General features: G+C 37.7%; 2 protein-coding genes and 1 long non-coding RNA gene across 17 annotated transcripts; 2 read left to right on the forward strand and 1 right to left on the reverse strand.

Annotated features, from left to right (window-relative positions):
* Positions 1–6,779: 6,779 nt before the first annotated feature.
* LOC136829356 (uncharacterized) lies at positions 6,780–38,202 on the forward strand. Its single transcript, XR_010850360.1, has 3 exons — positions 6,780–7,142; positions 31,361–31,531; positions 36,753–38,202. It is a non-coding gene; the product is annotated as an uncharacterized lncRNA (long non-coding RNA).
* Positions 28,668–217,797, reverse strand: LOC136829355 (histone-lysine N-methyltransferase 2C-like). Of its 14 annotated transcripts, none has more exons than XM_067087786.1 (38): positions 217,532–217,797; positions 208,741–208,854; positions 207,975–208,455; positions 207,656–207,802; positions 206,885–207,073; positions 206,506–206,627; positions 206,116–206,270; positions 204,426–204,543; positions 201,525–201,691; positions 194,462–194,575; positions 191,503–191,693; positions 190,202–190,338; positions 180,338–180,669; positions 176,929–177,126; positions 174,989–175,170; positions 174,602–174,817; positions 167,232–167,409; positions 166,907–167,007; positions 158,478–158,634; positions 158,198–158,306; positions 156,199–156,362; positions 151,104–151,241; positions 150,003–150,155; positions 145,761–146,748; positions 140,017–140,138; positions 121,817–122,398; positions 101,008–102,589; positions 100,752–100,866; positions 95,013–95,521; positions 94,601–94,728; positions 77,212–77,619; positions 67,124–67,310; positions 61,519–61,680; positions 50,736–57,289; positions 49,690–50,294; positions 44,275–44,377; positions 38,629–38,838; positions 28,668–30,989 (listed from the first exon to the last, which is right to left on the reverse strand). In XM_067087786.1, the coding sequence occupies exons 2-38, from the start codon at positions 208,844–208,846 to the stop codon at positions 30,900–30,902; spliced, it is 16,200 nt and encodes a 5,399-aa protein (XP_066943887.1). In that variant the 5' UTR covers positions 208,847–208,854; positions 217,532–217,797; the 3' UTR covers positions 28,668–30,899. The 14 variants fall into 14 exon arrangements, with proteins under 14 accessions (XP_066943887.1, XP_066943889.1, XP_066943888.1 ...); XM_067087788.1 differs by having other exon boundaries at positions 95,013–95,509; positions 101,008–102,595; XM_067087787.1 differs by having other exon boundaries at positions 67,124–67,304; positions 101,008–102,595.
* A 43-nt stretch (positions 217,798–217,840) lies between these two features.
* Positions 217,841–241,026, forward strand: LOC136829357 (ketimine reductase mu-crystallin). 2 transcript variants are annotated; one of them, XM_067087801.1, is made up of 9 exons: positions 217,841–217,870; positions 224,902–225,106; positions 227,735–227,885; positions 228,414–228,495; positions 230,860–230,945; positions 233,057–233,249; positions 233,688–233,789; positions 239,454–239,558; positions 240,549–241,026. In XM_067087801.1, the coding sequence occupies exons 2-9, from the start codon at positions 224,913–224,915 to the stop codon at positions 240,617–240,619; spliced, it is 984 nt and encodes a 327-aa protein (XP_066943902.1). In that variant the 5' UTR covers positions 217,841–217,870; positions 224,902–224,912; the 3' UTR covers positions 240,620–241,026. The 2 variants fall into 2 exon arrangements, with proteins under 2 accessions (XP_066943902.1, XP_066943901.1); XM_067087800.1 differs by lacking the exon at positions 217,841–217,870 and adding an exon at positions 220,541–220,671.
* The last annotated feature ends 1,277 nt before the right edge of the window (positions 241,027–242,303 follow it).

Raw genomic sequence — 242,303 nt, forward strand, 5'->3', positions numbered from 1 at the left:
GATGAATAGGGTAGGTTGGGATCAGGAAAGGCATCCGTCTAAAAAACATCTGCCAAACCAATTATGAAATATGAGCCGATCAAGACAGAAACAGTTGGAGGAGGTTCATTAAAAAAAAAAAAAATATCCCGGGCTGGAGAGGAGAGGGCGAAAATGTAGCCGAAAATGGTTAAAGACAAATGGTTTGGTAAGCAGGCAGTGAGAAGAGCATATAAGGAGAAAATGGACAAAATAAGGACATAGAAGTAGATGGGGCAAATACAGAGAATGAAAAACATTGGAACAGTGGGAAGTGTCTGTGGGCTAAAGAAGGTAGGAGGAAGGGAAAAATGGTAAAGTTTTGACTAATGAAAAGAATTTAGTAAAGGGGAAAAAGTAACCGTTTTATGGCAGAAGAGAAGATCATGTGCAGGTGAATGAGAGGATGGATGTGGCAGTCAAGATTAAAGTGAGAGAGAGAAAAAGGTGGTAAGTGATAATGAAAGAAGGGAGTAGCTGGGCGAGAAGGTTTTTTTTTTTTTAGTTGATATGTAAGATGGGTGAAAGAAGAATGAGGGCAGTTAGCTAGCTAACCATGGTAGGAAATAGTTTAGAAAGTTAAGTATTAGTAAGAGTAATGTAAAGTGTGGTTTGGTCACAATTTTATTTAGATGAAGGTACAATTTTTCTTACTATGGCCTTAATTTTAACATATTACAAAAATGCTTTTGCACTATAATTGTACAGTTTATATATTTTACATTTTATTTCTTAACAGTATAATTCTATTCAGATAAAGTTGCAATTTTTCTTATTTTAACCTTAATTTTAACTGTTATAATAATGATTTTTCAATATATTTACATAGTAAACTCTATCATTTGTTTTTCACAAGACATTTCCTAGTAGCATAATGGCTGAGGTTCATCACGAAGAATATACGAAGATACTCTTCTCCACCATCTGTGGTCTGTGTTGTTTGGATAGTTTCTCTCTTCTGCTTCCGTTTCCTCCGTTAATTCTCCATATTTTTTGAGGGGAATAATTTGTACTAATGGGATGTAAATGCAGCTAGAAATGTTAATGAACAAATGGATCTCAGAACAAAAGATTCAAATGAAGAGATACTGTCTAATGTGAACGTAGCCCTGGGTCGATGAGTATTTTTTGAACATGTGTCAAATGTGAAAGACAGCGGGTAGGAACAGCTGAATAACACAGTAATGGAAAAAGTTAGTGCACTTTAGAAAATACTAGTGGAAGCGACCGTTGACGGTGTAAGTAGGGGTCGGTTACGAGCTTGAAGAACAGAGAGACACCAACATCTATGGGAATACAAATTGCGATGCTGTGCTACAGTGGTCTTAGTGGACAGTGTTTGTAAAGTGTTTCTGGATGAGAGAAATGTTCTGAATGAGAGGGTGAGAAGAGTAATTGTTTTATTGTATAAAGGTAATGATGAGAGAGGCAGCTGTAAGAATTATAGGGTGTAATTTTACTTTATATAAAGGAAAAGGTGTATGGCGGCATGATTTTTTTATTGAGAAAGTACCCCCAATGGCAGATGGATTGATAAAGAAAGAATCGTATAGGTTTAGACAAGAACGGGGTGAATTTCTAGATATTCATCAGAGGAGCAAATCATAATAAGGGAAAGTTCATTAATTATGATGAACCCAGGTTATTAATGGGATCACAGAGATCGAACATGTTTCGTCTGCAAACCTAAAGTTGTTTTTCCTCTTTTAAGAAACTGAAATCTTCTTTTGCCCTTTTGAGAAACTTTTTTTCATCCTTACAAATATTTTTCTTTTTTCAAAATCTCGGGCATCTCTCCAGCGTACGTTCTATGTCGTCTGCTCGGCATTGACATTATTGCGATTCACTTTAGCATGTGGTGGTGATGTTATACCCTTCGTGGCCCTTGGAAATACAGCTACTGATAGCCTATACAGATCGAACATTAATCAGGAAACGCTAAAAGAGGACGTTTGCTGTCTTTAATATAATGAAATGCATGTTTTATATGCTCTGTGGACTTTGCGTTCTGATTTCCAACGTATGGATCAGCCTTTTGCAAACTTTGATGCCTGTGCAGGCTGTACAGAGTCCGGAGATCCACACCATTCCACCTAAACCCCTTTCGCGCCTGGCCACGCCATGAGGCTGGCATATGGTCAAGTTTATCTAAAAGAAGAGGGTGGGATGTCACAATTGCCACACGACCTTGAGTACGTGCGGAAATTATGCCAGCCAAACGTTCAACAACAGTGCTCGTGTGGCGCCTTCAAGCTCTACCCCGTGACCTTTACTGTACGACTCACCATGACGCCGCGGCCGATAGAAATAAGATAACATAACTACAGTGATGGTAGATTTCCCTAGGCTTACTTATAATAAGTAAGGACTGCTTAGTCAGTCAGTCACCCGATACCCACGTTGGATGTTATTATGGATTGTGGTAGTGTTAGAATTATTCTTTAGGTTAGTATAATTCATTTTGTTATAGGAATAGCAATTTCCATGTTATTATCCAGCTTTCACTTATTCTTACATGTGTCAGTCGTGTCTTATTGGAGTGACTAAACCTATGCACAGGAAAGAACTGTTAATGTCTTTTATCAAAATCTGTTCAGTCATATTTATACTTGTTATTATGACCTGGCGGAAGTCGTTCCAAGAACGCGCCATTTGGATCCGCAAGACTCGCCAATGTCTGACCAGTGTTGCCAACCATAAAGTAATTTACCTGACAGACACGGTAATTTCGCCTCATTTCCTTGTCCTAAGGCGGTAGGGTACTAAATTTGATAGAAACGTAGGGTAATTACAAGTTTTTGGTTGTAGTAGTATTTAGTTTTCAGTTAAAAGTAATTTACACACGAACATGAAGAAATTTTGCTTAAAATTTTCCTCTCTTTTTCTTACAAAACTACATTAATTCAGTTACAGTATGCTGAAAATTTAACACGCCTGAAGAATAACAGACATTCATTAATGCTAAAAAATAATGCAAAAACCATCTGATGCATGGTGGTTTGCCAAGCAACACTGCATAACCCTCATTTTCTTTTATAAATGGGAAGTATTAAAATTGCTCTTCTTTCAGGCACAGGTCGAAGATAGAAATTTTTCAGCTGAGCAAATAATTCAAAAATTTAACAAACCTTTCAAAAAGGCGTGCACAGAATTTATTAATTTTGTTCTCAGGTATTTCAATAGCCTCGGCAAACTCTCCTAAACCAAAAAGTATGTGGCTGGTGTACTTGTAAGGTGTCAAAGAAACGAGCAGGTAAAAGTTACTGCTACTTTATTACAGATCCAGGCAGTTTATATAGCGGCCGACTGACACCGGCCCGCGAGAGACAATGGAATTGACTGTGACCTGAGGTCGAAACAATAAACAATAATATGCAGTGAACGAGTACAAATTACAATACAAAACATACAGAGCTACAATATGGATACAGTCTTGATGCCTGTGAATGAAGAAACATGTGATACACAATGTGTGACATTTGTATAAATACGCATAAAGTAAAAATGATTAAAATGCGTGACCTGGCACGTTTTAGGCGTGACTAATTGAGCTTGAAGAAAATGGGAAGTCACCAAAGAAAACAAGCTCAGCGGAGACTTAATTAATGGCGCCGCCGAAACACTATCCTGGCGCCGATGTGGTGACTTTACATACTAAAGAAACAGAGTCAGCGTTACTAGAACTCGAGTCAAAACTTTAATAAGCCACGGTATTTTGTTATTGTATCTGCAACTGATCCTCCAAATTCAGATTATCTGTTAGCTGTATCCAGTAGACCACACCTTGGGAAAAATCGTGAAGATTTAAAAGAGGAAAAAAAACCTTTAAGTTTCTGATGATACTGAATTCAGAATAATGTACGTGTTTATCTATTTGTTGGACAGATTTTGAGATTTAGAAAAGATTAATTTAAGTTGATCCTTCATCTTATTAATTAGAATTTATCCAATCGACAGCTGTACAAGATTTACAAAGTAGAAGAAGACTTTCCTGTACTAGTCTCCTAAAAGGCAAATAGAGTCATTTGTTAGATAAAGATTGTGATTTTGAGGAAGGATGGCGAAAATTGCCCCTTTACTTTGAAGAAGGGGAATTCAGATAACTAAAAACAAGAACAAACATCGAGTTTTTGTTTTCATAATGAATATAAAGTTGATGCTGAACTAGTCTTTAAAACTCTACTATGTTTAGTAAAATTGGTTCTAACCCTTCCCCGCTCCAGTGCTGAGACTGAAAGAATGTTTCCCACTCTCACGGTCACAAAAATAAATAAGAGAGATAAAATAGGACCAGAATTAATGAATGCCATTTTAGTAACTAAATCTTCTAGGACATCAAGGCAAGAAAACTGTATAAGTAAAGAAATTAAACATGAACATTAGTCTTCATTTGTTTCAGAATCGTAGAAAATCATTAAAGACTATACCAGTAGGCTTATTATTATTCATATCCTGAGTCGTAGGGTAATGAGAAGAAAAGTAGGGTAAATTCAGTGTCTGTCTGTGTAGGGGTTGGCAACACTGAGTCAGTCTTGCTCTAGGATATGCATACGTCAAGTATATTTACTTCATCGCCGGTAATGAACGGTTTTCGAGTAGAAAAAAATGGAAAATTCGATTGCATAAGCTACACAGTCATTCATTCCGTGACTGAATTTTAAAAAATCAGCCCTCATTATACACTGAAGTAAGTGGCTTACGCCTAATTCTTAGTTTATATAAGCTCAGACTTTGACATTTTACATGAAATTTGCGTATTAGTCTCGCTTGATTAATACTAGATCGGTGGAGAGCGCTGAAATCATCTGTACTTTTTGTGGTAAAACTGAAGACTACTACCTCGGCCTGGTTCCTTGCCATTCGCCTGCTGGGGTATTTACTGCCTAGTCTTTATGGTTTTGTTTGTCTTTTTTACGTTTATGATATTTACTGTCTTTGTTTATGTTTTTACATTCATTCCCAAGGGGCTGTGCTAAATATGAAGCGCATTTTGCACATAAACTGGTAGTTACCGAACCAGAGGGTCGCGGTAGTATATTATTCAGTTTTACCCTCTTTATTTCAGCGATATGAGAGAAATAGCCTTAGATCAGGCTATGTCAGTCTTTTGAAAGATGAGTGAATTTGCACTTTAAACCATTATCGCATCCGGAGTTGAATATATATTTTAGTAAAGTGCTGTAGACGTTTTTGACAGCACCTTCGTGGTAATTCTATGGAGGAGCTCCGCACGGATAGCCCTATATCCTTTAATGAAATTCCTTGGGTTAACTATAGAGAAAAGGGTATATATGATGTAATACAGGTGAGATAATTTGAAATAATGTGAGAAATTTACTCCTTTTCTATGTTTTCAGTGTAAAAAAAACATAAGCAATAAAAGGTAAATTTGCCACACTATTTCGGTAAATGTCTCGAGTTATCTTAACCGTATTGCATCATATGCACCCTTTTCTTTATCGATCAAGAAGTAGTTTTAGAAACACTGGATCCCTCTCCCCCCTTCCCCCTGTATCCTACAATTATGTGAGACCACAGCGGAAAAGTTGGGTTTTGGTTGGGTAAAAACACGAGTAAAATATCAGCTTGTATTTAACCTAGCCAACCTGACCTATCCAATAGCACAGAGTCCCTTACCTGGGCTCGTAGGTCAGCAGGTCCTTTCTTACGCAGTGCGTGGTGTCATTGTTGAAACGTTGAATACACCTTAATTAGAACCAGAATTTGCAGGAATATTATGGAGATATAAGAATACATCGTTTTATTTCAATTCTTAAATTTAAGAGCTTCTCCCACCCAAAAAACCCTGGTTCCCCCTGCGATTCCCCCATAATTATAAGATATAAAAGGGGTCCAGTGGTATTTTACATTAAGCTGTTAATCGAGGTTGGAGTTTGGAGTTTTTAGTCTTAACTATTGTGCCGGCTTTGTCTGTCCGTCCTCACTTTTTTCCTGTCCGCACTTTTTTCTGTCCGCCCTCAGATCTCAAAAACTACTGAGGCTAGAGGGCTGCAAATTGGTATGTTGATCATCCACCTTCCAATCATCAAACATACCAAATTGCAGCCCTCTAGCCCCAGTATAGTTTTGATTATATTTCAGGTTAAAGTTGGCCATAGTCGTGCTTCTGGCAACGATATAGGATAGGCCACCACCGGGCCGTGGTTAAAGTTTCATGGAGCCCCGGCTCATCCAGCATTATACCGAGACCACCGAAAGATAGATCCATTTTCGGTGGCCTTGATTATATGTTGTAGCGGCTGTACAGAAAACTCGATTGCGCCGAAGAAACTTCGGCGCATTTCATTACTTATGTTGTGATCTTAATTTCCTTAGCATGGTTAGTACGGAACTCATGCTGATATTCTTCCCAATTTAATATTACAGAAATAGATTTCAATGAATGTCGTTACCCACCTGGATTTTTTGCAAGTTCTTTGTTTATACCAAGGATTTTTTTCTAAGCTTTTTGTTTATATTATGGATTTTTCAAAGTTTTTGTTTATTTTAAGTATTTTATCTAAGTTCTTTGCAAGAGCGGAGCTCTTGATTGGGTTATACTTGTTCCAGTGCATTGTGGGTAAGCATGGATTACATAATCAGGAACATCTCTTGGAAACGTGGTTCCTTGATAAAATGCTGAAAGTTTTAGAATGCTGGAACGTGATTGGTTGTTCTGTAGTTACTAGTTTCAGGTTGTGGGACTTCAGAAATCAAGCGGTTCTTGAAAAAGTTATTTTCTGTCACTTAATTTGGCTGTAGGTAGCCTACTGCTACATTCCTTGCCGGAGTTTGACCTTCCTCACGCACGCCCTCTAGTTGTTCAATTGCGAATGTGTTTTACCTAATTCTTTGGAGGGTCCCGGGTGTAATTCCTTCCCAGACTATAGGGAACAACAGCACTTACGGTGTTGTTGTGCTATAGACGAGTGAAATTTTCAGAGAGGAAGGAAAGATGGCAATGTCATTTCTCGGTTAGGTGTGCCGAAGGTACCTTTCTTGAAGTTTCTTCCCTTTCGTCATGGAAGTTAATGCCTGTGAACCACAGCGGCCTTCAGCATTTAAAGAAGAGCCTGACCAGTCTGAAGGCATCAGTCTTACTGACATCTCTGATTCAGATTAAGGTAAGCCTATGGTATGTTTCTAAACTAATCATGCTCCTGGTATTTTGAAACTTTACGTGCACCTGGTATTTTGAAACTTTACGTGCACCTGGTATTTTGAAACTAATCGTGCACCTGGTATTTTGAAACTAATCGTGCACCTGGTATTTTGAAACCAATCATGCACCTGGTTAAGACGTATCCTAGTGTCGAAGGTCAAATGAAATAGGCCTAGGCTAATGCGTCTAGAGCTAGGTGAGGACCAGGCATCCTAGGGTAGGTTAGATGGCGGGGTTGGGATCTAGGTAATTCTGAGCTGTAGTTCCGCTGTGAGCTAGACTATGGCAATTGACATTATCCTATGTTATTTTACTTGCTGTACAAGAATTTAAAGTAATATTTTGTCGGCCGGCTGTAACTAAACTTTAGTTGACCTTTGAAGACTACACTGCCGACGGGGTAGAGCTAAGCCAGCATTCCGTGGTGCTCCCCCCACCCCCCTCCATAGCTACTATGGCAAGATTGTAACCAGTAAACCCCCCTAGGGCATGTTAGGTTGGTATTTTTAGGGGTGTTTACTGGTTACAATTTTGCCGTTTTAGCTGTGGAGGGGGGTGGGGGGGATCACCACGGAATGCTGGCTTAGATCTACCTCATCGGTAGTGTAGTCTTCAAAGGTCAACTACAGTGTAGTTACAGCCGGCCGACAAAATATTACTTTTAAATTCTTGTAAAGCAAATAAAATAACATAGGATAACGTCAATTGCCATAGTTTAGCTCACCGTGGAACTACGGCTTAGAATTACTGAGGTCGAACCTTCCCCAGCTGCTGAAGGACACGGCCCCTACAGGTGAAGTTAGGTATGGGGATTGGTAAATCTAAGCAACAGCTCTGCACTCTCTATTACCTTGGTAATTAATTTTACTTGTACTTTTAGTGTTGCAGGTAAAGGAGGTGGGGTGTTTATTGTTGGTTTGTTATTATTAACCTCATATCTAACCAACATGGTTGGGAACCCTTTGGGAATGCTGGTTTTGGGTTGGAGAAATTGTTGGGAGAAAGACCGGACTGCCATGTTGTTGTTATGTCATGGTTCCACACATGCGCAAGTCATTAAGGAGCCATATGTTTAACCCTTAGTGGACGGATTGAGCTTCAGTGTGAAGTAAAACAGGTTTGGGGAGGTGGACGGATTGAGCTTGAGTGTCGAGCAGAATTACGCACTGCTGTTATGGTAATAATGAGTCGAAACAAAGGTGCCAATACTTCTATATGCTGTAAATTCACTAATGGCAACTTTTATACAGACGTGAGAGTTAGGCCAGTATCAGTAATGCTTGTGACTTCAAGGGGGAAGGTGCTGCATCTCTCTCTCTCACATGAGTCTTTGTATAAATTTGCTTGTAAATATATGAAGGGTTTGCTGTTGTTTTTTGTTTTTGTCTTTTGCGATAGTATGTCGGTTGTAAATGTAATTTTACAAAGAAAATTGCAAAGAAATAATAGAAAAAGCATGTAAAAGTAAAAAAAAAGTTACAATCTTCCTTCTCGTAAACTTACGTGAATATTTTACAACAAATATGCAAAAAATTTGTTACTGCTTTTATTTCTTATCTGTTTTGATATTGTGTGAGCAGTAGTATTATTTTTACAAAATCCAAAAAACTTATTTATTAGAAAAAACATAAGTTGGTAAAATTTACGATTGTCTTGTAAATGAGGCCCCACAAGGGGTTGTAGTCATTTTCAACTTCTCGTGGAAGGTAGGGAAAATTTTGTAGAATTTCTTTATTTATACGGTGTGAATGTACATGTCATTCTCTTTCCATTGACCATTGATGTGATTTTTTTTTATTTTGCCGACCTCAAAGTTTCCCCCGGTCTGGAGTGCTGCACATTGATAAATTATGCCGTCCCTTAAGGGTTAAGAAGGGATTGGCTAAGGAAACCACTTATAATAAAAGGAACTAGCCTATACTGTACTAATCTAATGTACCCTAACCTAACCCAGCCTAGTGGGCCGCATTACTTAGCCAGGGGCGGAGACCCCCGGACCCCCTGGTGAAGGAAACTCCACTTTCTCCAAAAGCTCCCCTGTAACACTGTGCATGTGTGATAACATTCCATAATGGCCAGCATACAACTTCTGATCTTAACTACATGTTAATTACAGTCGACCAACAAAAAACAATGGTAAATTCTTGACAAGCAACCAAAATAGGCCTAGTATAGGAAAAATCAATTTCCAAAGTAATACCCCATGCAGAGTTATTGCTTAGCTCTACTGGGGGGATTAGGTGTAGGTATGAACCCGACATGCTAAGTTAGGTTAGGTTGGCATTTAGGATGGTGAAAACCCCTAGGCTACATAAGGACACATCCCCCATGGTTAGGTAAGGCAAGGGGTCAGGGTCTAGGTTAGAACCTGGCATCCTACATTAAGTTAGATGGGGGCCTCTGGGTCGGGGGGAGGATGGGGGCAAAACCTTCCCCCTGGCAAGGTAAGGATGCAGTCTCCTGGGTTAGGTTAAATCAGCCTGTATTTTACAAGTTTTGTGTATTTCCCCACCCACTGTTTCTATAGTGGTAGAATTATGGGGTTGCTCCACATCGGGTAGTACCTTGAAAATTGACTTTTCCTATAGTATTTTGGTTGCTTATTAACAATTTACCGTTAATTTTTGTATGCTGGCCGTCCTGGAATGCTATCGCACATCCACAGTGTTATAGAGGAGCTTTTGGTAAAAAGTGGAGTTTACTTCACCAGGGAATCCGGTGTCTCCACCCAGACTAAGTAACATGGCCTGTTAGGTTAGTGTAGTTCCTTTTATAATGGGATTCCTTAACCCATCCTGTCTTGAACATATGGCTCCCTAATGACTTGCTCATGTGCGGAACCGTAACATAACAACAACAACATGGCAGTCCAGCCTTTCTCCCACCAATTTTTCCCACCTAAAACCCCCCATTCCCAAAAGGGTCCCCAACCATGTTGGGTAGATATGAGGTTAATAATAATTGACCGACAATAAACAACACCACCACCTTCATCAGCAACACTAAAAATATAGGAAGAATCAATATCCAAGTTAGTCTGTGCAGAATTACCCTGTACTTTAACTACCAGTTTGCTAACAAAACGAATGTCAAAAACATTCAAAGCTCACATTACTACTTAAGGAAATCATTTCAAGGCCAAAATTCAATAATGGTTTAAAGTAAAATTTTACCTGTTCAGTTCACTATGACTGGACCTAATAATTTGCAACTAATATAAATGGAAAGTTTTAAAACTAACCAAAACCAGAAAATCATATTTTCAGCTCCAGAGTACAATTATGGTTTAAGGAAGAATTTACCAAATTGTCAATAAACCTTACCTTGAACAGAATAAAAATTTGAAGTGAGTATATTAGGTACGTTAAAATAAAACCTTTTAGTCTCGCTCTTCTGTATTTTCCTCCACCCAGAAACCCTGGTTTCCTACTGCAGTCCCCATATTGTTCCGACACGATATACAAACCATCGCTCCTTTACATTAGTAATTACTTCCAGCAAAGTGGGAAACGGCTGTTTAACTTTCAAACAAGGTGCTTAGGCAGTTAACTACCGTCCGGTAGGCAGGAGTCCAGCCTGCCCGGATGTAAACATTCCAATTTGCTTTCGGCCGTTGTGCGGTGCAGATGTGTTTCTTCGCTCTCTGCCCTGACTTCCATTGAGCTGTTTTCCCAGTGGGATCTTTTCTTTTTCTTGTTTGCCATGTGTTTTCCTTTCATAATCATGAAAGCTCATGAAGGAAATAAGCCTCATAAGCCCGCCTTCCCCCAGCGTGTGTGTCCTGGGGTTGGCGAGAAATGCGAAGGTTTTAGATTGAAAGTTGATGTGGACCCACACGCCCTTTGCTCTTCTTGCAGGGGCCATGTGTGTGTTCACAGGACTCTCCTTTACTTAGTGTTGCTCCTGGTCAGGTGAGCAGTGGGTGAGGTTTGAAGAGAGGAAACAGTACCGGAGGAAGCCTTCCAAGGCGTCATCAGAGGGTTACACACCCCTGATGACTCCCTTGGTGGCTAACCCTTTGGGATCGTTTCTCTCTCCTGGCTGCCTCTCCTTCGGGCGAGGACTCCCCTTCGTCTTCTTCGCTCGCTTTGTCAGGCGTGGAACGACGTGGGGGAGTGAATGACCTCTTCTAGGGGGGCCTCTCTTCACCCTGGGGGAGGTGGGAATTTTCCCCCCCAGAGCAAGTGGAGTCTCCATCCCCTTACCCGACTTTGTCTTCAAGTATGGCGGTAGAGGCTACTTGAGGGGGGCAGGCTTCAGATCTCGACTCAACCTGGCTCCACCTGGGACTTCCTGGCGTACCATTGCTGGAGGGTCTCCTGGCTCATCACTCTGGCGCCCCGGTAGTGACCACTGCCGCGGTTACTGCTACAACCAGCACCGTTACAATGACTGCTTTTGCTGAGATACCAGTGACTATTTTCTCACCTGGGTACCCAGTGACCAGCACTCCAGTATCCCATCACGCAGTGCTGCTCCCGCCTGGCTTCCTGGCCCCGCTGTCCCTGCTAGGACCCTCCATGATGGTGACTTCATCCATGCCCCATATTATGGTCCCTGCTCATAGTGTTGCTGGCTCCTGGGCTTTCCTGGCTTCTCCACCTGCCCCGGCTATCCCTGTCACCCCAGTCCTGGCTCCTGGCTTCTCCACCTGCCCAGGCTGTTCCGGTTGCCCCAGTCACTGCTCCTGACTTCCCTGGCTCCCAGGCTGTACTGGCTGCCCCGGTTGCTCTGGTCTCCTCTGTTGACATTTCCGCTGCCCAGGTCGCTCCCACTACCTTGGCCACCCCTGCTGCTCCTGTGACTTCTGCTGCTACCTTTTGGATAGGAGACTTGACCACCATCCTGAAGAAGTTGAAGAAGAGGTCTAGGAAGGTGTTGTCTTCTTCATCTTCATCATCGTTGTTGTCTGCTACCTCCTCCTCCTCCTCTTCTGAGAAGAACCAAATCGGTGACCCCTGCGTCTAGCATTTTGGGAGCCGCGGACGTGCAAACCGTGGCTTGCACACCAGTTGCCGCTCCTAAGAACTCCACTTAGAAGGCTGGCACTGTGTCGGGCGCTCGTTCATGAGCTGCTCAGAGTACCCAGGTCTCTAAGGAGACTCTGGTATCCCTAACCGGCACCGGAGAGTCCGCTCACTGTACCGATTCAGGCACAGGCTGGGAGAAAGAGCCAAGACATGCAGGTGTCTCGGCTCTGGCTGCTAGCGCTTCCTTTAGTGCCAAGCAAGATTCCCAGGTAGGTGCTTCGGCCTCTCGTGTCTTAGCATCTGGGGAGACAGAGAGGAGGTCCCCTGTACAGCCTTCTCAGGAGACTCCAGCCTCGAAGAAGACTGGGGACCATCAAGAGGACAGTGCAAGTTCTTGCCAGCCAGTCACGCGTTTGACGCCACCCAGTCCCTGGTTACATTCACGTGATCGGCCTGGCTCAGCTCGAGCAAACCGCTATGCTTTCCTCGGGACAGCGCTTCGCTGAGGCGAAAGCATTCTCCTGGACCTGAGTTACTGTCATCACCACGGGTTCACGCCCGCTCTTGGCCTACTCCTCCTGCTGGTTCCTCCAGCAGGACCAGCAGTGGTGCCTGATCCTCCTTGCCTTTCCCCTAAACCTCGTGGGGTTTCCCTGGGAGGTGCTAGTCGGATGGGAGGTGCGAGTCGGATAGGAGGAACTCTGGAGAGTCGTCTCCCCAGAGTTTGACTACAGAGACATACGTTCTTGGCTCGGTCCTCGGATCGACTAGGTTGTACTCCCATGTAGTGCAGGAAGGATCCAGGGGGTCTGCCAAGGTTCTCCCTCCTGCTGGGAGAGTAGATCAGGAGGACCACACCTTGGAAGGACCCAAGGGTCCTTTCTCCCAGGATGTAGAAACCCCCGAATTACAGAGGACTTTTGCAAAGGTCATTTTGCTGATACATCAGCACAAAGACCTAGGGAAAGGGACCATGTCCTTATCTGTGGATCATCCTTTGCGCCTTGAATCATTCCGGGGTCCTTAAAAGGAACCCAAGGTTTTGGTTGGGCTGCTGTTGTCCACACTTGCCGAGGGGGTTTACGATCAAGTGAATAATCTTGTTTCTGAGCAAGATAATTCACTTCCTTTGAACTGCTCAGACAAGCTGCTCCCTCCTCCTCTGCCACAACAGAAGCTCTTTTATACACCCTCGGAGAGGGCGTTGCTGACTAAGCAGGTTGACCCGGACCTGGGGCGTCTAGGCCCGGGTCTCTCACTGCAGCAGCTTACTGTGGAAGAAACCTCCCTCTTGCAGCAAGAAGCAGCGACCCTGGAAGCCACCGCTATGGCGCCTCTCTAGGCAGTCTCCTGGCCGGATGTGTAGTCTTTCACAGTATCTAAAGTGGCTGCCTCCTCGGGCACTTGGAAGTAGGGCCATCTCCTACTTTACCCACCAGATGGTGGGCGAACCTGGTGCTTAAGAGAAGAGACGCTGTCCTTTCTTGCTTCGCCAGGTCTGTAGGTCCTGAGTTGGCAGTGACCCTACGGAATGGACCATTGCTGGGTTCTGCCTCAATCTTCCTGAGAGAGCTCGTAGATGCTGCAGTGGACAAACAGTGTGCCGAAGACAGCGACCGCCTTGTCCACCAGGCAGTGGCCAAGACCTTGGGTCTTTGCTCTCCACTGCGGCTCGGCCTTCTGGCCAAGCTAGCACTTCCTTGGCCCCTAAGAAGCCCCAGACTTTGAAGGGTTCCCTTCGGGAACACCCAGCCGCCTCCCTCCACCGTGAAGGGTGGGCAGTTGTGCCCCCTTTCAGTCCTCTTTCCAGTCCGGTAAAGCAGGCAAGGCGAAGAAGAAGGGAAAACGATAGGGGCGGCATTCCCCTTCAGCTGATGCCAACGGTGGGGGAGTGCCTATCGAGCTATTAAGCAACATGGCATCAATACGGAGCTGAGACCTGGGTAGTGGATGTTTGTGAAGTTTGTGTCTGGGGCGGACGTGATGGAGGTCTCTCGCGTGTTTTACCAAAAAAATAAGGGTTTTTTGCTCTTGGTGATTATACCTCTCATAGAAAGCAATGTGTTAATATTGTCTCTGTAATACCTGGCACATAAGCCAGTTAGTGTTGTGTAATTGCAGGTATATAAATATACATTCTGCCCCAGTCAGTGCCTTCGAAATTTTCAAATTTCAACTTCTCGAAGCCTTTTGGCCCTGGGAAATGGGTAATAGAGTGCTGTGTATGTGTAAGTGCTTGGCCCTCCCTCTACCACAAAAATGTCATCTGACCAATCTGCAACCATCGTGCCAGTGACTCTGGCACCTTACGATACCTGTGTCCCACACACAAGTTCCGTACTCCCGAACAATTATCTGTACTTTGTACAACACCAATTGAATCGTTCCAACGTCAAGTCTGGTATAAATCTGTCAGTGCAGCCTTCTCTGATGAGGAAATTAACGCTGCATATACAAAATGCAAAGACCTGATACCAGAAGCCATTCTCCAGGAGCGATGCACAAAAAACTTATCCTCTCTCAAGAAAATCTCATATACTGTATCACTTAAGTGGCTAAGGACCTGCTCGGTGGAGTCTATGCCGATGACCCTTACAACCTGCCTCCAAAGGGGCCTACTGATCTAAGCTTACCTGCAGTGTACCATATGGTAGAAAATGCCTTTCTAACAGCAAAATCCCTTTCAGAAAAAATTGACAAAACCTCAGAAAAATTGAGGAAGCACAAGAAAAATTTTCACAGATCTGGGATGTGACCAAAGGATTACAGGAATCATTCGACAGTCTTAAAACTGTGGAAACAAATAACAACCTTTCACGGATCCGGGATGCGATCAAAGGAGTGCAGGAATCATCAGACAATTGCACAGCAAGCCACCAGACTCCTTTGAGAGAGGCATCTATCATTTTCGCGTCTCCCAACAACATGAGAGAGTGAAGGTGCGATGTGAAGTCGAGATGGCCGTACCCTCCCATGAGGGAACTGCCCTCTTTCCCTTGGATGAAGTGCCTGCATCACCTATAGACCTGTCGGAGGGAACCGATGGACCCCCAACCTCCTCTCCCTCACCAGTGCCTCCAGTGGCAGATAGATCTTCAGTGACGATCACCAGCCCTCATGAGTCTTCCAACTCTTTCGCTCCCCCCAAAACCCCCGTCGTGGATGAGGATGTGAATGATCGTGATGGGATTGGGGGTTGGCAGACATAAGCAAGTAGAAAAAAGAAAAGAAAATATCTATTGTCTGCTGGACCGTAGCCCAGCATTCGTGAATCACCTCACCCGAAACCTGAGAAGAGATGTCACTATGTGATTCACAATTTACGCTCATTGGTGAAACTAGACTCCATAGTAGAGAAAGTTAAGTTTCTCACGGGCTCCAACCCTCTTATCTCCCATGAACTCCTGTACAAAATTAAACATAAAGTGGCCTACAGGATTACCCGAGTATTTCAACATCTCGATGTTCTTAAAGGTGAGAATTTCGGTCCTAATATAAGGGTCTCAAGATACAACCTATTCTGTCCCCCCCCCCTCAGGGGAACTTACTGACACCCCAAGTAGGGGTTCAAATGCAGGCTCGCCTTCTACCACAAGTGCCAGCCAACACCTCCCGCACTGATTGAGTGCACACCCCTGCTGGCCAACCTCCCATCCACCTAAATGATCAACTCATTCATTTCCCATCTTGTGAGTTGCCATGGATACATTAGATATAATCTCTTGGGATATTTTTGGCCTCAGGCAGAACATTCCTCCCCTAAACATGTAATGCAAAAACTTCAAAGGCGTCATTGCACTACAAGAAACGCTCCTCTGGCCTCATGACCTTGCCATCTGCGATTCAACATGAAGACTTCAGAGCTTTCTCGACCTCGTCGATGCAAGTTACAGATCACATCATAGCCAGTCGCCCAAAAGGGGGCCTTTCTTTCCTGTGGCACAAATCGTTAGACAATATGGTGTATGTGTTGACCTATAGGAGTGGTAGATTGCTGGGACTTCAGTGACAGTAGGGGCCTCTAAGATCCTAATAATTAGTGTTTATATGCCTTTGGAAAAGAACAATAATTTTGATCAAAACTGCACAATCCTAGGTGAGCTACACAGCATTATTCACAATTCTACTGCTGATCATATATGTATAATTGGGGACCTTTTCTCACCCCACAAAACAAGTTTATAACAAACTTACTTGCTTCTGTCAAAATCATGCTCTCCAAATTAGCGATGTAATGCTCCTCCCTCCTTCCTCCTATACCTATACAAAATAGAATGGACACAATTACAACCTCCTGACTGGACCATTGCATCACGTCCCCACAACTTCATGGTTCTGTTGTGACGTGCAACATTCGCAATGATCTTGCAACAGGCTGTGATCACATTCCCTTCTTACAGTGTCATTCAGTACACCTTGCCTCCCTACCATGAACCCCCTAACTGATCGCCCGCCTGCTGTTACCTGGGATTTCAAAAACCAAAAGTAAACCAGATCCTTTAGGGAAACCACGGAAACCAGGTTAGGGTCAATAGTTCAACCTGCAGACGCCTTACTGTGTACTAACCCAAAATATAGAAATGGCCATCAAAGGAGAGATCTGGAAGAATTCTATTCTAATATAATTTCCACTATGCTTGCCTCTGGCAGGGATACCTTTAGATGTTGTCAAGGCAACTCTTGTAATGTACCCGGATGGAATGACTTGGTTAATGATCTATATACACATTCTCTAGAAATGTTTTTACTGTGGAGGCAAAATGGCAGCCGGGGGGAAGGACACTTTGCACTTCTAATGAGGCATGCGAGAGCACAGTTCAAACTTGCCCTTAAGCACTGCAGACTGAATGAAAAGCAACTAAGACCTGATGCAGTGTCAATTAAATTAGAATCTGGCAGTTACCCTCGTCTTTGGAAAGACATTCAATCCTTAAATCCCAAAACTAAAAAGCTATCACAGAGTAGGAGATGCCGTCAGTGACGAGGCTATCGCAAGAATGTGAAGTGATCGTTTCAGCACTAACCTGAACTGCATAAACGATCAAGACTCCCAAGTGGACGTAGATAACCTCCATACTGATAACATTGTTTCATTTTGCCGATCATATAACACCAGGTAACATCAGCGATGCCATAAACAACCTACCTAATAATAAATAGCCCGGCTGCAATGGTCTGCCTGTTGAAGCTTTCAAACTCTGCCATCTGATAATTTACATTTTGCTAGCTGCTCCATTCAATGTGTGCATAATTCATCAGTTTCTCCCAGACTCCCTACTGCTAGTTCACTTTATACCATTAATAAAAAACAACCCAAAGGATGCAGCTAACCCTAGCAATTATTACCCGATTGCAATTACTACAGTTGCGTCGAAGATCTCGTGTTCTAAATTTTGGATTTCGTAGGCTCTACCAGTTATCCTGAAGTTATCAGTGAAGTATTTTGGATTCTTTTGGTTGCCTTTTGACATTTATTTAGTCAGGATTACTTATTCAAGACGAATTTTTCAGAATTTTGATTTGTTTTCCCTTTTTGAGACTTAGTCAACTTGCTTTCGACAATGTCCGATCCAAGTATGTCTAGCATTCGTTATTGCAGCAAGGACTGCATCACGAAGTTGACTTCTGCCAAATATGATAGGCATATAGTATGTATGAGTTGCAGGGGTCCAAATATGATAGGCATATAGTATGTATGAGTTGCAGGGGTCAAGTGTGTTCATTAGACCTGACTTGTGCTGAATGTGTCGACTGGAACCCTAGACAATGGAAAATTTTGACTTCTTACCTTTCCAAGTTGGAAAGAGATAGGAAAAGGAAAGCTACTGCTAGAGGGACAAGTCATTAGCTAGCCAGAAATCTTTGAAGTCTTCCTCTGATGTTCCTGTTATTTCTATCATGTCCCCAATTCCCAGCCCTTCAGCTATACCACCTGTTCCCATACCCAGCTCTCATACTTCCGACCCCAATGCCATTGCCACCCTAGAAGTGAAATTTGGTTGTAGGTTTGAGTTGTTGGTGAATTCTATGGCCCAGTTAGGTGATTCAGTTCGTGTGCTTATGGATCGTGAAAAGAGTGCTTATGGTGAAGTGTTAGTGGACGAGCTGGTTGTCCGTCCCTCCAATTCTCCTAGGCGAAGGTCCCTGACACACACTCCCGCACCTGGGAGAAGTCGTACTGGAGGCCCAAGGGAGGTTGGTGGGTCTGCCCACGGCAGTCAGCCCCTCAGTCACCCCGTGTAATCGAATCCTAGGTGAAGGGAGAACACCGTTGGAGAGGCATCTTTTCGGATGCACACCGTCTTTCCTCCAGTTCCAAAGCATCGAGCCCTGAATGCAGGCTCCAGTGGCGTTTTAAGGATAAATCCAGACTGCTGAAAAGGTTTGCAGTGGATGTGTCTAGCACCCCTCAGGTGCTTTGTAAGAAAATTAAGAAGGCTTAACCCTCATGTAGCTTTTGGGACAGCAAGAGCATTTTTCACCAGAAGTTTCTCCTGTGAAGTGTCTTGTTTCAGAGCCGGGACAGTCTCCAACAGTTTCTCAGCATAAGTGCTCTGTGGTAGAGCGCCCATCGGAGTCGAAGCTTCCTTTTACATTCGAGCACTCTTTAGTGACTGAGCGCCCTTCAGCTCCGGCACACTCCTCCAGACGTTCTTTGGCATCTGGAAGTGTAGTAGCTATTCCTTCAATCTCTAAGGTTTCAGAAGCGCTGGAGCGCCCAGACGTTCCGTTGCTCCTGAGCTGCTTTGTATCTTCTGAGCGCCCAGTGGTTCCCTAGCGCCTACTGCGCCCGAGCTTCCAATAGCTCCCAAGCACCGATCGGCGCCAGAACTTCCCTCTTCACATTGTTTGGCAACAGCTTCGTCTCTTGCGGTGCCAATTGTTGTAGATCCTGCTCTGGGTCCCATCCAACAATGACTGGACAACATCTAGAGTTTTTTGAAACCTCAGCCGCCTCCTGCTAGCACTGTAGGTGTGCCCTTGTCTCCAGTTTCGTTGGCCGAAGAGGATGGTCAGGATCCAGAGGAAGAGACTCCTACTACAGCATATTCAGCGCTCTTGCGTTTTCTGTTTCAAACTTTTCCTAATTTCTTCTCACTAACTGCCCCTTCTTCTCTGGCTTCTGCTTTCCAGATAAGTAATCTTCTGTCAGAATCATCCAAGCTTCCTAAATTGGTGCTCTCTACTTCAGCTAAGAAGGCTATGAGCAAAGTTGAGTGCTGGTTAGCAGACGAGAGGGCAGGGGAAGGCTGCATTCTGCTAACTCCCTTCGTGTGTGTGAAGGAGATACTCTATTATGTTACTGGGGAAAGGGAAGTTCCTTCCCCGGGTGTGTCTGCCTCCTCCCAGGTGGACTTTTCAGGTCTCATTGAGTCCTCTCGTAGGGTCTACCTTTGCAGCAGCCAAGGTGATTTTTCATCCGCTGAACTCGACCACTTACTGAAGAATATCTTCAAGGTTTTTCTTGTCGCCCTTGCCAAGAAAATCTAGGACTATTCTTCAGTTCCTGCGGATCTCTCTGGATCATCTGGGCGTGCTATCCTGCATCGATAGAGGGATAAGAGACGCTTCTCGCAAGTTAGTCTCCACTTAGTCAATGGGCATCTTCAAGAAAAGAGAGCTTGGGTGCTCTTTTACCTCAAAAGGGGTTATGTCAGCGCAGATGTTGGCCCTTCTCTTCTCCTCTCTGGTACGTGACTTCCTTTTCCCAGTTGGTGGTTAATGAGATCGCTTCAGACTTAACAAAAGAAGTCTACACAGGACCTCCTATCGCAGTCTTCTAAAGGTGCTAGGGAGAAGCCCTCTTTCAGCGCGAAGTCATCTTCACCTTTGCAGCGTCAGCCCTTTCGAGGGGGCAGGCAAAGGTTTCAATGAAGACCTAGAGCTAATGTCCCCTTTTCCTCCAAGGCCATCAAGAAATCGTCAACCAAACCTTCCCCCAGGAAGTGAGGATGGTGTTTGCCATGCAGCAGTGGTTGCCAGGCTCCTTCATTTTTGGGAAGAATGCGGCAAGATAGGAACAGAACAGTGGGTTGTAGAAGTTCTCAAGAACAGCTTCTCCAATCCCTTCAAAGAATATCCGCTCTTAATCAAGAAACCTTGATGGCTTATTCGATAGGCTCAAGAAAGTTTTCTGCCCTATCAGAGGAAGCTTCATCCCTGCAAAAAAGGAGCAATAAAGGAAGTTACAGATGTAGAATCAGAGGGATTTTACAATTGCCTGTTCGTGGTCCCGAAGTCTTCAGGAGGATGGAGACCAGTGTTAGATGTTGGTGCTCTGAATGTCTTCTTACAGAAGACAAAATTCAGAATGGAGACGAATTGCTCAATTCTTGCATCCATTCGTGAAGGGGACTGGATGGTCTCCATAGATTTGCAAGATGCATGTTCCCATACATCCAGACTCGAGGAAGTACCTCAGATTCGTTCTTTGGGACCAGATTTTCCATTTTCGTGTCCTGTTCTTCAGACTTTCAATGGCCCCTCAAGTTTTCACCCATTTTCTTGCTCTGATAGTGGGTTGGCTCCATCTAGTGGTCATCAACATTGCTCTTTATTTGGACGACTGGCTCATTCATTCTCCGACAAAGGAAGGTTGCAAGGGGGACATTCAAAAGACCCTTCTCTTAGTAAAGGAGTTGGGACTGTTGATCAGTCTTCAGAATCTCAACTGATTCCTTCCCAACAGATAGTATATTTGGGAATGACTCTGAATTCTCTTCTTTTTTGGGCTTTTCCATCTCCCAAGAGAGTAAATCCTCTCTAAGGACAATAGACGAATTTCTTACCCTTCAGACGTGTTTGGCCAACAAGTGGACAAGTCTCCTCGGGATGTTGGCTTCCATCGAGCAGTTCGTCTCCCTTGGGAGACTTCACACGAGAGCACTTCAGTTTTACCTGAGAGACAACTGGTTCAGAAAGAAACATTCGGACTCATTTGTTTTTCAGGTAACCCAGTACATCAAGAATCACCTGCTTTAGTGGAGGTCCAAAGTCAGGTTGCTAGAAGGGAAGTCCCTTTTTCCTCAGAACCACAACCTGAGCTTCTGTGCAGGTGCCTCCGATTTAGGTTGGGGAGCTCTCCTGGGGGACAAGGAAGTCTCTGGGAAGTGGTCACAAGAATAGAAGAGCTGGCATATAAATGTGAAAGAACTGAAAGCAATCAGTCTGGGATTGCAAGCTTTCTTATTGGAAGTCCAAGACAAGGTCGTTGCAGTACACTCGGACAATATGACTCTTCTCCTTCTTCTTTCCCACCGTTATCCCTACATTAAGGGGTCGGTTGCCTGATGCTCCTCCACTGCCTTCTGTCAAAGGCATCATCCTCCACCAAACCACCTCTCCATATCTTCCTTCACTTTATCTCGCCATCTAATTCTCTGTCTCCCTCTCATCTTCTTCCTCTAACAGGTTCTTCCCAAGCCCTCTTCACTCCCTCCTTGTCATCCATTCTTAACACATGCCCATACCATCTCAGTCGTGACTCTTATCACCTCTGTTATCTTTACTAAGCCTGCTCTTCTTCTTATTTCATCATTTTCCAATCTCTCAAGCAGCTATATTCCCATAATCCATCTCAGCATTCTCATCTCTGTTCTCTCAAGCTTTACTTCCTGTCTTCTCAGAGCCCATGTTTCTGATCCATACATTAACACTGGGCTTATCACTGTGCTATAGATCTTGACTTTTAGCTTGATTGGCATTTTCTTATCACATACAGCTCCAGCTACACCTCTCCACTTCCCCCACGCTGCTTTTATCCTACTGTCCACTTCAGCTTCACATCCTCCCTCTTGGCTTAAAGTAGATCCTAAGTATTTAAACTTTTCCACCTGTTTTATAATTGAGCCTCTTCTTTCTTGTATTACTATTCTGTCTCTATTTTCCCTACTGTTCACTAAAACCTGTTTTGTTTACATTCACCCTTAAGCCACCCCTCTCTAAAGACTCCTGCCACTCTCCAACCCTTCTCTGTAGGTCCTCCTCATCTTCAGCAGTAATCACCAGATCATCAGCGTACAACAATTCCCACAGCACTTTATCCCTGATCTCTTCACTCAACACATCCATGGCCAGCACAAACAAAAATGGGCTTAATGCTGACCCCTGGTCACTAACTTCAAAATTTTCTGTTTCCCCAACTGCTGTTATTACTTTTGTTCTCGTTCTTTGATATATCATCTCGACCAGCCTAATCAACTTTTCTGGAGTTTTCCTCTTCCTCAAAAACCAAAACATCACTTCTCCTGGGATTCTATCGTATGCTTTCTCCTGGTCTATAAAAGCACAATAAAGCTCCTGGTTTCCCTCGCCTCTTTTCCTGTAACTGTCTTACTATGAAGATGGCATCCACCGTCCCTCTTCCTCTTATAAATCCATACTGTTTTTCCTGATCTTTACAATTTCTCTTAATCTCTCATGCAGTATCCTCTCTAAAACTTTCAATCCATGCTCTGTTAGTTTAATTCCTCTGTAGTTACCACAATCCATGACATCTCCCTTCTGCTTGTATATATATATATACCATTAGGCTCTCCTCCCAGTCCCTTGGCATTTCTTCCTCTTCCCATATAGTTTTTAACAAATCCAGCATCCATTTCTGCCCCTCTTTACCTAGTAATTTGATAATTTCAATTTGGAACTCTGATGGACCTGGTGCTTTGCCATTCGTCATTTTACTTATTGCTCTTGTCACTTATCTCTCCTGTATCTCCATCACTGGTCCCTCCACCCTCTGTGCTCTCCCCATCTCCTCTCTCATTTTCAGTATTTAAAAGCTGTTCAAAATACCCTCTCCATCTCTTCTTAATGTCTTCATCCCTATACAGTATATTTCCATCTCTATCCTTGATGACACCCAGTTTACCCAAATCCTGTCTCTGCCTTTTCCTCAAGTTTGAAATCTTATAGATATCCTTTTCTCCTTCTCTTGTTTCTAGTCTTTCATTCAACTGCTCTGTTGCCCTTCCAATAGCCATACCTACCCTCTTTATTGCATCTCTTTCCTCTTCTCTGTACCCTGTGCATGCCTTACTTTCCAGTCCTTAAATGCTTTTGATTTTCTTTTATTGATTCTTGCACCTCTCCATTCCACCACCACTTTTCTCCTCTCGACACTCCATATTTGCTAGTTCTTCCCACCAGTTCCTCTGCTTCCCCCACACATATTTCTCTCATGTCTGCCCACATATTTTCAACTCTGTTACCCTGTCCAACTTCTGTGTTCCCCCTTTCCTGCCATCTCTCTCTCACAGTCCTCCTAAACTGCTCCCCCTTTTCTCCTTTTAAGTTCCCAAATCTTAATTCTAGATCTCCTCTTTTACTGTTTGGGCTTCCTCCCTCTCATTTTGAAATCCATCACCACCAACCTATGTTGTTTAACACATGCTTCTCCCAAGATCACTTTGCAGTTTGTCACATTGCTTTTGCTGGCTCCTCTAACCAGGATGTAATCTATTTGGCTTTGCACTCCACGTTCATACATTATCAAGTACTTAACGACCCTCTGAAACCATGTGTTCATACATGCCAACTCAAAACTCTGAGCCATCTCCAATATATAATCACCATCTTCATTTCTAATTCTAAACCCATGGCCTCCGTGTGTGTACCTCCTCATACCCATCTCTTCTCTTTCCCACCCTGCCATTCATATCAGCTCCTATTATTAGTTTCTCCTCCTCCCTCACTGTTCTAATGACAGCCTCAAACTCTTGTCTAAATAATTCTTTCTCATGCTCTCGGCACCCCATCTGAGGAGCATATGCTAATATTATATTTACTTCTTTGTCCCCTATTATTATTGGAATCTTTAAAAGCCTATCGTTTATACTCTTTACCACATTTTCCTTCCAGTTGTTACTTACTATAATTCCAACTCCATTTCTTCCCTCTTGCGACCCACTGTACGTAAGAAAGCTTGTACTCATTTCCTCTATTTCTAGTTCCACTCCCTTTCCACCTAGTCTCCTGCACACACAAGAAATCTATCCTCCTCTCCATCATTACGTTTTGTTGTGTTTGTATTTAGTAATGAAAGGCGTTTCAGCTGTTTCAGTTGTAAGTATACGTGTAATAGTTCTTAACTACTGGTATTGGTGGTTTGGTGTCGGTCAGAGAGGCTGTGAAGTCGGTCTCTTCATAACTTTGATGCAGAGTGGTTCGAGCTAGTGGGGACTCAAGAATGCAGCCATAATTGTCGATGTCTACAAATCCACTGAAGTATAGTATTCCTATTCATCTTAAAGTACATATAGGGAAACTTCCTTTAGGAGATATGCATATCTGAATGTAAGGATAATTACTTGCGGTGTGCTTTGGATGAGGGTCGTGAAATAGAGATTGTGCTCACGCCAATCTAAGCACTGTATTTCAAGCTAGGAACACTGAATGTGCCAATAGTAAGTTTATATTGTTAGTTTAATTAATATACACAACGCAATGTATTGACATAATCATAATTTGAATTAGCAAAGGAACAAAGTAACCTGGGTGTCGTAGCATAAGGCTTAGGCTATGATTTGGGTCAGTACGTTTCAGATCATTTAGGCTATACGATAACATTGACGATTTGAAATGCTACACTTATTCTGAATGAGTCGGAATAAAATGGTGCTGTGACCAGGATTTCAGTGATTGGTTGTTATAACAGTGATCTGTATTGTTGACGTTTATGAAATTTTGAGGATCGTTGTGATATTTGGCGATAGAGACGTGACCGGCTGATGGTGGCAGCCATTTTAGAATGTCACGTGTTGGCCTAGCCATTTCACATGTTGGCCTAGCCTGAAATGGAATAGTAGGATTAACTCGGTCAATCATTGCCTAGCCTAGCTGAAGCTTGATAGTAACTCGGTGGGAATTTGAACCTTCCTTTATTTTTGGGATCATCTTGTATTATTGCACTTTCGGGAAATCAGGAGCAGTGTGCAATAACCTTCTGGATCCTGTGCTAGTAACCAAATTAACAGTTTATGCCCCAGATATCGTTATCCTGTTCATTGGAGGAAACAATATTGATGTAGACGATGAAGATCCAGAATTGGTCAATAAGGTAAAAAATAAGATTTTAGGACTAGTAGAGAGATTGGAAGGTACCTATAACTGTAAGGTTTTGGTAGTTAGTATTGAAATTCATTCCGCTTCTAGAAACATCCCTAGAGATAGATATCGAGCACGAAAAAATCTACTAAACCAATTATTGAAGAGAAACCAAGAAATAACCTTTGTTTTCAGTCAGTTGGTAGAAAGAGACTTTGCCAGTGAGAGTGCATTTTCAGTATGATAGTTACCAGATACTGGCAAGTTACCAGATACTGGCAAGTCACTTAAGTGAAGCAGCAGATGCTTACGCTTTCACCCAGGATTGTTAATTACTCGGTTGTGCTTACTGTACGCCAACCCAGAAGTTAGGTTAAGCTAGGTTAGGCAAAATCATGATTGACGCATTTCTACTTCGTAAACTTTAGTTTTTCCTTCTTTATACATCTCCAGATTTTCCAGACAGAAGAAGGGACAGTAGTGATTGTTTGAAAATGAAGTCATGGGTAAAGGTACAGAAAACTGGTTAAAGTAAAGTAACTGCCATACGCACTGAAAAACAAGACGAAAGGTAACCGACAGAAAAGTGTGCTCTAAGTAGGGAAACTCCAATCCAAGACAGTGGAAGACCCTGGTACAAAGGCTTTGGCACTGCCCAGGTTGAACAAAAAAGTTCCAGCTTCTCTTCTTCTATCCCAGACCTGTGGGGAGTGATGGTTAAAGCTTTCCAACATCCCTGCAAACACCTGAATGTTTATGTTCATGCTTTTCAGCCTCCTCTGCAGTTTGATCAATAGTGTGTTTATCACCTTCGGTCTTCAGATGGCTCTGGTGACTCTTGTAGGCCAGAGGCAAAGAGAACTACCCCCCATGGCTTGCATTCCCATGTGTTTGCAGGTATCACCAGACAGTTCACTACTTGCACCCTCCCGCATGTAGGTTATCCAGCATATCCTGTGATAGTGAGTTCTTTTCTCACAGGACTTCGAGGGAGGTATGTGGGTACTCTCTTGTTGGCGTATGTTCAGTGCATCACATTCTTCTTCTTCTTTGTGGCATATGTTCTGTGGATCACAGACTCATTTCTTTGTTGAGACAAGCCCCTTGCATTCTATGCATTGGAAGGCTTCTGCTCAGCCCTATTGCAGGTTTAAACTGAAGGGGGTGGGTCTTCCCTGATGGATTTATCCTGTTATTGATAAGTTTTTTGAACAGTCTTGCCCTTCTTGGGAACTCTGGCCTTCTGAGGTGGAGGAATGCCCTGTCCTGTCTTGTTCAGCACTCGGAATGATGTGGACTCTCTTGTTCTGAGTTTGTGGCAAAAACTCAGAACTCATCTATTCCAGGCAAGAGATCTGAGAGTTTCTGATCCCCTCCCTCCAAGACTGTTGGTGGCAACCCAAATGAAATGCTTCTTTTAGTACTCTCTGATAAGGATCTACTCCCATAGGCAAGAGTAGAAGACTTTACATTTGGATGGATGAGTGCGTGAAAGTGTCTAGGTACTCCTCTCTTTGTAGTTTATTGAGGTGATCAAGTGGGCCTAACCACCTCTGAGGATGGAGTCACTGAGGATGGAGTCACCTCTCTTCTTGACCACAATTCAGGGGTACTGGGTCATCCTTTGCTTTTTGAAAGAACTTTATGGTATTTTAGATAATGAGGGCAGGTGTCTGGCATAGACAGACTACCTGTACCTTTTTCTACCTGAGGGGTGTCACCCCCAGGTCTCTGAATATCTGCTCTTAGGACCTGTAATAGGTGCTCTGATCTAACTGGAAAGTATCTCATCTGAGTACTCAAAGCCTAGTGTAGGCTGGAGGTGTGTATGTTAAAGTGACTGGACAATTGTACTTCATTTGTTAACCCTCTCTAGAGAGCAGTGTCTAGCCTGAAGTACTTGCAGGAGTTGGACAAAGTGCAGGAGAGTACACATCAAGCTTCCAGTTCTAGTAAGGCTGTTTCTCCCTCTCTGTCTTCCCTCTTTTAATATATGGGGAGAATGTGGTAGAGCTTATTCTGAACCCATTATTTCTGACATGAGGTCCCCTGCGGGAGATGCTACGGTTTTCTGAAAATTTCCTTGAGTACCCGCCTGTAATGCAGGGTACTCTAGCCCAGGACCCAGTTGCTCTTGTCAGCCATTTTACCAGACTGGTAGGAGGTTATAGGAGTCATGGTACTTCCAGTTGGTAGCAAGCTCCAGCCTGTTATAGGGAGTGCTTCCCACGCAAGGAGTAAGACAGTGGCTTGCAGTTCCACAGGAAAAAACTAATTTAAAAAGTAATTTGTATTTTTCCTAAGTATACAAACCAGAAGGAGAAAGAGATTGGTGACAAGGCAAGTTAGGGAAAATACAAATTAATGTACTAAATAAATTTTTTTTTATTTGTTCCTATGGAAATACAACCCATTGCCTCTCCTTAGATGGGAGGTCCTCACTACTTCTCTCATAGGCATCTTTGAAAGATCTTTCCTTTATAATTGCCTCATCTTCCTTTGTAATTGTCTCATCTAAACAGCAAGATATTCATTAATGTCACTGTCTATTTGTATAATGTATTGCCACCTCTAAAATAAGAAGTTATAGTCACAGATGCTGCCTTGTGTGAGTCTCAAAATTACTCAAGTTACTGATATCTGAAGTAAATTTGTGGAAACAGACTAATACAGTCCAAGTACAGATATCTGAAGTAAATTTGTGGAAACAGACTGATACAGTCCAAGTTTAGGGTTGTCTCTTGTTTATAATTCTAGTGTACAAGTTCTTTTATTCTTAAATTCTGGTCTTTTGATATGGACACTCCTAGAGTTCTGGAGCACTTATATTTTTTAATGAGACCATTATAGTTCAGCTGGACTACCCCACTGAAGTAGTAGGTGGATGGCAACTAGTTGGAAGTAGAAACCAAAACTAACTCTGTTCCCAATATGTTAAAAGCATGAAAAAGCTGGATCATACCTAAAACTCTGTTCTCTTTGCTCTCGTTTGCAATGTGGGTTTCTTACAGTCAAAATCAATGTTGCTGCTTCCTTATTATCTGAGGCAAATTATTTGCCTCCACATGAACTGTCTTCCGAATGAGTCCTACAGAAAACTTGACTACCCTAAAGCATTTACAGTTATCACAGTATGAACCACCTGTATGTACCCATGACCCTGTGGTTCAATGGCTGTCAGTCAGTTGGGATCCAGTTCAGTTGTATGATGTTCAAATTAACAGTGATGGGGCATGCGTGTCAACCCTTGTATTAAAAGTACTCGCAACCAAACCCAAGCCTGTACCTGCTCTTGAATGAACAGTTAATTGTAAAAGCAACAACCAAAGGTAGTGCATAATTATGATAGGAAGTGGTTTACCCAGGTTAGTGGGAGTCCTGACATAAATTACAATAATATTGAACTTTGGCAGTCCTTATTCATGAGGTGTCAAGTTTGTTTGTCAGTTAAATAAAGGTAAAGATTCAAACCTCCCTACATGAAAAATGATTTATTGACTGTATTCAACAACTTATTTACATATTGACACTGTTCAATTGTCAGAATGCCATACATACAATAGTACATCCATAGGCCAAATTGGCTTCTGACCAACATACATCAAACATGAGAATGCTTGGGAAACTTAAACTATCTTATCAGGGGTAAATTACACACTTTACAAGGGGTAGATAATAATACTTAAATATCTGATATCATACAATTGTAAAGGTGGGAGAGTTTGGGAGCTGTTACTGTGGACAGCATGCAAGAAAAAATAAAAGTAAGCTCAGGTTGCATTAGCAATACCAATCTTACTTGTTAGATTCACTATTGACAAGATTCTATAAAGGAGTCTTCTCACACTAACAGCCACTCCTTTGCCATTTACAATTCATGGACAAATACTATTTACCTGTGTTTTTGTACCGATCATCAAGAACAGCCAAGCTACTGTAAAAATTTATACATCCAAAAGGATACTGGATTACATTGCATATACTGTACCAGCCTTTTAGTGCAGGATACACAATAAGTCGTATAGCTAAATAATCTTAGAAATACAATATGGTCTTATGAAAAAAGAAATAAATTACATTAAAACAGATGGGCCAACAACTATGTCTTATATAAAAACTATACAATTTTGACATCTTATCACTCTGACACATTTACTGGTTGCAATATGAAAATATGCCAAAGTAAACCAGGATGTCTTAGATGATATTGGCTATAAGTCTTTCAGAAACTAATGAATTCTTTAGGCATAAAATTTGACAGCAACATTAAAAAAATCATACAAAATTGTACATGTAAACAATATAATTTCTATACATTACTTAAAAGTTGCTTGACATAAATGAGGTGGATAGACTCCAATGCTTAAAGATAAAATGACAGACCACCTGAAATCCTTGTGTATAAAATATCCCTACAATGGAATTGTAACTTCCTACCAGAAGAGAATAAGAGGCATAAAAAGGTTAATTACTTGGGTACTGTCGAATATCTCAATTGAGCGACGGATTTGTGTCATGACTGTATACCCTAGTATTTTTGGAAGGACCATGGCAAGTAAAAAGTTACAATCCAATGAAAACAATAAAAGAAAAATATCTGAAATTGCACTTGAGCTGGAGGCTTGCTTGGCCTCTTATGACATTCCTATTATAAATAAATCACATTTTAAATATAAAACATTTAAGTGCTCCTTCAGATTAAAGGCCCTGACAATACACAAGCATGAAGCATGTGAGCTTCACCCACAGATGGGGAACTGTACCCTATACTCATATTCTTGCAAGTGCATAGCAAGTCAATTTCTTTATCTTGCCATAATACACCTGACCATTTTGTCTGTTAACTGGCAGGTTTTCTGTACAATGGTGTGAAACGGGGATACTTGTGACACAGGGATATTATTGCTTTTAACATATAGATGAACCAGTGGAATTGTCTAATGGTATTCTCTTTTGGACAAAAATTGCACTTTTAACTACACAAAGTATTTCATAATTCCAATCCCTGACTTGGAAAGCTGACTTCCTTGCACAAGGCACTTAGCTCTTCTTAGTTCATGCCATATAATATAAAAAACACCAAATTTTATTTGGGAGTCCATAAAAATAGAGCAACCACACAAATACATAAATATATATATATAATATATATAAAGAGGGTTGTTCCACTAAAGGAAGTCTTCTGCACATCCCTTATCATTACCTACTATAAACTACTTCAGACCCAACTTCTGTCCCCTTAAAATGAAAACCATGTACGTACTGATGATATATACTATACTCTTAATCATGATAAAAGTACTTCACACAGAAAACATGGAGAAATATTCATGGGGAGCTTTCACACGTAACAAAAAAGGAAAATTATCTACATAATACAAAACTTTCCTTTTAAAACACCACTGTCACTCGCCTTAACCATCCTGCTACATCTACCATACAGAACAAAGTATCGTACTTATTTTCATACCAATCTGATTTACTTTAAAAACAAATATAAAAAATTAATGAAGTTAAAAAATGCTAAATGTCCATGATTCAAGGCACAGCTACAGACAACACTTATCAATTGCCACATCACCAAGATCAACCTACCACATATACAAACATACACACATACAGTATACATATAAAGTATATACTGTACATACACATCACAATGCTATACCAGATCTCTTCATATACTAAAACAGCTATGTGTTAAATCCTTAATTCATCCATTTTCGACAATTTTCAGCACCACAAAGACATGGAATCTTATGGTCTTCTTCTTCATCAAACTTGTAATCATATGCCAGCTGGAAAGACAAGAATAAATATTATGAAGTTAACACTACTTATAGCCTAAGGGAAAAATAATTGCAATTAAGTTAAAAATGCAACTAACATGCACTTTTCACAGGTCCTTTCCTTACTACAGTGCTGTAACATACTCAACTTATAGCCTAACCAATACTGCACCCTGTAAAAATCTTCAGCAGCAATACACTGGTGCCTCAACTTAACAGACAATTCGGAAATCTGGCCTCCCAGTGAGTACTGAAATCTGTTAAGTAACGAAGACCTAATATGGAAGAACATTTGTATTTGTGAAACATTTTTTTGCTAATTTTTACTTATGTTTGAAATAATTATTTTATGTTTGTCACTTAATATATTTTTTTTACAGACTATAGCCGACAATGTCTGTTCGGAGATACCAACTGTACCCTCAAATGGTGATTGCAACAGGGAGGATAGAGAGAGCTGGCAGCAGATAGCATTAGTAGGAAGGCTGAATTCTGTATGATACTTGCACATTTTCTCTTCTGCCACACTTTGATGTATACTTCTGACGAAGGTTTGTACCAAGAGAGATGCAATTTTGTGAACAAAGTTGTGTCCTTCCTACTTGGACATGTTTTTTGGATGTTGGGATTGTTGCTGCATTTGTAGTTTGAAGAATGAAAAGATATTGCTCAAGTTATTGTCATCAGACTGTTCCCTCCAGTGGTTTGCTGTTACTTAGGTTTAAAAAAAATTTTTTTTTGTAAGCTAATAAACTTCTATTTGTTAACACCGAGTTTAAGGTAGACTTAACTGCAAAATATAATTCTTAGTATAAAGTATAAGTTGTTGTATGATAGTGTGTGGGTTGTAAGTGTGTATGTATCATTAATAAAGTTGAGTTTATTTATTTATTTATTTTTTAGTAAATCTACCTCCACAATCTGCCCCATGACATATTCTGGCACCCAACATGGGGCCCTCAAAGATTAAGAGTAAAAGAGATGTGGGGCATTCCAAGAGTAAAGGGAATGTGGAGCAGTTCAATGGTAGTGTGGTTGTGGTACACAGAAATTTTGTTTTAATTAGGGAAGTCTTTGGAAATAAAAATTTAGTGTAACTGGAGAGATAGAGAGAGAGATATTGGGGATTTTTTCAAGGAGTATGAAATATCCCATATATAAATGTGTAGTGAGAATAAAAATTTATGGATGAGAGGGTTAAGACCACTTGAAAGGATGACTGGCCTAGTTTTACGATATGATTATGGATGTGGTGAAAGAGAGAATTATTAAACAGATTAAAAGTGTCAGGTATTAGAAGAAGAATAATGCGTCCGAAGAGACAAATGGGAATGAATGAAAGTTTACAAATGTGTCTATCAGTCTGAGACCTTGGTGAGGTAGGTATTAATTGATAGAATGATCAGTGAGAAAAATTCCATACGTTTCCAAATTGGGTGGTATAACTTTTAGACCTGAAGAGAAAAGGAAGTTAATCTGGAGAGACTGAAATAAGGTGTTAAAGAGATAATTAAAGATTACAGGTTTGAGGAGTAATACACAGGAAGGATGAGCATGATATGTGAATATACAGGAAAGAATGTAAAATCATATAGGAATTCACTCATGAATGATCCACTTTGTGTAATGAAGAAATTTTCAGAAGACAGAAGATTTATATAGTATAGGAATGAATAAAAGAAGGCCACCTAGAAGAAAATAAGTAAAAGAAGGCCACCTAGAAGAAAATAAGTAAGTATACCTTAGGTTAACCAGACCACTGAGCTGATTAACACCTCTCCTAGGGCAGGCCCGAAGGATTAGACTTATTTTACGTGGCTAAAAACCAATTGGTTACCTAGCAATGGGACCTACAGCTTATTGTGGAATCTGAACCACATTATACCAAGAAATGAATTTCTATCACCAGAAATAAATTCATCTAATTCTTCATTGGCCGGCTGGAGAATCGAACGTGGGCCTACCAGAGTGCTAGCCGAGTACAATATCGACCCGTCCAATGAGGAACTATGCCACCTAGAAGAGGCAAGTACTAATGAAAGGAGAGAAACAAATGCAAGTATACCAAGGAAAACTAGTAATATGAATGTCGAGTGAAGATCAGGTGAGAAATGTTTTAGATGTGGGAGAGGACAGCAGAAGAGTCGATGTAGGTGGACTGGGAACAAGTTTTGCAAGTGGTGATTCTGGTCAAATAATGTTTTCAACCCAGAACACTTAGTGTGGAAAAGTAAGGCACATGGCAAAGACCTCAGACATAGAGTTCTAGGAAAAGTATACCTTAGTTTAACCAGACCACTGAGCTGATTAACAGCTCTCCTAGGACTGGCCCGAAGGATTAGATTTATTTTATGCAGCCAAGAACCAATTGGTTACCTAGTAATGGGACCTACAGCTTATTTTGTAATCCGAACCACATTATAGCGAGAAAAGAATTTCTATCACCAGAAATAAATTCCTCTAATTCTTCATTGGCCGGTCGGAGAATTGAACGTGGGGCCAGCAGAGTGCTAGCAGAGAACGGTACCCACATTCCAATGAGGAACTACAGAGTTGTAGGATGATGCTAATATTGTATGGAAGTAGATGAATGAATTTGCATATGCCATGCCTATCAAGAATAAAAATTGTGACTATTGCCAGCATAGTGTGTGTGTGTGTGTACCAATGAAACTCTTGAGCAATAATGGGCCCAAATTTACTGGATGTATGTTTGAATGTTAATGTGAATGGAGTAAGGAACATATATTTAACCCCATATATGTCAAGTACCAATGGAATAAGAGAGGATGTGGCAAGAACCTCAGGTGAAAAGTTGCAAATGATGGCTGAGTTACGGATCCATAGGATTTGCACGTTTGTAGAATGTTGTGGATGTATAAATTGGTGTTCATGATTTCTTAATGAATTTCAGGAGAAATATAAGATCCTGAATGCAGTGAATGATGGTGATAGAGATGTAAGGAGAAAACTGAATGATTGGTTCATGAGTTTTGAGAGTTGAAAGAAGTAGAGTGAAAGTTAATAAATTGCAGGAGTTTTGAAGGTCTGTATATTGCAAAAAAAAAAAAAAAGTAAGTTTGGACAAATGTTTAAGAGTTGATTATGTGAGGGTGAGGATGGAAGTGAGATGAAAGCATATTGTAAAAATCTGCATAAATGAAGAGAATCAACTGAGCATCTGAGAATGTATCCGGTGAATGAATACTTGAGAATGGAAGCGATGGAAGAACTGGTAGAGAGTCTTTTCAATTACAGTCTATTAATTAACAGAAGTATTTAAAGCAAAGTGAAGCAGAATGAAAAATATAGAGTATAAGTGCAGAACATCAGTATGGAAGAACTAGTGTGTGAGATATATCAGGACAGTATTTCTAATGTGTGTGTTTGTTTTGAGAGTAGAGGAAAAATAATGATAAGATAGATGAGGGAGTAAAAGGCACCAAGAAAGTATATACCGAGTGTTAGAGCACAATTTCATTGCTGACTTCATATAAGCAGGTTTTCAGACCCTAAAAGCTGCCTCTAACGTACAGGAGTATCTGCACAGTTGACCTATGTAGGCACACCTGATTGTCAATGTGGACAACCTACACATGGGGGGGGGGTGCCTGCGCAGGCAACCTGAGCAAATGGTTCATCTTAATTGACATGCCTCCCGCAAAACGATCTGTGCAGGTGCATTTTGTTCAAGTTGGGAGACCACTTTTTGGCTCAGTTTGCAGTTTGCTTCCCCATCCTACCAGAAAAAGTATGTTCCAGTTAGAAACAAAAGTGCCGAGCTTAATTGAATTTAAAAAATGTTTTTACCTAAATTAATGATGTAGTGGATTTACCAGTTTCTTAATAATTGATATGGATGTCAGAATAACATATATTTATAATTTTGTAGTTTTTCCATAAGAAACAGAGTATAAAGTTTTCCACGGGAAATAATTTTGCAGCACCATTTCTGAATGTCTTGAAGATTTCATTGAAATCTATGTGAATGAGCCTTGTCTTGGGCAATTGAAATCCAAAGGCTATCACAAAAGATTAAGCCTATGTATGTTTATTCGTGGTTATAAGCCATATATGCAAGTCATTTTTAAATGACAAAAATTAAATGTAGCTAGCAGTTTACAAGAGAATAGGCCTATTTGCCTCTCTTCATAATTATGGATCATTTACGTAACTCCATTTTAAAATGAGAAAATAAAACTGCATGGTAACTGAACAAAATAACACAAACTGACCATGTTACTCATCATTAACATCATTTGTTAGAGTAACGACCACTCCTTCACTGGCTGTCTTTTTTTTAGGTTTTATTATTTTTAGTTGCTGTCAGCAAGCCAATTATTTCCAAAGCATCTAAAAATCTATTGTTAGTGGCAAAGGCACACCTGCACAGACATACCTTAACTTTAGTGGAAGCCTTAACCCGCCAGTGAATGAGAATCTGCATGTGATAGAATGTCAGCATAATCAGATTAGTGAGGAGGATTATTTTGGTTTGAGAGCCGATGATATTAGTGTATGCTAGTAGCGGTAGATTGTTCATTGTAAATTAGAAAACTGTAAGTAAGGCCTGGTTAAATACAATGATATCTTGGTACTCATCGTTATTTGGTTCCTGAAGGCACGAGATGAATACCAAACAAATTTTTCCCACAAAAAATAATGTAAAGCAAATTAATTCATACCAGACCAAGCCATACAATGCCATTTTAAAAGGCGTTTTTGCAACAGTGATCTTTGTATTTGACTTGTAAAGAACATAATTGTATACAAATAAATGCTAAAGAAAACAATAATTAGATTTTACAATAAATGCTGTAGAAAGTAACTTCACTTTACCTTTTTCACAAATCATGACTTCGGTAACAATACCAAATCACTTCTCCAAATCAACACTTTTCAAACTTCCTCGAGTGTTTTAAAGCCTGTTTTGTCAAGTTTTGATCCTTTACCAACATCCATAGCTTTGTTTCTTTATTTTTCATAATTGTGATCATATTCTCGGCTTGTGTATTCAACAGAAAGATCAGCTCTTGTATTTACCTTTTGTGTGGTGTGCTTCTAGCTATATTCCTTTTCTGTTTGGTATTATAATTACAGGTTTACAACCCCTTCAGCTGCTTCTAGTCCCATTTTATATGAAAATTCATGTTTACCATATTTACAGTGCTCTCGTATCATGTGACTTTCCAAAGCAGTTTTTAATTAAATTTTAGGAGTATGCGTCATACCCGAGGTGACCGGAGTTGCATGATGTGTGTGGACATGTGGCCCTGGTTACGCTGTTAACCGTTACATTGACAGTATATATTTTTAAAGTCAAAGTGTACATGTATTCAAAATAATGTTAGTTTTAACAAAACTGGTGTTTTACTTTACTGTCATCAGATATATTGTATTTACTGTCATATTAGCATGTTATACAACATGAACCATGCGATTATGTGCCATTAGCATTCTGATGATGTTCATGTTTATACAACATGAACCATGCGATTATGTGCCATTAGCATTTTGATGTTCACATTCTCAAAAACATCAGCTGATTATAAAATAGACTTATTCAACACAAATGGCAATGATGACAACTTAATTCGGAGACAAATTTTTTTTTTTGTAAATGTCAAAGCTGGATTAAAAATGCAGCTTACCTTTATTTATACCTAGAGTAAATGTTAAAATCAAGTAAGGTTGTGATTTTGTCAGTTTTAAACGTTGCTTTTGCTGACTCCAGAATGTTTGCAAATCATTAATTATTTTCTTTCCACACAGCTTAAAATCAGTGCCATACTAGCAAAAGTGAATATCATCGTTTCTCGCTCACAAACAGCATTCTTACGTGGGATATCAAGAACTTGCGATTCCTTCACAAGGTGTGTATATAAGAAAATTTAACATAAAGCATGATTAGACTTATTCAAACTGATTTTGTTTTGCAGCTGACCTGACATTTTGAACCTTTTCAGATTTTATAGTAAAATAATGCTTGGCTTTCTGTAGTAGTTTTAGTTTAAGCCGGTCTTATGCTTACACCGGCTCATGGTCAACTTAAGAACTTCTCCACTGTGTGCAAGATTAATAATAAAAAATCACTTCATTTTTAGTATTGGATTAGTATTGGAAGTCACCACTGACAATTGGCAGTATGATACAACTTCATAAATGTACGGTAGTCACAGTCACTAAGGTCAACAAATTGCCGTTTCTCGTTATGATTATTCCAGTTTATGCCACTGTTTTGCGTAGCATAGTAAGTGGTTTTTAATTACAAGAAACAGTATTTAATCATTAGAGGCCAGTTTGGTGAACCTGGTTAAATGTACGACAATTTGCAAATTAACATTTTCTTTTAGTCACACGCTAACTTAGATGTCAGATATTTGAAAATTAATTCCCTTAACACGGCCTCTGATAAAAATTACTCTCCATTTAAATGAACACAATACAGGTAGAACCCCATTATTGGCGATCCGGTTTTATGGCGCTTGTCTAGCGACAAAAATCAACGATTTTCGGCACTGATTTCCGCTTATCGGCACCAATGATTAGGTACTGGCGCCGATACATACCTACTGGAGATCAGTGCCGATTTTCGCTTATTGTCAAGCCGTCGGAACGGAACCCCCCCCTCCCCCCATTACCAGTGACTCCCTGTACACATTATTTAAAAAATTGAGAAAGTTTGAATACAGATTTATAAATGAAAGACAAAATTTAGTAAACTGAAAACACACCCAGAGTACTTCAGTGAAAATACACCTGCACAAAACTACCCAAGACTGGTTGATAAGCAGCAAAGATGCTAGACATAAATGAGGAAACCCATATGAATTGCAGGGTCTTTACAAGACAAACACACTTGAAATGGACAGGCAAGTATGGGTCACATTTGTTTTAGTATCCACCTTGTCTAGCACAATTACAAGTGTCAATTACGTAAAGTTACTTTTTCTTCCAAACTTGGACCTACTTTGGTTTTATCTAATAATAAAAAAGTTACATTGACGTCCTCAGCCAAGTTGCCAGTGAAATAAAATATTAAATTTGTAATTGGTAAATACATTCAGAATGAATATTTTGTGTTAGCTACTATATTGTAAATTGTCACTGAAATATACAAAAGAAATTGGAAGGGTGCTTGTGGTTTTGAACCTCATTGAACTGTAACATTTAGCATATTTTATGTAACCTCCAGCCTACAAATAAATTTTCAGGTACAATATTTTGTTTTCGTTATACCTGACAACGAGTTCTCGTCAATGTAGAAAAAAAGCAGCAGCATAACCTTTATCCTGGCTCTTGGACCAAGTTTGTGAATTTCTACTTACTGACATTTCCTTTTAATCAATTGAAAAACATTTCCTTTTAATCAATTGAAAAACATTGCAAAGTTCATTTCCTTTTTTTTTTTTTATCTACTATGTTCAGAATAAATAATTGATTTTCCTTTTGACCGTGGCTTTTGTCTTTTCTTTCCATTTCCCGGCTAACTACCAGTCTAGATGATATAAACTTGAATATTTCTTTGGCTTTACAATTGTTCATGCTCCACCACTGTACTTTCTTGTTATTGTACTCCATGAATTGTAAATGTGACTATGAAAGTCAAACATTTAGACATTTAATATCAACAAACATTTTCACTTACCTCTTCACCTCTAATAATCTTGCGATTTGAAATAATCAGAATCTTTAGATCTCGTTCGACTTCAATAGTTTCAGTGTAACAATTGGGTCCACAAGAATGGTTGATGTAACGTGCAAGACCTCCAGTGACAGTTGCATCAACAACCCTTTGGTCATCGAGTCTGAACATATAAATACCTCTGTTCTGAGCTTCATAGCGCTTTTCTCGCACCTGTATTAAACACAAATATTGGATTAATAATTCTGAAGACCAAAAACAGTTATGTTAAAGAAAATTTTTTAAAAATTAGTAACCACTATTGGAAGTGTTGCAAATATGGCAAATTTTAAAGTAATTTGTATTTTTCAAAACATAGAAACCCTAGGTCTTTGCACAGAAATACCTTCAGTGCAGCTAGAAACCAGCCATTCAATTATAACAATGTTGTTAGGTAGTTAACTACCACCAGTCTGGTGGGGATTCCCACACATCCATCTAGCAATGCATTCACTTACCTTCTCGCCCAAGTATCGGAATAAGGGGTGGCTTGAGGTGGGCAGTATAAGTAAAGACCTCAGGTTTGTATGTTGGGAAAAATACATATTACTTTAAATTTTGCCATTTGTTCCTACAAGAATACAAACCCTCAGTCTTTACATGTGGAAGACTTACTTTTTAGTGGGAGGATTCTGAGTAAGCTTCTGAACTGACTGGTGGTCCACCTCACATGGGCCTCTCTTCCTGGTTGTACCATGCCTCTGACCTGTTGAACATAGGAGTGTTCAACCGCCAGGTTTCTGTGCCTTTCGAATTAATGGGTCTCAGAAGTATCATCAATTCGAAAAAGGTTTGGATGAACCTTTAATGTCAGAGACGATAAAGCTAAAGATAACCAACGGGTTTGTTTTATTGTCAGCCTTCTCTCCCCTTGCTAGAGAGAGGGTAGGGCTAGCTCCTATTAACCTACAGTAAATTACATAATAGAAAGGTTGCTCAGTAAGAAATGTAACTCATCTGCATCTAAGCCCGTTCAGCACGTGACAGCTTGCCAACAGATCCTCTGCCTGTGGGGAGAGGAGGGGTATAAAAGAGATAGGGGAGGAAGCCAGTTACACCCACTCACTCTATCTTTCGCAACTGTACATCTTGGGAGAGATGCTACCTGTCCTGTAAGGGGAACTGGATGAGCTACCAACTTGTTGAGCAGCTACCACAGGACCCAAGGAAAAAAAAAAAAAAAATGAGTCAAAGGACCTACAGGTAACGTTCTGTACATAGGAGGTGAATGTGGTCTGTTGAAACCACACTCCTGCCTTCAGTACCTGATGAACTGACAGGTCCTTCCTAAATACGAAGGACGGACCAATGGCCCAGAACGTACTGTCACCCACAGAGTACATCCGTTTGATTGTCTCATGAAGCCAGAGAGAAATGGTGTTCTTGGACACTTCAAGAAGGTCAAGCCAGTACTAACAAATGAGTCGTTGACACCCAGGCTGAGCTGTCGAGTCCTCTTAAGGTAATACCACAGCACTCGTCTGGTTCATTACCAATCAAATCCTCTAGGGAGGGGATGGAGAAGGACTCACATCTGGCATCAGGGACTGACAGATTCTGAGTCTTTGCTACGAATTCCGGGACAAATTCGTGCCCGACAGATCCCCAGCCCCTCTAGTGCTTAACGTCAAAAGAAAGGCCAGGTAGTTCACCTACTCTCTTCGCTGATGCCAGACCAAGTAAGACGACAGTACTGAGGGTCAGATCCCTGTCTGACGACTCTCATAAGGGCTTGTATGGTGCACGAGTCAGGGTCCAAAGAATGAGAGTCACATCCCACTTAAGGGGCCCGAGTTTCCAAGAAGGGTAAGACTTTTCAAAGCTTCTCATCAGCATAGAGATCTCCCACGAAAAGGAGAGATCGACTCCTTTCAGGCGCAGGACTAGGCCCAGGCCGGCCCTGTAGCCTTTTAACATCCCAAGACTAGAGAAGCTTCTCTTGGCAAAGGAAAATGAGAAAGTCTGTTACCTGCTGAATAGCAGTTCTGACCAGACAGATACTCTGTCTATGGCACCAACCACGAAAGGCGGCCCATTTCCCCTGGTATACAGCTGCAGAGGACTTGCGAAGGTATCCAGACATCTCTGTCGCTGCTTGATGAGAAGAGCCTCTCGCTCGCAGGAGATGCTGGATAGTCTCCAGTCATGAAGAGATAGGGACTCTCTGGACTGGTGAACCTCTTGACATGCGGCTGGCAAAGGAGGTTGTGCCAGGGAGGAATCTCTCTCGGTGCCTTGGATAGCAGAGCTAGCAGGTCCGGGTACCATTGGCATGTGGCCACTTGGGAGCCACCAAGGTCATCCTGAGATTCAGGGTGATCATTACCCTGTTGACCACCAGTTGAACTAGATAGAATGGAAGAAAAGGGACATCTGAGCAGAACACCGGCAACTTCCTGTTGTGCAGGGTTGCAAAAAAGTCTATTGTAGGTCATCCCCAAAAGGTCGAACAGTCTTTCTGCAACATTTGGGTGTAGGGACCAATCTGTCCCTTTTACCTGACCTGGCAACTGAGTTTGTCTGCCACTATGTTCCTCTTGCCTGGAATGTATCTGGCTGACAACTCCACCAAGTGAGCTACTGCCCACTCGTGCACCTGCACCATCAACTTGTGAAGCTGAAGGGATACCAGTCCCCTCCCTGCTTGTTGACTTATGCCCCTACCATGGTATTGTCACTCATCAGCATCACGGAGTGCCCCATCACTCGATCCTGAAACTTGTAAAGGTACTTTGTCGTTCTAATCCCACAACCTGGAAGCTAGCAACTCTTCCAGGTGTGCGCCCCATCCCTTTCTCGATGCATCTGAGAGCAGAAGCCTCTCAGGAGGGAGAGCATGTAGTGGCACTCCTATTACGAGGTTGCCGTCGTCCAGCCACCAGGATAAGTCCTGTCTCACTTCCCTCAAAAGAGGAATGGGAAGGTACGGGGAGTCCCTTGCTGGGGACCAGAACTCCCTAATTCTCCACTGAAGGGAATGAAGGTGAAGACGCCCATGAAGGACCAGCTTCTCCAAGTATGACAGGTAAATCTACACAGCTTCATCTTTGTAGCTTTATTTACAATGCACAGGGAAATTATCTAATTTCATTTACCCTTAAAAATAAAATGTTTAACGATTTGTAAACATTTTATAAATAGAATAACCCAACTCTGCAATGAAAACAAAAACAACCCTTCAATATAGAACTACACAGCACTTATAGTTAGCAATTTGTGGCTTCTTATATATACGTAAACTCCTTTATAGTACACAAAAAATACATTCATACAGCAACCAGAAATTGAGTGGAATATTGAAGTGTGTGTAGGAAGCAGCTACTGCTGTGGTGTTTTCTACAAGGGGGTTCATTAATAATTCAGCAGTTATAAGTGATTGTGGTTTTGATCACTGTCCTATCTTTTCTTAGGAGCCAAACCCTGATAGGGGAAACATCTTAACGTTGAAAAAATGCTTAAAAAATTTCTAAATATACTTCATTATTTGTACTAAGAATGTTTAAGGACAAAATTCTTATATGCATTTTTTCCCAAGATATGCCGTTTTATGGTTGCTGAAATTGAGACTATTGGATAAACACACATCACTGTTATTACTAGTCAAACAGATATAATATTTTCATAATCAGTCAAGAGCTGTTTTCACAAGAAAGACTATTTTCAAATAAAGAATAGTGTATCTAAAATTGCATAAATCCTTTTATACATTACAAGATGTGCCCCCAAAATGCATGACCTTTATTCATAATAATGGGTTTCAATAATGCTAAAAAATAATTTAAATGGCTGGCAATGTTCACTGAGATCATTGTTATGAAATTTAGGTTGCCACACCAAGCGCTGGTGCACTTTCAGCCAGTCAGCATTTAAGATTGTGAAAAGATGGAGCTGGAGTGGTTGGAGAGTAAGATAAAGAATAGAATATTTTTTTTTTTTTAGGTCAAAGGCCAAGCACTGGAACCTATGAGGTCATTCAGCACTGAAATGGAAATTGACTGTAAACATGGTTTGAAAGGTGTAACAGGAGTACCTCCCAGTTGCACTATGAATCAAATGTTAGGATAGGGTGGAAAGTAAGATGGAGGAAAGAGAACATCAATGAAGGCACGGTAAAAGGAATGAAGGGTTGCAGCTAGGGGCCGAAGGGATACTGCAAAGAACCCTAAGTAAATACCTACAGTGCACACCATGAAGTACACTAACAGCGCTAACCCCCTACGGGGAGCAAGATATAGAGATCCAAAAAACAAAGGAGATGAAGTACAGGGATGTAAAGGTGGAAGTAGTAGAAAAGCTCATAGCTGACTAAGAAGCAATAACTACGAGGCTGGGCAGCAAGACTGAAGAAGGAAACAGGAATGGAAGCAAAACCTGGGTGTAACCAAGGGCTGAAGGGATGCTACCAACATCCTTTACCAGACTTCGACTATTCTACCAGCATTTTCACCAGACTCTGACTATTCTACCAGCATTTTCATTTCCTTTTATAACGTGAACCAACGCCTGGTAATAAACGTTGATGCTGACTTTCTCCTTACACTTATTATAATTACAGTACAATTACAGTACAAGTAAAGTTGTGAACCTACTGGAAAAGACGAGTGCTACAAGTCTTAAGGCCCAACAGTAAAAGCAGCCCAGTAAAGAATAAGAAACTGAATAAGATATATTACAAAGTAAAATAAACAAGACAGATGCCTAATACACTAAGATGCAAGACTTGTGTCAACCTACTCAAAAAAAAAAAAAAAAAAAAAAAAAAAAAAAGGGGAGGCATTTGCATAACGTAAGTATACCTTAGTTTAACCAGACCACTGAGCTGGTTAACAGCTCTCCCAGGGCTGGCCCGAAGGATTAGATTCATTTTACGTGGCTGAGAACCAGTTGGTTACCTAGCAACGGAACCTACAGCTCATTGTGGTATCTGAACCACATTATACCAAGAAATGAATTTCTATAGCCAGACATAAATTACTCTAATTCTTCATTGGCCGGCCAGAGTGTCGAACCAGGGCCCAGCAGAGTGCTAGCTGAGTACGATATCGACCTGTCCAACGAAGAACCTATGGCATTTGCATAAGTTTAAAACTTCTGACAATCCAAAGATTTAACTACAGGATTACAAAGCTCATTCCACACTTTGGTCATAATAGGAATAAAATGTACAAAACACTCTGGTACTGAACCTCCATGGAGAAAATAAGAGAATTATATATATAGTTTCAAAATGGACTAACTGAATGATGATGCCAAATAATGACATTAAGAAAAAAGGAAAAGAAACTTCACAAAACTCAAAAGATTTTTCCAGATGTGAGTCGCCTGCTGAAAGACAAACTGGGGAACAACATTCCCAACATAGAAGAATGAAAGATTCATTTGATTAAAATATAACTACGTTTGTGTCAGATTAGCTTTGCTAATTAATGGTATCTGGATAAATTAGATTTTCTTTCAATTAACCTCCAAGAAGCTTCCTAAACAAAAGAAATAATATCCAGAGCCATTAGGATTAATGTGCAAATAACATCATAAAAGGTATAAAGAAAAAGAAAATACAAAAAAACCAAAGCTGCCTTTTGGCTATGATAAAAGCTACAAACTACTAACCTCTGCCAGTTCTGATCTGATGATTTCGCCAATGTACTCAATGATCATTGTGTTTTTTTCAATATCTCTTGCAGCATACAACCCAAGGCCTTGAATCTTTGATCTGAGAAAAATGAATTCATTATTCATTGTCCACATACTTTCATAATCAATCAATCAATCAATCCATTACTAACCATAAATAATTTATAAAAACTCTGAAAACAACACAACAATTACATATCAATATTTAGTGTCCATCCTCAAAAATTTTGCAACAGCTGAGAAAAAGTATAAAAAATATTACCAGTTTTATTAACAGAATATCAATAATTACATGCACTTTTCCTTAAAAACATCTTAATTCCACAATAAAACTACCACTGGAATCTAAAAACCCTGCAAAATAAAATAAACTACTAGCACACAAGAGGAAAATTGTAAATTTAAGAGTGAAAGTAATAGGATATAAAAATACAAATTTTAATGGTGTAAGCATAACACTTAAAGGGGGACTGTTTTTAATCCACCTGTTCTATTTCAGCTGAACCCCATACTCCAGAATGTGCAGTTATGCTGTGTTTCGCATTATTTGCTATTGGGGAAATTATGGTGAGACGCTGACCAAACTGCTGTAGGTTAGGGTCAGAAAGTGTCACCCAATACTGAAATACCATTTCTAAATTAGAAAACAATTGTATGAATGCTAATTTGACTGACTACTCATGAGTTCAGGTGAAGTGTATCCTACTTACTGCTGAAAAAAGTATACTAATAGGAATGTACGTGAAGCTGTGGAGTGAGTGTCACTAACCACTATAAAAACTATATAACACCTGCAAAATTTCCTACATCGTGCACATTGCAAATAACCTGGTTGCCTTTAGAAAAATCAAAGCAAAGGAAATCTAATGAATGAATGCAATTACCATAAAATTCTTTGATCAATACACAGACTGCTTTGGTATGAATTTGATTTATGGAAAATTCTAAGTACCAAACACTTCACAAACCATTTTCTTCATCCCAAAGGGGTGCTGGCTTCGTAATTACTTGAATGCCCTAAAACTTTAGCATTATTAATTATTATTATTATTATTAATTATTATTATTATTATTATTATTATTCAGAAGATGAAACCTATTCAAATGGAACAAGCCCACAAGGGTCATTAACTTGAAATTCTGGTGTTCACAATGAAGGCGCAGAAAGAGATATAATTAAAAAAGAAAAAAACTAATATATTAACAAACAGATAAAAATGTATTCAAATGCAAGACGAACTGTATTATGGTAATAATGCATTGCACCTTCGCTTGAGCTTCTGAAGTTCCAATTGCCCGACATCCTCTGGGAGGCTTCCCAGTCCAACAGTGTTAGGAATAAAGGACCTCTGGAACCGAGAAGTTTGACAGCAAGGCACATTTACTGCATATTGGTGCTGTTGTTCAGCAAATCTGGTAGCTCTCGGCAGATAAAGGGGATCAGGGATCAATTGTAAGTGTGAAAGATCTCTGTTGAAATACAACTTATGGAAAATTGACAAACTGCTACTATTAGGAAACAGAAACCTACCACCACAAACCATTCTATCTAAAAGAGATAAATCTCTGGCAGAAGCAGACATCCACTCCGGAGAACAGTTGTCTAGTAAAAGGAGTACAAATGACCTAAAACAAGTTGCACTGATTTTACCACCGTTATAAATATATGAGACCTTACGAACAATACCCAACTTACGTGCAGCATTTTTGGAGACTCATTAAGTGTTTCTAAAAAGTTAGATGTGAGTCAAAGGTTACACCTAGAATAGTTCAAGCTTCAGACTCATTCAGCAAAGTTCCATCCACCTGAAGGGGAGGATGGGGTGGGAAATCTGTACGAGATCTGCTAATCAATAGTGTTTCAGTTTTACTGGAGTTCAGCCTCATACCCCACTGACTACACCATTCCCTGACCAGGTCCATGTCTTGATTAGGCTAAGGGCAGCTTCATTTCTCAAAAGTGGAGACTTTACTACACCCAAAAGTGTTACATCATCGACATACTGAACAATCTTGATTTCCAGCCAGCAACCATGTCACTTGTATACAGTAAAAATAACAGTGGACCAAGAACACTGCCTTGTGGAACTCCAGAAGACAATAGGTCTTGGTTCACTAAAGATCCCCTCCACAGCAACTTGCTGCTGCCTAACTGTAAGAAATCTTGAAGTAATCCTAAAACACATCCACCCACTCCATGATTCTGAAGTTCATAAACAAGTGCCTTGTGATTTACTACACTGAAAGCAGCACTAAAATCTATCTGAATTACTCTGCACTCAAATCCCTTATCAAGATTCCCTTGCAAATGGGATGTCAAGTATAAAAGAGAATCGCAGGTAAAAGCTGCTTCCTGTATGTATATTGTTTATCCGCTAACAATCCTTTAGATTTACCATACTTATATAGTGGCTTAAAAATAATTTTTCAGCAACTTTAGAGAGCACAGGGAGAATAGTGATTGGCCTGTAGTTACTGCAGTTTGCAGATATGCCATTCTTTGGAACACAGGCACTGTATTACTAGGCTTGTGCTATCTACAAAGATACTACGTCACTATAAAAGTATATAGAATCTACTAAACTTGGGAGACAACACACTGGAAACCTTTTTAAAAAACAGAGGGAAGAAAACCATCAGGGTCTTCTCCACCCCAACCATCAAGATTATCCAGATTTTTCTTAACATCCCAGGAACAAAATGCAAATTTTGTAAGAGCAGGTTCTGGATGACAAGTACTATCAGGGAGAGGGACATCCTCGACTGACTGCTTGTTTCAAAAGCTTGATCAAGCAGTTCAGCCTTTTCCCCTATGGCCAGTAACCAATCTACCATCATCTGTCAGTAGTGGCGGAATGGAAAACGAGCATGACCCATAGATAGATGATGCCAGTTTGGTCCACCACACGAGGCTGAGTAATTCCTTCAAGTTTCTGCTTCAAGGAATTATTGTAATTTCTCTTGGCTGTATGGTAAGCTCTATTCACAGCATGGTGAGACTTGGGAAAAATGGTGTAATTTTCATTTGAACGATTTCGTCTCCATGCATTGAATTTGGTCTGTTTGTCACTGTAGGATCGCCTACATGTACGCGTTATCAAACCATGGCTGGTCATTTGTCCTAAATTTGATGACCTTACTAGGGACATATCTTACTAAGATAGCCATCAGCATTTCATTTAACTTCTTTTAATGGCACAATGATCAGAAATGCCTATATATTCACAGACTTTGGACTTCACAATAGCTGGAACATCTGTGAATATGAGCTCTAATCTATTACCAGAAATGTTCGTAGGTTCCTCAATTAGCTGGACAAAATTGGAGGATACACAGAACTCAAGAGCAAACTGGCCATGTTGATCTGCGGAATTTGAATTTAGCCCCTCACTGTGCTTTGCATTACATCTCCACAAATAACGAATTAAGCTTTTGAATCCTGTGACTGAACCATACTAATCATCTCCAAAAGGCAATCATATACAGTATAGAATCGTTGCTATTTGGATTATAGTAAACAGCAACTACATAACTTTGTAGAACTTACAAAAAATTTTAAAACAAACAACTTCACAGAAAACACACTCCAAATTTTTCAAAAATAAATAGGTCATCCGGACTTAAGAGTATACTGTACAGCCATACCTTGCGCGCGTGGGATGTTACAACTACAAGTAAAGTCAGTGTCATCAAACCAGGGATTAAAAATTAGGCCTTTGACTTACAAAAGTCTCAGATAAAAACAAATTGTAGTTATGGGCATAACTCTGGGAACCATGAAAATTTAACCTTAAGCCCAAATATTAGAGTAAAGTACTTGCAACATTGTAAAAATCAACAGAACAATAAACAACAATATCATCAACAACAACATTATCTACAAAAATTCTGTTGAGAGTATAAATAAACGTCACCATACGTAATTGAAAAAAGCGCTGGTAGCAACTGGTCAACAGGGTGGGGCTGGCACACCTTGTAAGGCAAAAGAAATCTGCCAGGTTTGCCACAACAACTGGGGAAGGACAGTCAGGATGGATTTAGAAACAAAATGCTCAGAAGGAAAAGATTACGTAAAGAAAAAGGCACTTTCCTGATAATCCAGAAAGTAACTTTTGCTTTCTCATCAGTCTGTCCTACAAACTTTTTGAAAAAACAGGAGTGAACGAAAAAGAGGATAAATGTCTGACTGTATCCTCAGGAAGGGAAACTCAAACCCAAGACCATGGAAGGCCATGGTACAATGGCTATGGCACAGTCCAAGGTTGGAGAACAAGGTTTGTATTCAGAAACCTTCTCCTAGAAGAGTTGCCTGCCAAGGCTAAAGAGTCTCTTCTTCCTTAACTCGTGTAGGCAGGGACGTCACGCCCTGAAGTGAGTGTTGCTAAGAAAAGCCACATTAACCCAATACCATGGCAATGTTTTATCTGAATCTTCTCGAAACAAAAAAAATTGTATAAATACTGTATGCTATAACACTAAACATTTTTATCATAGTAACTTAACTGGGGAGGGTTCGAAACCTTTTGTGGTAAAGCACTCCATTCTGGATTACTGCTACTGAGCTTAAAAAACAAAAAGTTTTCTTTTATCATTTTCTCTTAAGTTTCTTTTCCTTGACATGTTAGTTTTGTTTTCATTTTCAAGCCAAATAATATATATAACTGTATGTTCTTTTAAATAAAAAAAAATGAGTTGAATTTTAGAATAGAACAGAAACTTATTTACCTTTAGTGGCCAAATATTTTTTTAAATTTCATAATTATAAATTCTTCCATCAAAAAACAAAAACAAAAATAAAAATAAAATTCTTTTGCAATAGTGCACATATATATTGCAATTTATGCCAGGTACTGTGTATAAAGACAGAAAAATACAGGTAAATTGGGAGAAATGTTTGCAATTTTTCCATTTTTGGCTGGGTTTGCAATTTTTCCATTTTTGGCTGGGTTAAAGTCCCTACTTGCCTAAGAGACAGAACTGAACCACCCCCCCACACTAGACATCATTCCAACATTACCCAACATCAAAATACTGGATTATTTTTTTATTTTCCTACTGATAATTGCATTTGATATCTTTGGAATCTCAAGCCATCTGACATCACTTGAAACTCAGAGGGTTTAATATTTCTACAATGGAAGATAGAAGCATATTTAGACCCTTATTAATTAAACTAAAAAAAAAAACATTTACTGAAAAAACCCACCTCTGAGAAGCATTCATATTTTGTTTACCATCAGCCATGAATCAAATACTCTTAACAAAATGAAAGGAGAAAGATGTTTAGCTAAGTCTGAGTCATGTTACCTTTATAACTTTAACACATGCAAATAAAAATGAATAAATTTCTCAAATGGATAAAAAATAATTAAAAAGTTAACACAAACCTACCTTGCTAAATAAACTACGCTTCGCCATTCATTTTTCATTTTCTTATATTGAGATGACCTTGAATGGACATGCAGTTTGCTGTATGACACAAATGGATCATAAGTCATGGTTAGGCTTGCAATACTGGCAGCAGTTCGACAGTTGCCAGAAGTTCGCACTGAACCTGCATTTGTACGCATCCCATGATATCTCTTCAAATGTAACTTATTGAATGGTTCTGAACGAGCACAACCTGTGGGATTCACAGCCAATGGAAGCTCAAATAGTGGATTGCGACCATATTTAAAATTGTAATCTGCCAAGGTGTCAATGCCTGGTAATGACTCCAAGATTCTCACAATGGCAGGCTCATTAAGGCCAAATAGATCTTCTCCGCTAATATATTGTGGGAAAAGTCTAACAACATCTGCTTTCTGGCGCATCTCAGCAATAGGTTCCAAGACTTTATTCCAAACTCCTTTTGGAGAACAGCTTACAAATGTGTGATCCTCAAAGCCTTCTTCCCTGACAAGAATACGAAATTCTGGTTGACCGTCCTTTTCGTGGATGGAGCATTCATATGCACACCTCTTGTGAAGTCTCCTCATGCTCCAATAAAAACGTACCTAAGGTAAAAAGGATAAAATTAATACAGCATGTGCCTTCCCTGCTCATTTATAATCTTTGAACTGATTTCTTGTGGTGACAAATTAATTCTTCAATAATTACAACTCAGAAATTACCGCTTGCTTTTACTAACCATGAGACAATCAAGAAACTTCCCCCCAAAAAGCAATTAACTAAATTTGGGAATATTTACAGTAGAGTAATACTGTGTTAATACTGTGTTTTTAACACTAGTTGGCCGCAAACTCAAATTAAATTCTGAATGTTTATAACAGTATAAACTTCACAATAGTATAATACTAAAGAGCTTTGACAAACCCCTAAACTGGTTACTCCATAGATATATTTACTAAAACTACTAGTACCTGAATATATCATACATACAATGAAATACTCATAGAGATAGTCAGAACATACAGACATTAAAAAGACTAACTTACTACTTGATAACCAACAGGATAGATGCAGTATGGTGTGTGGAATGCTTGAAGTTGGTTTGGTAGAAGTTGGCCAATAGACAGAAGAGTCAGAGATCCAATTCTTAGAATATAACTTGAGTCAGCATTATGCATAACTGAGGCCACTTGTCGGTTGTCTTCACGATCAATAAACACTCTTCTAAACACAGCAAGTGTTGAAAGTTCATTGTCTTTTTCACCTTTGTTTATGTGCTCTTGACAAAATACTGTTTTATTTTTATAAAATGTACATCCTTCCTTCACAGCACAATTCAAGTGATAAGTTTTACTACATCTTACTTTAAAACACTTCACTGAAGCTCCAGGTTGCTCACAATGTTCGCAATATTGATTAAGAATTTTTTTCATTGAAGAATCAACATTCATAAGTGCACCATTCATAGTTTCGTATACTTCTTCAAGCCAAAGAGCACAATTAAGGTGAACCCACTTATCAACATCATAGTTAAGTAACCTGGAAGGACCATCTGCAACATAATCTCCGTATAACTTACACAAAGTACACTGACGAGAATCATCACGAAGTCTGGGCTTCCTGTAAGTGATGCACATACGAAACAACAGATCAGTCATTTCCTTGGGAGTGGGTTTCTCATAGTTCTCTGGCAAAATTAAAGCATTTGGAGTCCAATATTTATATTTGTGGCCACGGAAACGTTTACCATCTGCCTGTCTTGGAAACTGCTCTTGATCATCCTCCAATTTATGCTTATTAGGTCGACTATGCAAAGAATCTTCTAACTGTGGAACCTTGAGAACTTCATCTAGCCCTTCTTCCTTTGGCCAGTCAGGCATACCAGCATCACACAATTTACTTATGCTATCTTTAGTAATATCACCAAGGGAATCCCTAGCTTTGTTAAATCTCAATCCTCCTTCTGGTTTGATTTTCTCCTCAACCACCACACGATGTGAAATTGCAAACTGGATGTAACAATGGTGAGAACAAAATGTCACTTCTTCAATACTTCCATAATCTTCCTTACTTAAGAATGGGAGATCAGCTACCTTTTTAGACAGAATATCCCTCTCTATAATAACATCACAATGTCTACAGAAACGAGCTTGACCGTTCAAAATACTCTGAATGTCTACAATTTGTTCTTTGCCATCTTTATGATGTTTATGATGATACAATCTAGGCAAGTTAGGAGCTTCAAACTGATCTGTCATTTGATAAGAAGTGGGAGGTGGTATGTTTAAAAGATTTGCTAATGATCTTAAAACTCCTGATACGTCATCTCCAGCTTGGGAAGACAAAGTTAGAGTTACAGTAACATTGCCTTTGTCTTTTAATGGTAAAGCTGGAGACTGTCCTATTCGGCTCTTCATAGTAATGCTAGCCAGACTACCAATATTTTCTTTGTCCAGCTCTGGAATGTCTTTGCTATCCTTCCCTTCTGAAGGGAAGAAAGGTAGCTGACCAGGTCGTATGGGAACAGGAATGAGAAGGGGTATTGCAGGAGAGAGAGAGCGATCCCTGTGATCATCATGATCGTCATCCATGTCGACCAATCTGAGACCTTTAAATGGAATAGGAGATTCTGGTAAAATGCATTCTGGTGAAGAGGAACTCAATACAGTATCTGGAGAATCACTATCTCTTGTTGGAGTAGGAGCTGCTGTTGGACGACTTGTGGTAGTGGTTGTGACAGCTTCTGGCTCCTGATACTCATCTAATGGAAGGCCAATCTTTGGAGGAGTGAATTCATGAATATAAAATCCCCTCTGTGTGGGACCAGTTTTAGCTGGAGTGACAATTGGTAATTTATCACCAAATGGCTGTGTATTATAATAATCTGTTATGTTTTTCACAGTTGCATGTCCCTCCGTTCCTTCTAGGACACCTTGTCTATGATTATAATCTCTTCTCCCTAACTTGATGAGGTCACCACTTCCAAATATTGGACACAAATTAAAATTTCTTGGTACTTCAGGTTCCATTATTGTAAGAGGGGGCATATTTCTTAATTGTTGCATGACACCATCAATATAGGTGTCATAATCCTCCTCTACACGAGAGCCTTGTCTGGCACGTTTGGCAGGTTGAACTTTAGTGTCTTTGCTCTGACTTTTCCTTCTTGCTTGCTGAGCTCGTTTCTTGGCCTTTTTAAGTTCTTCTGGATCCAAGGAATCAGATCCTTCATTTGGTGTGGTCATCTCTGGTGTGTGTTCTCCTGTACTAGCTCCTGTTCCAACTACAGTTTCAGGAATCATTACTCGCATCTCGGTTTTTAGAGCTGGATTGTTATTAATACGATCAGCCACACTCGCAGGTGTAGGCACAGAATTTGTAGCTGAGGGAGGAACAGGTCTTGAGGCCTGAATAACTTGTGATCCAGGAGGATGGGAACTAGGTATCTGATGTTGCTGAGCTGGATGGGTAGCCCTAAGGCCAGGATGAACAACAACATGTGTACTAGTATGATGAGCAACTGGATGATTGGAATGAGTTACATTAACTGCTGGATGAGCAGGTTGTCCCTGGGAAGGATGATGGGCTGAGGGATTGATAACTGGATGACTTGGATGATGTGCTGTAACTTGTCTTACACTTATGAGCTGACTAGATTGGTGTGAAACCGTGCTGTGAGGGCTTGTAGGGTCATGTTGGCTGGTATATGGAATACCAGCCCGTGCAATACCTGAATGAGAAGGAAGTTGTTGCTGTTGACTTAATACAACAGTATGACCTCCAGGTACCGGCTGACCAGGATGAAGACCAGATGAGACAACCACTGACCGATGCATTATCTGAGGTGCTGGACCCAACTGTTGTGGTGTGGCTGGTGTTATGACACTATGTTGCTGTTGCTGCTGACCATCACTACCTTGTTGTATCCCTTGTTGTATCACTGTTGCTGTTGTTGTATTTAGAACAGCAGTCTGAGGTCCTCCTTGCAAAGTTGTAACCACAGACCGTGGTACCATTATTGGGGTGGGGTTAGGCAACTGTGTAGCTACTTGAGATAAATGAGATGAAGGCATAGGTAGAGTACCTTGTGCAGATCTAAACACAAGTAACTGCCCTTGTGGAGGTGGTTGCATTGGACTAGCACATCCAGTATTTTCTAAGAGCTGTTTGAGTAAGGCATTAGAAGACTCCTTACTTAGCCCTTCTTGATTTTCTGATTTTAAGGGTCCACTTACCACTGCCGTGTTTTGTGTTGTGATGTTTGCATTGCTCATACCTGGAATTTGTGTCGACAGTTGTGTCTGAGATGTTACTGGTGGTAAATTATGTGCATGTAATGTTTGAGGGGTGGTTGAACCACAAGTTGTTAGCTGAGGAGTGCCACATGATCTAGGGCGATCATCATCTAGCTCTTTCTTTAACATACCTGGGGGAGTTGGCAAGGAATTATGAGGGCTGGGCGTTGGTGATCCCATCATAGGAGACTGGCCTTTTACTTGAGGTGAATGAGGAGATGGATGATTTGACAGAGGAGACTGTGCTGGAGATACACGTGGAATTGGACTTGCTGAATGTCCAGCAGGAGATTTAGCAGCAGGAGGGGGCATCATAGCAGGACGATTAACGGGAGGAGAAGGGGTTCGCACTGGCCCTCCATGTATCATCATCATTCGAACACTCCCCTGGACAGCAACTTGACTTCCCATTCCAGGACGGACCATCACACTACCTCCTCTAACCAGTGCTTGCTGTACCATCATTGGCTGTGCCACCATGCGAACTGTTTGTGGAATTCCACCTTGTAGAGATGATCCACTTGTTGTCTGGATAACAGCCTGCTGTCCAACAGTCTGCAAGACATCACTAGACTGTATTCCCATGGGCTGTGAAACTGGTTGTTGAATAACTTGTTGCTGACTAACAAGTTGATGAGTATTTTCCTGAGTAACTCCATGAGGTGACACTGGAGCTCTCATTAGCTGAGTTCTAAAATGCCGTGCCACTGGAGGAATATGACCTATTGATGGTAAGGTTCGCACAGGTTGGGTGGCTGTTATAACTGGTGCTCCTGATATTTGCATTCCAGTTTGCTGCTGAAGGCCAATTTGTTGAACAGGAACACTCACTAAAGGGCGTCCTAGAGCAGGTGTAGTGTGGGTAGTTGCAGAAGAAACCATGGTCATGGGTAAACTAGTGTTTGCATAATTAGTTAAACCACTAATATGGTCATTAATACTGACCATGGTGCTATAAGTTGATACATCACTGACTGACTGACTAATTGGTAATATGTTTGCATCTGTATGCTGGCTTACAACAGAGCTAGTTGAAGTAACAGACATTACAGAAGGTGGAATGAGAGAGCTACTACTTGTACCATCATTTGAGGTTCCAACTGAAAGACTCACTGCTCCTGATACTGAACTAGAATATGGTACACTTAGAGGTCCTGTAACAGATGATGGATAATTTACAGTTGAAACAGCAGATCTTATCCCCGGAGCAACAGTAACTCCATGAGTTGGATACAGCATGCTACCTTGAGAGATGGCTCCTCCTCCAGGAATACCAATTACTGCTTGGTGCCGACTTGAGGGTGGTATTTCTGATTTTAGAGGCTCGGGAACTACTACTTTATTTGCATGAGCAGACAGCTGTGGTGTCATTGATGTTGATGTTGAGCCTGCAGATGCATAAGCTGATTGACTGACTCTTGGTCCCCCCCCAAGCATAGGCATTCTGACAACAGGTCCTTTAACACTTTCACTTAAAACATGTGCTAATCCCTCTTGACCCTCATCACCTTCAGTATCACTTTTCACTGGAGATGCTGAAGCACTTGGTGTTCTATTTGACAATGAAAATGCTGTCGTATTGGTGACACTACTTGCTACTGTAGTTACTACATTAGCAACTGTGTTGTTACCAACTGCCTGTAAACCATTGTTTTCTATCTCACCAAGAGGTGCACCTCCTTTTAAACCTAACTTGAAGTGACCCCATCGACTTCTAACCAGTGATCCTCCTCGCAGACCTAATTTAAAAAAACCAAATCTTCCAAAATGAGGAGGAAGAGGCACAGGATTATTAGGATTGTTGGCATTGCCTCCTCCCCCCCCTGTCCTCAATCCTAAAGTTGCAGCTGCTGAAGGAGTAGGTGTAGATGATGGTACTGGGGATGGTACAGCATCACTTGTTGGAGTAGGTATTGAAGGATGAGGGCTGTTAACTTGGCTGCCACTACTACTAGCACCACCTACATCACTATGTGGTGTATGTGGAGCTGCCCCAATCTCTGTGCCACTTCGTGGTGTGAGGGGGGTACTGGGATTTTCTACACTGTGTGGACGCATTTGAGGGCTAGCAAGAGGTGCTGGACTTCTTAATCCACTATGAACAGGACTTGGCTTCATAGGCATTCCACCAGACATTGGACTTGGAACAGGACCTGCTGAACTTGGGCTTGCCAGAGGTACAGGGCTCTTTAATCCACTGTGAACAGGGCTAGGTTTCATAGCCATACCACTTCCCAATGGACTTGGCACAGGACCACTTGGACTTGGTATTGGGCCTACAGATCCTGGACTAGGGACTGGTCCTGAGCCAGAGGGCCTCCTCAAGGGCATTACCCCTTGAGAATATTGATGTCTCATCATCATTGGAGGGCCTTGTCCTTGTGGTATCATAACACCAGGTTGAGAATATGCAGGTCTGACATTCATCATATGAGGAGATATAGGACCAGGTGATACTGTTTGTGTCCCAGGACTATGTACAGGCATTCTCACCCTCATCTGAGAACCAATCATGTGATGAGGTATACCCTGTGGGGTTCCTGGATAGCATGCACGAGGACCCTGATCAGGGTATCCCCCACCAGGTGAAGGCATTCTTGTTTGAGGACTAAAAGGAGATTCCCCTGGAGATTGGTGGGGACCTGGGACTACTATCCCATGCGGAGAATGTTGTGGTACAACTGCAGCCGGAGATGCTACAGGGGTGTGTGCTGGAGAAGGCACCATAGGACTAAGGCCCATGCCTGGTTGTGAAGAAGGTGAGGGGGACATCAGAGGACTTTGCGGTGTAGAATGCATAGGGGAAGAACCAGTAGGGCCCAAAGGTGATGCACCACTCATCATGGCTCCTTGGGAGCCACTGATAACACCACCTTGACTACTGAGCATGTGGGGTTGACGAGGTCTCTTCTTTGTGTTGTACTCCTGCATAATCATAGCATGCTGACGGGCTGACTTTCGGCACTGCTCTAACTGACGCTGTATTGTACTAGCTTCTCGCTGAATTCTAGAGAGTTCAGCAGCATCAGTTTCATTCAATTCCTGGCCGTTTTTCTTCAGAGTTCGCTGCCGACTATTCAAGCTCTTTCGTTGCTTTCTAAGCTTTGTAATTTCAGCTTCATAGTATCTCTGCTGACTTCCAATACAGTTATGTTGCTGTGTTAACCACTGTTCATACTGTATCTGTTGTTGCCTTTCTGCTTCTGTATGTGGATTATCTGGTGGTAAAGGTGGTGGGGGAATAGTCCTTATGGAAGTGGGGGAAGATGACACTGTTGCTCTAGATGTCACAGCTTGCAACAATGCTGGAAAGAAAAGCATACACACATTGAAATAGAATGGTAATACCATACGGCGACATAATGAATATGCCAATATCTACTTCTCAAAATTCAGAACTTATCATATAAACACAGTGTACTTCAAAGAGAAACCTGCAAAAAACATTAAAAAGCCAATGTCACATATAAAAAATAGCTTGTCTGACAAGAGAATGTCAATGGCAAATATGATCACTCTGTTATCATCTTCTTAGTCCATTAAACCTATTTGATATCAAAACTTTTGTTAATGCACATCATTTCCTGTCTGCTAGTACAAATATTTCCTATATTATAAACCTGTATTAATGAAACTTCTCCTTCATTAAAACACAGAAGGATCTCAAGTGGCAAATAAAGTGTGAGTGATAACTAAGGAGATTCCACACTTAATTCTCTTAAGTGCTGTTCAATTTTAAATATTATGAAAAAAAACTATTTTTGAAATTTGAGTACAAATCCATCAAATTATTTTCTTTATCAAGCGCCACTTACAATTAACATGCCTTACAGTACCTCAAGGATTCAGCAAGACTTTATAACCTAAAAAATAAACTACAAGTCCTATTTCTATACTTGTCTATTACAGCTGTTACCATTTTTTTAGTTTTATCTATGGTTGTCAGAGATAACTTTCTAATATTCAGCATCTAAAACATTCCCCTACTGACCATTTTACTTCTACTAGTTCTGAAAGATTTCATGGCTACCCAGCACATTATTTAATAGCATCCATTGAACAATATGGAATGGATTTTTCAACTGTTTTTGAACAATATGGAATGGATTTTTCAACTGTTTTAAAATACTTTAAATGTTAAAAGAAACTGTACTAGTATTAACCAGGGTTTAAATTTTTCATCATACTACTCTAAAATTATATTTGCACATCACATGACATTCCCAATTCAAATTTGGCTGTTATATCAATGGAAAGCAAGTGGGATAACCAAATACAGAAGTATGTAGAGTTTTGGAAACTGAAGAAATCCACTTTCAGTTTGTTTGGAATATGCAATAAGGACTTTGGCAATGACTGTCTTCAACTGGGTGACATTCAACAGACAACTAAACTGAGGTTCTATGGTGACATTAAACAGAAATTAAATAGAATTTCTATAGTGGCATGAAACAGACAACTCAGTAGAAGTTCTAGGGTGACACTAAACAGAAGTTCATCTTAGAGATCAGTTTAGCAGTTTGTTCTCATGTAAATTAGAATTTTTGATTGTGTAAAAAACAAAATATACCAGATTTTAAAAGTAATTTGTATTGTTCCTATTCCAAGGATACAAACCTATACTTTCACTGAGGGAGTACTCCGTGCAAGGTGCGCTGCAGCAGTCACTGACTTCAAAAGACTATTGGGTAGCCCTTGTAAGTCACTCATGAATATAAAAAAGAAAGAGAGAGAAAGAAAGCGCAACTGATACTGCACTAAGCAACACCCTACTGTACTTATGTACAGCCTTAACATGTTTATATTTTCCACATTTAATTACAAGATATTATTGTACTGTAACTTGTAAGACCCTTCCCCGCCAAGAAAGAAGAGGCAGCATGAGGAATAAAATTTCCTGACCCCTCTACCAAAACTTCCAAGGACGAGTCAATGGAAGAAAATGAAGCGGAAAAACTTTCCAAGGAAGGAGAAGCAACTGGAGGAGGCCTAGACAAGGGAAACGCAGAACAATGAGGACCCTGAGAAACATCCATCACAGGAGGAGAGAACCCTTCCCAAGATGGCACCTCTGACTTCTAGTGCTGCTTCTTCTTGGCGAAGATCCTCTATTGCTCAGGAGACCAAGAACAACACTCAGGACAAGGGTTAGTTATGTTACAAGCATTTGACCTGCATCCACTACAAGTTGAATGGGGATCGGTCTCAAAGGAAGCAAGAAAATGCGAACAAGGGTAGCTGTCTACACTGGGACATTCCTCTGAGACTTACGGGAACTCAGCTGGATTCTGGGAATATATATCAAAAGCCAAAACACATGCACACAAAAAACGTACACACACACACAAAATAATTACATACAAAAACCCAACCAAGAAACATGGGCAATAAGGAAAAACCAGCTTTAAGGAGGAGAGCGAAAGGGACGTCCTCTTCTTAAGGTGGTAAGAAGAAAACTAACTAACGTCACAGGGTTGAGATTAGGTCGCTGGCCTCTTCCCCATGACTGATGCCAGATATCAATAATTCCTTGCATAAACAAATCCTATTGTTTTTTTTAAGTTTCCAGCTGGCGCCAAAAGATTTATCCTAATGTTAAGACCCAGGTTTGTTCCACATATGAACAAAGTATTTTTACATTTGTAGATTTACTTTTATTGTGTTAGATGTATTTTAAAGTGTTATACAGTGCTGTAATGTTTAATGAGTTTAGGCAAAATGAAAAAGTGATACTCATGTTTATTTGGTAGTGTACTGTATGCAGTACACCTACCATATTGGGTTACATACAAGAGACAAAATGGGGTTCACTTTTTATTTTTTGTGCACGAAGTATTGTCAAGTGTTACACTACGCTGTAATATTTAATGAGTTTAGGCAAAATAGGAAAAAGAGTGATACCATGTTACTGTATTTGATAGTGTACCTACCATATTAGGTGTTGTGTTCAAGAGAAAAACAAGTAAAAAATACGCCAGAGTTTCTTTCGGCGCAATCAAGTTTTCGGTACGGCCGCTACAGTATATAATCAAGACCATCGAAAATGGATCTATCTTTCAGTGCTCTCCGTCTAATGCTGTATGAGCCGCGACCCATGAAACTTTAACCACAGCCCGGTGGTAACCTATCCTATATTGTTGCCAGAAGCACGATTATGGCTAATTTTAACCTTAAATAAAATAGAAACTACTGAGGCTAAAGGGCTGCAATTTGGTATGTTTAATGACAGAAGGGTCGCCGATCAACATAAAATTTGCACCCCTCTAGCCTCAGTAGTTTTTAAGATCTGAGGCGGACAGAAAAAAAGCGCAGATGGACAGACAATGTCAGCACGATAGTTTTCTTTTACAGAAAACTAAAAGGGAGTTTGTTTTTTTTTCAGTGTTATAAATAAGAGAAAATAACTCTACTTAATTGCTTTATATATCAAGTTTTCAGTTTAAAGTATGACAGTTTTTATAAATACATTGTGTTTAAGTTTACACTTATGCAGTATTGACAGGGTAGGAAGAGTAAGGTCACAAAATTGCCGTTTTACACCCTTAGTTTATTTTTTTACCTAATCTGGATTTTAACCTTATCTGACAGGGTCCTGCCTCTATTAATCCAGATAATTGAGAGATTACTTTGCTTGTGACCTGGGGATTGAGCAAATACAAAAGCAATTATTTTCATAATTTGTTAGCAAACTATCATTCAATACAGAAGAAAATAAACTGCAAATCCAGTTGTCCACTTTCTGTCTTCATAACACCACATCTCACAAACAACCTTCTTGTGGTAGTGAAGTACACACTATAAAGGAAAGGTGAAAAAAAAAGTGATTACCGAATAAATGTCTACATTAAGTGAAAGTCAAGGGTATTATAGATGCATGAGCAACACCACATATAACTGCTTGTGATCTGGGGACTGACCACACATGCACAGACCCATCAGTTTACAACCATTTTCCTCTTTCTTTCCTTTATTAACAGGTGGCTTAATTGCCTAAGGCAATTTAATTACACAAAGAAGACTAACTATATGCAATAAGTTTATGATGAAAAACATCATTTACTACATTAAGGCTTCATAAAACTAAAAACATGGAAAAACTTAAACCACCTGAAGTTGAGAAGACTTTTCTTAAGTCTTGTAATTGAGATTGGTTGCTTGCTACTAGCAGAAATAAAGTTGTAAAGTTTCCTAAATAGCTCTGCATTCTCAATGACTAGGTCTTATACAATATTCATCAGATGTCCCTAAATCAACCATTTAAATATCCCTGAACCAACCTCCTGAAATAAGTCACCACAACATAAAGCTTACAATTTTCTCATGACAATCAGTGGATGCTAAGTAATCACTTACAAAAATGGCTGTTTCAATTGGAAATACCAGACCTAAAAAACCGAAGCACATTTCAACATTCACACAACCTTAACAGACTCTAAGGGATGAAAACTTCTTATAGTGTACTACTGATTTTAGAGTGATTGTTTGGAAATCTACAACACACTCAAGATCAACAAAATTCAAGTATTTAAGTTACCAGGATGCATGCCAGGATCGCCTTGTGGTCTCACTGGTCGGGTCAATGTTTGTGCAGGTCCTTGTGTATGGTAAACAGTCTGCCCTGATGTAGGTGCTTGGGGGCCTACCAATCGTTGGTATGGTGGTCGCACACCTGGAGTACTGGCAATGGGAGGTCCACCTATAAAAAAAAAAAAAAAAAAAAAAAAATATATATATATTAATTTTCCTGTACAATCATTCAGAAGTAATCTGATAATGTTTACCTATGTTAAGTAATCTGATAATGTTTACCTGTGTTAATGTAAAAAAATAATCATTGTTTCTTACAAATTCAGCCTTCAACTAATGGTAGTTGAAGGCTGAATTAGAAATTAGAAACGAAAGAAAAATAAATATAAGACCAAAACATCTTGCTTCACTCAAGCAAACCCTTTCCTTTAAGAAGCCCATTCTGACTAAAAACTACAGACAAAGATTGAATGACTCTCAGCAAGCAAGGAACAGTTCACTTCTTACAAGGAGTTGATCCATGAATTTCGCAGTGGCTCCTCTTGTCATAAGCAAATTCTGTTTGAGACCAGGTACACAATTCTGTGCACTCCGAAGTTAACTGCTTAAAATTCCAATATGTTCTCTGGGGAGCCAGTGATTTATATCAGAAATCAAAGGAGGCTTCTCATTTCCTTAACACCGCACTTCGGTCACATTCAGAAGGAAAATTATTACACAGATGAAAGGATGTCATCTATTGATATCTAGACTTCACTCAAAACTGCACACTGGGTGAAAGTGACCACAGATAATGAGTCAGAAGTCAAGGCCTGCTTCTACTAGTCCTCATCACCACAGAGGGATGTTATGTCTGTACATTATCAACCAACTATCAGACAACCTTGACAAGCATCAGCTCAGAAACACTCTTTGGAAACTACACAACAGTACATGTAATGGCTGTAGCAAGAACTGTCACTGAAGCAGGTTCAGCCTCATAGGAAGAATGGTCATCAGGTATAGGTGTCACCATAGAGTTGATGGGCAGGTAGAAGTCTTTGGAGCAGTCAGGTTAAATAGCTGAAGATCAAGAATGCAAGTCAGCAAGAGCAGATGACACAGTCAAAGGTAACTATTATCAGTAATGAGCAAGCAGGCCAACCCACCTGCAGAAAACCAGAGGTGGGTGGCTTGGTTATCAGGCAAGGCAAGAAAGGAATTACAAAGGCAGTCAGCAATCATAATCAGCGAGTGGACAGTCTGTCAACAAGTAATTCTGGTGAAGAGATGGAATAGCAAGAAGCAGGAGAGCAAACACAGTGGGCTCTCTTTGGCTTGGGAGGATTAATTTTTCACCTTGGTTTTTGGGCACCATCTGCTTTTTAGGATACATATTTTCAAAAACTATGGACAGGAAAAGACTAGAGAATACTTTAGTGTACAAATAAACAGCTACACCACAGGACTGGTTGTAAGACTGTGGATATGCTATGATGGCACTTCCCAGCACCAGGTGAGCTATATAATAAATATATAGTAAACTGGAACTTTTGTTTTTGAAATTTCTAATTTTTTGTTGTTTGTTATTTTATATTTTAGAGTGAGGTTTTGATTTGAAAAACCTCACACACAATACAAAACCTTAGTTAAGGCAGGGTTACTGTATTCCAGATGGAAGTAGGTGAGCAATGTATCCCGAGGTAGCAGACTAGTGTGCATGGTTGTAGTAGGACACAGGGTAGACTGACGACAAGTAGGATGGTTTCTAGCAGGCTGTCAGTCAGGTCTGCAGGTAGAGGTGGTGAGCACTGAACAGGCATGACAGTTTACTAATGAGGATGCACCAAAGAAAAGATTTTTGTCAACTTATGGCCCAATGACCCTGAAACTAACAAGGCAGGCAAATGAAAACCCATTAACCAAATATAGCCTTACTTCTGTGCAATGGCTCTCCGGTCACATCAACTTGGTTGATGTGACACAAAAATGCCCTCTGTAAAAGGTGAAAGTACCCACTACTAACCTCTATTTGTTGTCATTCCTTTGTGTGATTTAGCAATATTCAGACACTGTTTAGCAGTTTTGCATTTCATGAGCATGCATTGCCATTCATTTACTTGATACTTGTTCTTCATGATGATGGTGATTTATGATGTTTTGAGAAATTTTGGACAGTGACTAAATATATGAGAACAAGAAAGAGAGAGAATTACCCACGGATTAGCTCTACCCCTACAGGGATGGAAACTACTGTCTGGATTATTACTTTTTACAGTTAATGAAAGCAATGATGTTGGATTCAACCTAGGAAATGAAAACAGGATGCCAGATTATGCTACTAAGAACAAATCTATTTTTGCTTCAATATTTACAAGCTGATTTGCAATAGTTCAACAGCCATGAGAGCAAATAATGATGCACAGGCAACCTCACTTGAGTTGTGGTATAGAAAAATAGGTTGAAGAGAGCATCTGACACCAGTCCTAAGATTGGGGTGGATCTGTAGGGCAAATACATCTAGCTTTAAGTGTATTGTTGGTTTTGGAACCAAGAATTCTTTGACTTTAATGTATAAAATTTAGAGTATTAATGCCTAGACTAGAAGCTACTTGAGTTTTGCTACCTTTGGTCTAGCATTGTATACGTCCACAAGTCACACAATGGCATTATCATTATTATCAATATTCAGTAGATGAAACCTATTCATATGGAACTAGCCCACAGGGGCCATTGACTTGAAATTCAAGCTTCCAAAGAATATGGTGTTCATTAGAAAGAAGTTAGAGGCAGTAAAGGGAAATACAGAAAGAAGAGATACCACTTATCAAAAAAGAAAAAAAATAAATTAATAAATACCTAAAAATGTATCATAATGTAAGAAGAGTATTAGGGTAGTAATGCATTGCATTGTCCCTTGAACTTCTGTAGTTCCAATTGCACATCCTCTGGGAGGCTGTTCCACAGTCCAACAGTGTGAGGAATAAAGGACCTCTGGAACTGAGAAGTTCCACTGTTAGGCACATTTACTGCATATCAGTGCTGCTGTTTAGTGAATCTGGTTGCTCTCGGCATATAAAGGGGATCAGGGATCAATTATGAATGTGAAAGATTTCTGTTGAAATACAACTTATGAAAAAAGTGACAAACAAGAGACCATCTGTCAATGGTCAAAGCCATAACTGCTACTATTAGGAAACACACACCTACCACCATGAACCATTCTATCTAAATCCCTGGTGGAAGCAGACATCCACATCAGAGAACAGTAATCCAATAAATAAGTACAAATGACCTTAAACAGGTAGCACTGATTTTACCACTCTTATACATATACGAGGCCTTACGAATAATAGCTAACTTATGTGTGGCATTTGCTGAAACTTACATTAGATGTTTCTCAAAAGTCAGGTGAGTCAAAATTTACACCTAGAATAGCTAAAGCTTCAGGCTCATTCAGCAAAGTTCCATCCACCTGGAGGGAGGATGGGGTGTGAAATCTATACGAGATCTGCTAATCAGTGTGTTTTCGTTTTACTGGAGTTCATTCTCATACCCCACCAATTACGCCATTCCCTGATCTGGTCCATGTCCCAATTGAGGCTGACGGCAGCTTCATTTCTCATACGTGGAGATTTTACTACACCCACAAGTATTGCATCATTGGCATACTGAACAATCTTATTTTCCAGGCCAACCACCAAATCACTTGTATACACTAAAAATAATAGTGGACCAAGAACAACACTTTGGAACTCCAGAAAACAATAGGTACTGGTTCACTAAAGATCTCATCCACAGCAACTCGCTGCCGCCTACCTGTAAGGAAATCTTGAAGTAATCTTAAAACATATCCACCCACTCCAAGATTCTGTTTTGTAAATAAGTGCCTTGTGATTTACTAAACTGAAAGCAGCATTAAAATCTATTTGAATTACTCTGCACTCAAAACCCTTATCAAACTTCCCTTGCAAATGGCATGTCAAGTCTAAAAGCACATTGCAGGTAGCTAACTGCTTCCTGTATGCATATTGACTATCACCATCTCCATCATCAGTTATATCAATAACAATATTAGCATCTTTAATGCTTTTCTTTTTTTAATGTAATGTATAAATTTACATAAAACCCTGCCCACCACCACCACCACCACCACCACCACAAAACTTTACAGAACTACTTTCTTCTGCTATTTTCACCTTATACAGTAAACAGTTCAATATAGTAATAGATTTAATTATTCGATTTTGTGCTTCACTTTTCAGCAGAGAAAGCCTCATTAAAACACCCTGTATCAAAAATGCACTGTTTGATGATTCCTTTAAAAACTCAATATCATACACAGTAATTAATACAAGACTAATTTCAAGTTTGTCCTTACTATGTTCATCTCTAAAGCAGCACCACTACTATGGACCCATTCAAAAATAGACTGGCATATAGCACACCGTGAAGACCCTCATTAGCAACAGGTGGATTGCACTGCCGTGTCCAACACTACTACCCTGTTTATTGGGCAATGGTTTCTCTACAATGATCACATTGTATGCATCACTAGTCATGTCCCTCTAAGATGACAGACTTACATTTTCATTCTTAATCCCATAGGTCAGTCTGAGTAGCTGACACTGCTAACTGAAAATGGTGTCCTGAAATGTAACTACTGCAGAACAACCTAAAAGCTAACACAGCAACAAGCAACTATAAACCTCAAGACTATCACAAAATACTTGTAATCAAAATTGTTTTTAAAAATCTAATATAATGTGCTTATTTCTCCAGGCCAACTTAATATCTCCAATTCTTGATTTGCCAGAAATGAATGGTTTACTTTACTCAACAAATATAAATCATTGTTTTTCACTTTTTTTATCCAAAAATATAAATCAATGCAGGCTTTATAAGCAACCATTCAACAATAGGTAAATTACTGGAGTTTGTTATCAGCAACTAAATCAAATTTTGCCAAAAAATTTTCCTCTCCACATCTCATACGATGGCTAATCATAAAATACTGGTGGTTGGGATATGAGACCAATAATGGCGCTTTGAGAATGCATATCCTGTATAAATAAAATGACACAACACCACCATAAGCCAAAAAGAGAAAATTCCATATGTATTCAATCAACATCATATCCTACGTTTAGCTTTTAAAACAATTAACCCAAATATTGTCATAATACTCACCTAAATATACCACGCAGAAATATCAGAAGTAAATGCTGAGTCTGTGAACAACCAAAGCAAATACGTATATATTACAGTATATGCGGACCGACAGTAACCAAATCAATCATTTGAAAGAGGAAAAAGCGCTAACAATCTTGAGGATTGATTTGCTCCATCAAGTGCCCTATTAACAATCATAACTAACAGCATCACCAACTGCCAAGTAGACAATGATAACCACACTTTCAAGATGCATGCCATGCCCATCAGTCAATCATAATGAAGTATATCAAAACTAGAAACATTCCATCACAAAAAAGTCCCTATAATATGAATCACCATCAGATATCAAGTTTTACAAATATAAACACACATTCATCAATATAAATATCTAATAGTTCCAACAAACAGGTCAGCAAACACTGAGGTAACTGGTGTTAATTTCATTATACTACACACACCTGATATGGATTGCAATCCAACGGGAGGATTGTTTGACAATACATCAGCCTTGAGCTTCTCGAAATCAACTTCACTTAGTAATCCATCTGGTCCAACCTCTTGGTGCTGCTGTTGAGAAGTCTTCTGGTGCTTAAGCTGCTCTTGTTTCTCTTGTTCTAATAAGTCTTCTATAAGTAGAGGCTGTTCCTGTGGCAAGGGTAAAAAATGAGTTTCCTGAAATTTTTACTACTAAAAATAAACAATGAAATATATCATTCATCAAGGAAAAATCTAAGGGTATTTCAACAATTAATCTTGTCAAGGGTACCCAAAATTTCCAACAGAAGCAAGAGAGTTCATATCCAAAATGCATCCTAACACTTAAGTACAATGCATAGGCTGTAAACTTGGGAGGTACAAAATTAACTGCCAAATATAATCTAGTACTGTACCATTAGTTACTACTGCAACAGGTAACAGGAAGACAGGGAACAAGACCAAATATAATTAGTCTAACTAAGTACCATATTAATAAAGCAAGCATCAGGCATGTAAACATGAAGTACCAAACTTCAGCATTTATATATGCATAGCAATCACATTTAAACCAGTAGGAGAGATAAAATATATTTACTTTAATAAATATTATCATTATTAAATGACATCATGCAGGAGGGAAAAGTTAATACTTACTACTGCACAGTGATGATGAATGAATACAGTATATACAAAAAGTACATACAAATTTTTATATTTTATAGAAAATATATTTATATATATATATGTATACCAAAGAATATTATATTTACATGGACTTTTGAAAACAATTAAGATACATGAAAAGACAAGCACAGAAGCAGTATTAACACAGACAATGGAGTGGCTGTCATATTATTCTATTCATACCAGTACTGTGCTAGGATGTTTTATGGCATGAGTAAATTTTCATAAAAAGACAGTTAACATCAATGAGAGAGAGAGAGAGAGAGAGAGAGAGAGAGAGAGAGAGAGAGAGAGAGAGAGAGAGAGAGAGAGAGAGAGAGAGTTACTATTCATATGCACATCAAATATCTTGCTGTACAGTAATTCTAAACACGAAATTCAAAGTATCTATGAATGAGGGCATAATAGCAACACAGTACAGTACTTTCGTACCAAGGATTAATTTTTTTGCCACATGAACATAACTCACTAAACAAAAAAAATAAGCATGGAAACTAACTACAGTTTCTTATAGTGAGCAAATGAGGTGATTCAGGAGCAAGCTACAGTAAGGACCATTTACTGAAACAGCATGAGCCTAATGAGTGGATGGAGAATGAGAGAGGGATACAGTCACTATCAGAACAATATTTTGGAAGACAATTAACGATAATTTCAACACAGAAAACAAACCTGTGATGAATATTTACCATGATGAATATCCAAGTGTAATACTATCACTAGCTGCTTGTTTCACCGAGTTTTATTTTTTTTTACAAAACATTATGCCTAAAATTACAGTAAACTACTTGCAAAACCCAGAAGAAAACAAACTGAAGTTGCACAAAGATAAAAAAAGGGCTCATTCAAAACCTTTACATAGATGAAACTAGTGGCTATTTGTGCTTATTATTAAACAAGATTTTTAAGTTTAATAAAAACCTCAATCCAGTACATACAATACTATTAGCACTAAACACAGTTAAAATTCCTAAAGGAAGCCTCAAAATCAATGAAATAAAAACTGGCACCACTCAAGACTTAATTCTCAATTACAAAAACAGCCACTATGCTTTCTGAAACAACAAATATGTAACTTCACACTGACAGGTTTTCATCTAACATGGCTCGCCTCAGATTTTAGCCAAATCATGCCTTTTAAACATTAAAATTTTTAAATCAATGGAAATTGTTATTACAGTCAGAATAAATTAGCAACTAATCCACAATATTCATAAAATACAGAAGAAACACTGAGGGAAATTAAATTCTAAAACTACAGTAAAATATTCCGTATCACTACACTTTCTTTCCTGGTGGATAAACATGAGACTGTATAAGCAATAAGACACTTATCTACACGACAGTTGATGCCTTCAATTTTTCAAGTTATTCACAAAAATCTGGGGGAATGCAACATATACTATCAGCATGATTTCCACATTATGTTCATGCAAAAAGTGACTAATTAGTGTGTGTGTATATATACAATTATCTTACTAAAAATATATAATGTTAGAATCACCTTACTTTAATCATCAATACTGTATAAATGTCACATGGGATGAAAGTTTTAAATTTTATTTCGCCTTCACACCTTTGGCACTTCTGTGCATATGCATTTCAGCGCTGCACATATCAGAAAGAGGTTGACTGATCAATATTACTCTGGATGAATACCCTTAAAGGGTAAGCGCATCACCTCTATTAATAAATTTTAAATTTACACATTAAAAAGGGGAAATATAGAGGGAAACAAAAGGTTAGGGAGCCATGTCTAATACAAACATGAAAAAATGTAATGAAGTTTCTTCAGTGCAATCAGGTTTTCTGTACAGCATATAATGCTGTATGAAACTCTCAGCTGGCCATGGTGGCCAGTGTTGTTGTATTGTCAGATGCACAAGGCTAACTTTAACCTTAAATAAAATAAATAGTACTGAGGTTAGTGGGCTGCAATTAGGTATGTTTAATGACTGGAGGGTGGATGGTCAACATATCAATTTGTAGCCCTCTAGCCTCAGTAGTTTTCAAGATCTGAGGGTGGACAGAAAAAGTGTGGACAGACAGACAAAGCCGGCACAATAGTTTTCTTTTACAGAAAACTAAAAGGGTTTTTTTTCCATTGTTACAAATAAGGGATAATAACCCTACCTAACTGCTTTTTTTGCATCAAGTTTTCAGTTTAAAGTATGGTGGTTTCTTACACGTTTTCTTTTGCAGAAAACTGAAAAGTCAAACAATTCATCTAGGGATAGACAAAACTGGAAACTTAACTCATAGCAATGTGAAGAATATAAACATTACAGCATTCTTGACAAATGTGCTAAACTGGGACATCAATCAAAAATACTTTCTAAGAAGTCTGAGAACTAAAAATACTACCACCTCTTGCATACTTACACAACTCACAATATAACCAAAAAATTTTAAAAAACCAGGATTAAATAGTAAATCAGATGCAGCCCACAGATAATCTGGGCTGTATTTGTGGTGGGTAGGGGGAAAAGAGCATGAGCTCAAATATATCTGTGTCTCAATTTACTTTTCATAATGAATTTGCCATTCGCTTGCTGTTCACTTCTCTCTCTGTGTTATTCTTGAGAGAGAGAGAGAGAGAGAGAGAGAGAGAGAGAGAGAGAGAGAGAGAGAGAGAGAGAGAGAGAGAGAGAGAGAGAGAGAGAGAGAGAGAGAGAGAGAAACAACTACACAGTGAGTAGTTTACCAGATCATGATGCATGTGTTCTATACACATGCACAAATACACAGGCTGAAAAATACATGTAGGTACCATAACATTACTATATTAAGTGAATACTATACTGCATTAAATAAATGTAAACAAAAATCTGTACCAGAAAAAGGGAGGTTGTGGGGAGACTTAACGTGAATCACGTAAGTGCAGTATGTATACACAAGCAGACTAGGCTTAACATCACCTTTACCTAACAGAAATGCAATCACTTATGTCACTTTATTTAAATAAACTTAATGAAAATTTTTTTTATATTCCTGTCAGAACAAAATTTCTTACATCTAACCAACAATTTTGTTCTAATTTTGTTTGAAAATTTAGGGACTCAAATTTACTTTAACCATTGGAGCTAATCATCAGCGGCAAGAGAGTGGAGGGGAGTTAGAGGGGGAGGTCTCCTAAGTAGTGGAGCAGCCTAATCTACAAACACACAGGAAGTGTAGTTGAAATGGCTAATAGGCAATTAGGGCCTACAGTATAAAATTCTGCTTAAATAAAAAAAAAAATGGAAACAAAAAAGTGTCCATGGGAAGTTAGAAAAAAAAAATTAATTTGGCATTTTTCTTCAGGAAGAAGTACACATTCTTTCTCTCTTTTGATATTTCATGATTTAGTGGCAGTTGGAGGAAAATGTACCAACTCCTCGATAAAGGAAGCAATAACTTTGCCGCAATTGAAAACAGTTGCAGAGTTAGGAAAACAGCTACTGGATAAAAACAGTTGCTGAGATGAGGAGGATTTTTCACATTAAGCTAAATGTAGGCGACAAAATAGTAACTAAAGCAAAGAGGGAAATTTTGAGCTAAACATTCACAATAATTTCTTGTCTAAAAGATAATTTCTGATAGCTGTTTATTTCTTAAATGTGTTATTTTTAAAAATTACCACGCTCAGATTTTAATCTCAGAAATTTAATCCTACAGCATGACAAATATTATAATATGCTTCATTTGGTGTTAAGAAACCAGTACATATAAAAAAAATGTTCTTGAAGTTGTCTCTGCTTGTGATGAAAACACTGGATGCACATGTTGGCCACATTTTATTCAAATCCAATATACAATACACAGATACATGAAAGTCTGTCTGCTGTGTTGTGATATCACATGATAAAATATAATTTAAATCTTATGTAGAAATATACTTTAACCATAAGAAAACTAATATTAGTAATAGAGTAAACGCCCCTTATTTGCGTTCTCATGATTCATGGACTCACTGATTCGTGGATTTCTCTATGGAACATATATACACATTATTCACGGAAAATTCGCCCATTTGCAGTATTTTTCACAGAAAGATATTTACTAATTACTGTATTTTCATATCATTTTCATGACTATATGCACTTTTTGTGATAAAATTATAAAAATACTCAGGTACCCAGTTAGTGCTCAAGTTAGGATAATTCGCCTCACGGTAGTTCAATTTTGCAATGGGGTAAGCAATTAATACCAATACGACAATATTATTTGCAAAATATTTTAAAATTTCGCACGGGCACAGAGCAGCATACAATCAGGCAGTGAGAAAGACCAAATTACAATTGACAAGCTTCTTTTCCTCCATCTCTTTATCCCATCTCCTAGTTAAAAATATAAAAGAGAATGATAAAAGTATTGTTGGTAAAGTTATACTCTTGGGTAAATGCGTACAGCCATAAACAACCAAACGAGAAACTGTTGTTTTGCTTATAACCGAATCGGGTAACAACGGCTGTTTCGCTTGTATTTCAGCCATCGTACGGTAGTAAACAATTACCGTAGTTATGTTACAAATGATGTTAAGTAGAATAGGTCTGACATATTTTTACATTATACCCTTAATCTCTATGGATAAAAGATTGGCAAGGAAATATACTGCTAAATTCAAGCTGCAAGTTGTAGCTGAAGCTGAGAAAACAATCTTCAAGCTGCTAATGACTACATTTTATTGTGCATCGGCAACATGGATGACACTCAACCGTAAATAAAATTGGAGAGAAAGTATTTTAATCAAAACTGCTGGCCATGAAAGAACACATTACTGCTGTTTTCACACTGATAAAAGATAAATGCATAAAGCTCGTATTATAATGAAATCAAGTGAAAAGAGAGAACAGAATCTTGATTTTTTTTTTACACAAAACAAACATGCCCCCCAAACAGCCAACGTCATCTATTAACGAAAAAATAGCTAAATTAATTTCACAACGAGACATATTTAAGTATGCTAAGCTAATTCTTGTTTGTTGTTCAACTTGTCTTTGTACTGAATTATCGTAAGTCAATCTGCATGCACCTCCAGAATTAGCTGATATTAATAATTACTATACCATATATGTATAGAGTATACTTTATAGTGTAGGCTAGGCTATCATATATGTATGCATGGTACTGAATACCCTAGTGCAGGCTAGGCTATATTTGTGAGTTTTTCCAACAAACGATGGGTTTTTTGGAACCTAACCCCATCTTAAGTAGAATAATACCTGTTATAAGCATTTTCATTTTTTTTTTAACTATCAAAATAGGCAGTTCTAAGTGTTTTTGGAAGGGTTTTAAGTATTTGCGGATTTTAGTTATTCGCAGAGGGTGGGGGTAGGGGGTGGTACACATCCCCCCCAAATATGGGGGTTTACTGTATTACCTTTTTGAATTGACAGTTTTCATGAAAAATAATCTGTACAATTTCAATGAGATATATATAAAGACAAATTATATGAAACTCTATTGGTTCTAATTAAAGCTCTAATATTGTCAATTACAACCGAATTTTTACAAATGAGAAATTTTAATGGACATATGGATAGGAAATGACAGTCTCACATTTAAATATACTGATCATTTATCATCACAAAATTATGAATATCTTGTTTGAAGTCTTCTATATATCCAAGAGTTCTTGGGATTTCTAATACCAAAAGATCCCCATCAAGATGGTTCATTACCAGACACTTATAATAAAATCTAAACTTAAAAGAAGTATTCTGATTCTGACAATAATATAACTTCAAGGATTTTCATGTAATGCAACAAATAATGCCCTTGGGGTTGTATAACCTTGAAGTTTTAGCATAAATATTACTGTAAACCAATATAACATTGTCTGCATGCTATAACTTACAAAAAAAATTGTATTTGTTAACATTATATTAATGTATTTAGATTTATCCAAGGATTATGTTTTTTTTTATTTTCATAAAATTCAAAGGGGCTGTTATCTTATTTGGTCTGCGATCATAAATCCAGGGACCGTGATATGACAGAAAAAAAATTATTGCATTTAATGTACTCATTTGCTGGCTTTGGGCTCCCTTGTCCCAACTCTTACTTTTACTCTCCCTTCCTCCCATCTCACTGTAGGGAGGTAATCTGCTGTGGGGATGTACAATAGTGATGGAGAGCTTGTCAAGAGCCCTAAGCCATTAACAGGGCCTTGGATACTCTGATAACTGCATTTGCCTACTCTAATCTTTTGTACTTATAAGCTGGATGTTTGTTAAATAAAATGTTTACACTATGCTTTCCTATGATTGTCATAATTTCAAGAATATATATATATATATATATATATATATATATATATATATATATATATATATATATATATATATATATATATATATATATATATATATATATATATATATATATGTATATATATATGTATATGTATATGTATATATATATATATATATGTGTGTGTATATATATATATATATATATATATATATATATGTATATGTATATGTATATGTATATGTATATATATATATATATATATATATATATATATATATATATATATATATATATATATATATATATATATATATATAGTGAACGCATCGTATTCAAGGGGATGCATCCCCTGTGAATAGGTCAAATCCATGAATGCTTAAAACCCTCTAAAAACACTTAGAACTGCCCATTTTGATAGCTTAAACCAAGAAAACCCTGTAAAAATTCTTATACCTGAATATTTTAATAGTTTTATCACAAAAAGTGCATTTACTCATGAAAATTATATGAAAATACGGTAATTAGTGAATATTTCTCAGTGAAAAATACCGCGAATGGGCGAATTTTCCACGAATGATGGCTAGATGTTCCACGGAGAAACCCACGAATGCGTGAGTCCGCGAACCATGAGAATGCGAATATGGGGTTTTACACTGTGTGTGTAATATATATATATATATATATATATATATATATATATATATATATATATATATATATATATATATATATATATATATATATATATATATATATATATACAGGCAGTCCCCTGTTTACGACGGTTCCGCTTCGACGTTCGAGGTTACGACGCTTTTCAAATATATTCATCAGAAATTATTTCCTGGCTTACGACGCGCATGTTCGGGGTTACGACGCGTCGTGACGCCGATCCGACGGAAGAAATATGGCCCCAAAATGGCAGAATAATCATAATTTGAAGGTTTTTTGATGTAAAACTCAATAATAATGCAGTTTACATCGTTTTCAATGCACCCAGAGCATTAAAAGTAAGATTTTCTTATGATTTTTGACGATTTTTGACGATGTTCCGGCTTACGACGATTTTCGGGTTACGACGCGGCGCAAGAACGGAACCCCCGTCGTAAACCGGGGACCGCCTGTATATAATATTAAATGCCACGAAGGAACATGAAACAACGGAGTGGTGCTTGGCCTTTCAACTTACTGTACTTTACTTAGCAGACTGATAGAAATATCGTGGCATTGCCTTTATTTATGAAAATAAGTTTGCAAAGAAAGCTCATATAAATGACAGATGGGGATTATAAAGGACAATATGTACTTGGAATCCAACACAGTTGAAGAATTAGTAGACCTACCAAAACCAGGGTAAATATTTAAGAAGTTTTACAAAAGATTAGGCCCAGCAGCTCAGAAGCAGGGAAAAGTCAAATAAAAGATTATACAGTGAAAGAGACTGACCATCAAAAATTACTGAAGAAAGATTAAGCGGATTACATGTTATAAATGTACAACTCAATAATTCTCCTTCTGGTAAACAATAACAAGTAACATGGAGAAAGAAACCCCTAAGAACATTCTTAGCTTGCCTTATTTTAGTAGTTTTGAAACCATAAAATCATTGTTAAAATCTTTTAATGTCAACCTAGTTTTTTCCTATAATAAGACACTAAAAAGAATTTTAATAAAAAAGAGCCCTAAGGACAGCAACAACATACTATATAAAATTCCATGCTTGGGCTAGACTTCCTTTTTATATCGGCCAATCCAGCAAAGATTTAGAAGTACAAATTAAACAGCACGATTATTCTGTCAAAACAGGGTAAACATCCAATGCAATATTCATTCAAGTGAAAACTCTCACAGGATAAACTGGACTGAAAGTTCAGTGATTGGCAGATAAAAATATTTCTCTTCAAGAAATCTTTTAGAGTCTGCTATGATACAGCTTACTTCCAGTTGTAATTTTAACCTTAGCCCTGGCATGTATTATTTGGACCCCTGTATTAGTAAAATGTTCCAGAATGACCTTAAAAGATAAAACCACTGACTTAATTGCTAATTAGTTACCTCGTATATATTCTCTATATATTTGTATGTTTAATATATTTTTCTCTATGAAAATGTTAAATTTTCAAAAATTGTTATTGTTTACCAAAAGGAGAATTATTGAGTTGTACATTTATAACATATGTAATCAGTTTATTCTTTCCATGGTCATTTTCTGGTGGTCAGTCTCTTTCCCTGTATAATCTTTTGACTTTTCCCTGCTTCCGAGCTACTGGGCCTAATCTTTTGTAAAACTTCTTAAATATTTACCCCTGTTTTGGTAGGTCTACTAATTCTTCAACTGTGTTGGATTCCAAGTACAAATTTTCCTTTATAATCCCCATCTGTCATTTATATGAGCTTCCTTTGTAAACTATTTTTATATTTCTATCAGTCTGCTACGTAAAGGGCAGTAAGACGAAAAGCCTAACACCACTCCATTGTTTCGTGTTCCTTCGTAGCATCTGCCTTTATTTACATATTCATCACTTTCCACATTTTTGTGATTCAGATATACATATATATATTATATATAATTATATACATACATACATATATATATATTATAATTTATATATATAATATATATGTTTTATAGTTTTAGTTATTTCTCTCATATTTTTATGATTCCTCTATATAATGACTTACCTAAATAAATAAATAAATAAATAATATATATATATATATATATATATATATATATATATATATATATATATATATATATATATATATATATATATATATATATATATATATATATTATTGTATATAAACACACACACACACACACCTAAATCTAGTGCACTTCTATGGGACATAATTTGTATATCTGTACACCAAACACTTATTTTACTGTATAAACTAATACCATAACAAATAAAAATAATTGTACATGGGTAGTGGGCAGGGGACAAGACAATGAACAATGAAGACACTGACTGTGCAGCTAATAAAAGCTGGATGACCAGGACTGCTTGAAAAATCAACTAGGAAACAAAAAGCAGCGGGAATAACAGGGAACGCACACATATTGACAACAATTAAGAGGATGATGAGGCTTGTGCAACATTTTGCAGCAGCGGCAGCAGCAGCAGGGTGCTGTTAGTCTCACCTGCAGTAGTAGTGGTCGCCTGGGTGGCTGTGGAGGCAGCATAGGGCCATGAGGGCCAGGAGGAGGAGGAGGACCATGTGGGCCATGAGGGTCTGGTGGGCCATGGGGACCATGGGGACCATGTGGGCCATGGGGGCCAAGAGGACCTGGGGGGCCCATTGTTGATGGCCTTGGGGACAGGTGTGGGGGATGGACTCCCGGAGGAGGAGGAGGAGGAGGAGCATGAGACATGTGAGGTGGGAGACGAGGCCCACCCATACCCATAGTGGGCCCTGATCCCATCATAGTAACATGGTGTGGGCCTGGTCTCATCATGGGGAGAGCTGGAGGGGGTCCTCCGACCCCCACAGGTGACCCCACAGGAACCGGTATGGATCCCCTCACCATCATACCCTCACTCACCATCACCTGAGAGGTAACCCACCACCATTACCAACCACCTTCACCACCACCACTCTCAACTGCCAGACTCACACAGTAAACAAACTTCTACATAATAAAACACGCAAACTAAACTAATTTTTAAAAGTGGCACATAGAGAAAAAAATTCTGCTCTTAGATCTTTGTTATGCACATTTAGAAAGTTGCAAAAAAACCTGTATGAAGTTAATTTCTGTGTGGCTGAAAGTAGAATACTCAAAACTACTGCAGTCATGGCATATTCTTGTTAATGAGAATAACTACACAATCATGCCTTAGTATCTTCTAATACTGTTAATCTTTATAGACTGACTGAATGCATTATCACAAAGCATGTTCCAGAGTAATAAAAAAAGTTACTTAATTTCTCAGAGTAAAGGATCTTAAAACATTATAGCATAGCATTCCTACAACTTAAGAACAGAGGGCTCAAAAACCTGAGAAAAAGATATAAAGCATAAAATAATACATAAAAAGGGGAAAAATCTTCAGGAATTTATTTGTATTATTACTTAGCAAAGATTCTCATAGTCAATGTCATTTTTAGGTTTCATATCTAGAAGTATCATGGAACAACATTCAAGTAAAACAACAGACCTTTTAAGTCCTGTCACCCTTCCCAATTTACATTTAAGTTTTTCCTACATATGAAGTATTTGATTAAGAACAACCTAAACACTCCAGCAAAATGCAAGGATTCATGGGCCCTTAATCATGAAAGAATAAGACTGATAATCTATTTATCTGAGCTTCTATGTCACCCCTATTTTATCTAACTTTTGAATCTATACTGTATTTCAAGTATGAACTCTTGCCTTATCAAACTTGAGCAAAAGTCTGAAGTAATACTGCATCTCTCAATCCATGAAAATCCTAAAAACACAGTGGATTTTACTAATAATCCTTCTACCTTATATTTTGCAGTGCTCTTGATACACAGGGCCTCATATTTAAAGCAGTATTTTTGGCAATATTATGTGCAATTCAGTTACACAAGCTTACAAAGTTAACATGGTGCCTAAGAACATTGACAGACAAGGTGATGGGAATGCTAACATTTTAAGTTAAGGCATAATAAATTACTTTACTTTCATAAAATTGAATCAAACGCAACTTAGCTGTGGCAAAATATGCAGTTATGTCAACCTCAACACATTTATTTAAAACACTAAGTGCAATTGCCTTATGTTACTGCTTCTATGGATATACTGTACTCAAACCCTCAACCACTGTTTGTGCTTTGTTAAGATGCATTTTTCACAATGTAAATCCTAAATTAACCACTCTTACTAACTTAAAAAGACATCACTTATACAAGTCACGAATGGAAAGACTCAAATCTAATCCGCATCAAGATAAAGTACCAGCTCAAAAATATAATCATTACTAAAGTAAACCAATGTGGTAAAGTTTCAAGTTTTTAAATTTACAGTTGTGTTAATTATCCTGGCGCACGTGCACACGCACATACACACACACACACACACCCACAGACTCTGGATAAGTGCAGGCAGACTGATAAATACTTACAATAAAATATCAAGATTTTCAATATTTTCCCACAAACTCACTTCAATCAATCAACCCTAATACCTAATGTGTCAACAGATTTGCATACATTCCTTACTATTAAACTGTTTTAGCCACTCATCACAGAAATAAGCAAATACTGCTTAAAGGAGTCGAGTACTACATTACATACCCACAGGAGAGAGAGAGAGAGAGAGAGAGAGAGAGAGAGAGAGAGAGAGAGAGAGAGAGAGAGAGAGAGAGAGAGAGAGAGAGACTATACTTGTGTAAAAAAGAAAATTAAAGTTAGATCAATCTTAACAGGTCACTTTTAAGAATATAAATTTTATAACGATATCAAGTCATATCAACTGTTAATAAACTGTAATGGCATTATCATGAGAGGATACCCAACAGTCTAAATTCCACCATAATTTTAAACCTTCTTAAATGATCAAGATTTTAAATCATACTGTATATATAAACCTGAACCAGACTATTAATGAGGGAAAAATATTTTACAACTGTTCCCTGTAGTTGATATACTGTACAGTATATGTATATGAGTATAAAAGTTTACTTCATTCAAAAATTCATTCTTCAGCATATACTTTACCTGCAGTCTGTATACTTTTTAGATAAAGATTCCTTATTCTAAGTAACTGTGTATGTGAACAAAATCTCCTAAGTACTTCAAACAATAACTGTGAATATCAACAGAGTTAAAGAATAACTCCATAATCTCCCCACATTATATTATACTTCACCTGACTTCTATAACAAAACAAGACCAGTCAACTCAAGTACAATTCAAGTTCCAAGCAATCTGTAGTATTTCACTGGTCCTTTTTAATGATGATGTATTGCTTCAGGTTAAAGTAGCTGGAAGACCTTGATAATCAGTGTAAGGACCACTAACAAAAAATGTGAGCTACAATTAACTGTCAGGAGGCAACTCTAAATGGGCACCAAAAGCATTAATCCTGAACCAAAAGTTACAACTTCCAAGATAGGTTGCAAATTTTGGACACTAAACAATATACCTCTCTCCACTAACATAAAAATAAAAATCTATATAAGCGTAAATAGATATGATTACTTTCTCTTGTGCCAGCAATGCTTTATTCAAGTAACAAAGAAATATACTATACTCTTACACAAGGTCAACACACTGTGTACTCATTCACCACTGACTTGATGTGGAATGCTATCACCACTTGCCACATTGCTAAAATCTTAATGTGTGAAAAATGAATGATAAAATGAAACACTTCAAACTCACTGAATTACTGCTGTTACAGACCACAAAAACTATTTTTTGTTTTAAAATTATTTCTGAAAAGAAAATTCACTCTTGTAACCTACTACTTATCATTAGCCCTTCTATACACACAAAATCATCCCAAATATTTCAACCACTCTCAAAAAGGAATAAAACACTGTCTGCCAGCAGTACTGTACATGTGTATATGGATCCCATAGTGTAGAAGAGCTTCATGTCTCAACATTTGTATTGTACCAACTGATCTGAGCTGCAAGAAATGGCAGTATCTCATCTTACAAGTAATGGGATTGTTTGAAAAATTAATTTCAGAAATGAAATTTCTTTCAACCTGAACCAACTGCTTAAAGATCCAGCTGCTAAAACCCTTAGAATTAGCTAACTGAGACTCATATGAGCCAAAGGAAAGGTCTTAAGATTAAAATTAAGTCCCTGTTTCCCTCAAAGACATACAGCAAGTTGTGTGCTTTGAGACTGAAACCCTAATAGGCATAAGTAAACTACGAGGTTTGCATTTCATATAATACACATTACAAAGTCCACCTTTTATTTCAGACCTAACTGGAAATGCCAAGGGTTGGGAGGCCTGTACTGCCAACGGATCACCCCAAAAGTGAAGAATATAACAAAGGGAGCACTTCCCCATTAACTGTGAAGCAGAGATGTTACAGACAAGATTGAAGAGCTAACTATTGCAATGTTTCCCAGCTCACTGAAAATACCAGTGTTATAGTGTCACAGTGATTAGTTTACCCATTAAATTTTCATGGATTTGTATAACTGATTACCATTTAACTTTGGTTCTATCAACATAGGGCAAACAATTGCCCTCTTTAACAAATATACATACATTAATCCTTCCTGTTTGTAAAAACAAAATTGAATGGCAATCAAGTATAAAAACCCGATAACTCATAATGGGTAAACTTGCCAATGTGAGTCATCATAAATCTGATGTTCTGAATGAGCTGGGTAACATTCACTGAATCTAGGCTAAAAGAAAAGGGAACAAAAACCCTTAAACTCATCCATACAACATTTTGGTCACAAGACCTGTGACCATCGTTAGTAGTGAAAAGATACCTGGTAATTTTATATTTCATACCCCTGAGGTGATCAGAATTTGAAGTGTCATGGAGATCTTGAAAGAAAAGCAGATGGATCTAGAATCCCAAGAATCTGAAGATCTGACAAACAATACAACTCAACAGCAACTAAAGAAGTTATCAAAGTACCTGGCCTGACTCTTGACTCATCAGCCTGGAATGATCGTTGAGGCAAGAAATGTGATGCCTGCTAGAATCGGTGATAAGAGTTACTCTTTACTCAACTAAAGCAAGTGGAATATAGATAGTATAGCCATCTGAGCGAGGCAAAACAGCTACAGAAATTTTGCATGTGAGTATTCTGAGATGAAATAACCAAGACTATTGTCATGTCTGAAACTACATAAATTAACAAGAAATCAGAAAATACCAACAAGTAAAATGTATGCAGGACAAAATTCAAGTATTGAAATACTATCCTCTAACACCAAAACTTTTGTCTGTAACAAAAGCCGCCAGACAATCATGAGAGGTTGCTAATAACTAGCAAATTGGGAATGCCAATTCCTGAATCAGAGCGCTGAAATGATGTTTTAAAAGATGCAAAAAAATATATGATGCTCTAATCTCAGCTCTTAACATCTGCATACTAAAAAGAGACAGTATCTCTCTCCAAATCATAAATGGGAAATAGTAAATTAGAACTTTGATGTATCCTTAAAACAACTGTGATGGTTGTATTAAGTTCAATGATTTCAAGATAAAAAAATAAAACAAACATCACTTTAGTACTAATCTGATATGAGAAATAAGTCACAAACAATTCTCTAATTCAGGACTGAATTGCTTTTTTTTCCATAAACATATTCCACCTTAAAGCAAATGAAATGTACTGAATTACTTTCCATGCTATGAAACCCCTTTAAGCTTATCTCTGTACATGACTCCATAACATCAACTTCACCACATTTAGACTAAGTATTTGTTCATCTAGTAATGGCATGCACCCTCTCTTTGGTCTGATGTATGCTAAACCACTATGTCAGGAAAGGAGTTTCCACCTAGTACAGCTGCTCTACATAAGCAGCATTTGGAATAGGAACAGCAGCAAGGCTTGGAGAGTCATTAGTTAGCAACCCAGATACAGCAAGAGCACGAATTATACTGGGTAAATCCTGGCTGTGGAAGGGCAGGAGAGGAACTTGGCTTGAGCCTACCAATCCTGTTTACTCCTCTTTTGAAAAAGAAGGATCCATAGAAAATCATCTATCAAGGAACTCTCACTAATTCTACAGAACCTTGTAGAACAAACTTCACTTCTTTGCTGACATCTAAAATAACCTATATTTTTATATGTCAATGCTTGACATATGGACATGTAGCCTGAACATGAAATAGAGTAAACAACAAAAAACATTACAATTAGCAAAAGTCTGGGGTCTTCATGGTAAAATATTATGTTAACGCTGCTTGAGACACTAGGTTCAAACAACATAAGTGCAGTACTACAATCAAAGTGCCATCATTTCTTTTTTCTGAAGGGAGACAGAGGCATTTGTGATGATTTTGTGTGCAAGAAAAGATAATGTACGTAATGGACTTCGGATGAAACAAATCTGGAAATTTTCAATCTGACCCTACACAGCAATGCATTACCTTCCAACAAAACATCTATACCTCATAAATGTGGATCACCTGCATTTTTGTAGCAGTCAATTAGTGGCTGAGATGCTGAAAAAATTTGCAACAACAGAGAAAGGCATTTTTCACAAAAAAGAATATGGATATATACCTAGGATAATGCTTTATAAATCAGTTAACAAGTTGTATTAAACAGTAACCTTCTCTACTGCATTCATTTTTTACTAATATTTGAGCATTTATAGTTGCACAAGAAAAGGCTCCTGTATAGATAACTAGAACCACTTTTAAATAGTATATAAGTAATATCAAAACCTCCTAATACATGTTTATCAGCAAGTTCAATTCACATCCTGCAGGGGTACACTTCATATCTCCAATCAGTTTTCATCTAATGGTTATTCACATAACCATTCATCATATCAATATAAAACAAGGATGTAAATATGCTTTCCTCTACATGTCTTACTTATTAATCATAAACGGAAAAAACTGGGGTAAAGCAATATGAATTAAAGAGAAAATGAGGCCCATTTTCAAACAATTCATCTGATATACTGAAATGATATCTAGCCCATGTACTGAATGTATTTAAAGATATTCTCTCTCTAAATTGCCATGAACACTTTACAAAACAATTTCTAAACTGTTCTTTTCAAGTGGGACCATAAATTCTTGCTTAAGAGGATGAAAAGATTCTTGACATATTTTATAGTGATATTAAGAAACTTAACCAGGAAATGGCATGTTAGCTTTCAAAAGTAAACTCTGAATACAGTGCTACACCATCTCACTTACAAAAGACTGGATATTTTTCTGGCATAAACCTTCAGGGGAAAAACTGCATCCATGCATCATCAAATGAGATTCTGCATGGGGGGGGGGGGTTGAAACTGTAATTTTACAAATGTTGGAACATCCAAAGAATCTGCATTTTTTAACTGAAGACATTCATAAAAACATTGTAAATTACTATGGAAAACTTATGAACTGTGAATTCATCAAGTGGCAACAAACGGTCCAGTCCATTTCTAGCCAGTGGCAAAACTACATGGAATGCAATTTTACCAGCCAAGCTCATTCTCTGACAACTGAAACACCCCCTCTGCAGCAAACAAACAAATACCAAATGACTGACTAGATCCTTGCTTTTTTTCAATTGTATCTTATTTAAGGTAGTGTTTTTACTTCAATAATAAAAACATGAATAAAAAAATACAAACATCTAAAGCAAAAGAATGAATAGATTGTTAATTTACATAGAAATAAGATGTTTTATGCATCTCAAAAGCAGAAAAATATTACCGTTATACAACGAGGCAAACATTAACACTATATTTAATTTTCCAGGCAAATGAGCCCACTACTACTTGAACCAAGAATGCAGCCAACACTGAGAAGCAGCAGAACATTCTTAGTTAAATGGTGCCAATGACCTTCAGCTAAAAGTACATGTGCATGTGAATGTATAATGCTGCATATTTATCATGTTTTTTATGAATTCTGTGTATACTGTACATACATATCACATATACATATGTGAAAATGCATATGTATATCTATATAGATATATAAATATACATAAATTCCACTATATTTGTGTATTCTTCGGTGTACTGAAAACCCAGGGTCTCACTCTCATGGACTTGTTATAAAATCGTGAGCCATTCCCCCTACAACATATTTACAATATTTATGGCTACATTTTTACCCACTATTCTCCCTCTTCAATAAATAGTACCAAAAAACTGTTAAACCATTTGTCTACAACAGGAACAACTACTGTATTTGTTTATGAATTCACAAACTGTTTTTTTTTCCTTCATTCCCTTCATTGCTTGTCAGACATCACAACTCTCTCCATCCCTTCATTGCTTGTCAGACATCACAACTCTCTCCATATGCATTTCATCAAGTAAAGCAAATTTAATGATAAATGTTTCTTTAATAACCATACAAAATAAAGTTATATTCGAAAGCAATGTGAAATAACTAGCTGAAATATATAAAGTAGAAGTGACAACTACAGAACTTACTACATTGCCTGTCATGAGGTTACATGATGGAAAGTAAGGTAAGTATTTAGTTCTGACAATAGATATCATAAGCAGTTATATTCAAGTGTCCCAAATCACCAAACTTGCACTCTTAGGTGAAATAAATTTCAACATACTGCAGATCAAACAAATCCCTCATGTCTGGAGGAAAACTTGAACAATTTCTTCTTTTTGTTAATTTTTTTAAAAGATACAATGGACAGCTTCATTAGACACTAATTAATAATGCTAGAAAATCTTCTTTGACCTTTTCATAATGATGTTTCTGATCCAGACAGAACAACAGAACAGAAAAAAAAGAATCAATGCTAGGAAGTAAGATTACATTTCCTTCATTCACAAATAGTCTGTCTGTGTAAGACTAATACCAAATGTGCCGTAACTTTCATTTTTCAAGTTAAGGGAGTTGAGCAATCCTTACATATACAGCAACCTCTGCTTTTCAGCATCGTCAACCACACAAGACAATGCAACAGTCAAGTATACGTAAGGAACGGAGGAGTTGCCTCTTTGTAAGGTTACATTACACTCCAATAGTATCTTAAGAAGTAATGTCACTGCAGCACATACTACCTCAGCCATGCTGCCCAACAGAAAAAAGAACATAAGGACAGGCATCATCTCAGCAAGTGCTAATAACAACCTTAGCATAGGCGTCATTTTGAGCCATACGTCTGACGTCACATTTAATGAGAAGACCTTAAATAAGGGCAACTGCAAAATCTGAAACTTGCCCAAATCATCAAGGCAACAGAAATTCTGGAAGCCCTGGTCAAGATATTCTCACACGCAAGTAGTGCTCTTAGAAAGAGCCTTCTAATGTGAATTAGGCAATCCTGCAGTAGCTCTTAGTGCCACTGATTTTCAGAAAAAGAAATTCCACATTAAGTCTATGAACCTGGATGTACTTGAAACAGGAGAACAGGTTATATACAGATTAGTATGCAGGAGTAGCAGTTCTACTGTAGCTGTCACATTTGTCAAGTGACAGGAATGGACGTGAAAAGTCACAAGATTCCACTTAAATTCCAGTGATCAAGCTTCCTTCTTGAAGATAATTCTGGACCTTTTAAACCCTTACCAAAAATGGGGAGAGGAAATTTCAATCAACTCGCTTTCCCCAAAGCTATTCCACTGCACACTGTTACAGCAAAGAATGCTGCCCATTCTCTGACTCACTTCACCTTTGAACTACCTTATTTTTGGAGGAATGACTACAGAATTAAGTATCAATGTTGTACATTACATTTATTCCCATTCTTGAGGAAGGCTTGATCATTTCCACACAACTTGATATATACATTACCTGCAACAAGCATATTGTCAGCTTCTCCCCATTCCATTTAGCCTTTGGAAACAAAGTACACTGACTGTTCCACCACCTTATGGATGTATGGATGAAGGAAGAAATGTACAGTCAAGTGTGCCCAACTATATACAGTACTGAGAGTTTATACCTCACTGGTGAAAGGCTTGAGAAGTAGCCCAAGGCAAAATAAAAGTCAGATTAAAACTGAAATCTGGTATGATCGATGCACATAGGTTACAAAATAGAATTCCCAGGAATGAATCAACACTCAATTGAATTGTCTTGGTCTTCAAGAACTTTTTTCCATATTGATGTGACCGTTTGTACATAAAATTCTTGCATTAGCCTTAACATTCAGCCAGCTGCAGTGTTACTTCACTTTTAATCAGTGGTTAAAGTAATTTTTACGTAAAATTTTCATAACTTTTATTAGCTTACTTTTCTTGTGATAAAGGATTTTAAACAGTGGTTAGAGTAATTTTTACATAAAATTTTCACCACTTTTATGAACTTACTTTTCTTGTGATAAAGGTTTTATAGGGATAAAAAATGGATTGTTTTGGCCTCTTCACTATTTTCTCTAGTATTATCATATATTTTGGTGTTAAGATATGTAATAAACTTTTTTGTTGTGTATTTATTTTGTAGCTTTTTTGGTTGCTTACTTAGTGTACCAATAACTTCACTGATACCCATAACTGTGCATAATTTTTACATGCATTGTTCTCAATAGAGTGATATTCAGTGGTTCTCAACTACCTTTGCTAATTTTGATTTAATGGATGTTATACACGTATTCGCTGGGACCGGTAGCTGAGCTGGGACCATGTTTTGTATATGCAATGAAGATGGAGATTATTCCTCTTGCACCTATCTTAATTCAATCTCATCTATCATCCACTGCACAGTTGAGGTGTAGGATTCTGGGGTTACTTACTGTCTTTTATGTCTCATGTTGACAGTAAGTACCATATTTGATGGCTTATAAGACGCATGTCTGCATAGGACGCACCCCAATTTCAGCAAGACATTGAGGGAAAAAAAAATAAGGTCTCCTAGCCTATGCTCATATGATTTTGGTAAGTAAAAACTGTAGTATTAGGTTATCATATGCATATTGTTTCTTACCAACAGAATCAACAAAAACATTAATAAAGAAGTTATTTACCATATTTATATTTATCAAAATATGTATTATACAATCAGCCATTTACTAAGATCGAATGTTTCGTTTACTGCTGAAAGCTACCTCATAGGTTTACCAATAGATTGCAACACATTCATTTGTAAACATTGTTTCTTACCGGCAGAATCAACAAAAACATTAATAAAGATGTTACCTACGGTAATATATGTTACATATATCCATTGTATATTATAAAAGTATGCAATCAAGCTATGGAATTTACTACGTTTCATCACTGCAGCTGAAAGCTGCCTCTTGGCTTGATATGAATACTGTTAGGTGGCAGCACCATCGTTTGTAAGCATGCAGACGACGTTGGTGATGTACAGTTACTATGCCTAAAGAGAATGGTAGCAGGAATTGTCAACCACCAATTGATCGAAGCCATGTTGTTATGCGTAAAGAGAATGTTAGCAGGAATTGCCAACTACCAACTGAACGAAGCCTTGTTATCTGTAAAGCTCTCGAGATAATCACCAATAGGTGGCAGCACACGTACTGTAAGTCTGTAAATGTGGAATGCGGCGATGCGCTGTAGACGATGATAATGATATTAACACATTTTAATGAAAATATCGATAATAACAACGTAGATATTGATTATAATACTAGTAGTAGTAATTGCGGTGATGGTAAGTGTGATAATGATAAATAATTATAATAAACTTTGGTTTTTAATAGGTTATTAGGATAACACCGAATGTTAGGCTAGGCTACAACATATACGTGACGTTGCATGTATAATTTCGGCCAAAATTCTTAAATTTTGAGCCTACATTATGTACATAGAATGTAGGGGGATTTTTTAGGCCATTTTTTTATTAAAAAAGTGCGTCTTATACGCCGTCAAATACGGTAATTCTTTAAAGACTTAGCATATACAAATGTCTTGTTTTATGCAATATAAGTTTTTTTCTAGTCCACAGAACTCATAACACCTATGAACTACTACAGCCTTAGTTCCTGACTTGTACAGCCCTGAAGCTCTTTACTGAACCATACAGGCATATGCAAGCACCATGACATCACTCATAAATGGTGATACAGGCATATATGATAAATGGGGTTGTAATGGATGATGCAATATTTTGCCAACATCAAAGTTTTTTCCCGCAAACTCATTTACCTTACAATAAGAGCTCTCTTCCTTACCCACTAGTCTTGCTGCCTCACTCAGAATCTACACAAAAAGCAAACATGTGATGTGGGACTTCATTCTTTTGTCTTTCAGACAAAACACTAGTAAACCTGGGATCACACATCACAATGCTGACAAAAAGTAATTATGGTGCAAAAATATAGTTTTGACTAACTTCAAATTGCCATTTTGAATTAATTTCAGTTATATGAAAAACAGCTTTACTGAGATAGGATTTACATGAAAATATATCTCAGTACATACTTGGTCAGTGGGAAAGGTGCAGGCTCTGACAGACATTTTTTAATAAGGTCCCCAAATTGAAACTGCTATGCAACTTACTTTCCTCACAAATCCATCATGTAACTTGGTGACTTGTGTTATTCCATTAAGTAACCAACATTTTAGTATTCAATTATTTACATTTAGTATTCAATTATTTACAAACTTAAAAGTTGAAGGAGTCATAAAAACATATTAGTATACATCAATATCTTCAAGTTCCACTTCTAATGCTAATCTCTTAGAACTACAGAGATAGCCAGAATATCTGTCAAGCCATGAAGAGAATTATAATTGCCAGGTATTTGACAAAATAAAAATTTTCATTATTTTTGGTACTAAATATTCTAGACATGGTCCTCAAAACTGTCCAATTCTACACCTATATCGTGTATTCATAAATGTGCATGTGGTCAAAATATAAAATCCAAATTCTTCATGATCAAGAAAATATATACGACTTATAAATCACACCAACACTTAATCCATGTTTCACTTTCTTAAAAACTTCTAGCCGCTCTGTGGGAAAACTGTTTTACATAAATTCTAAATGCTAAATGCCTTTTCTGAAAAATTAGGACCTATGTAAAAGAAAAAGAAATATTTATGTAAAGAGTTCTGTGAAACATTTTTTCAATAAATGCTAAGTTTTGCTAATAAGGAATTCTCATTTTAAAAAGAAACATGAAGGCATGACTTAACAATTGGCAACACAATTGCTGATGCAACGTGGGTTGTCTACTGGGAATGTTGCAAGCAAAACATCCAGGGTAATAAATACTTCTTGAAACCTTACACTAGCCTAGTCATAAAAACCCTCCTAATATTTTAAAGTATCAACAAACAGAGTACTCTGTAAAAATTTTCTTGATATCATGGAAATCTGTCCTAAATGCATCTGTAAGCATTCCCATTTTCGAAGTCTTCATCTAAAACAAATTTGCATATACCATTTCAACTGACTTGAAACAACCTCTTGAACACATGATGCACACAATTGACATATCAATAGAAAAGATGATATTTTTCACTTCTCCGGGATGCATCCTCCTTACATTTTACTATGGCAATGAGAATGTTTTTTACAAAATAAATTAAGTTTGAACTCTCAAACTACTTCCCTATTACCAATGCTCCTAGCCACCAAAGATCCACCACATATCATAAAAAATATTTCACTATGCTGTCATCATTTATCACTTGACTGACCTAGCACTACCTGTCACTCCATCTGGTGAAGTTCAAATTCTGAATCTTTTTTGCCAATATTTCATTGCATTTCTAATACTATTCTATAAATAGCAGTTCCAATACAGTTCTGTAAATAGCAATCATAACACTGTTCTGTCAATAGCAATCCTAATACTGTTCCATAACTAGCAATTCCAATGCTATCCCATAAAAAAACTTAACTACATCCCAACACACAGTAAAAACATAGAAGTATTTTCTTTGCATATAATATGTAAAGTGACCAAATTACCCTGACCTACTCTAACTCAGGGCCACTACATCAATTAAAAAGACAACAAAAATGGCATTTTTTCAACAAAATAAAGTTTTATATATACTTACCAAGCAATTGCATAGATATAGTTTCTAATATGACAGCTTAAATTCAAAATTCACAGCAATGCTTTGATTGTTTAGTGCAGGTGACCAGTAATGCCCGCTAATGGCAATACTAGGAACAACTTAGCAGATAACCTCATTCTGTTTGTGCTTATGTCCATCAGAGGGGAGGAGGGAGGGCTCTGATCATGTAATTACTTGGTAAGTATATATAAAACTTTATTTTATTTATAAAAATGTCATTTTTATGTAAGTAACTTACCAAGTAATTACACTGCTGAATCCCACATTGAAAAGAGGTGGGATACATGGTCACGTTTTACTCCAAAACATTAAGTCATATAATGAATGGGAAATAGAAAAGTTGCTAGCATTGAATACAATGCTTGCCGTTCCTCGTTAGTTAAGCGAGCCTGCAGGCTCTGGCTGGTGCTCAACTTAACCTCAGACCGGCCAATGAAGAATTAGAGGAATTTATTTCTGGTGACAGAAATTCATTTCTCAGTATACTGTAACGTGGTTCGGATTCCACAATAAGCTGTAGGTACCGTTGCTAGGTAACCAGTTGGTTCTTGGCAGCATAAAATAAATCTAATCCTTCGGGCCAGCCCTAGGAGAGCTGTTAACCAGCTCAGTGGTCTGGTTAAACTAAGATATACTTAACTTTTTCAGGATATGTTTTTTCCAACAAATGATGGTTTTTTTTTTAACCTAACCCCATTGTAAGTAGGATAACATGTATAAGCATTTTTAAATTTTTTTTGTGTGTGTTTGAACTATCAAAATAAGCAGTTCTTAGTGTTTTTAGAAGGATTCTAAGTATTTGTGGATTTTAGCTATTGTGGGGTTACGCATCCCCCGCGAATACAGGGGTTTACTGTATTTCATTACTGAAAATATCGGTCCCATGGCAAACGCAATGTTTACATTTTCTTACACTACTCAGCAAAGATGGTAACGAATGCAATATTTACATTTTATTATGCTACTCGGTAAAGGTGGTAGCGAACAGAGTTTATTATTAGGCTACTTGGCAAAGATGGTAGTGAATGCAATGTTTATGTGTCTTGCTGTGCTACTCACTGAAAAATCAACCCTTCTTCAGCTGATATTTTAACTAACTTTTGCTCTTCATGCTAGTCTGCTTAAGTTATCTCTACTCAGGCAAACTGTCTGTAGCCCAGCTATGCTAGGCTAAGTGGACAATGACTGCTTCTATATCACTAGTAGCAGATTTTCTACTTACTAAATATAAATCAAGAAAGTAATTAATCAATATATGAAAAATGATAACTTGAATCAGATCTTGATACCAAATGCTGATCCTAAAAATATAGGCTTGAAGGTTACTTGAAATCAGTGATAATACATCACCAAAATCCTCTTAGATAATGGGAAACAATGAAAAAAGCTGCCGCAAATATCCAGTGTTTACATCGGGGACGACAGAAACAGAATGAGGTTATCTGCTACGTCATTCCAAGTATTGCCGTTAGTGGACGGTACTGGTCACTTGCACCAAACGGTAGAAGCGTTGCCGTGAATTTTGAATCTAAGCTGTCGTACTAGTTAGAAAATGTAGCTATGTAATTACTTGTTAAGTTACTTATATAAAAATTACTGTTACTGTCAAACTGAGAACAGTGCTGCCACCTTAGGCAACAAAAGTGGGCTGTCCCACAAGAAGAGCCCAACTTCACTTGCAGGCAACATTATTCTGCTATCAATAATTACCATTTCTGCCAGGAGGTCAATAAGCTAGGTAAAATAGTTATTATGTAAGGAAATAATGAAGCAACAACAGGCTATCTTCAGAAAGAAATGAATGAATTTATTCTCCAAGCTACGCTGTTACGACAACTCTCAACATATTAGTCAGTATCACTAAGTTCTGGCTAATGGTGACTTCAATTGTACCAAATGAATAATAATATTAATCAATAGTAAGTCAAAATGGAATTCAAGAACAATACACTAGAATGGAATGGAATATAAAATTTAGGCCAAATGCCAAATGCTGGGGCATGTAAATTCATTCAGTGCTGAAATGGAAAATGAAAATAAAAAAGTTTTAAGGTGTGACAAGAGGAAAACCTCCAGTTGCACTATGAAAGAATTGTTAGAAGAGGGTGAAAAGTATGATGGAAGAAAAAGAATATGAATGGAGGGAGGTACAGTAAATGGAATGGAAGGGGTTGCAGCTTGGGGCCGAAGGGACGCTGCAAAGAACCACAAGTAATGCCAACAATGCATGGTGTGAGGTGCACTGACAACACTACCCCACTATGGGAATACCCTAAATGTCAAGTGTTACTACCACTGAAAACTAAAGAGCATCCAGAGAACTTCCACTAGAATCATCAATTCTTACCGATTACTTCTTGGCCTAGTGACATAATGAAATTTAAGTCATAAAGTCAAGTACTGGGGCAAAGCTAACTAGAACCGCAAGCAAACTATGTAACCCATAATGTTGTTCATACCCCATCAGGACCTGGATTTCTTCGTGTACAACTGACAAAATCCAAACTAGAAGTGAAGATCCAAAAAAACCCTTGAAAAAAATGAAGGTTCCTGAATGGAGTCCACTTGATGAATCTTCAGCAACAGAACTTGGCAATAAGTGAGATGAGAGGTTCATATAAATACTGCTTCCTATCCATTACTAAATTAAACAACAAGAATGCACCAAGGTATTTAACAAGGCAAGGAAATGCATCACTAAACCTAACTAAACAGAACTGACTCGAGACCAAGTTCACACAATTTCAACTCATGTGACAGACACTGCAATCGTAAACTCGAGCCATGTATTAGTTACAAGAACAAAACATTCATCAATTTACTGATGAAACTTGACAAATCATCAGAAGAGGTCAAACTGACTTTATAAATAAGCTTCCTGCGCAAACTAGACCACAGCAGGCTTAAATACTATATCTGTAAACTATCTTCCAAAATGTAAATTGAGAGACAGAAAATATAACTGCTAGAACAAGTCATTCACAAGAATGCAGCTTAAAACAGGGATTCATGAAACAAGTAACAGCAGTCAAGTCATCAACAAGAAGTGGCCAAAAAGATCATGCATCTGCTTGCTCCCCTGACTGTCATCATATCAAAAAATACAAATGACCACTGCCCAAATGAATTAATGATGCCCCAAATAATGATCAGCTATATGAGTTATGAGTTGTTACTTATACAAGAATGTGTCAGATAGATATTTCAGATTCATCCCAACAGAAAACTAATTCTACCTACAATCACTGTCTTAGTGACCAATACAACAATGACTTCAGTTTACATTATCTAATTAGCTCTTGCTGTTACATCCCAGATTGTGTACAATAAAGTTTGTGGGGAAGCAGCATAATCCTCAATATCATGATCAATGTAGTAAATGAAAGCATAAATCAATTATTTTTCAAGTAACAAACCATGAAAGCAGATGTATCCTGTGCCTACTTCTGTACTAAGATATGCAATGTAAATTAACCTATAATGCAAATTTCACCAATCTCATCTGAAGTGGCAATGATAACTCACATAATATTTAAACAAACAATGACTTCAAAATCTTTTCTTCAAGTTAAAATGCCTATATAAAACAAGCTGTTATTGCCAATTGTTAACAAAATGGATTCACATTCTTTTCAAAAAGGATGGATTAGCAAAACCAACAATGTTTGCTCCCTCTACTCAAATTCCTCAACTGGCAAAAGCTTTCCTTCGTCAACTCCTAAACAGTATCACAATACTGTGACCTATTAAACCATATCAAGGACATGTCAGGCAAAACCCAAGATGTTTAAGAAAATCTTCACAAATACTAATAAACAGCAATAATAATGATGATAAAAAGTCTATCCCTGCATCAGGCAACATCCTGCCATCCACAACGAAGAAAGCTTATCAAGGCAGAAACATACAGATTTAATCTTACCTGGGTTCTGGGGTAAGGTGGAGGAGGGGGATGGCCAGGATATGGTGGAGGAGGGGGAGCTGGCTGACGAATCATCACTCCTCTCGGTGCCCCTATTCTAGTTATGCCACTTCCCATACCTGGAAATCCTAAACTCAGACAATAAAGGGCTATTCACAACATCACTAATAATTTTGAAGCACTTATTCAGAGATAACGCATAATTTTTCCATCTGAAATGGTAAAAACTGTCTTTTATATGCAAAACATAATTAAACTCAAAAGTTTTAGCTTCTGACTACCATGACAGCAAGAAGTAAAAAATAACATTAAAGACTTGATAAGGTGGTTTTTGTTTTCCCAGAAGACTACACACATTTCATACATTTAACCTTTATACAGGAATAACCTAGAAAGAAACTTCGATTCTTACTTGGAGCAGTTTGAGTTATATGAGGAGCCATCTGTGGTTGTACTGGTTGTTGAGAAGACGTCATTGCCATACGTACAGTACCCATTAATGGCCCAGGTGGTGGCCCTACAGGTGACCCAGAGGATGGCCCCACTGATACCACAGATGAAGGATTAACTGTGGAACACTCAATATGACTAGGACCAGGAGGATCCATCATGGAGGTCACTGATGGTCTCTGATGTTGCTGGATCTGCATAGCATCAGGTTCAAGGCCATGGTGTTCAGGTCTTACTGAACCAGAGGTTGGCATGGATGGGCTGTCATTCATACCAGTACCAAGACCCAATCTATTTCCAGGATGTGAAAGTTGGCCCTGACTGGGAGACACTGAGGGATGTGAGTTCACAATAGATTCAGATGAAGGTGGGCCAACAGGTATGGTGCCACTCAAACTAATGCGTTCCTTGGATGGACCACGTGCACTCCCTTGATCTCCTGATTTCTCTCTTTTACGCCTGAAAGAATGGCTACAAATAAAGAAAAACCAACATAAATAGAAATGAAATAAACTATAAAAAGTATAAAAACTTCCAACACTAAACAAACAAAATAAAATACTTTGTAAGATCCAACAGATACAAAATAAAAACTTTAAAAGTTTTCCACAACCAACTGTTTTATCAATTTTTTTCCATAAAATGAATTGTAGTGTAAGACTAGGGGAATATGATCAAAGTGACTGGTATCTTTAAAAAAGAAGTATATCCTTCATTTATGCTTTTTAATATTTAAAGATATTCATGAAGTCTATTACCATCATCTTCAGATGCTCCAGCCCTGGGAATCATACATTTCCACTTGAATATGGCAAGGTTAAAGATTTGGCATATTTCTAAAATTCAAAAGGTAAATTTCACTCCTTTGAATCTTTATAATTAAATTATAGCTTTAAAAACCGAGGGTTAAACTGTATTAGTAGATTATGATAAAACCTAGCTAAAATGTTTGTTGGATGAAAATAGGAAATACAATAACTTGCTTAATTATAAAAGCTTAAAACAGTCTACACTCCCTTAACTGTATGTAGTAAACATTAATATATATATTTTAAAAATTAACTGTACTGGACTGTGTCTTTGACATAATTCATGTACAATCAATGACCATCTTATGTTTAGATTTTCTCATCATAATCAGAAATCCACTTCATACAACTTGAGTTATTCATTAAAACTAGTCATTGAACTGCTAAATGATAATTCAGGGGACAAAATGAGTGATTCTGTAATGAATTTAGTATTTTTTGTTACTATGTGCTCATAAAGCTAAGTATTCATCTGCTTTTCTTTACTTTGCATGAGAAACTAGTCAAAGATGTAGGCCAGTAATTGCTAGGGCTACAGCATTATGCCATATTTCCTTAAATTAATCATTATTATACCTAGCACTTATAATCACCATCACTATAAATCAGTTTCATGAGACCACCAAGTCACAGTTGTAGCATTAAGTCATTCTTTCCTTAAATTAATCACTATTACTTAGCACTTATATGTATCATCACTAAGAATCAGTTGCTTGAGACCAATGAGTCATTTTTGTAGACTTTCAAAGGACTTGTCCAAAGAATTTGATCTTAAAAGAGAAGTGAAGACTGGAACAAGGTAAAGTTAAAGAAGTGGGAAAGCAAAATATGAAGAGATCAAAGGGAAAAGACGAAAAGTAAAAGGCAGAGAGCAGTGCAGCTGAAACCAAAGGAATGCTGCAAAGAACCTACAGTATCATCTACAATGTGCAATGCAAGTCACACTGTAAGTAGCATCCCACTTGGGACCAAAAAAATTACCAGACCACAGAGTAATACATAAATAAAGTGATACCAGTGGGCCTAACTTTTGATTTCACTAAAAACTGCAACAATATTTAGTTACAAGTAGAGAAATTGTACAGTGGATGGTCATGCTTGAAGTTTTTTTTTTGGCAAACTTGATATAAACGTATGTTTCTTTTTTCTTGCTTTATTTTTCAAAAATGGTAAATTTGCTCTTTTTAGCTTTTGGAATGGCTTATCAACTATTATTTGTTCCCTTACAATGAACATAAAGGGACTAAGAGTAGTGGAATAATTTTTAACTGTGTACATATGTAAAAAAATCAAGTTAAAAACATTTTTAATGAGACCGCTAAAAGAGTTACCAAAGGTTTGATAAGAATAGTAATTGGTTTTTAAATCTTTTATAAGGAGACACATCTTGTTCAAACAATGGGAAAAGACACTGCAAATTAAATCAACTACACACTGCCAAATAAATTAACTGTAAAATTGCAAGTAAAAAAATGTCAAATATAAAATATCAACAAAAGCTTATGATCTATAAACAAGATCTTTCCTGGATCAAAGTGCTACAAAAGTCAGTCTATTTTTAAAATGAAGCTCTTAAATATGAAGAAAGCATTAATAACTGAAAACATGAAAGCCTAATTTCGTGGTCTGCTTTCTGGTTCTTGATAAAGGTGAAAGATGCTCCTGAAATGAAATAACAAAACTGGCCAAAGATGGAAAGCTGTAGTGGAAGTATAAATTTTTGTAGTTAATCTCTTAAGCACTAAAAGGGGTTATGTTTGACATCAAAATGATTGAGGAGATTGCCCTGTTCAGATATCACCTCCAAAACTATCTACAAACCTTCAAATGACTTTACTTCATCTGCTCCTCTATAAAAAATATTTTCTTATAAAAGAAACTGATTTTTCCATACAAAACCATCGCTCATAAACAGCCCACATTCATGGTCTTTGAATGTTTCCGACTCCACAGTTCTCTCTAAAATAAAAAGCTGATGACTGGTAGTGTTTGCATATGAGACAACTTAATCCTCAGATCCGGAGCAAGAAAATGGCTAACTTTTAAGACTGGAAAGCTAATTGCAAGGTCTGTGTCACCAGGAAGCACTATTATATGACTGAGAGGTTTCTATGAAAAGAATCTTTTAAGACTGGAAAGCTAATTGCAAGGTCTGTGTCACCAGGAAGCTCTATTATATGACTGAGAGGTTTATATGAAAAAATAAATTCTGTCTTGTAATAAGCAATTACTCATATACAGTTCTTGTCATAATTAAGGAGCAAAGTTTGGGATGCTGAAAGTCTCACAAAGCTGATTGTGACCTACAGGATCCAATGAGAGCTCTTGGGAACTAAGGTAAGCGAGGAACCCAAGTCTGTGATCAGTACAGTGGATTGAATAAGAGGAGTGAAATCAGGCACTTACAATTTACAGGTGTTAATTCACCCATGAGAGGATGATAATTAATGTACATTTGAGAAGCAGTTGCTAGTAATACCAGACATCTATGGATACCATACAAGAAAGAATGAGAAATGGGAGCTAGGACTACAGATGTGCATTTTGCGTATAACCTTTCGAAAAGGAATAGATCTATTTGAAATGGAATACTTGAACACAATTAAGAGATGGAGCTCAATGGGTTATGCTTCATTTGAAAACAAATACTGTACAACTTCAACATGAAAAAAAAACCTTTCATATTATACACGGGTTGCTGGCGCATTTCTTAACAGACATTTAGCTAAATTAGTGTATGGTGCATAGTATGGTGGATGATGTTAAATCTTACTGAACTCATAGTATTACTGTTAGCAGGTCTAGGAAACTGGATCTCCCCACCAAATCTTTTCATTTAAAATTCTGGGTGACATTCTTGAATATAGTAACTTTGAAAAACGTATCTAGTCTATTTTTTATTCAATCCACACAAAATCAATATACTGAAAAAGTCTACCCAGATTTCTAGAGCCCTTTGCATCCAAAAGAAATGTATGAAATCTTTTAATCATCCATGTGTTGAACATTATTCCCAAATCTGTTCTTCAGCAGCCGACTTGTATTTTAAATTGCTGAACGAAAACTTGAGTTCTATTAGGATCCTACCAACTGTGGGTCAGGTTATGAGACAGTCATGTTGTCCTCCTTTCAAGTCAAGAGGCTTGTGTCATGGTGGCTAACTTTGCCATCTTGTTGAATACTGTAATCTTTGGTCTGAAGTGGGTTGTGGTTCCTAAAGCTGCATATCTCTAGCCTGTGCAGTCTCAGTCTTGGGCTCCCGTGGTCAGTTCTCCAGTCTGGGCTTGTTGGTGCTACTATCCTTGTGCTTGAGACCTGCATGGTTACAATTTTGCATCTCTGTGGTCAGTGTGCTGATCGGGTCATTGCTGCTGCTGTACTCCCAAGTCCAAGCACATGATCAACTGAAGTCTTGCTCTCCTGTCAATAACATGATATTTGGATACTAGCAAGTGTCCAGGCACTACTACTGTTACTATCCTTGACATGGGCCCATAACTGCTTACAGTTCTGGTCTCCATCTCCGGCGTGATTCAATGGGTGGTCCATCCCATGGGGCTGACAAGATTCTGACTTTTGATGTACAAAGCACACACTCCCAAAGTGATCTCAGTACTTGGCTGGAATACTGGTCCATCCACTACTGGAGCTAGCATTATCTCAATGATGAAAAAGTCACCGTCTCAGTACAGAGGTAGCCTTGTCCACAGAAAGACAAACAAAAAACAAATCATACAGGGATACCCTCAAACTCTGACTGCGGCAAAAATAGTGGCAGTACACTGGAAACTGGTAATATGAGCAGTTTCAGGTACTACTGCATCAAATCCTGGAGAGACATAATTTGTGCTCCTTAAATTGGGTCACACAGCTATTGTTTGGGGCAAAAAGAATGTCTATTGGCCTGACCACTGGCAACTAAGCCAATGAGGAGGTAAGGTCTATGTTTGGTTGCTCGACTGCAATCTCATCCAAAAATGGGCATTTTTTTTATCATAACCAATGATGATGACACTGGTGCTGGCAGAGATTATGAAGCTGCAGATTCCAATGCAGATAACCAAGACAAATAAACGTAGCATTCTTAACAGGTCTAACCTAGCAGGACCTCCATTTAAAGAGAAGAGACCCATCCTGATACACCTTACTAGAGATGTTTAGCAAGCAGACCCACCTGCTAAGCAGATGAGGATCCCTGTTAAGTTTAAGACATATATATGTAGCAGTGGTTACCTGGTAAACTCTTCGATGTTCTTTGACAAATTTTTAAGAAGTTTCATCCTTGGAAAACCCAAACGGTAATTAAAACTTGAAAATGAGGTGTTCGTCAAGAAGACTAAACTGTGTGAGGCATTAACTACTTGTTTAAACTGTGTGAGGCATTAGCTACCTGTTAAGGCAAACAATCAAACTGACGGTGATCTTTAAAAGAAAAAATGAGGTGTTCATCACGGAGACTGAGATATAAAATCATACTGATAAATGATATTTATGTAAAAAAAAGCAAGAAGGATAAAATACAGTTTCAGATTTCACGAAGTAAGTTGGTTGAGTTTTTGGCAATCCTGCAGTAGTGTAGCAAAGTGAGGCAGTTACCTCCTCTGGACATGAGGGTCAAGGTGGCACATGTTTAGTACTACTAATGTTCTTCTGTCTGTTAGACATACAATTGTAGTAGCTTAGAATATTCAAAGACCAAGAATCTGGGCTACACCAAAGTGATGGGTTTATGGTGAAACAAAGATTCTCTGATCAAAGCTAACAGTAGTTTAGTTCTACCTATCTTGAAGACAATTTCAAACTAGTTATATAGCAACCCAAGCAATGGTCTTAAGCCTTGGTACTTCAAATCTTTACCTTAAATATACAAACAAAAATAAATAAATACTTACCTTTCATCATCATCATCTCCAAGCTCATCAAAAAGATTTGAGGGTAGTTTATCATCCTCTTCCCCTACTCCACCATCAGCAAATTCCAAAAGTGCGTTGAAGTCACCTCCAATACCTGCAAGTAAGCTTTATTAGGCAAAAAACACATAACCAGGAATTTTATAGAATGTATAAAATATCTCAAAGTAATATAACACTAAGTACGAATTTCAGCAACTGACCCAAACTAATTTACCATTTCAAGGAAACATATTACCTAACAGATCATCCTCCATATTAGGAAGATCCCCAGGAGCCAGATCATCTAAGTCATCTCCCTGATTGCTCGGTGGATGTTGAGAGCCTGGTGGTGCAACTGGACCTACAGCACCCTGACCCTGAGTTTCAGCTGATGGCTGCTGATGTTGCTGCTGTTGCTGTTCCTCTTCAAGCTGTTCCAATTCTCGTGTTACAGCTTCTGGAAGTTCTGACTCAGGCTGCTGCTGTGGCTGAGGTGTCTGGGATGGTGTCTGCTGTAGCAAATTTGTTCTAGGCTGTTGCAAGTGAGGAGGTTGTACAGAGGTTTGGCGAGACTGCTGAAGGAGTTGAGGATGTGATACAGATGGATGAGGATGAGGATGAGGAGGACCAAGTGGGTGAGGTGGGGGTGGTGGCTGCTGATGATGTGTAGATGAAACTACAGGAACAGGGCCACCCTGTGGCATGTGCGGTGATCCTGCACCTTGGCTTACAGTTACAGTTCCTGGAGGACCTCTAACGACATTTGGCACTCCAGGACGTACACCAGCTGGATTACCAGCTGCTGTCAGATATTGTTGAGGAGGCCTCTGCACTAAATGTGTATATGGATCTAATGGATTGCGGCCAATAACGGTCTGCTGCTGAGGTGGTATGCCTCTGTGAAGGATCATTCGAACTCTGGGATCCATTTGTGGCCCCTGCCCTGGTGTAGCAGGATGAGATGCCAGCCCTGGTTTACCTTGCGCAATACTAGGGGCTCTCATGCGTATCCCTGGGCCTTGTACAACTGGTGGAAGGGGCTGGCGAAATTCTCCAGACAATTCGGGTGATGTCAATGGTGGCTGAACGCCTGTTTGATGACCACTGCTCCCCTCGTTCCATGGTCGACTTTGTTGTCTTTGTAACAGCTCTCTTAAGTGTTGCTGTCTTGCAGGATCTGCATGAATAGTGGCTGAAGGTGGAGCAGGAGTTGGTGGCTGGCCATAGCCATCGTCATGTGGCCGTGGCGTAGGAGGTGCCTGAACATAAGGTGAAGCAGGAGGTTGGTTAAAGGATTCTGATGGACTGGAGGTAAAAGGATCCGAAGTATTTGGCCTTGGTGGGCCAGTCTGAGTTGCAAATGGATCAATTGGCCGAGGAGTAGGTGGCGGCATGCCATATGAATCATTAGGTACTGGCCGTGGGGTGGCTGGTGCTACACTATATGGATCTGATGTATGAGGTCTTGGAGTACCAGGTACTCGTGCATAAGGGTCATTAGTTGGTGATGGTAAGGGAGAAGTTTGAGGTCTTGGGGTCATAGGCGCATGTGCGTAAGGATCACTTGTTCCCTGCACATGATTTACAGCTCCTCTGACCATTGTATGCACAATGGATTGTCTGATGGTAGGTGAACCAGGAGGGAGCTGTGGGCGTTGTGGGATCATTAAAGGACGTGGAGGTGTCAATGACGGCAATGCTGGACGGGGAGAAGCCTGAGGAGTGTTAACTGGACTAGGATCAGCGCTACCTCCTCCTTCTGGATGGTTCCCAGGAACAACAGATGCAACAGAACTACTGGCAGCCTCTAGACTCTCACTGTTCTTCAAAGCCCTCTGCTGCTCCTAGGCAAAAAGTTGACAACGGTTAATTAATTAATTAATTAATAGTATCATACACACCAGAAATCTTCACGGCACCATTTTACTGTGACATAAAAATTTACAGTCCATAAAAAACAGAACCTAAGGAAAATATATCAATGAAAAATTCCTATTAAAAATAAATTTCTTTATAATTACCTAAACTTTTCATAAAAGCTCCCTACGAACTGTAAATACCTGATCAAGGCCAATGTTTAGGTATTTAAATCTTAAATACTGACAATAGAAACTTCAACAAAATTTCCACTACTACAAAGTAAAACAATTAATTAAACGCGTCAAAGTTTGAATTATCTCGAACACAAGTTCCATCACTAACATTGTCCATCATGCAATTAACTGTGAAAGCTATATTAAACTTGAATGATTCAAAGCCTTGAACATGCCTCACTACGCCAATTATTGCCAGAGACAGCACATTCTCCATGTATGCGATCGAGCAATAAAAAAAAAAAAAAATCAGCTAAATAAAATATAAATGTATCTTTTTTTCTTCTTGATAAACATCCTCTAAAATTTTCCCAAGATATTAACACTGAGATCCAAGGGGAAAGGAAGGGAGGGGTAAAATTGTCTGTGGCAAATAACACACTAAATGCCCTCGAGCATACCAGAGTTTCTTTCAATGCTTGCTGAAATTTTATTTTTCATGACTCAACACTAGTTACAGTGGTATGTTACAACAGCATTATTTTCAAATTGAGCACTTACTTTCTTCTAGTGTTCAATAATGGAAAACTACAAAAATGAGGCAAAATGACATCTTGAGAATAACCCAAAATACAGTACTCTACAATTATGTTAGTTGCAGTCATCAGGATCTCCAGGGATGTCATTTGCATACCTGCAGATGGTATCATATCTCAGAGGGTTATAAAAAAAAAAAAAACAAATACAACCATGCACGATGCTTAATATGTGAAACGTTCATAGCATCTTAATATGTGAAACGTTCACATTATGGCAAATCTATCTTTGAACGTGAAGAAAAAACCAATAAAGCCTAAATATGCAAGCCTACCACAAAAATGTGACCTAGCAGGTAAACAATTCCACCATATAACGGCAGCACAGCAATGCAAATTCCCTGATGTTAAACTAAGCTGCCATTTTGTATTAATAATATAGGCAGTCCTTGGGTTACAGCTGTCTCACCTACAACGAATCCACACTAACGGTGCCTGTTAAAATATATTCATTAATAAATTGGGCGCCGTACTCAGTTTAAGGCACTGAAACTAGGATTACGACACAGTAACCTGCCGGTGCTATAAATTTTTCTTACAATTATCAGGTTACAGCAATTTCCAACTTAGAGCAGGCCACTGGAACAGTTTTCTATCTTTCTAACAATTGCTTTCCCATGGCTACTGCATTCTGCCAGTAACTCACCAATGTTTGTCATTCCTTGGAGGGGAAAGCAGTTGCAAACTGGAGTAGCTTATTTCGGAAGAGTACACTGTATCAGTTTTTAAAGTAATAATGATAGTAACTGAAATCTGAAGTTCATCTTCCATGGAGTTGCATTTCTTCTGCAGAGCATAATCACACTAAAAACAGGAGCAGACTGTCGTTCATGGCAAGTCCTACTTGTTATATACAAGATAGTAAGCAGGGGGTCAAATGTATCCTGACTGCTGACTGGCTGAGGAGGATTTCCTCATATTATTCAGAAGATGAACCCTATCCATATTCATAAGGCAGAAACTTATGCTTGGTGGTCTTGCTGCTGCAGCCTTGCTGAGCATGGAGCTAGTGTGTGACTTCATTATCTGGTATTATCTGAGGAACATTCTGACTGGTAGCTGGGCAGCCTGCAGAATCTCAGACATTACAGGCAGTCCTCGGTTATTGGCTATCCAGTTTTACGGGGCATGTCTAGCGACAAAAATTAGCAATTTTCGGTGCCAATTTCCACTTCTCGGCGCCAATAATCAGGTATTGGCATTGCTACATACCTAACAGAGGTGCCGATCCCCGGTTATCAGCGCCGAAAATCATTCCTGTTCGAGAATGTTGCTTCTCACACTGTCTGGTGCTGGTCTGTTAATTTGATGAGTAATAGGCTGTCTAATGCTGGTAGGCAGGAGGAACACTACTTGGGTGGTACTGAATAAGGGCAGAAGATCTACTGTCATGCTCAAGAAGGCACTATAAAAAACCAAACGAGATGCCCATCATACTATCATCACAAGGAATGTAACAATGGGGAATACAGAAGTAACTGGAAAGGCCCCTGACCCTAGATGCCTATGGCTGCTAGGTGTTCTCTTAATACAGCAGGACAAACCCTTATTAAATACCACCCAAGATGAGTTCCTCCAGCCTACCAGAATTAGGCAGCCCATTATTCATCAAACTAACGGACGAGTACCAGACAGCGCGAGCAGTGACATTCCTAAAAGGGAAACACAGACTAATGTCCAAGATTCTCAAAGCCACCCGGCAAACAATCAGAATATTCTCCTAGTAATACCAGATAATGATATCACACACCAGCCCCACTGCTCAGCAAGGCTGCAGCAGCGAGATCACCAACCATAGGTTTTTGGTTGAGAAGAAATCTCACCAGCCAATCAACAATGCGAATATCCTCCTCACACCAATCAGAGGTTGGCATATATTAACCCCCTGCTGACCATCTTGTGTATAATGAGCAGGACTCACCCTGAATCACTGTCTATTCCTGCCTTTTGGCATGATCATGCTCAGCAGAGCCTGAGTGGAATATGGCCTATATTAACACAAAGATTTTCTTCTGAAGAACAACATCTCTATACTTCAATTACCACCATCATTACTCTGTAACTGATACAGTGTATTTTTCTGAAATAAACTACCATAGTATGCAACTGCTTTCCTCTCCAAAGAATCACAAACATCAACAAGTTACTGGCAGAAAGCAGTAACCATGGAAAAGCAATTGTCTGAAAAATCAAGACAATTCCAAATAAATTGAATGCAGTTGATGCAGCTTTCACTTCCAATACTACATACTGGCAGCCACAATGGATGGTAGGCTAAAAAAAACCAACAGTACAATGGATAAAATAAGCTATCAAAAATATTCAAGTACCTGAAGGTGTGAAGATACTTTAGTTCCTACCTCAAGAGGTCAAGCAGTTAGAAAAAACTTCTAGAGATGTACCACCTTAGTATCTTTCAAGTTCCTGGATTCTTTTAGGATGTACACCACCAAAGCCTTGCAATTGTGGGTTGTGGGCTTCAACAAAAAAAAATTAACTGACTGCCCTAAAGAAGCCAAAGAGACTTACAGATCTCAAGATTCAGGGACCACCCTAATGGCAATACCTGATTCAATGGCTATACGTGCACACCCACACACCACTGGCACAAAGAACTTAATCAAGAGCCAAATTCTGCCAAAACAGCAATTTTGGGTTATGCTAAAGTTTTATTTAAAAAAAATTGTTTGACACCGTTTACAGAGGAAATGTTTAGCAAAACATATGAAATTGTTTGTAGTTATACCTAAGTCATATAAAATGGTACCTTTATATAATTTATCTTTCATGTATACCATACCAATATTTCACAGCAGATATATACGAAGTGCCAAGGGAATACCTTGGATTTTGGCCACTTGCTGCCTCAGGATCATGGTTAATGTGAACAGCCCACATAGTGAAATTTAAAGGATATCCAAACAGGAAGTGTTGAGTACTATCTGAATCACACACTACAAACACAAGCAATACAAGTAAGGCTTGTTTCTACATATTTATATATTATCAGTCCCCAGTTATCGGTGGCCTCGGTTATCAGCGATCTGGTTTTACGGCACTTGTCTAGTGATGACGATAACTGGATTTTTGGCACCGATCTCCAGTTGTTGGTGTTGATCCCCAGTTATCGGCGCTGGTCCCCACTTATCGGCGAAGCAGATCCCCCGTTATCTGCTCCGATCCCCAGTTACTGGCACTATTATCAGCAATTTTCAGTTATCGTCACGCTATCGGGAACAGAACCCCCGCCGATAACCAGGGACTGCTTGTATATATACATATACATATCATATATCATATATATAAAACAGGCCTTACAGGCAGTCCCCATTTTCCATGAGAGTACTGTTCCAATGGTGTGACGATGAGGGGAAATCAACTTTTTCAGCAATTTTCAGTGCCAATATGTGTCAAAAATCGATGATTTTCAGTTAACAGTGCCTCTGTTAGGTATATATTTGCACCGATAAACGGAGATCGGCGCATATCGACCCACAAAATTACAGATTTTCATCACTAAACAAGCGCTGAAAAACCAGATTGCCGATAACTGAACCCACTGATGCAGTATATATATTTTATACATATATCATACTTACATACATATATACCATGTCTCAGTACAAAACCAAACTCCAGGAAGTTCACCGACACCATCAAATGAGCTAGTATATATATATATATATATATATATATATATATATATATATATATATATATAATGTATGTATATACAGTGAACCCCCATGTATTCGTGAACCCCATGCGTACCATGCGTACCACACCCCCGAGAATAGCTAAAATCAGCTTTTGTGATGTGGATTGTATTGCCTTTTTTAAGATTAGTCAAAAGCTGATAAGCCGAATAATATTGTAATTTTGGGTAAAGCCGACTACATATCACGTATGCAAGCCCTGCTGGATGATGATACGACTTACAAAAACTAACAAAAAATCCCATTAATCAAGTCATAAAAAATTTCAATGGCACAGTGGAAAAAATCCTTGAAAGATAAAAAAGAACTAATAGGTCAGTTATCAGTAAAATTTCCCTCATTACCTTACTTGTACAGATTAGTAAAAACTCTCACAATGAAAATAATCCTATGCGACCTATTATCAGTAATGTTAGCTCAATATTATATAAACTTTCGAAATATATTACCAAGATCTTCCCACCATTACTTGGAACTATCTCCGATTCTCACATATATAATTCTCTTGATTTTGTTGATAAATTAAATAAAATCACTTTCTGCCCCACTGATAGATTTGTTAGTTTTGATGTTTGTTCTCTTTTTACTAAAGTCCCTATAGATTCTATTTTAGAGCATCTTAGTAAGGAACTAATCCATCATGAATTACCTCTACCTATAAGTCATACTATTTCACTCACTAGGTTGTGCATTTGTGATTGTAAGTTTATATTCAATGGTGAATTTTACCAACAAATATTTGGTATGGCAATGGGCAACCCTTTATCCCCACTCATCTCAAACCTGAATATGGAATTCTTTGAAAAACGATATTTAACTAATATCATTTATGTATATTCAAGTGGTATAGATTTGTTAATGATATTTTAGCTGTTTTGCCTGCCAATACTGATGCAAATGATTTACTCTCTAATTTGAATAACTGGGCACCATCCATTAAGTTTACTTTAGAATCAGAAAAAGAAAATTGCCTCCCTTTCTTAGAAGCTTTAATATAAAGAGAACCATTTCAATGCACATTCAGTATTTATCGGAAACCAACCAACAACTTCACTTACATCCATTTTTATTCAGGCCATCACCTTAACATAAAAGTAACCAGTTTTTCTTCTATGTTTTTAAGAGCATTGCACATTGTCAGTCCCCAGTATTTGGATCAAGAAATTGAATACATAAGGACAATGGGAACAGATTTATGTTATCCTTCACATATACTAGATATTTAAAATAATAAACCTCACAAAAAGTTTTATAGTGAAAATAACAAGGAGAAAGAAACCCTAAGAACATTCTTAGCTTGCCTTATTTTAGTGGTTTTGAAAACATAAAACCATTGTTAAAATCTTTTAATGTTAACCTTGTTTTTCCTATAATAACACACTAAAAGGAATTTTAATAAAAAATAGTCCTAAGGAAAACAGCATAATATATAAAATTCCATGTATGGACTGCCCCTCTTTTTATATTGGCCAATCCAGCAAGGATTTAGACGTACGGATTAAGCAGCATAAGTACTCTGTCAAAATTGGACAATCACCCAATGCTATATTCATTCATTTAAGTGAAAACTCTCACAGGATAAATTGGACTGAAAGTTCAGTGATTGCCAGATAAAAAAATTTCTCTTCTAGAAATCTTTTAGAATCTGCTATTGTACAGCTCACTTCCAGTTGTAATATTAATCTTAGCCCTAGCATGTATTATTTGGAACCCTGTATAAGCAAAATGTTCAAGAATGACCTAAAAGATAAAATCACTGACTTCATTAAAAATTGGTTATCGTATATATGCTTTCTATGTATTTGTATGTTTAATATATATTTCTTTGTTAAAAATGTTCACCTTGTAAAAGTAAAACTTTTTTTTGTTTACTAAAAATGTGAATTATTAAGTTGTGCTTTTTAAACGTTTGTTGGTGGTCAGTCACCTTCTTTGTATAATCTTTTAATTATCCTGTCCCTGTTTTTGAGACGTTGAGCCTAATCCTTTGTAAAACCTTTGAAATATTAACCATGGTTTGGTATGCCTGCTAATTCTGTGTGTTGGATCCCAGGTACATACCTTTTCCTTTGTAATCTTATCTGTCACTTATATGAGCCTTCTTTGTAAAACTTATTTTTATATTTCTTCAGTCTGCTAAGTAATGGACTAACATCGAAAGGCCTTGCAGCACTTCATTGTTTCTCTTTCCTTCATGGATTTTGTCTTTATATGTGTTTATATATATATATTATATATATGTGTGTGTATGTATATACATATGCACACACATATATATTCGGTTATATATATCCCAAACCTGAGATTGAATACTCAGCCAGGCATCTGAAAAGCTTCATTTCTTTCTTAAGTTGGTTCACAGCTTTGTAGTGACAAGCATTTCCATAATATGAAGAAATCAAGAAGTTAATAGGGCATTATCATTAAGAGAGGTTTTGACATAGGAAAAACCTATTTTTGGTGGCCACTGTGGGTCCTCAAAGCACCATTCTCTAATCTTTTACAGTATATTGCAAAGGTCAGTTCCTACAAGGTTCCTCCCTATTACCTGGTCCCTGAATAAGGTTTTTAGACTCCTGTCATCCCCTCAATTCATAGGCCAAATATAACTACAACTCATATTTCTTGACTGCTTTGGCATCAGGAGCTCAGATTAGCTTACTGGGCATTCCTGGACAAGGGCAACATTAAACCACTCATACACTTAGTTGTCATTTGCTGTTGTCTCCTGGCCTATCATTCCTAGCCAAGAATGAGGGCCTTTTTAAAGGGAAAATCCCCTTTTCTGATAAAGGAACTCAGTATTTCATATAAAATAATAGGCCTGGTTCAAGCACTTAAGATTTACCTAGATGTCATGGCAAACATAAACAATGGTCCTATTTTTTCTAAACCTGAGGACAATCAAACCACTCTCTCTACAAAGAGTGAGAATTATTTTAGTGGCCCTCATTAAAACGGCATACCCTCAATCTTCTCCTAAGTCGCATGATATCAAAAAGGTGAGTATATCGTTAACTTTCTTCAGAAATGTTTCCTTCAAAGAAGTCTTCGAGTGTACGGAGTGATTATCAGAGACAGTATTCCTGAACTGGTGAAGAAGCAATAATCTGGCAGCCAGATCCAACATAAATAGGTACGTCACTGTAGAACCACAATGGATACATTTATAGGTTTGTGTATCTCCTGTTTATTATTGCCAGACCAGAGTGGGTATCTGGAATAAAGAAAACTTGATAACCTGTGACTTTACCTTGAATAAAAAATTCCTGAAACACTATTGCCATGAGAGTAGTGGTCATGCTGAGATTTTGGCGGGGAAGGCATAATAATCCTGCAGCCAGACCCAACATAATTAGGTAAGCCACCTTTGAACCACAACAATAATAAATATATTGGGTCATGTGTTGTTGCCTTTTCTATATTGCCAAACCCTATGGATATCCGGAATAAAGAAAATAGTTAATAACCTGTGACTATACACAGGACCAAAAATGATCTGGGTTGTTGGGATTTATCTATAGGGAGGTAAGCCATCTCGTCACCAGTCAATTTCTTTTGTAAGCTCCTTTGAGTACTAACAGCAGTTACACTATCAAAAACAACAGGTTTGATAAAGGAAAAACCTATTTTTGGTAGCCGCTGTGTCCTCAAAACCATCCACTTTCCCTGAAGAAAAGGCATGGAACTGGGGTGAACATTTATCTTGCACAGACCTGGCATGTAATGAAGCTGGCCAGAACAGGGTGTTGCCACATCTTTGCAAGTATGAAGCTGAGCCGAGGTAGTCATTGCAGGACAGGAGATGGAACCCTCCTGTACTGAGTCCTTTATATTCTATTACTGTGCCAACAAGCACTATTCTGGACAAGACCAACTATGAGAGAATTCTTTGTAATTGGTTGGTCTGTCTTATGGAGCCCCTGGGGTACCAAGAGAGTGTACCTCCATATCTGGTAAAAAGCAACCAGTAGATTCTATTCTAATATATATATATATATATATATATATATATATATATATATATATATATATATATATATATATATATATATATATATATATATATATATATATATATATATATATATATATATATATATATATATATATATATAATATATATATATATATATATATATATATATATATATATATATATATATATATATATATATATATATATACCCAGGGGCATGATGTTACCTTTTAATATGTATGTCACTCCATGATTTTGATTTATTTACTGTTCTAGTTTTCATGTGTTCTGTGTAATGATAATAATTTTTGAAGTATTGTATTTAGTCTAATGTCAGATCTCAAAAGAGTTAGTGATTTGGATAACTTAACAGCATAATTCAGAATTGGTAATGTTTTAATAATGATGTAGTATGTCAGCAACAGGTGTGCATGGTAGTGAAGGCTTGTTTTGCTTTGGTTGTCATCAGTTAAGTGAGTGCTTTGTTTGGGGTTATTCGTTGACAGGTTGAGATAACAGTTAAGATTCTGTCTCATATTTCGCAATGTTACATATCGTGTTCTGATTGCGTTCCATACGATTTTCTGGTAAAAACGTGTACCATTTTGAGAAATGCGAACAAGTGTTGCACTGGAGCACATGGCAATTGCATCATGTTTAAGATTGCATTGCTCTTATCATGTATTGTTCTAATGTGTTAGTTTTGGCCCCAAAACGTTTTGCTCAAGAAGTGACGTCATCTTCCTCTTCTAGTATTTCCTCTTGTATCTTGTTCCCAACAAAATGCCTTAATAACGATGTCATCTGATTGTTTCACTTCTTGCTGGAATCCAAAAAGTTGGTTCATTCTGATTTCAGAGACAGTTTGTCTCTCTCTCTCTCTCTCTCTTCAAAAGAGAAATTATTAACGTAAAATATCTGTGTGATCACTAGTATTAATCTTAGCTTTTGAGATCTGAATGTAGGAATAGTGTGTAATGGCACCTAACAAAAAAAATGTGTTTTGTGAATCTCAAGCAGCTGCATTTCAAGTGATTTTCCAAAAATTTTCACAAGCTTGTGTAAGGTAGTGAATTTTACTTATTATTACCATTGTATAACAAGGTATTATTGAGGGAATTTTTGCCTTAGTGAAATCATTATTGGCAAATTTTTTTTGTATTTTTGTGTGTTCTTGTGTTTGCAATCTCTTAATTTTTCACATTTTGTATATTGGTGATTTAGCATTTATTTACTTAGCATTTTAAGTATTTCTTATATAACTTAACATTGCATACTTGATTTAATTTTCATTTATTAAGATTTTCTTTTCAAATCTTGAGTAATTCTTGATAGTTTAAATTTTGCTTAATTTAATTTCTTGATAAATTCAAGTTTTTGTGATTTAGTTTTGTTTAATAATTTAACTCAAAGAATAAATTAAATTTTGTGATTTTTCAAATAGAGTAAACCCCACTTATGCACGGTCTCATGATTTGCAGACTCAGCTATTCATGAATTTCTTTATGGAACATATATACATTATTTGTGGAAAATTTGCCCATTCATGGTATTTTTCACTAAGAAATATTCACTAATTACTGTATTTTCACATAATTTTCATGACTAAACAGACTTTTTGTGATAAAACTATTTAAATACTCAGGTACCCAGGTAGTACTTGATTTAACCCTTAGTGGGCGGATTGAGCTTCAGTGTGTGAAGTAAAACAGGTTTGGGGAAGTGGACAGATTGCGCTTCAGTGTGAAGCAGAATTACGCACCACTGTTATGGTAATAATGATTCGAAACAAAGGTGCCAATACTTCTATATGCTATAAATTCACTAATGGCAACTTTTATACAGACGTGAGAGTTCGGCCAGTATCAGTAATGTTTATGACTTCAAGGGGGAAGGTACTGCATCTCTCTCTCTCACATGAGTCTTTTTGTAAATTTGCTTGTAAATATACAAAGGGGTTGCTGTTGTTTTTTGTTTTTGTCTTTTACGATAGTATGTCGGTTGTAAGTGTAATTTTACAAAGAAAATTGCAAAGAAATATTAGAAAAAGCATGTAAAAGTAAAAAAAAAAAGTTACTGAATCTTCCTTCTTGTAAACTTACGTAAATATTTTACAACAAGTATGCAAAAAATTTGTTACTGCTTTTATTTCTTATGTGTTTTGATATTGTGTGAGCAGTAATAATTTTACAAAATCCCAAAACTTATTTATTAGAAAAACATATATAAGTTGGTAAAATTTACAATTGCCTTGTAAATGAGGCCCCACAAGGGGTTGTAAATAGTCATTTTCAACTTCTCGCAGAAGGTAGGGAAATATTTTTAAGAATTTTTTATTTATACAGTGTGAATGTACGTGTCATTGTCTTTCCATTGATGTGATTTTTTTTTTATTTTGCCAACCTCAAAGTTTCCCCAGTCTGGGGTGCTGCACATTAATAAATTATGCCGTCCCTTCAGGGTTAAAATAATTTGCCTTACGATAATTCGATTTTGCAATGGGGTATGCAATTAATACCAATACAACAATATTTATAAAATATTTTTAAATTTTGTGCAGGCACAGGCAGCAAGCATACAATCAGGCAGCGAGAGAGACCAAATTACAATACACTAACTTCTTTTCCTCCATCTCTTTATCCCATCTTCTAGTTAAAAAAGTAAAAGAGAATGATAAAAGTACTGTTAGTAAAGTTATACTCTTGCGCAAATGCATACAGCAAAGAACAACCAAACGCGAAACTGTTGTTTTGCTTATAACCGAATCAGAGAGCATACCTAACAGAGGAACCAACAACCAAAACTCGCCAATTTTTGCTTGTTGTCACGCCGTTGGAACGGAATCCCCGCTGATAACCAGGGACTGCCTGTATGTATGTATATGTATGTGTATATATATATATATAATATATATATACATTATATATATATATATATATATATATATATATATATATATATATATATATATATATATATATATATATATATATATATATACACACACACAGGCAGTCCCCAGTTATCGAAGCGGGGTTCCATTTCTGAGGGTGTGGTGATAACCGAAAATCGGTGATTTCGGCACCGAAAAATGCCGATTTTTCGTTTATCGGCGCTGATAAACGGAAATCAGCGATTTTCATCGCTAGACAAGCGCCATAAAACTTAATCGCTGTTAACCAAGCCCTCCGTTAACTGGGGACTGCCTGTATATTAATCATATATATATATATATATATATATATATATATATATATAATATATTTTCATGATACTGCCTTGTAATATGTATAGCATTCCATGTTTTGATATATTTATTCTCCTATTTATCATGTGTTGTGTGTACAGTAATAATATTAACTGTGGAAATATGATATGTTGTGTGATGTCAGATCTCAAAAGAGTTAGTGATTTAGATAACTTAACACTGTAATTTAGAATTAATAATACATTTTAGTAGTAACATAGTACATGAGCAACATGTGTGTGAGTTCTACAAAGGCTTGTTTCACTTCAGTTGTCATCAGTTAAGATAAGAGAGTGCTTGTTTTAATTCATGTGTTGACAGGTCGGGGAAAGCAATCGAGTCATGTTAAGGTTTCTGTAAAAGCTTTGTCCTATATGAGAAGACGAATGATTTCGCAATGTTACATGTGTTCCGTACTATTGTCTGGTAAAGACATGTACTTTTTGAGATATGTGAATGAGCGTTGCACTGAAACACGTGGCAATTGCATCATGTTTAAGATTCCATTGCTCTGATCATGTGCTGTCCCGATTGCGTTCATAATGTTTTTGCCCTGGAGGTTACATCATCTTCCTCTTCTAGAATTTTCTTTTGTATCTCGTTCCCAAAATCCCTTAATGATTACATCATCTGACTGTTTCATTTCCTACTGGAATCCTAGTTTGTTCATTCTGATTTCAGAGACCGTTCTTGTTGGTTCTCTCTTTCTCTCTCTCTTCAAAAGAGAGTAATTATTAACGTAAAGTGTTAGTGTGGTCACTGGTGTTAATCTTAGCTTTTGAGATCTGAATGTAGGAAAAGTGCATTTGGTAATGGTGCCTAACAAAAAAGTGTGTTTTGCGAATCACAAGCAGCTGCATTTCAAGTGATTTTGCTAAAGTTTTCACAAGCTTGTGTAAGGTAAAGTGAATTTTACTTATTATTACCATGGTATAATAAGGTATATTAGGGAAATTTTACCTTAGTGAAATTATTATTGGTAAATCTTTTGTGTATTTTTATGTGTTATTGTATTTGCAATCTCTTGATTTTTCACATTTTATGTATTGGTGATTTAACGTTTATTTACTCAGTATTTTAAATATTTCTTGGTAATTTAACATTTCATACTTGATTTAATTTTCACCTACTAAGATTTTCTTTTCAAATCTTGTGTAATTCTTTTTAAGTTTAAACTTTGCTTGATTAATTTAATTTCTTGATAAATTAAAGTTTTGTGATTTAGTTTTGCTTAATAATTTAACTCAAATAGTAAATTTCCCGATTGTGAGTTCTAATTATAAATTTTGAATTTCAAAGTAAATTTTTGTATTTAGTGTTTTAAAAAAGTGTTTCATTTATTGACCACCAGTGAATTGGGTTATAAGGGAAACAGTTAAAGCTGTTTGATGTAGTGATGCCCTTTTGCTCTAGTATATTTCTTGTTTAATTGTTGATACCTCAAACTTGTTTTGATAAGCTTAGTTTAATTTTTCACATGATTAATGAGGTTTTAAGGGATCACTGTTACCTTTGGAGTACTCAGTCATAATTTTTATTGTTATGCGAGTTCAGGTATCTGGCTGAAGTGAGGAAAATTCTGGATTCTGTGATTATTAGTTGCGAACAAGCAGGTACTTGGAACACTCTATATATAATATATATATATATATATATATATATATATATATATATATATATATATATATATAACCAAATATTCATATATGTATATATATATATGAAAACCAAATATTCATATATGTTTAGGCTCAACGTGAATTATGTCAATGCTCACACATGGGCTATTTGCCAAAAAATGTGTAAAAACATTCCCACATATTTCTTGTCCAGATAAAGTCGACTAACACTTTACACTGAAATTAATTTAAACAGTAATTTGTAAGTGTCTTTTCTGTACTATGTATCAACCTTAAACATTTTTGAATTATCAGTAGTGCTTATTATTACTTTTACACTTCAAGCTCTGATAAATAATAGAAGCACCCACAAAAACTTACTGACAAGTTAGTGAAAAGATTTCGGTATGGCAATCATCCATGAAAATTCAAATTTTGTATGAACTGTATTTATACTATGCATTTCCTGTATTTGTGTTTACTAATATTAAACCATTAAGAGAAAATGTAATAGCATATATCTCAGCTTCACAACATAAAAATATTGCAAATGAGTCACATACATTTCCTACTGCCAGCTGTGCTTTGAAATATTTTGTATCACGTCCTTCAAAGTCATAACAGAAGCTAATGCGCTGACTGGTTGCTATTTTGTGAGATGGCATCTGACATCTAATAACAAGACAGCACTCTGCTAGACAAATCCAGGTAACCATGCTTTCTTAAAAACAAAGCAGAGAGTGTTTTGAGCAAAACCACAATTGTGACAGCCAACAAGGTCACAATTGTCGGCTTTTTGAGATACAAGGTAAGGTAGGTATGTGTCCAAACCATGTTTCAAACCACGCTCCGTCCCCCTCCCCCCCAACCAAAAGAGAAAAGGGTATAGCAGGCCCCTACTTAAAAGTCTGACTGAGGTTCTCCTTACATTAAAGGCACAATGACTATCTTACAATGCTTCTGTTGGGCAGTAGTAAAGTAAAAAGGGTGTCTACAGCCACTTCTAGGATCACCATTAAAGGGAGCTATAACTGTTAACAGCTGTATGGGACCATTTATTCTGGTGAATAGCCAGCTCCAGGGCTAGCCTGTTTGGTCAGGGGAGTACAATTTCACTGGAACAAAGAGACAGCTAGTTGTCAAACTGGGCAAAAAGCTATGCCATTAATTCAATGAACAATTTCATTGATGAAGATCCTGTAAATGAAATGAGGGACAAATTTTTTCGTTAACAAAGAATCTCTGGTGCAGGCAAATCTGAGCAAAGAGCACCAGTAGTCACCACAGAACTAGTGCTTTTACTACTGCTACCAGTCAACCATCAAGTTTCTTAGCAGTCTACACCAATCCAAAGTGAACATGCTTTCATTGGTGACAAGGATTCGAAATGACTCATGATGCTGTTGCCAGACCCAACATAGAACTTAGAACAGGAGAGCCCTTCCCCAAAAAGCAAGGCTAACATAATTTCCTGATGATGGAAGGACCAGAATGAGGATATATTTATCATTAGGGCATCAGGGATACTAAAGCATCCTTTCCTGACAGCTGATTGCACCTACTCAGCCACCACCATCCTAAAGGGGTTCTGCAAATGAAATTGTTTAGTTAACCATGGAAGATGACTGGCCTAAAACCTCTTTTTCCTTCAGTTCCATGGATAACCAACTGTAGAAAAAAACTACATGATCCATTTTGCATTTCCTTAAACACTTGTCTCATGACAGCAATCCCTCATAAACCCATCCAAAGTTAACTGATGGTAAAAAACGTGGAATAGGTTGATGCAGTGACACCTCAGCACTCAAATTGCCCAAACTAGATCAATTCCATTTCTGATTGCTTTGTTCAAAAATAAAAATTGCTCGAGCTGACTATCTGCTCGCCACTCGATCAAACATGACCTGCTGGAACCTGTGACCTGAGATACAATACATGTATGGGTATCGCAGCTGAAACATTGGGAAATGAGTAACAGTTTATGATAATAAAAAACAAACAGGCCAACAAAGAAGCCAAAACAAAAAAGCTGATGTTGCTAAAGGAGAGACAGCAAATACAAAACAAAGATTATAAACAACTGAAGTTAAGAATTTGTTATTGAATTGGATCAACAAGAAATAGATGTTCAGTGAGAAAAAAAAAAAAAAAAAAAAAAAAAAACTTTGCTGATCTCTTGAAAGACACCTCTAGATAAAGTGCTGAAACAATGACCAAGGGCTGATACAGGTAATGGAGTGTTCAAAGCCAGCCATTGATGGCTTCAGAAATTCATGAGAAATGGTATGCATAGTGTTGTGAGGTTTGGAGAGGCTGTCAGTTTTGACAAGGTGCTACCCAGAAATAACACCCAGACAAAGCTGTAGCAAACCATGTAATAAACCTGCCAAATGACAATGCTAAGTCTCACTTTAGAAACCTTTCAAAATCTAAGCAAAAGTAAATTTCATAGGACGGCTTGCTAGTGAGACAGACCCAATGAGCCTCAGGAAGATAGCACTAAGAGACAGACAAGGGGGAATTCCCTTCCAAATGATAACATCTCTCCTCATTTTCATTTTCCTTACCACCTTCCACACATGCTACCAACTTTGAAAACTACAAGTAAAATGTGAGACTAAATCTGCATTAACTCAATCTGTTTGTTGCTTATTTTTTTTAAGATTTATGCATGCTTTGCTTGTAAACTTTGTGTTAAGAGCTAAAATGCTTTTATAAGTCTATTTTTGGGAGGGTCTGGGATTGATTACTCTAATTTACATTACTCCTCATGGCAAAAATTCCTTCAATATTTGTACAGCCTTCTGAAACTTATTCAGTTTGTGTACCAAAGTTACCACTGTCCTTGTCTCCAAAAAGAGGTGTCAGTGCTAACTCCGTAAACACCTACTATGTTCCAATCTGCTAGACTTCAGAACAAGTCATTAACTGTGGAAGAAGCATCACATAGACTATTTTCAACTCATCTTAATCCTCTAATGCATGGTTGTGATTCTCCCACTATCAATTGACAGTTAATGGTAACTTTTCTCCTGGGATTCTAGAGATATTGGCAGGATAAAAAGGCAGAATCATGAGTGATCAGAGATACTTCAGGCTATATTCTCCCCTTTCTGGAGCAGAGTCCTATTATTTCAATCTCAGTAGGTCGTCTTTGACTCCTATAGCCACAAACACCAGACAAGTACCAGTGGTTTAGAATGATTCTTCTAGCTATTACAGTCATCTCATTGTGGTCTCAAAGGCAACAGGTAGTTGGAGAAGGATCAACAACCTATGCCCTCTCAAAATGATAATGCAACTAAGTCTCTTCAGGCTAGACATGACAGAATCAGTACGGAGGCCTACCAGGAAGGTGAATGAAGAGTGGATTTCCCAGCAACCCTAGACCTTCAAGATGTGTATTTTAATGTCCACATCCATCCTGCCGTAAGTTTCTGCAGTTCATTTAAGAAGAATGGACCTTCCTGTTTTGGGGCCTGTGATCAGGTAATCTAGTTACTGCTCCACAAGTTTTCACTAGAACAGTGGCACTAGTGGTATCCTGAATTCTTCCTCAAAATTCATCTCTGGAGGTTATTTGACAATCAGTTGGTTTTGGCTTGCTCTGCATAAAAATTGGGAGCTCATCCATCCTATTATGCCTTTGCTATTCTTTGGGACTGCCAATAAACAAAGATGAACCTGCTGCCTTCAACAACTAATGTATACTGTCATGATTTCTGACAAGGAGGAGCAACTGGTTTCCCTACAAATAACAGAATCAGAAGAGTGTCACAAGTGATTCAGCCACTTCAAAGGAGTTACCACCTTCTAGTTAGGACTTAGCAGTCCCTGATCAGCCACCTGGTATCCATGCCAAAAATGTACACACCAACCATACAACAAGGGACTTCAAGATATTACCCTTAGTGCATAACTAATACTTCCAACTGTTGACCTTGATGGACAACAAGAAGACACTCCTAGATATTATCCACAGTATTTTATATACTGCATCGCATTTTCCTTCTTCTTCCCTAGTATTTCTTCTTTGTTACATTTATTTATATATAAGAGACTTACATATGTGCATGTACAGTTATATGCTTCAAATGTTGACTTTGGTATAAAAATGTGCATGTACAGTAATACACTAAATACAAAAATGTGCTTGTACAGTAATATATACTAAATGTTGACCTTGGTATAAAAATACTCATTGTTGACCTTGGTATAAAAATAAGTATTTATAGAAGTGGACATGAAAAATGAAGCAATTCCAATTATGTATTGGTTATTACCAATACAAAATATCACAGAATACGATGAAAGGCAATTTTAGTTGTTTAACATAATTTCACTCTTTTATGTTAGCAACCAACATAAAGCACCTAGTCATTACTTTTTCAACCAGTTGCTCATCAAAGATGGCTCTCAATCCATGGGAGTATTACTATCTTAATAATTTCTCCTTCCACAGGTTCTACAAAAATAACATGTGTGTATCTTTAATATGGAACACTGAAAAAACAGAAAAATTAGGGGCTTCCATCTTATGTCAAACAGTACAGTTTCAAAAGACTGGCCGAGTGGCATACTGCTCACATTTTGCAATGCAGTTAGCACAAAATTTTTTTGTTTAATTCTTTAAAGCATCTTCTAATACAACTGCATATCTTTCAGCCTTCTAATTTCCATCTTCTCTTTTGTCTCAAAACCACACAGAAGTTCAACTTCTTTAAATTTATATTGCTATTATATTCCTCTCTCATTCAGGACACATAATTTGGGCAGGCCCTGAATTAGTCCTAAAAAGGTGGCCCAGAGGTAATAATAATAATAATAATAATAATAATAATAATAATAATAATAATAATAATAATAATAATAATAATAATAATAATACTGATTAGTATATTGAATTTTTCTCCCCAAAGTTAATACAAATTAACTACTGAAGCATGTCCATGCAAGTGTTACCTATGTCAGTGGATCTTTGTAAATATAACTTTTTGTATCTAATCCCAAAAGCAACTGGAAATGACAAACATGAAACAAAAAGCCAAGAGAATATAAACTTGGAACTCTCTTGTGTTTCATACTACTTTGGGTGTGTAAAAATTCTTTTTTACACTAAACAAGAAAAAAAAGCTATGCTATTCCTGCAAAGATTCATCAAGAATGCTTTCCACCATATACTCAGTCTTGCTTGCAAAATAAAAATGAACATGAAATTTCCTGCGCTTAATCAATTACTAACCAATATGGTTGTGTGAAAAGGATATGATTTTTTCACTTGAATGAGCTCTCTGTTCTTATTTTGGAAACATTTTCAGGCAGGATAAGGTATCCTCAAAAGAAAATACTGTTCAATACATGGATGTGAAAAATTCACATGAGCTTGTGGATACCTAAAATTGTAATTTATAATGTAAAACCATAAGGCATGTTTATGTTGGGCAACACTGGGTAATCATGGCAACCAACAAAAACATTTATTTACACTTCTATGGTTAGTTCGAGGACTCTTCCTTGTAGTGGCTTTAAAGAACTTTAAAACTCCATTAAGTTTTTCCACAGTTTTGCTTGCCAATTACACAGATATACAATTAATTTTCAGAAGCTCTGTCATAATTTAAACTAATATTCTTAATCACTGCATACATTATCTGCAGAATATATATATATAGTAAATATTGAATATGAATACACACACACAAATACCAATATAAACATACAAACCACTGTTATTGGACAGGTAGATATAGAAAAAAGGATCACCATACAAACTATGAAGAAGGAAGTAGCAGTGATGATAGGGAACAACTACTCTACTCTAACCATGATGTTAGTGATAGTTGTGGTTAAGTGGGCACTACATTTCTATACTAACCGTGGTGGTGGTGGTAGTGGTGACGGAGGTGGTAGTGGGACTGGGGAGGGCATCTTGGTGCAGAACAGGCAGAGTTCGCATGATTTCTAAGGGGGTGAGGACTCTGATATGCTGATCAGGGTCCGGTGAGGATGAAGGGGGAGTGGTTAGTGGAGGCGGCTCAGATCGAGGGTTAGTCAAGCGGGACAGGGAAGATGGTCTTAGAGGGTTAAGGCTAGAAGGGATGTTGCTGCTGCTGTTGTTGCTGTTGTTGTTGTTGTTGTTGCTGCCAGGCGGGGATGTTTGAACCCCTGCAACTTTCATGGTGGTAGAACTAGGCACAATGCTGCACTGTTCTAAAGTGTCAGCATTTGAGTTCTGGCTCTCTGCACTCAGCGGTTGCACGGGACATGTTGGCGTAAGACACGAAACCACAGGAGAGGTCTGTCCAGGGGTAGATGTACTTGGTGGGGGGGACAAAGGGGGTTGAGGAGTACTAGAACTCTCCACAGACATTGGAGAGAGAGGGATAGGAGGCGAGGTAGAGCCTGGGGGATCTCGTGCACAGCTGCCCTGGGAAATGATGACTCGCCCACTGCGGAACTATTGGGACCACAGACAGAAAATGGGAGTCACTATATAAATTTGAGTTTAGAAAGCCAGGGCCATTGCTTGCGATGATATCTTCAACAGTAATCTTATGTGTACTTTTAAAAGATTAGTAATTGTTATATGAAAAGCAGCATTAATTCTTGTTAGTAATACTGAACATATATCTCAAGTTCTTGAAAGCCTGTTGGCTAACTTATACATTCTTAATGTTAATCTAAAAAATCTTGAAAATGAGATTTCAATACTAATCAAGAGCTCAAGACAAATTTCATTCATTTTCACGTTATATACAGTAAAGCATGTAAACTTAATACAATATATACAAGTATATACTGTAACTATATTTCACCATGCAAGTTGCTCTTATGCATGCACAGAATTTGCAATACTGTTTATTGGCCAGGAGCTCTCACCATGCAGTCATGTGCATACAATTCATTTAATACAAGCTTTTTGCAGACATTTAGATTAACTTTTTAATTTAGCCTTTTACAAGTTAAAGTTTGGCAAACGGGAGGGTATGAACGCATTAAGAGTTTAAGTTTTAATCTCCTCTCATTTAAGGGGTCAAATAAAAATGGGGAATAAAAAGAAGAAAATTCATATAAGAATACAGGCAGCTTTGTAGGTAATATAAATAGTGTAGTCACATGCAAAGGCAAAACTGGAAAGGATTCTCTAGATATATGAAGCACATACCATGCCAATTGTGATGATGCGTAATACTGTACACTGTATTTCATATATACTGTATGCAGTTAAAGAACTTCAAAGGTTATAAAACCAAGTCCATGAAAGAGGGAAATAAACAGCTACTTTTTGTAGCCAATAGTTTTTGCACAGCAAATCCACCTCAAGATAAAATCTTGGACCACACATTAATTCTGAGTTTTACTAAAAACACTCTGCCACTACATACGCAAATAATAAATTCAAGAAAAAAAAACCTAATAAAAAATGTTAATTTCAAATACAAATTGAACGTCACTCATAACAATTCTACCCAAATGAAGTTTCCATACCAAACACAATAAAATGGTGACCCAAAAATAGGGTCTAATGTGCATATCCTACTACATTTTATACAACAAAAAAGGATTTTATATACAGCACAATACAACGAATCAGCAATACTTACAACAAAATATCAGCACATACATGGTACAAAAATTATAAAAGAAAATAAAAAATGAAGCTCAAATAGGAGCCAATTTAAACTAGTTTCTAAATTCTTAAAAAAAACATACATGACATATATAACAAATAAACATCTTCATGCTACCAAATTTTACAGTTAAAAAATATATTCTATAATATATATATATATATATATATATATATATATATATATATATATATATATATATATATATATATATATAGAGAGAGAGAGAGAGAGAGAGAGTGAGAGAGAGAAAGAGAGGTGATTACCTATTTGACAAATCTATTATGCAAACAACGAAGGCAAACTTAATGAGATAAGAAAACATGTAGCATAAATTATTCTTTGAAATAAATTGCAGTGATCAACTGACATCATGATCAACAAAAAAATTCAAGAAAAAATAAAAAATACAGTAGGCTCAATTATGCTGATGTACTTTCAAAAGGAGGAGAAAAATTTCCATTACATTATAATTTCACGAGCTCATACACCACTCCTTTTGAGCAGTTTCTCCAGTTGTTGAGAGAGAGAGAGAGAGAGAGAGAGAGAGAGAGAGAGAGAGAGAGAGAGAGAGAGAGAGAGAGAGAGAGAGAGAGAGAGAGAGAGAGAGAGTTACCATCAAGGATCTTCCTGTTAAACTGTTCAGGTGATTTTTCTTTTTCTCGCCCCCAACAAAACCAAGTGTGGTCCACAGAGTCAACTGACCATTATGTACACAACTACCAATGTTGCAATCACAGTATGAAATGCCTCTGAAGCAAAATGGAGTATTTCCTGCTCTCCTGGTTATTAGCCCTAGTACCTCTTCATGAGAACAAGTTATTCACTACAGTATACACTTGCACACATATACAATTAAACAACATATGTCGACAAAAATTTTTTCTTATTATGAAAAACCTTTCTCACTATTTACATACTCATTAATCACATATTACCTCCATTCTGTAGAAGAAAAAATATAGTCACACTTACTTATAGTAGTCAAGATTGAGAGGCCTCTACTATGTATACATCATCCTGCATACCCTCTCTCTCTCTCTCTCTCTCTCTCTCTCTCTCTCTCTCTCTCTGTGTGTGTGTGTGTGTGTGTGTGTGTGTGTGTGTGTGTGTGTGTGTGTGTGTGTGAGAGAGAGAGAGAGAGAGAGAGAGAGAGAGAGAGAGAGAGAGAGAGAGAGGGGGGGGACAAAAGCCAGTGTAAAGAATGGATGACAACCACTATAACATTAATAATGTACAAAAACAGCTCTTGTCATGTCATAATTCATATATTACATGCATAGGCATTGAGAAGACAGAGGAATCATAACCTCACAGGCATAGCCATATAATCACAGGATTACTGGAAGACTGAAGACAAATTTGAATGTCAATCCCGTGAATTCCATCAATGAACTTAATGGGCATACAAACCACTGGCAAGTATCTGGCACTAAGTTTGGCATACAAACCACTGGCAAGTATCTTGTAAGAAGTAAGCTTGAGGAGCACATACCAGTAACATCTAGTGCAATGAGGTTAGTTAACAAAGTCCAAACCTCATAAATCTCCAGAACACTAAATCACTATGTTCTGGAGACAAAAACTGAGCCTAAGGAGAGTTTAATAGATGACCAGTTCTTTCAGTATTCATAGAAGGCCTTGGAACAGACAGACCAAAATGCCTAATCAAGTCATGTGTCTCTACAACAGCATTCGAATCCAAACCTTGATGGATCATTAAATAGTGCAGAGAGATAGTGCAGAGAGAGAGATGAAAGTTAGCAATTAAAAACAGCTTTGTCATGTCATAGTTCATGTATGACATGCATAGACACTGAGAAGGCAGAGGAGTCATAACCTCAAAGGCATAGCCATACAATCACAGGATTACTGGAGGACTGAAGATACATCCTGTGAATTTCATCAAAGAACGTAATGGATAAACCACTGGCAAGAAGTGAGTTTGGGAAGCACATGCCAGTAACATCTAATGCAATGAGGTTAGTTAACAAAGCCAAACCTCATAAACCTTCAGAACACTAAATCATTGTGTTCTGGAAACAAAAACCGGGCCTAAGGAGAGTTTGATAGATGACCAGTTCTTTCAGTATTCACAGAAGCCCTTGGAACAGACGGACCAGAATGCCTAATCAAGTCATGTGTCTTCGACAGCAGACAATGATATTTATGTCTTCCCACAGAGAAAGACGAAAGTTAGCAATTACTGAAATAGAAGTAGTGTGTGTGTGTGTGTGTGTGTGTGTGTGTGTGTGTGTGTGTGTGTGTGTGTGTGTGTGTGTGTGTGAGTGTGTGTCTGCGCGCTCCATCCTCCACAGGTGATGATGTTGGAACACTTATTATGGAAATTATGAAAGTGTTGATGCATCAGAATTTTCTTTTAGCGTTTTCTTTTAGAATAGAACACTAGGCTTGTCAATGACGATATCAGTAAGACTGGTGAACCAATCCTGTGAGGGCAGAATGGGGAAATGTATATTATTCTGCTGTCTGATGATGTTCATAAAAGCACTAAGATCTGCCTAATCAATTAGGGCGAAAGGGGAGAAAAGTGCAAATATCCAGACTGTTCCCCTACTGCAAATTCCCCTCAATCTTCCAGGCTGTCCACCATGTTGACTGACGAGTGAAGTCCCACACAACTGTCCAAGACCCGGAAAATACTGATGTTCATTAACCCCTCCCAAGGAAAAACTTGAAACCCACAAAACTGGACATGAGACTTACACTACATGCCTCTGCCAACATGAAGATTCCTATGACCAACCTTCACAGTGACTCTAAGTGGGTGCCTCTTTGGTTGTAATTAAGTGATGACAGTCAATCTGTTGGTAATGACTGCAACTGTCTGTTCTTCCTATGATGACACGAATACTTGGACACAAAAAAACAACCAAGAACTCTTCAGAAGTTTGATATGCTCTTTCTCTACAGACCCAGTACCATTTGCAGGAAGGTTCAGATAGGCTCACAAGCCCTGAGTCTATACATTGCAGAGCATCAGATTTTCAGGATCTAAAAGAACTGGTGGAATTCTCTGCCAAAGATATTTTTTGTGTTGCCACCACTGAAGAATCAGCATTGTTGTCAGTCACTGGAACTGGAAAATCCTCAGGTACAAATACTACACTTCCAAGATTTGGTGAGCTAACATAGCTAGAGGGATCAAATCCTGAAGTGGTTATGAGGTACTATATTCTCCCAACACCAGGTGCTCTATTAAAAACCTAACATGATTTTACTTACAGACATGAATATCTGCTGATGTTTTAATAGTCATTGAAAAGTGAAATGTCATCAGATTATGCCAAACTGGATTTCACCAATTTATTTGCAGTCCAAAAGATCAACATGACTTAAAGTGAATAGAGAGATTATTTTTCAGATCCCCTGTCAACAAAGCCTTGATCAACCAGCTGGGAGGGGGGGGATGTCAATGATTACTTTTTACTCTGTGAATCCTAGCCACCACTGGAGTCAAAGTTCGTGTGAAATACTACGGGGTCATCAACAGCTGGAAGCAAAAATTGCTAATTTGGTACCCCACCCACACATAATGCAAGAGCTACCTTATGGGTGAATGTATGAAATGTAATAGCAGTCTCCTAAGAGATCAAAAGCAGCCAAAATATCTCTCATCCTTATCAACCATCTTATGGACCCCCCATCTTTATTCTTACATATCAAAAAAGAAATTTATTAAGCTGACTGAGGACTATATAGTAACTGGATTCCATCCTTGAGATGCTTTTTAGACTACAAAGTGGTAAATGTTAAACTTTCTTAAAATGCCTCTATCATCAACCTGACCACATCAAATGCAAAAATTCTTGGTGTTGTGGGCACAGGAACTGAAAGAGACTGGTCAAGGTGATAAAGGAGGGCTTTTTACCAGAAAGGGAAAGCAATACCAATCATGAAGTACATCGATGAGCCAAGGCTGGCACTGTACAGTAAAACCCCGTATTCCCGCTCTCACAAATCACGGGCTCACCTATTCACGGATTTCTCTATGGAACATATATACACTTTATTCGGGGAAAACTCGCCCATTCGTGATATTTTTCACTGACAAATATTCACTAATTACTGTATTTTCATATAATTTTCATGACTAAATGCACTTTTTGTGATAAAACTATTAAAATCCTCGGGTATAAGCATTTTTTTTTTTTTTTGTGTTTGAACTATCAAAACAGACACTTTTAAGTGTTTTTAGAGGGGTTTTAAGTATTTGCGGATTTTCGGTATTCATGGGGGGGTGGTGTGTGTGTGTGTAGTATGCATCCCTCCCCGTATATGGGGAGTTTACTGTATAGAAAAAACCAAGTACTGTATAGAAAAAAACTAGTGTGTGTACCATGCAAGGGGAAAGGCATCTGTGATTTTGTCATCCATCTGGCAACTTGGTTGATGTACAGTATCCTAGTCTAGAGGAGGACGAATCGGGCAGTGACGACCAAGATTTGCCTCAAACTTATATGTGTATGAAAATGCTAGAGATGGATTTTGCCATAGGCAGAGTACCCTCACGTAAGATACTTTGTCATCCTGGCATAATTCTGCAAACAAGTAGAAAGTGAGAGTAATGCAAGTGTCATTAGAAAGACTAGGCATTAGCAGGAGCAATAAATGCCTCTGAATCTGGACCAATCTGGACCAATGTGAATAGGTGCAACTGGGCACTTCCTTGTCCACAGAAGTAAGGCAACATTTGATTAATGGTTTTGTGACAAAACAACTTAATTTTAACATCTTACCTTTTGATCAGAAGACTGTACTGTATTTAAAAATTTGATAAACCTAACGGGTTAATTAGGAGGACCACAACAAATAAGAAACTGTAAAGGCAATTAAAATGACAAATTGTTTAAATATCTTTCAAATTTATATTCACACTAGCTGACCAACCTGGTGCTGCCCGGGAAACTGAATGACAACCAATAATCTCTCTCTCTCTCTCTGACACCCCCTACTCTCTCTCTCTCACTTCCTCTCCCTCTCCCACTCTCCCTTTCCTGTTAAGATAGTTCCATCAATTGCATTGCCCAACATTTCTGACATTTTATATTTCACCCCTTCTCACCCAGCATTCCTGTCAGGGCTGAACTTGGACTTAAAGGGATCGGGAGTGTGACTATTCATCTCGTCAGCCTGGAAAACTATGTATTAGACACTAATATCTGTCATTTTTTACATTTTTCACCCTTTCTCACCCCATCCTCTTTGTATCAGGGCTGAACTTGGACTTAAAGGGGCATCAGGAATGTCACCATTTGTCTCAGTAACTCGAAAACTAATATCTGTTCTTTTCGGTTATTTTTACGTCACACCCTTCCCCACCCTTTGGTGCCAGGGATGTATTACCCCACCTCAGTATTCTTTTCCAGATAGTAAGTCATATGTATACCAAAATGAGGTATGATAAATTTGTAGAGTTTAGTGTCCTTTGGTGTTAGTAATGTCTTAAGCCCACAGTACTCTTCTTGAGATAGTAAGTCATTGTATACTAAGTTTGGTTGAAATTGCTCAATGCATTTCAAAGTTATGCTGGAACACACACACACACACATACATATACTGTATACATACATTTTATATATACAGATGAACCAACTTTTCTTCTGATATACTACTAGTATGGTGTAATGTTAGACAAATATCAAGTCATCCGAACGTGAAAGAAATTTTAAGTCTTTTATAAGTCTCTTGATGCACTGCATAAAACATGGCACAGGTACACAATCCTTTATCCGAAATTCTACAAACCAAAAAGCTCGAAAAGCCGAAAACATTTTCTGGAGAGTAGAGCATCAATTCATAAGGTTGGCAGTTTGGCTTGCTAATGGCTGACCTGAGTCATTTGGGTGTGTGCTGCTACTCAAATTATTTTTCTAATGAAATCCCAAGAACTGACCTTAGAAAATCCCAAGATTAAAAAAAAAAAATCCCAAAATAATAAAATAACTGTATCTCTCTCTCTCTCTCTCTCTCTCTCTCAGGAAGATACTGCTAATTTGAGTCTCTTTGACCAATGAGTATTAGCATATATGCACACACTGTCTGTGTTTTTATAATGATTTAAAAATGTATAGTACAGGTAATACATGTTTGGAAGACAAAAAAACAAACAAATTTTGTTGCTGTCAGTCACGTGGACTTATTATAAGGGGTGTGACCAGCAGGTAAACAGAAATGGATTAATATTCCTCGAGAGATTAAAGAGATGAATCTCTCTGAAAATATACTGCTAATCTGAGTCTCTTTAACCAATAAGTATTAGCACATATACACACACAGAGTGTGTGTGTGAGTACGTGCATTCATAAGGTTTCAAAAAATGTGTAGTACAGGTAGTACTTGGTAATTTGAAAAAAAAAAATAAATAAAAAAAATAAAATAAAATAAATAAATTTTTGTTGTTGTTGTCAGTTGCATGGACTTTAAAGGGTGTGACCAGCAGGTAAATCGAAATGCACAGTATTAACATTCCTCATGAGATTAAAGAGACGAATTTTGTTTTGAAGGTTATGTCAACACAGCGTTAGTAAATATCTTCTGAAGCAAAAAAAAAAAAAAAAATAAAATAAAATAAAAAATTCTTTCGTTCCTGAAAAATCTCTGAACCAACAACTTTGCACTCAAAAGTAATGAGAAGGAATTCATTCTATTCTTCATGGAATCAGTAAAATACATACACTATTAAAAATTATGTACTGTATTCAAAACACATACATTGTCAGCTTCACGTGAGCATAACGTTCTTTCTCAGACAGAATACAGGTAAAACCTGACTGGCTGGCTCGCTGCCAAGGAGAGCTGTTGGCCAATGACAGCCCTCTACTTCTGTTCTATTTACAGGTATATTTTGATTCCAAACTGTGTGTACGGCACTAAGTTTGAATGTTGTCATGATCATGATTATTTGACTACTGATGGGAAAAATTACTCAATAATTTCCTATATATACTGTATTTGCCGGCGTATTAGACGCTTTTTTAAATTTTTAAATGTACTAAAAACTGCCCTGCATCCAATGCAGCCGTACAATGGACCCCAGCCTACTCGCATTTCTGGATTCGCGGCTTCACCTATTCGTAGATTTCTCTGTGGAACATATATACACATTGTTCGTAGAAAACTGTTATTTTCATAATAAAATTAAGTTTCATAAAAACTTACCAAGTGATTACATAGCTATACTTTCCACTTGTGCAGCAGCTTATATTTTAAAATCTGCAGTAGCGCTCCGATTGTTTTCTGTAGGTGACCAGCCCCGCCCACTAACGGGAATACTAGGAACAACTTAGCAGACAACCTCATTCTGTTTCTGCCCTTATGTCCATCAGAGGGGAGGAGGGTGGGCTTCCACTCTTTAATTACTTGGTAAGTAAATATGAAACTTATTTTTATGAAAATAACATTTTCATATAAGTAACTTACCAAGTAATTATATTGCTAATTCCCACATTGACAGGAGGTGGGATACATGGACATATTCCATTTCAAAACATTGAGATACGTAATGAATCTGAAATAGAAAAAAGCTGCTAGCATTGGAAAACAATGCTTGTTGTTTCCATATCAGTTAGGAGAGCCATTGCAGGAGAATATTGCCTCTGGTTGGTGCCCATCTTAACTTGTAGTGGTGCGGCAGTATACCCAAGGAGCGCCTCTACTGAAGTGGGAGCTTTGCAGCCAAGGAGTATTCCACTGGCTGGCAAAGCATCATTAAGTGCCCTTGCCCTGGGCGCTGTTCCAAGATATGAAAACATCCAGAAAATTTTGTCACCTGCACTGAAATAAAACAACTACCCATCCACTGATGGTGGTGGGTGCTGCACATACATTGTAACCCTCAGCGCCCCCCAAAATTCTGCACCCTACTACAAGGTGAAGAGATAGGAGGAGAAAAAAATCACGTTTCCTCCCTCAGTGCCATGCCAATTACTAATAATGGTCCCAAGGTACTGCAAAATTTTCAAACACTGTTTTGACTTCAAGGAAAATTTAGAAGTGAAGAACTATTACACTTCTAGTGGGCCAATTGCCAAACAGCAGTGAGTGACATAGCGAGCCTAAAAGCTAATGAGGTAGAGGAAATCCTGGTGTCTTAGCTTTCCTTTAACAGGTAGGTAAATCATTCTCCTGAATCTGAGAGTGCGTCTCAAAAACAAAGTTCATTGGAGATGAAGGACAATGCATTCAAAGACCAAGGGTGAGACAGGATCTTGTCCGGACACTCTAGGTATGGATGGTCCTGTGATTAAAAAGCTTTTTCAGGTAAAACCTGAAAGCTCAAACTAGACATTTCGCTCACTCGCCCAGAGCCAGGGATGTCCAGTAATCACTTAGGGGAGGAAGCACGGATCCTGTTCACAGACTGTCTCCCCCTGAGTAGAATCTACTTGCTTGTCTATATTCTGAAGCTCACTAACTCGTTTGGCATTTGCTAGGGCTACAAAGAACAGAGTTTTCTAGGAGAGGCTCAATAGAGGGACACATGAACCACTCGAGAGCCACATCCAAATTCCAATATATGGAGTAGACTCCTCTCTGCCTCGGAAGTCTTGAAAGACTTCATGGGTCGCTAAGATCTTGGTTAGAAGATAAAACTAGACCTTTGTGTTTACATACTAAGCCTAGCATTGCTCTACAGCCCTTGAAGGGGGAAGAAGAGAGCCCCTTTGGCAGTCCTCAGGTATAGGAAGAGCTCCCTTATCTGAGCTAAAGAGGAATTCGTAGATGAGATGTTATAGCCATTACACCATCAACGAAAGACTGCCTACTTAGACTGGAGTATTTGGCAAGAAGACTGCTGTCTGCATCTAGCAACAGTCTCTGCAGTCGGTCTTGAAAAGTTCACTTCTTCCAGGCATGCTCCCGCACAGTCTGTAAATCTGTCCAAGAAAAGAGACATCCCCCTTTAGTGGTATCTTTTGAAGTGAGGTTGCCTGAGTGGATATGGATTGCAGAAGAAGTCGTAAAGGGTCCACCAACAACCTTGTCTGGTTTGGGAACCAATATTCATGGTCCAGAACGGGGCTAAGAGTGTCATTGTTACCTTGTGATGAACTTGAAAACTTGCTCAGTCCTTCCATGGCATCAGTTGCCCGTGCAAGAGGGACTAGGATTGGAGAACAAAATCAGGAAGGCAATGGTTCCTTGAGGCGGCAAAATGGGCCATAATCAACCTTTCCCACAGATTCCAAAGATCCCACAGATTCCATCAACCAGGGGATCCAAGGGGGATCCAAGGTCCACTTGGAGGGAAGGACATGCTTCTGACAGTTCCGTGTCTCCGCCATATCTAATTCGTCTGCCCTACAAAATCAAGTGACTGGAAAACTTGATTTGATATGTCCATCGTAGGAGTTCTCTGCTGACTGTGTGAGAGAGAGAGAGAGAGAGAGAGAGAGAGAGAGAGAGAGAGAGAGAGAGAGAGAGAGAGAGAGAGAGAGAGAGAGAGAGAAACTCTTTGCTTCCTTCTTCTCCATATGCTTAAGGACTGTGGTCTTGAACCAAGATTACTGCAGTCTAGGTGTGAAAAAGGGTTGAGAAGTATTGAAGCTGTGAGTGCAAAGCTTTCAGCTATCTGACAGAGATGAGAATATACTTAGGACTGTGGTCTTGTGACAAGATTACCACAGTCTAGGAGTGATATAGGGTTGACAAGCGCTGAAGCTGTAAGTGAAAAGCTTTCTGCTATCTGACAGAGATGAGAATATACTTAGGACTGTGGTCTTGTAACAAGATTACCACAGTCTAGGAGTGCAATAGGGTCGATAAGTGTTGAAGTCGTAAGTGAAAAGCTTTCAGCTATCTGAGAAGATTCTGTTCTTCCAAGGGCCGCGTCCTGGAAACTACCCGGTTCCCCAAGCACTCTCCAACCCAAATCCTAGGCGTTTGAATGGAAAACTAGGTCTGAGTTTGTAGTATGAAGGCACTTCCCTTCTAATGGTTCATGTTTGGACAGCCACTACTTTAGGTCCGACCTAATTCAGCGCTAAGGGGAAAAACAAGAGTGTCCAGCTGCGTTTCCCTGCCCCAAATGTTAGAAAACCTCCTCGCATTTTCCTTCAAAGGTAATCGAAGAAGTCAGTCATCCAAGTAAAGAATGACGCTCCAGAACACAAAGCCAAACGCTAGAGAAGTGAGGACTCGAGAGTAGGCTTGCCATAGAGGGGCCTGAACACAGATCCTCGCACTAGAGGATTCTGTCCTGTCAGACGGACTTGAGATACTCCGAGAGTCCAGTGGGGACATGGAAGGATATTTCCTGCATAACTCAGGTCTTCATCCAAATGCCCTAGGAGAGTGGATGACAGGATTGTCTGGTTCATCTCTATCCTGAATTCCTCTTCTATTCTAAGAGAAAAAAGGGGCATTGCGGGTCGTGCAGATTCACTGACTACTATGCAGTCTCACGGACAACTGAGGGAACTTATAGATCCTCATCCTGACCCAAAGACCACCATGTGGACTAGCTGCTGACCCTGATGACTCTTTGACAGTCGGTGGACACCTGGACATTCGAGCGACTCGATAACACTACGTACAGGGTGAAGACATATGAGGAAGACACGGAAACCTAGCACAGGCATAACTGTGGGTTTGACAAACTGAGCCAAACCTCCTGCAGAACAGACACCATTCTCTAAACTGTGTCCTGAGGGGAGAGGAAATGTAGGCCCTGAGGCAAAAATAACAGGGCTGAATGCAACTGTGTGACTCACTCAGCAGTAAAAGAGCACCCAAGTTTCTCTTTCTGAGGTTTCAAAGTAAAGAGCGGAGATCTCTAGAAGACATCTCAATCATTCTTCCCCACACAGGAAAGGACTCAGAGACAAACCTAGGTAATGTCTCTCAACTAAAAGCTGGAAGTCCCCTACCTTCTTAACCAGATCTCCTGCTATGAAACTCAAAAATACTGGACATAAGTGTCCTCCGAAAAGGGCTCTCCATATGCAGACTAATGCTCTCCATATGGCACCCAGATGCAGGAGACTGATATTGAAGAAGTGATGCCAGGTTATCAGGAACTGGTGCCGGTCACTTGTAAAAACCAGAGCCAGGCACTCAACTGGGAACTGGCTTTCAAGAAAGAACAACAGTACATTCTAAAAAAAACTGTCTGTGAGCGGGTGATAACTATTCACAGGCAGGATTCAAGTACTGGATAGATACAGAAGTTCTGGAGTAGGCACCGAGCATTACGGAATCGGCGCCGGACGCCCAGGAATTGGCGCTGAACTTTTGGCAACCAATGCCAAGCATGCAGAGGTAGACAGCAGGTGCTGAGCACTTGGAGACTGTGATTGTCATATGTGCCCAGAGAAGAACCTCTAGTCTGTTGGAACGTAATAGGAGACTTCTTGTTTTCACTACATCTCTTCAAGGGTTGGGACGCGCTGTAGAAAACCCCTAGAACGCCTCTTGTCAGGGCTAACCTTGAGCCCGATGACATCTGGTGGGCACTAAAAGGGGATGCCCTTCTAATGGCAGTCTGAGGGTCTTCCACCACATGAACTGTGAGTGACAGGTTCTACCGAGTAGGCAACTTCCTGTGGGCAAACCCCCACCAACCTCCTTTGGACCTTCGGTATATCTTATCTAGGAGCGTTGGTGGGGGGAAGGGGGGGGTGATGACTGAAGCCACTGGATGCTTGAAAGTTGCTGGGCGCTCGGGTGCTGGGCGCCTACGAGCTCTGGACTAGAGTTTTGGCTCCAAATGCTGGTGCTCCACAAATGGAGGTTTAGGATACAAGCACCATGGAATTCCAAACTGGAATGTATATCACTATACATCCTTTTGGATGCCTTTTCAATGGTTGTCCACCAATGCCTGGGACTGGACAACAAGTATTTCTTCTCCCAGGTTTAGGAGAGCAGGACAGTGACCTTTGGTCTAGGAGATTTGACAGGCAGAATAGTCACCTCATCCCCTACACTTCCAGCAAGAAGCCTTTTCAGTAGCTGTCTATCGCAACCTGGGACTGTACAACAGGTTTGACTGAGGGGGCAATTACCCGAGGAACTTCTCATCAGCCTCCATTGGTCTTTCAGTATGACTTCTCCCAAGTTCAGGGGAGTATGACAGTAACTTAGGCCAAGGAGAACAGACGGGCCGGATAATCACCTCCTCCACTGCCCATCACTGCACTATCACAAGGTTAATTTCTGTTAACCCAAACACAAGGCTGGCAAAGGCACAGGAAGGAAGCAAGGGAGCCAGGCATGGGAGAAGACAAGAGGGTTAGTAGCAGGGGAGAAAAAATTAAAGTGGGAAGAGTTGGCGCCAGGTGCTGGGTGCTCCCAGGATGTAAATGGTGCCAAGTGCAGCTGGGCGCCAGGTGAGCTAGTAGCTCCGGAAGCTAGTGAGCACTCCCGGGCACTTGGCGCCAAAGCTAGCAGATGCTTCTAGGCGCTCGGCGCCGAAGCTAGTAATTTCTCTCCTTACTATGTTCTGCCCTTACACTTTTTCAGTTTCCTGCAAATTAAAGTGTAATAAGAAAATGTTCTAAATAAATTTTTTACCGACAATTGTTTTGAAGCACACAGTACCATCACACAAAACATATCTCAATTCCTTATCAAACACTATTTGAGACTTGCCAATATGTATTCGGCACTGAAAACAATGGTTCAGTAGCAAACACGATGTTTTCGTTATATGCTACTCAGTAAAGGAGAGTTAATCAACTGATTGCAAAATCTGTTGTGAAATATGATAAACTTGAATCAGATCTTAACAACAAAACAATAAAATAATGACCCTGAAAGCTGTAGGCTTGAAGGCTACTCGAAATCAGTGATAATACTTCACTGAAATCCGGTTATGTAACTGATGAATAATATACAAAGCTGCCGCAAACACCTGATGTTTACACAGAGCGCAGCAGAAAGAGAATGAGGTTGTCTGCTAAGTCGTTAGTATTCCTGTTAGTGGGTGGGAATGGTCACCTATCAAGAGCGCTACCGTGGATTTTAAAATTTAAGCTGCTGCACAAGTGGAAAGTATAGCTATGTAATTACTTGGTAAGTTACTTATATGAAATTCGCCTATTCGCAGTATTTTTACTAGATAATACTCACAAATTACTGTACTTTCATATTTTCATGATTAAATGCACTTTTTGTGATAAAACTATTAAAATAATCAGGTTTAAGCATTTTTAGCATATTTTTTTTTTTTTGGTGTTTTGAACTATCAAAATAGGCAGTTATATGCGTTTGTAGAGGGGTTTCAAGTATTCACGGATTTGAGCTATTTGCGGATAGTGGTACGCATCTCCAGCAAATACCGGGGGTTGGCTGCATTTTGGATGGGAGACCGAGCACTATGCCTAGCCTACAACGAACATGCTGGGTAGGCACAAAAATTGTTGCTAATAATAAAACATTGAAAAACAAGCATAATAACTGGAATAAAGTATGATATCATATGTAAATTTACACTCACCTGTAAAGGAAACTGAATGAAATTTACCATAAATAAACAACGTTTACATGTTACTACAACATGCCACCAAGACGACGCTATGATTTTATTTGCATCCACTCATTGCAAATGGCTGACAGGCTAACTGCTGACGTATCGTAAGCAATGTTTTGTAAGCTTGTGATAACAGACTCATAATCTGGCTTGTTTTCAATATTTCATTATAAATAACAAACTTACGAAAAATTGCTTAAGATACGTTGTCAGTTAGCCTGTCAGCTATTTGCAAAAGAGTGGATGCAAACAAAATCATTGCGCCACCCTGGTGTCCTGTCTCGATAACACATAAACGTTGTTTATTACGGTGAATTTCATTTAGTTTCCTTTAAAGGTGAGCATAAATTTACATAGAATACCACTAAATTTAAGCTGCTGTTTGTAGCTGAAGCTGAAGAACATAAAACTTGGAGGCTGCAAAACATTTGAAAATATGTGACATCTTCCAAACCTGGCAAAAACACCATTTCTTTGCTTAAAATTTTCTATCTTTCTAAATACAGGTCAGCTACATTTTTAGCCCAGCTTTGACAATTTACAAAAAATGCCTAACTGCTATCAGTAAATTCAGTCAATTGATGATTTTAAGAATGTTAACATTACCAAAATGCACATGGAGCATGATCATAATGTTCATGCATTACTACCCTAATACAATTCAACTTGTATTTTAATATTTTACGTACATTTTTATTTATTTACTAATTTGTTAATTTATCTGTTTTTCTAATAACTAATCTCTTCTTTCTGTATTTCTCATTACCTTCTATTGTTTCTTTCAAATAACTCCATACTTTTTGGAAGCTTGAATTTCAAGTCAATGGCCCTTATGAGCTTGTTCCATATAAATAGGGTTCATCTTCAGAATTTAATTAATTAATCAATTAATAATAATAATAATAATAATAATAATAATAATAATAATAATAATAATAATAATAATATTAATAATCAAAAGCCACAGCACTATTAAAAATATTTATGTACAAAGTTAAAAATGAAAGGGAGAGACTTTCAGATACTACTCCGTATCCCTCATCAGTCCTACTGAGGACATGGAGTAGCATCTGAAAGTCTCTCCCTTTCGTTTTTAACTTTGTACATAAATATTTTTAACACTAATGTGGCTTTTAATTCTCAATATTATAGCCTTGTTACAAGGTCGTCTGTTTCACAACAACAACAATAATAATAATAATAATAATAATAATAATAATAATAATAATAATAATAATAATAATACTGTGATATTATTAAAGTAAAACAGCAGTTTATTAAAATTATCATTATTTTAAACAACTGTAATATCTGACTTTAAGAAATGGACACTACTGGTGTAACAGTCTAACTGGGGCCAACACTTCCCATATATATTTTACAAGTCTTGCATGCCACACCCATACTCGGGGTGACTTAGTACCCCTGCTGGCGGACCAAAAGAACCTTATGGCTCCCCCCCTCCCCCTAACATACAGTACACACATCAGTTTTCAGAATTTTGTATAAGGGATTGTATACCTGTACATCAAACAGTTTTTTTTCACTGAATATGCCCTTCTGAAATGGGAGTGCATCTTATATATACAGTACAGTACAAGCATTAAACAATGTGATTCTTACTATAGTACCATTTGCCAAGTACATAAATTTACAATTTTAAAAGATGGTGGCATTCTTGATTCACAAAAAAAAAGCAACACATCTTTCTAATATTTCAATACAAAGTACACTGATGGCTGACTATCATGTTCTATGTCACAGCTGAGGAGCAATGATATTCTGATTAGTGAAGAAGGGGTGGCCAAATGTAATGTATACAGTACTACTCTTAGCTAAAAAGACTCAGGACTTCTGATGACTCAATTCTGCTAATGCTATCAAACCAGGCAGTGTAACACGAGAAAAAAAGGTATTTTATTTTCTATGATTACTGAGGTTTAGTGAAATTTTGTACATATACATCTTTACTTCATTAAAATCTTATGCTGAAACCTCACAGCCAAGATAAAACTGTCCCATTATCTAGGTAGGTCCAAGTTGGAATGCAAGTGGCTGAAATAACATCAGGACCAAACCACTTTAGATAACACGCAAAACTCTAACATCCCTTTACTACAGCCTAAACTTCTACAAAATTAAACTCAAGAAACAGGGCATCACATAACTGCAACACCACAGCCTTAAGGAGCATTAATTTGTCAACGTCTGATGGTTTTCATGCTATGTAAACTGTTTCATAACAAATCCATTACTTTTGATTAGAAATAAGCCCACTTTGCAAGCATGAAATCATCCCAGACACTTCAACACAACTTAAATAAATAAATGACAGCCAGCCAGTAGTACTATCTGTGTGTGGGTAGATCGCCAGATCCCATGAGCCACAAGAGTCAATTTTTTCGACCGGTTGGGACCTAAAGTCCTCCTTTGCATCAGCAGTACAATCAGCTAACTGCCATTTTTTCTTTATTTATGCAAAGGGGTCTAAAGCATTTGGGAGGATTTTGTGCACTAAATGACTTTTTATAAATACTGGGTTGGTATAAAAATTATTTAAAAAAAAACTGCTCACTATATAATGTTGCCTTTTAAATTAAACTAAAAAAACAATTATCCAAATACCATACAACCATTTGAATTCCTCCTAATTCATCAAAAGTAAGAAATGAGGCCTATAAATTTACTAAAAAAATAAAGGCATAATAACAGTCAGTGAAATATAAGACATAATACAGAACCAGTATAAAGCAACTGGAGAAACTGGAAACTGTCACATAAAAAGTAAGTTTATGGTAGTTATGGTAAGATTTTAAACAGTACACCAGCAAATCCTACTCATCACCTGCAGTATAAGATCAGATAAAAAGCAAGTAAAATTTAAAACAAAGCCAGACAAAACATACTTGCCAACGAACAAAATATTTGCAAATATATTTTGGCACTAACCTGTTTATTCTTATAATATTCCTTCTTATTCTCTCGAGCTGTTTGGATCAGCATCTTTTTCTGTTCTGCATCTTTCAAGTTCTTCCATATTCTTCTTATCTGCCTTTCTCGGTCTGGTACAGCTAAAATTACAAAAAACAGAGAAAAAAATTAGGAGAATATGATACAGTATTGTCCCTCAAACAAGATTTCAAACCAAAAATATGCCACTTCTTATGATCTACATGTGACTAACACATGCCTTAAGTGGTAAAGCAGCTAGTAGACTGTTTCAAACTGAAACAATGAATGTAGTTCTCTGTTACCATTCCATAAATTACAAGTTTTGTTATACACAGACCAATTAATCGTAATACTGTATCCCTTATACAATGTAAAACAGACCCTGTTACACTGACTTGAACTGAAAAAAGAAATTTCCAATGAGCTTGTCCAGCCTAGAGTCCTTTGTCTGCCTGCAACATCTCTCATTCTTCTGTACATCAGAATGCCATTTATTGTTATCTCAACATCTGCCTGCAACATCTGTCATTCTTCTCCATAGCTGATGTCCTTTATTACTACCTCAATGCTATTTCTAAGGCTATGTGAATTAGTATTGTTTTTTATTGCTATCGCTGATCTTTCCCTGCTTGTGCTATCCTTTAGGGAAGAATAGTGTCCTTTCCATGCATACTGAACATAAAGCTTGGATTTCAGAGAATATTCTCTATAAAACCACAGTGAAATACTAATTTTATGTATCCTTAAAACAAATTACTCTTCCCATTCCCCTTGCTTGTGCCCACATTCGAAGAATGTTATCTTTATTATTATTTATTATTATATTACTATCCAGATGCACCAAATTCATATGGAACAAGCCCACAGAGGCCACTGACTTGAAATTTAAGTTCCCAAAGAAGTAAGAGAAGGTAGTAGGAAATACGGAAAAAAGTTATCAGTTATTAGGAAAAAAAATTAATTAACAAATTAATAAATAAATAGATAAAAATGTAAGTAAATAATACAAGGAGAGCTGCTTTAGGGTAGTACTGCACTGCATCATTGCTTAAACTTTTGAGGTTCCAATTGCACAACATCCTCTGGGAGACTTCCACAGTCCAACGTATAAGGTTCCTATTTTTCCATTTTGGGACGTATATATAGCTGTACCGCATGGCTGGTGCTTCCAGTTTACTCCTCTGCAGGAGCATGGAACAACAGAATTTCATGAATGACCTCCCTTGGAAAGAAATCTGAAGGAAGCCTTCCCATGACCAATTGGATGAAAGGTGGTCTAGAGGTATGCCATTGTGAAGCAGAGCAAAACTGACAATACCAAGCTGTTGGCACTGACAGTTAGGCAACTTGGTTTGAGAAACAGCATAGTGAGACAGAGACAAGGAGGCTGCACCCCCAAGTTGATGGCAGCAGATGTCAATTTCTTCCTCAGAGGTTAACTAGACCCTCAAACAAAGTCCTAAAACTAAGTCTTATGAAAAGAGGTCAAGAGCCACAGGATTCAAAACAAGCAGCAAGGCATAACCCAGAAAGATCACATGAGACAACATCCCCATTACATTATCAAAACAGACAGCATACAGTATATGTATCGTGCATCCAGAGAGGGGACATCATCCGCTGAGGGAAAACTAGAAGCAGCAAGGTCATCCTTTGGCAATGGTTTCAAAAGCCTGCAAGGGGAGACAAGCTTGAGAAGGGAATCCCTGGATCTTGTAAAACTTACATAGATGTTGGTCCACAAGATGCAGATTGTAACCAAAGATGAACAGATTTTTGTCACCTTGTGTCTCAGAAAAGAGGTCCCACACAGGGTCGGAAATGTTCACTTTCAACTTTCCATAGAAGGTACAGAAAAATTTTTAAAAAATCAACTTTTTTTTTATATTACCATGTGCATTTGCATACCTTCCTCTTTCCACTGATGCATTTTTTCAAAATTGGACAACCTAAAGTTTGCCCAGTTTCAGGGTGTTGTTAATGTAAATTTAGTCTGGCCTGTAAGCATTAAAATTCTTGAAAGATGTATAATCTTGAAGGGTGAGCAGACAGAATGTGATGAAGGATTAGGCACAGCAGGTAGAGCAGAGGACAAGGAGAAGACAATGTGTTCAAGGAGATAACAGGGTGCCTATGAAGCTCACACTTGCAGGAAGCAAGCAAGGAACTAATCAAAAGAAAAGATCATGAAGGAAAAGCATATGAAGAGGATGAGTAACTTAGCACAGAGAATGAGTCTCTAACTGGAGAACAATGGTGCAAAATACTGGCACAATTAAAGAGGGCAAGAACTCCTCCACAGTTATTTTGCAACTAAACAGCAGGTTGATGGTGGGCTTGGGGTCAATGAAACCTCATGACATGGCTTACGGATACTATTAAACCTAACAGGAAACTGGGCAGAACCACTAGGCAGTGGAATCTCTAAAAAATCAAGCAGGGTCTGAGAAGATGAGACTGCAGAGCTAGAAGCCAGTGAGACTTTAGGAGGAATAGTAGACAGTGAAGGCTGGGGAAGCAAGGATGATAGCAAGTGAGAGCACCAGAAGCAAAGCAGAGCCAAGGCAGGTGTAATAGTCAAAGCTTACACAATAGCTATGGACAAAACAGTAAACAGGCACCCAAGATGGAGGCAAGGGCTGAAGCAAAGTTACAGTATCTAGATACTACAAATTTTTATTTTGTATTTTTCCTAACATACAAACCTGAAGGTCTTCAACATAAGATTTTGCTTGCAGTGTGAGCTGGAACAGCCGTTTAACTTTCAAAGGTACTTAACAACTGACCATAGGGGGTGAAAGCTTCAGTCTTTACATAAGAGAATTACCCTTTGGTGGGTGGATTCTGGGTAAATCTCTGAACAGAATGGTAGTTCTGCTCACCTGGGTCTCTCTTCCTGATCTCGGAGAGCAGAGGAAGGAGTCCCGTGCCTCTGATCTCTTGAACATATGGGATGTTAAACTGTCAGACTTCTGGGCCTTTCGAATTAATGAATTTGTGTCATTAATTCAAAAAGGGCTTGGATGAACCCAGTGTCGGAGACAATAAAAGGCTAAGATAACCAACAGGTTTGTTTTATTGTCAGCACTTCTCTCCCCTTGCTGGATAGAGGGGGCGAGGACTTGCATTTAACAATCTACAGTACTCTAGGTTATAGACAGGGTACTCGCTTATCTAGACTCACCTGCATAATATGCCATTCCAGCATGTGAAGGCTCATCACCTGCCTCTCTGCCCTATACGAGAGGAAGGTGAAAAGAGAAAAGGGAGGAGGCCAGTCACACACACACACACACATATGCTCTCTTTCGCAACCGTACACCTTAGGCGAGATGCTACCTGTCCCTATAGGGGAGCTGGGTGAGCTACACAACTTGTTGAGCACAGGACCCTAGGAAAACATGTCCAAGGACCTATGGGCAATGTCCCAAAGGTAGAGGAAAGTGCACATGGTTTGTTAGGACCACGCTACTGCCCTTAATGCCTGTGGAACCGACCGTTTCGGATCAGCTTGGTAGGAGTGATGCTTTGACTCTTAGTGAGTTTTAGCCGTTTCTGCCAGGTAGTAAGCACTGACTAAAACTGCCTCTTCGAAGAAAGTTTCCTTTTGCTTTGGGGTGTTTCACTTCAATCCCCTGCAGCTAAGAATCTTTTGCGGTGTAAGATTAGTATAGGTATTAGTTAGTTTCTAGCAAGAAGCCCAGACTGTCTTCGGCTTTCCTGTGTATCGTGGCTTTTGTTGGCCAGTGATGGTGCACCTATATAAATTAAAGGGGGGAAAATTTCAGGAGACTCCTCTCATTCTTACCCAAGCAATCCTATCAAAGAACGAATTCTGGTACTAGAAATGGTGACGCCAATGCTGGACTTGGAGCCACTACCTCTGAAATTGGTGTGGCTCGCCCAACGCCACTTGGCATCGCTAACGGTGGACCTGTGTGCTGCAAACCTCAGAACTTGAGAAGCAGATGCCAGACCGAACAGAGGAAGGAGACACTGGACACAGATTCTCACTGCTTTATGACATGTCCCGGTTCCCTGTTACTCCAAGCCACAAGAGAATAAGAAAGGATGTGCCAAGGGCAAGGCAAAAAAAAAAAGGGGCATTGACCCTTCACCCAATACGGGGTAAAAACCCTAACTTAACGAGACTCTCAGGAGCTAGCGCAGAAAAGAAATGAAAAATTAATAATAACAACAATAACATACCATAGAGCTTATGCCAAGTGAACATAAAAAATGACTTCTTTCTATCAAATCTAATGCCCTGAATCGCTGTGAACCTCATTTGGAGTGACTGATCGAAGAGAAGCAGCAGAGGACCTAACCAGTTCCTAAATAGGGAAGCAGACAAGACATGCATCCCTTTAACTTAAGAGACCTACCCTCTAAAGTTGTTCCTACAACCTAACAAACTCTCTCCGTTTGCGATCAATTACTGCAATCTGGTAAACTATGATTCGCACAGTTATCCAGTCATAACCCTTCCCTCAGCACAAAACAGATCATGGGGGTCAATAAAATTGGAACAATTCCTATTGTGGCAGCTCTGACCTTACAGGTTCTTACCAAATAAATATTGAAAAATAAAATAAAAGAGTATCCAAAACCAGACCAACAGAAAACCAAGTAAATTAACAATTTGTTGACCTCCTATCGAAACCAGCAGGCAGAAGTAGGCTGACTGGCTACGAGTGTTTGTACATATTGGTCCCCTGGTGGGGGGTGGGGAAGTAGATAGACTGAAGACGGATAGTCGTAGAAAACCGAGTGTTCTCATTTTTTTGTTTCAACCTGTCAAACTACCACTGGCGCAGAAGTAAAAGCTATATAATGGAGAGGTAAGGTTCATTTCAAAAATACCATTTACAGTAGTGTGTTTAGTTCTTCGAAAGCAAACTCATTTTTCAGTATTAGCATAGGCTACAGTGGTCACATTCAGCATATATGAAATTGAATGTACTTCAAAAGTTCATGTTTGTTGTTCAATAGTGTTTTCACAAAAGGTATGAACACGTAATTATTTTACCATTTTTAGTTATTCAGTATAAAATCAATGGAATGAGTACATTTTTGACACTGTCTTTTCATATGTGTAACTTTCAGTTACTCAGTTCTTTCAGTGTCAGCCTAATCTACTGTGAATAAGTCTGTTGATGGGAAAGATATGCAATTCAATAGAAGAGATTTTTTTTAATTAATATTGAAAATAGCTCAGCAAAAAATCATCTTTTTCCTCTTTATTTTACTATTTACCTGCATTATGGCTGCAGTGCAAAATCACTACCTCTGGGGAATAAGGGTTAAACTGCTTTTGATAAATGTATTCGCATCTATTTTCATTGGCCTACTTGTCTTTGTTTTTACACTGTAGTTTATTTCTTTTGTTTTAGCTTTTCTTTTTCCCACTTAATAGACGTTTGTAAAATCCTGGAAATAAAAACATTTTGATGCTTGAATGACAAGCTTATAAAATAATGGGAACTCATAGAGAATAAGTGCAAAATACAGCACATACTCTCCTAAAGCATCTGTGAACTGAAGAAATATGACACTTGCTCCACAGAAATGACCTTTCCTAACTCTTTTACAAGAACACCAATGCCTCACACACTGTAGTCAGAGGCTTAAGCATACTTCATGTAAATCAAAAGTTTGTACTTAATGAAATCTTACTGTATTCAGACCTACTGAAGAGCAATAACGGATATAAGATGTTATACAGAATATTAAAAACTTACATGGATATTCATTTTTCAAATTGGGCTTGTGCACATTAACATAGAGTACAGCTGCCTTAGTAGCTTTTGCCCCAAGAGACTCGTCTTCCTCTAGACTAAGGCTCTGCGACTGATTGTCACTGGTCCATACTTTTTGAGGCTCAGGTACACTTGGTGTCGACGGCTTGGTTGTGGTTGGAGTTGTAGGATATCCAAGAGGAGAAGACTGAGAATCAGATCGTGACAAAGGACTTGGAAGAGACTGTGGAATAGATGGTGGACAACCAGCTATGGGACTTGGATGGGTGGTAGGCTGCAAAACTGGAGGAGCTGGATGAGGGGCAACAGGGTTGTGCATGGTTATTGGACTTGGTAAACCAACTGGACTTTTAATGGGAGGTACAGAACCGGGCACTTGCAAGGGATTATTCAGAGGAACTGTTGGTAAAGATGGAACAGGAGGGCCAACTGGAAGAAGAGATCCTGTTGTAACAGCTCCAAGAGGTGCAACTGGTGGCTGATTAGGGCGAAGGGTTGAAGCTGCAGGAAGCGTTGGTGCAACAGATGACATTGGCATATTTGCAGTGCTCACTACATTCACAACTGTGTGGTTGGTTGGTGAAACATTGGGAGATACATTTACTTCACTTCCCATACATATCGTACTTCCACCATCAGCACCACTCAATGCCGATGATGCTGGCATTGATGATAATGTAGAATCTTGGCTATCTTCTGTGCTGTCTTCAGGTAAATTTTTCATAATATCTGCCATGTCTTCTAGATTAAATCCAGGACCAAGGATATCAGTAAGCTTAGTTCCATTACCACCTGCACCAGGAACATCAATATTGTCCTGGGAGAGATCTTCATCACCAGTATCATCATCTTTCATAGCATCACTCATGATATCACTTATCAGTATATCAGTGAAGATCTGATCACCACCAGGAGCAAATATTGCATCAATTGCTTCATTATTTTCATCTTCTTCAGCCATCTCCTCATCCTGGTGTAAAGATATAATTAAATATTATTAGCAAAAAATAACAGTAGCTTCAAATACTGCTTTCACAACCACACACAACATAATTTTAATTACTTTTTTCTTTTACAAGCCTATAGGCCTATCATGTATCATATCTGATGGCATATAAGAACAAATTTTCCCCAAAAAATGGCTTGGCTCAAAAAATCACCCCAAGGTCTCATATGCAAAGGTGAGGCATCCTGTAGGATAATGTTATCCCCAACATTCACTACTGTAGTCTAATTTTACCCCAGATGGTCAGTAATACCTAGCCTGAGTCCATGATAACAAGATGGTCAGTATTACCTAGCCTGAGTCCATGACAACAACATCTACTTAAATGAATATTAATACTATTACACAATTATTATTATTATTACAAGTACTGTAAAATAAATTATTCTAAGCACAGTACCAGCAACATTCATTAGTGTTAGCTGGTCCATCGTAACACCTAAATATTCTTCAACACACACACACATGCACAGTTTGGTAGATGTCACTGATAATGCACATTACACCTAAGTTAGCTTCTGACTAATTAATAGGCCTAGAATACTTTTGTAGGCGAAATGTGAATTGTCATACTTGAACTTGCTTACCAAATTTAAGGCTTGTCAAATAATTCTAATAAAGTTTCTTAAAATTAACAACCAATTACTATTTCAAGCAAAACAACAGCAAAAACAACTCCAAGTACTGGCATAAACAACTGAATCAAGAAACAGCTGTTTGTGGATGTTAGTTACAGTAACTATCACACATTTATTCGAGTTGCATTAAAGTTGTTGACCTGTTAAAAACTTCCAAACTCTCAATAGTGACTTTCTTAAGTAAAAAATATATATATATATATATAAATTTTTATTAATCCTTCATGCCATTCAAGTTGCAGGCTGTAGCTGTGGCTAAAGAAACAAATGACTTGCAGGCTGTAAAACAGTCTGGAGTCGGCAAGAGCAACGTCCAAAACTAGCAGTCTCACCTTTAGGTCATTTAACATTTACTGCATTGCTAAATAACAGTAAGCTGTATTTTTTAAATCAACTTTATTAATGGCAGTGAGCATGTCAATAGTATTAAGTCAGCTATCTCATGCCAACACATGGTAACAATGATGTCAGTAAAACTCAATCAGCTGATGATTTTGATAATGTAAACATTACCAGAATGCAAATGGTGCATGTTTGTAATGTTAAACTACATATGACAATAATACTTGCAATATAACCGGGAATACGGTAGGTAAACTAAGTTTTATTTAAATTACCATCATACAGAAAGTGAAATGTGTTTTATCAAAATTAATTTAAATTACCATCATACAGAAAGTGAAATGTTTTATCAAAATTATCATTAAATATAGCTGTTCTAATTGACTTTTGCATGTGGATACAGTTGATATAACAGCCTAACCAGGGACACTAGTTCACACAATCATTATGAGGGCCTACCAAATAAGTCTAAACAAGTCACACCTAAGTGAATCAGGATGACTTAGTTCAGTTGTTGGTGCATCAAACAAGCCTTAAGACTGACGCTCTAACCTCAGCAAAAAAATTTAAGTTTTTGGAGCTTTTTGGTTTATAGAATTTTTGATAAGGGTTTGTAAACCTGTGCACTAAACTTTTTTCCTGAAAATACCCTACTGAAATGAGGGTGCCTAATTTGCCCATGCATCTTATATGCTGCTACATACAGTAATATGATGGAGAAAATAAAAAAACTGTATTAAAAAAGTAACAAAATGCCAAAAGCCTCCATTTCTGGTGTTTACCTAGCCTATATAAAACTTTCATAAAATGAAATTTACTTTATAAATACAAAACCATCATCAACCTGAACCTGGATTCTTAGGTCTTTAGGAATCCTTAACAATCCATTCCAAAATATAAGGAATATAAACATCTGCTGGGTGACTGGCTCTACCATGCAAGAGTGCCTAATTGGACCATGGGTTCAAGTTAGGCAACAACCCCATTGGAGTTTCATTTACATTTGCTCTTACATAAGTCTGTTCATCTTTGGAAAAGAGAGGGGCTATGTCATAGTTGAAGTTTCAAGTCATGGACACATACAACACAGAAAAAGAGCCTATGTATATATCTGAAATTCATTAACATATATAATTCCAATGTGTCCATAATGAAGAGATAATTTTAATTTTGCCTTTTAGAACTCACAGCTCAGTGGAAGTATTTCACATATTTTGCAAGTTTCTTTCCAATTTAATATATTAAAATTCCACTGCAAGTCAAGGAATGACTGTACTTGCCACTGGGTGTAAACTTGAGAATACTTGTGGAAATGATTGCTGAGGACATCAGTAAGGCAATTGAGTGGTTGAAAAATAGACATCCGAGGTTGATACAATTACATGAGCAGCTTGAAATTGAAGGGGAAAATCTGTAAGTGACATAAAGGACTAGAAAAAGCATGCTGGAAAAAAAAAGGGGCAAGGTGGAGATGTAGGGTACTGAAGATTAAGCTACTAAGAGCAATCAAAATTCTTATGATGGAAGTGTGTTAAATTTGTATATGGGGAAAGTGACTGGTTTGATGTAAAAATGGGCTAAAACAAGTGTGTTGCCTCCATGTCTTAACATCTTTAAAGATGGAGTGATGCAAGAAGGCAGAGAATGGGCAGTAGATGTATAAGTAAAATTTTAAGACAAGAATGAATTCTGAAAAGGCTGGTGTTGGCAGAGGACTGTTAACCAAGATTAATGTACAAAAAAGAAAAATTAATACTTCAAAACTCAAAACACATTTTCGTTACAAATCAAGTAATCATGATTTGCTTTTCCTTCACGCTACAGATCACAGTAACGCAACTTGTAATCAAAATTTAGATGCTTCTTCACATAGAAGTGAAAATCAGTAAAGCAACAAACAATGGGAATGAAGTACACCAACACGTGAAAAAATGGGGGGAAGGGGGGGGAATACCATGAATTAACAGCAAGGGAAGAAACAACACAATTAAAATCAGCTATGTCTAGGGAACAACTTGCTAACACCTAGGTAGACAGAAGAGTTAGTTAGTTATAAATGATTTGTTTAACCAGACCTAAATAAGAGTCTTGGTTAACTAAACGCCAAGGTCCATAGGTACACATGAGCAGTGCTGCCTGTTATCCAGAAAACAATCTTTTTTATAATAGGGAGTGGATGCCCACAAAATGAGACTAATGTAAATTATAGGTTTGTACACCAAACTACTATTAACTCACATTTTCTTTTTTATCCATGCTGTCTTTTCTCTCTTGTGTTAGGGTCTCATCAGCTTTTATATGCTGTGGAGAAGATGGCTTGACTTGTTGACTTGCTCCTTCTACACGACCTTGTTGTTTGTTCTGGGCAGCTTGAACTAATTGGACCTCATCCTGTTGTTAGAATACATCAAGGTGAGATAACATACAACTTTTGTTACACACCTCTTAAAAGAGGGAGAGGGAGAGGTAAAATTCTTCAGGCACTATGTTGCAATACTTAAGATTATTTGCAAGGAGCAAAAATTCTTTTGGTACTACAAAAGCACACTTAAGTCATTACATTAAAAAGTGAATGAATGGGTTGTAAAATAGGAAACTAAAGCCACATTAAAAAAGCCTTAAACTGAAGATGACTAAAATGGACTCTACTCTGGAAAGTACTCAGTAAAAAAAATCACTTTAATAAAAAGACTGAAAACTATTAAAAATGCCACACTTCTAAGTCAATGGAAGTTTCTGTATGCAGTAACCTCAACTTATCAGTTTTATTATTAGGGAAATATCCAGGCTACCATTTTAAATATAAAAGTACAGGCAGTCCCCAGTTATCGGCGGGGTTCCGTTACTGACAGCGTGACGATAACCGAAAATCGGTGTTAATAGCACTGATTCCTGGTTATCAGCGATGATAATCGGGAATTGGTGTCGAAAATCCGGTTATCGTCGTTGCTAGACAAGCGCCATAAAACCAGATCGCCAATAACCATAACTGCCTGTATTGTGCTGATAAATTTCTTAAAACTGAAATAACATAGTTTAGTTTAGACTAGAGATTATATGGAATTACAGTATGCTGTGAGTTATCTTGAATATTCAATTACAAGCTAAACTACTGTCTTTGTTACTTGTACGACTTGGTTTCCTGTCAGAAAATCTGAACCCCAAAACATCTGATAAGGTAAGTCTTTCTTTGAGCATTAATGTAGAATTATAAAATCTGTTGAAAATACAAAAACATGAAGCTTGCAATGTAAAAACTTATTTCATAACTTAAATTAATGAATATTAAATACTATAATACAAATTTCTTGTTAAGCACACATGAAAAAAATATTTCACCTTTGACAATGTTATAGCTGATTTGGGTTTCTGAGGGTCAAAAACATCTTCATCTAGCTCTTCATCCAAGCCATTTATCTGTTTCATTTCCTCTTCCAGATTGCTGGTGTCCATGAGATTTCGACCAAAAAAGGCTTCCTGGAATATATACTTTTCTTTAGAAGGCCAAGCTACTTGGAATAGTTTCACATTACATAAAAACAACTGCTTAACTATATGTAATGAGCAAATCATCCATGATATACAGTACAGTAAACACGCCCGTATTCACGTTCTCACCTATCTACGGATTTCTCTATGGAACATATAAACGCATTATTCGCTGAAAATTTGCCCATTCGCGGTCTTTTTCACTGAGAAATATTCACTAATTACTGTATTTTCATATAATTTTCATGACTAAATGAACTTTTTGTGATAAAACTATTAAAATACTCAGGTACCCAGGTACTGCTCGAGTATAATTTGCCTTATGACAATTTGATTTTGCGATGGGATAAGCAATTAATACCGATACAACATTTATAAAATATTTTTAAATTTTGTGCGGGTGCAGGCAGCAGCGTACAATCAGGCAGTGAAAGAGATCAAATTACAATATACCAACTTCTTTTCCTCCATCTCTTTATCCCATCTTCTAGTTAAAAAAGTAAAAGAGAATGATAAAAGTATTGTTGGTAACATTATACTCGTGTAAATGCGTACAGCCATAAACAACCGAACGAGAAACACTTGTTTTGCTTATATCTGAATCGGATAACAATAACCGTTTCGCTTGCATTTCAACCATCAAACAGTAGTCGACAATTACTGTAGTTATGTTACAAATGATGTTAAGTAGAATACGACTACTGTAATATATTTTTACATCAAACCCTTATTCGGTATGAATAAAAGATCGGCAAGGAAATATACTGTACAGCTAAATTTAAGCTGCAAGTTGTAGCTAAAGCTGAGAAAACAATGTGCAAGCTGCTAATGACTATAAATTATTGTACACAGGCAACATGGATGAAACTTGACCATAATTAAAATTGGAGAGAAAGTATTGTAATCAAGATTACTGGGCATGAAAGAACACATATTACTGCTGTTTTTCTGCCAATAAATGATAAATATGTAAAGCTCATATTATGATGAAATCAAGTGAAAATAGCTAGCGGAATCTTGAGTTTTTTCTTACGCAAAACAAACATGCCACCAAACGGCCAACATCATCTATTAACAAAAAAAATAGCTAAATTAATTTCACAACGAGACATATTTAAGTTATATTACAACTTAAAAACACTTCACATAATGAAAAATAACCTTGCCACATATAAATAAAGTATCTAGAGATTCATTTACCTAAACTAAATGCAAGAAAAGAGCTCTGAACTGAGTTAAATACAGTGAAATAAATTTACCACATAATCGATTTCCAAACCAGAACATTGTTCTCTATGATCACAATTTATAATATAAAAGCAATATAAGAATATATACAATTGATCTCTATGGTCACAATTTATAATACAAAAGCAATATAAGAATATACACAATATTATTGGATACAGTGAATTATAGCATAACATTTTAAAAGATCCATGGAAAAGATGCATATTCGTTATGTTGATGTTTGTATAATAGAATATTAACCCTTAAACGCCTACTGGACGTATCATACGTCGACTAAAATTGTCTTTTGGGTGCCAAGTGGACGTACCGTACGTCGACTACAAAAAATTTCAACTTTCGGTCAACTTTGACTCGACTGAAATGGTAAAAAAATGCAATTGTAAGCTAAAACTCTTACATTCTAGTAATATTCAATCATGTACCTTCATTTTGCAACAAATTGGAAGTCTCTAGCACAATATTTCGATTTATGGTGAATTTTTGAAAAAAAACTTTTTTCTTACGCCCTTGCGGTAACTCGGCCGAAAATTTCAGAAATTCTTTTGTCATTTTGTCGTAATTTTTGCAATGTTCTATATTAGCCGTTACATAAAGTTTTATGTATGAAAATGTGCGCAATTTCATGTACAATACAACAGAAAATAACTCATGGTTGTAGCTTTTATCAGTTTTGAAATATTTTCATATAAATCACGAAAACTGCCAAAATTTCAACCTTCGGTCAACTTTGACTCGACCGAAATGGTCAAAAAGTGCAATTGTAAGCTAAAACTCTTACATTCTAGTAATATTCAATCATTATTTACCTTCATTTTGCAACCAATTGGAAGTCTCTAGCACAATATTTCGATTTATGGTGAATTTTTGAAAAAACTTTTTCCTTGCGTCTGCGCAGAAATTCTTTTGTCACGTTGTCGTAATGTTTGCACTGTTTTATATTAGTCGTTACATAAAGTTTTATATATGGAAATGTGCGCAATTTCATGTAGAATACAACAGAAAATAACTCATGGTTGTAGCTTTTATCAGTTTTGAAATATTTTCATATAAATCACGATAACTGCCAAAATTTCAAGCTTTTCAGTCAACTTTAACTCGACTGAAATGGTAAAAATGCAATTATAAGCTAAAACTCTTACATTCTAGTAATATTCAATCATGTACCTTCATTTTGCAACAAACTGGAAGTCTCTAGCACAATATTTCGATTTATGGTGAATTTCTGAAAAATAAAAACTTTTTCCTTACGTCTGTGCGCGTAACTCGGCCGAACATCTCAGAAATTCTTTCGCCATGTTGTCGTAATGTTTGCATCGTTTACATTAGTCGTTACATAAACTTTTATATATGAAAATGTGCGCAATTTCATGTAGAATACAACAGAAGATAGCTCATGGTTGTAGCTTTTATCAGTTTTGAAATATTTTCACATAAATCACGATAACTGCCAAAATTTCAACCTTCGGTCAACTTTAACTCGACCGAAATGGTAAAAATGCAATTGTAAGCTAAAACTCTTACATTCTAGTAATATTCAATCGTTTACCTTCATTTTGCAATAAATTGGAAGTCTCTAGCACAATATTTCGATTTATGGTGAATTTTTGAAAAAACATTTTCCTTACGTCTCATGCGTAACTCGGCCCGAACATCTCAGAATTTCTTTCGTCTCGTTGTCGTAATATTTGCACCATTTTATATTAGTCGTTACATAAAGTTTTATATATGAAAATGTGCGCAATTTCATGTACAATACAACAGAAAATAACTCATGGTTGTAGCTTTTATCAGTTTTGAAATATTTTCATATAAATCACGATAAATAGAAAAAATTCGACTTTCCGTCAACTTTAACTTGACCGAAATGGTCAAAAACTGCAATTGTAAGCTAAAACACTTACAGTCTAGTAATATTCAATCAATTAGCTTCATTTTTCAACAAACAGGAAGTCTCTAGCACAATATTTCGATTTATGGTGAATTTTTGAAAAAAACATTTTTTTACGCCCGCACGTTACGAATTCATGCATCATTTTGTGATAATATTTTCTCTGTGTTGCTTTGATCGTTTTACAATTTGTTTATATACCAAAATCATCGCAATTTAGTGTACAATACAACTAAAAAAAATTAACTCATTAGCTTTAACCGTTGTGTGCTTACAGCGCGATTTGTATACAATTATATGTTTTTTTTTTTGCTGTCATATATTCCAATATTTATATATGATAATGATATTTTTTTTCATTTCTGATGGTTGCATACTAAACTTCAGGCATTGACAAAAAAACGGAGCCAAAAATGAACTCTTAATCTTAAAAACTAAGCGTGCTGTGATTTTTTGAAAAAAACTTTTTTTCCGCTTCGGCGCTAACTCACCGAACGCCGCCAGCATACGGGAGACGTTTTTGTAAATAGAGGCTCGGCGTTTAAGGGTTAATATGCGAATACAGAGTACAGTATAATGTAGGCTAGGTTACTGTATATGTATATGATATACCATAGTGTAGGCTAACCGAATTCTTGTTTGTTATTCAATTTCTCTTTGTACTGAATTATCATAAGCCACTCTGCATGAACCTCCAGACTTAGCTGATATTAATAATTACTATACAGGGTATATAGAGAGTATACTTTATAGCATAGGCTAGGCTACCATAATGTATTCATGGTACTGAATACCGTAGTGTAGGCTAGGCTATATTCAAGATGTTTTTTCCAACAAACGATGGGTTTTTTGGAACCTAACCCCATCGTAAGTAGAATAATATCTGTATAGGCATTTTTAGTTTTTTTTTTTTTTTGTGTTTGAACTATCAAAATAGGCAGTTCTAAGTGTTTTTAGAAGGGTTCTAAGTATTCACAGATTTTAGCTATTCACGTGGTGGTGTGGTACACATCCCCTGCGAATACAGGGGGTTTACTATAGTACCTCAGACTTTGAACTTAATCTGTTCCAGAAGGCTGGTCGAAATGCAATTTGTTCGAAATATGAAACAAATTTCTCCATAAAAAATAAAGGGAATCAGGATAATTCATTCCAGCCCACCCAAAAAGTCTCCCTTTTACAATTTTTTCTATTAATAATGTGTTCAAAAGATAAATTAAGAGTGTAAAGTAATAAGACAGTACGCTATACGAAGTAAAATTTTCGAAAAATTTTGCTTCTGTGTACGAGCTAAAAATTTGATTTACAAACTGTTTAGTGAAAATGGGATGGGCCAACTGGGAATGAGGGAAGACAGACGGGATCCCCTTGGGGAAACCGAAATGGCTAATAACAAAATCAATATTATTCACATTTTGCAAGGATAATCAAAGGAATTGAGTGTGTCTGTGTGCGTATATGTTAGAGAGAGAGAGAAAGAGACAGACAGTGAGTAATCAGCATCCAGCAGATGTAAAAAAATCCCTCATGCATATGTGACCGTCGATGTCTTAACACTTGGATCTTGAGCGCAAGAAGGGGATTATGCCAAAATACATGAACTTACTGTTGGCAAACGGCAGAATTTAAAGTTTTGATCATAGATAAATTCATGTATCATATACAGTACATTGTAGGTATGTACAGCCAACTTCCCATTTCACAAAACTTTAGCTGTATGCCAACCATGCACTTACATGCCACAAGCACTTACACATTTGAGTTGAGAAACTTATTCATTGTTCAAAGAAAACAGTTAAATCTTACCTGAATGTAGGATGGAAACTTCTCTAACAATTTTATTTTCTTCTTTGTTCGCCAATTACTTCTTTTCCTTCTTAATTCTAACACCTGCGGGTCTAATGCAGCTTCTTCTTTAGCCTTTTCCTCGTCCTTCTTCCCTCTGGCTCGAACTTGGAAACCCCCAATGCCTAAGAGATTGAGATGATTGTGAAATGAAGAAAATCCGCTGAATCTAAGTATAACGGAAAAATATAATGAAGCCCCTCACTGTCCAATGAACATTTAAAGAAACCACAAACCAAAAACAGTAAAATTCATTGTATTGAATATTTAATCTACAGGAACTCAAGCAACCAGCACATTTCCCTCCAACTGCCCTGAAATCAAGAATTATCTAGAGAGAGCAAAAGAGAATGAATGTTTATTTCTTTCTAAATAAATGTAAAAATATATTTGCTTTTCCATTTCCATGGACAGCTTTTTTTTTTACTCCTTTTCAAGCAAAATAATGTATATAGAAAATATATTACGAGTCATGGGTTTTGAATATGTGCAAGTGTGATGGAGAAGAAAAATAAATGAGGCTGATTGGTTTAAGGCTGTTTTGGCACTTGTTGACACAAAGATGAAAGGACAAGTGTAATCCATGGATGGGAAGGACAAAGACTGCATTTAAGGTAGCTGAGGTGTAGAGCTATGTGAAAGATTACATATGTGGGCCAGGAGGTCTTTGGATAAAGGTGAGAATCTGTGTTAGAGAGAGAGAGAGAGAGAGAGAGAGAGAGAGAGAGAGAGAGAGAGAGAGAGAGAGAGAGAGAGAGAGAGAGAGAGAGAGAGAGATTGACTGATTTTGTGCACATGTAGCAGAAATGGAAAAGAATGACAGAGAAAGCCTCTTAAAAGTCTGAATCTATGGCAGACAGAGAAAGCTTCTTAAAAGTCTGAATCTACACCAGACTGTGTTTGTAGAAAAAAAGGTGCATTTGCTAGTCAATTTTAACACAAAGGTGGACACAGAGAAAGAGATGGCATAGTTGGCGGTACGAAGTTCATGAGTAAATGAGGATGGAGACAATATTGTTAAAATGAGTTTGGAAAGAAGTCTGTCAGAAAAACCCAAATTAAATTCTCAATTGTACTTGGGAATTGAGTGCCTAGGATTTGTGAAAGCTATTGTGGACTACTTCTGAGAATGGGCTGTAGAAAATTTTTTTTCGAAAAACCACAAATTGTGAGCTCTTTATGGGTTTGTATGAGAAAAACGTATTTCTTAAAAATCTGATTTATTTAAAAGAAAGTGACATGTATTGAAACAGATGAATAGGAAAGTAACTGGTTTGGTGTAACAGTGGGTTTTAGGCATGTTTTGTGTAAGTAGCTTATATAAAAATTACACTTCATCATAATGCCAGTGCTAGTGAATGTGAGAAATAATGTATCTCTTGACAGATAAAAGTAAAAATAGTGATGGTATAAACCAAAGCATTAAGAGAATGAATCAAAGTTTAAGACAGACATGAACAATAGCTAACACATTTCAAAAACAAGAGAAGAAACAGTTGAAGAAGACCCAGTTATTAGGGAGTGTGAAAGATGCTTGGATGAAATATAACATTTGATAGAGCAATGTGTGATGTGCAAATAAATACATAAGTACGAGTGAAGATTTATACAGCTGTAATAGTTGGTCCTGATTCATGTTATTGAAGGAGGGGCTCTGTGGAGGGTCAAAAATAGTTGGACAAATGAGAATTACCACATTGGAGACAATTTTACAATGTTGGGAACAACCTTATTTATTTCTTGTAAGAGTAGAATATAAAACAAGGCAATAAGGGAGAGGAAAGAGTAGACATGAGAAAAGTAGGGAGCAAGATTTATGGTTTGGATACGTTACTTTACTTGTAGGTTACCCAAGAAAGTTGTTTTATATAATACAATTTAAATTTCAATTAACTTTCAAATAAAGAAAAATATTCAACTTTTACTCTTAAGAAAAAGATGAATCAACTGCAGTACTCACCCAAGGTCTTAATGTTTCTGTATCTTCGTTTTCTCAAAGTGTAAGTGCCTGGTTCCGGCCCAGGTAAGGTATAAAAACCATCAGGTAAGTCAGGTGGTGTTCCATCCTCCTAAGTACAGCAAGAGTAAGAATTTTACCTGGTTAATCTAACACTTCATATCTAAATAATGGTCAATTGCTAATCTCATATTTCTTTAGCAAGGTACAGATTATCAGTCTGTAACATGTTCAAAAAATAAGAATGAAAAAGACAAAAATAAATCCCAAAAATAAATCCTACCTTCGCCTGTAATACTGTGCCTTCCTTCATTCCATAAACCCAATGCCTCGGTTCATCATCCAGCTTCTCTTCATCGTCATCATCATCATCGTCTACATCACGGCTCCCGCTGCTATCAATAGATGGGCCACGACTGGTTCGAACAGTCTTCGGATTTCTATTACAATGACAACAACATAATAACGGTATTTTCATAATAAAATTAAGTGTCATATAAACTTACCAAGTAATACACAGCTATACAGTTAACCCCCCAATTCGTGTTCCCACAATTCGCAGACTCACCTATCTGCAGATTTCTCTATGGAACATATATACGCATTATTTGCGGAAAATTTGCCCATTCGTGGTATTTTTCACTGAGAAATATTCACTAATTACTGTATTTTTATATAATTTTCATGATTAAATGCACTTTTTGTGATAAAACTAATAAAATACTCAGGTACCCCAGGTACTGCTCGAGTTACAATAATTCGATTTTGCAATTGGGTAAGCAATACAACAATATTTGTAAAATATTTTTAAATTTTGTGCGGGTGCAGGCAGCAGAGTACAATCAGGCAGCGAGGGACCAAATTACAATAGACCAACTTTTTTCCTCCATCTCTTTATCCCATCTTTTAATTAAAAAAGTAAGAGAGAATGATAAAAGTATTGTTAGCAACATTATACTCTTGCACAAATGCGTACAGCCATAAACAACCGAACAAGAAACTGTTGTTTTACTTATAACCAAATCGGATAACAACAGCTGTTCTGCTTATATTTCAACCATTGTACGGGTACTAAACAATTATCATAGTTATGTTACAAATGACATTAAGTAGAATATGACTGATATATTTTTACATTATACCCTTATTCGCTAAAGATAAAAGATCGGCAAGGAAATATACTGCTAAATTTAAGCTGCAAGTTGTAGCTGAAGCTGTGAAAACAATATTCAAGCTGCTAATGACTATAAATTATTGTGCATCGGCAACATGGATGAAACTCGACCGTAATTAAAACTGGAGAGAAAGTATTTTAATCAAAACTAATGGGCATGAAAGAACACATACTGCTGTTTTCAAGCCAATAGACGATAAATGCGTAAAGCTCGTATTATGATGAAACAAGTGAAAATAGTGAATGGAATCTTGACTTTTTTTCTTACACAAAACAAACATGGCCCCAAACGGCCAACGTCATCTATTAACGAAAAAAAATAGCTAAATTAATTTCACAACGAGACGTATTTAAGTTATATTTTGACTTAAAAACACTTCGTTTAACATAAAATAACCTTGTCCCATTTAAATAAAGTAGAAGCAAGAAAAGCACTCTGAACTGAGTTAAATATGGCGAAATAAACTTACTGTGTAATCAATTTCCAAACCAAAATATTGAACGCTATGGTTGCAATTTATAATACAAAAGCAATATACGAATAATAATATATACAATATTGTTGGATACAGTGAGGTAAGGCACAACATTTTAAAAGATCCATGGAAAAGACGCATATTCGTTATGTTGATGTTTGTATAATGCAATATTAATAATGTGAATCTACAATACAGTATAATGTAAGCTAGGTTACTGTATATGTATACGATGTACAGTAAACCCCCAGTATTCGCATTCTCATGATTCGCGGACTCACGCATTCGCAGGTTTCTCTGTGGAACATATCTAGCCATCATTCCCGGAAAATTTGCCCATTCGCAGTATTTTTCACTGAGAAATATTCACTAATTACTGTATTTTCATATCATTTTCATGAATAAATGCACTTTTTGTGATAAAACTATTAAAATACTCAGGTATACGCATTTTTACAGGGTTTTTCTGTGTTTAAACTATCAAAATGGGCAGTTCTAGGTGTTTTTGGAGGGGTTTTAAGTATTCGCAGATTTTAGCTATTTGCAGGGGTGTGTGGGACGCATCCCCCCCGAATACGGGGGGTTCACTGTACCATTGTGTAGGCTGAGTTAATTCTTATTTGTTATTCAATTTATTTTTATATTGAATTATCATAAGTCAATCTGCATGGACCTCCAGAATTAGCTGATATTAATAATATACTATACCATATATGTATAGAGTTTACTTTATAGTGTAGGCTCGGTTACCGTATACAGTATGTATACACGGAATCGAATACCCTAGTGTAGGCTACGCTATATTCGAGATATGTTTTTTCCCACAAACAATGAGTTTTATTTGAACCTAACCCCATCATAAGTAGGATAATACCTGGTATATGCATTTTTTTGTTAGAACTATGAAAATAGGCAATTCTAAGTGTTTTTAAAAGGGTTTTAAATATTTGTGGATTTTAGCTATTCGTAGGGGGTGTGATATGCATCCCCCGCGAATACAGGGGGTTTACTGTACATTTCCACTCGCTCAGCAGTTAAAAATTTGAAGTTCAAAGTAGCGATTCGTTTGTTTATAGTGTAAGTAACTACCCAGCCCTCTATTGGGGAACAATAGGAACAAAGTTATCAGCGATCGTCATTACCTTTGTGCTTAATGTCCATCAGAGGGGAGGAGGGAGGGCTCTGACCTTGTAATTACTTGGTAAGTATATATTAAAACTTAATTTTATTATGAAAATACCTTTTTCATATATGTAACTTACCAAGTAATTACATAGCTGAATCCCACATTGATAGGAGGTGGGATAAATGGACATATTCTGTTCCAAAAACAATCAGATAAGAGGATGAATTTGCAACATAAAAATCTGTTAGCATTGATAAAATGCTTGTTGACACCTTACCTGGTAAGAGAGCTGCAGTAGATGACTACTGCCTTGGTATGTGCTCATCTTGACCTGTAGTGACTTAGTGGAATGGCAGCGGTAAGTCCCTACTTTTGAGAGGGGGACCTTAGAGTGAAGGAGACTTCCGAACACCCATAAAGCAAAACAGGAAAACTGCCCTTGCCCTGGGCGCAGTACCAATATACAATAGACCAATTAAAAATAGTTATCAACATCAACAATAAAGATTAAAACCATCATACCACTACCACAGACTGGTGGGCACTCCAATATAAGTACCCAGGGGCTCTCCCCACCCCAAAAAAACCTTGACATCCAAAATGGCGAAGGAGTTACGGACAGGAAGGGTTGCTTCCTGTGCTTCCTCCCCATAATACCGAGCCAGCCACCGACAACGGACCTAAGGTACAGCAGTTTTCGTACATCGTTTCAATTTCTTCAAGATAGTGTGAGGCAAAAACGGAATTACATTTCCAGTATGTAGACTGAAGGATCATCGAGAGCGACATACTATGCCTAAAGGCATACAAAGTGGCAACAGCTCTAATATCATGTGCTTTCACCTTAAAGGAAGTTAGGACATCATTTTCTATTTGAGAATGTGCCTCGATGATCAGACTTCTAAGACAAAATGACAGAGCATTCTTAGACAACAGTTTAGAAGGGTTCTTGATGTAACATCAAAGGTTACTAGCAGGGACTCTGATTCTCTTTGTCCTGTCTAAATAGTACCTCAGCGCCCTCAATGGGCAAATAACCCTTTCCTCCTCCTCTGGTCCTAGAATGTCCATAAGGTTTTTAATAGAGAACGAGTGTGGCCAGGGATTAGACGGGGACTTGTTCTTAGCAAGGAAGCCAAGTATGAAGGAGCATGCAACATCTCACTTTGAGAAACCGAAGTGCTTGTCTATAGCCTCCAACTAACTTACTCTTTTGGCAGTTGCCAAGGCAACAAGTAAAAGTCTCCTTAGTTAAATTCTTAAATGAAATGGTACCAAGGGGTTCAAAAGCAGGACCCATTAACCATTTAAATACAACATCCAGGTTTCATGACACTGAGTTGTCCTTCACCTGTTTATAAGTCTCAAAAGACTTAACCAGATCTGTTAGGTCTATTGGAGGTCAAGTCTACACCTCTATGCTTGAAGTCCTCAGAAAGAGAAGAAAGTCCGCTGTTTGGCTTACAGTGGTTTTAGCAGATGAGACCTTGATGGAACTTCCAAAGATGAGGCTGTCTGAGAAGATGTGGACTTTGAAGCAGTAACCTTGGGAAGTCCACAAGAAGCTCGAGAAGGTCCAGGAACCATTCTTTGAGAGGCCAAAAGGGCACTATCAGGGTGATCAATACATTTCTGTGACTCCTCAATTTGTTGAGAACCCCCTCACCACGCTGAATGGCGAAAAGGCATAGAGGTCCAGGTTTGACCAGTCTATCAGCACTGCGTCTGTCACCCATGCCTGAGGATCCAGGACTGGTGGACAAAATAGAGGAAGGCAGTAATTCTTCGATGTGGCAAACAGGTCCACTGTCGGCCTGGCCCACAATTTCCAGAGGCAGTCGCAGACACTGGAGTGCAGGGTCCACTCTGGTGGAGGGACCTGACCCCATCGACTTAATCCGTCTGCCAAGATGTTCATCTTTCCGTGGATGAATCTGGTTTCAAGTCTGACCTGATTCTGGTTTGCCCAAATTAGCAGCTCCTTCGCTGTCTGACAAAGGGAGAATGAGTGGGTTCTGCCCTGATTCTTGATACAAGAGAGAGCTGTGGTACTGTCGGAATGTACCACCAAGGTTCTGTTTGCTAATACTTTCGAAAATGCTTCAGGCCGACGTGAATGGCAGATAACTCCTTGGCATTTATATGCAGCTTCCTCTGATCCAGAGACCAAATGCCAGAAGCTTCCCAAGTGTCCAGAGGAGCTCCCCACCCCTGGTCTGAGGCGTCTGCATAGAAGAGGTCAGGGCTCGGAAGCAGTAGAGACTTTCCCTCTGAAAGCCTCTCCCTGGACGTCCACCAACGGAGATCCTCCTTTATCTCGTTCCTAACTGGGAACATCACTGTGTCTGGTAACTGTCTTCTGTTCCAGCTTGCACATAGAAAGAACTGAAGGGGCCTCATATGAAGTCTTCCTAGCTTCACAAACTGTTCTATGGATCAGAGGGTTCCCAGAAGACTTATCCATCGATTTGTTGAGCAAACTGGGAGCGAAAGAAGGTCCTTTACTGACTGAAGGCAGGACTCTATCCTCTTTGGGGAGGGAAAAGCCCAAAAACTCAGAGTTGATCCTCATCCCCAAACAGAGTATCTCCTGAGTTGGGGCTAGTTGGGACTTCTCTTGGTTTATTAAAAGAAGACGGGTAGTCTGCAGATCCTTTGTGCACTGTTCCTGAGAGTGGGAGCGGAGGAGCCAGTCATCTAGGTATAGGCTTTGTTGATACCTAGGAGGGGAAGTTATCTCATGAGGGGTGACAGGACTAGCGTCAATACTTGTGTGGCAGTGGAGAGACAAAAGCAAAGGGCCCGAAACTGGAAGACTTTGCCCCCAAAGACAAATCTCAGGTATTTCCTGGACTCCGGATGTATTGGAATGTGGAAATACACGTCCTGTATGTCGAGTGCTATCATCCAGTCATCCTATTGGATGGAGGATAACACTGACTGTTTTGTCTCCATTTAGAACGTCGTCTTCTGTTTGAAGAAGTTCAAAGTACTGATGTTGAGGACAACTCACCATCCCCCCATGACTTGGGGACCACAAACAAGTGGTTGTAAAATCCTCTTGAAGTCTGATCCTCCATTACCTCTATGATCTTCTTCCTTAGGAGGGAAAACACTTCCTCTGAGAGAGCTATGAACTTCTCAGAGCCTTCTGAGTATGCCGTCAATGCGATTGGCGAATTCACGAGAGGAGGGTTCTCTAAGAATGGGATCGAGTAGCCTTCTTTGAGAACTTTGATTGTCCAAGGCTCGGCGCCTGTTGCACTCCACCCCTGCCAGAAGAGAAGGAGAGTCTGGCTTCCACGGGCGCATGAAGGATAGAGGAGTCACTTTTGAAAGAGGTTTTGGTTGAAGTCCTCTTGATGGACTTAGCGGAGAATCGCACCTTGGGCTGGGGTCTCAAGAAAACCTGTCTGCCTCCACGAAAGGAATGCTGTTGCAGAGGGGAGGCAGACTAGGCAGAAATGGCAGAAAATTCCTTGGGGTGCTTTGAAGATTGTGCAAGAAGGTCTTGGGTTGATTTTTTTTGCAAATCAGTGGCAATCTCCTTCACCGCTGATTGAGGGAACAAATACTGCTTATCCAAGAGAGAATATAAAAGTGCAGACTTCTGAACCAACGTCACTCTTCTCGTAGTGAAGGAGCCATCCCTCACTGCCTTATCCGCATAGGACAAAACGCCCAGCCAATCCGCAGCCAAGTCGGGCGCTAAACCGTTGTGATCTTCTATTTTCTATTATCCTAGCGAGAGCGCCTACCGACCAGTCCAGAAAGCTGAAGACTTCCAGTACTTTAAGCAAGTGCTTCACAAGGTGATCAAACTCTGAAGAGGTGAAGAAAACTTTAGCCGAAGAAAAAGCCGAGTGACGAGCTAAGTCCATCAAACCTGAGATGTCACCTTGGGAAGAGGCAGCACCTTCCAAGGAAGGAGCTTCTCCAGTCGAATAAGAGAGATATCTCCTGGCCATCAATCTAGCAGGAGGAAAGGCAAAAGCAGCCTTCCTCTGCGCGCCTTTCTCAGACGAAGAGAAAACCATCTGAGGTAGGCGCGAACTAGAATCTGCTGAGCTTCTCCTAGGGAACATGGAAGTGGGCAACAATGGAGCAGCTGGTTGGAAGTGCGAGGGGAAGGTTGCCAAAAAATATCTCATCAGGGAAGCATAAGCCATAGGAGGAGGGTCTGGTACTACTACTTCCTCCTCTGAAGAAACAGGAGAAAAAATAAGGTCTTGAGAAGGATTATGTGAAGGGGAAGCCTTATCCAGAAGGCCCAAAACATCTTCCAACTGCTTCTTGATATGCGGGAAAGAAGGATCTTCAGGCACGCGAGTGGGAGACGATGACGTAGATGGGCATTCAGTGGAAGTCAGGTGGACAGTTGGCGCTGAGCGCTTTGTGGGAGCCGAGTTGACTCGAGGTGGGCGCTCGGGGAGCGAGGCGGGCACTTGGGGGAGTGAGGCGGGTGCTCTGAAGTCCAAGACAAGCTCTTGGCGACTGGGAGATGGTCTAGCAAACACTCTGGACGCTCATATGGGTGCCCAGAAGAAGAAGAAGAGCGTTTCTTAGAAGAGTGCTTATGAGCCGAGTGATGAAGTTTAGCATGTGAACGCTCGGGAGAAGAGCAAATGGGGCTGCGCCACACACTGCAACCTGGTTGCGGACTAGTGGAACAGTCTTTGCACGCTTCGGAGAGAAGGGAGGGGTGTCTCTATCATGAAGTCTCTTCAAGAGATGAGGTTCACCTGAGAAGCGCCAAAAACGCCTCTTGTTAGCACTAGTCATTATTGGAATCAGACGATAACTTGTGGGCATTCACTGTGACACCTTTCCAATGGCTGTCAGAATTATGAAGCACTGTGGGCAAACCCCGCTAACCTCCTTTGGACCTCCGGTATGTTGGCTTCCAGGTTCAGGGGAGTGTGACAGTGACCTTCGTCTGGGAGCGTCAGCAGGATGGACAGCCACCTCCTCCACTGGCACTGACTCTGACATTTGTTTAATACTCTGCATTTCATCCATAAGGACTTTAAGCAATTCACCCAACTTAGAGTATTAACTACTAGATCAAAGTGACGATCGACCTTACTCTCAAGGCTGACTATGGTACTGGGATCGGAAGCATGGGAGCCAGGAATAGGAGTTGATGGAGAATTATAAGGCGGACTAAGGATGGGGGATAAAGCAAGGGCAGAAGGAATGCTACGGTCAATGAGTTGAATGTTAGTGACAAGCTCTACACTCTGAGCTCTCCTTTCGGCTCTAATAGCCGCCTTCCTTTTCCTATCTTTATCTAACTTATCCAAATAAGAGCTGAGAAACTTCCATGCCATCTCATCCCATCCAACACATTCATCACAAGTGAGATCTACTGAACACTTGTCCACTACATTTTGCACAGAACGTACGACTATCGTAGGTTACTTTGGTCATTCAGGCCTTGCAACCCTCCCTACAATACTTAATACTTGATGAACTGGAATCAGACATCATAAATAAACTGAAGAAAAACCACTAGGCTAAGCTGAAAAGCTACCAAAATAATGGGTACTTCACCAAATCCTTGGGGAAAAGCGAAGAAAAAACCTCAAAGTCAACTACCAAACCATTTAATATTGACAGTACAGCCGGCAGAATAGTGATGATTGCTGTTAACGTTGTACCTATTGTTCCCCGATAGAGGGCGGGGTAGTTACCAACACTTTAAAAAAGCGAATCGCTATCGCAAACTTCAAATTTTTAACTGCTAAGCGAGTGAAAAAGTATAGCTATGTAATTACTTGCTAAGTTACATATATAAAAATCAGTATTAAATCAATATCAGCCTTCAAGAATCAATGTTTTTTCTTGGTAAAAAAAAAAATCTATTAATGAAATAATAGATTTGAATGCTACACTAAATTCCTTGGTTAAACTACTTGAATAGCAATAACACTAACCTGGGTTTTTTCTGGGGTTCAATTGTTTGTGTTTTGATCTGGAACATGCCACACTCCGACAGGCAAATTCCATCAACCCAAAACTCGGCTTTTGAAGTAACCTGTTGCACATGATTAATTAAATATAAATTTTTGTTCAAAGCAGTCAGCTATATAAATATAAGTTTTTTAATCATTTGTCACAAATTCCCCAAGTCTTTAACACTAGCAATTTTGCTAACTTATAAGTTAAGAGAAATCATATGTACTGTATAGACTACATCAAATGAATTACATTAGTAGTAAAAAAGAATACTGTAACACATGAGTATTTGGCTTTATTTACCTTTGTCATTATGTCATTGGGGCTTGGGAGATGCACTGGGCTGGGTGGAGCAGTAGTAACTGGGACTGGTGGCTGTGGAAGTTGAACACGACGCATAGGCGGGGTGTGTGGTAATAAGTGCGGAGGTAGGGCATCTTGAGGTCGACATATCAAACACAAGTATCCTTTTTCTGCACATCTATAAAGTGAGCAAAAATAATTTACTGACGTTCAAAGACTTTATAACATATTCTTGCTAATAATTAATACATCCATTACACCTTTTTATATTATAAGAGTATCAGATACAAATGTTTTTACAAAATTAAAACATTTTTCATACAACCATAAAAAAATCATAAATAGCCCTACTTCCATACACATAGCTATCAGGTACCACAACACACTATCATCCCCCAAGGCCCATTCTTCCAGCATAATTTCAAGAACAAAGAATTTGGGAAAAGAAAGAGGGGCACCACATTCTTTTTATTGGGTTTGTACAAAAAGAGTACAAGTGAAAACAAGACTGGGAGCTCCCCATAAAGCAATGGGCTGCTTGTTAGTAGGTTGGTACTCCAAGGGCTTGGGGGAACCTAGCAGGCACCTAGTTCCATCTTTTTAATTAAATTATAAAAAAATTATAACTTTTCACATTAAGAAATTATTATTGTAATTTACATAATTAAAACAGGCAGATGACATTAATACCATATTTTAGGTCAAAATGGTTCAACCAACTGTTGTTGCCGCAAGTGCCGATGCAGTGTTTGGCTTTACTGTAAGCCATACTGTTCTTTCTAGCAGCTTTTCTTTGATTTCTTTACTTCCTAGGAAGCATGATGCCTTATGGCAAGATAAAAAAATTATATCACAAAGAAAACTTTTAAAAGATAAAAAAAAAAAAGAAGAGACAATCAAAGAATGATATTTTCATAAAAAAAATTAAGTTTCATTTATACTTACCATGTAATTACATAGCTAATATATCTATCTCGTGTGGAACTTTCTGAACTTCGCGGTAGCACTTCTTTATTGTTTTACCTAGGTGACAGCCCCACCCACTACTGGGGAATACATGAACCTGGCAGCCATTACTCAATTCATTTGTGCCCTTATGTCCATGAGAGCGGAGGAGGGTGGGCTCTAATCTAGTAATTACTTGCTAAGTATAAGTGAAACTTAATTTTATTATGAAAATATCATTTTCATATAAGTAACTTACCAAGTAATTACATAGCTGAACCCCACATTGAAAGGAGGTGGGACACATGGACATATTCTACTCCAGAATATTAAAGCATGATAATGAATTTTGAATAGAAGAATCTGCCAGCACTGACTGCTATGTTGGTTGTTTCCTTACCTGGTAAGAGAGCTACTGCAGGTGGGTACTGTTTCTGGTTGGTGCTCATCTTAACCTGTAGTGGTGTGGCTGTTGAGCCGTCAGGCACCTCTACTTCAGTGGGAGCTTTACAGCCCACAACCTATCCACTAAGACCAGTGGATACTCCAAGTACCTTGTACCCTCAGACTCTCCAAACCTCAAAAACCCTACACCAAGACGAAAAAATAGGAGAAAAACAGTGCTTCCTCTACTCCTTCACCTAATATCATGCCAGCCACTGATAATGGTCCCAGGGACTGCAATCATTAAACAGTTTCCATATCTTCCAAATAATGAGGCAAAAATAGACCTGCATTTCTAGTAAGTCGGCTGGATAATGGAGTAAGAAGACATATTATATCTGAACACCAATGAAGTAGACACCGCTCTGATGTTGCGGGCTCTCACTTTAAAGTTCGGTAACAAATCCTCCTAGATCTGAGCATGTGCTTCCTTAATTAAATCTCTCAGAAAGTACGACAAGGCATTCTTTGAAAGCGGACGAGGCGGGTTCCTTACTGAATGCCAAAGGTTACCAGATGTAACCCTGATCTTTTCTGTCCCATGCAGGTAGTGTCTCAGTGCCCTGACTGGACATAGGACTCTCTTTCTTCCTCTTGAACTAGGTCTTAACCATAAAAGAACTAAGCCAGGGATTGGATGGGTCCTCATTCTTTGCCAGAAAACCTAGAGTGAAAGAACAGCATTCCCTTGAGAGAAACCCCCTTTTTGTCAATGGCTTGAAGTTCACTGATGTGTTTAGCTATGACTAATGCAAAAGAGGAAGAGAGTCTTGCAAGTCAGGTTCCTAGGAGAAGCAGACTTAAGGGGCTCAAAAGATGGGCCTATCAGCCATTTCAGGACCACATCCAGGTTTCAGGAGACCAAAGAATTGTCCTTATTCCATTTCGCCTTACCAAAGGACTTTAACAGGTCCTTGATACCAGAGTTCAAAGAGAGATCTAGCCCTCTATGTTTGACGACTGAGCCAAGCATAGTCCGATAGCCTTTAAAGCAAAAGGAAGCCAAGTATCCAACTTTTCCTCGGAGAAAGGAGAAAATCTGCAAACTGAGTTACAGTGGTCTCAGAAGATGAGACATTGTGACTGAGGTACCACTGTCAAAAGACTGACCACTTAGCCTGATAGACGAGGCTAGATCATCTTCTGCACTGAGCAATTGCTTCTGCAGCTCCCTTTAAAAACCCTTTCGCTCCGACCAGCTTACGGACAGTCTGAAACCTGTCAGAGTGAGAGCAGACAACCCTTGGTGGTGTCTCCTGAAATGGGGTTGTCTGAGAAGAGATGGTTTTTGTGGAAAAAGGTCTGGGAACCACTCTCTCAGAGGCCAAAACGGAGCTATGAGGGTCATGGTTGCATTGCAGTGCCTCTGAAACATATTCAAAACCTCACTGATCATAATAAAGGGAGGGAAGGCATACAGATCTAGATTTGACCAATCTTGAAGCATGGTGTCCGTGGCCCAAGAAAGGGGGTCTGGGGCCGGCAAGCAAAACAGAGGAAGATGATGGTTTCTGGAGGTGGCAAGCAAGTCTATCATTGGTTTGCCCAATAACTTCCACAGATCCACACAAACTAGTGGGTCCAGGGTCCATTCAGTGGGAAGGACCTGCTTTAGATGGCTCAGCTCGTCCACCATCACATTTAGCTTCCCCTGGATAAACTGGGTGACCAGAGTTACTTGATTTTGTTCTGCCCACAGCAGTAATTCTCTCACTGCTTGACATAGGGAGAAGGAGTTGGTACCGCCCTGATTTTCAATGTAGGCTAGGACCGTGGTATTGTCCACATGAACAACTACATTGTTGCGGACTAGTGAGGCAAAACTCTGAAGGTCTAGATGAACTGCCTTCAGTTCTCTTACATTGATGTGTAGGCCTTGTTGATCTTGAGTCCACGTCCCGGAGACTTCTTAATTCTCAGGCAGGGCTCCCCAGCCTATGTCCGAAGCATCGGAATAAAAGTTTAATTCTGGGTTCAGAGGATGACGGGACTTCCCTTCTTACAGCCACCACTGCAGGTCTGATTTTACCTCCAGGGTGATCAAGAAGATGTGACTCTCTGGCTGTGTCTTTCTGTTCCAGTTGGCCTTCAGGTAAAACTGGAGAACTCTCATATGTAACCTGCCCCGTCTGACAAGGTTTCTATGGAGGCCAGAGTCCCCAATAGGCTCATCCATTGTTGAGCCAAACATGACAAAAGGGCTAGAAAATTCTGGACTATCTTAAGGCAGTTGGATATCTTCTCAGGGGATGGAAACCCAAAAAGCCCAAGAGTTCAGTATCATCCCCAGGGAGAGGATTTCTTGGGATGGGGTTCACTGGGACTTCTGAAGATTTAAAAGAAGGCGCAGCTCCTGGGTCAGAAGAATAATCTTGTGTGTCCTCCATGCATTTGTCCTTTGATGGGGATCGAAGTAGCCACTCGTCTAGGTAAAGACTCACGATGATCCCTACTAAGTGGAGCCATTTCGAAAGAGGAGCGAGAACTTGAGAGAACACCTGCGGTGACATCGCAAGGCCGAAGCAAAGGGCCCAAAACTGGTATACCTTGTCTTGGAAGACAAACCTCAGATATTTTCTGGATGCTGGATGAACTGGAACCTGAAAATATATGCATCCTGCATATCTAGGGATACATCCAGTCACCCTGTTGAATGGAAGCAAGGACAGATTGGCTTGTTTCCATCTTGAATTTTGTCTTCACAACAAAGTGACTGAGAGCACTTACATCGAGGACTGGTCTCCAACCCCGTGATGCTCTGGGAACCATGAAGAGGTAACTGTAAAAGCCTTCCGTGTCAGTGTTCTGAACCTCCTCTATGGCTCTTTTCTGGATAAGGGAGAAGACTTCCTACAACAGGGCCGAATGTCTCTCGGAGCCTGCTGAGTACGCTGTCAATGTGATAGGAGTGATGACCAATGGTGGGCTTTCCAGGAATGGAATGACATAGTCCTCCTTTAAATTTAATTAAATACACGTAAATATTGCATAAATAAAAAAACAATAGATTAAATACAAGTAAATGTTGCATAAAGTAACTTTACGCCTTACCTGTACCGTACTGGGAAGCATGATGACGTAGGAGGAAGGTGGTAGGGAAGGTGGTGAGGCAGAAGATTACTGTTCGGAAGGACGGCGAGGAAAATTATTTTTTGGAAGGAGAGTCCCCTTCCAATAAAACATCAGGCACTTTTGCCTATGATGTTTTTTCTCTTTTCAATTTTCTGTCTCCTATGGCCACTGAGCCTTAATTGAGACTCTTCTGGTTTAATTTTTACTAAAACCCTATCAATTAACATTTGCTTTTCACATATTTTCAGCATGGCTCTAAAGTGAGATGGGGTTTCATCATTTAATCATTTAATAAATTTATACTTTGGCTAGTTAAGGCTTTATTAGGGTGATATATTTCTACAAAATTTTGTACTTCTACCCATTTAGCACATATATCCTTATCAATTAAGTGGGGATATTCTCCCTGCCATCCAGCTCACCTTGCGACAGTCCCTCAACCACCACCAGTTGCTCCTCCCTCTGAATCTTCTGCAGTTCCTAGTTCTTCGTTGGTCGAGTGGGTTCTAATCTCAGCTAGCACTCTGCTGGCCGCGAGTTCGAATCTCCGACCGGCTAGTGAAGAATAAGAGGAATTTATTTCTGGTGATAGAAATTCATTTCTCGCTATAATGTGGACTGGATTCCACAATAAGCTGTAGGTCCCATTGCTAGGTAACCAATTGGTTCTTGGCCACGTAAAATAAATCTAATCCTTAGGGCCAGCCCTAGGAGAGCTGTTAATCAGCTCAGTGGTTTGGTTATATTACGATATACTTAACTCAGTGGTCAGCTCCTCTGTGCTCTACCACTAAAACTCCTACACATTTTCACTGCTGACTTTCAGGTCGAAGGATTTGCCAAGAGACACCATATCCTCCACAACTGGGCCAGGATCAGCTTCAAAGCCTTCAAAATCCCTTTGTGTTACAGCATCTGGCCATAAATTCTTCCATCAGAAATCATGGTCCTGTAGGAAACTTCGTCCCAGGCCTTATCAAAAAGTGTGAGGCAACGAAGGATATTCAAGTGATTTTTTAAAAATTCCCCGAGGGTCAACTGGGTGTCTGTGGTCACCTCAAAGCAACTCTGGAAGAGTGCCTTTGTATACTTACATAGTTTTTTTACATTACTGATGATCTGCTGGTCCATGGGCTGGATCAGCAGAGTAGTGTTAGGGGGCAAGAACTTAATGATTATAAAATTATAAATTCTTTCATCATGTTACCCTGCAAGTCTGGAGGGTGGGCAGGAGCATTGCCTAAAAGCAGTATTACCTTCTGGGCCACATTTCTCTCTAGTAAATATTTTTTTATGGTTAGGCAACTTCATTTACCCATTCCGTGAAAAACTGCCTGGTGACACAAACTTCACTATTTGCCCTCCACATCACAGGTAACTTGTTTTCTGAATGTTGCTCTTTTTGAAAACTCCAAGGTTTTCTCTATGATAGACTACTAATGGCTTGAGCTTCTAGTCCCCACTAGCATTACCACACAGCAACAGTTATCCAGTCCTTTATTGGTTTGTGACCTGGCAATGCCTTTTTCTCACGAGTTATCCTCACACGTTATGGAAGTCCTGTCGGGTATTTTTTTCCAAAATAAGACTGTCTCATTGCAATATATACCTGGGAATAAAACCCTCAGCCTTCACACAGTTTCTAAATTCACGAACAAATTTTAACGATAGTGGAGATCATAGTTCTGGGCATATGATACTCGGCAGCAGTATCAGACATAGGCACACCGTTTTCATATTTAACTATTATCTCTCTTTTTTTTTCTTTCTCTCTCTAATTTTCTTTTGGTCTCACTATTATAACTAATATTTCTCTTAAGACCCATGATGCACTACTGTATATGTACACGAATAGAGAAAAAAACACAAAATCAAGAGCAAAAAAGTCAAGAGCTCACTGACGAGGGTTGTGCACTGACTGAAAGCAAAGCAGTAACTGAGGTGTGAACCCTTTGTGTTAATAAAGGATTAGCAAGTCACGTGTCTCGATGCAAACATGTTTTAGCTTGAGCATCGAGTACCAAGAAAATGACAAGTACCAAGACAATTTTTTCCTATCAAAGTGAATCAAGTACCGAATTCAGTGAGTTCCAAAGCAGACGAGCACCAAAGTACCACTGTACTGTACTGTACACAATTATAAAAAGAGAAAGCTATTGAGGCAAATAGTTAACCTATTGAGACAAATAGTTACAAGCTATTGAGGCAAATCGTTACAAAGTAAAGTAATTAAAACATTACTTCTGGTAACAGTTCACACTCCACACGAGATGAAAAGGTCAGTTACTCCTTTTCAATGTTTTTTTTCAATTTATTGAAACCATCAAGGCCCTAATCACCAAAAATAGAGGAATAAATAAACATTTGCTAAATCATGAACAGGGTTTTGAGTGGAGTACCATCCTGGTCAGTACACCACGCAACAAACTTCACCACAGTCACTTTCCTTGGTAATGGTAAGTGATAGAGAATATGCCAGGAGTGGTGGCAGCTGCAGCTGTAACCTCCAAAACAGGGACTGCTGGATAACCTCAGTCCTTGAACATGATTCTGGATGTGTATGAAAAAGATGACATTGAGGCTACTTCAAGCTCTTCTAAGTGCGAAGGGCTCTCGGGGTATTCACCATAAGCATTAATAACTAATGCCTGACAGTTATTCTACTATTTTCCTTTAAAAAATGAAGACTTCAGCTGTCTATTTAGCATGTTCCATACTAGAAGAGTTCTGAAATGTATGTCATACTTTCATATCTTGGTATGAAAATGATACTTCTCTTGGCAGAGCTTAAAATTTAAAGTACCTAGAATAAACAAACATATTTCAAAAACTTAACAATTATAATGTTTAATATTATTATACATAATTCCTAATGCAACTATCGACCTCTAAAAATTTAATAAGCTCACCTTTCAGCTTCTTCCTCAGTGTGAATCATATCATCTGATGCATGAAGCCACCTTTCACAATTTGTACATTGAATAATCAGCTCTCCATCAGCATATGGTTCATCACACACTGGGCACTGTGTCATTGACATACAGGGACCACACATACTATAATTTTGCTGCCATGTAGAATTGGGCCCTGGGTCAGTGGCACCGCAGTAATGACATATTGCACACCTAAAACAAATTATTGAAGATGAGTTCCTTGCCATCATAAATCATTTCAACCTAACTTTACATAATAGCAAATATTTCCCAGAATAAAAAACCATCAACCTCCAACTTTCATTAGGGTTTATTTTCATACAACAGTAGTATGCAGTGAAATAACACACAAATATTACTCACCATTTACATCTCCAAACACCTGATGGAACTTGATCTAATGGAGGATTCATACAATATATGTGATAGGAAATATCACAATCTTCACACAACACTAGCCTAGCTTCATCATTCCTTTCCCCACAACCTTCGCATACTGTGCAGTCTAAGCATCTCCATCCTTTCTGAAGAACTACTTTTGTTACCTGCAAACAAAAGTGTCCTCATTAATAAAAGAGGAATAATTGAACACAAACTGATTACAATATTGTATTTAAAAAAAAAGTGACAAAACTTTAGCTAGGAAAAATAAAACACACCTCTCCTGGTGCAGGACAGGAGAATATTTACACCTTTCCTGTGCAGGACAAGACAATATTTACATATGTTATACAGTTCTTACTTAAAGGTTTAACTATAAATACTAAACATCATTATACCATAATGACACCAAACAGGATATAAGATGTACCTGTAACTTGGAAAGGAAGGTTTAAATGGTGTCAAAGCATATGCTCAAGCTTGCTAGTACAAATGAAGAAAGGAGTCAAAAGGAACAAATGCAAAAGTTCATGTCATTATATAGGGAGAATATTTTGCTACCTTGGGACACCCACTATTGAGCAGCTGGAGTGAGAGGGAAGGATTTAGAGGGAAGTACTAAAAATAACAGCAATGAAGACTCCTAAACACCTGGTAAATGAAAATCACTAAGAAAATAACTAATTAGTGAGCAAAATGACAAATTTTTAAAATAATTTGTCTATGGTCAACATATAGTCTCCTCTGACTGCTGCCAAGACTGTCTTCGGAGACTCCATTTTGAACCTCGTCTTCCTGACAAAAAGGTTCAATGCTGACAAGTCTATTATTGTCCTCCAATCTCCACTGGCCTTCGGAGCTAGGAAGATCCAGCTGATGCGCTATGATGATATGTGCTTAGCATGCTACTGCAAATCCGTGCAACTGCACTTTCAATGTAATATGCACGTCAACCGAGATGTCCTCTCACTGTCAACGTAAAACACACTGTCAACAGAAGAGGTGTCCTGTGAGGAGATGTCCTTATGATGACATGTGCTAAGTGTGCTACTGCAAACCTGTGCACTCTCGCTGCCAATAGCGGGATGGCCTATGGTGATAGGAACCAGCCCGCCAAAGCAAAATTTGTAATAAGCATAAAAGGCCTGTGCTATCCTGCACAACAGAACAGGCACTTAAATGAATATGAAGATTTTGAAACAATGTGACCAAACAATGCTAAGATTCATGGCTAGATTGCATGGGAAAGATCATTAAAAATGAAGAGGTTGCTTTGAAAACTGGTGTCCAGAGGGTGGACAACAGATCAAGATCTCAAAAACTGAGATGATTTGGGCATGTCATGATATGGGAAGAAGCACAGTTAGAAGGCAAAGATATGAAAATAGTGGAGCAAATATAGCAGGAAGACAAAGAAAATCCTAGAGAAATGGAGCAGATAGGAATTCAGACATGGCTTAAATAATTCAATGAGATTAAAGGGAATCAATTCCATCAAAGGCCCTAAAAAGAAAACCCATCATAAAACTGTAACTGTCTAAAAACACCATAAAAGAGGTGTGTCAAAAACAAGTGTTATATCAGTACATCAGCAGTGAGTAAATACTTCTGCATTGTATACTTAAGCATACAATGGCAAACAGCCTGTCACCTAAACTGATGTAAGTCTTCCAACACAAATGATATGAAATGATAAAAAAAAAGATAAAAAGACTGATAAGAGTTTCTCTTTACAGGATAATTTTATCAATTATAAGACTTCCATACCTCAGTGGGTGTTGTCTGTCAGGGTCACAGCCTACTTATATAACCATTTACAGTACGCTACACCAGACCGGTAATGGAAAACTAATAATTTATCAACTTGACCATTAGTGAGGATATCATGTAAGTTACTTTTGAACATAATAGCTAAATCTGACCTTTACATTAGCACAGTAAGGATGATAGCACTGCCCACACTGAGCACATGCAATAAGGCGGCCTTCTTGATCTTGTCCAAAGGCTCCACACATAGCACATACATCTTGCTCAAGGCAAAATTCATCTTTGGCTGATACCAGGATAACTTTATTTTCCTCCCCTTCTTCTTTTCCTGTGCCATGATTCACCTCCATAACCTTGAAATAAAAGCAAGTAAGGTGTAACACTAATAACAACATGTTTCTGAATGAAAGCTATATCATCTGTGCAAAATATTTACAAAAGCAAATTCATGTGACTGAACAAGTACAGTATTTCTGAGGATCAAAGTCTCCTATATTTTCAAATCTCTGATGATTTCCTAATCTGTTCCATTACTAACATAAAAATGCAACCCTTCATTTGACAGAAACATTTATCATTAAAAATAAGACATGCAAGTTATTTTTTCATTATGGGCAAATGATATTTTTTTACCACAGCACAAATTACCTTTCAGGAGTAAAACGGATAAGTTTTAAAACTAAAAAATGATATTTTCATAATAAAATTAAGTTTCATATGTACTTACCAGGTAATTACATAGTCATAGATTCTAACTCGCGTGGCAGCCTATGATTTAAAAATTGTGGTAGCACTTCCAATAGTTTAGTGTAAGTGATAAGCCACACCCACTAAGGGAGTACTGGGAACAACTTAGCTGGTAGCATCATTCTGTTTGTGCCCTTACATCCATTAGAGGGGAGGAGGAAGTGCCCTGATTCTGCAATTACCTGGTAATCTTCTTTGACACAAAGATATGGTATTCTTTTGTTTTCCACATCCACATACAAAAACATTAGGTGTTTTTGTGAGAATATGCCCAACAGTTTCATCCTCCAATGGACCTCTTCTTGGGGCGTTTATTAAGGAAAGAGAAAAAGTTTACAATGTATGTAGCCAAGAAAGGCATATGAAATACCGTTACCAGAAAGTAGCAGTTTGAATTAAAAACACTCAACAGTAAAACAATAAAATAAGAACAGTAGCTGAACAAATGAAAACTACCAAAATATGAAAAGAGGTAGTATGTCCATTTGAAACCACATAACACTAAGTACATGCTAACAAACGTAAAGGAGCACCAGAGCTCTCTTTTCTCAAGTACTCCCATAGTGAACAACTTTTAGCCCATTTTCCCACTGTCCAGCCAAGGAAGCTAAAAACTTCAAAAAACCTTGACGATATTCTTAATGAGGTGGTCTAGCTCTGTTGATGAAAAATTACTTTTGCCAATGGGACTGCAAAACGTCAAGAAGAGTTGATGAGAACAGAGAAGTCCCCTTGGGAGGAGGCAGCAACTCCAAAAGAAGGAGCTTCCCTGGTGACAGAAAATATCTTCTTTGAGCTAAGTGAGAGGGAGGAAAAGCGAAACAAGCTTTCCCTTGCTCCTCACTGCCTGAAAGGCAATCTCCCATCTCCTTGAGAAAATTCAGGAGGACGAAGTAAGAATATTATTCCAGCTAACTGTCGTTTAAAAGGAGCCAATGACGGTTCATCTTGCTCTAAAGGTAACTACAAAAAGGAGAAACACGCCTGGGAGTGGACACCTGGCACTGAGAAGCGGGTGCACCCTGATAGATTAGCGTCACTTCCTACAGATTTAGCATCAAAATGCAAATGAGATCTGGTAACGCTTGACTGGGATGGTTCTGAAAACCGACCCACATTACCTGAAGGGTCTTAAGCAGCGTAGAAGAATCCAAGAATCGTTTCCTGCGCCTCCTGTCCGTGTCACAATCGTCGGAAGTGACATCACTGCAGGGATGGAATTCGTACAATAATTATCTTACATGTATGATAAAACTGCCTCTGGAACGATGAACGACACCTCCTCCAACTATCGTACATTTTAAACAATAATTCTGGGATTGAGCTTTTTAAGACTATGATTAAAAAGCATTCTCATAAAAAATAAGATGCCTTTCCGGCAACTGTCTGTCAAAACCTAGGATACTTGTGCATCAGGTTTGAATGAGGGGGCCGGCATGTTTTCTCTCAGGTTTAAGGGGGCAGGACAGAGACCTTTGTCTAGGAGAACTGGCAGGAGGAGAAGCCACCTGCTCCACTTGCATAACACTTTCTCCTGTCAAGATGCCTTTCCAGTGGCTGTCTGCCAATACCCAGGAACACGCAACAGGTTCAACTGAGGGGGCAGCAACCCATGGGCAAACCCCACCAGCCTCCCATGGACTTCCAGTATGTCTTCTCCCAGGTTTAGGGGAGCAGGACAGAGACCTTCATCTAGGAGAACCAGCGGGACGAGACGCCACCTCCTCCACTTGCATAACACTTTCACTTGTCACTTTGCAGGGAAGTGGTGCCGTCTGAATACGTTTTCCCATAAACACCTTCAGTGACGAACCTAACTTCACTATTGAATTCACTAAAAGGATAATTTTCTTTTGAAACTTTTACTCTAGACTGGCAATGGCATCAGATCGGAAACGAGGGAGCCAAGCACGAGAGTAGGATGATTAAAAGTAGGAGGGCTGATAGCAGGAGAAAAAGGTGGGAAGGGAGGAAGAAGGAATAGCAGAGCTATGTTCTACCTAGGCTAGGGTAGAATTCTAGGCTAAGGTTAGCTCATTTCTTGGCCCCAGAGACTGCTTTCCTTTCTATCCCCCTCTATCTTGTCTAGTTGAGATTTAAGTACCTTCTACTCTTTCTAACCATTATATTTAGCACAAATTTTCTCCCTACTATATTCTACCTACTACATTAACTGCAAATTGTATGAGAGTCATATGAAGACTGATTAAACTGGTTTGGAACTTTGACTATAGTAGTGAAAATAGGTGAACCTGAAAAGACATAATAATAACCAAAAAACTAGAAAAAAAATTATCCTGAGACCTGTTAAAGCTTGAAGGCTAGGCTACTCAAATAAGCGATAATACCTCACCGAAATCCAGCCATACAACCAAAAATCAGTAAACAAAAGCTGCAGCAAACCCCCATTAAACTGGTTTGGAACTTTTGCTATAGTCGTGAAAATAGGTGAACTTGAAGAGACATAATAACCAAAGAACTAGAAAAAAAAATGATCCTGAGACCTATTAAAGCTTGAAGGCTAGGCTACTCAAATAAGCGATAATACTTCAACGAAATCCAGCCATACAACCAAAAATCAGTAAACAAAAGCTGCAGCTAACCCCCAATGTTACTCGATAGCACAGCAGAAACAGAATGACGCTACCAGCTAAGTCATTCCCAGTACTCCCGTAGTGGGCGGGGCTTATCACCTACACTAAACTACCGAAGTGCTACCTCGATTTTTAAATTAAAGGCTGTCGCACAAGTTAGAAACTACAGCTATGTAATTACCTGGTAACTTGCTTATACGAAACTAAAATTCATCTTATTTACCTGCAGGGAAATGTTTTGATAATTGAAATATCCCCTGTAACCTCGACCACCACCTCGTCCCCTGCGGATAGGCAGGGTCTGACCACGCTTGCGTGAACTAGAAAAGGCTTTCTTTCCAGGACTGCATTTGCCAACAGTTCCACCACGTAGCCTTGGTGTAAATCCTCCTCTCTTTGCAAGGCCAATTGGTTTTCCCCGGCTAAAGTAATTTCCCTGAGGCTTAGGTAGTGTGGAAAAATCTTCGAACTTTGCATCCGGGGTTAAATCCATATCATTGGAATCCTCAGAATGAATGGATGATCCCTGAGGCCCATCACAGCTGTCCTCTTGTGCTACAAGTACAATAAAACAAACCTTGTTACTTGTCCATTTTACCATAAATTAAAAAATAAGACTTTGTAAAACACAAATTAGAATGATTCTTTAATACCTATAAGCCATCTGAACTCCCCAGTTGCTGGATATACAATAGAAATAGAGAAATTAACCATCTGACATAATGAACATTCAACAACAAACCTTAACATTAGCCTTCAAATATCTTTAGGTACAAATCATAATATTCATTTGCTTAAAAACCTCAAACCTAAATTTGCCATTCATAGCTACTCTATTCAGTTAAATCTAAACAAACCATAAATACTTGGATTCAAAATGTTGAAACTATCCATGCTATAGCGCTTATCAAGTATATTCAAATTACTTGTATTGTGCCAATAATTAATAGAGGATGGAGCCCCAAAAAATAAACTACGTACCATGGTTTTCAAAGAAAAGAATCCAACTTGAACAAAAACTTAATAACATAATGCTTTCCTGAATTCTGATGCATGAACACACATTTAAGTAGGTAAATTTTATTACTTTTACTAACAATATCGTGCCCTTCCTAGGGGAATGGCTTCCTGTTGAAAAAAATATTAACAATTCTTTCTTCTTACAAGAAACAGGAAAGCTAGGTGAAGTATAATCACTAGTCACTAATGATAACCAAAAAATTTCATGACTAAATGAAGTTATACGGCAACACTTCTAATACCAAAAAAAAAAAAAAGATAAAAATGGTGATAATACAGAAGATCATAAACAGCATCCCTTCTATTCCACTTTAATCGTTTTTGCTTTTTTATTTTACACATATTCCCTTTGGTCTTGCCAACTAGATTTCCAACTTAGTTAACTTAGGTATGGTCAAATTATCCTCTCTCTCACAACAGAACAAATCTTAAAGGCAAGACCTATGAAAATCTTAGAAATGTGACACAATGATTTCTGTTCTCATTTATAACAAATGAAGGATGCCAAATCCTGTAGCCTGTAATCCTAATAACCAATAAAAGTATGACAAACAATGACAAATATATAAATTTTCATAATAATATTTATACTTACCTACTGTTAAAGACAGCTTATATCTCTGTGCCGATAGGCAAATCAGCATTCAAGCAAAAAACCAAATGGCTGCCCAGATGACTGTCTGGTACACATGTTCTCCACCAGATGTGTTTTGAATGTTTTGGCTCTTGTCAGAATTCTCCTTGACAGCCAACGAAGTTGTGAGGAGGCTGGGTGGGGTTTGCTTCAACAGTAGGTAAGTATCCAAATAATAAATTTTATTATGAAGATTTATATTATTTGGGATGAATCCAACCTACTGTTAAGGATAGCTGATTCCCACATTGAGAAGAGGATGGTGGGTAGTGCATCTAAACAAAATCCGTTCAGCCAATCCAGCTACAGGTTTCTTGCATGAAACCGAAAACACTCTTACCTGATCTGGAATCCTTTCTGGTTCTTACTGCTGCCAGAAATTGGATTCCATTCAGGGAGCAAAGCTCTCATATGTGTGCAGCGAAGAGCAGCCTTGCAGAGAAAACCACTTCAGTTCAGCTAGAACGAAACAGAAGCGGTGTGAGGGGACCCCTGTGCCTGGGTCCAAAAGCCCTATAAAAGGACAGTCACTAAAAATAAATACCTTTATGATATAAAAGTAGACTCCTACACAATACAGTGTATGTTACCTTCATGCTCCCCAAAATACTGAAACCCAAGATTTAAAACAAAGAGCCTAAAAGGCTGCTCTTTCTTTGGTTCAGGAAAAGACTTTACCACGCTACTAGTAGCAGACTATAAGAGCTTTACTCTTTTCCATATGACTCTGCATGCTGAAGGTAGTGAGTGGCAGAAACCAAACTGCACTGCTATAGCACTGTATTAATCCCATCCTAGAGCGACAAATTGCCATCAAACTAAACGAAGTAGCAACAGCTCTCACATTATGAATACTTACCTTCAATCAAGGTAAAAGGTATTTAGCTAGTTCTCATGCACTAGCCTAATCAAATACATCACAGAGAACCTCGTGTTCTATGACAAAGGTTAACTTTGCCTCCTCCAGGCTTAACCTTGGACAAAGGCATCCTGGATTTTCTAAAACCACAAAACTAAAGGTTAACTCTGCCTCTTCCAGGAGTAACCCTTGACAAAGACATCTAGGTTTTCATATACCACAAAACAAAAGGTTACTTTGCCTTCTCCAGGCTTAACCTTTGACAAATGTTCTAGGTTTCTAAAATCACAAAACAAAAGGATAATTGTCTCTTCCAAGCTTAACCTAATTAAGTTTGAACTGGTCCAACAAGACAGAGAAATGTTTACTCTTCTTCCCAACCAAAGAGATTAAATTGGAATTCTTACAGTTCTCAGATAAAATAGCATTCCCTTTACAATAGAATAATTCAATGGAACTCATTCCAGAGGCTCAAAAGAATATGCAGATAAAATTTAGACCTGCATCTCAATTCCTAAGAGACTGATATTGAGTTGTACGGGCTTCAATCTCAACTGATCTTAACACCTTAAGGTGCTGACCCTCAGCCAGATCTAATAACACGACACAATACTGAGGAAAGTATGGAACGATAACCTTGAAAGTAGACAGTGAAAAACGCCTACTGTATCGAAGAAAGCAGAGAAACTTTGAGCCTGATCTGACAAATTCCCCTGTGAGGCCATGTTTCCTAACAAAGAAAGCTTTTACTGCTTAGGAAGTTTCCTTCAGAGGCTAAAACTCTTCAAGAAGCAAGCGCCTATTCATCTTCTGACAGACGAGCCTGCAAATTTCAAGTATCATCCCCACATCACTAGATAAGAATGAGGAGGATTTAGAGAAGTCGACTGAAGATCATAATGCACAGAGAATGAACCAGGTGAAGCAACAGATTCTTGGCCTTTGGAATACTGTCGACAGAGTTGGTCAACTTGAACCAGCTAACTTGGCAGAAAAGATTTCTTGCTCCTGAAAGTCGACACCATCCACCTATGGGCAACAAATTCCCTGTTAATACTTATAGAAGCGCTGTACACAAGCCAAATCAAAGCGCCCTGAACAGCAAAGCAATACAATGCCCTCCTCTGTAAATATACCTCGAGGGAACTTGTATGACTGAGGATGTACTGGTATGAGAAAAATGTCTACTGCCCATCCACCAAAACATCTGATTGTTATTTGGAAATTCACTAAAACCAAGCTAGAGAAACCCAAAAACACGGGGACAGACACAGTTTGGGTGCCCCTACATGATACATACTATTGACATCAATAACATAGTCTCATTGGATGACGAACTGGTACAAGAGGAGAAATTAATATACCCACGAAAATCTGGTAGCAGACTTAAGACTTAGTTTTTCATTTTTTATATTCCTTAATATATATAATTACTTTTATATTTTGTTGTATTTTGCATGTTTTCATCCCATCAAAACAGTATAGTTATATAATTGCTATATAATCATGATAAACTATGAAGTCAGAATCTTTGCTATATAATGATAAATTATGAAGTCACAATCCTTGCTATATAATTATGAATTATTAAGACAGAATCTTTGTTATATAACCACGATGAATTGTGAAGTCCACTTTCTTGTTATAGAATCATGATGAATTATGAAGTAAGAATCCTTGCTAAATAATCATGATGCATTTGTGAAGTCAGAATCCTCATTATTATCTATGGTATTAATCAATTCTGCTAGAGTTTCCTGGTCTCGTAGAAATAACAATTCTTGAAAGTAATATAATGTCAATTCATACTCTTCATCAGAGCCTGTGCCATATTTCTTCGAATCCTTTATCTTGATTCAGCTCTTTCCTAAAGTTTGTTCTCAGCAAATTATGCTTCTTTACATCTTGTAGGGTAGCATTTGGGCATTTTTCTCTATATTTCCCCAGCAATAATGCATAATCCTCTTGTTTCTTATTTCTATTCTTGTACTCCTCTGCTTTCACCTTCCAGGGAGATGGCATCCCCTTGTATAAACAAATCCATTTTCTTTCAAAATCCCTCTGCTTCCTTGAAACTTCGGCTAGCTCCAGACATGTTACAGTGGTAAGGTGACAAGTAAGGTTTATTGTTAATACCACCCTCAAAACGAGAGATTTGTTATTATCAACTTACACTGTTTCAAAACTCCTGAACAACCCTTCAACCTTTCCCCTAGAGTTTCAATAGTTCTGACAAAGTTAAAAAAAGTATATCTTAGTTTAACCAGACCACTGAGCTGATTAACAGCTCTCCTAGGTCTGGCCCGAAGGATTAGATTTATTTTACGTGGCTAAGAACCAATTGGTTACCTAGCAACGGGACCTACAGCTTATTGTGGAATCCGAACCACATTACAGTGAGAAATGAATTTCACCAGAAATAAATTCCCATTATTCTTCATTGGCCGGTCGGAGATTCGAACTCGCGGCCAACAGAGTGGTAGCTGAGAACGGAACTCGCTCGCCCAACGAGGAACTATTTCTGACAACATCGGAATATTGGTCAAATATATTTACCGTGTAGGGGCACCCTTATTCAGTCTCAAAATGTGTTCAACACTGGGCATCAATCTACATTTGCTTATGGAGCTAGGAAAAAGTCAGAGGTAAAATCCCTGTGAATTAATGCCTTGTCCATTTCATTCTCTCTAATCTACAACCTCCTACTAAAGAATGACTTCTGCTGGAGAAGACAAAGGAACAGCTATAGGAGACTACACCAGTGGAGGGTAACCTAAAAGGAATCACCTCTCCTTCAGTGGCTCCGCCACATGAGGTTCTGCTCCTAACTCTCCCCAAGCAAGTCAGGAGGCCTGCAATTGGCCATCTACCAGAACCTGAGGGCTGAACTTATCCCTGAAAGATAAAATAAGACTTGTACCAATATATCCTCCCTTATCGCCTTACCCTGTGCAGCATAAGCCTTTACTACATACAGGAGCATAAGTGTTCTCACTTCTTCCAAACCGAGTTCGTGTAAGCATGAGAACATTAGCCTGCAGCATCAGAAACGCATTTGACTGAGCAAGTAAAAACTAACACTCTTCCTCACTAAACTCCCACTGGCACCAAAATCAAAGCTAGCTTCACTAACTCCCTAAGCTGGTGCCACATACACACTAAGCTGGCTAAGCTGGTGCTCAACCTCTCTCAGCTGATGCAGAGAAGAGGCAATTATACTGAGCATAATTATACTGAGCAAAAGTTCAGTAAAAGATAAAAACTTCAACAATCTAAACTGAGACTCCATTTCAGCATGCCCAAAGCACTTGTCAGTCTCAAGTTCATCTCTTCTCGGGGAAGAGATAAAGGAAACTGAATCTTCTACCGAAGATGGTTTAAGCGCCAATTAAGTGCCTGTATCACAAGAGGTGGTGCTCCACGACGACTTCATAAAATACCAGAAGTCAATCCCCAGCAGACTTGCAGGGCGCTTTGTGCACCTGAGTATGAGGAAACTTATGAAACGCACTCTAATTGAATGACAAAGCTTGGGTTCTCTTTCTCCAAATACTAAAAGCGCGCCAAAATACTCGAAGACGAATGAGCAAAAGATGAAGACAATGGTTAAACAATCGACTGAGTTGACATAACATCAGAATACGGTACAGACACATTATTATAGTATTAACCCCTTCGCCACCGGGACGTACACATGTACGTCTTTTACGGTACAGTAATAAAAGACCGCGACGATACGCCTATCGTCTTTCATCCCTCCTCGAAAAGCAGAGCTGTTTTCTTCAGCTTGGATGGGTTTCAGGCGTGGTATTGTGTAGTACTATTCATTCTAGCCAATGAGTGTCCGATGGTCGCTCGTGACGTCATATTCATATGGGATAATATAAGGGTATCGTGAAACATTGTCATGATCTTGTGAGTAAACCATTTGGATTCGAAGGCTAAACTTTTTCTCCTTTTGATTGCAGTTATTTTACAGGTTTTTATTTTTCAGTATCATGATGTCGGATGATAGTATTTCAGATTCTGGGTAGGAATACCTGCCAGATCTGTCAGATGATTATAGTGATAATAGTTGTTAGAGGATGACAGCGACACGAGATTTTAGAAGACATTGAACCCATTGTCGAACAGTTCATAACAGATCCATTTTGTGACAAGCGCCCAGACCCACCCCGATTTCACGGAGGGTGACAATGGGATCTCTGTTTTATGAGATGCATTTGTTTCTTTTTTTTGTGATGATGATATTGACAGACTGTGTGAATGGATGAATGCTCGGGCAGAGGAGTATTTTGGTCAACAGGAAAGTGTACTATGTTTTTGAAAACTTCTTTCATTTTTTTACACTAACATGTAATTTTTATTATCATTATTTTTCTACTACAAGTTGTAGTAGTAGTGGTATTACTGTTGAATTTTCTTATTATTATTATTGTTATTATTATTATGATTGATTATTATTATTATTATTATTACCAATGCCATAAACATTCATTGATGTATACTACAGTAACTGTTTCCGTAAGAAAACTAGTATATACTGAACTACTAGTACTATTTTACTAATACTTTACTACTTTTTCTGCTACTTTATTTCTACTACTCTACTACTATTTCTATTTCTGCAATTACTTTTCCACTAAATATTCCTCTTTTTTAGATATATATATATATATATTATATATATATATATATATATATATATATATATATATATATATATATATATATATATATATATATATATATATATATATATATATATATATATATATATATATATATGTATGTATACACATTATATGTATATAGAATGTGGTGAAAAATATTCATTGGTATGTACAAAAATGTTTTCACATAAGAATATAAACGAAAGATATGAATAACAGAAAGTTTAGTGGGAGCAAATGATGACTTGATATACTCGCGGTCTCATGCGGTATGCAAGCGTTATCGGCAGTGCAACAGGCCAGTGGCGAAGGGGTTAATGAAACTGTCCATACCTATACTGTATAATTAGTCCTATCGGTGCTAAACCTCATACTAAGTGCCAATGATGGCAGAACTTGCATACATAGCGAAGCTTAAAGTTTACCAAAACAATCATTTGGCTAACACATTTTATGAGACTCGGAGCACAAAAAACAGAGAGGCAGGTGACAGAGGGAACAGAACCACATTGCACCCAGAACCGACCCAGTTCCCTGGCAGTGGACTCTTCCAACTGTCACAGAGCAGTCCTAGGTTCGAGCAACAGATGGGCGAAAGCACCGACATCTTACCTCTTACTGTATAAGGGAACCCGAAAATGATTGACATTATGGGGGGACCCAGACCAGTTCCCTAACCAATTCCGACAAACCATGTACTGACCAAAATAAGGTTTACATCCTGTTTTTCTGGTTCCCTAACCAATTCAGACAAACCATGTTCTGACCAAAATAAGGTTTACATCCTGTTTTAATTCTCAATACGCTTTCCCAGAACAGATAGGGGAGCAGAAGGCAGAGCTAAAGAGGAAGTCTAAGTACTAACTAATACATTAGCAAAGGAAACGCCTAGACTGAGTATGGCTAACTACAGATGAAGGACCTGGAGGAGGAGGAGAAATGACAGGTTGATAACCTGACCTAACTAACTGCTGTCACAATCTATCTGCTTCCTTTCTCTTCCTATACTAACGAATTTAAGAAGAGAGTCCTTCAATAATCTCTTCTTCTCCCCATATGTTCTCAAGATCACAATTTATACTATTGCAGCAAGCGCAAACAGTGTGCATCTCCTGAAAAATCAACATCCTGCTAACACAGTAACCAGTCCTACAGAACCTGATGTTCTTAGCCTTGATTGCAGTGGAGGCATCCTAGGAAAAATAAATGTACAGTCATACCCCAAACTTACGTGAGGTTAGGTTCCAGACCCCCTCACGCAGGGCGAATTTCCACGTAAGTTTGGCACGGTCTCTAGAAATGCTAAAAAATGCTTATTTCTAGAGTTTAAACAATAAATATGACCCTAATCATGCTCCCAAAGTATTAAACTAACTTTTAAATGAAATTAAAGTTACTATAATTTCATTTAAAAGTTAGCTTAATACATTAACCTTAAAAAAGAAATAAATGGTTGACGTAAAAATATAGGCGCGTGTGAAGATTACTATACTATTTCTCTCTCTCCCCATTCCACCAATCTATTTTTCAAAGTCTTAACAGCTTCGTTTTTAAAAACTTCTTAATTCTGTCTCTTTCTCTTTGTTCTGAAATGCTTTATGTCTCCCTGTCTTAGAATGGCTCATTTACAGTTCGTAGACGGTACAGGAAAATTAGATCAATTTAAAATTATCTACTGTACAGATAAGACATACAGAGAAACAGTAATGCATAGGTTGCACGAACTATGAGAGAGAGAGAGAGAGAGAGAGAGAGAGAGAGAGAGAGAGAGAGAGAGAGAGAGAGAGAGAGGTTCTCCTTACATAAGAGTGAAATTTTTTATGAATTATATCACGGGAGAGAGAGAGAGAGAGAGAGAGAGAGAGAGAGAGAGAGAGAGAGAGAGAGAGAGAGAGAGAGAGAGAGAGAGAGAGAGAGAGAGAGATTGTCCTTAATAGTGAAATTTTTATGAATTATATTACAGGCAGAGAGAGAGAGAGAGAGAGAGAGAGAGAGAGAGAGAGAGAGAGAGAGAGAGAGAGAGAGAGAGAGAGAGAGAATCCTTAGACCTGCTAATCAACAACACTCCCCCTTTTTGTCATGTTAAATTGACATATCTGACAGCTTTGCCTTCAGCTTCTCTTCAACGAGTTACAAAAATGAGGGAAAGATATTTGTTTGTTTACAATACGCATCACATACGAATTTTGTAATTACTGTTATATTATTATTATTATAATTTAATCTTATTAATATTTGAAATCTCATTATTTGAAAATTAGTACTTATTATTAGGTAAAAAATCTATTTATCATACAAAACAAATAAACATATACAAGTACCACAAAAATTTTCTCATCTCAGTAAAAGAGAGAGAGAGAGAGAGAGAGAGAGAGAGAGAGAGAGAGAGAGAGAGAGAGAGAGAGAGAGAGAGAGAGAGAGAGAGAGAGAGAAATTATTATTTTTATTATTTAATGTTATTTAATTTACATATAAAAGCTTGAAAACTTATAAATTACATAAAAAATTGAACAAACACTTTTGGAGGGTTTCTCAGTATTCGCAAATGTTATGGTGTCTGCGAAAAACTCGTGTATGACAATTAGTTAGGTTCCAATGAAAAGTTCGTGTGTCTGTGAATTTGCACAAGTGCGCGGTATTACTGTATAGTACCGTGATACCAGCAAACAGCCATAAAATACCAAGTGCCCATGCACAATAGTGGCAAGGAGAATTCTGACAAGAGCTAAAACAATCGAAACACACCTGGTGAAGAACAGGTGTACTAGACAAGTCATCTGGGCAGCCATTTGATCTTATTTTTGAATGCCAACTCACCTATCAGCGTGGAGCTATAAGCTATCTTTAACAGTAGGTATGATTCATCCCAAATAATAGCAAATTTTGCTATGTAGCACTTACAAACTTGAGGGGACTGGTTAGGCGAAGGTGCAACCCTGTTGCAGCTGGTGCATACATATTCATATGTTCTGTCTGCATTATATTTACTCTGTATCAAGCTCAAGTCAGCATCTGGATCACATCCACTGTGAACATGTCTGTAAAGAAATGATTTCCAATTAAAGTCTACCAATTTTCATATTTTGATATTTTAAAGCTACTAATTTGAACAATATTTATTACAGAATGTTCAAAAAAGCAAAATAAAAACAAATGGTCAAAATGGCATGTTAACCCCAAAAAATCTATACAGTATTTTGCTGAATAAAAATATTTTCCAAATATAAATGAAAAAGATATAAATTAATTTGCTAATCAGGCAAAACTTCAATAAACTGTCTTTCCAATGATATAAGTCCATTTTCACTGCAAGGGGGTCTGTGAACCGCTGTAGATGATACTAAAGACTTTATAACATCACTCCATGTCAGCTGCATTGCCCTCCCCCTTTTACTTTTCATCCATTCTCTTTGGTATCTCCTAAGAAATCCATTCATAAACCTATAAATTTACCTGGCTTCAATTTTTGCCACATAGAACAAATCCTTCAAGTAAGCCCTATTTGAGTATGAAAATATGGCTTAGTGGTTTTGTTAAACTAATGTATATTAACTATTAAACAGGAACATTTCCATCTTTACCTAATATATTTTATATAAATTTAAAACATTCATGCAGAAATGACCTCAAATAATTATATAATGTAACTAACATACTAGATATAGTATGTTAGTTAACATATCACTAGATATAGTATATGTTAGTTAACATATCACTGCTATGGACTAGATCTATCTTTGCATGTGCACTGATGACAACTATAGCATCTGGACACTTCAGTGGTCATGAATATGGAGCTACTGTTAAGTAATGATTACCCATAGTTGCGAAAAAAATCACAGTACCCCTCCAAAGAAAATGCAAGAGAAGGATGAGCCCAAAACCAAATATTAATATATATCAACCAGACCACTGAGTAAAAAAGGGTATCCCTCAGTACAGTGGGGGACTTGTTCCCTCTCTCAAAAAAAATTTTGTCTTATTTTAGGCTTAACTACTATAAAACTTTGCCAATCTCCAAATTTTTCAAAGATTATGGAAGGAATGAATGGATAAACAAATAAATGTCTAAAATAACACCACTTTGGATTTAAACGACCAATGCCATACATCAAACTCTTTACATGACTGACCAGATAACCAATTCAACAAGATAAGCATACCACTCATAATATATAATACATGTATGTCTAGGAACTTACTTTTTACACTTGGAACACTGTGCCATGGTCTTCTGTGCAATTGCTCTGTAAGCTTTACGGCATATAGGACAGGCAAGACCCTTGTTACGGAGCTGGTAACAAGAGTCGCACACCGTGAAATTAGCATGCCATCGAGATGACATCCCATTCCCTGGAGTTCGAGATCCACAGTCTCCACAAGCTCGGCACGTCTGTTGAATATGAACACAACCACTGCATTATTCACTTTAAGATAAAAATTTTTACTTGTTGAAGAAACGTCCCAGGGAAGAATTATTTTTACCTCTGTCCTACTATTTACCATACATAATACATGAGCAACAAGGAACAAATTTCAATATATTTCAGTGTTGAAATAAAAAAGGTACTTGTTAAATAATTAGTTCTCAAAGTTTGCACATTAATTCAAGTACTCTGCACTTTACAATAACAACGTCATGACACATCATTTTAATAACGACTAGTAAAGGTTTACAACTAAGTTTTGGTTCAGCTGATGTATACAAAAATCAATCTAACTTAGCTACAATACCAAGTGAGAATTCTCCTTTCCTGGGTTTCCTAGCAAGATCTGAAAAGATTACTCTAAAAATTAAAAAGTAAAAATTAGAACAAAATCAGACTCCAATATTTCAAGACAAAAACAACAATCATAAAAAAATTGAAGAAAATCATTTCACAAGAGAAAAGTGGAGAATAGACACAGCAAGCCACAATTTATAGACGTCAAGAAACAAAACCAAGACTTGTAATTGAGCACCACGGAAAGAAACATAAAATCCACGAAAAACCCGTGAATGAATTATTATAAATTAATCTGAGACAACTGAGTGCCATTTCTGGAATCTCATCCTGAAGGATCTGTTTATGAGGTGATTTGAAAATCATAAAAGGTGAAGAAGTTGGACAGCTAAGCAGGAAGAGACCAAAGGGAATAGATAAAAAGTAAAGTGTATAAAATAACACTGCTAGGGACAAAGGGATGCAGCAAAGACCCTTTACTACCATCTACTGTGCCCCACAAGGCAAACTGCACATTGTAACCATTAACACCTGAGAAACATGAGTGGAATAGGAAAGACATGGCATCTTACATCATGCCTAGGAATTGCCAATATGAATGTTCCTTTAATATAAGCAAAGATATCTAAAGTAAACCATAGTCAAATTAACACAGAACAATCACTAAAATGATTTCCTGGTTGTACAGTAATATGAGCCTTTCCTCCTGGCATCATCAAGTCACTTAGTCGTTGTATGTAAAATGTATTCCTATTAAACATAATGACCTACTTCAATCACAGTCTAAATAAACCAAATAGTTTAGTGGAACATAACCATTCTTTACTCGAATATTATTTCATATAACGAAACAGAGGAACGAAGAAGCAATCATAAACTCCCTCAGACCTTAAATTTTCACCTTCGCACACAACTGTTGTAAATGTCATCGTAGTCTAAAAATTGTCTTCCAAGTTCTTGAAAATTCATTCAAAACATAAGGCAAATGTACAAAACACAAAAATCAAATAAATACCACAAAGAATCATCCGACCAAAAAAACTCCCACATACTTTTAGATCTCAAATTCAAAATATAAAAATCATATATTTATCAGACCTAAATCTGCAAGAAACAATAACCACATACACAGATGAATCCTGCAACAATACAACAGAAAAAATTAACTTCAAAAATTTTCAAGTAATTCCTAGGTACAGAACAGTATTCTTGAATCAAAGTTGCCAATTCAAAGTATTACTATCACGAAAAACTTTGAATAATTTTGAAATAGAGGTATCTGACACTAACCAGATATAAATATTTTCAAATTTAAAAAATTACCCTATGACCAAAAATGAATGATATATGAATTTTATATTCATTAAAGAGATCAATAGAGTTTTCAACAATGAAACAAAATTATTTCAATACTTTTACTTAATTAAACATTTTAAGCTAGAAACTTAAAAAAAGTTAAATGTCAGTAAAAAAGGACACTACATTATCATACAAAACCACTGAGTAAAAGAAGGTTAAATACATTACACAACAGAGGAACAAATTATTATGCATATATTTCCTTAAATAAGAAGTACAATACATATATTAAAACAACTGAAGACACAAGATTAGGCAAGCACTAGAGGCACTTCAGAGGTAAAAATAATTTAGCAATCAGAGAAGGGAAAGCCAACAATACAAGGACCTGGTGAAATAATACAAATTCAAAGATTCTAGCTTCAAACCTCACTAAAGACTCGATTTCCCAGTAGAATATCTAGCAGCAAAGTCAGTAATTTCCATTATCATTTCAAGCATATTACCATCTACATCATTAGTAAGAATGATGGAACATAATATTCCTAATAACATGGAAATCTATGCATGGGAAGACAACAGTTATTGATATTCTAAATCCTGCAACAAAACTTAAAAAGTAAGCTTAAAAAATTCTTCAACCACATAGGTACAGAATTCTTTCATCAAGAACCTCACTAGGGGCAATATCAATATAGGGCCATCAACACAACCTTAACATTATATCTGTTAGTATATATTAAAGGGCCATCAATACAACCTAACACTTTATCTGTTAGTATAAAAAAAACAAGAGTTTATAACAAATAATGTACAGAATATAAAAAGCCATGGCATTCCACACATTTTTGGTGCTACATAAAGCTATTAATAAATACCATACACGATAATCTGCAACTCTAATGCAGCACTTCTCACAGATCTACCTGAATAGATTTCTGCAAATAATCAACAATGTAACCAAACAAAAATTCATAGACCATAAATTCATATACATTACTGCACAATCACAATTTTAATTTACCAAAAACCTACATCAGAAATCTATACAGCAGAGCCTGGAGAGGCCCAAGCAGCGATCAACGGGGCATGCCAGAGTTTTTTAGTCTTATCATCATCTTTTTTTTTTTTATTTTACCTTGCATTTCCACCCTGTTTTGAGAAGGGAGAGACCAAAAGGGCGGGCACACACCATATGGTACGCCTTGTCACACACCCCACACACGAGATCATCGCTTGGCTGCCGACACATCTGCACAACGGGGGAAGGGACACAACAAAGGGATTACTATCATGCATGGAGAATGGAGATAAATCTAACGGAAAGATGAATTAAACTCTCATGGTGTGATACTACCTACCATTAAACAACAACACATGAACAGACAGAGCCTGATTAACAAAAACCAATATTTAATAAATTTTTAACAAAGCTTTTTTATAAAGAATTGCAAACATAAAGGTTAAAATAGTTTTATCACATTATCTGTATTTAAAACAATGCTTTATGTAAATTTTTTGACAGCCAACATTTTTATGTCCACTTAAGGAGCTAAGCTTATCCAATTAAGACTTGTGTAACCAAGAATAATGACATGAGAAACTGAAGCCCCAACTTCTCAATTTCAAGCAGAAGCAAGTATACAATAAGATACGGATGAATGATGCCGCTCTGCAAAAAATGCCTACTGATTACACTGTCATTAGGGGTTCCCTGGTCACATTAAGGGTTGGGTTGAGGTGGGGAGGGGGGGGAATGAATTTCCTATATTGGTACATTCATCCTTCATAAGTATATGTTATAATGAGGTGGGTGGGGGAGGGGGGACTGAATTTCCTACAGGAGGAGGAGGAGGAGGAGGAGGAGGAGGAGGAGGAGGAGGAGGAGGAGGAGGAGGAGGAGGAGGAGGAGGAGGAAGAGGAGGAGGAGGAGGAGGAGGAGGAGGAGGAGGAGGAGGAGGAGGAGGAGCCATGATTACAAATTTAAAATATTAAAAGGAACAATTAAAAAGGCCACCTTTAAAAAACAAACTTAAAATCCTTAAGAAAATATGTATATAATACAAAAGGTAAGCAGAGCTGGGCCAACCTATTCAGTGGCAATGTTAAGACTGAAGAGAAAACGAAAGGCTAAGAGAGGTACAGTGTGCCGGCAGAGGTTTGGCTGTTTAACAAGGGGACAAGTCATTTAATCATTAAAGATTCTAAAATTGTCAATTCATGGCTTCTGGAAGCTCATCCTAAAACTGAAAAGTCCTTTATTTTCAAGAGAAGTGTTACACATTCTAGATATTTTTAGGAAGAACTTTTCACAACACATCCAAAATATGTTTGGAGCCATTAAGGTCCACTTGATACCTGTTAATCCTCTTACCAACAGGTCGTTATTTATGTACATGTTTGGAGCCATTAAGGTCCACTTGATACCTGTTAATCCTCTTACCATCAGGTCGTTATTTATGTACAAAGTTCGTTTATGCCCTTATATGTCCTCTGTGTGTATAGCTATACATGCCCTGGCTGTAATTTAGGAAATTATATTAGATCCAACCAGGAGGCTTCTGAAGGTACACATACATTCTCATCATGGGGTGAGCTGTAGGACATGCAGTAAAATTACACAACCAGAGTTTTCTAATATTAGAAATCATTCTAGAATGTGTAAAGCTTCTACTGAAAAAAGGACTTTTCAGTTTTAGGGCAAGCTTCCAACAGCCATGAATTGACAATTTAGAACTGTTAATGATTAAACGACTCTTCCCTTGTTAAACAGCCAAACCTCTGCCAGTACACTGTACCTCTCTTAAGTCTTTCCTGAATAAGTTGGTCCAACTCTGCTTACCTTTTGTATTACAGGCAGTCCCCCGGTTATCAGCGGGGGTTCCGTTCCCAAAGGTGAGACGATAACTGAAAATTACATAACCGGAAATTGACAAATATCGGTGTTTATTGGCAATGAGTGGGAGATATCTGCGCCGATAAGCGGGATCGGCACCTCTTTTAGGTGGGTACTGGTGCCGATCTTTGGTTATCAGCGCCAAAAAATCCAGTTATCACCGCCGAAAATCCGTTATTGTTGTCGCTAGAAAAGCACCATAAAACTGGATTGCTGATTACCGGGGACTTTCTGTGTATCATTTTTCTTAAAGGATTTTATGTTTTATTTTTTAAAGTTGTCCTTTTTAACTGTTCTGTCTAATATTTTAATTTTGTAATCATGGTGCAACTTTAATTTTAAATTTAAATTTATAGCCTTTTTGCAATTTCTCTCTCTCTCTCTCTCTCTCTATATATATATATATATATATATATATATATATATATATATATATATATATATATATATATATATATATATATATATATATATATATATATATATATATATATATATATATATATATATATATATATATATATATATTATACTGTATATATAGATAGATATATAGTATATAGATGACATACAGTATATATATTCTCACGATATTCTCTTGCAAAAAGTATGAAGTATGATTTTTCCCCAATGTTGTGATATACTTTGTAATTAATAATAGTTATGTAAAAATATCTTTGTAATGTCAGATCTCACAAATATTAATGATTTAGATAACTTAACAGTGTAATTTAAAATTATTAATTTATTTCTTAATAATAGCGTAGTAATGGGAGAGAGAGACTCAAGTCAGACCCGATCGTTTTTTGTGTTTCTCAAGATGTCATCGAGTGATAACATAGCGCTGACAGATATTATGCCCGGGCGATATAAGAGAAGGTTTTGCTCATTCGTGTTTTATAAACTTGCCAATCAAATAATTAACCACCTGCTGTTTGTGTCGATCGCATTGGGATCTTGTCCAAATCTTTTTTCCCTAAAGTTACGTACCGTTCTCGATCGATTACGTCATGTTTTGTAAGATTGCATTAGTCGTGTCTCGCTCCCAAAATGTTTTAGATGACGTCATTCTATGGGGGTTTCTTCTAGCTGGGATTCTAGAAATTTTTTCACTCTGATTTTATAAACCAGTTACAACGGTTCGCTCTCTCTCTCTCTTTAAAAGAGAGAAGTTAACGTAAAATATTTGTGTGGTCATTAACAAATTAACTTAATTTTGGGATCTAGCATTAGTTTTACAACAGTGTATATAGTGGTAACAGCGCCTATCAGAATAGTGTGTTATAGTGTGTTAAAGTGAATTTCAAGCTGCAGCAACTGGGGTAATCTTGTGAAAGTTTTCACAAGCTTGTGTAAGGTAACGTGAATTTTACTTATTTATACCATGGTATAATATAGGTCAATATAATAAGGAATTTATGCTTTAGTGAGTTTACATAGCATTTCATTTTCATGATTTGTATATTTGTGTTTTCTTAATGTCATTTGAATTATTTAATTCTTTTTTAATTTGATGCTTGTGTGTTTGGAGTCTTTTAGTTTTTCACATTTTATATAGTGGTGATTTAACATTTATTTACTTAGCATCTTAAGTGTTTCTTAATAGTTTAACATTGCATATTTAATTTAATTTTCATTTACTTACGTTTTCTTTTCAAATCTTAAGTATTTCTTAACAGTTTAAATTTTGCTTGGTTAATTTAATTTCTTGATATTGCTTGGTTAATTTAATTTCTTGATAAGTTCATGTTTTTGTGATTTAATTTGTTTAATCATTTAATTCAAGAATTAATTAAATTTTATGTTATTTTGATTTATTAATCTTGGATAAAAAAAAATAATTTTTTGTATTTAAAGTTTTTACAAGTGTTTCATTTACTAACCACCAGTGGTAGGATTAATTAGTTGAATACCCAGTGTTATAGAGTTTTGTTCCTTCAATTTTTCTGATGTGACTCTAACCTGGGGAGAGAGTTAAAGTTGTCTGATGGAGCAATGACCTTTTACTTCAGTATATTTGTTTAAATGTTGATACCTCATAAGAGTTTTGATAAACCCAGTCTGATTTCTCACATGATCAGCAAGCTTTTTTAAGGGACTACTGTTGCCTTTAGAGTACTTAGTCGTATTTTTATTGTTATGAGAGTTCAGGTATCTTGCTGAAGTGAGGTAAATTTTTAAATTCATGATTAGTTGTGTAATAACCAGGTACTTGGAACACTTCGTGACAATATATATAATATTAAAACCTTCCTCTATAGAAACAAGACATTATTCCCAGCTACCAAAATATCACTTGATCTTGATTAAAATTTTATCAGACCTCTCTAAAAACAGGTCAAGACCATGGTACCAGTAAAATTATAAAAGTTGCACCTGCCACTGAATGGAAACTGGTCATCAACCATGAAAACTGCATTAGTTACTTCACTTAACAGTTCCATTTTATCAAAACAATTTCAGATATAGTTAGCAACATACTGACAAGTCTATGCTACCAATAATTAAATAAGCACTATGAAAAGAATTCGATGGACAGAACCACTCTCGGAGATTTTTTGAGCGTACAATCATCTTTAACAAAGTTTTTGTTTTCCTTCAAGGAATTATGTGAAATGAGATCCCTCCATTTTCAACCATTTTGTGCACTTGTGGCTGAATTCTCATCTGGACCATGTCTTCACCTAAACCATTCTCCATTATTTTTTGAACCTCATTACTGGATTTTCTCCTGTTAATTCTATTATAACTTCCCTAACTACCTGCTTTCCTCCCTCATCTTAGAACATGACCTTAGTGTACACTAGCATGAAATGATTCTGCTGATAGTATAGCAACAAGCATCTCTCAATTTGAGTAATATGCCTTCACAATTTGTGGAATGTCAACCCTGCCAATACCAAAGCCAAATACAAAAGTTGCCTATTCAATGTTATTCAGACCAAGCAGACAAAGTTCAGCAAATGTCACAATTATAATTATAAACAATTTATAATGAATAATTTCCTAAATAACAAATATGCCAAAACCTTAATTTTCATAGTAAAACCTCCATCAAATGTTACAACCTTCAATTTTCTGAATTACACAGGGCAGTATCAAATTCCTATACACTCTATACCTGAACCATGAAAACAAATTATATCATCAACATTATTCTCAGTTTCTCATGAAAACCTCATTTTGATAAGAAATAATATAAATTACTTAATGTCATGTGGGCATGTTCCCCAAGAGTCAAAAGGGATCAGTTGAAGAAAAACCCAGGTATCCTCAACTGAATATAATCAATCTATCAATATCCAAATTTTACATAACATTATCTACACCTTAAGTGGACAGAAAGGGTCAGTCAAAAATATGTTTCCCAGGGCTTCACAGCCCTCTTTCATTCATACAAATACTTCATGCACTATTAAATCTTATAACTTAACACCTACATAACAAAAACAGTCCTTGTATCAACTGTAATATGTCTGATACAAAAGACAAAATACATCAAAACCTAATAGGCTAGAAAAAAATTTATGGTATTTTTAAAAAATACTGCTACATTCACTACATTCGTAGTGACTACGATTTTTTCCCAATAAAAACAACCTCTGCACCACTAACAAACCCAAAATACATATCCTAGTTATAAATTACTTAAGATACCTTTCTACTAAAGCAGAAATTATAAGCTACCCGGAAGGCCATATTCTTACAAAAACAATCTTGAAAATCCTGGCAATAAATAAATTACTTCTCTGGAAAAGACAACTCTTCCTCTCATCACTTATAGTTGCAAATTTTAATACCTGCAAAATTACTCATGGCATCAATTTTGAAGACCTTACCAAACAATAATCTTTCCACTTCTTACACTCTAAAAAGATTATCCCAAATTAACACCAAGTCTCAACCCATGATATACTATTTGAGAAACTTCCATTATGACTATCATAAAGTAGCTTAACCACAATGATATTTATGTTTCTAGGTATTCACATGCCAATATCACAGGATATTTTGTAATATGAGTGACAAATTGGAGCTGGAAAATGCTGAAGCTAGTAGTTTGGTAGGAACTGTAATGGGATGAAGATGAAATTATTTGTTTAAATAAAAGGAAGTACTGTGATATTGCTAGATGCAGAAGGAACACTGCATGGAACAGTTTGTGCCACATACAGTGTGCAGCCAAAGACACACATTTGCAAATTCAAAATTATGATCTGTTCCTGAGATGTCAAAATAATCCTTACAGTGCAAATGAATTATATTCTATAATTTTCTACATTATAAAACATATTTCTGGTATTGTTAACCCTAGGTGTTGCAATGCTAGTTTAAGAATCTATCAATCAATAATTTTATCATGACATTATGAGGGTCATGACTATATTCAACTGTTCTATGTCAAATGTGTTGCACAGATACTTAAGTCTCTTTTGGGAAAGCTAAGTGTTTGAGATAAAAAAGGAAGAACATACCATCTACAATGTATTGACATATAACACTCCTTCCTCCTGATTCTTGTAATGTGCTACAGTGTACAACTGAATAAGAAACCATTAAACAAATTTCTGACCCAAAACACCCGTGAACATTTTTGTGAATTTTTAGTGGCCAACTTTTTTAATAAGTTGCTACAATCTTATTGTTACACTTCTTTAAGCCACTTACTTCTTTCACTTCAACACATATAACTACAATATATTCCAAAAGTTGAAACCTTCCAACAACAAAACTTTCTGTGGATGTGCTTTTGTGCAAGTGCAAACACCCTCACATCCAGGAATTCATGAGAACACCTATATCTGATATTTACTGAGACAAAACCTAAAACACTAATTTTCACATTTAATTTTCTATGCCATTCCTCACAAAATACATACCATCAGGATCCCTATCTAAGAGTAAATTTAAGCAACAATAATGTAACCTGAATGAGGGAAAAATTAGGAAATGACTTGAGAAAGGTTTTGTGCTGAAATCTGGTTCCTGTTCTGGGGAAAAAGGGGATACAAATACACTAACCTATTTCTTCATTACAAGATGTCTGTATTATACATGAAGAAAATTGACTAAAACTAAACACAGCCACATCAAGAGTCAAGAGTGATACACAATTAACAGCCACCATTTGTACTTTAGGCCTTCTACTACTACAATATGGCACACTATATCTACAGAGAGACTTACATGGCTTTTGTACATAAAACTTTTACATTTCAAAAAGTTAAGGCAGTGGTGCAATAGTGACTGATCACGCAAAAGCTCATTTCTACTGTACACAAAAATGTATTTCCTATTTCCTTACCTGACACATCTTGCAGTGTGGACACTGCCAGCCAGTTCTCACTGCTGGCACAGCTGTTAGTGGTGGCTTAAGACACATGCCATGGTAATGGTTGCCACAATTTGAGCAGAAAATTAGCGAACTTTCAGGTGATGAATGTTCACAAATTATGCATGCCATATCCATTACTGTATAAAAGAAAATAAAGAGAATTATACATTGAAAAAGTCATAAAAAAGACAATGAAATATATAATAATCGGATTCTCCTGACTCACTGGGGTAGACAAATACAGGCAGTCCCCGGTTAAAGGCTCGGGTTCCGTTCCAGCCGAGCGCCAATACAATATAGTGGCCACCCATTTTTACGCATTTCATTTTGTTGAGGATTTTTGTGGAACACATCACTCACTTGTTCACTGATTTGCAGATTTTTCTTTGGGCTGTATCTATTTTTTTACATACACTGTGAGAGAGAGAGAGAGAGAGAGAGAGAGAGAGAGAGAGAGAGAGAGAGAGAGAGAGAGAGAGAGAGAGAGACCTGTCATGACCAGGAGGGAACCATATTTAATTTAATTATGCCAGGACTGCCCATAACCTGAGAGTAAAAAAGAATGACATTATCCCTAACATCAAGATAACAGATCAAGCAACCAGCCATCGCCGCCTATGCCTCCTGGAAGCCCTACATATCTGGAGAGAGAAGCCGAGTCTCAATACCACACAGAGACATTCCTCCTTCCAACGTCAGCAGGAAGGGTGGCACCCATTGGCACCCAGGATGAGAGAACCAATCAGGAACATCCATGTGCAGCCAGAAATCCTCCTAATAATAGTCTCTAACATGCACTCCAGTGCACGCACGCAAGAGTGCACACGACCATCACTGCATGAGAGGAGGTTTTGCCCAAGGAGAACCGCCTCAGGCAGCCAATGAAAAATCAACCTGATCTGAGACCCCTATATATACGCCATGACATTAGGGTATTCTGGGATGATAGTCTGAGGTATATTTTTGTTTGAACTGTCAAGTTCAGTGATAAACTGTTAAAACAGGCAGTTACAAGCATTTTAGAGGTGTATACATAGGCTACTTAAGAGCAACAGAAGTAAGAAAATACTGTAATGTACAGTTCCTTTGGGTGTTTTGGGATGATTTGGGGTATATTTTTGTTTGAAATATCAAATTGTTTTAGTATGATAATTTGAAGGTATATTTTTGCTTAAACTATCAAATTTAGCAATCTTAAAATAGGCAGTTATAAGCATTTTAGTTTAAGGGGTACAAGGTATTTGGCAGTTATAAGCCAGTTATAAACATTTTTAGAGGGATTTTTAAATTTCTGCAGATTTTACATTTCCATGGTATGTTCTGGAACCTATTCCCACATAAAATTGGGAAGCACTGTAATAGTGCTAATACCCCGTTTAACAGCGCCATTAACCGGATATTGGTGCCGCTAACCGGAGAGCGGCGCCGAAAATCCAGTCAACGGCGTCACTAGACAAGCACCGTACAACCGGATCGCCTTTAACTGATGCCGCCAGTTAAACGGGGACTGCCTGTATATGTAAAGTTTTCCACACCTACAATTTCAGTATGACAAAAATCATTAAATATTTGAGATTCATTGAAATTAACAAGAATAAATAATAGTCACATACCTTCAAATTTAGTTTGTTTCATAAAAAAAAAAAAAATAAAGCAAAATGCAGTAGCCCTCAGCTAAAAGATATTTCAATACTTTGGCCATAATACTGATACGTGGTAAAACTTGATACATAATGAGGATTCTCTGGTATAGCTGTAATTAAAATTCAAAATATCCCTTTGCAAATAAACAAATAACTTAAGTCTCTGGGTACTGAACAATTACAAGTATGCAGTAACATCACACTTTTGTCATGGATGACCCACCTTACTGCTCACTGAACCAGATAAATAGACATCTAGTCCCCACTTGATCTACGCAAATGTTTACCCCCACTGTGACCAAAACCCTCCCAGAGGATAACGTTAAAGCAATCTTTGGATTTCTAAATACAGTACCTTAAATACGCCCACTACCATCCACTGGACTTTTCCCCTTCAGCAGGCTGACCCACACTTTCTCGCCAGATCTATACCTGTATCTTTGCATGAGATTTCTTACAAGTAAAATGTCCTTCTGACTTTTGAAAATTTCTCGCCATTAACATATCAGCCACTGACTCTATGTATTGCATGCCACAAAGATTAGAAAAACAGAAAAATATTCATAAATTCCACTGATGCAGCAATAGTGTTTAACCAAAAACATGCCTGATATCTTAGTTTAATCAAACTGATGGCAGATTGAAATATAAAATCAATTTTACAATGTTCCACCAACATCAAATAATTAATTATAAACATCCTGACATTGTTGAAATCTCTAACATTACTGAGGACCCAAATTAAAAGGGCTCTTATTAACCATATTAAAGCTAATCAATTCTTTTTTACTATACTGTACCCCAGCTAAATAATAATTTCAATTTTGCCAAAATGGAACTTTCAGTGTTCTCCTCAAACAATTAATTAGTAAGACTTTTGGAGGGGTCTTCTCACAATTGCAAGGAACTCTGGAACTTTATATTCAACTGTCAAATATAAAAGGCTTCAAAAATGAATTTCCAATTTGGAAGAATAGGAAATATTGTTAATAAATTTGAAAATAAAAAGGATAAGATGTTTTAACAGTTTGTTTGTTACTACTGGTCATTTTACAGGTAAAAAAAAAGCTGACATATACTATTTATACAAAAACTTAGATATTAACAGTTAGATGTCCTACAAGGGAGCTTGAACATAGTATGAGTGCAGAGTTTTGGATATAATTATATATTTCGACAGTACTAATGACAACTGTCATAAGCAATCCTGTTAAGAAACCTTACTTACAGATATCTCTGCTTCGGTCAGCATGGGAAGGGCACACCATTGCAACACTCTTCAGGTCCATGGGTGCACCATCATACATGGCACATGGAAAATGATAGAACTTGGGGCATCCTGGTACCTGAAGAATCCCACAAAATAAATCCATAATTACAACAAGTAAAAATTAACTTGGAATTCCAGCCAAAGGCTGAACAAGGTAGTTGGTGGACAGATGTAGAGTACTATAAAAATTACTTATCTTGCTAATTCATTTGAACAGTTGGAAAAATAGTATCAATCACAAAATGAGGTATTAATAAGCAGCAAGGGTCCAGTTACTAAATCAATTGTGTCATGAAATGCTTCTATATCCCAAGATGGGAAAAATGATACCATAAGCGGATAAAATAATTTTTGATTGCAAATTTAAATTTCTGAATGTGATGTCAATTTGGGAAATCTAAAGCAAACTGCAACCAAGGTACTGACAAACTCATCTCCAATGACAGCATGAAGAATAAAAAAATCTAAATGCAAGCTGTTAGTTATATGATCAAATTTAACCAAACCAATGAACAAAATCTTTATCAGAGCTACTGTGATTGATTAGCCATAGTAGAAATGCATACTGGATTGAGCATTGAATGAGAAGCAATTTGACACTGTCTAGAAAGCACTGGAACTTGACTAAATAGATGCTTTTTGTTTATGCAGGTCCCCAAAATATTACGGGATAAAAAAGTTGAAGAATTCAAAGACTGAACTGTACTAAATCACACATACACTTGAATATTTTACAAATTGAAAACTTTAATCCTTTGACATTTTGGGGGTCCAAACCTTGTACATTATCAGCTTCAATATCACTTTCTTTTACTGCTTAATATAATTTTTTTATGTGAGAAAGCTGTTAATTTGGAGCCAAATAACCATACTTTAAGTTCCTTTATGGTCACAGCAATACATTAACGTGACCCAAAACACATTTCTTCATTTTTCATATAAAATAATGAAAAAATGGAGATCTATGAACTCTCTTGCACTGTGAAAGATGATGATAGATTTCCTCTCTAATGATATACAGCATATATTACTGCCATTTATGTAATTCACTGGATACAAAAAAGTATGGAAAATACAATCTGATTTGACTGGGTTTACGAAAATTCAGCTATAAAGCCAAGCACTGGGTCACTTCCAGAATTCAGTGCTTTGAACAGTGAAGAGAGGTGGTTGGCCAACAAGACTGAAGGAAGCAAGAATTGAATAAAAGGCTCAAAAGTATGAGCAGCCAAGGGTAAAAAGGATGTGGCAAACAACTTAAGTAATGCCTACAGTGCACCACATGAGGTGCACTGACAGCTTTAACTCCCCACTGGGTAAGAATAAGAAAACATGCTAAAAACTTATGTGATTTTCTATTTTTGACTGGTTCAATGATACTTCTCTTGAAAAGCCTTATATGTGTGAAAGAGCACAATAGACTATCCCCCAACACTATCCAGATGCCATTCCAATGACACCCAACAACAGAATATTAATGGTGTCTTTCTATTATTTTCAACAGATGTCATTTGGGTCACAAGGGATAGAATTTACATGTCATTTGACATCATTTGATTCTCAAACCAAACAGTTAAAACTTATGAAAACCATTATTTAACAGACTAATTCTACATTTTGACAATAAAAAATTACACATTACACATACCTTGCATGGAATAGTTGCTCCAAATTTCTTACAATATGCACACCTCTGGCTGGCACCAGAAACAACTGCTACATCCACTTTGTTTATAATGTCATCACTGGTTAATTCTACATTTGCTGACCACAAAGCACACATATAATGTACCAAACAATGACCTACAAAAGAATATTCATGCATTAAAAACATTTGTTAGTATTAAGGAATGTAGTCGTAACATCATACAAAATGTAGACTTAAAGAATAATCTCAGAATATAGCAAGAAGATATTCATTTATAAACATCATTCAGAAAAACCAGTCTTCCTTCATTTCATAAAAATCTTACCAACACCAAAGTCACAACTTCTTCAACTAAGCTATGCAATAGGTAAAATAAGCAAACAAACTAACCTCCAGACTCAAACAGATAACCAACAGAGGGCTGCTCCTGATGACCAACAAGTGATATCTCATCTACTGGTTCTGGTAATATCAGGTCTCCAATTTGCTTTCGGGGAGATTTCCCTTTGTCTCTGGGTAAAAAAAAAAAATAAATAAATAAAGCTCATATACGCTAAAAATAACACCAAGATGGAGCACAGGAAGCGAGCCTTATTTTAGCCACAGTTCTTAAGCTTCTGATTTTATAAAACATAGCAAGTTTTTCATACAGCTCCATTAACCATCCATAGTCTGACTACCAGGGAAATAATCCCAATCAAACTGACATGAACAGGAAACTAAACAGCAATCAATCCATGAGCATAATAATGTAATGCTAGACACTTACTTTAAGAAAGTAGGATGTGTTGGGTGATTAAGCTTAAACTTCTTTGAAGGACACTCCTCTAGTTCTGTTTCTGCTACTTCAAACTTCTCCGGAAGCACAAACCCTGGGGTTGGTTCATGCCTTATCAGGTCACCCTGACCAAGCTGGCTTTGTTCCCCTAGGTTGCACAATGCACAAAAACGTCCCGGCCTGTAAGAGTGAATGTAATAAGTGGCAATCATATAATGCACAGTAATAACACCAAAATTTGGGTCTACAAAACAGAAATATGAGCTAAACTGCCTCCCACTACATTTTCAATCTTTCTAATGAATACAGTATACTCAAAACCCTTTTACTCACTAATGCCCACCAACTTGACTATAAGAATAAATTACTGGAGTGATGATTCTGGTAATGCTAAAAAGCACAATTCACTTTTATCAGAGGGAAAAGTCTACAACAACATGAAGGAAAATGGCAGAAGTAATACAGCACCCTTACTGTACAAGTTATCCAAACTTGGATTCAACAGGAAAAGTTTACAGTACACATCAAAGGTAAAGGACAATGGTTAAATAATGTTTCACTACAATCAGCATGTGAATGAATAGCTGTTGGATAAAAAACACAACTGCCAGATGTACGCCATGTAGGCCTAAATGAATAGCTACTGGATAAACAACACAACCGCCAAATGTAAATCACGTAAATGAATAACTATTGGATAAAAAACACAAATGCCAAAAGTACATTAATGGATGGTATAATATAGTGTAAGATAAAAGTTACCATTTTTCTTGATAAGATGGAGTAATAATCATGTCATCTTGAGCGTATGCCTCTTCATCAAGGGGCAATGGTGAATCATCTCCACCAATAGCGCCTCTTTCCTCTAATGACATGCTGTGAACAAGTCGACGCCCACCCCTTCCTCGCCTAAAAACATACAAGGTATAATGTAATAACATATTCACTAATTTTACTCAACTACAAGAAATATTGCACTGGAAAAGCAATTTCACAACACTGAAAATATACAGGTACAAAAATTTGTCACATATAGTACAATAATTTATCTTCAATGAAAAATACTGTACTTTCTACTTACATTCCTATTCTTTTGAACTTCATTCCTTTTCTGATCTGAAAACCACCTCTGGGTGTATAAAATGGCATTCCTTTTGGACGCCCCCGAGCTTTGGGAATGGTTACAACTCCACCTCGGCCAGTGGGGACTTGGACAGGAACTAATGGAATAGTAGGCATCATGTCTGGGCCTAACAAACCATTATTGATATTAGACATAACATCATGTGTGGTGGACGATGAAGAAGTGCTGACAGAAGTAAATACTACAGACGAGTGCGTAGATACAGCTGATGACGATGACGGCGGAGGAGGGGGTGGAGGAGGAGGAGGCGATGATGATGGTGAGTGTGAAGATCTTAGCTGTGATGCAGAGGCTTTGGTGATGGTAACAGATGAGGTGGAAGGCAAGGAAGCCAAAGAGGGCAAAAGCATGGGTGAATCAACCTCCATCTTTTCCTCTACTCCACCTCCAAGGCTACTAGATAATAAAGATTTGGGACCTGAAAAACCACAAAATCATCAGGTAACTAAGAGATGTTGCATAATAAACTAACATCAAATACGAGGAGAAAGCCTAGTAATGGGAAAAAATTACATTTCACTGACTGTACTTGTAACTCCTTTGCATTTTACCCTGTCAAAAGCAGAAAAAAAAAAAATTTCTTTTATAGATGATACATTCTGGATAAATAGTCTGCATTCCAAATAAATATTCATCTTCACTAAAGTGAGTGGAAAATTAGCATTTTGCCTAAAGCAAAGTACCTATATAGCTAATCCCTTACCTACGGATGAGCCACATGAGGACAATTCACTCCCATTGGTTGTCCCTTTGTCAAGCTTGTCGTCTGGGGAGCCATCCCTACAACTGCCCCCATGTGGTCTCTCCATTCTTCAGTCTGAAAGATTTAACTTCTTTTTATCAAATAGCAATACCTTGCACAAATTCAGTACTAAGATATAAATGTAGAAGGCATAATTTAGCCCTTTAACTTTTAATACTGTACTGAGAGTCAAACTAAACAGTATTTTTTATGCTTCAATAAGACTTGCAAAGTATGCTGAAAAACATTAAAGCTATGCAAAGAAATACCACAGATCTTTTAAGTAATCTGAACTTTGTAGGTATACAAACCACAGCCTTTAAAGTATTCCTCTTCACTGAGCTGGAATCGGTCACTGAAACTTGGTAACTATGCAGTTAACAGGTAGCAGTGGGTAAGTGGGGGGACACCTTCCTCACTCACCAGCCATCACCAAGCAGGGTGATTGAAGTGACATTATAAAAGGCTCTAGTTTGTATATCAATGAAAATACAAACTACAGTGCTTCAAAAATTTGTGATTTGTTCCAAAAGAAAAACAAACCATTGCCTTTAATGCAGGAGAGAAACTCCTTTTGTGGGAGGTAGTCCTCTAAACTGACTGGAAATTTCAATCTAAACCCAGAAACGTCACAATCCCTGTCACCATAGTAAGCATCAGAGCCAACTCCAGTAACCTCCTGTTAGGTCGGGCAGAAGGATGCCAGGGTGATAGGACCCTAAGCCCAAGGGAAAGGAGTCTTCATTCTTGCTTATGCTATATTATAGGAAAACCTTGGATAACCAAGTATGACCCAAAAAACGGGTGACAAGTCAGAGGGCAGCTAAAATCAGGTCAAAATAAATAAATGTTTTTTTATTGTAGCTCTACCACACTGGTCCCTTCCCCTTCCTGTTAAAAGGAACTAACAGCCCCTGTAAGCTCAATAGTATAGCTTACCTACAGCTGTGCCCATTCCAGCATATACTTGGCCTGAGATATTGCCTCAAAGAGAGAGGAAGAGAAGAATGAAGAGCAGAACCAGTCACTTAATCATTCAATCACAGCTTTATGCCTTCTGAGTACATTAGATCAGATGCTTTCAGTCTGAGAAAAACTTTGGTAACAACACAATCTGTTGAGCAGCCACCACAGGTCCCAAGGAGAAGGTAAAAGGATGTGAAGGTGGTCTGGTGTGGCCACACCCCTGCCTTCAGTACCTGGGGAACCGGCAGATTCTTCCAAAATGCAAGGGATGGACCAAAGCCCCTGACTTGGTGAGCTCTCAGATGGAACGTACTGGTGTCATCCTCGCCAGCAGCAGAGCACGCTCTACTGATCGTCTCGTGTAGCCAGAAAGATTGTGTTCTTGGACGAACCAGTACTAATAAAGAGTTGTTGACACTCAGGCTGGTGATGTCGAGTCCTCTTAACCCTTAAGGGATGGGCTAATTATATATCATGCACACCCCCCGACTGGGCAAACTTTAAGATTGGCCAATTTAAGAAAAAAACACATCAACGGAAAGACGAAGATATGCAAATGCACTTGGTGTAAGAAAAAAAAATCTAAAAAATCACAATTTTTGAAAGTAAATCGTATTTTTCCTAACTACTAACCTGAGGTCCCTTACATTAGGAATTATTTTCAGCATAGGCTGGAAACGGCCGTTGAACTCTTGAGCAAGGTGGTTAGGCAGTAAATTGAACTACCACCAGGTAGGCGAGAATACCCGCCTGCCCGGATGTAAACATTCCAGTTTGCCTTTCGGTCCAGGTTCAGATTGAGGGGTGGCATGAGGTGGGCATAATATGTAATGTAAAGGACCTCAAGTTTGTATAGTTACGAAAAATACATTTTACTTTCAAAAACTGTGTTTTGTTCTGACACAATGTACCAACCATCGTTCCTCACTGGCTGGAGGGAGGAATCTGAGTGAGTCTCCTGAACTGACTGGAGTTCTGCACACCTGGGCTACTCCTTCTGGTTGAAAGAGCGAGGAGGAGTACCTGAGCCTCTGACATACTGATCGGAGTGTAGGAACTGCAAGATCAATGTCAGATACTGGACTTTTTCGCATGAGTGAGGAAACGTGACTCATATGAAATAGGCTGAAAGAATCGTAGTGTCAGAGGCAGTAAGGAAAAGCTGAGATGGGGTTTCCCTTATTGCCAGTCTCTCCTTCCTCCCCTTGCTAGAGGAAGGAGCAGAATTGCTTCTTTGATTCTAGGAGAAAAATAGAACGGGTGCTCGATGTGTAGTCTTACCGCATCAGCGCCAGGTCCAGCACGTGTTGGTTCGAGTCCTATTCTCATCCCAAAGGAGGAGAAGCAGAAGGACGGGGAACGAGGAAGAAGAGAGGGTAGTCACTCTCGGAATCCTTCTCACTTCCAGAACCAACACCTTAGGCGAGATGCTACTCATACTCTTGAAGGAGCCAGGTAAGAAAACACAACTTGTTGAGCAGCCACCACAGTGCCAAGGAAAAAAGGTTCCAAGGGCCTGTGGGCAAGACCATAGGAAGACAAGAGTGTGGTCTATGAGACCACATCTTGCTTCCAGACTGACAGAAACTTCCGGAATGCAAGGGATGGACCAAGCCATCGACTTCGTGAGTTCTCAGGTGGAAGGCACCAGTATCGTCGCCGTCAGCTGCCGAGTACCTCCTTCGATTGCTTCACGAAGCCAGGAGGAAGATGTGCCCTCAGACACTTCTTCCTTGGGAGAGAGAGTACTAGCGAAAATGTCGACGACACCCAGGTTAGGAGTGTCGAGCCTTTTCAGAAAGTACCACAGCCCCCTAAAGGACAAAGCAATGAATGATCTGGATCATCGACACAAAGTCCAAGGAGGAGGGGAACAACGACTCAAACCCGACAATAGATGCCAAAGGATTTGGAGTCCACCTAAGACATCTGAGAAGGAGTCGAGGTATTGATCCCCTTCACCTGTTCTTCCATCTTCTACGCCAAGGCCCGAGCAAGATGAGAGATGGTCCTAAGAGGGCACATCTCCATCCGACGACTCTCATAAGGGTGTGTGCAACATGGGACAGGAACCCTAAACGAGAGTCATATGCCACCCAGGGAACAGTTCCCTGGGACAGCAAGACCGAAGAAGCTTCTCATCCTTAGCTAAATCTCGACTGAGGAGAAGAAGGCTACTTCAAATACGAGACTAGGTCACAAGGGCCTACGTTCTTCACAAAATGAAAGGGAGAGAAGCAACCCTCGGCGGCAAAGGCAAGGAAGTCCAGACCTGAAGAGCAACTCTGACCCGAGAAGAAGTTCCGCAACGACACCCACCAGCGAAGACGGCTCCACTCCCTGGGAGTGTTGCAGAGGACTTCAAGAGATATCCAGCTATATCTGCAGCCACTTGGAAAGAAAGCCTATGCTTGCAAGGGAACCTGAAGGTCTCCTAGTCCCAAACACACTGGGATGTACTGCCTGAAGAACTTCTTCTTGCGTAGCTGCTACAGGAAACTGGGTTAAGCAGAACTTTCACGATGCCTCGGCTATCAGGTCGAGCGAGAAACGAAGTCTTCCAGCATTTGTCTGTAACTCGGGGTGAACAATGCTTCTGAACCCCTAGTGAAAAAGACAAATAGAGGGCAAAATGTAGATATCAAGTTTCCCAGAAAGACAGCATGCCTCGCTGTAGCAGTCCCTGTGTCTGGTATAAAGGAGCGAGAAAAAACTACCGACTTGTGCAGGGAGGCAACACAAAGACGGTAGGGATTTCTCAGCTGAGCAGTCTCTTCGTGAATCTCCGAGTGAGCAGCACGTTCCGTCCCGATCACTCAAACCCAAGGTCAAGCTCACTTGCCAATACATCCCCACCAGGGATGCATCTGACTAATTGAGATGTCAAGTGCGTTATAGAACACTCGAGTACCTGCAAATGTCGACATATGAAACAGGAGGAAAAAAAGGATTCCCTCTTGTTTGTCGACAAATGCCACTACTGTGGTTTGTTGTTCAATGAACCACTGAGTGTCGCAAAACTCATCCTGAATTCTCGGAAGGCCAAAAGGCTGCCTTGAGCCCAGGACGGTGATGGAATGTTTACATCCAGTTAGTTAGTTAGTTATAAATGATTTGTTTAACCAGACCTCTGAACTCTTTTAGGGTTCTTCTCGGGCTGGGAAAAGAATGGGGGAAAGAGTACATAAAAAAAAATTAAGTAGTTAACTAAATAAATAAATAATAAAAAAGGGGAAATTAGAAAAAACAATCGAGAAAAAAAAAAGAGAAAAAAAAAAGGGAGATTATATTTTACTTATCAATTTAATTTTGTTTAGGAAGAGAATGATATTATTAATTGAAAAGTTATTACCTTCTGCTAGAATATCCTTTATTGATTTATTTTGTAAATAAGTCTTTCTTTCATGATGCCATCTGGGACAGTCAATCAAGATGTGTTTGATTGTTACTGGGATGCTACATCTTTCACAAGTTATTGGGTTTGTGTGCGGAGTTGACATCAGATGACCATGTGTGAGTCTGGAGTGTCCTATTCTGAGTCTTGTTAAAATAACCTCATTGATTCTTTGCTTTTGGGTAGAAGAATGCCATTTTTTAACTTCGTTCTTAATTTGTTTTAGTTTGTTTTGTGGGGTATATTTGTCCAATCATTTTGCCAATCCCTATAAATTAAGGGTTTAACTGATGCTAGCCAGTCTGATATGGGTGCTTTCATAGTAGTTGGGGATTGTACAAGCCAATTTTGCAGCTTTATCTGCTTTCTCATTACCCTCAATGCCTACATGGGCTGGGATCCAACAAATTTGAATTTGAAGGCCGTTTGTAATTAACTGATGTATTTCCGTTGTATATTTTGGACAAGGTGATTATTTGATTTAAATGATCCTATTGCTTCAATTGCACTTCTTGAGTCGCTCAATATGAGTGCTGAAGGAATTCCTTTTTGTTATAATCTTGAGAGCCAATTGTATGGCTGCTAATTCTGCTGTAAATACTGATGATATTAGAGGAAGGCCTATTTGGATAGTTTTGTCACTTGAATAGGCTGATGAGCCCACTCCACCTTCATTTTGGATCCATCTGTGTAGATTATGAAGGGATTACCCTTCCGTCTTATGTGTTCCATGGCATGTTGATGGTACATTTCTGTGTTGGACATATATTTCTTTGAAAGATATGATAAATATGTGCATAGTTTTGCCCTTTTTAGTGTCCATGGTGTGACCGGATTTATTTCTTGGGTAAATTTGGGTATCATGTTATGTAAATTCAATAGGTGATTAGTTTTTTTAGTAAATGAGTTTTGATTTGGGTTATTATTTGTATTTTGATTGAGAAATTTACATCCAGGCTGGCAGGTATTCCCGCCTACCTGGCGGTAGTTACTGTACTGCCTAACCACCTTGCTCAAGAGTTTAACGGCCGTTTCCAGCCTACGCCGTAAGTAATTCCTGATGTAAAGGACCGTCGGTTGGTATATCGTGTTGGAACAAATTCATATCATAAAAGATAAGAACTAAAACCAACAGCAATCCCTGGGTATATTTTTGAGCAAATAAATAAAAATACATAATGGGAGAGAGAGGAGCAAGACACCCCCCATCAAATCAAGAACAATTCTGATCTCCCCGAGATGCCCACTGACGGAGCTGAGCTGAGTCTAAAGTTGCCACCAATCATTTATGGGCCACTGAAGTGATGGAAACTCTTTCCCACTCGATACAGCCAAGTCATATGGCGCGTAACATTAATACTCATATGAGGATTCCCATCCAATAAGGGCTAAGATAGCACCGCAGCACTCTAACAGGACATAGTAACATCTCGTCTGGATCATTAGCAACAAAGTCCTCTAGAGAGGGGATCGTGAAGGACTTGAATCTGGTGTCAGGGACGGACGGATTCTGAGTCTTAGCTATGAATTCCGGGACGAAATAGAACGTAACTGATGCCCATCCCCTCGAGTGTTCAACGTTGAAGGAAAGTCCATGAAAACTATTATTGGCGCTGCCAGAAGCCTAACCTGTAAACAAACCATCAATGGAAATGGTGTTGTTAACCGGCAGCTCGATGATGACTGAATCAACGTAAAACAAAATACGAACAAACTTCTCCTGAAAGATTTCAGCTTGAAGGCTACAATACAGGGTATACGTGTTCCGATGGTTGATTTAAAGAATCCTCCACCGGAATCCGGTAAAATAACCGGAAAATAATGAAAAAAGCTACTGCCAGACCAGGTGTTGTCACCATGGACGGCAGGAAACGAATGAGAATTGTTTGCCAAATCATTCCAATATTCCGATACTGAAGCGCTACCTGTGAAATTTTGAATCTAAGCTGACGTTAAAGTGGAAATACAGCTACGTAATTACTTGGTAAGTTAGTTACTTAAATAAAAGCGTGATTTTTTTTGTTGAATGATGGTATTATTTTCATATCTCTTTATTTTCATATGGTATTTATCACTAACTCATTAAACAAAGAGGCACTACTGACAAAAATGTCAGTGGAAGAAAAACATAAAAAATGAAATGTGCATTAAGAAAATCCAATAATAATTTAAATACTGTACTATGTATATTCAAAGCGCTACAATAAAAAAGACATATGAAAAGTCCCATGGAAATCTTGAACATTGGATGACAATGCTTTGTATGTTGTGATAATTTATTATCAGGGATCTTCCTAATGGAATCAATCGAAAATAATAAAAAAATTATATTCAAATTCATTCCTAAGACTGCTACCATTACAGGAGAATAAAGATTTCCAAAATCAGTTTCCTTGAAGAGCATTTCTGTAAACACCATATCTGTGTTTACAATTACAGGTTTCAACTTTCCCTGTAAATTATAAAAATTAAGAATAATATACTCCAAAAAATGTATAGAACTTCAATTGAATGGGAATCGTAAAATGATAGCCTTTTATGCCCAAAAATTCAGTGTAGTATATAAAGCATTACTAATGGAAATTATTCACTGTAAGCCTGTAATTATTCACTGTAAGCCTGTAATATCCAATAATCTAAAATATACTGTATATACATATATAACAATATACTTTTAATAATCAGCCTATGGCCCTATTAGCAGGAGGGAGGGGATTCATTATAAGTCTTTGTGGCTGTTAATTTGATGACAAGTGACCTTGTTTGAAAGATGACTTGCAGTAACCTATTGTGCTCATAACTCATTAACATTAAAGTAAATAATTAAAATGTTGCAGTATAAGCCACATGAAATATTTAAGCATTTAGTGTTGGCAATCTTACAGTAAGACCAGTGTGTTACCTTCCAAATATGTACAGTTCTTTCTACACAGCAGTGTCATGCTTCCCAATCCAGGATATTGTGTAGAACATTGCTATTTTCTTTATTTACAAACATCAAGTTTTGAAGCAAGATTAGTTGACTTAAGACATTAGAAGTTTTGTAACTTTGAAATAATTGTGTGATAGGGCAACTTAATATGATGCAGTTTTCTTAGGGTGGTCTCAAATAAACACTTTACCTCTAAAATTACCAGAAACAAAAAATTTCTGATTCACATTTGGGCTGCTGCCTAAAATATTAGGCTATAGTATTACAGAAACAGATAATTGTAGTATTACTGAAGTCGATACAAGTACAGGTAATTATGCTTCCAAAGTCTGTTTACATAATCGGTAATTCTACAGAAGAGCTCTGCATGCAATATCGTTTACGCTAGTAAAATTTTTTGACTGAACAGTAAAGAAAAGGGTATGCATAATGAAGTACGGGCGAGATAATTTGAAAAACTTACCGAGATAACTTGAGAAATTTACCATCTTCTACGTTTTTACATTCAGCTACATGGAGATTTTCTTTACAATTACTAACTCGTGTGAAGATAAGAGTAAATTTTCACTTTAATACCAGGACCACTTTCATGAATGCTGTGTTAACTACCAAACTCGCATGTATGAACACTGACACACACAAACAAAGGCAGCAAATATCTAGTTAACAGTAAATTTTTAAGATATTTTAGTAAAGCTTTTTATAGCCTAGCCTTGAACCATATCCTGTTAGACCTTAAAAAAAACGAAAAACTCCAATATTGAAAACTGGAATCAAAGTGAAATAATAGCCTAAGCTCTCAAGGTAAAAAAAAAAAAAAAAGCAATGCAACAAGAATATGTGGAGACCTAGCCTAGCTGGCCATACAAAACAAACTTGTGTGTGTTAATGTTAAGTTCTGATATTCTAGTCTACCTGTGCCAATGATTAACATTTAACATGCAGGCCCTAGGTTAGGTTGAGGTTTGAAGTGTAGTCTATGCTAACCTAAGAAAAGCCTTTTAACTAATGGTCATGGGTGAAAGTAAGCGAAGTGGAAAACTTCGTAAAAAATACCCTAAACAAACAAAATCCTTATGATTATTATTCTCCCTGATCAACTTACCTGTTAGGGATTTGGCCCAGCCTCAACATGCCTACAATGCGGTCAAGCTGCTCAAGAGGAATGGGTAGGGGCAACTTCATTACCGCTAACTTTTCAAAACAACCAACACTTTCCGTAAATATCCGTCGTTCTAAAGCTAACGAATGACCTACACACTTATTCTAGGCCTCTGCGTCCAAAGTTCCGCCGAAAAGGACATCGGTGCGTGTAAATGCATGAGCAGTGGTCATGTTGGGAAATATGACCAACTTGACGTTTTGGTAGCGAGCCAGACACACAGTCAGTCGCCCACCCTCACTGATGTAAACAAAGCTCCTTCCGGCCCTTTTTACAACTCCAGACCATTGCGACTTACCTTCAAAACTTCTTTGGTGCTTAAGGAAATCACTATCATCCATGTTCTTAAAATGTAAAATCGGTATTCAATAAAAATCCCATGATAAATGTATTTAAGTTATAATAATCCCCAACAACAAGCCGACAGGGCAACATGGAAACTAAATTCATCCTCTATTGCGAAAAATAATATATTTCGATCCTCTTCCTGGTCTCGTGTTTAGGCCTTGAATAGTCTCCCTGACGCTTTATCGCCGTTTTCGATGCTCGCTTGTTTCATACTATGGCTGCCTAGAGTAACCCAGTCATCTATAAACAATCTTGGAGGTGTTCAGCGAGCAAGATCAACAGCGCAATTGTAAGTAGTGCAAACTTTGAAATAAATTTTGAATTGTTGATCCCAAGTACAAGTGCATTTATTTACAAATCCTGATAATATATTTCATAATCTCATGGTTTGCTCCTAATTTATTTGGATTTTTAAACCTTCATGTCTTTCATGGGGCAAGTTCGATATTGCTGCGGAGGGATACATAATGGACGTAGGTCAATGCGCATTTGGGCTATTGTTAATGATAATTGTTGAAAAATATTATTGTAAAGTGAAGGGTCTACAACGAAGATTTACTTCCAAACTAGTATATCCGTAGTAAGCAAATAAAAATAACTCATGATGAATGATGCCGTAATGTCTGTAAGTCTTTTTTACTTGATGAGATAGTTTTCGGACGACTAAAAATGTTGCAAGGCCGAATGAGAAATTACGATTGTCATATTTAAATTATTTTACATTTTGCCATTTATTCGACATGCCATTCTCTTAACAACTTGTACAGGACGAAGCTTTGCTGAGTTTCCAAAACTGGGTCTGACCTTGATCTATGCCGAACATCATAAACCTATCACTGTTCGTATAATACTTTAAACCTTTGTTATAAACGCATGCATTTTAAAGCAAAAGTTACAGTGTTTTATTACATGGTCAACATCTTTTAACTAAAAAAATACCATGTATGTTATGAACAAGAGAGACATACGCTTCTGACAATAGACCGCTGATAGAAGCTGTTTTCTCAAGATTGTGGGACCTTTAAACACAAACTTCTTTCGTTGTTGCGAGACTTTTTTTTTTTACCATACATCGGTGTTAAAACGGAGTAAAATGTGTTTCGTAACGTGCAGATAGATGCTTTCTCTGAAACAATCCCCACGGCCAACTTTATCACAATCATATCGAAAATGATGGTTTCACGTAATAAAAAAAAAAAACACTCACATTACAGTGTTGTTACTGTTGTTAAATAATGATGACCTTATACCAGAGTCACGGTGGCCAGAGCTAACTCACTAACATTTTCAGTTTCGTATAGCCTAATTAAGAATGAAACAGGATGAAGATTATTTAGGACACAAACTTGCCCTGTACATCTTCACCTTCATTTTTCACTTTCGAAACGCTCGTTATTCATCCCATTTTTTTTCAGCCTCAGGCTGCTTATGTTGCTCGCTTTTCACCATCTCTTAACGTTCAAAGAGAAACCCTAAATGATGTCGTTCCTACATTTTTGACACATACTTCACAGTACTTCCTTTAGGGTATCTTGTAACAGACTTTCATTCCACATATTTACAGTTTTATGTCAACAAAAATAGAAGCATGCATATATTTTCCAACATCAGGTCAAATTCTTTGCAAGGGGGTGGTCCTAGAGGGGGAAAAAAACAACGGTCCCTGCCACACTTTAGCTGATGAAATGTGGATTCAGCAATAAACACATACATTCTTATTTCCAGTGCCGTCATGTCATGAAGTTTGTTTGATTAGGCCTGAATTAAAACTGCTTTGGACCGTATTAATCAAGAGGCAGTTATATTCAAACTTGACAGATGGCATTTAGTGGACCATTTCTTAGTGATACTGCATTTTGAATCAGTTGATTGCGCTGTAATGACTATAGGAATGTAGGCCTAATCTCCGGGTGTTCCCCAGGTTAGTGTTCTTGGCTCATTGCTTTTTATATGTATGTAAGATATGTAGTTTAGCTTTGAAAACACTCTTAATGCTTTGCAGATGATGCTTTTATATTTACGTTTGTCCAATATTTGAAGTACAGACGCGTGGTTTGCTGAATTTCTTAACAAGGACTCAGCTAAAAAAGCAACGCATTGACAGTGCTTTATTAATTACACATGTAGCTCATTTAAAATTCTAGGTTTTATGCTGAATTGCAAATTCAATTTTGAGAAATATATGTGGTCTATCTATTCTTAAGTTACACAAAAAATTGTACGCTTAGGCAGTCTTCCAAGAATTTTGGAGACGAGACTGTACTGATGAAAATCTAATTCTTTTACTCTTCTGTGTTTTGGATGTTGTATCCCTGTTTGGGTCTTCAGCAAGTATCTTATTCTGCCCGCACTGGCCCTTGCTCTGAGGTGCTCCGTAAGTATGGTACACTGCAAAAAATTAGGGATTTATACTGCGGACTTGTTACTAGATTTAGTTGAGGATGAGAGGCACTAGAATTGTTAGATGTGTAAATTCATTATCATAGAACCAAAATCTTTCTATTGTTGATCTTTTTTCATTTTAAGTTGATATCGTTTTTATGAACGATCGTTTCCCCAGCCTGACTCCAGTAGTGGTGTTAGTTCTAAGCTCGATTTTCGAAGCAGTCAAATTCCGAAGAAGAAAAGAACATGAGCAATGGTTATAAAGACGCATGACAAGAACAAGAACAACAATAATAATACAACAATAAACAAGATAACTTAGTATTGACTAGGGAGCAGTGATTGTATGAGAAAGATGAATACAGCTTTGCTCTTATAACGATAATAAAATTATAAATAATATAATGTGTGTCGTAGGAAAAACAATTTAGCTGCGCGATGTCATTATGGTTCAATTCCCCGACAAACAAAATACACTGAGCTATGTATGATAAGGCGCACGATATTCTAGACGTGATCCAAGACTGCCGAGAGTCGATTGTTTTATAAGGTTTCATTTCTCGACACTTGGAGATAAAACATATCAGTAGCAAGTGAAAGAGGGTACTGTCAAGGCTCGTAGTTTCAGGACAGTGCAGAGAAGTTTTTTTAATGAAGTTTTTGGTTTGAAGTTGATAGTTGTCACTCCATAAACAGCGACATCAAGTAAGGGAACGTCCTATGTTTTATACATTCACTAGCGTACATATACCGTCAAAAATGACGGCGAAATATGAATAATTTTATCATTACATCCTACTTGTAGTATATCAAGTAGATTATATACATTACTTGTTCAAGTTCAATGCTTCTTGAATGATGATTTATGGGAAAAATGATCGAAGAAGGTTAACGTGATCTTTTGTTTTGGCCTCGTTCCATAAATGAAAACAATTACCGCTAAAATAAATTAACTTATTTTTCATATACACATACAGTACATACATAAACAGCATCAGACTGTAAATCACTGACAGCAATGTACTGTAGTTTTATATGGTTCCGCAAATTTCTTTATCTTTGTCTGTAAAACCCTTGGCACTGGCAGAGCTGACCCTGACCCTGGCTTTCATCATGACTTTTCATATCAGTTTTCTATAAGACTGCACCTGTGTGAAGAAGCAGCATGGGTTGGAGGATTTCCTCCATCTCAAGATTGGTACCATTTTTCAAGGCATCCATTGCCTTCACAAGACATCTCATTCCAGAAACAATGCACTGAACTACTCTTGTACATAGAGCAAAAAACAAACTAGTAGAAGATAGGTTGGGGATTCTTGTTTCACATAAATGACTTTTATGAGTTTGCAAAATGATGTTATAGAATCTTAGAGAGCAGATAGTATCTGGGAACATGTATGTAAGAAAGTGCAAGCAATCGATGATGACAGGTAGTTTATGTGACAGGAAATGAGTAAAGGGTGAAAGGTAGAAATAATGTAAAAGAGGATAAGTAGGAGGGCAAAGTTTGGGTAATTTGCCACAAGTCTATTTCAATAAGAGTAAGGGCCACGTAGATATTTAAGGTGAATTTTGCTCAGAAAATACTTCCAACATCAAATTAACAGCATGTAACCGCTAAGGTGAAGCACACATTTCGTTTAATGGCATTCTCGCATTAACACCTTGCTACAAATTCAAGTGTAGAAAAGCTTAGGCTTCGTGTGCAACGATAAGTGAACTGCAGTTTTACAGATGAGTCTGTTCTCAACATTAAAATTAACAAAATCGTTGGAAACCCCGAAAAGTTCATAATCCTATTAACGATATTCAGTGGACTCTAAAGGTTTTAAGAGATATTACTGCAGAATCATGTCTGCTTGCACTTCCTTTACTCGAGATATTTTCGCGAGATCTGGTTTCTTAAAAGGGCTAGAGTGCACACACACATAAACACCCCCCATATATATATATATATATATATATATATATATATATATATATATATATATATATATATATGTGTGTGTGTATATGTGTGTGTGTGTGTGTGTGTGTGTGTATATATATATATATATATATATATATATATATATATATATATATATATATATATATATATATATATATATATATATATATATAGTTTTCTTTTGTTTCCTATTTAACATTAAGCTGTTTCCCTTAACAAGAGAAAATGAACACCACAACGGTCACTACCACACTCATACTTTAACTACTGAATCGGAGGTGAACCCCATAAGCACTAAAACTTCCACAAAACTGCCTGCATCATATACCTACACAGAATACTCATAGTCAACGTGTTGAACCCCTACACACACACACACACACACACACACACACTAAGCCGTTTGCCTCTATCTTGCATGCAGACTCACCACCTGGATACCAAGATTCTTTCCTGCCAATACCTATTTCATTCTATCTATCAAAACGTTTCTCGGCCTCCCGCTACTTTCCCCTAACATCTAAAGTATGTATTCGTTTCACGAGCCTATCGTCGTCAGTTCTCTCCACATGAATGAACCATCTCAAAATACAGTTATCCTGCCTGTCATCTACATTAACCTGTATACCACTTCTTCATATTTACATCTCTCACCCTGTCGATTCTTCTTATGCTACACATACTAGCATACGCTATGCAAACATTTCATCTGAACAGCGTCAACCTTTTCTCTTTCTTTCGCATTTAATATCCACAGTTTCAATCCATAAGAGAGATTTTGCTCGAGTGTCCTTTCATACATTCCCACCTTGACTTCCAGGGCCACTCCAAGTCCCTTCCCGATCCTTTGCTAACACGTCGCTAACTTTCTGCTTCTTCTCACTCATCCTACCATCATCGACTATTTTTACTCCCAAATAGGCCTGCTTTCTATGAATCGTCCGTTTCTGTTCTTCCACCATCAATATTTACATTCATTGTTCCATCTTCTTGCTTTTCATCTACTCTCATAACCTTACTTTTACTCTCAAATTTCTCCTCTTACAAACTAATACCAGTTGCTTGTTTTTCATTTTTCAGTCGGCTGAATGCGAGGATATCTTCTAATATCAACCATTCCACATTTCATTCATGACCCTTTTATGTATTTTTGAGTAAAGGTTACAAATGGGGTAGGATGAGAGAAAGGAAAAATCAGGAATAGGTGAGGCATGAAATGTTTTGGCCATTCAACTCTTGTGTTATATTAAGAAATGGTGAGTGCTGAAGGGCTTGGAATCTATGAGGGGGTTTGTTGAGCCAGCTCTCCCTTATGGAAATAAAGTGTAAATGAGTTGAATTTCTGGGTAGTATATTTGGAATACGGGGAATCGAAAAGGTGACAACAATAGGATGTAAAAATCTTAGCATCAAGGAAAAGATGGATATGACATGATGGTTTCGCCTTTCCAAGGCGACATCGGAGATTTAAACAGATGTGTTGCTTGATTACAGAAGCGTTAGAAGAGGTGTATGAAGAGACCGTGAGGATGTAAAAGTTACCCATTGGACTCATGTCTGATTCAGTATTTCAAGCGTAAATGTATAAAAAAAAAACCTATGTCCTGTGTTTATCTAAAGCCACCCTTTCTAATCTTGGGTGAAACTTTGCTGGTGAAATAATAGCATGGTTCAAGGTTTGTTTAGATCTGTTTCCCCTTGTCAGCTATAAGCTGAAACGGTTAAGCCCATACATCGCAAATTGCCAAAAATGTTAGCATGGAGTATGGTATTACCTCACAAAAGTTCTTGTTTTTCCATCAAAAATGCCAACAAAATTCATTTAAATATATAAGGAAAAAAATTCAGGTAATCAACTGGAGAGAGAGAGAGAGAGAGAGAGAGAGAGAGAGAGAGAGAGAGAGAGAGAGAGAGAGAGAGAGAGAGAGAGAGAGAGAGAGAGAGAGAGAATTTGTGCGTGCTTGTACATGAGAAACTTGCCTTAGCACTCTTTGTGTATGCAAATGACGTAAATAATGTATATTTCTAAGATCACCAATAAAATTCAAATTCACGCCCGAGGGCCTTTAAAGTGCAAGTCTCGGACTTACGTGAGCATAATACATCGCAATGCAAGTCCCCCTTCACTTTACCGGCCGTCCAAGATGAGTGATTTTTCCCCAGTCAGCTGGCCCCACCGCCCTCACTGGGAAAGTTATATTGCTGAGCCACCATTTTGTGGTCTGCTTACGGATTGGCTATTCAAGGCCACGTACTCGGTTGCCCTTCTCATTCTCTCCTAGCCATGTGCTTTCCCGGCATAATGATGGAATTGGCTTTTGTGTAGTAACGCAACCCTTAAGAATGTTTGTTTGAATAGCCTAGACGGTCAACATGAATTTGAATAACTATAGATAGCAACGAATTATTTTCAGAATTCTATGATTTGCGAGATGATTTTGTTTGTAAGATATATGTACGATACCTTATTTCTTTTTGATGCAGAAAGGGAGAATTTTTTTTTTATTGGGACTAAAAGATTACCACAACTGACATATAAATAAAGTTTTGTGTGTCAGCTAAGGGCTCCATATTTTTGCAGCATCTCAACTCCACAGTCAAGTGTGCAATGTACCTTCCCGGAGACACGGGCAGTTCATCGGGAGGGATAGAAATAGCCTGCGCTAACGGAGTATCATTACTTTTTCTCTAAATGCCTCGAGTTCCCATTTATTTTAATTATTTTCAAATGTAACACGAACTTAGACAGCAAGGCCCCGGTGAATATCACCTAAGATTTGGTAATATTTATTTTGTAAATGTGTATGTATTTGTGTCTCTCAGGCTTGAAAATGTGCTTTTAACGACGAAACGCTTTGACGGAAATAAATCATGTAGAACGTCTTGTATTCTCCTTTCTGTTCCTTATTAGGATAAGACTTTCAGTCCGTGTATTTACCTGCCACGAGTCACCTGACTTTACCTTTCTCCCTCACCTGCAATAGACCTATCGACCATGAGCTCCGGAGAGCTGCCTCACTCCCCGGGATCGATCAGGTGGATCCGTGATGATGACGTCAGGCGACTATTGACCTGGGACGATCTCATTAAAGAAGTGCGCCAGTCTCTAGCTGCATTTTCCAGAGGGCCTGATCATCCTGAAGGGGTCGTACAACCCCTTCGCTCCAGGATACCTGTAGCAGATGATGGGTAAGTTTGAGGGTTACATTTTGATCATTTAGGCGACAAAATAGCGATATGCCTAAAGGGTGAACGCCCCCCGCCCCACCTCTCTCTCCCTCTTCCCCTAGCGTAACACAATCTCGGTAAAAACACAAATGCATCGAAATTACAGTAAAAAGCAGAGTAATAGTGTAACTTTCTCTTTTACAAGAGAGCGTGGTGGGCTCAGAATTTCGTGGTGACTTTGAAAATACTTTAGACCTAAATTTGGATTTGCTGGTACACAGTACTCAGATTGCAGTAAGATGATTATCTCCTTTAAAGCCTTTATTTTTCCACTAAGTCCTCTCTCTCTCTCTCTCTCTCTCTCTCTCTCTCTCTCTCTTTTCAAGAGGATAAGCTGCTTTGATTAGTCTCATATGTACCCAGTACATACTTCACCTTCACCTTTTTCTTCAAATTGCTACAGTACCTGACCAGATCTGTCATTTGAATCTGATATATCCAGGGAGCTTCAGAAATTTTTTGTATTAGTCACTAGTGATGTGAATTGACAGAAACGGCTCTTAGGTGCTAGCTGGGTATACTATATGAAGGAGCCAATGTCCTTATCAGGATTAAGCCTGAGAGTATAAAGGAAATGAGAGGGGGAAAAAAGAAAGGAGGCTTTGGCATGTTGATTTTGCCCCAAAATTAATCTGAAAACTGGAGAATTTGCAATTAGGAGGAGGCTTTGCAACTGGCAAATATTAATTTTTTGCCTGCCATTCAAAAGTTCTAGCAGGATGATTCTGCATCAAGGAATCTGCAGAAGTTTCGAAAATTCAAAGGTATTAGACAGAGTTCACCCATAGGGTGTAACTTACCAGAAACTACATAACTGCCTTTTAACAGTTGGGAAAAGCAAGCATGAACACGTAGTACACTGCGTTCCCGATTTCTAAGCTCTGAATTTAAAAGTTTTTTTTTTTTTTTCAAGAAATAGTCTGGCGTTATTATTTCTAAATGTGTTGTAATCTGAAACGAATATTGAAGAACAATAACCTGAGGAGGATAACGTATATTAACAAACAGCTTGACTAAAATCCTAAGAGACAGCAGTATTTCCTCTATGTTCTAAGTTTCGATTTGTGCTGAAGTTTTCATCTCATTCTTTAAAATGATAAGGTGATACACGCTAGCAAATTTTGACATAAAACTTTTGTTGATGAATTTCCTATGTCTGACACCAAACTCAAAAATATACATTCATACACACATATAGTACATACATAAAGGTGCTAAATAGAACTTCTCGCCATTTGCCAGTGCATAACATGCCACACTGACGCAAGTTAGCAACCTCATCCCAGAAATCAGTGGTAGAAGCTTCCACCATACCTTTAGAGTCTGGTGTGATCGGCCTATGAAATCAAAGAGTTCTTATTAGCCAACTGATCGAGAATCTGTCATCTCATTTATACTTCTTATAAGTGGTTCAGGTGTAGTGAAGTTTTAGTTAGCGGTAGGCTTTAGTACTTTCTTATTGAAATGCTCTTTAAGAAAGTCACAGTGATATTACTGGATAATGTTAGTTATCTTAGGTGTGATAACACGAATAAAGGTTTCTCTCTTTCCCTAATTCCTGTTCTTGATTTCTCATCCTTGAAGGCAAAAGTGGAGAAAATTATATGAAATTTAAAAATGTGTGTAAAATGTAATTTTCAGACATCAACTTAACGTATGAAATACAAAAACAGCAGTGTAAACAATAAGCCGTGTTTTCAAATTTTGACAAGGACTTCAGACCGGTCCTGAGATTTGTCACTGTTTCTATACCGAAGCATTGCTGTGATAATCACTAAGCTTACTGAAGGAAAGCCATAAACTTACTTTAAAACCTAACAATAAAACTACAAGTCTCAAAATTTACTAATCAGTTTTAAGGGGAACGGACAGTAATTCCAGCTTCTAAGGAACAGAAATGAAGTGAATAGCTGATAATATTTCAAAGAAAGGTGAACAGGGAGGAATGTAATGTTAAATAAGTTGGACAGTCAAATATAGGAAGAGACCGCAAGGAACAGACCGACAGTAAAAGGAAGAATGCCTACAGTGTGCCATGCAAAGTCTGCTATAAGCTCTATCCCTCCTGAGAGGTCTTAAACGAGGAACGCTCTATCTTGATATTAGGCCATTCTTGTTCTTAAAACACAAAATGAATCGAACAAATGAGAAAAAGAACTTTCTATTTCTTTCTCGCTCACCCAGCCAATCGACTGGAAGGGGGAACAAAATAGCAGAGAACAACCACTTGCTCATTTCGTAACCAGGTCACTCAGTTCATTTGGGAGCTCTTCACTTAACAGGCTTCTTTAGAATGGAAATATTTTCATTTCATTTCCTAGTTTTTCCTATGATATAAATAAAATAATCTTTTTGTTTGACTTATATGATATTTATTTTATCTTTGCGGCGAATCCTTCACTTTCCACAAGTTTTGTTTGTTTGAGCTTTGTTGTCATTAAACCACTCTAGTCTACATTTTCGTTTCAGCTGCAGCGTGATCGACTTTAGTATTTCTTAAGGATTAAAACAAAGGAAGCAATAGATCTGCCGCCTGTTGCCATGTTGCACGTAAAATAAACAAATTCTTATTCAAGTTTATTTTTTTAGGCTAATGCTCGTGATGCCAAGCCTGGCCAAGGAACAAAGAACCTTGGCCACTAAGATTATTACTGTCTTCGGCGGTAATGCTTCTAAAGGCCTTTCGACGCACCATGCCTTGATCTTGCTCATGGACGCATGCACTGGGGTACCTCTTGCTGTAAGTGACTCGAGTTTTTATCTGAGAGCTATTAATGTCCTTTTGGGTCTTAGGCCTCATTATGACCCACTGCTTTCATATCAAACCTCGCCACATTGCTCTGTTATGTGACATCTAAATCCACTTCCTTAATTATCTAGTGTATATACACTTTCCTGAAGGCTACCTCTCCATCCCTGTCGTTGGTAGAATAATGGATATCGACGGACTTTTTATTAATCGAACTTTTTATCACAGTCCTTCTCACCTTAAGTTGTGAAATATATATGCAATACTGTGGTTATATGACATGTTTTATACTGATGGGTACTTTATGCATTTCACGCATCCTTGTTTAGCGAGGTGAGATTATTGCAATAATCTTAGACAATGGTCCAGTCTCAAAGTGCAGTTAAACTTTTTCCTTTCCATGATATTCAATTGCAGCAAATTTTTTTTTTCATCAAACACCGATAGTCAGTCAAATATACAAGTTCTAAGACTGCTGTAAAATGAGTGACAATAACATCCTGTATATCTTGCTGACAGATCTTAGATGGAGAGCTCATCACAGAAATGCGAACAGCGGCTGCGTCAGCTGTTGCTACTCTGGAATTAATTGAGAAGAAAAGTAAGGCAGTGTTTTATGTAAATATTATTATCACTAGTCAGTAAAGAGTCGTTCCCTAAAAATTTAGCAATCACTGCAACAGTTACACGATCTAACCGAAAAATTTAGCATGAAACACCTGTGAAAACCAGTCGTTCACAACTTCAGAAAACAAATCGTTTACGTATAAAGAAACCTCCATGATAAAAAAAAAAAAACCTGACGATGTAATATACCAAACTATCAGTCTCTATCTTACATGCTCTCTACTACCTCCATGACACTTGAACCTTTTTATTCTAAAATGCCTGCCATAGTATCAACATTCTTCATCTTGTACTCTGGCAGATCGTACAGGCATATTATTTCAGAACGCCGTACGATTATAGCGTATAAAGTGTTTTACTGGCACCTGCAAATTGGCGTAATTCCATCTTTCATCTCCAATAACAATCATATGTGGTCATGATTGGTACTAGAGTGACCTAAAATAACCCCTAACTACTATCAGGGTGAGATATCTCAGGTACATCCACAAAATTCGAATTGAATAATTAAAGTGTGGAAATTCTGAATGAACTTTGGTGTGTTTCTGATAGACACAATATGCTATATAGTTCTTGAAATTCAACGAATGGGTTGCGGTCAAATTGGATAAAAACCGAGAAATTCTGGCATTTGCTTATAGCCTGCTATGGCATTCAACAGTCAACATATGGAATCTTTTAGAAAAATGCATCATAGTTTTGCAGGTGTGGGTGATCTCCCACTACCACCCTTAAAAACTCGTCCCTGTGGCGAGTGTTGGTCACGGCAATATCTTACCATATTTAGTATGGAGGAATCATTCCTAATTAATTTGATACCAGAGATGACCATATCTGTTTGTTTTTAGAGAAGAAAGGTGAAATCATGCTAATCTGCAAGTTTTTCAAAAGCACCCCATCCTTACACAACGTGCTGGAAAAACATTCTTGTGGAAGTTTGTTAAGAATGCCATCATGTTTTATTGTTACCGTCTCCTTGGGCCATTTAATAGTGGTTTCATTGCATACACAATATAAACGAGTTAAATACAAGTCAATGACCTATTGGTCGACCTAACCAGTGCTTCGTACAATTATCCAGCCGTTGCCAAAGATATGTAGTATTTTTACGGTCACTGTCTTGCTTTTAATCTGTTTGCAATATGCATGCTATGTTTCTGACATGTCTTTATGGCACATTTAACTGCAGTGAGGATGCACCCTTATACTGCCAGACTATTTCAAGCATAAATTGGGTATAGTTGTATTTATTTCAGCAGCATCAATATAGTTTATCTAAATTTTCAGGAAACAAGCACCATTTGATTTTCAATAACCTCTTCAATAACCCCTGTGAACTTCTGTTCATCACCTTAAGCAGAGTTCTTACTTCTTTCCTTGTAGGATCATGATAATCTAAACTTCTGCACAATGAGGCGTCTGTTCCTTAAATGACTTATTCTCTACTTTTGCAACTATGACGTGTCATCTCCAGAATCTGTCATTATTATTATTATATTTCTACATTTCTTGTTAATGTTGGCATTTTTCCTTTTTTATTACTACACGCACTGTGAATAATATCACTGTAGAGTTTTGCAATTTTCAATTCTCGTATTCGACCTTCTGGACCTGACGTATGCAACCACCTAAGGTCCCTAGCTGGAAATTAATCGTCTACAATCTGTATTTTTAATTGCTGTCTTTTTTAATATTTTTTAAACTATTATTCTCCATATAATTACTGTCTTTACCGTTATTATGAATTCTATTTTTTCTACTTCTTCAGCAACTGTGTGGATACTGCCGATTATTATTTTTATATATCGTTATCTTATGTATCTAGACTGTGTGTATTGTATTTGTATATCCCATGTATATGGCTCTGATCTGCAATAAGGAATATTATTATTATTATTATTATTATTATTATTATTATTATTATTATTATTAGCACATGCATGGAAGAATGGACATTTTTAACTTTTAGAATGTTTAACATTTATTGTTGTAAGGATGATGTAATTTTAAGAAAAATTTTTACTTTTGTAAAAATACATGCTTAAAGATAACAATATATATATATATATATATATATATATATATATATATATATATATATATATATATATATATATATATATATATATATATATATATATAATGATTGTTTATATATATATATAATGTATATGTTTATAATATATATATATATATATATATATATATATATATATATATATATATATATATATATATATATATAATATATATATATATATATATATATATATATATATATATATATATATATATATATATATATATATATATTGTAAAATGACATTCTTAATTATAGGTAAGCTGATCATTGCTATCCTTGGAGCTGGTACACAGGGTCGTTCACATGCTCGTGTCATGCATCACATATTTAAGGACTGCAAGGTATTTCTGAGTGACTTCATCTTCATCAAACTAACAGTGTTTGCATTATTATTGTTATTATTTAAAATGCACAGATATCATCCAGAAAAAATTAAAAGGCATAATTTGCAAAGCTAGTTTCCACAGTAAAGAATATCCAAGAGTGAAGAAAGTATGAAAACTAAGTGAAAAAATCACATATAACTGAAGGTAAATGACAAGATGAATGTATGTTATGGTACAAATAACAATCTTGTTCAGCTTCCACTTTTACTGGTACAGTTGGCAATTGTCATTTGAACCAATATAAACCATATATAGTGTTATCTTACCAGTACAAATCACAATGGATCTATTCTGGTGCAATTGCTTATTGTACTAAAGGGTTCCATAACTTAATCAGTATTACAATGATTTTGTTATCCCTAAGATTAAGAGAATGTCTGCTAAATGTTGAGGAATATCAAGTAAATTTAAAGGCAGATATTTACAGCATTAGGAATTGCAGAATTTTTCAGTACCCTTCATAATCCTTCTAATGTCTATTTTTAGTATTGAACATGAACAGCAAAATAAATTAAGGCCAGTTCATGAATCCTTACGTTTGTTATTTTTACTGGCAATATTTTAACTTTGCATGTATTGAAGCATAGTATGAGAGGGGATAAAATGGGCATCAAGATCAGAGACAGTAACCTTGTGCAATTAAAGAAAAAAAGATGAACCAAAGCAAAGGTGTGATGCACAAATTGTATGATCCATCAAGAATGATAAAAATATGCTTCATTGCTTAGGATTTAGTTGACCTACAGATCACCCTTTCAGGGATCTGGAAAGCACTGACCCAGAGAGCTTAGATGAAATAGTAATAGTGCCTTCTGCCAGTCAAAATGGAACATCAATTGCATCTGGCCACTCTACAGTTTATTCTTGCAAGGGCAGTTGTATCAGTCAAAGATGCAAATGTAAGACACACAGCATCAACTGCTCTGCCAAATATCATCCGATTAGCAGTTTGTGGAAAAATGGACTATGAAAACAAGAACGAGACTCTGTTTGAATCGGCATTAAACAAGGACTGGGTATAATGCATACAGGATGGAAAGCCTTACTTGATAATGTGTCATGATTGCTATCTCATGTCCTTTTATGTTTATTGTTACAAATGCTCAGATATCTTAAACCCAAAGGACAGCATGTGCTGTGATAGACTTTGATAATTAGTGACTTGTCTGAATATCCTATATTAACGGTCATGTGATTACAGTATGCTCGATTTATGACTGCCACATCATAGGTTTTTTAAAACAAATGGAAATTATACTATTGAGAAAGTAAAGCTCTGAAATTCATTTGAAATACCTAAGAAAAACATCTCATGAATACAGTCAGCCCCAGTATTCGTGGGAGATACGTACCACAACCACCCACGAATAGCTAAAATCTGCGAATACTTGACACCCCTCTAAAAATTCCTATAACTGCCTATTTTGATAGTTCAAACATCAAAAAACCCCTCTAAAAATGCTTATACCTGAGTATTTTAATAGTTTTATCACAAAAAATGCATTTAGTCATGAAAATTGTGTGAAAATACAGTAATTAGTGAATATTTCACTATGAAAAATACAGCGAATAGACGAATTTTCCGCGAATAATGTGTATTCTGTATAGGTTCCACAGAAACATCCATGAATAGGTGACGCCGTGAATCCGGAACTGCGAATAGGTCAGGTCCATTGTACTTCAGAGTAACCTCAGGTATTATTAATTATTACTTAAAATGCATAACAAACATTCTCTCAGTATCAGGGACAACAAAGGCACTGTGACAGTTCGGGTTACGGAAACCATGTGGCAGAATTAGCAATCATACAAGTACAGTTCCCATTTGTGGTTTGTACTGGTAAGTGACAACTGTACTGACAAAATGCTAATCACAATATGTGTTGGCACAAACCTCAATTGCCAACTAACCAGTGCAATTGTACTGTACTGTATTGCCAGTTGTACTATGGAATGCATGTGTACATGGATAACTAGCAGCCGTACTGCAGTCACATTTTAACATACTGAAACAGGATCACATTCATTAAGTCTGTAGCACCCAAATTATCAACTCTACCTAACAGATAAGAATTTGGAGCAGGAAAAGAGAGACATCTCAGGCTTTGGCAACCACACTGGCATCAGAAGGCATAGTGACAGAGGTGGTAATGAGTGTAGCTGAAGCAGTCAAAGATGCAGACATCATCAACACCTGTACCATGGCATCACAGCCTATATTGAAAGCTGAGTGGGTGAAGCCAGGCGCCCATATTAATAGTTAGTAAATATTTTAAACTTTTTTCTAATATAAGGCATGAACTGGAAGGAAGACATTGATTAGGGATATTACAATGTACAGTATAACCAAGGGATATTACAATGGACAGTATAACCAAGGGATATTACAATGTATACTAAAAGACATTTCTAAATGACAAAATTCAGCATGATTATGATCTCACAATCCACATTGGGATAAAGTTACCTTAAGTTATATGCCAGTGGAATTATTCCTGTTAAAAACAGAAATAAAATAAAATTTTATCTACTTCTCAAGAAAACATACATGGCCTACATTATTTACTTGAGTTAAGGGTCAAGGATTCTGGAGACTTTCAAATTTCAAAAATGTGTAGTGCAATACTTACAGTACTACAGACACCATAAATCAATATAATTTATTAAAGCCTAAAACCCACACATTTTTTTCAATAGGTGTTGGGGCCCCTTCTCCTGACAAACAAGAACTTGAGGAAGAACTGGTTCGAAAGGCAACAATATATGCAGACAGTAAAGTTGCAGCCTACAGTGAGTCAGGTATATGATATGGTTGGTAATGGTATGAATGATATTTTCTTTCTCAGTCTCTTTGACACATAAGAGCATCTATATTAATTTGGTACTGTTAACAAAAAAAAAAAAAGGAAACAGTCCTATAATGATAGTTATAGTTCAATACAGATGCTCACTAATGTCTGCAAATAGATTATCATCATTAAATGGTTTTGCCACCGTACAGAGATTCTTCACTCTAATAGGGGTGGGTCTAAAGGATTGTTTTTAATATGTTAGATCTAATTTGGTAACTTACAACTTTTAAAATCTCTGACTGGATAACCTGCGAATCTTAAAAGAATCTAATACCGGATATTTGTTGTTAAATGAAAATTGAACACTCAAAACATGTTTCTGTTGTTCTGCATGCTAGGATTGGGTCACATGGGTTACTCAAAAAATATTCATAGGTCCAACAATTAGTCCAGTCCGAAGGCAGGATAAAATTACTTACATGTGGGTTTTTTTTTTTTACATTAACACTGTACTGTAATCCACTTATGGAGAGTACTATTTTCAAGTCTTCATTGCCATGACACATTGGCGATTCTCTCGATGATTCTCTTGATTGAGAAAACCTGTCACAGAATAATCCCTTTAACAAGTTAGAGTCTGAAAGAGAAAGTATTTATTACAGAATTGAATTTGATTCCAAATTCAACAGGTTACTCTTACAAGTCCACCTCATATTTCTGTTCTGTAAATCACTCCAACCTCTGATGTAGGGAAACTGCTACTGTTGTGATATTTAACATCATATTGGTTTAAACTGGACTGATTTTCTTAATAGCAATACATTTTCACCATATTGGAGAAACAGAATGATTAAACACAAGATCTCCACACATCACATTACCAAATAATTTAGTATAGTTACGGAATCACACCAGTACTTCAAGGTACGTATTGAGCCAAAATCCTTCACACAATGATTGAATCTCAGTACCAGGAAAACCCTGTTTATGGAACTGGACATTTCAAATTCATTCATTTAACATTCAAATACTTACTGAGATAGATCAATCAGATCCCATTTTAACTGATGCCTTAGTCCCAGTTCATGGTTATCAACTAAAAAGAAGTGGGGAGGTCCAAAATTGTAAGAGTGACACTCACCCTTGGAGATGAATGCAGAGTTTTGTAAAATAACTGAAAGCACAGAAAACACATGAGTGGCAGAAATTTACAGAGGACCTTTGTGGGGCATGGCATTGGAGGCAATGATGATAATAGCATGATTATCTATGTTGCATCACCATAATGTGACTGGAAATAGGTAAAAAGCCACAATAATGCACAGTATATGAGAAATTGTATTTTTCCAAAATACAAAAAAGGGTGAAAAAGCGAGCTTTCGACCATTTGCACAATGGTCCTCTTCAGCCAACTGAATAAAAATACATGTGTTTCTTAAAGACAACTGATGAATTTTTTTTTAATACTGTAGTCCAGGAAACCATTGAACAATCTCTAAGAACTGGCGGTCATGTAATGGCTCTTTCCCTGTATCTGTGAGCCAGATGTGGTCTTCTCAACGGCCGTCTCTCGTTCGTATGGTGCTCATTACAGTACTGGTGACAAGGTGTTTGTGGTTGGTGAACAGCTTTCAGCACCGGTGCCTGTTGTTTCTGTGACAACTGCCACTTTGACAACCTGTGCAGAGAGAGATGAGGGAGACACAGTATCAGGGGCCTTGAGAAACTGCTTTAAATTTAAATTTAAGGAATGACAAACTAGCCTGTTTGTATGTCTGTTCTCCTGCATAAAGGCTTTATTGCCATCTAACATGCTGCAAATATTTATCAAAGCCCCCTCAACTATGCTTCTGTGGCCTACTTGACTACTTCTGCATGTAGTTTTAACTCCCTCCCAATCCATGACGTGATTATTTTCCCAGTACAATAATGTTTAGCAACAGTGCTTTTGTGAGTGAAGCCCCTAACCACTTTTTTATGTTCTTGTAATCTTATGTCCCTCCCTCTACCTGTCTCCCCAAGATAAAATAAATTAAGAGCTTGCATTTTATTGAATATACTCCTATATCTCTTTAGTTACTATCACTAATTCTGCCGCTATTATTCTTAGTGAATTTTGATTTGATTGAATTATCATATGTAGAGGCTACTTGGACATTACCTGTGCTATTGATTAACTAAGCTGTTGATTTTAACGTATCATGATATGGAAGCATTATGTATCTCTTGCTTTGATCAGTCTGCTTGTGTGATGGGTTGTAAAACTTTTTCTTAGCTTTAGACAAAGCATCCTCAATAAAATGGGAAGGGTAACTCAACTTACTAAAAGTATTCTAAATATGGGAAATTTCATTGTCTAAAAACTGTGGGTCACAAACTTTAAGAGCCCTGACAGCCATGTTAACAATGATAATTTTCTTTATCTGAATGTTATGACAGGAATAAAAATGAACATATAATTCGGTATTAGTTGGCTTTCTGTAAACTGAGAATTCAAACTTCTGTGTGTTTGGATTGTGAAAAACTAGGACATCCAAGCAACTTGCCCCTTTGGTAGGCACGATATCCTCCGCACATATCAGACACAGGGATGATTTCATTCAGAGATTAAGGGCGTTCGATGGCTTTCTGGGGAAAATGCATAGTCCGGATGTCACTTCTTTATTTACTAATGTCCCTCTTGATTATGTGATTGATAAATTAAGTGCTCACTCCCCACTGAATTATTTCTTGATCTCATTAAACTGTGTGTAGAGTCCACTGTTTTCTTTTTCAATGGTGATGCGTATGAGCAAAAATCTGGAGTAGCAATGGGATCCCCCCTCTCACCTGTTTTGGCTAATATCTACATGGAGTTTGTGGAGGAGACTATTCTGAATTCTTGCCCATCTGATTTTGAACCAGTACTGTGGGTCTGTTATGTAGATGATATTTTCATTCTTTTCAGTCATGATGAATGCATTCAGTGACCTAGTAGAATTTGTTAAGTCAGATGGAACAAATCAAGTTCACACTAGAAAAGGAATCAGAGCACAAATTTCCACTTTTGGATGTCCTAGTTTTTCACAATCCAAACACACAGAAGTTTGAATTCTCGGTTTACAGAAAGCCAACTAATACAGAATTATATGTTCATTTTTATTCCTGTCATAATATTCAGATAAAGAAAAATATCATTGTTAACATGGCTGTCAGGGCTCTTAAAGTTTGTGACCCACAGTTTTTAGATGATGAAATTTCCCATATTCGGAATAATTTTAGTAAGTTGAGTTACCCTTCCCATTTTATTGAGGATGCTTTGTCTAAAGCTAAGAAAAAATTTTACAATCCATCACACAAGCAGACTGATCAAAGCAAGAGATACATAACGTTTCCATATCATGAGACGTTAAAATTAACAGCTCAGTTAATCAACAGCACAGTTAATATAAATCAGCCCTCACATATGATAATTCATTCAAATCAAAATTCACTAAGAATAATAGCGGCAGAATTAGTGATAGTAAAAGAGAGAGACAGGAGTATATTCTATAAAATGCAAGCTCTTAAATTATTTTATCTTGGGGAGACAGGTAGAGGGAAGGACATAACATTACAAGAACATAAAAAAGCAGTTAGGGACTTCACTCACAGCAGTGGTACTGCTAAACATTGCTGGGAAAATAATCACGTCATGGATTGGGAGCAAGTTAAAAATATATAAAGAAATAGTGAAGTAGGCCACAGAAGAGTAGTGAAGGGGGCTTTGATAAATATTTGCAACATATTAGACAGCAGAAAAGCCTTTACGCAGGACAACAGACATACAGACAGGCTAGTTTGTCATTCCATAAATTTAAATTTAAAGCAGTTTCTCAAGGCCCCTGATACTGTGTCGCCCTCATCTCTCTCCGCACAGGTTGTCGAAGTGGCAGTTGTCACAGAAACAACAGGCACCAATGCTGAAAGTTGTTCAACCACGAATCACCTTGTCACCAGTAACAAGTACTGTATGAACGAGAGACAGCTGTTAAGATGATCATGATGTCTGGCTCACAGATACTGGGCAACAGTCATTACATGACTGCCATTTCTTAGGGATTGTTTGATGGTTTCCTGGACTATTAAAAAAAAAAAAATTGTCAGATGTCTTTCTAAGAAACACATGTATTTTTATTCAGTTGGCTGAAGAGGACTGTTGTGTAAATGATCGAAAGTGTTTTTTTTATCCTTTTTTTATATTTTGGGAAAATATAATCGCTCATACTATACTGTATACATTATTGTGGCTTTTTTACTTAACATAATTATTCAGAAGATGAACCTATTCATAAGGAACAAGCCCACAGGGGCCATTTGCTTGAAATTCTTGCTTCCAAAGAATATGTTCATTAGAAAGAAGTAAGAGACGGTAATGGGAAATTTAGAAAGACGAGTTACTTATACAAAAAGAAAATAAATAAATAAATAAAAATGTAAGTAAATTATTAAAATGCAAGAAGCATTGTATGACTCTATGGAGAGATGAGCGTTATTTCTGAAGCGTAAAAATGAGTATAAATGAAGATTTAACTACAGAATGAAATTACGGAAGTTTCAAAAAATAATTTTCAATCAATGCAATTCCAATTCAGTGAAGAAAACCTGTTGGTGCTATTCACACACAAGCTAGGGGAGTGGTGACATTATCATCACACACCGCTATGAAAATGATATTAGAAAGAATAAACTATAAAAAAATTAAAAGAAATGATGCACAGCTTTCCTGAATGTTCTCAAAAGTCTGAGAATCTCTTAGCTGTCATCAAGTTGGCCTGAAATGAAATGAGACTCAGTTGTTAATCACTGTGTATGGGTCACCAGCCCTAGGAGAGCTGTTAATCAGCCCAGTGGTCTGGTAAAACTAAGGTATAATTAATTTAACCTACTGGAGTCAGCTGATCATTTTTCTCCTACAATTGAATGAAGTGCTGGCTACGTTAATATGATGGATCTGTGATGAAACTTACAAAGATATAAAGTTTTAGAAAAAATTGTGTAAGAGCTGCCTTAAATCAACATATGTTCCCATGCACAGCAACTGTATGAAACTATTTCACCTCTTCAAGTAAAGGACTATTACTTAAATTACAGCTTATAAAGGTGATATTCACAGTCTGCAACTTCTTGTCTATGAATATCAATTATTTCATTCTTACTATTCTAGTTCAAGTAATTTCTTTCCTTCAAGGATATCATTTGATGTATACTGATAATCAGTGGGTTTAAGTGGGTGAACACCCATAAATTTGAAGTATTTTAGTGTCAAATACAATTACAAATGATAATTTTAATATACAAGTACAGATTGCAAGTATTTTTGCTGAATGTTTGATGCAACAACAGTAAAGGGAAAAATTTAAAAGGTCCGGTAAAGAAGAAGTGATGGGATGTTCTCAGGAATGTAGTTATCTTTTACTATGTGAACACATAATGTATCACTGCTTTGTAATCATGCACACAATCTTAAGACACTGGAAAGGATTTTCTTCAATATTCAAATTTCAAAATGAAATAAAAACTTCTGGCTAAACTTGAACATTTTTTGATAATAATACTGGAGCAGTGCTGTGCAGTACAGTACAGAAATTTTTAAAAAATTGCAATAACTTCTCTGCTATTTCTAGTAATACATGGCATTTTTCATTCAAAGGGGATGTTATTAAAGCTGGTGCTTCAGTGTTTGCAGAAATTGGTGAAGTAATTCTACAGACTCAGAAGGCAAAGAAAAATAGCACAACAATATTCAAATCTCTAGGTAAGTACTATGAAATGTACACATTTCTGTCTACAGTATAACATTTTATCTGGTAGGAAGTTCACTACCATTATGTCATTAAGCAACAATGCTGGTGTGAGTCATAGAATTTGTGTGCCTATGGTTTATTGCATTAATTTCACAACTAATTCAATGTAATTTAGGCACTAAAACTAATGACTTTCTGCAGTACCAACACACTGTTTGTTAACTTTGACCTTTCTTATTCTTGCATATCATAAATATTCTTGCATATCATAAATGAGACAAAACTACAGCACCTACTCCACCACTACATACTTGCTGAAAGTTCCAAAAACCCAAGTTACCTCAGTAAACTTGAACAAATGATTGTAGCAATAAACCGAGTAACAACTAGTTGCTAGCTAGGACTGACACTAAAACCCACAACCAAATATCTATCTGGAAGAATAACTCAACACAGACAGCTTTTCAATGAAAGTCCTTCTTTTCAACTCTTTCATGACATTTCTATCTTTCTTATGGGACTTTTTTACCAAAAGTGCTGTCTTCCTGAAAGATATCCCACTAAACACTGAAAATGAATAAAAGTTGGAGCAATAACAAAAATGAAATGATAAAAGGCAATCCAAACCAGAGGTCTGGGGAAGGCCCAGACCTGCTTCACAGACAACAAATACATGAACGAAACAGGTAACCTCTAGATGTCCTAGGGACCCATGTGCACCAGGAGTGGAAGAATTTTTAAGCCACTTACTTTGCAGTGTCTGGGATTTCTACAGATGCATAAATAGGCTATGTATAAGTAACAGGCTTAAGGTGAAATAAGTAATTTTTCTAATGAAACATGCTCCAACTTTTGTAATAAAGGTTTGTCTCCACAGTCATTATTATCAGTAAGAAAGGGAATAAACACTGAGATGATCAATAATCTTGCTTATTAAAACTTTCTTTGAGTGTCCTTAACTGAAATGCTGTCCTGATTATAAAATAACTGACATTTTCTAGGTCTAGCAGTTGAAGATGCTGTATCAGCACATTTAATGTACAATCTCCTGATGCAAGAAAACAAGAAATAGATTCCCTACTGCTTCACACACCTAAAACCTGCTCACTTCTTTAATTATATCTGCAAACAGTTCATAACTTGTTTTATCTACAGACCATTTAATTAAGGTATGGCAGGTAGGTAAAGTATGGAGTTCTGTAGAAAAAAAATTTCAAGTTTCAAAAGGAATGTTTTATTACGACAAGTATATCACAGAACACCGGGATACAGGTTACATACATGTTGCTATATGTCTTATTTAATAAGGGCACCTTATGCATTAGACAGTACAGTACTCCCTTACAAACTACATAGTATTTAGCAATGTGAAATATGATTTGTTGTGCACTTTTGTTCATTACCGCACTGTATGCCATGAAGATTGGTTATCATGTACTGTATTGTATCTTATAGTAAAGTGGTACTGTAACATGAAAATCTAGATTACTTTAAGTAACCTGAAGATGCAAGAAAGTGTAAGCAGAGAACATTTTGGACATGTGAGAAATTATCTTGAAACAGACAGACCAACTGGAAGGCAAAGGTCTTGACTAGCAGTGACTTTAAAAAGATCAGAATTGAGGGCAGTCATGTCTACAACAATACAATATTCCTGACATTTCTGCCTCCGCTTTAGTAAAAAATATCAGTGTACAGGATTCATGCATCTTATAATCTAAGAATACAAGGGTACTGAGAGGCTGAGGCTTTACAATATAGAAACCCATATGAGTTATAATGCCACTCAGGATTGCTCCCAGACAGTAGTACAATAAAAAACTGTAGCAATGACTGCTTCAAGGTTCTCTGATAATTTATGATGCATTTAAGACATAATGCAATATAAAAAGTGGAAGATTTCAGTACTCTAATTGCATCCACCTTTTTGCAATGAATTAGATGATTGTATAATATTGTAAACAACTTTTACACATTAATTACTATTCTACAGTACCAGGCTACTAAAGGAAGAACTAGAAATGGAAAATCAGGAAATTGAACATTTTTAAGTAGGTTCTAATAGTAGTTCTAAGCTTATAGCAGACAAGTTAAGAAACAGAAATTGCTTTAAGGTTTAGAATTACTCATACCAGGTCCCAGGTATACAAATGCATGAGCTTTGAGTACTTCTGCCTCACTCATGTAAAAAATGTAAGATATATTTGCATATAAATGTGAACATTTGTTTATGACAGCAAAGAAAAAGGACCCATTCCACAAAGTTCAATTTCTTGGTGATTCCTGTTTTAATAGAAAGGACAGGCTGCAGGATGCACCATTCTTTGCCTTTGTTATTTCATTAATTTTCATCTCAGGATATAACTAATAAAGGATCCATCTACAATCATAAGACCATAGCTGGTATTCAGTGAAGGAAAAGACTCGTGAAGTTTGTTCAAAAAGTGATAGTATTTGAAATTTTGGAGGCCTATACCAACACTCATCTTGTTCCCCCTGGAAGATGACAGTTTGTCAACAAAGGTGAATTGCAAACTAAAAGTAATAATAGACATTTCAAAGAATGTCCAATTCAGCTAATAACAGGTGCCTGCCATTTACTTTACATAGAATCTTTCTGCAGTCACCTTGAACCACCTACTTGCATGGCCCAAAGGGAAGCAGCTGACATTACCTTAAAGTTATACAGACAGCAACAGTTAGATTAACAGATACAAAATGAATACAACACAAGGTAAAGTTTCTGATGGCATAAG

This window comes from Macrobrachium rosenbergii, chromosome 44 (genome assembly GCF_040412425.1).
Source record: "Macrobrachium rosenbergii isolate ZJJX-2024 chromosome 44, ASM4041242v1, whole genome shotgun sequence".
Classification (NCBI taxonomy): domain Eukaryota; kingdom Metazoa; phylum Arthropoda; class Malacostraca; order Decapoda; family Palaemonidae; genus Macrobrachium; species Macrobrachium rosenbergii.

Coding starts and splice junctions, on each gene's coding strand:
- LOC136829355 (XM_067087783.1), bottom strand. CDS start 208,846: ATGGAGAGACCACATGGGGGCAGTTGTAGGGATGGCTCCCCAGACGAC. Junction 207,803..207,974: donor AAGTTCAAAAGAATAGGAAT/GTAAGTAGAAAG, acceptor GTATGTTTTTAG/GCGAGGAAGGGGTGGGCGTC. Junction 158,307..158,477: donor GCACAGTATTACAGGCGAAG/GTAGGATTTATT, acceptor TGCTGTACTTAG/GAGGATGGAACACCACCTGA.
- LOC136829357 (XM_067087801.1), top strand. CDS start 224,913: ATGAGCTCCGGAGAGCTGCCTCACTCCCCGGGATCGATCAGGTGGATC. Junction 225,107..227,734: donor ATACCTGTAGCAGATGATGG/GTAAGTTTGAGG, acceptor TTATTTTTTTAG/GCTAATGCTCGTGATGCCAA. Junction 233,790..239,453: donor TGCAGCCTACAGTGAGTCAG/GTATATGATATG, acceptor TTTCATTCAAAG/GGGATGTTATTAAAGCTGGT.